Here is a 286,140-nt window from a genome sequence, read left to right as displayed (position 1 = left end):
GCTCTATCCACTTCGCCACCTAGCTTAAGTGCCCATTCTGTACCAGACATGTGCCCAGCTCTTCGGGTAATTACGATGGTGATGATGATGATAGCAGCAAATGTTTATGCAGCTTTCTATGTGCCAGGCACTGTACGAAGCATTTACAATTATTTTATTTGGTCATTACAGCAACCCTGGGAGATAGGTGCTATTATTATACCCATTGTATAGGTGAGGAACCGGAGGCAAACTGAGGTTGTGACTTACCCAGGGCGGGTAAGTGTCTGAGGCCAGATCCGAGCTTAGATCCTCCAGATTCCAGTGCCCTGTGCCATCAAAGAAAGGCAAAAACAAGGAGCTCAGTCTAAAATGGGAGCAGTATCTTTGTTGGGCAATGCCATTGCCAGTTTTCTCTTGGCTTTCTAGCAAGTGGGTGGGAAGGGGATTTCTCTCCCATTCTCTTTCCCAGTAGCAGCAATAGTAACTACACAGATGGCAATGAAAACATTATTGATCCTGAGAAATATACTTATCTAACCTCATCAGCTACCTTGTAAGTCTGGAGTCATTAAATCAAATACTGGTTGCCCAGTTGGAAGGGCTCACTGAAATTATACTCTTCTCAGAAGAGAGGACTTCCAGTTCCAGGAAGATTAATAGCCATACATTCCTGAATGACCAGAAGATAGAGACCTTGAGTTGCTGCCCACACAGTACAGATTCAAGGTGAATGTGAAATATCTGTTCAACGATTCCACAAATTTACTGGTAGTATTTATCTTCAGGAAGAGTATAATAGAAATGCTGGGTTGTAGATAGCGAGATTATGTTTCCTGTATATGCTAAAAGCATATGAGTCTTTTTTGTGTTTTAAGCATTCTTTCATAGTGGAGAAAATAAATAGTCGTCCTATACCTGATATTTACTATTTTGTACACTGAAAAACTTTTCAAGAAGGAAACTTGCTAATCTCTTTGGCACCTTTGTGCCCAAATTAAGATTTATTGAAAATATTTTCCCCCAGGGTTCTACTCCAGGGCGGGTCAATAATAAGCAGGTTTTTACTGGTCTTCCTTCCTCAGTACCTAAGAAGATCATTAATTCACAAGGACCTCAGCAAGTGGCAACATGAAACACTGGGAAGCCCCTATTTTCTATGTCAAAAGATCTCTTTCAGTCAACGCATGGATAAATTGTGATATGTGGAGATGGTGGAACTTCACAATCAGGATCAAAAGATCATAGGAAAAGTAAAATGGTTAGAAATACCAACTTATAAAGATTGAGGAAGAGTGGTAACTACTTTTCTTGGTGTGAAAAAATATTTCTGTATTAAAATGGTTTATATGTGTTCATGTTTACATGGTTTATGGCAACTGAAAGTACTAAAGATGCTGTTGCTTTTTATGATGGAAACATAACCACCTGAACTGTTAGGAGAGTGGCTGAAAATAGAAATCTGACCACCTGGATTCTGAAAGTAGGAAGGGTTCTTCATTTAGTGATATTTTCCTCCACTATATAAGGTATTTGGGGTCAAGTACTCTTTGAATGTTTAAGTGGGACAAGAATAGATTGTGGTGATGGTTGTGTCACAAATATACCCTGGCAGCTGGTGCACCTTTGCTTGGAGTGATCAAACAATGCTACAGGGGCAGAATTTTTGACATTTTTTAATTTAAATTTTATTTTGTTCCAATAGTACTTTGACCCATGATCTTTCTAGAAATTGTAAATTGAGCCTGTGAATGCTCTTGGTTATTAATGCATTAAATTAATGAAACACTGTAACTCATTTGCATGTGACATTGATTTTCCAAATATCACTTGCCTTTTATATTTATACATATATTTATATTTATAATTTATTTTATATTTTATATAATATATAAATATATTTTATTTATATATTATACATTTTATATTTATACATATACATATTTATATATATAAAGTTATCACAATCTGCATTTGCATAGTTCTGGGTATATTGTTTTGTAGTGACATTCTATATTGTTCAGAAAATTTGTTTATCTTTTTGGCTTTTTATTTGTTATCTGACCCAGCATTTTTGGTGGTTTGCTTTAGCATTATTGTTTTGCAGGATTCAAATTTAAGTAAAATTTGAACAAAATGGAGGTCAAAACTCCAGAAAAGGAGAATAGAGTAATGGAATTAGAAACATGAAGAGGCCTTTTAATTTGAGTAGATCATGAATATAAAAACAAAGATATTGTAAAAAAAAAACTTTGAGAAAAGCTTAAAGAAATTTGAACCAATACACAATGGTCAGTAAGAAGTTCAGGTCACATGATCAGCAAGATGGTAGAACAGCTTTCCATAAACCTTTCCAAACTGAAAACACACACACACACACAATATGTAATAAATATAAAGTAACTGAAGCTGAACCCATAAGACAAGATAAAATATCACACAAGGAAAATAGCTCATGAAATAATATCAGAGAATTTAAATATTCAAAATTCTCATTAATGCTTCCCACACCCATCCCATGATACACATTGGGTACTAACACTAAAACCAACCTCACAAACTTCTGTTGCAGCATACAGTCATAGGGTCAGTTTTTCAATGGTAGATATACTCCTGTTCCATAAGAGAAGGGATACATTGATTCTGCCCAGCCACATGAAAAACAGGAAGAGAGGTTTCATTTATGTTATTTTTTTAAATTTGTTTTGCATGGCAATGAGGGTTAAGTGACTTGCCCAGGGTCACACAGCTAGTAAGTGTCAAGTGTCTGAGGCCGTATTTGAACTCAGGTCCTCCTGAATCCAGGGCCTGTGCTTTATCCACTGTGCCACCTAGCTGCCCCAAGAGGTTTTATTATAATCAAACAAGCAAGCAAAATGCATTTTTTAAGTTTGTGATGCCTAGGAACATTCACATGGTAGTTACTATGAACACTAAGAAGAAAATAAAACAGTCCCTTCCCTCTAAGAGTAGATAAGCTATCCAGAATATATATAAAATAGCAACAATGCAAATGGGAATATGGATTAGCAGATGGAGTATCAAGAAAGGCACCATGGCTGGAGGTGGCATGTGAGCTGAGCTTTGAAGAAAACTAGGGATTCTAAAGTATAGAAATGAGGAGAGAATGCATTTCAGACATAAGGGACAGCCTGTACAAAGATGAAAGAGAAAAAGTTGTGCATAAAGAACAGAAAGAAGGCCAGTTTGACCGGACCACAGAGTTCCTGAAGGATAATAATATCAATTAAGGTTGGAGATATTAAGTTACAAGCAGGCTCTGAAGGACTTCATGCCAAATAAAATAGTTTGTATATGGTCCTACCAAATAATAAGGAGCTATTAAAGTATATTGAGTAAGGGGGTGTCATGGTCAGGCCTGTGCTTGGGGAATATCACTTTGGCACCTGAAAGGGGGGGTATAGATTAGGGAAGGTTAAGACTTGAGGTAGGAAGACCTATTAGAAGATTATTACAATAGTCTAGGCAAGAGTTAGTGAGGGACTGAATTAGAGTGATTGGGATACAAATGGAGAGGAGATGCTGTGGAAGTAAAATCAGTAAGGTCTGGCCACTGATTAGATATGTGGACTGAGTAAGAATAAAGTTCCTACTGGTCACATTTAATTAATGGATAAATGAAAAAGAATGTATTCAGTGTTTACTATTTGCCATGCACTGTGCTGAGCAGGAGAGATACAAATAAAAGCAAGCTCCTTCTTGCCCTCAGGGAGCTTAAATTCTAATAGGAAAAGATTGTAGTCACTAGGGAAGGGTGTTCTGGTTTGGTAACTTACAAAGATGGTGAATGGAAAACTACCTCTATTAATAGAGATGCCCATTCCAGAGGCAATTTGAGTGTTGATTGGATCCAAAGTTCTAAGAACAGGAGATAGAAGGTGTTAGAAAATGTCATGAAGTGAGGAACATGGTCCCAGAGGGTTCAGAGTTTAGCAGGGTAGTGCCTCCAGGGCTAAATGGCCTATAGAAGTCTTATTGGGGTACAACTTTTGATGCTTTTACCTCTATCTCTCCAGGGCTTCTATTAGTAGCTCCCAATGTGTCTGCATGGGAAAGTTTGGGGAGGGGGGGAAGAGCTAATAATTTAATTCTTTCTTTGGCATCTAGCACATAACGAACTTTTTTTTGTTTTTGTTGAGGTTTTATTCGATATCATATACAAAACGTTTCCAGACCCTAGAGGGTTTAATTCTCCTCCTCTTCCTCCTCTTCCTCCTGGTTGATCTGGAAGTACCGTAATTCGTAATGCTCCTTGCTATTGGCCACTACTTGGAGCCAATCCCGAAGATTGTTCTTCTTTTAAGTATTTCTTTGTCAGGTACTTCAAATACCTTTTAGAAAATGGCACCTCTGAAGTCACAGTGATCCTACTCTTGTTTCTCTCAATGGTTACAACTCCACCACCAAGGTTGCCGGCCTTTCCATTCACTTTGACTCGTTCTTGTAAAACCTGCTCAAAATTAGCAGCATCCATAATCCCATCTTCCACAGGATAGGTACAATCCAGGGTAAATTTGAGGACTTTCTTCTTTTTTTTGTCACCTTTCATCACAGATTTCTTCACAGGAGCCATGATGATCAAAGAGGCAGATAGGGACCTCCGAGCAGCCCATAACTAACTTTTATAAAATAAGCCAACATATACCAGAGGTTCCAAAGTGGACTTGTTCCAATGTACTGTTCATGTATTTTCTGTGTAGATTTCTAGGTTCTCAGAGGTTGATTGACAGAATAATGAAGGGGCAGCTAGGTGGCACAGTGGATAAAGCACCGGCCCTGGATTCAGGAGTACCTGAGTTCAAATCTGGCCTCATACACTTGACATGTACTAGCTGTGTGACCCTGGGCAAGTCACTTAACCCCCATAGTCCTGCAAAAAAAAAAAAGACAGAATAATGAATTGGGGCACAGCATCTACCTGAACAAAGGGAACGGAGACACAGTTTAAGTATAAAACTTGGAAGCATTTATTAGCAAATAGAGCACATGCATGTGGAGAACAGCAGAACCTAGTCTCCTGCTGTAAAAATTGAGGGTTTAGGAAGTGGTTTATATGGTTTTACAACAAAGGGAGGCAGGAAAATAGGAGGAATACAGAGAACCCATGTGTGTGTGTGCAAGCTTTGTCTATTTGGGGCCGGCATGAACCAGCCCTGTGGTTGCTAGCATAGCAGAGGTGTTCTGGGTTCACCTGGTGGACACCACAAAGGATCACTGGTATGTCATACTTGAGCAACACTCATTCTGCTTCCTGATTGGTTGATTTTGATGCCCAGGTTATTTCAGCCTTTCCTGGATAACAAGGGAGCTCAAATAAATAGAGGTGATTAGTAAACTCATTATTCATTCCATTTGTATACTGATGATACTTGATTTCTCTAACTATATGCAAAACATTCTAGACACTTAGAGCTATGAAAACTATGGTGGGTGAAAGATGAAATGACTGAGGAAAAAAAGTTTGAACTTCCAAGCATTTCGATGTATTAAGCAATACATGTCAATTGCCCAACAAATCAGGACCAGGCCCCTTCCTCAGCTTAGGGCTGGACCCCGAATACAAGGGAAGACAAACTTTTATATATTAAAAACAATTAAGGAAATAATATCAACTAGTTAAAAAGAAATAATACAACATTAAGTAATCTTTTTTTTTCTAATTGGAGGAAAGATTACATACTTTCTAAGTCAGGAGGAAGGGAATATGTGTAATTCCCTGAATTCAGAAAAAGAGGTGTCCCATTCCTCTCAAGTGTCTGTAAATAATCAAAGGAATGTAGAAACAATAACATGATTTATCAGTGTGGGGGCAGTTTTTAGATAAGACTTATGGGTTGCTTGAGATTTACAATTGTGAGAAAACATTGCATTAATCTTTGGATCTGATTGAATTTCTGGTCAGCATAACCAAGGTCCTTAGTTAAGGATCTTTAAGCAGCAAGTAGGGGTGGTCCAGCTTCCCAGCTATGCAGGGCTAGGTTCAAACAATATAATAAGGTTTTCTCCCAGTTCCCACAATTGAATGAAGCTTTCTTACAAGACTGAAATTGGGCTATACCCATAATTCAATAGAAACTAAACTTATTCCAGAATTGAGCCACAAGATGGAATCAGTGTGGTTCCCTCAATATCCACAATCAACCACTGATGTCCTGATCCCCTCATTTCCCCCAGTTTCCTCAATTTCCCCTTTAGATTCCCATGAATCTGTAAGTCAAATATATAAGGTTTTTCATAAATTCACAATCAGAATCATACAAGTAAGGTACAGATTACACTGCTTAGAGGGCTCACATTGGACTAATTTGAGAAGAGAGATTTATATCACCAAGGTAACCAGGAAAAACATAAACACTGAAACAAAAGGTCAAAGCAATACAATAATGATAAATATTAACTAACATCAAGTCTCCTTGTATCCTAGTAACCCACTTCCAATGTCCATTTAATCAGCATATTTCGACTCCCAGATGCCTGGTCCCTGGAAACCAAATTGGGCAGGCGGGGAGGAGAGGGGCAAAGTCATTTTTGTAACTATTGGGAGCATCCCATGGTCCCATGCTAATTATTGATTAAGCCCCTACTATGTATCAGGTAACTGTGCTAAGTTCTGGGAAAAGAAATTAATTTTTAAATGCTGATTTCCTGACTCCAACCAGGTCCAAGTTCTTTGCTCTGTCCATTATACCACAGTGAATCAATAGTACACACACACACACACACACACACACACACACACACACACACGCATGTATTTGTTCCTCTCAAGAGTGTCTGCATCTATGACATCTTGTCTTTTTGTATTCTTGATTTCTGACACTAAATGCTTTGAATTTTCAAAGAATTGTAAAAGGAAATTCCTCCCCACAAGGAGCTAATAACTCCCTGGATGAAGGTGAGGAATAGGCCTTATCTAGTCCCTGTGGAAGGGAAAGAATTGATATAATCCCTTTGATCTTTTGGGGGCCCACAGGAAGTGAGAGGTTTTGAGAGGTAGGCCAAGGAATACTGGGTGGGTGATAGTAAGGAAGAGCCTCAGTATTAGCTTAGACCCTGGGACAGGTTGAAGGCTAGAGGCTTATGAAATTTCAACTGCTTTAATGCAAAAGGAACCTTACATATGGTGAAGAATTGCTGGCTATGACAGAGGAGTCATTGCAGAGGTCCTGATATTCCTGGAGCTGCTTCCACTCATCATTACCATCTAATGAAAGAAGCAATCTGTGACTACTGGGTGACTGGGTGTGTCATTTATCTGTGCTATGGTTCTGATGTGAGGGTGCTGGTCATTATCACTACCATGCATTAGGAGACCCACTGTGGGCTGGCATCACTCACTACATGGACAAGACTATTGAGATCTGAGAATTGGTTCTTCCAAGGGGAGGTTTTTGGAAAGCCTAGATCTCCAGCTTCAGTTTTTCTCCACAATTTTTTCTTTTCTTTTTTTTTTTCTCTCGTTATGGTGAATCCTTTGGGGACAGGGTAGTAGATTTGCTGTTGTCGCTTTCTTTTCCTCCCCCCACCCCTTTTCCCTTTCATACTGCCCACATCAAAAGGACTATCCAGTAAAAGCCTCAAAAGCATTTAAATGGTGGAAATTGCTTTAGAAGATCCTTAGGACCTGGCCAGTATGGGGCGGTATAGATGATAGAATCAATATCTACCAGCATTTCCCCATGATATGTCACACCTGCCTCTCTGTTACAAGGATTAATTTTCCTTAAAAGGAAACAAAGCTGTCCCTGGGATCTGTTTGGCCCCTCTTCCCTAGAGGTGATGACTTTCTTGTCACCTAAGGGCATCAAAAGTCTTACCTACATGGAGTCTGGGCATCTCAGACTTGGTAAGTGCCTGAGCCTACAGGAGTCATTTTGCCCTGCCTTGCTGACCAGATGAGTTTTCATAAAGAGTCAGGGGGAGTCATGTTTACCATGGCTAAAGCTAAGTGCCACTGTATTCTTGCTGAATATCCTTGCTGTATTAAGGCAAACTAAACTTCCTTTTGTTAACTGTTCAATGACTTATGAGTACCTCAATTCATCCCAAAAGGAACTTGAACTAATATACTTTGAGCATTAGGCTTACCCCTAGTACTATTCAAACATCCTCCATTCTCCCCTTACATAATCACTCATAATCACATTGTCAATTCAATATAAAGCCCAAATTCTTCAGTCTGATCCCTGAAGACGCATATCATTCCGTACCTATCCAGACCCATATTCCATCTCCTCTTTGAATTCTTCCCCATAATTTCAGAAAACATTCATTCCTCCTTTTTCTGATTAGTCATAGAACTAATAACCTAAATTGTCTCTTTTTGACATTTGAATATATTAAATATATCACTATATTTAAAACATTTTTCTTTTTTTTTTTTTAAGTGAGGCAATTGGGGTTAAGTGACTTGCCCAGGGTCACACAGCTAGTAAGTGTTAAGTGTCTGAGGCCGGATTTGAACTCAGGTACTCCTGACTCCAGGGCCGGTGCTCTATCCACTGCGCCATCTAGCTGCCCCTAAAACATTTTTCTTTATCTCATTTTATTTCCCTCCACAATGAGCTAGTAAGCACCCAGAGGACAAGAATTGTCAATTATTTCTTTGGTTTAGTCCATGGTGCCTAAGCACATTGTAGGTATTCAATAAATAGTTGGTAAGTTTAATGAAAATCTCAAAGATAACATAGCATAGTACATGAATTTACCTATTTGGAATTGGAAAGGACTTCAGAAATCACTTATTACAACATGTATTTAAAGAAGATTCATTTAATTCTGTTACATGAAATGACACAGATGAAATTGGATCATTAATTGACCAGGAGGCTGCCAGGTACAGTGTAGGAATCCCTGTAAAAATTGAGGTCACTCAAAAAGGTGACAGTTTCAGCAACATGAGACTTCAAGAATCACAAGTCTTACATCAATCAGTTTACTTGTCATATATGCAGTGATGTGACCAATCATTGGTAAGCTTTAAAGTTTGGCCTTTGATGATAAAGTAACCAGGTAGTGTCTAATAAGGTTTAAATCAGGGTACATCCTAGTTAAATGTTTGCACAGAAAAATGTTACCTGTCTTGAGGTAAAGGTCACTAGGCCAAATATGGAGTGCAGAACTTTTAAAAAGTCAAGAACAAAAAGTCAGGTGTTTGTTTTACAGAGAGAATAATATATTCTTGGAAAGTTAAGTGACTTGCTTAGGGTCACTCAACTAGTAAATGCCTAAATAAGTAATGAGTTTTTTGGGGACTTTGTCTGTCCCCCCCCTCCTTCGTGGGGCAATGAGGGTTAAGTGACTTGCCCAGGGTCACACAGCTAGTCAGTGTCAAGTGTCTGAGGTCAGATTTGAACTCAGGTCCTCCTGAATTCAGGGCCAGTGCTTTATCCACTATACCACCTAATTGTCCTGCGGTAATTAGTTTTTAAATGCTGATTTCCTGACTCCAACCAGATCCAAGTTCTTTGCTCTGTCCATTATACTACAGTGAATCAATAGAAAAAAAATATATATATACACACATACGTATATACATATATGTATATGTGTATGTGTATATATATGTATAAATATATATAATTTGCTCCTCTCAAGAGAGTCTGCATCTGTGACATTTTGTCTCTTTGTATTCTTGATTTCTGACAAAAGTGCTTTTAATTTTCAAATTGAATTTGAATTTTTTTTCAAATTTTAGTTGTCAAATATTGCATATTTTATAAATATATAATATCTCTTCCCACTATAATTGGACAGTTTTCCTGACAGCCCTCTGACCTGTGTACTTGGAGGGAAATATGACTTCTCATTGGCTGAGAGAATTCTGGGCTAAGGTACTGCTTACTGGGTTGTGAGAAGGGATTTCTTCAGATGTTTGGTAATCTTTAAGAGAGGTAGTCTGAAGCTAACTCAAACTTTTCAATGGTGGGCAGAAGACCTCTCTGAAACCTAAGACACACAGGAAGTCAATCCCTAAACATGTCCCTTGACTTCCAGCAATTGAAATAGTAGAAAATAATAAAAGCAGACTACCCTTGGTGAGGTCATTCTATCTCCTTGGTTGAATTGAGATCTTATTTTCCTTTTAGCCAAAGAGTTTCTTTACTCTTGTGTATTCTTTGGTCTATTTAAATATGACTATAACTATAACCATATATAATTATATACACACATATGTACATAGACACATATATCTAAAACTTTCCCACTTTTCATATGACTTTCCATATATATATATATATATATATATATATATATATATATATAAAACATACATATGTATATGTTTCCCAATTTCTGTTTACTTTTATAAAGAGATGTACTACTTATTCATAATGGTCTGTTTTGAAACCAGCATTTGGTAGGAGTTAAACTCATGATAGCAAGTAATATCATCACTTGAAAATGAACAGGGAGAGTGGTATTTATTCTGACACACAAGTATTTCGCCCCTAGCCTACTAATATTTGAGGTGTGGTGGATAGAAGTAATTCTAGCCCAATTCCCTTCTTGGAAGGAGCAAGTGCCTAGCCACAGCCATTCTACTGCTGACAAAGGCTCCCCCAGAGAGGGGTGGGACAGATTTTAGACCAGGTATCCATGAGTCAGTTATATTTTTATACTTAGCTACCACACATATCCTACAAATGTACAGTGTGACATATTGGAAAGAGCATGTACTCTGGAGTCAGAGGACCACCAATATTTACTACCTGTGTAACAAGTCAATTGTCTTCTCCATCAGTTTCTTCATCTGCAAATAGGGGTGGGGGTGGGGGAAAAGAGACTAGATAGTCCCTGAAGTCCCTTAAAATTCTACACTTATGATCCTATGAAATGTGTCATTATCCATAATTGTTTCTATGTCTCTAGCTTCAGAAAAAATTTTTGGTAAGAACTTTCCTTCCCCCTAGTGTACCCTTAAAGTATTGCATCATTTTTTAAAGTTCATTACATGGTTTTGTTTTCAAGTGGTTAAAAATCTTAGAATTGTAGAAACTTAGTTGGAAGGGATTATTGATGCCATCTAAATCAACCTATCTCTTTCAAAACTAGAATATACTTTACTCTTCCCTGAACTATCTTCATCTTGGTACTTCCAGTGATGGAATTCACCACTTCTGATTCAATTTTGAACCGTTCTTCCTTCTGTTGGAGGTTCTAGTTCTCTCTTCCTTTTGTGGAACAGAAAACATCAGTTACCTCTTCCACATGGTAGCCCTTCAAATGATAAAGATAATAATCATGACTGTGTAATTGAATGAAAAGAGCAATGTTTCAGAAAATCTGGGTTGTAGTCCTGGATTTTCCTTTCATTGGCTTTATGATACTGGGAAGTTCCCTAACCTCTCTGAGCCTCAATATCCTACTCTGTAAAATAATACTTGCCCTACCTCAATGATCAATTTCAAATCACAATAGTTTTTAAGGGCAGCTAGATGGCACAATGGATAGAGAACTAGCTCTGGATTCAGGAAGACCTGGGTTCAAATCTGGCCTAAGACACTTGACACTAGCTGTGTGACCCTGGGGAAGTCCCTTAACCCTCATTGACCCGCCCCCCTCCAAGTTATATTCAGTTTTTCATTTAAAAAAAATTGATTTCCAATTTTAGGATAATGTAGAAAGTGGTGAAAAAGGTCTCTAGATAGAAAATAAATGCATTTAAATACTTTATGCTGTTGACAGGCTAGCCTAGCCTAGCACTGGTGTTCTGCCCTTAATTTGAGATGTTAATAAATGTGAGAAAAATCTCTTCTTTTTCACTCACCTTTCATAAGTCCTATACAAACAAAACTAAGTCTTTTATAAGAAAATTGACAGCTATGACTATATAGACTTTTTTCTTTAAAGAAAGAATTCCCATAGTTGAAAATAAGGGATATTTCAATTCATAAAGCATGAATTATAAGTCTTTAGAAAATTTGAAGACATAAAAACTTGACTCTAAACCAGTCGAACCACAATTCAGAAAAACACACTTCATTGTATCCCAGTACCTGAAGAGCTGTCGGAGTAGAACTAAGAGTGGATGCATCTTACAGAGAGGTAAATCTTGGCTTGAAAAGCAACCTGACAATTAGAGCTTTGTGAAGGGGTAGTGGATATTCTCTCACTGATGCAATACACCACCAGTCACCTGCTGGGGGCACCGTGGAGGGAATTGCTGTTGCCTGGTACATAGTAGGCACTTAATAAATGCTAATTGACTGGTTAGACAAGGTGATCTCTAGGATGCCTTTTATTTATTTATTTATTTGCAGGGCAATGAGGGTTAAGTGACTTGCCCAGGGTCACACAGCTAGTAAGTGTCAAGTGTCTGAGGCTAGATTTGAACTCAAGTCCTCCAGAATTCAGGGCTGGTTCTTTATCCACTGTGCCACCTAGCTGCCCCCAAGGATGCCTTTTAGATCTGAGACTCTGTGGTCGTGGATATTGAAATTTTTATAATGAAATTCAATAATTTCCTCTTTATAAGAGAACTCAAAGCCTGAAAAAACCTTTACTAGCCACATATACATAATAAGAGCAGGATAGGGGAAGCTTAGGTAGAGTGGCTAAAGACCTTGCTCCTTGAAACCCGAGACTGAAAGAACCTTGGCTATTTGCTGAGTAGGCAACCTATAGAGCAGATGTTGATTGATTATATTGTAAGAGATTAAAATAAGAAGGCATAAGGAATATTTACCCAAAGCTGAGTGAGATGTCTGTCAAAGAGGAAGTATTGTTGTTGTTGAGTCATTTCAGCCATGTCCAACTCTTTGTACTGGAGTAGTTTGTTATTTCCTTCTCCAGCTCATTGAGGAACCGAGGAAAATGAGATTAAGCTACTTACCAAGGTCACACAGCTAGCAAGTGTCTGAGGCCAGATTTGAACTTCAGTCTTCCTGACTCCGGGCCCAGCACTCTATCCACTGTTCCACCTAGCTGCAATTAAACCTTTGGTTTGTATTTGATACTAGGGGCAATAGGGAGTAATTGGGGTTTATTGAGTAAGGGAGTGACTTGTCAAACAACTTCAGGAAAATCATTTGGCAGCTGTGTGGAGTATAAATTAGAGTGGGGTAATACTTGAAGTAGGGAGATCCATTAGTAGACCATTTTAATATTCCAAAGGTAATGAGGACTCAAATTAGGTCATAAGATTAGAAAAAAGGGGATGCAAATGAGAGATAGCATGAAGTTAGAAATGACAAGACTTAGTAATAAATTGGCTATGAGGGAAAATGTAGAGTGAAGAGATTAGGTTAATGCCAAGTTTGCTAATCAGTGTAACTAGGAAAATGTGGGTGCCCTTAAAAGACACATGGAAGTAAAACTGAAGTGATACCTAGCAGTCAAGGAATGGCTAAACAATTTATGGTATATGAGTGTAATGGAGTCTTATTGTCCCAGATGAAAAGACAGTTTCAGAGAAACCTGGGAAGACATATATGACCTGAGGCAAAGTGAAGTAAGAAGAACTCGGGAAACAATTTATGTAGTAACAACAATACTGTACAGAAAAACAACTTTGAAAGGCATAAGAACTCTGATAAATATGATGATAACTCATGGAGACAAATTATGAGCCCTCCCACCTACCATTTAAAGTGAAGTGATGAACTCAAGGTGCAAAATGAAACATGTTTTTAGATATGGGAAATGTGGGGATTTGTCTTGCTAGACTATTCATATTTGACACAAGGATTTAGTTTTTCTCTTAGTTTAGTAGTTAGAGTTGGGGAGATATGAGACTACTGATAGGGTTACCACAATTAAAAAAAGAAAGAAAGAGTAAATACAGAGGATTGTTGCAGCATTTTAAAAATTCATGTAAGGGAACAGGAGGGATCAGCAGGAAACACAGACAAAGCAGGACAGCCTTGAAAATAACATATTGAGTTTGTTATACACTTGGAGGGAGAAGCAAACTGCATGTGGTACAGATTTGTGGTTTCATGTGCAATCATCTTTCTGTTCTGCTTGGTATATGGAAATGTTCATTTTATTTGGTGTTTGTTAAATTAAATTTTTTTAAAATGAGAGATGAGGTTTAGAAAGGAGGTATATATGTATATACATATATACACACACATATATATATACATATATACACACACATATGCATATGTATATATACCCAAACATACATAAATATGGAATTTATATAAGGACTGTTTGCCTCAAGTTGACTGAATTCTTTATATACGACATATATATGCATATATGTATAGTATACTTATATACACATTTGTATATATGCTGATTGAATGTATTATAAGAGATTAAAATGAGAAGGTATAAAGAATGTTCACCCCAAGCTGAATGAGGTTTTTGTTAAAGATGAAGTGTTGTTGTTATTGAGCCATTTCAGTCATGTGACCCCATTTGGGGTTTTCTTGGCCAAGATACTGGAGTGGTATAGATAATAGATGATAGATAATAGATAGCTAGGTAGATAGATAGTTGTTCAGTCTTGTCCTTTTCTTTTCTTTTTTTTTTTCAGGGCAATGAGGGTTAAGTGACTTGCCCAGGTTCACACAGCTAGTAAGTGTCATGTCTGAGACAGTATTTGAATTCAGGTCCTCCTGAATCCAGGGCCAGTGCTTTATCCACTGCGCCACCTAGCTGCCCCTGTCTTGTCCTACTCTTTGTGACCCATGGACCATAGAATGCTGATACTGTCCACGGGGTTTTCTTAGCAAAGTCACTAGAGTGGTTTGCCATTTCCTTCTCCAGTGGATTAAGGAAAACAGAGATTAAGTGACTTGTCCATGATCACACAGATTGTAAGTGTCTAAGGCCAGACTTGAACCAGGTCTTCTTGGCTCCAGGCCCAGTGTTCTATCCAGTTGCCTCTCTCTCTCTCTCCTCCCCCCTCTCTTTACACATATGCATATATGTATAGTATGTATATATACACATTAATATGTGTACATGTGTATGTATATACACATATACAATTTGGGAATCATCAGCATAGAGATGGTGCTTAAACCCATGAAAGCTTATAAAGTTACCAAGTGTGAGGGTATATAGACAAAAGAGGTTACAGGATAAAGCCATGGAGTTAGACCCACAGTTAGGGGCTCTGATATGGAAAAATAAACAAGTAAAAGAGTCTATGAATAGCCAGGTAGGAGAAGAACCAAGAGAAAGTGTGTCATGAAAAAAGAGGAGGGAGAATACCCAGGGAGTGAAGAGTTTCAAATGTTGCAAAGAAGTTGGGAAGGATGAAGAAAAGATCGACAGATTTGGCAATTAAGTGATCATCAGTAACTTTGGAACAAAGCCGGTTCAATTGGACAGTGATGTCAGAAGTCAGATGGAAGAGGGTTGAGAAGTGAAATGAAAGAGGTGGAGGCAATGGGTATAGACAGTTTTTTTCTAGGAATTTGACTGTAAAAGGAGCATTTTAAGATATAACCAGAGAAGCTAACAGGTTCTATGGAGGCTGGGGCAAATCTGAGTGAATTTATAGGCAGTAGTAATGCATCCTTCTGATGATATCCTTTATAGCACATCTTTTGCATAGTTCCTGATTTTGTTAATGTGTCACAGCCTATTCATGCCTACACTGCACATTTTCATTTGCTCTTTGGGTTATCTCTAACTTTATTTCTTTGAAGACTGTCTTTTGCACAACACTATCACCCTCCCCCAACCTCTTACCTGAAACACACACACACCACCGCCACCACCACCACTACCACTACCACCACCACCACCAACAAAAACAGTATTACCACCATCAACACTACTACTACCACAAGGCATTTACCGTCCCCTAGCAACCTAAAGGTTGCTCAAAAACTTGCCATTCAAAAATGTTGTGTAATCCAGAATCTGACGAGGTTCCTAATCATAGCTCCTCAATATGGCTATTACTTTGTGGATTAGAAATTGGGGAGGAAACAATGCTAGGACACAAAATACAGAGCAAGCCCAATACATACAGTTGCATTCATACTGAATCATAGGATGTGCACCAGGGCTGCATGCTTCAGTTTTAACATATTGGTTCCTTTGCACAAACCATCAGGAACCAAAGCTTCCAACACATGCTCTTCCAACACAAGCTTCCAACTCAAGCCTCACATGGGCTTTTCCTCCCAGACACAGTGTGTTTTGTTCAAGCTCACATTGATTCTGCATTGAATCCCAGGCGTAACTCTCTATATGCCAAATGTCTTTCCATACACTCTGTGAACAGTTTCTCCCACAATACTCAACATCAGTATTGAGTTTGCCACACATTCTGGCCCTTTGCTAAAGACATCCATATTGAGCAGCTCTTAGATTGGTACCTGTGTTTGTCCATAATTGGGAGTTCTGTCAGAAAGGATTGTTTTCAGAGTAAGAGATGGTTTCCAACATCTTACATGATCACCTCTTTTTTTTGGGGGGGAGATACAGACAATACCAGGTGACTCTTCTAGTTGGGGTTGATAGTAAGACTATCTACTAGATATGTTATTCCTTAGATTTATTTAGGAGATTTCCCCCCCCCCAAATTCCATTATGAGGGGAAGGAAGGAAGGAAGGAAGGAAGGAAGGAAGGAAGGAAGGAAGGAAGGAAGGAAGGAAGGAAGGAAGGAAGGAAGGAAGGAAGGAAGGAAGGAAGGAAGGAAAGAAAGAAGGAAGGAAGGAAGGAAAGAAAAAAGAAAGAAATTCTGGTCCTTTCTTCTTTGGAGTCAGCTCCCTTCCTAAGAATGAGTATGAGTTTGCTCGAGCCCATAGCTGGAACCCCTCTTGTGGAAGGGGGACCCTTGGACTAATAGCTGACTGAATCAGGAAGAAGTGCTTACTCTGTACTTTAAAAAACAATTAGAGGGCAGCTAGATGGTGCAGTGGTTAAAGCACCGGCCCTGGATTCAGGAGGATCTGAGTTCAAATCCGGCCTCAGACACTTGACACTTACTAGCTGTGTGACCCTGGGCAAGTCACTTAACCCCCATTGCCTGCAAAAGAAAAGAAAAAAAAAAGAAAAAGACAATTAGAGACATCATAAGGATTTTTTTCCCTTTAAAAATGTTTATTATGAACTAGTATATCATTAACAAACACAAACATCTCCATATAAAAAGGCCAGAAAATGGAGATTGAGTATACAATTGTGAATTTATATCCAACTTTAAAAATTACATGTTGGTAAATATACATATATAGCTTTATATATATATATATATGTGTGTGTGTGTGTGTGTGTGCCTATATACATACACACATATATTTACACACACATATGTGTGTGTGACTGCAACACAGGTTTTGAGCATGCCTAGTTTGTTTGTCATAGAGCCCATAGAGGTGGGGTAACCTCTTTTGAATGGCTGCCTGTGTCTTTAAAACTGGTGAGACCAACCTAGTTTCTCTTTCAGTCATCTTTTAAAGCTGTACCTAGATGCTGCTCCCAGTGTGGACTCCATGAACCTAACTGGTTAGAGGGAGAAAGGCTTCTCCTCCCCTTACTCTCCTTCTTTTGCCCTGGTTCTGAAAAATGGTCTGGGGGTGCTGGTTTCTGTTCTGTGTTATTTGTAAACATTTTCAGGTGCAGATGATCCTCACCAGACCAGAGATTGTGTCATGGAGACCTTGAAACCAGGATTGGGAGCAGGCTACAGCAGTCAGCCAGGTCAGCATGGCCCCCCTGAGAAACTAGGGTGCCTGGGACTTGAGCCCCAGGGGAGTTTGGACTTGGACCTGGGACTCTGCTCTGTGGGAATTTAGCTAAGCTAGGAACCTCCCCAGAGACTGAAATGATGAAGAGGGGGATTATACCTCCCATGTGTTAGAAGAGGAATGTTTGGATATTTGTGATTATGCTATTATGTGATTCAAAGAATTGTTCCCAGTTCACTATTCTGAAATAAATATTTCTTTGAAAAAGTTCTACTATATCTGTCTATTTCTTTCTCTCTTTCTATGATTTAACATGGTAGTACATTGTCCTACTCATCTCTGACCCCTTCTGTTTTCTTCTGTTTATTTAAAAAGTGTTTTATTGAAATTCCTTCCTTCCTTCCTTCCTTCCTTCCTTCCTTCCTTCCTTCCTTCCTTCCTTCCTTCCTTCCTTCCTTCCTTCCTTCCTTCCTTCCTTCCTTCCTTCCTTCCTTCCTTCCTTCCTTCCTTCCTTCCTTCCTTCCTTCCTTCCTTCCTTCCTTCCTTCCTTCCTTCCTTCTTTCCCTCCTTCCTTCCCTCCTTCCTCTCTTTTGTGTTGCCTTTACTGATCCCTCCCCTAACCTCAAGTTGTTAGTGCCTTGATTCTCAAAACCACCTTTTGTGGAGGGCATAGGGAAACCCATGATCAGTTGAGTCCCGCCACAATTCACTTGATGAGATTGCAAAATATAATGGTCAGATAACAGAGAAAATGAACTCTTAGCTTATAAAGGGAGACCTTTGGTGGCTTGAGTGATCTATTCAAAAATGATAAAGGGTTCAAAATTGACACTGGCTCACTTGTAGTTTGTAAAGGAAATGGTAAAGAAGTTTTTATCTTCATTGCTTCTTTATAAAGTATGAAGAAATCATATCAATTTGATCAAATTGGATGGTGTCTAGCCACTGATTGCCTGAAGGGTTGATATACCTTTTCTGGCCTTTAAAAAGCCATTCGGTCATGATGAAAAATGCCATCCACATGCAGAGAAAGAACAATGGAGTCTTAATGCAGATCAAACATACTATTTTCACTTTATTTTGTTTTTTTTTCTTTCTCATGGTTTTTCCCTTTTGTTTCAATCCTTCTTTCACACATGACTAATGTGGAAATTTGTTTAACATGATCATACATGTATAACCTATATTGGATTGCTTGCTGTCTTAGGGAGGGGTGGGTAAGGGAGGGAGAAAAATTTGGAACTCAAAATCTTATAAAAATGAATGTTGAAAACTATCTTTACTTGTCATTGGAAAAAATACTGTTAAGTAAAAAACCACACACAACAGTCATATCTGTAGACACAAAACAACCTCCAAGGAGTCAGTTGATACAGCTAGTTCTTATATCTGCTTCTAGTTGAGTTTTGCAAGGGGGAGGAGAGGATGTCTTTCTTCTCTTCCACCCAATGACAGGGTCCAATGGAATCACGTTCATCTGTGAATCTAGTAGATCTTTCCCGGGAACTGAGACAAGAGGAGATCCATCATTTAAGAGATTCATCCCTAACAGTCAAAAAGGAAGCATGTTGTAGAGGAAGAACCCAGCCCTCCAGCAGGAAATAGCCTTTGTCTCTTTGGGGGTGTTGCAAGGGGAGTGTCTCCGTCCTCCATCCACACTCAGTGGGGTCTTGCAGCAGGCCAATCTGCCCAGGAGGGCTGATCAAAGCAACTCTAATTACTCTTCCGCAATGACAGCCCTTCAATATTTGAAGACAGTTATCACACATCTCTCCCTCTATCCCACCCCCTAGTTCTTGTTCAGGCGAAATAGCCTCAGTTCTTTCCAATGATTCTTAAAGCCTTTCATCTTGTTTGCCCTTCTGTGGCTACTCTTCAGTTTATCAATATCTTTCCTAAAATGTGACACCCAAGAGTCAACAAAGTACTCCAGTTGTGGTCTAATCACATATAGTGGAACTCTCACCTTCCTAATCCTAGACACTATTATATAAATTTAAATGAATTAAGCTAATGGACAGCCTTGTTGTTGGTTGTTTTTTACAGATTTAAAAAAAAAAGAACAAAATGTTATCCTTTTACTTCATCACAAGATGGCAGGATTTCAAAGTATTACTTCACTATTCATTATCTCGTTATTAAGTTAGCAGATGATAGTTTCTTAAACACAAATGTGGCTCATGGTTCATAGTTTTTTTTTTAATTTAAAAAAAAACAGTTACTTTAATCTATATTGTTACTAAATTGTGATCCACATATAAAATGCTTTAAAATTAGGTGGTCCAGCTAGGTGGTGCAGTGGATATAGCACCGGCCCTGGAGTCAGGAGGACCTGAGTTCAGATCCAGCCTCAGATACTTGACACTTGGGCCCAGTGAATCTGGGCAAGTTCCTTAACCCCAATTGCCTCACCAAATAAATGAATGAATGAATGAATAAATAAATAAATAAACAAGTGAATGAAGGAAAATAAATAAATAAAACAGGCCTAGACTGTCCCTTTAGGTATGAACTTCTGTGGAATTTCCCTTGTTATTTTTTTCCTATCGGAAGTTCTGTTTCCACTTACATCTGGATCAAGAGTAGGTAGGGCTGGGGGCGGCTAGGTGGCACAGTGGATAAAGCACTGGCCCTGGATTCAGGAGTACCTGAGTTCAAATCCGGCTTCAGACACTTGACACTTACTAGCTGTGTGACCCTGGGCAAGTCACTTAACCCCCATTGACCCACAAAAAAACCAAAAAAACCCCCCAAAACCAAAAACCAAACAAACAAAGAGTAGGTAGGGCTCCTCAGAGGATATGGTAATGGAGAGTGTTGTAGCACATTTCTGATGGGAGCTTTGGTACACAGCCCCTCCAGGTTTCTAGAATGGGAATCAGACAAATGGTTCAAGGTTGAGGGAGTATTGGTAACATCAACAGAAAAAGATAGCAAGAGCATGAGAGAAATAAGGATGGCCATGGAAGTGATTCTGTTTTGGTAGAAAGAGATGCATAAGAATATAGTTCTAACACTTTGCTTAAAAATAGTGTATCTGGAGCTATTGCCACAGAGTTTGTTACATCTCATTGCTATGGAGCAGAAAGTCAAAGATTAACTACTAATTGCAGCCACTGGGCGTCTGGAACTCTGGGCATTGAGTGGTCAGGTGATCCAAATATGTAAGGAGGGAGTTAGGACACTGAAAACAAAGAATGTAGCTGTAAGCAGATACTAAGGAATGCAAAAGCTGAAGGAGCAACAAGGAATGGATGCTAAGAACAATCTGGGTGAAAGTGAAAATTACAGGGGCTAAAGATGCAGACAAAAGCCAAAGGAGGAACAGAGTAAGCTGAAAATCTGATACTAGGCAAGCAGATCAGGCATGCATGCAGCTCAAGTAAGCACAGAGAGCTAGGTCACCACATAGTGGCTCATACTTCTGGCCAGCTACCTTTTAATAGTAAGTTGGGGACATTTTGGTCACATGCCCTTGCCTCCTGAAAGGATTGGCTTTTTAGAATTCAGGAACCAGACAGAGTTAGTGCTAAATAATAGACCTAGCCTAGGGAAAAGTGTAAAGTAGGTCTTTTATAGGAAGAAGACATGAAATTCGGGAACCATGGTTGAAATATAGGGGAAGGATTAGAGAAAATAAGTCATTTGGATTTTGTCTGATAGTCGGTCAACAGGCATTTATGTACTATGCATACACACAAAGACATAGATGCTCTCTCTGTCTCTGTCTCTCTCTTTCTCTCTGTCTCTCTGTCTCTCTCTTTCTCAGTCTGTCTCTGTCTCTCTGTCTTTGTCTCTGTCTCTCTGTCTCTCTCTGTCTCTGTTTTTCTGTCTCTCTGTCTCTGTCTCTCTCTGTCCCTGTTTCTCTCTCTCTCTCTCTCTCTCTCTCTCTCTCTCTCTCTGTCTCAGATACCGTGCTAAATCAAGAGATACAAAGAAAAGCCAAAAACACAATCTCTGACCTCAAGAAGCTCATGGTTTAATGGGGTAGGCACCATGAAAATAACAATGTATATACAATGTATAAACAGTGTACATGAAAATTAAATCTCAGAAGAAATGATCAACAGGGCTTGAGCCCTCCTATTATAGAATGTGAGATTTGACCTTGGACATAAGGGAAGCAAGGAGACAAGTGAGAATAGGCAGATTTTCTGGAATAGGGGACAAGCAGTAAAAAGGTAGGAGTTAGGAGATAAAGTGCCATGTGTGAGGAACAGCAAGAAGACCAGTGTCAATGAATCATAGAATGCATGGATGGGAGTAAAGTGTGAGGTAGGAAGAGGCCAGGCTGTGAAAGGGCTCTTAAAGGAGAGATGTTGTCAAAGTAGAAATGGCAATATATGACAATAGATTGGATATGTTGGATGACTGTGAGTGAGGAGTTCTGCATTTCTGTACATATAGGTTTGCTTTTACTTCAAGAATTTATACTAGGTCTAGAGATGTGAATAAAATTATTATCTTTTTGATTATAGGATATCCTAGTCATAGAAACTTGCACTTCTTTATGAGTATGACTTCAACAACCCTCTATTATATTTGAAATTTCCAAATGGAGTCAGTGTCTTCACTTTCTCCTTTTGTCTCTCATTTCTGTTGAGTAGGGATATGTTTCCTGTCGCTCTCTAGATATCCAAGCTTCTCCCCAATTCTCTACTTGAGCCGGCATTTAAATATAAGATAAGGATTTAGATTTTTCTTATATAAAGGGGAATAAAATCACAGCAATGAAAGAACTGTGAGAAGTGGGGAAAGGATGTTTTGGTGTATTGGAAGAAGCTGGTACTTTGTGCGGCTGGTTGTAGAGGCAGAATCAGGTTTTCTTCCTTTTTCCTCCTCTGTCTTACTAGAAGGGAAGAGAAATGAACTTGGATGAGTTTGGCCATTAATTAGGAGCTGCTCTTTTTCTTGGAATGGAAACCCATGGATAGGGACATGTACTGGCAGAGTCATTATCTTATCTCACTGTCAGTCAGCTCTTGGCAATTTATCTGGCTCCTCCCAGATCTGATTATTCCATGCCACAGAACCAAGCATCAAAGTCTTAGAAGGAAGCAAACATCTGGAGATTGAACACATCACTCACATTTGCCAGCCCAAGTGTTATGAAATTGAGAATGAATACTCTTCTAGCATCTCTCTCACAGAATTCTCAAAAAAAACCAGTCACAGAAAACCATTTTTAAGAGACATCACCAACAAGCAAATTCTGGGAAAGCATCTTCTTGAGTTTCTAATCTCTATCAAATGAGATCAAAACAGATAATATTTGCAAAAAGTGCTTAGCACAGTGCCCAGCACTTAGAAGGTCCTATTTAAGTACTTATTATTTCCTTTCCATTCCTTTCCATCGTATTCTCATCTGGTTTAGGATCCCAGAATCCCAGGGCTATACAAACAACATTCAGCAAAGACATACTGATAGGTATGGCTTTCTAGATTTATACCCATGGGGATCAACCTAGGTCAACAATAATAACAAGCCACATGTTAAGATACAGTCTATCATTTCTGAAGGTTTACACTTCCTTCTTGACATTGCTTTAAGTGAGTTATCAAAAAGCAGGCCTTAGGACATTTGGTCATTCCAGGTGTCCATAACTAATGGCTATGCATACACTTTAAGTCACTAACAGCATGCGACCTCATCAGTCATTTACAGCCCAAAGCCTAGGCAGAACAAGTAATATATATGATAAATACCTACTTGGAAAGAGATCTCTAGTGGAGGGGCTCAGGAATTGATGCTTAACATATAACTCTTTCCAACTTCCTCAACATTCTGAATTGCAAGAGACAACAATGATCAATAGCCATGATCATACATAGGTCAATGATGCCTGTGGAGCAGTAGCAGCAGCAGACCAGTGGTGTGGTTCTCTCTCCTAGCTACAACCCCAGAAGTATATTCCATTCCAGCTCTAATGGATGGATTTGGACAGATGAAACATGGATACATTCACCATTGGGCTGTCACTTGATTTTCCTCTTTTATTTAATTTAATTTAATTTAATTTAATTTAATTTAATTTAATTTAATTTAGTCTTCAGGGACTCACCCTTCAACTGTGACAACAAAGTCCTTTGGTTGGAGTGGGACAAGATGAAGTATTGACTATCACTGCCCACTCAAACCTTAACTTTGTGCCACTACCTCCAAGTAGAGACAGCAGAAGATAAGATGGCCTGGACTTCTTTAGTTGTGTTTACAATGGTTGTAGCAAGAAATGAAACAGCATCAGGAACAACAGCAATGGCAGCAGTAACAAAAGCATCCGATGCTTGGGCTCTAAACTAGGCAATTTTTGATCCCCAGGCATGGCTTACAGCATATATAGCAACAGCAACAAATAGTGGCTTATGTCCCAGAACTCCAGAAACAGTTTTCTAGTAACCAACCATAAAAAGAAGTAATTCCATATGGGTATCCTTCTCACTTCTAAACCTGGATGAAGAAACAAATCTTCGTTTTATTTTTGTACTGAAGAACAGCAAGTCAAATCCAAAACACTAGTTATTCTTAGGAATTTGATCTTTCCCTACTGTTACTTTTAAATTTGCCCATATTTTTATATTACATTTAGAGTAAAGATGTACCAAAATTTGTCAAGTTTTGTTTTGTTGCATTCAAATTTAAAATTGGTTCCAAAGTTAGGATATTCTGGACCTCTTCCAGGAAGAGTTGTGTTGAGAAGCACTGAGAACTGGTGATTTCTTGAATTTTAAGTGGTTTTTTTTTTTTAATAAAAAATACTGGGGGCAGCTAGATGGCGCAGTGGATAAGGCATCGGCCCTGGATTCAGGAAGACCTGAGTTCAAATCTGGCCTCAGACACTTGACACTTACTAGCTGTGTGACCCTGGGCAAGTCACTTAACCTTCATTGCCCAATAACAACTCAAAAAAAATTTAAAAATAAAGAATACTGACTCCTAAATTTGCATCATTTAGTGGCAAAAGCATTTGGGAGAATTATGTTGTACCAAACCATTTAATTGATAAGCTTTACAACTTTTGGGAATAAAGATTAACTTAATAAGAATTCACCTCTCAGTCTTTTAGTACTAAAATGAACCTTTCTTCAAAACTTTTTCATTTTAAATTTAATTTCAATAGCATTTTATAAAGTTTTCTATTCAGTAACAAAAAACATCAACAGTTTAACTCTTGTCCATGTCTTCCTATAAATTTTCCACAGAGATTTCATCTGATATGTTAGGGTTTTTCTCTAGGTCTCACTTTTCTGAGGGCATCAATGCTATTCAGTAATTGTCCCTTGCTCTTGATCCATGACTGGCCAAACTGGTGATATCTTTTATGCTACTTCTTATTGTTGGAAATAAGTAAAATAGACTATTTATTTCTACTATGCATCTCTCCACCAGCCTTTGAGTAATTAACCATTATGCTACTTCAGATATTGTGGCATTCCAAGACTTTTAGTCATATTATATCAACATCAAAAGAATATTATTGTCAAAAGATGAGCATTGGGATGGAGGTAATAGGGAGTGTAATTATATTAAATTTCCTTTGTCCTGATTCAGATGAAAGTATGTCCATTCCCATATACCCTCCTCCATGACTATATAATCTTCATTTCAAGTACCTTTATTATGCAATAGTTATTTTCCTCTCCTTCTTTCTCCTTCCCCTTCAAGAATAATTAATCCCTTGTCACTTCTATTTTGTCTCCTCCAAAATATTGCAGCATAATGAAACAACCCATAAACCCTCTGCCATTTTAACCTTTCTTTATGATCCCTAAAGACATTTGTTACTTATTCCCCATTAACTTGTTAACAGTTCATCCCCATATATACCCTTTTAACTGAACAACTGTATGCCTTTTTATGTTTCTCTTACATTTCATTTTCAAATGTCTACTATGTCTGGGTCTTTTCCTCAGTGGTAGCTGGAAATATTCTATTTCTTTAAAGATTCATTTTCCCCTGGTAGGATTGTACCTAGTTTTGTTCAATAGGTTATCCCTAATTATAAACCTTTATCTCTTCTCTTTTGAAATATGTGTTTCAAACTCTCCTCTTATACATGATGCAGTTGCTATCTTGTGTATTCCTTATTGTGGCTCCTTGGTACTTTAATTCCTTCTTTTTGTTTTTTTGTGGTATTTTTTCTTTGACTTGGAAGTCCTATAATTTATCTATGATGTTCTTGGGAGTTTTCAGTTTGTGATTTCTTTCTGAGGGTGACTAGTGGATTCTTTCTAATTTCTCTTTTCCCTTATGTTCTAAGGTTTCTTGACAGTCTTCATTTATAATTTCCACATTGGCCACGTCCAAAAAGTGGATGTCTTACTCTGAATTTTGAGTTTATCACTTCTCTGTTACAAAATGGGTAGTCCTCTGGAATCATTGCTGTCATTGCATTGATCAGAATTCTTAACAGCTTTAAAGATGTTTTTTAAATTAAAATGTTGTTATTATATAATTTTTTTTCTGGTTCTGTTCACTCATTTTGCATAAGTACATACAAGCCTTCCCAGATTTGTCTAGTTATACCTTTTGTCATTTTTTAATAACACAGTGATGTTTCATTACATTGTTATACCATAATTTGTTCAGTCATTTCTCAATATATGAATAACCCTTTACTTTTCAGTTCTTTACAAAAGCAATGAGAGTTGCTATAAATTGTTTTTGTACTCATGGGTTCTTTTTCTTTTCCTTTGATTTCTTTGGAGGTATAGGCCTAGTATTTCTATTAATAGGTCAAAGGATATTCACAGTTTAGTTAATTTGAAGGCATAGTTCCAAATTGATTTACAGAATGGCTGGACCAATTCACAACTCTACCAACAGTGTATTAAAATTCCATTTTCCTTCAGACTTCCCAACATCTCTTATTTTATTATCTAAGGCAATCTGATGGTTATAAAGTAGAAAGTTGCTTTAATTTTCATTTCTCTGATTAATAGTGATCTGAAACATTGTTGTTGAGAGTTTTAATTTTTTTCCTTTGAAAAGACTTTGCATTTTATCTTGACTTAGGGTCATGTGGAGCAAGCACCCATCTATTGTGGAATGATTCTTATTCTTATAAATTTAAATTATTTTCTTACATATATTGAATATAGGATCTTTACTAAAAAAACTTGCTGCAATTTTTAACCCAGTTAACTTTTCTGATTTTTTATTACATTGGTTTTATCTGTGAAAGAGCTTCTTAAAGTTAAGTAATGAAAATTATACATTATATCTTATGTTACTATGACACAAAATATTTGTTAAGTGCTTTCTTGTATAAGAGGCAGTGCACTAAGCACTTGATCTATAAATAAAGGTAAAAAAAAAATGGGTGGAGGACCTGGGAGAAAACCCTGCTCTCATTGAACACACATTCTAAAGGGAGGGGAGAACAAAATGTAAATATTTAGGCACACACACATATATATACACACACAAGGTATATGCTGGCAATCTGCTTGAGCAGCAGGGGAAAATTAGGAGAGGCTTCCAGAAGGTGAGATTTGAGCTAAGTGGATAATACTACTCATTTGCCACTACCTCTGTCTCTGTCGCTTTTCAACCTATTTCAGTTGTTTTTGATAGTATATTACTCATATGTTATAGGTGGCTTTTTAAAAACCTTTTTGGCTTTGTTCTAATATTTCTTGTTGTATCATTGATTCATTGAGTTCTGTTTGCTTTATTATTTTTGGGAGAGTCAGTAATATTTGATTCATGTTTTTTATCTCCTGGTTTTAGCTATTAATTCTACTATTTTCCTCTCTACATCTCTAATTTTAATTTTTATCTTTTGCTTCATTTTCCCATTCATTCTTAGTATTCTTATGGTCAAGCCATTCTTTTTTCCCCCGGACTCCACTTGCCTTTACTGTGGAGTTACTCTCTTCTTATGGGGTTAGCTCTTGACTTTATCTTTAGCCAGACTATTTCTTCATTGTAATCTTCATTGTAATCTTTTATTTATTCATATCCATCGTCTCAGTTCCTGGAATGGGACTTTGTACCATGGCCTAGGTCTTCCCCATCCTGTACTCTTAGATAGGGTAAGCAGGCCCTGACTGGTCCTGTCCCATCTTCAGTCTGATTGATGCTACCCCTGCATCTCACTGATTTTGGGTGACTTTAAGGGCCTCAAGAGTACCTCTGCTCATCTCCAAATCCTTTATCCCATGATAAAGACACCAAAAAGAGATCATGCTAATTTCAGGCCTCCCAAAGATCCCTTTGGCCCAGGCTGCACAAGGTCTGGATCATTTATTTCCTTAGGCAATCACCTACTAGGGGTTGTCTTTGTCTCCTGTTGTGGCTCTGAGAGTGATTTAGGGTCATGTGGAGCAAGCACCCATTATGATATAGACACATTATGCAGCCTGTTTGGTTGTGCATTGACTTACCAGGAGCTAGCTGTCTTTGTCCTTTGCTCTGGTTCTCATTAGACAAGATCTAGATTCTGCTAACTTCCGATCTATTTACAAGAACTATTGCTGGTTTCAGGACCCCCAAGCCATCCCTGTTCAGACCTCTCATGGACTTCTGGATATCTTTTTGTGCAATCTTTGACTAAATTTAGCAGTTTATTGCTATTTCCCCTGGTTGCTTTGATTATTGCTTTATCTGACATGCTTTTATATCTTTGTTGGATATTTTCTTAGGGGAAATTGGGTTCAACTATGACTTTTCACATAGCCACCTTTAAAAGAAACTCATATTTCAGGCTCTTAATGAACTTTTCTTGAAGGTAAAATTATTGCATAAGTAAAAGGTTGCCTTCTTATTTTTCATTCATTTTTGTTCACATATGAATTTTAATAGATACTGCTTTATAATTTCTATTTACCTTAATGTGCCATGCAGTATTACCAGTGGCATTTCACAGAAATCTAGTCATGAAAAATATGTGGGTTATTCTTATGTTTGGATTATTCTAATTGTATTATAACTTTTTTAGAATTTAAACAATCTTAGAGAGAGAGAGAATGATACAGTGCATAAGTTTTAGCATCAGGAAAACCTAATTTCAAGTTCTGCTTTTGACACATATTACTTCTATGATCCAGAGTAAGTCTCTTAGACTCTTAATGCCTCCAGGTAATTCTCTAAGCCTTGATCAAACCAGTAGTTTCCCACACCAATGAATTGTAGGCACAGACTTTAAAAAATGGGATGGAGGGGCAGCTAGGTGGCGAAGTGGATAAAGCATGGGCCCTGGATTTCAGGAGTACCTGAGTTCAAATCTGGCCTCAGACACTTGACACTTAATAGCTGTGTGACCCTGGGCAAGTCACTTAACCCCCATTGCCCCGCAAAAAAAAAAATGGGATGGAAATAAAGCCACTTGAAAACTTAATCTTTGAGCTCAATGCTGTCTAGAATTTCAACTTCATTGCAAATAGCAACTTAAAAAACTTTAAAAACTATTTTTAAAGTTTTTATGATTATAGATGGAAAAATGGATGGAATGTTAGACCTGGGGTCAGGAAGACCTGAGTTAAAATCTTGCTTCAGACATTTACTATCTCAGTTTCCTCATCTGTAAAATGGAGGTAATAATAGTATCTGCCTCCCAGGGTTGTGAGATAGTATTTATAAAGTGCTTTACAAACCTTAAGGTACTATATAATGCTATTATTGTTTTATTAATGTTGTTGTTATTATTATCATTACTTCTGCCTACCTGTAGCCTCAGTGGACTTATGAAGAGATCTTGCAAGCTCCATTTTTTTACTGCAAAAAGAAAAATATTCTCAGACATGCTTTAACTGTCCTTAGATTCTAGTGACATTCATGTCCCTCAGGACAAGTAAATTTATTGAGTGATTTTCCTGACTCACAATAGACACGCACATATCTTTGATACTGACATAATTAATTCTACTGTAGGGGCATTAATTTATTTCAAAAGACTGACAAAGAATTAAATGTACTAGATTTTATAGATATTATACAGAAAAACATATACTTTATAATCCATGGCTAACCTAATTTAATGTTCTTAATTAAAATTGATTTCACCCCCCCCAAAAAAAAAACATGCTCTTAGAATAGTAAATGAGTAGTTCTCTGAAATTCATAGATATTGACTTACTTGTATTTGGTTCAATGTGCACAAGTGAATTTGGCTAAGAGAGGAGCTAGCTAAAGTAATTTGCAGGGAAAGATATTAATACTCTTAGTGGCAAAAAAGGACAAAAATGTGATAAGGGATGTAAGTCCAGCAGTGTGAGATTGTGAACTTCTCCTGGAATGTCATTTCTTGATAATGGAGAAGTAGAGAAGGGGAATGCTTTATAACTGTACTTTCAAACAAGAGACAAGCTTACCTTGTCTGGCTCCAGCTCTCCACAGTGATAAGATCTCTGCCTGCCCACAAGCAATATGACCAGCTCTGATCATTTCTTAGTTCCCTTCCACTAACTATAGTTAAACTAAGATGGAGATCTTGAGTAGGAATACACAGATAAGACAAATCTCCCTGGGCTAATGGTAGAGAGGCAGATAAACTTGCTTGTAAGTGAGGAAGGGGAAGAATTTCCAAGTGGAAAATCCTTTGGGTCATATGATCCTGATTACCCTTTTTGTTTACTATTGCATATACATGTTTTGCTATAAAATTTTGTTTAAGTCAAGGGATTGGCTAGTCATAAAACTCCAGGGATTTGTAGTTCTTTCCAGTTTGGGAAGAGAGGAGACTAATAGGAGATCAGCCCAGTGCTGGGCTGGGAGCGGGGAGAGAAAGGACAGGAGGAGTTTTTTCATTCAAGGTAACCTTGGGGGTTGAGAAAGACAAGGACAATAGCAGAAGAGAGAGCTGGCAGTCATCTCTTGGTAGCCCCTGGATGATAGCAGGTGCTGATGCCACATCTGCATTCCCTTCTTTAGTTGATGAGATGACTTATGAAGTGGACAAGCTGGGAGGTATGTGACTGAGTGTTTGTCCAAGAGGTTCTTTTTTCTAGTACCAGGAGCTCTAAGAGAAAGAAAAAAAAAAACTAGCCTAGAGGAGCAAACAGGCAGATTCTAATCTGCCTTGAACTTATTTCCACTTAATTGTGTTTTTTTTAAATTACTTGGTTAAAAAAGAATAAATTTGTCAGACTTAATAGAATTTATCATAAACACCTGTGACTGAACCTGTCCTTGGGCTGCCAAGTATTCCTTTGTTTGAAATTTGAGGGTGTGATGTCAGCCACAGGAAAGAGGAGCCCTTCCTAGTTCAGGGCTGGGAGTTCAACCTCCAGTCTGTTGTTAGATTGTTTTGTTCTTTAACTGGATATCTAAGCATGGGCCCTTTCATAACGTCCTTTCTAAGTATAGAATTCCTATGAATATGTCGTGTTTTATAAATTTGCCTCATAGACACGAGGTAAGGTTACATACTGATTCCTATAAACTAGGTAAACTGCCTTCAGCACAGCACAATTCCACTGCCGAAGTTGCTACTCTCTGTATTTACATTTTAGCTTTTTTTCTCCATACATTTGGCAGTTGACGATACCAACTTATAATAATAGCCAACATTTAAATAATACTTACTTTGTACCAGGCACTGTTCTTTATAATTATCTCATTTGATCCTCACAACAATCCTGGAAGGTAGGTGCTGTTTTACAGATATAGACACCAAGGAAAATAGGGCTTCAGTGACTTGTCCAGGGTCACACAGCTTTTAAGTGTCTGAGGTCAGTTTTGAACTCACATCTTCCTGACTCCAGACCCAGTGCTCTATCCACTGAGCCACCTCTGATTGTATCTGTGCATATATTTATTTGTTTGGAGTTTGGACCTGTGATTCCATTGGCATAGTGAACTCTCAATGAAAAAACTCTTTCTACCAATCCGTATCCATGTAGTATCCCCTCAGGATATGTTCAGGCAGAATTCCAGACAAGTGTGTAGTCCTTGGGGTGGGCCTGCTTGTGGTCATGTGTGAAAGAGGAGGCCTTCTCTCCCACACTCCCAACTCTCTACTTCAGAGCAGTTACAGTTACCCTCTGACTCCTCTCACTTGGCTATGATATTCAGGGGTTCATACAATATGATGATAACTCATTTTAATTGGTTGCTGAGCCAGAATTCAAGAGCTCTAGGATCAGGTGGGATGGTGGTGCACTACCCCCTACACAATTTAAAACCATGAGCTCCTAGCTAAGTGTGTTAGCGCTATGTTAGAGGCAGGCTGAATGCCAGCACCCTGTTGTTAAAGGTTCAATGTTGGCACCCATAAGTCATTATACAGTTAACAAAAAGAATTTTACTTTGCCTTAAAACAATAAGGATCTACAACAAGGTTGCAGTGGCTCTTGGCTTCTAGAGACACAGCCCTGCCTTGTCTTCATGTAGAAATATGTTTTGTGACTCAAGTACCCTTCAGAAATCCACCAAGTCTGAGGGGACCTGACTCCACGTAGGTGTGATTTTTTTATGCTCTAAAACTTAGAGTATCAAGGTGTCCAGAAAGCTGTGTCAAGAAAGGCAGGTGCCAATCAAGTCCCAGGGACAGTTCTGTGGCTTTTTAAGGAAAATTAATTCCTCACAGGCCACCTGACATCCCTGTCTTTTTTTACCTTAGCATAGAGCTTTATGAGATCTTGAATGGAAGCTGGCTTACAGTTTGGATTAGGGAAGAGTTCCCCTTTCCTGGGCACCTGAGTAACAGGGTAATGACCACTGGAGCAGTTGAGAGAGGGACAGGAGCAAAAGCAAGATGTTAAAAGCCCACTTGATATTAATTGGACTGTGTATGAAATGGAGGTGACAACTTTAAATGTCTATTTAGTAGCCTTGCGAAGAAATTGTTTGCAAATGCTCAAGCTAGGCTTGAAAATTCACCTTCCAACTGATTGTGATCACTAATTGGATTGTGCTCAAATCAGTCTTGATTAGATTCTTTAGATATGATTCCTCGTTGTTTTAGCATTCCCTTTTCTATGTGGGAATAAAACTACCTTTTCCAAACTTGATTCAGGTTTGTACTGTGGGTGTCCTATTTTTTCTCTCCCCAAACCTCCACAGAAAGAACCCTTAGACCAGAACCCAACTCTTTCCACCCCCCAAAATTGTCCTCTCAGTAGTGAAAGTTGAGCCATGAGCCAATAACTGAGACATGGAAGGTCGATTTTCCCTCTGGAGAAATCAGGCTCCCCAAGCTGAGGTTAGGTGGAGGACAGTGAAGGGTATGGGTGTCTAGTCCTTTTGGCTTCAATCAAGCGGTACCTAAATAGCCCTTATCCTGAGCCCAACACAATTCTTAATTTTAGAGAAATGCCTGGAGAATTAAGAGGTTAAATGATTTGTTCAGATTCACATGGCCAGTATGTCTCAGAGGCAGACCTGGAATTGAGTTCTTACTTATGAGGACAGCTGTCTATACACGACTCCAGGCTTTGGACATCAATTTACTATTTTCCAAGTGTCTGTTCAGAGGAGTGTTCGGGAGGAAGCTGCTTCCTCCCTGAGGTCTGGAGTCAGCATAGCACAGATAGCGGACAACAACTTAAATTTTGGAATCTGTAGCCAAGTTGCTTTGTTACACATAGGTAGCGATAGAAGAAATCTACAGTTAATTGCTTACTTCCTCACAGATTGGCAGAAAATGGCTGGACTTCCTTCTATGAAAATACCTCTTATTCACATGTAAGCACACACACATATGACACAAAATTACAGAGCTGGAAGAAATCTTTGAGATCATCTTATCTATCCCCTTCATTTTATAAAAGAGGAAATTGAGGCCGCAAAGAGAAGAATTATACCCTAATTCAACAATTATAGTGCTGGAATTTGAACATAATCCTTCTGACTTCACATCTAAGACATTTAACATGACATCATACTGTCACACATCTACACTGCATCAGAATCAGTCAAGAGGCATTAATTGTGGTTGTTCAGTTGTTTCAATTGTGTCTGACTCTTTGTGACCCCATTTGGGATTATCTAGGCAAAGATACTGGGGTAGTTTGTTATTTCCTTCTCCAGCTCATTTTGCAGATGAAGAAACTGAGGCAAACAGGGTTAAGTGACTTGGCCAGGGTCACAAAGCTGGTAAGTATCTGAGGCTGGATTTGAACTCAGGTCTTCCTTGACTCAAAGCCCAATGTTCTATCCACTATGCCACCTAACTGATATTTGTGTAGCACTTTAAAATTTTCATCATCTCATTTGAGTCTCACAATATCCCTATGAGATTAAACACTACTGGTATTATTTTAGAAATGAGAAAATTACCACACAATAAATATTAGAAGCAGGATTTTAGTACAGACTTTCCTAACTCAAAGTTCAACACTCTTTCACAAACTGACACTGCTTCTCCAATACAAAATTTGTGTGGGGACCAGGGCTATGGGTTCTAAGAGTGGTACCACTTTTGCAAAAGAATTGTCCACAGGTGGGTAGCCCCGAGTGTTTAAAATAACTTTACGTTACCAGGCATTACCAGAGTCTGAATCCTGAAACCCAATGTGAATGATTGCACTATGTTTGATTTCTCAACTCTGTTGGGTTTTTTCTTGTTTTCTGAATCCCTCTTATCAGACACCCTGAACTTAGATACCTGAAGGCCCCTTCATTCTGGTTCTTAAATCACGGTGGCTGGGTAGCCCTCACTGAACACTGATTTAGAACCACCTTGCCCCTACCGTCTCTCCATTCCTCAAGACAGATTTCTGGGTATATGACACAGCCTCTTGAAAAACTAGATTCAGGCATAGTCTTTGCGCGCTTTCCTGAGGTATCAGGATTGTGGCTTTGCACTTGTTAGTCTGTAGCAGAGTTCACGTAAATGAATAAATAGGAAATAAATTCACAGACAAGTTTCAGGTAGGGAATGCTGTGATTCCTAGGCTCAAAAGTCTCTGTCTCTGTCTCTCTGTCTCTCTTTCTGTCTCTGTCTCTCTTCTTCTCTCTCTCTTTCTTTCTCTCTCTCTCTGTCTCTCTTCCCCCCCCCCTCCCCTTCTGGCTCCAGGCATTTTCACTGGTTCTCCCCCTAGTCTGGAATCCTCTCCCTCCTTTTTTCCTCCTAAGTTCCCTTCAAGTCCTAGTTAAAGCCCCTCTTTGTATAAAAAAATCTTTCCCACCACCATGATCCTTACTATTAATGCCTTTTCTCTGTAGATTATCTCCAGTTTATCCTTTATATATAGCTTGTTTGCACATAGTAGTTTGCATATGTTCTCCCTCATTAGACTATGAATTTCTAGAGGGCAGGGACTATCTTTTGCTTCCCTTTTGATCCCCAGCATTTAGCACAATGCCTGACATATACTAGGTGTTTAATAAATGCTTTTTGACTTCTTACTGATATAATAGTCACCTTATAATTAGTATATTCTTGCTTCTGCCTCTCAATCCCCAGAAATTCTTGTTTTGATAATTTGCCTGTTATCATTTATAAGTTACTTTCATTGCTGATAAGTAAGACTGAAGGTAATATTTTTGTCACTTCTCTTTCTAATATTTTGTATGTAATTCTAGAATAAGCACATCTACCTTAAATGAATAGAATTGTCAGGCATGGTAAACTAGTGTAACGATTGGAATGATGCCACCTGCTGGAGAGCTACTGTAGGAAAGCTCCGCCATGAGGAGAAGGCATCTGAGGGCAAGCCTTGCGGTTTTCCTTGGGGTCAGGAAGTGACATTTGCTCGTTTGTACTGTCTATAAAAGAGGCTAGGCTTGCTCTCTTGGGCTCTTTTCTGGAGGACTTCAGGGGGGAGAGCAACTGGAGACATTGGCTCCCTGAAATAGACAGCTGAATCTAGGCCTTTCTCTCTCTCTTCACCAAATTCTTATTCTCCTTAATAAATGCTTAAAAGCCTAACTCTTGCTAAAGCTTATAATTTATTGGCGACCACTCAGATATTTTAGACAGACTAGCTAGAATTTTAGCTCCTTACACTAGGGATACATATTTAAGATGGAATAAAAAAGTGGATTACACTTTGCTTTCTTTTCTTCTGGGCACATATGAGATACCTAGAACTTGATACGCAGATGTTTTCTTTTTTTTTTTTTTTTAATTTTAGCAGGGCAATGGGGGTTAAGTGACTTGCCCAGGGTCACACAGCTAGTAAGTGTCTGAGGCCGGATTTGAACTCAGGTATTCCTGAATCCAGGGCCGGTGCTTTATCCACTGCGCCACCTAGCTGCCCCCCACAGATGTTTTCTAATGTATTTCATAATATACATACTATCTGTCAACAGCATCACAGATTGTCATTCGTATCACCATAACCACTTGTCCTTTCATCTTTTCCCACGCTTCATCCCATCTAAACTGATCCAAAATTCCAATCACTCTGCCTTCTCTTTGCTATAGTAGTTCTTCATCTCTAGCTCATGTTTGACTTTCTACCCTTCAAAATTTTGAGCCCAGAGTGAACTATTTCAACTTTGTACTGTCCTATACCTTTGTATCCCTTGCCCTATTTCCCTATCTCTGGTCATATTTTACTAAATCCCAACCCTGGGTATTACCATCACCCATTTTCTCTGCTCCTGTGGTCCTGCTGCTAAATGCAGTTGGAAGAAATCGCAAAATGTTGCTAATTGGACTCAATACAGATTTAGTTTATATGATTTAAATTGGGCCCTCACTACTTCCAGCTAATCCTGTTATCTTTCCCTGATTAACTCTCCATTGCACTTTCCACAGCAGCAGTTCTAACCCTTCTTTTTCCCTGAAGTCCTTTATATCACACTTCCCCTTCTCACTGGAGAATCCATTCTTTGGAATAAACTAAGGCCATCCATTATAAGCTCCCTATTTTTTCTAATTCCACACTTCAAATTGCTTGAACATATTTCCCTCTTGTCTTATCTTTTACTTCAGTCTTGGAGAATAAGACATCCCCTTGCCAGTGACAACACCTTTTCTTGTGTCCTTGTTCCCATAACCTACTATCTTGTCTGGGATCTTGCTTCTTTGATCATTTCCTCTTTATCCCTATTTTTCAACCTTTATTTATCTACTGGCTCTTTCATAGATGTCTATAAACATGTTCATATCTATCCCATACTTAAAACACCTTCATTTTGCCCAAATTTTGCCCTCTAACTCTCCTCTATAGCACATTTCTTTGAAAAAGCCATCATGGGGGCAGCCAGGTGGCTGAGTGGATAGAGCACCAGCCCTGGATTCAGGAGGACCTGAGTTCAAATCTGGCCTCAGACACTTGACACTTACTAGCTGTGTGACCCTGAGCAAGGCACTTAACCCTCATTGCCCCACATAAATAAATAATTTTTTTATAAAAAGAAAAGAAAAAGCCATCATACACTTTGCTTCCACTCTCTCATTCCCATTCATTTCCCTTTTTTCCCATAAGGAAAAGGCTATTTGTTTCTCTAAGCATTGGCTAGAATGGGTATTTCCTCTCCAAAAGTAAAGACCTCACCTCATGCATCAAAATCTTTGAAATATACATCTTACTCAACCTCACGTGCCCTCAGGCTTAATTATTAATTCACATTTTTATTCTCTGGTTACCAAAGCTTATATCTTTCTCAGAAGTCTTTGACTTCAGGTCAGAAAATCTATATAATTTGCTACTTAATTTCCAATGTCTGTACTAAACTTCATTTGCATTACATTTGGAGATTACTCTTCCACCAAACTACCAAAGGCTCTGGGACTCTGAATCCCACATTTTTTAATTTCAAAACTTTTTTTGTTTCCCATGAAAATAAATGTGAAAGGGAAGAGGAACAAACCTGAGTTCAAGAAACAAGGTCAGGGGGCAGCTAGGTGGCACAGTGGATAGAGCACCAGCCCTGGAATCAGGAGGACCTGAGTTCAGATCCAACCTCAGACACTTGACACTAGCTGTGTGACCCTGGGCAAGTCACTTCACCTCAATTTCCCCACAAAACAGAGAGAGAGAGAGAGAGAGAGAGAGAGAGAGAGAGAGAGAGAGAGAGAGAGAGAGAGAGAGAGAGAGAAGAAACTACTTCAAGAAACAAGGTCATTGTCTTCTCTTTGTATAACTGCATTCCAAGGCTTTCATAGTTCACTAGTAAAACTTTCAGGACTTTGAGAATGCCAGACATTTCAGTAAAGGAAATAATATCTGATCAGAATAGGTGGAGAACAAGCATTGAATCAATAAGCAGTCCCATTGGACATGAATATCTAAATCTCAGAGAAAATTAAAAGCAAAAACCTATGCTGATATTTGAATGTAACTCTTCTACAGTAATTTGTTTACCATGACTTTTGGACATACCCTAATTCAGACTGGTAAAATTCCAGACAACTAAATGTTGTCCACAGGTCAACAGCTTTCATGTGCAATTCAGTGAAAGCTTAACATTTAATTATTATAGCATAAAATATCTATCTAGCCTGGTTAAATATATTTGTTTCTCATTCAGTGCAAGTAATGGCCTTTCAGTTTTCTCTTCTATGTTGATTTACATTTTCTGTTGCAGTAATTTCCTAAATGAATAGTTTTGAAACTCTTTTGCACAGAAGCATGAAACCTCTAAATATGTCTTAGCGGCTTTCAGGGTTTGCTATCACTTAGTGTATGCTTGAGTAGTTCTCTGCACATCTGTAGGCAGACAAATGTTCTTCTTCAGAGTGATATGGACTTTTTCCTTGAGCTTATGCTCCGATTCCATTCCATGAGGAAGAAACAGGAGGCAATTTCATGCTTTGTGAATCATTTTGAATGATTTTGATTAGGTTTTTTTTTTTCAAAGGAATAGCCATGAAGAATATTCAGCTGCTGCTGTTCCTGATATCAGACTATAAATTTGCATCAGCTTAATTCATTTGCCATTAGAAAGCTTAGTAGGGGCAGAAGTTGCCAAAGCAAAAGTACCACTTTTCATTGGATCATCATCAATGTGAACTATTCATTACTGATGTCCCAGCAGAGTGGAAATTGTCTAAAAGTAACTGTTTAGGATCCGTTACCTGAAATCCTGCTTGAACCCTCCTCAGTTTTATTTATTTATTTTTGTTTGTTTGTGTGTTTGTTTTTTGCGGGGGGCAATCAGGGTTAAGTGACTTGCCCAGGGTCACATAGCTAGTAAGTGTAAAATGTCTGAGGCTGGATTTGAACTCAGGTCCTTCTGAATCCAGGGCTGGTGAATTATCCACTGTGCCACCTAGCTGCCCCTAAACCTTCCTCAATTTTTGACACTGTTGTCCACCCCTCGGATACTTGATCTGTCAATGGTTTCTGTGATTATCCTCTCTCCTGCTTCTCTTCTTACCCATTAGACCAATCCTCAGTATCCTTAATTGGATTATCATGTATCTCTCACCCACTACTTATGAGTCTTGAGCACTTGTCTTTTCCAGCACTCTGTCCTGGGTTCTCTTTTCTTTCTACACACTCAAGGTAAACTCATCATTTCCTGCTGATTCAATTATCACCCCTACATAGTTGACTTCTAAGCCTGTATGTATTTCTAATCATCTGGAACTGACACCTACCTGCTTGACTTCTCCATCCAGATACCCAAAAGACATTTCAAATTTAGTATGTTCCAAATGGAACTCCTAAACTTTCCCCCCACCTCAATCTGCCCTTTCTGCAAATATCCCAATTTCTGTTGAGGGCACTATCCCTCCAGATTCCTAAACCCAGAGTTATCCTTCATTTTCCCCTCTTCTCTACCTCTCATATCCTTGCCAAGCTTTGTTGGCTTTTCCTATACAACATCTCTCATGTATCTGTCCTACAGACTCATATAAATATAATGTTCAAATCCGGGGCCTTATCACCTCTCACTTGGACTGTTGAAATAATATCCTAATTGGCCTCCCTGCTTTTCATTTCCCCCATTTCTAACCCATCTTTCATTCAGCTCTCAAAGTATTATGTGTAAAACACGGGTCTAAGTCATGTCCTACTATGAACATGAATCGTTAATGGTTCCCTGTTGATCGTAGAGTAAAATTACAAATTCCTTAGGTTGTTGCCTCTGTAATCTGACTCCCACCTACCTTTCTAGATATTCATGTTACTCCCCTTCATGTATTCTACATTCCAGCCAAAATAGCCTCCTCAGAGTTTCCTGAACTCAGCATTTCTTATTCTATTTGCATATCTTTGTACATGTTATACCCCTTGGTGGGAATGAACTCCTTTCTAATACCAACCTCTCAGGATCCTGAACTTCTCTCAGGGGTTGACTCTGGTGCCACCTATTCTGAGCAAAATCTTTGTTATTCCCATAAGTTGTATGCATTCTCTCCTTCATATTACCTAGTATTTACTGATTTCTGTAAATGTTTTATCCCCACTGCTTCCCCTGCATGTAATGTAAATTCCTGGAGCACTGAGGCTGTTTTGTTTTTGTCTTTGTAGCCAGAGCCCCTGGCACTCATTAAACAATTAGTAATTATTTTTAAATGTTTGTTTTCAATTAATAAGCATTTATTTTCTTCCCCTCCCAATCCTCTCCCTTAAAATTGAACAACAAAAAGAGAAAGGAAGAAGGAAAAGAAGGAAGGAAGGAAGGAAGGAAGGAAGGAAGGAAGGAAGGAAGGAAGGAAGGAAGGAAGGAAGGAAGGAAGGAAGGAAGGAAGGAAGGAAAAACTGCATGTTTTATGTATTTTACATTTTTCAATTCCTTCAACTTTCTGAAGTAGGACAGAAATCTTCTCTACTTCAATTCCTTTTTCTTCTAGTTTTACATTTTTAAAAAAGGTATTATTTTAACCTTCCTGTAGTCTCAAGTCCCTTTTCCTTCTCTTCTAGAAAGGTGATCAGGCTGCTTTTTGAATATAGATTATAGTAACTTAGCTGTGACAGAAATACAAATATCACACACTCAATGAAGTTTGCTGAAAAATTCTCTCTGCTTTTCAGAATTGCTATAAGTGAAATCCTTAGTCCTTTGTTTTTCTTGCTGGTAATTGTTCCAGAAATTGGGTTGCCAAGTTCCAAAGATTCAATTTCAATGAAAGAATTTTTCAAGCAGCAAGGAGGAGATTATTTTACATATTAAATAACACCAGATGAGAGTCAAACCAACAATAAAAATGAAAGAAAAGACTTGAAATATAAGGAATTAAAATCAGCTTGTACCCCAAACTAACATCCTGAAAAGGTTATCATACTTTTACCCCATTAATGAGGTTTCAACCAGTTTTTTTAAAACTAATTTCAAGAAGTTTTCTTAATTTCTTCTTAGCTCTTAGCAATCTGACTTCCAACCTCATGATTCAACAAATTTGTTCAAAGTTGGCAATGATCTCTTTGCCAAATTGAATGGCCTTTTCTCAATTCTCATCCTTCTTGACCACTCAGTTTTTGACACTGTCAGTCACCCTCTTCTCCTAGATAAATCCCTTCTTTCTAGGTTTCTTGTCTTAGCTGTTTTGCTGCTGGTCCCCAGTTTTCTTTACTAGATATTCATCTAGAACAGGGTTTCTTAAACTTTTTCCACTCACAACCCCTTTTTGCCCAAGAAATTTTTACATGACTCCAGCTATATAGGTATATAAAATAGGTATACATAACCTTTTACTGTTGCCAAAATTTTTGCAACCTCCACATTCAGTTATGTGACCCCATATGAGGTCATGACCCACAGTTGAAGAAGCTTTGACCTAGATCACATCTACTAACATGGATCCACCTTGGCCTTTGTCCATATCCTTTTTTTCTTTTCCCTCTATATTGTTTCACTTGATGTTCTTTCTCTTCAGCTCCCATGGATTCATTTATCATTTTGGGGGGATTTTTTTGTGGTTTTTTTTGCAGGGCAATGGAGGTTAAGTGACTTGCCCAGGGTCACACAGGTAGTAAGTGTCAAGTGTCTGAGGCTGCATTTGAACTCAGGTCCTACTGAATCCAGGGCCAGTGCTTTATCCACTGTGCCATCTAGCTGCCCCCCATTTATCATTTTTATGCCAATGATTCTTAGGTCTATTTATCAACCCTAATTTTTCTCCTGACCTACAAGCTTGAATCTACAATAAGCATCTGCTTATTGGATACATCTTAAACTCAACAGGTATAAAAGGGAACAAATCTTTTCCGAAAACCCTTCTCCTCTTCCTAACCTCCCTATACGATTAAGGTCGCTACTATCCTCCCAGGCCCCCAGGCTCAAAACCTAGCTTTCATCATCATTTTGTCTTCCCCATTTTATCTAATCTGCTGCTAAGTCCTTCCATTTCTACCTTTGCAACATCTCTCTATATTCCCTCCTCTCTTCTGATAATGCCACTACCCTGGGGGTGGCTCTCCCATTGGAAGCACTGGACCATTGTGATCACCTGCTATTTTAGCCTTCTGCCTCAATTCTCTCCCCAACTCTAGTCCATCTTCCACTTGGTGGTAAAACTGATCTTACAAAAGCACACATCTGACCCTGTCACACACACACACACCTTGTGCCACTTCCTCACAGCCACCATTCAGTAAACTCCACTGACTCACTATCACCTCCATGAACAAATACAAAATTCTCAGTTTTGCCTTTACCCTTTTATGACCTGGCCCCTTCCTGTCTTTTCGGTCTCATACTTTACTCCCACTCTGCCCACCCCTATCTTCTGTGATAGAGTGACACTGCCCTCCTTTCTTTTCCTCCTACAAGACACTCCATCTCCCTCCTCTGCATTTTTAGCTGCTTTCTCCCATTCCTGGAACTGTCTTCCTCCTCATCTCTACCTCCTGCCTTCCATGACTTCCTTCAAGTCTCAGCTTAAATCCATCTTTCTAAAGGAAGCCTTTCCTAATCCCTCTTTTGCTGATGTCTTCCTTCTGTTGATTATCTTCAATTTATTACATATAATATAGTTACATTAATTATGACATATAACTATATGTATTATCTGTTAAATTATAATAAATTATAAATTGCATATATAATATATGTAAACATTTGTACATAGTTTCCATGTTGTCTTCCCCATTCAACTGTGAACTTCTTGAGAGCAGGGACTGGTTTTTTTGTTTGTTTGTTTGTTTGTTTTTTTACCTTACTTTGTATTCCCAGTACTTAGCACAGAGCCTGGCACACACATAGTAGCTACTTTAAAAATGTTTATTGATTTAACTCAACTTGTAGGGAGTCTCTAGTGAGAGACTTCCTCTACCAGTGCAGATCAAGTCAAGTCAATTCAAGTTGACAAACATTTACCAACACATGTTCTGCAACATTTAGTCTTAGCTATACATGGTACTCCAAATGGAAATGACTTCCCTTATTATGGTCTTATAATTATTTTTAGTAATCATTGTTCTGTCTTGAGGTGGTACAACCAAACCTGTCAGTGTTGCTAAATACATGTTTTCCTTTAGCCACAAATTAGACCTAATTTATTTGTAATACCCACATGAATTGTCTTACCCATAGTTATTGTAATTGTATCTTTGAGAGGTCAGAGACTACTTAAATGCCATTCTATGAGGAGTCCCATTTGAAGACCATTGAACTTGGTACATGGCAAGTTCTTAAATGCTTTTTCTTTGTTGAGTCATTGATTCTTTTTTTTTTTTTGGCTGGGAAATGAGGGTTAAGTGATTTGCCCAGGGTCACACATGTCATGTGTTTGAGGCTGGATTTGAACTCAGGACCTCGAATCCAGGACTGGTGCTTTATCTACTGTGCCACCTAGCTGCCCTGAGTCATTTATTCTTGAGGTAACTGAATAAGAGAAAGGTGTTACAAAAATTAGAAGTCAAAAGTGTTAATGGTTCTCAAGGTGATTCTGGCTATGATCTTTCTCACATAGTCAATGGTATAATAATAATTTATATATTTGCGTTGTTATTGGGTAATTTAGTAATCAGTTATATCTCCAAGAATTTTAGTATTTATTTAAGCCTAAGAGATTGGATGTGTAATGGAATGTATTGATCATTGACAATGCTCTGCTAAGGTTTAGTAAAAAATCCAGCAATTCAAACAGTTAAAGAAGAAGAATCCAGCTTTCCAGACCAGAATCCAGCTTCCTCCTGATGACATCTTACCACTCCAAGAAGACAAGAGAACTGAGAAGAGACTTCCAAAGACTTAATTATTTTTTTTTACTGTTTCATCAAGGACAACCTGTTCCTAGAAGAAACAAAGGGGGAAATGTAATGAAATAATGGGATTTAGCAGATACTCAAAGACCCACCTGGAGATTAATCTATACTGATTGAATCAAGTGAGAGTGATTGACTGCTGATTAAGCCTACTTCAAGTTAACTGGATTGTAATCACACCTGGCTAGCCCTTAAGAAGGTATTGTTCTCAGAAACTAGACTGTGAACTCAACTTGAGAACAACTTCAAAGCCAATGGATTTGGAGGACAGCAACCAATCACCTTGAAGCAGTGTGTAAGGACCGCCTCTGTTCCGATCTATAAAAAGCTTCCACAATCAGCTTGCTGGGGAGTTCCTGATTAAAGCAGGCTCGTGGAGGAGGACTTGAGGAAGAACCCAACCAGGCTGAAACTCTAGGCTAGGTAGGACTTCTTTTTCTTAACTTTCTGAACTCCTTGTAAATATCTGTATGCTTTAATAAATGTTTAATGCCGAAAGACTGGTACTGAAGCTTTTTAATTTAAGGCAACCACAATTTAGATTTTAAACATCACAGATGTTTTGATAGAAAGATGAGCATATACTTATTTTTTATTTTTTGGTGAGGCAATTGGGGTTAAGTGACTTGCCCAGGGTCACACAGCTAGTAAGTGTCAAGGGTCTGAGGCTGGATTTGAACTCAGGTCCTCCTGAATCCAGGGCCAGTGCTCTATCCACTGTGCCACCTAGTTGCTCCTTGAGCATATACTTATGATAAAAATAGTTTTTCTAGTTTATTATATAAATGACATTTAATAAATTAGGGTGGGCTGCCAAGATAAATTGATTAATTTAGGCAAGAGCTGTTATAATTTTATAATAAATTAGAACATATTCAAATATACCCTGGATTTTTCTATAATTTACAATGATGAAAATGAATGTGGTCTAGGACCCATTTAAACCTGCTACCCAAAGGACTTACAAATGGGATTAATATTTCCATGATTATTTTTTTCATAAAATAAAAAATGTAGTTAATACTTTTGCAACTCCAAATCCTGTTCATATTCATCCATTTATCCAACATGAGCTAATTGAATAAAAAAGACATGATGCTAGCCTCTGTATGCATGCTAGATAATAACATAAATTATACAAGGTCTCTGCCCTTAAGGAATTTACACTCTATATACTATTCTCACATCAAAGTAGGAAGTCAAATATAAGGAAGTATGACAGGGTTGATGATTTTTCTTATTCAGCCTAAATCCCCACAGTTTCTATACCTATACTGTGGTTGTCTACATTTAGTTTTGATGTTTCTGCATGACCATTGGCAGGTTTGTCCACCTTTTTTCTGGTTCTTGACAGTCTCTACTGGATTGTGGACTAATATGATTGAGTGTATTGAAATCATTCAGATAAGGAGGAGTTGAGGACAAGAATTTAGAGTGGTGGCAGTGGGGATAGTAGACTGATATGAGAAGCATTAGAGGTCAAATTGACAGAATTTGGCAGCTGATTAGATCTGGGGCATCATTTCAAGGAAACAAAGATTTCAAGTATAGGTGACTACTAGTATGGTGGCAGCTGAAACAGAAATAAGATAATCAAGAGGAAGGGCAGTTTTATTTATGTAATTTTGACTGATAAAGGCGAGCAAAGACGATGCAATGAATCCAAAACCTAAATTAGAACTATTCAGAAGCACATGACAATAGGGTAAAAAATGGTTATAAACTCTGGGCAAAAATCAATGACAGTATAATACTGACATCAGGAATGTTTAGCAAGAATTAGGATGGGGAAATTCAGGAATTGCATGTAAATGAAATGTAGGACAAAATACAACATCCAAACAACTTTCTGATTCTTTTATTTTCCATAAGATCTGAGAGGATAAGGGTAATGTAACAAACTGGATTATATAAAATAAACAGTACTTTGACTATTCATAGGATCATAGATTTAGAACTTAAAAGTGCCTTTGGGGTAATGTAGCATGACTACCTCATTTTCCAGATCAGAAAACTGAGGCTCTGAAAGGTAAAGTGATTGCCCAGGGTCATGTAAATAGCAAGTAGCAAAGTAAAGATTAAAACTTAAGTCCTTTAATTCTCAGGTCAATACTCTTGCTATTGCCCATAGTATCTAAATTACCAATTAAGAAATTTTTATCCTATAACTTAGAAAAATGTGTATAATTGGTATATATCCTTTAATTTTTCTCCATATGTACTTATTTGTATTATAGTTCATATCATGAATTTCACTGTTTTGGTTTTCTGTAAAACAACACACATATAAAAACAAGTGTGTAGGCATATAAATAAATAACGTAAAAGATCAAAAATACTTAAAAGCAGAAATGATCTTCTGCAATTTATGTTTGTTTCTTCAATGCGACAAGAATAACACACCTCTGCATTGTGAACAATGCTATTCACCCAAGAACTATCAATCATTCTCAGTTTGAAAGACATAGAATTTATGTACTGTCAACATGTCTTTTATGAGAGAAAAAAATATTTATCAAAAATGTTTCCAAACAGTTCATACTATAGTAATATAGAAAAAATGGAAATAAAAAATGCAGCCCATTCACTACTTTAGTGTATTAAAAATGAAAGCAAGGTGGGGTACTAGAAATAACCCTTAATTTCAAGTCAGTAGCTTTGGATTTAAGTTATGAATCAATAAAATAATTTATGATTTGTGAGAAAATACTTATGCAACTTTGAGAAAATAATTTAATCCCTCTGCCTTCATTTTCTTTATCTGTAAAATGGGGTTAATATCACCTGCCTCATAGGATGGTTGTGAGGAAAATGCTCTTTAAGTCCTAGAGTGTTACATAAATGTGAGCTATTATTCCACTATTTAATCTAAGAAAATAATTGTAATGAATGAAGTCTAAATGAAAATTGGAAAACATAATAACATACTTTTTTCTGGTCAAAAACTATCTTGAGGTTAATAGTGTTATTTTTCTCTATAATCTATATAAATTAAATTATTAGTCCTTTTGAATATATTTAAATACCTATGCAGAGACAGTGAATTTGACATTGATTCTTGGCAGGGTTCTTATTATTAAAAGGATTGTTAGTGAATGTCTGGGGGAAAAAAGTACTGAGCTTGAAGAGCATTAATGATTTTCCAAAGAACACATCACATCACTCTTAACTTATATACTTTTTTGTATGTAGTTACTAGACTGGCAGATCATGGGGATGCTATAGATTCAATTATTTAGCCAAACTTTGATTATAGTTTTTAAGATGATTTTGGTGGTAAAGATGGAGAGATATTAGAGAATAACACAGTTAAGTGAATTTAGAACTAATAGACCAAATTAAAAAAAATAATCTTTAATAGTTCCATATGAATTTGGAAGGAGGTCACCACTGGAGTGTGCAAGAGATCTATGTTGGGCCCTGTGATGTTTAATATTTATATTAATGATTTGGATACAATGGGCTAATCAGATTTGTAGATGACATAAATTTGCAGGTGGGAAGGAGAATCAGAATTTGAAAAAAAAATTTTATAGGCTAAAACATTGGACCAAACCAAATAAAAGGAAATTTAATTTGGATAAACTAAATAGTCCCACAGGTTCTACTTCAGAAGGAGTAAGAGAAGAAGAAGCAAGGATTTTAATCTTGTACTGAAACCTCAATTCCAGTCAGTAGTATACACTAAGACAGGTAATGTTGTTCATCCTTCATTTTCTAAGAGGACCAATGACATCATGGGGTGATGTCTTGATTCTCATAGTTGATTCAACACTGATTCTGAATTCTGGAAGACCTGCCTTCAAATCCAGTATCAGACACTTAATGGCTGGGTGACCCCAAGTCACTTTGTTGAGTTCCATTTTCCTGAATTATAAAAGGAGAACAATAATAATATCACTGAATCCAACAGGATTGTCACAAGGTTAAAATATATGAAGTGTTTTGGAAAATTAAAGGGAAATATAAATGCAAATTGTTATTTCTATTATTATTTGAAGACTCTCTTTTTTAAGGGGGATGAAATTAAAATAGAGACAGACCTCCGTTTGAATGGCACTATTATTTTTTATAGTCATTATTCTATCAACTATTGCAGAGGTGTAAAAAGTAACTGCTTTTTGTAATTGTGTAAAAGTATTAGAATATAAGCTCACCTTGTGAGAGACTACTCACAGTATGCTCAGTGTGGTTCTGTCAGCAGACAGGATGATAGAGATATGTATCTTACCCTGTGCCCACATGGTTCTGATTTCTCCTCCTAGGTCTCAGTGATAATTTTACAAAAATGATTATGTTTTAGGGCATAAATAAACCATGGTAAATATTTAAAAGTCAGAATATTAATATCCTTATAGAAAATGATGGAAGAAAAACTGATTAAGAAAAAATGATGCAAAAAATAAAGATGGTAGAACTAAATGGAGACTAAGTATTGACATCATGAATAATAAGTGGTTTAGAGAACAAATCATAAAAAATAAATGAGTGTTAAAGAGACTGACAGTCAGATGACATAGCAAAATTTATGGCTTGTAGTTCTCTAGTGAAAATTTATATCTCTTAACATATTAGTTTTAAAAATTGAAAAAGGGAAAGATTAATTAACAGTGCATATTTTAAAGAAAAAACTATAAATAAATGAACAACCTCAACAAAATGAAGAAATATTGAAAATAAGCAAAGAAATACTCGGGAGAAAAAGACTACAAAATGAATTTTTTTGTGAAAAGTTTAGCTGTTTTTTAAAAAAGACCAACAAAAAATTAGTTAACAATAAAAAATAAGAGCAAAATTAAATTTTCAAAAAAAATTAATGAGCAAAGTTATTCAAAATGGAGGGATTTTATTTAAATTATCAGAAGTGTAACAGAATTATATAACAGCAAAAATAAGAAATTAAAGTATATATCCACAAAAAAATAGAGATTATCCAAATTAACAATACAGGAATTTGAGATCTTAAATAATTTAATCCCAGAAAGAGAAATTAAATAAACCAAAATCAATTACCAAAGAGGGGAAAAAAACTAAGTCTAAAGGGTTTTACCACTGAATTTTGTCAAATATTTAAGCTATGGTACGAAAATTTTTATTGTCAATTGAAGAAATTCTAAAACTGCTTTTTTTAAAAAAATTTTTTTAGTGAGGCAATTGGGGTCAAGTGACTTGCCTAGGGTCACACAGCTAGTAAGTGTTAAGTGTCTGAGGTCAGATTTGAACTCAGGTACTCCTGAATCCAGGGCCAGTGCTCTATCCACTGCGCCACCTAGCTGCCCCTAAAACTGCTTTTATACATCATTTAAGGTAGAGCATGTAAACCAGGAAAAAATGAGTCAGTAGAAACTATTGTCCAATTTAATTAATTAATATTGATTCAACCATTTATAATAAAAGCTCCTACTAGGTGCTAGGCATTATGTTAAGAGCTCAGCATCTAAAAGAAGAGAAAACACAAACATTTACATACAAACAAAATATATGAGACATATTGAATATAATTAGCAGAGTGAAAGCACTAGAATTAAATGGGGATTAGGAAAAGTTTTTTGTGGAATGTGGGATTTTGTTGTTGTTCATCCTTTTTTCTAGAAGAGGACAAATGACATCGGGAGAGTGATGTCTTGACTTGCAAGTGAATTGAATTTAAACAATTCAGGGCTGTGTGAAGTTACCAGCTTCGCTCTCCTTCAGAGTCTTCTGAATCCAGTGGCAAGACATAGGTCAGGATGACTGGAAATGGCCCCAGATGCAGTGGGAAACTTTGGCCTTTTTAAGCTAAGGTCCTTCCAAGGCATCACTTTGTCTGAGGCAACAACCACTCAGTGATTTAAGACTTGGTAAGATATGAGGCAAAAGATGACCTAGTTTGCCTACTCAAAAAACCAAACCAAGCCAAAACAAAACAATAAACAATTTGAGAGGGGAACACCCTCTAGATTTCTGACCAGACTGGAAACAAATGCTATTTACACACACTGTGAGCCATTAAAAGGCAAATAATGACCAAGTGAGGCTTGGACTGAGACCTATTCTTGGACAATCAGTGAGAGCCAGAATGATTTGAGTTTAAGGAATGGTCAGGTAGCTCCATTTGGGCTAAAGCCCAAGTCAAGACAAAGCCTGCTTTTCTAAAACTCTATTTCAAGAAATCATAAACAAAACTACATGGGAGAAAAGAGCTAATTGTCCCGGTTTTTTAAAAGATAGAATAAATAAGTAAGGAAGAGAAAAAAATCTAGCCCCTGAAACCCCAAGATATATTTCAAGGTTTAAGTGATCAAAATTTATATTCCTTTGGGTAGAGCACCCACATGTGAAGATATGATTCCCCATGTGGACAGAGGGAGAGGAAGGAAGAAAGGAAGGTGGGATTTTAGTGAAGACTTGTAGGAAACCAGGAGATGGAGATATGCAACGAGTGCATAGCAGAAGAGGGGGACAGTTAGGGGAAATAGACATAGTGAGAAGCTAGAGTATTGAGGAAGGAATAATTGCAGAACATGTGATGGTAAGGTAGAAGAAGACAGGGGTGGGTGTGGGGATGTGGGCAAATTATAAAGGGTTTTGAATGCCAAACAGAGGATCATATGTTTGATTGTGAAGGTATTGGGCTGCTGCTGGAGCTTATTGAATATGGAAGGCTGGTAAGCAGTCCTTTAGGAAGATCAATTTGAAAACTGAGTGGAGTATGAATAGGAGTAAGCATAGATTTGTGGCAGCCTGAGGGTATTGAACTAATTCAGGCATGAAGATAGAATTGACAAGACTTGATGAAGACTTCAACATATGCTAAAATTATTCACTATAGCCAAGACATTATATATATGTGTGTGTGTGTGTGTGTGTGTGTGTGTGTGTGCGCGCGCATGCACGTGCATCAATATGTATGTGTATATATATAGAGAGAAACATATGTATACACATGTGTGTATACATACACATATGTACATATACACATACACTTGGAAAGCAATGGGTATAATTCATCATTTAATCAATAAAAGCAGTCAAATCCACAAAATTATATATATATGTATGTATGTATGTATATATATATGTATGTATATATATATATATATATATATATATATATATATATATATATATATTTTGGTGAGGCAATTGCGGTTAAGTGACTTGCCCAGGGTCACACAGCTAGTAAGTGTTAAGTGTCTGAGGCCAGATTTGAACTTAGGTCCTCCTGAATCCAGGGCCAGTGCTCTATCTGCTGTGCCACCTAGCTGCCCCTCACACAATTATATTTTAAAATAGAGGAAAAGACTTCATGAAAATAAAAAAAAATCCAGTCATGAAAGGGCTGCTATTTAATTTGAGCAAAATAAAATATATTCAAAGCCAAAAAAAACATCATCTGCTATTCTCAATAATTATAAAGATAAAGCAAGGATTCACTCTTTCCCTGCAAATATTGACAAAATTCTAGGAATTATAGTTATAATAACAGAAAAGAGAAAATCAAAGTAACAAATATCAGCAAATATCAGATAAAATTGTCATTATTTTCAGTAGACACGGGACATAGAAAACTCAAGGGGCATAAGAAATTAGAAGAGAAGCAGATCATATACTTTTCACTTCTATGGGTAGCAGATGTATTATTAACCAAGCAAGAGATAATTATAAAAGATAAAAATAGATCATTTTTACTACATGAAATTCCAAGTTTCTGCACAAACAAACAAAATACATTTATATTAAGAAAGGAAGTGTCTAAAGGGAAAATAATTTTGTATCAGAACTCTCAAATAAATTAATATCTAAAATATCTTAGGCATACAAACTTGCACATATATACATATACATACATACATATATATATATATATATGTACTAAGCACCAATAAATAAGTGGCCAAAGGACAAGAATAAACAGTCCTTAAAAGAATTCCAAACTACTAACCATTTGAAGGAATGTTCTGAGTCACAAATAGCTAATAAAAGTAAGGGAAATGCATAACAAACTAAATCTGAGGTTTCTCCCCATATCCAGAAAACTGGCAAAGATGACATAAGATGGGAATTAGCACTGTTGGAGGATTTGTGGGAAGACAGATGTCTTGCTGATAGAGCTATGACTCAACAAGCATTTTGGAAAACAATAAAGTTATAACATGCCCTTAATAGATAATATTATTAATAGCTAATAATGGGTCATATAACAATTTAAGACTTTCAAAGAACTTAAAAACAGCTCACTTATCTCCACAATGGTGCTATTATTATCCCCATATTATAGATGAGGAAACTGAGGGCTTGAGCAGTTACTTGACTTTTCCAGGATCATGAAGCTAATAAATGCGAGAGGCAGGATTCGAGTTTAATTCGTTCTGACTCCAAGTTCAATTGTCTATCCACTATGCTTTCTAGATTCCTCTCACTCTGAAAACCATTATTTACAAAAATGAAGGAAGACTTAAATAACTGAAGAGACACTACTGAATCTCACATTCCCTTTTGGTTGTACAAATATAAAGAAAACATATGGCCAGGGAGCATCGTGAAAGATCACAGCGTGAAGTGGCCCCAAATTCAAGTTCACTATTTATTTATAGAAATTGAATCAATGAAACAGACAAAAGGGGGGAAACCCTTTTATTAAATAAAATCATGCTGGAAGGATAGAAATTATATATTATAGGTGCAATTCTCCATATCCCTATCACAGGAACATACCTAGATATAACTACAAAAGCCCACATTGGAATAAACAATCCATCAAGTCCAAAGATCTATCTCTTCTTGTTCTTGCTTTATATAGAATTCAGCAAACAAGCAGGCTTTAGTGTACTTAGCACAACCCTGTTCCAGTTCTTCATGGCTAAAGGCTATTCATGTATGTTAAACCACTAATGCCCAAAGTTTGGGTAGAATAAATGATACCTGAGACATTCTACCTCTTGTTCTTGGTACTGGTATAGCCCTGGAATGACCACAACTAGTAAAAAAAGCTGGTCTCTAGAATAAGGATTCAAAAAATGTTTCTAAACATTTGTAAAATGGTACCGGAAAGCAGAAGCTACATGTTTATAATCTGCTTTATTGTATTTTGTCCTTTAGCTTTAATGATACTTTCCAACCTTTGTTGCATCTGTTCTATATTCCCCAGTCTCTTTGGGACTACATGTCCCTCACAGGGTAAATTAAACCACATTTTTGGCCCAGAGTATAATGATCCCCAAGTTCCTCTGGGGGTTCCACTGCTTACCCAATAACATTTACCATGGGGCTAGGTAAAAGAAGCAATTGGAGGGGCAGCTAGGTGGTGCAGTGGATAGAGCACCGGCCCTGGAGTCAGGAGTATCTGAGTTCAAATCCAACCTCAGACACTTAATACTTACTAGCTGTGTGACCCTAGGCAAGTCACTTAACCCCAATTGCCTCACTAAAAAAAAAAAAGAGGCAATTGGACAACACTTTCTATAATCTTGCACAACCTTTTCAAAGTCTACTATCCCTCCATCCATTGCCAAACTCTTCTTGGCTTTCAGGGAGATGATTTCCCAAAACATCTGGAGGAAAGGTAAACTTGAAATTGAGGGAAATACTCTACCTTTGTCTTTGGGATTAAGTATCTGTATCTGGTGTTTTAAATGTCAGTGTCACATCTCATAGCAAGGCTGGACTGGGGACAAAAGCATCTTCCTGGAGTTGTGCAGGGATTGCAGTGAGCAATAATGCACCCTCACCATTACCACTCACTCTGTCATACAAGTGACATTAAGATAGAGCTAAACTGGAAAAACACTCCCCTTACTAAGCAGGCTATGACTAAGGACAGATATTGTCTCTGACAGGAAGTCATTCCATTTTGCAAAAGGAGGAGCCAACAAAAATGAAGCTGATGAGGGATGAATGAGTGATAAATTATAAATGCATTTAGAAGTACATTCAAACACTCAAATGAGGTTCACTGCCTGAGTATGATTGGCCAGGTTAAAGTGTTAGGTAATAATAGGATTTAACTCAATCCTATACAGTACTGAGGGAGAAATGTGTCCATTAGTCAAAGAAGATGACAGGAGAATGGTTGTAAAGAAGGAGTTTGTCCAGAGAACTATGCAATTCAGCTAAGGGAGTATACGGAAGTTGCTGGCACAGCTAGGTGGCACAGTGGATAGAGTGCTGTGCCTGGAATCAGGAAGATGTGAGTTCAAAGAATTAACTTGAACTTAGACAATTATTAAGTGACTCTGAAGAAGTCACTTAACTCTGATTGCCCCACTTTTCTCATTTGTAAAATGAGCTGGAGAAGAAAATGGCAAACCACTTCAGTACCTTTGCCAAGGAAATCACAAAAGGGGCTGTGAGGAGTTGGACACAACTAAACAACAACAAAAGGAGTTGCTGAGTGATGGCATGATCCACCTCTACTTGCAAGAAATTAACTGAATCAGCAGAGTTACACCACTGAGTTTATGTCTCCTATAAGGATGGAAATCTCAGCAGTCCCCTAGGTATTCATTACTGTTTGATGTTAACGATGTGAGATGGTTTGAGCAAACTAAGGGGCTTCCACCCTCCCTCCCCGCCAAACTCAGAAAATCCATCCTCATTTTATATCAGGCTTATTTATGGTAAAGATAGGAATATATACTTCTGGTTGCTTTGCCACCTTGATCTGGATAATGGGCTTTATGCCCATGTTTTAGTTCCCTCCAAACGTTCTACTTGCATAGATCTAAGTTTTCTGTTCTTCCAAAGTGGTATGATTTAAGGAGAGGTATGTTTACTATTCACCTGGCCTGTGCTCTCCTCTGCAAGCAACCGCAAGCCTGCTTTTCTTTCCTGGAACTATAAACAGAATCCCGCTCCACTGTGGCTGCAAACTCTGGTGTGCCTGTGCTCCTCCCAGACCTGGGACCACCACCCAAGACGGTGACCTGGATCTGAATGTGGGCAAAACAACAGAGTCCTGACTCAGTGCTAGTAAAGAGACCACTGTAATCTCTTTCTTGCCAACTGCTCGACCCCCTTACCATCTGTGGGCTAAGAGTTCCAGAAGCAGTTGCTGGTTTGCTGGGGCTGGGGCTGGGGCTGTGCTGGCAGGGCCTGAGCTAGGCTGTACTCTACTCTCACCCCAGTATAATAGACTTTCCCTGCCAACCTTCTAAGTTGTCTTTGTCTGGAAAAGCATTTCACCCTGTCCTTTTGTGGGTTCTGTTTCTCCAAGAATTGTCTTATGGTGTTATTTGAAGCTATTTGGATGGGGCTGGGGGAGAGCTCAGGTGAGTCACTGCTTTTCCTCTGCCATCTTGGCGCCACCCCCCCCCCCATTTTTGTAACTCTAATGAGAATCGTGGCACTCCTTCCTCAGAATGTGCTGCACAGCCTCTGTCTACTGTTAGCCCACATGGAAGAGACTTCCACAAAAACATAGTGACATATAAGGGAAAGGCTCTGCTCCTCAATTGGGAGCATGCTCAAATATGGATGGTGCTGGTTTCCTAACCAGGTTGTGAAGAAGCAGACTGTTTATTATCTGATCAGTGAATCTTGAGTCTTAACTGAGATGCATTCAAAAGTCACCAACCAACCAGAGTCAATCAATCAACAAACATTTACTAGGTGCCTAATATGTGTCAGTTGCTGTGCTAAACAATGGGAATACTAAGAAGCAAAAGACAGTCCCTGCCCTCAAGCAGCTTACAGTCTAATGATAACATGCAAACAAATATAGAAAGAGGGAGCCATATACAGGGCAAATGGGAAATAACAGAAGGAAGATACTAGAATTAAGAGAGACTGTTTCCTGTAAACAATGGAATTTTACTTGAGACTTAAAGGAAGCCAGAGAAGTCAGTAAGTAGGTAGAGTTAAGAAGGGAGAGCATTCCAGGCACGAATGGTAACCAGAGAAATTGCCCAGAGCCAAGAGATTGTCTTGTTTGTGGGAAAGTCAAGAGGCCAGTGTCACTGGATCAAAGAGTCCATGATGGAAGGTAAGGTGTAAGAAAACTGGAAAGGTGGCTAGGTTTTGAGGGACTCTGAATGCCAAATAGCATTTTGTATTTGATTCTGGAGGTAATAGGAAGCCAATGAAACAGAATCTATGACTTTTTCCTCTTTTCTGTCTTGCTGTGTTGAAGTGAGGAGGCAAAAACTTCTTTAAGCCCTTACTGGGGACTAAGGACTCAAGCCTTTGTCTGACCACCCAAGACTATCATTAAGTGGTCCATAAATCAATGGCCCTGCTATTACTCTTGTCATGTCTATTCTTTCCTGTTATTACATTAAGGAGTATTGAGAATGGCTGAGGCCTTGTGAATTTTGGGAGGCCCAGAGAGCAAAATACCAGAAATCTGAGAACCAGAGTCCATGCTGGGATTTGTCAGAAGCCAGGGGGTGCAGAATGACATCCCTTGCACCCTGTTTGACCCAGTAGAGATTACAGGCAGCCAAAAGAGAGCTATGGTGATTCATCCCCTGGATATGCTTATATAAACTTTTTTGGGTAAATGTTGTATAGAAAATGCAGTAAAAGTATGAGTCCACTCTCCCCAAGGACTAAGGTGATGTAAAGAAGAATGTGTTCCAAGATATTAGGAGGTAAAATGCTTTCTACTTCTATTCTTACTATATTTTCACAGGAAACATCCCTTTGTAAAAGCTAACTGATGCTAATTGGTTAAATGAAACTGACTTTTCCTCAGGCAGTTCCTGCCTGAACTCCATTGAACAAGATGAGAAGAATTTTTCTATATTGATAATGATATGGATAGATCAAAGGAAATACAGGGTCTAAACTTTTGATTTCATTGATGTAAGCAACTCTCACATGGAGTTAACTGTATACCTATATGGGCCAGTGCCTTTTCTATAACTTAAGAGAGTTCACATATATGCATAGCTTAAGAGGACTTACACTGGAGTTATATAACTAGCATGGGTCAGAGACAGGACTTAAATCCACTCCTATCCTGACTCTGAGTCCAAATCTCTTTTTACTAGCTTCTTTCTCTCCTCCTCCTCTTCTCCTAATAGTAGCAATTATATACTAGCTCAAATATATGTAGTGCTTTATAGTTGTAAAAGTACAACAGCTTATTACACAAAAATTGCTTACTCTTGTTTGGTGCATGTGCATGTGTTTGATAGAAAGGTTTGGGAAATTTTTTTGAATGGTATGTGGTGAGCTATGTTTGTGTATAAGGGGAGAATAGTAAATTTTTTCTTTCTTCCTTCCTTCCTTTTCTCTCTTTTTCTCCCTCCCTCCTTCCATCCCTTCCTCTCCCTTTTTCTCTTTCTTTCTCTCCCTTTCTCCCTTCCTTCCTTCCTTCCTTCCATTCTTTCTTTCTTTCCCTTTTTTATTTCTTTCTATCCCTTTCCTCTTCCTCTCTCTCTCTCTCTCTCTCTCTCTCTCTCTCTCTCTCTCTCCCCCCTGGAAAGTCTGGTTGACAGTAAGAGGCCTGTTGAACAGAGAAGTGAGAGTAGGAAGCATGAAAACCCACTTATAACAGTCTTTCCGATTGAGGGAAAGGTAGGGAGATAGGAGGATGAGGCTGGGATGAGGGCGGAGCCAAGTATGGAATCTGAAAGAGATTGTGGGCGGGCTCTGGGAGGGAGAGAGAGAGATGGTAGGCTTCTTATCATGTTAAGCCTTCAGAGTAAGAGGCTGCTTGTTAGCTGAGGATGCTTAGAGAGCGGTAGGGTGTGCTGGGACTCCCAGCTTATCACCACGCGGACCCTGCGGCTCCAAGAACAGCCGGGTTGGCAGCAAAGCCTCGCCCATCCCCAAGCCCCATCCCTTCATCCTTAGCTAGCCATCAAAGAGCAGGACTGCTTGACACATCCTTGGAGAATCCCAGTTGAAGGAAAGGAAGGAGAGGAGTTGTCGGAAAGAGAGAAAAGGGAGGATGCGCCCCCCGGGAGTGGCGACGGTGCCGGCCATCTGATCCCTCGGCACCAATACGCCATTGTGAGCTGAAGGAACCAGCCGGAGAAGCCGAGCGGGGGCCGCCGGCCGCCTCTGCCCAGACCGCGGCTCCCTCCCTCCGTCCGACCCGTCAGAGCTGCTATGGGAAGCCGGCCCACGAGGGCGAGCGGCAGCCTCATGATCCTGCCCCTGCTCTGGCTCTTTGTGCTCCTCAAGGTAAGGCAAACGCCGACACCCTCGTGAGCTGCCTTTTGGGCCACAGCGCAAGCTGGCTTAGCCCTGCCAGGCTCTGCCCTCTACAATGAGAGCCAGCATGCTGGGATAGGACAGATGTGCGATGGCTGCAGCTGGGAGAGTCAGTTTTGCTCTTGGACTTGAGCGTGGATGTTTATTCGCTTCCTATTTCTTTGTATTTGGGTTGGGGCCTTAAAGGGAAAAGGGGGAGCAATAAGTTTGCCTCATCCCCTGCCGCCCTCCCATTGTGTTTCCCCCCCCCCCAGTATTCAGAAATGGGAGTCAGAGTCGAAGGTGGGTTCGTTGGCTAAAGCCGTCTAAGGAAAAATGAGGTCACTTTCCACGCACCTAGGCCGTTGCTTCGCTCCCCCATCCTCAAAGAGTATATTGCTCTGTCTTTAATTTCCTTCCTGGCTGTAGACTGCAGTTAGCCATAATTATGCATTTTTTTCTTGAACTGAGAGACTAAGTCAGATTGAGTATTGTGGATGAACCTCTTTACAAATCACCATTTTTACTATTAGGCAGCACTAAATAGTAGCTCTCTAGGATTTTCGTTTTCTTTTTTTTCAAACAGGATGGGACTCACAGGTCCTTGGCATACTGATGCTTTGGGAATGTGCCATCATGAAGAGTAAATGTTTGGAATCCTGTTACAATGAACTTTTCAATATCTACTTTGAACAACTGCATTTCAAGCAGAAGAGGCTGGTTATGAAATACATTTGCAATAAGCAAAAATAAGAATCATAGGATCATAGACAGAGCTGACAGGGATCTCAGAGTCCATGCCCCGCATTTTACAGATGAGGAACTGAGGCCTAAAGAAGTGACATGACTTGCCCAAGATCCCCCAGCATTTATTATTTTTAAACTGGTGTTTTGGGGGATTTTTTTTTTTGCAAATAATTAAGTGTCTGTACTCTACAGTACAAATTTGTTGAAGATTTTCCTGAGAAGTGGTGTGAAGTTGTAAATGAATTATCTCCCACTCTGTCTTCAAGAGTTTTGTTTTAATTCTTTCATTAGTCACTGCATTCCTCAGCAAAATGAAGAATGTTGACAAGAGAATGGGAGCTGTCCTTTTAGCACTATGATAATATCTAATCCAGGACACCGAGGAGACCTTAATGGCTGGAAATGGTTCTCACATCAGAGATGTTCAATTCTTATTCTCCATAAATTAATGAATATTTGTCTGTGAGACTGGTGGTACACCAATAAGGGTGATATTTTATTTTAAATCTCTCATATTCTCTACTAAAGTCCTGCTCATCTTACTATGGTAGTGACCCTGGGCCAAAGGCTAAATCAGCCCACAAGCTCTGACAGGTTCCACCAAGCTGCAAAGGCTTTGAGTATAGTCCAAGTGATGTCTGCTGTTTGGGTACAAGCCAAGTTCAGAAAGGCTCATCACCAAGTTGGCTGCATAAAAATTGATCTCAAAGATGATCTACTAATGTATAGCCCTCTGTGCCATCTGTGTCCATGAAATGAATGCTCGTACTTATGAAATTATGAATACTGAAGTATTAAGTATATTCTGACTTTCCTTGATGACAAAAAACTAAGGCATACAAGAAGAGGTTAAAAAAAAGATTTATGAGCAACTTATGCAATGGATTTTAGACCTACAGGAAGAAGCAGCAAAGGAATAGATTTAAATTGAATGATTTAACATAAAGTCTATTAAGTTAACTATTTCTAAAACGCTTTTTGTATTGGGAAACTTTGAATAGGCATAGCAATTTCTATTTTGGACTTTGTCCTTACTAATGCTTGCAGTTTCTTATGAGGTGTCTCTGAATTTTTCTCTGCTATTTGAAGACTCTCATCACCAAAAGGTTGACAACTAAATGATGTGCAGTAGGGTCGGGGAGCTCAGTAAGACCATGTACAAAGGTGTTGTGATCTGTGTTGAAGAACATATGTTGTCAAAGCAATTACAAATCTTTTGAAGCACTGCAAATTCTGCTACCCTTTCATCTTCATAAAACAAAATCTGAGCAAAAGGTAAATAGAAATCACTTATGTGTTTGACTGTGATACATGGCCTGTAAATACCTGAAAACATTTAGATGATTCCTTTCTTTAAGGAAACTTTTCTTCCATATAGTATCATACAGATAAGACATAAAATTAAATGTTTTTACTCAACCACGTAACAGTGGAAAGAACACTGAATTTGGAATCAGAGAAACTAAATGAAAATTGTACTTCTGTTACTCACTATCAGTATAGTGAGTGACTTTGGTATGGCTGAGTCATCAAAAACATATTATATTCGAATGTAGAGTAATTACTCATGTGCGATGAGCAATAAACCATTTGCCAAAAGAAGCAAATCCCCCCCCAAATACTCTTCCATTGCTTTTATGATGGCCAACAAATCTTCTGAATCCATGTGTTACATAAGCTAATGCTCCTAAGGCTAATAAATTAAGAGTATTTTAACACTAGACTAGGTTTATAACTTTAGCTTACCTACCAATGTCAACTAACTGATGTTCTCTAAACCTAAACTTTACTAAATAAGCAATTAGGATAGGCCATTTGCTTCTTATAGCCATATATTGGTGAACCCCAAGTTCAAGCACCTTATTTTTATGATAAATTCATCATTTTCTTTATCTTTCATTAGATACCATGAGACAAATTAATACACGAAAACATCAGGTTATTGGGAGACTTGCCTTTTTCTCTGTAACATTTTGGCATTTGTGGAAATAGCTGCAAGAATAGATGACTCTACGTTCATAACTTTGTCATCCTTAGTTAGGGAGCTAATCAAATAAAAGGCAACATAGTGTAAGGGTAAGAGAGTCAGGGGAGTCCTGGGCTCTACTGCAGATTACTTGGGTCACTTCAGGTCATTCACTTAATCTCTCTGGCCCTCTGCTTCTTTATGTGCCAAATGAAATTTGGACTAGATTACTCTAGAGTCCTTTCCATGTCTCAATTGATTGATGATCATATAACTTCAGTGTATCTTCATCTGGTTCATGCCCACTAACTAAGACTTCAAGATTTCTTGGATCTTCTTCTCTTCTTCTCTATACTTTCTCATTTCATGATTTCAGCAGCCCCCGTGAATTCAGTTATTATTTCTATACAGATAATTGCTCTTGAACATCTTAAACTGGTTGCTCCATAGACATCCCAAACTCACTTTGTCCAAAATAGAATTATTTCCCCAAAAAACTTCCCCCTCTTCCTGCCTTCCCTAGTAGTACTGAGGGCACCACCATCCTTTCAGTCACTCAGTTTTACAACCCAGAAGTTGTCATTCTCACCCCACATTCCAATGTATTGCCAATCTATTTTATCTATTCTACTTTTACAGCTTCTCTTGTATATTTAGCCTTCTCTCTTCTCCCGGAGCCACTGCCTTGATGGTTCTTGTCACCTCATGCCTGGACTTTTACAATAGTCATTCTAGTTGGCCCCATTGCCTCAAGTTTTTGCCTACTCCCATCTATCCTTCACAGCTGTCAAAGTGATTTTTCTGTATATGCATACCTCAGAGATATTGTGGGTTCATTCCAGAGCACCACAATAAAGCAATATCACAATAAAGTGAGTCACAAAGTTTTTGGTTTCACAGTGCATATAAAAGTTATGTTTACTCTGTAGTGTAGTTTATTAGGTGTGCAATAGTATCATGTCTAAAAATACATATACATATATATATTAATTAAGATACTTTATTGCTTAAAATGCTAACTATCATCTGAGCCTTTCGCAAGTTGTAATATTTTAGGTAATGGAGTGTCTTGCCTCTATGTTGATGGCTGCTGACTGATCAGGATGGTGGTTGCTGAAGGTTGGAGTGGTTATGGCAACTTTTTAAAATAAGACAATAATGGCGCAGTGAATAAAGCACCAGCCCTGGATTTAGGAGGGCCTGAGTTCAAATCCAGACTCAGAAACTTGACACTTACTAGCTGTGTGACCCTGGGCAAGTCACTTAACCTTCATTGCCCCACAACCAAAAAACGAGGCAACAATGAAGTTTGCCACATTGATTGACTCTTCCTTTCACAAAAGATTTCTTTGTAGCATGTGGTGCTGTTTGATAACATTTTTTTTTTTTGTGAGGCAATTGGGTTTAAGTGACTTGCCCAGGGTCACACAGCTAGTAAGTGTCAAGTGTCTGAGTCTGGATTTGAACTAAGGTACTCCTGAATCCAGAGCCGGTGCTTTATCCACTGCGCCATCTAGCTGCCCCTGTTTGATAACATTTTATTCACCATAGAACTTCTTTCAAAATTGGAGCCAATCCTCTTGAATCCTGCTTCTGCTTTATGAACCAAGTTTAGGTAATATTCTTCAATATTGTTGTGACTCATGGAATAGGGAGGCATGAGGAGAGAGAGAGAGATGGGGGAAAAGCTGGTAGATGGAGCAGTCAGAACATACACAATATTTATTGACTAAGTTCACCATCTCATACGGGTGTGGTTGGTGACACCCCAAAACAATTATAATGGTAGCATCACAGATCACGGATCACAGATCACCATAATATATAATAATGAGAAAGTTTGAAATATTGCAAGAATTACCAAAATGACATTGAAAAAATGGCACCTATAGATTTGTTTGATACAGGGTTGCCACAAACATTTTATTTGTAAAAACCAAACAAACAAAAAAACAAAACCCACAATATCCTCGACACATTATAAAATGAAGCGCAATAAAATGATATGCCTGTATTGAAGTTCTGACCATCTCATCCCCACCAAAGTCAATAAACTCTGATAGTTATTATCTCAAAGATAAAATAGAAAATACTTTGTCATTGAAATTCCTTTACAACTTAGCCCCCTCCTTACCTTTTCCATTGTCTTATACTTTACTCCCTTCCACATACTCTCTGATCCAGAGACTCTGGCCTCCTTGTCATTCCTCTTCCATGGCATTCTGTTTCCTGACTCGATACCTTTTCATTAGCTACTTCCCCAGGCAGGACTGCTTTCCTTCCTCACCTCTGTCTCCTGCTTTCTGTGGCTTTCTTCAAGACTCAGCTCAAATCTCACCTTCTTCTAGAACTCTTTCCCAGTCCCTTACTCCACCTATTCCTGCTACTGCTAGTGCCTTCCCTCTGACCATATATTCCACTTGCCCCTTATATAACTTGTATGTGCTTAGTTCTTTTCATGTCGTCTCATGCATTTGAGTGTGAGTTCCTTAAGGATAGAGACTATATTTTTTTTCTTCTTTCTATCCCTGGCACTTATCACAGTGTCTGGTACATAGCAAACACCTAATAATTGCTTGTTGATCAATTAACTGCTTTCTCTGTAAAGTTTTATTAGAGTACTAAGTTGAAATTTATTTCCCTTGAACCCACTTGCTTGGTACACATCCTTCTCTTTTAGCCCCTCTTCTATGTTTCTAACCTGTCTGTTACTATGTTGAAAAGAAAATCATTGCTTATTTCTACTAGCTTATGATACTGGAAGATATTTTATGTTTATGCCCACAAAGCATGAGTTTTGAGATTCTTCATGCTTCTTACAAGCCAAAAAACCTTTCATTTGCTCTTAAAAGTATGAACATATACCCGGAGAAAGCTTTTGCTCTCCTATGCACATTCTTCCCACAAACTCTTAGACAGTAGCTTTCCTTTTTGAAATGGCATCAATATTATAAACCACACTGTGAAATTTATAGTTTTGCATTTCATCCCAAACAGGCAGGGGCAGTGACATTGCAATAAACCACATTGCCATTGATTTCAGTGCCATCTGACTTCTTTGATGAATGGTCCAGCCAGCTAGCCAGCCTTTTTCACATATAGCATCAATGTTGAGTAGTTGATGATGATTGACTTTAATATGTGACTGTGGTTAAAAATGATTTCTGCTGTGCACATCTGCCCATGTTTTTCTTTGGCAATGTGAGAACATATGGAACATATCTGTGCTCACATCATGACAAGTGAAGACAGATAGGAACGTGAAAAAAAAACAAAACCTAGAGCAGTCTTAGTCGTACTTCAGCTGAAATATTTCCATAAGAAAATAAAATTTTAAAAGCATGCCCCTTTTCCCCTTAATTTGACTATATAGAATTCCTTCTGACTTCTGAAGGAATATAAGGGTATGGTTATATAAAGGAAAGATACGATTTCATCTTGCAATTATATAAAATTTTTAGTAAACCTTAGGTATGCCTTCTAACTCGAGTCCTCAGAGCATTCTGAAAGGATGTTCAGCATTGATTATAGTTCATGAACTTATGTATTTAAATGCTATAAAAGATATATGATTTTGTTGGTGTGGTGCTCCCTACCTGAATATCACTGGCAATCCCTCTACACTTTGGTAGGAAGTTTCAAGAGTAGCTGGGTAAAACAAAATAACAACCTGGTGTCTAGATTCTTCTATAGATGTGCCTTTCTGAATTTAACTAGTTTGACCCTGAGATTACAGACAAATAACCTGTCACTGGGATTACAACTTGAAGCTTTTTAATTTTAGAGGCATCTGTTGAAATTTGGTTTTTATTGGCATAACCTTCAAGATCCCAGGATCACCTTTGCAATATAATAAGGCATAACATAAGACTGAGAAGTTAGTGGAGTATGTATCTGCAAACACAAAGAATGAGATTTAGCTCATTCATGGTAATAACAAGATTCTAGATCTGGGGTTCTTAACCTGTGGCCTATGAACTTGTTTTTAAAAAATATTTTGTTTTAAATTATATTTCTCTTTGAAATGATATTTAACAATATAAGTTGTTTCTTTTCTAACACCATGTATTTCACTTTATGTTTTTAAAAAATTCTTCTGATAAGGTTTCCCCAGATTGCCAAAGGGGTCTGAGACACAAAAGAAGTGAAGAAGCTCTGTTTTGTAGTCTAGTGCTTGAAACAGAATGAAATAAACAGAATTGAATGAACTCAGTTATGCTGCATGTCTCTTCCCAAACATATCAAGAGCATGTTTGCAAGATAAAAATGTTTTTGTTAGAACCTTTTTTGTCTGAATGCCAACAGAACCCATTCCTTGATTTCACTGGGTGTATCCCCACCGGATAGTGCTAGACTTGGAGTAAAGAAAGACCTAGGTTTAGATCCTGGCTCCAACATTTATTAGATGTGGGACCTTCAACACAACATTTTACCTCTCTGAACCTAGGTTTTCTTAATAATATTTGCATCACATACCTAACAGAATTATTAGAAAAGTGCTTTTTAATCTTTTTGTTGGTGGTGTTGAGTCGTTTTTCAGTCGTGTCCAACTCTTTGTGACCCTATTTGGGATTTTCTTGGCAAAGATACTAAGGTGGTTTGCCATTTCCTTCTCCAATTCATTTTACAGATTTTAAAGATGAGTCTTCCTGACCCCTGGCCCAGGACTCTACTGCACCATGTAGGTGCCCTTGTAAACTCTAAAGTGCTATTTAAATTTGAGTTATTTTGTGCCCCAAAATGCACCTTCACCCTCTTTATTGTCAAGGCTTTTCAGATCTTTCAAAATCTGATCCCATTCTACAACTTTTTTTTTCTTCTAATATGCAATATCTTCCCCTTCCTTCCATCCCTTTTATTAGCCTCTGATCTAGTTAGGTTTTTTTTTTCTCCCTATTTATTTCTCTAATTTCCTCCTCCCTCTCTTCCTTCTCTCTGTTTATTCCAAATCAACTATCTTTTAAGATCTAGCTTAAGTTCTATCTCTTCCATAAAGCCTTCCCTGATTATTTCATATCTCAACCATCTTTCCTTTTCTTAAACTCCAATGGTGGGGCAGCTAGGTGGCGCAGTGGATAAAGCACCGGCCCTGGATTCAGGAGTACCTGAGTTCAAATCCGGCCTCCGACACTTGACACTTACTAGCTGTGTGACCCTGGGCAAGTCACTTAACCCCCATTGCCCCGCAAAACAAAACAAAACAAAACAAAACAAAACCAAAAAAAAACCTCCAATGGTGCTTATGGTCATGGATTCTTTAAAGGACCTTAGAGATCACCTGATTCGTTGTCCCTACAATAGAGATGAGATGAAAAAACAGAAGACCCAGAGATGTCAAATTACTTGTCAAGGTCACACAACTCATTAGAGGCACTACCACATAAAATATGTTTTTTAAAAATAGATGCAATGGGTTCTCACATTCTTTATATCTCTTAGTAAGTTCTGTGACTATGAATACCATCTATAAAAGCTTTCCTATTCTTTTTTTCATATTTTCATCATTGACACCCTTGATATAGGCAGAGACCATCCTCAAAGAGATTTTATAGAGAGGAGGAAGTGGACATATTATTTTCTTTGGATGTTAATACAATATGTCATTTTTTTGCCACATTTTTGAAATTTCCCCTTGTTTCAATCTGTTAAAAATTGTTATCTCATTGCCTTTAGAATTGTATCTCCTCCAGCACATATTTCTTTTGGATTTAATTGGCCACTCTTGCAAATTTCATTTTAGGTACCATTCCACTTCCTCATATAGTACACTGGATTGTGAGGTATTAGAGTACAACATAGTGTTTCCATTATCATTGAAAATGATAATAAACTACTGTTTTGATGGCAAGAACTTCCTATTTGACACCTACACTGCATAACATTTAAGTCTAGCTTATTAAGATTGAGTTTTATTTGTGTTCACTGTCATTTGAACCATTCCACTCCATCATGCATGAGATCAAATTTGAGTGTTATTGCCAAGCTGGAGGTCCAACCTCACCTTCCTCCTCATGCCATCTGTTTGAGACTCAGTCACCCTACCTTGCATATGTATGATTAGAAAAGGAGGGAGTCCTTGTCGTGTAATGTGACAAGAGTATGGCATAAAAATGGGGAACGCGAGTGTTACTTTGGTGCCCACAAAGTATTAAAAGAAATAAAGAAGGACCTCTAGCATATTGGGAATATTTTTGCAGTGGATTTAATAGATAGGCATGAACAACATTTCAAGGAATTCAAAGGCATAAATGGGTTATATGATACTTGGAATTAGAGAGACTACCTATGCTGATTATATCACACATCAAAGAAATTGAAGTACATAATCAGTTAATGTATTTACAATAATTCTTGCTGTTTTATTTTTCAAAGTGTACCCATCTCTTTTGTTAATCATAAGCTACATTTTCCTTTTGCTAAATTGGTCTTTTTCTATCCCAAGACAAATTGACAGTCCATAAAATAAATTTCCCAGTACTATCATTCCAATTATAAAAATGTACATCAAAGTATATAATTATAATTAAACTACTGTTCATGGCAATAAATGTACTTTTATAAAACACAATATAATTTAACATTTCATCTTTAATAGTGAGTAATATCACCGGCACCCCAAGAAATCTGATACTACTGTAAGGTATTGTTAAGGTTTTTAGATTTTTGTTAGGTGGAATATTGTCTCCAAAAGCTGTCTTATGCAGAAATGATTAAATATGTGGGTAATAAAAGACCAAGGGGATTATGCATTTTCTGGAATATATTAATAACATTTTGATTCTAGAGGACCTCTGTTGAAGGGATTACAGTAGAAGTTGATATAAAGAATATTGGCATTTACATATAAATATGGTGATAAGATATGACCACATTCATTTCAAATTTTATGGGAAATTTCCTTTGCATTTTTTACTACTTGAATTACAGTTCTTAATTAGTTTCTCTTAATCAGGAATGACTACAGGCCTCATAAAAATGGTTAGGTACTTAGGATTAACAGTACAGAAATACTGTTCTTCCAAGGCTATGATAGAATGATTATAAAGAGTGAGAATTAAGTAGCCTGGACCTCATTTTCTTAAATTTGTCCTGCCAGATTTTTTCCCCCATGTGTGCCTTAAGAATCAACAGACGTTAAATGCAAAACAAAGCTTACTAGTGATTCCAGTTGCCTGCTTGGAGACATGTTAATCACATTTGTGTCTCTAAAATAGAAGGCTATATCTTTTAATATAGGATTCCATTGTCTTCTGTGCTGTCTGATTTTTCCTGAATGATGGAAAATCTACTTTATTTTAGTCCATGAGAAAATTAGCCTACATTCTAATTAGAGATGATTAATTTAAATTCCCACTATTACGCTATGAATTTTATATCTAACTTTAGCTTATATTTAGCTTTACATCCAAATCTTTGAATTTCTCTAGTGGGGAACTCTTAATGGAAACTTTTAAATGAGTTTATATAAGGGCCTCATTACAGTACATAAACATTTTAGATTGTTTTTTTTTCTTCTCCTAATCTGAGGTACAATTTGCTTAACTGTGGTAGAAATGTATACAAATAGAAGACTGGTTTCATCCAACTTCCTTGTTCCTATAGTCCTACATGAAAATAAAACCTGATGGTTGTCCATCAGGTTTTCCATATTAGCCACCTTTAAGAACATATTAAAAAAAGAACATATAAATATATCCTAAATTGCTAGTCTGGAGTGGGGAGAAGGTAGGGAGATGCAGAGTGGCATATTGAACAGAGCATTGGACAGACATAGAAGGAAGATCTGGGTTCAAATCCTATTTCAGATCAGTGTGACTCAACAAGTCGCTTAATCCCCAAGCCTCAGGTTCCTTATCTGTAACATAGGTAGGCTTTTAAAAAAACATTTATTTATTCACTTTAATCATTCTTTTATTTTAGCATTTCAAGTTCCAAATTTTCTCCTTCCCTCAGACCCCTCCCCCATCCACTGAGAAGGCAAGCAAAATGATATCAATTATACATGTGAAATCACGCAAATATATTTATACAGTAGCTAAATAGCAAAAAAAAAAAAAGAAAGAAAAGAGAAAGAAAGAAAGAAAAAAAGAAAGAAGGAAGGAAGGAAAACTAGAGAATTATATTTTGATTTTCACTCAGAGTTCATCAGTTCTCTCTCAGGGTGGATAGCATTTTTTCATCATGAGTCCTTTGGAATTGTCTTAGACAATTGTATTGATCATAGCAGTTGTCTTTTTGAGTTGATCATCATTACAACATTGTTGTCCCTATGCACAATGATCTCCTAGTTCTTTCACTTATCTTTGCATCTTTTCATATAGATCATGCCATATTTTTTCTGAAACCAACCCCCCTCATCATTTCTTGTAGCACAATAGTATTCCATTCCATTCATATACCACAACTTGTTCAACCATTCCCTATGAACTTCCTTTCCATTTCTAATTCTTTGCCACCACAGAAAGAGCTGCTATAAACATTTTTGTACATATAGATCTTTTTCTTTTTTCTTTGATCTCTTTGGGATACAGTAGTGGCATTACTGGATCATCGGGTATGTACAGTTTAATAGCCTTTTGGGCATAGTTCCAAAGTGTTCTCCAGAATTACTGGAAGTTTATGACTCCACCAACAATTCATTAGTATACTTATTTTCCTTCATCTCCTCCAGAATTTGTCATTTCTGATAGGTGAGAGGTAGTACCTCAGAGTTGCTCTAATCCGCCTTTCTCTGATCAATAGTGACTTGGGGCATTTTTTCATATATGACTATAGATAGCTTTGATTTCTTGTTCTGAAAACTGCCTCTTTGTATCCTTTGACCATTTATCAGTTGGAGAATGGCTCTTATTTTTATAAACTTGACTCAGTTCTCTGTATATTTAAGAAATGAGGCCTTATCAGAGATACTTGATATAAATTTTTTTATATTACTTCACTGCTTAACAAGATGTAGTTTCCTTATCTTTTAAAATTGGGTCTATTTCAGGTTTTGCTTTATCTGAGATCATGATTGCCACCCCTACCATTTTTACTTCAGCTGATGCATAATAGATTTTGCTCCAGATCTTTATTTTAACTATGTATGTGTCATGTAAACAACATATTGCTGCTTTCTGCTTTCTAATGCATTGTTATCCACTTTTTTATGGGTGAGCTCATTCCATTCACAATCAGTTATGATTACTAATTGTATAATTCTCTCCATTCAATTATCTTCTTTCTGTTTTTCCTCTTTTTTATCCTGTCCCTCCTCAAGAGTCTGTTTCACGTCTGACTACCTCTATTAATCCACCCTTTCTTTGATCATTCTTACCCTGTGTCTTCCCCTCCTTTTCCCCCAATATGTCACATTTCCATACCCAATTGTGTGTGTTTCTCTGTGTGTATACACACACATTCTTCCCTCTTTGAGCCAATTTTGATGAGAATGAGGTTCGAGTATTGCCTGCCACTCTCCATTTTCCTTCTATTATAAAACTTTTCCTTATGTGCCTCTTTTATGTGACAAAAATTTCTCCATCCTACTTTTCCCTTTCCCTTTCTCCTAGTGCATACCTCTTTCTCCTCCATTTTTTGAGATCATCCTAACATAATTGACTCAAACTCATGCTCTCTATGTAAACTCTTAATTATCCTAATAATGATAAAGTTCTTAAGAGTTAGAAGTATCATCCTCCTATATATGAAAGTAAATGATTTAACCTTATTGAAGTTCTTATGATTACTCTTTGATGTCTACTTTTCTTTGCTTCCCTTGAGTCTTATGTTTGAATGTCGTATTTTCTATTCAGCTGTTTTTTCTTCAGGAATGCTTGAAAGTCATCTATTTCATTAAATATCCATTTCCTCAGGAATATTATACTCAGTTTTTCTGGGGAGGTTATTCTTGGTTGTAATCCTAGGTCCTTTGCCTTTTAGATATAATATTTCAAGTTCTTCACTTCTTTAATATGGAAGTTACTAAATGTTGTGTGATTCTGACTGTTTCTCCATGGTGTTTGAATGGTTTCTTTCTGGCTACTTGAACAATTTTCTCCTTGACCTGGGAGTTTTGAAATTTGGCTATAATATTCTGAGGAGTTTTCATTTTGGGATCTCTTTCAGGATATGATGAGTGGATTCTGTCTCTATTTTGCCCTCTGGATCTAAGATATAGGGACAGTTTTCCTTTATGATTTCTTGAAATATGATGTCTAGGGGCAGCTAGGTGGCGCAGTGGATAAAGCACCGGCCCTGGATTCAAGAGTACCTGAGTTCAAATCCGGTCTCAGACACTTGACACTTATTAGCTGTGTGACCCTGGGCAAGTCACTTAACCCCCATTGCCCCACAAAAAAAAAAAAAGAAATATGATGTCTAGACTCTTTCTCTGATCATGGCTCTCAGGTAGTCAAATAATCATTAAATTATCTCTCCTCAATCTATTTTCCAGGTCAGTGGGTTTTCCAATGAGATATTTCACATTTTCTTCTTTTTTCATTCTTTTGACATTGTTTTATTGTTTCTTGATGCCTCATGGAGTCATTATTTTCAAGTTGTCCAATTCTAATTTTTAAGAAATCATTTTCTTCAGTGAGCTCTTTCCAGTATCTCTTTCCCCATTTGACTTATTCTGCTTTTAAAGGAGTTTTTCAGTTAATTTTTGTGCCTTTTTCTTACCATTAAGCCATTTATATTTTTAAGTGTTATTTCCTTCAGTATTATTTGTGCCTTTTACAAAGCTGTTAATTCTCTTTTCATAATTTTCTTGCATCACTCTCATTTCTTTTCCTAAATTTTCCTCTTATCTCTTTCTTTTATTAATCCAAGAATTCTTTTTATGTTTGTAACCAATTTGTATCATTTTTTTTTTGGTGAGGCAATTGGGGTTAAGTGACTTGCCTAGGGCCACAGAGCTAGTAAGTGTTAAGTGTTTGAGGCCAGATTTGAACTCAGGTCCTCCTGACTCTAGGGCTGGTGCTCTATCCATTGTGCCACCAAGCTACCCCAATTTGTATCATTCTTTGAGGCTTTGCTTGTACTTATTTTCACATTGTTTTCTTCCTCTGATTTTATATCTTGGTCTTCCCTACCACCATAGTAGCATTTTATGATGAAGTTCTTTTTGTTGTTGTTGCCTGCTCACTTTTCCAGCTGATTTCCTCACTTTGAACTTTATGTTAAAGTTGGGCTCAGCTCAACTTGGGTTAGGGAGGCACTGTGCCAAGCTTCAGATTTTTTCATGCTGCTATTTTCAGAGATAGTTCTGAGGGTCTGTAAGTTTTTGATGCTTCCAAGGTGGTTTGATCCAGGGAGAGCTATGGTTACTGTTCTGCTTTATGCTGTAGTCTTTACCCAGGCAAGGCCCCTGTTCCCCTGTAGCTACAAGTATAAGCACTCACCTTGGTTCTGTAACATTGACCAGGTCTCCTCTCTGAAGCCACAAATGCTAGGCCCCTCTCTGCCTTGTCACTGCAACCAGGGACCATGCTCCTTTGTGACTGACCGCTTCTCTGTTCCTCAGAATTGTGACCCAGAACTGTGTATGGGCAATAGAATTGCCAATCAATGCCAGCTGCACCCAGTGCCAGCAAAGAGTCCCCTGTAATCTATTTATTATCTGTTGTCTTACTCTGTTACAGTCTCCAGGGTGAGAGCTCCTGAAGCTGCTGCTGCTGCTTCCATTGTCACAGATGACTCCAAGATATGCTGCTAGTTCTGCAATAGCATACACCATGGATTGGCCCCCACCTGGTGTCACAGACCTTTCTCAGAGATCTCTTAAGTTGTCTTAGGCTGGAAAAAATGTCTTTTGTTGGCTCTGTGACTCTAAAATTTGATTTGAGGAGTTATTTAAAAGTTAATTGGAGGGGAATGTTGGGAAAGTTCAGCTAAGTTGCTGCCTGTACCCTGCCATATTGGCTCTACCTCCCACTTTCTTGGGTAAGATTTTATCACTTACCTCAAACAATTGTTTTGAGACTCAAGTGAATTATTATATGTAATATCCTTTTTAAAGCTTAAAGTACTGTGTAAATGTCAGCAATTGTTATCTTTTTAAATAAGGGGATTATCTACTCCACTTTTTTCAATTGTTTCAATTCAATTAAAAATATTTTTTGAGTACTGTGTTTGGGGGTGTAAATTGGAAAGAAAATAATCTCTGACCTCAAAAGGCTTACATTCTACTTAGATGGGGGAAGAATTGGGGGGTATGTGCCTCCTAGCTACAGTTTTCTTTGAAGAGAAGAAGCAATGTCACATAATAGTAAAGTGATCTATCATGACCTCTAGGAGTCCAATGAGGAAGACCTGAGTTCATATCTCAGCTGTGAAACTCACTAGCTGTGTGATCATGAGCAAATCACAACTTCTCTGAATCTAAGATTAAATAGGGTATGAGCTCTGTTGGTTTACAAAGTTCCTACACTTGGAGTTTCCCACAACATTGAAACCCCAGGTTCTTGATGATCAGTACATGTCTTTCAATGTATTGTACTAGTCCGTTTTACAGATAATACCAGCCCTAAGGGGATTTACAATCTTTGAAAAACCAATGACCAAAGCAAGCAGAGAAAGTAGGTTCATACAGACAAATGTACTATGTGACAGGCACTGTGCTAAGTGCTGAGGTGACAAAGGACAAAAAAGTGATCTCTGTCCTCAAAAAGCTTACCTTTGAAAACAGGAGCTTGCATTCTATCAGTAGATACACAGATGAACAGGCCCTTTCCCCTTGACCTCTACCAACAAAGATATTCAAGGAACTGCGTGAAGTATTGCCTATGCTAGGACTGAAAAACAGCCCCTGTCTTCAAGGAATTTACATTCATGCAGAGAGAATGAGGGAGGAAAATGACCAAATATACCCATAGAATATGACTCTAGATCAATCAAGAAGAAAATAGTAAGAGAGCAGATGGTGAAATAAGTGAAAAAATATTAAGCATCCACTATGTACCAAGCACTGTACTGTGCTACAGATAAGATGTCAAAATTCAAGACAGTCTTAAAGTGCTCATATTCTAAGTGAAGGGGACAAGACATATAGGAGAGTTCAGGTGCAGGGCTGATGGAAAGGCCCAGTGGTCGTTAAGACTCAGTAGTAAGATGGATGGCAGGGATCCAAATAGAATATTCTCTTATGTCATAAAGACATAGTCTATATACAGATCTTTTTTAAACTCCTTTTCTGCTCATTAGGTAAGATAACATGATGTTTGGTGGAATGCATTAACACAGTTGTGTATTTTCTCTAACTAGCCTCCTTCAGCAGGACTTTATCAGCATGAGAGTAGATATGAGGTAGATAAATGTCAGGAGTAATCCAAGATTGTGGTCTGTAAAGGGGAATAAGTGGCCATAAGACAAGGAGGCATGGTACTCAAGGGTACAGGACAGTGTAAAGTTGAATTGTTTAACTACTAACCCCTGTATGTATGTTTATCTAGCTTAGTCATGAAGACTGGTGTGTTCAAAAGGAGAATTGGTCTCTTGGTGCATTTGAAAAAGGTTTCAGGTGCTTTTGCCTTATGGAGCATAAATAGTGCTATCAATGGTCATTATCAGGGCTAGCCTGTATTTCTAGACATTTCCAGGTTTTCCTGTAACTATTCTGTGTGTTGCTTTGCATCTTGGAGAACAGAATGGACATCCTGGGCAGCTATTTGCATCTTTACATGCATCCTTTATGCATGTATTATAAGTGGTTTTTATTATTAGGGAATTCCTTAACCCAAAGTTCCTAAGACCCTCTGGGAGAATAATTCCTACCACTTTGGTCCAGTGGAATGGAGGTTAATAAATCAGGAAACAAGGCTGGAAGACAAAAAAGTTTAGTTAGATGAGCAGTCGACTGATGGGTAGCAAAGGCTTTAAACAAAGGGAGAACCCCACACAGGGTTTTATATAATACCAGGGTAATATTTGTGGCAAAAAGAAAAGTTACATCAGCCTATCAGGAGGGCACTTCCTTATTTGGGAAGTTGACTAACAGGATACAGGAAATTTTAAGGAGAATATGTTAATGTTGGCATCTTAGGTGTTACCCAAGACCAGGTCTGTTCCAATGAGAAAAAGTTTTCTTTGTTGTTAGTCTTATTAGAATATTATTTGGGGGGACCATATCTCTAAGCTAGTGGAAACTATCCTTGAAGACAGTACTAGTTCAAGCTCATCCTGTCCTTGCCAGCCTCAGGGCTGCTTCTTACACAACGCTTCCTGTAGCTCTGTTTTTCCAGCCTCTTAAGGTACTTTTATTGGGGAGAAGACATTTTCCACAAATTCACAATACATATTTGCCCTTCCTTCACAAAAGGGAAAAAACTCTGTAGGGTTGGATTTAAGTGCTGTGTAGCCTTATTTCTATTCTTTGAGTCCAAGAACCAGACTGGTATTTTTCATAATTAAGACACATTTGAAACAGAAAAAAAAACTTCACCACATGTGCAAAAATGGTTGTGGCTATGGAGTAGAACAGTATTAATAATGCTCAAAAGTAAGCTCATTTCCCTGAAGATTCTGAAAAGCAGTTAAGTACACTAAAATATTAGCATCAGATTTGTTCAAATAATCCTAAAATTTTATGGAAAGCTTAAATTTTTTAAAAAATCATAAAATGTTTTAAAAATAGCTTAAAACATTCCTTCACATACATAGCTTGCTACATGTATAAAATGTGATGATTAGAAAACTATTGTTAGCTTCATGAAAGGCCAATTTCATTCTTATTAGAAATATCATCTTTAAATGAAAGTATCATTAGAGAAATTGATCATTGAGTAAATTGACTTTAAATAAATTATTGAATCATTTATTTGTGGAATCTTATAATTCTAGAATTGCAAGGAACTTGGGAGTTTAGAACTAAAAGCAGAGAATCACGAAGAGCCTTTAGCAATCATGCTTTCCTTGGGTGGTAAATCAACAAGTTTTTCCTATTCCATAATGGAGTTATGCTACCACACTGAGAGAAAAACCCCAGTCAAGAGACTGAGAAAATGAACAAGCAAAGAAAGCTATCAATACAAAGAAATATTAGGAAGACTACAGGGTTGAACTTCAGAAGAAGAGAATAAGTCTCTAATAACAAAGAATAAATCCTCAGGAAAGATAAGAGGATGGCCAGAAGAACTCCTGGAGTGGTAAAAAGGTTGTTCTGGGTTTGAGGAACTAATTTTCTGAGTCTGTAAGATGATCAGTTTCTCCTGTTTGGTTCTCACTGTATTGTAGCAAAAGATCTCTAAATAAATGGATGGTTACATGGCAAGTCAGCCATCATGCCAAAAAAGTGAAAAGATAGGTGATATACAAAGTTATGGGGCATCTAGGTGGCACAGTGGGAAAAGTATCACACCCAGAGCCAGGAAAACCTGATTTCAAATCAGGCCTCATACACTTAACTAGCTGTGTGATCCTGGACAATCACTTAACCCTGTTTGCCTCAGTTCCTTTTTTATAAAATGAGCTGGAGTTGGAAATAGCAAGCCATTCTAGGATCTTTGCAAGAACACTCCAAATGGTAACACAAAGAGTCGGATATGATTAAACAACAACAACACAAAGTTAGGTATCTTAGTGAAATGTTTTGAAGGACATAGGTATGCATTGTACAATTATCTACTCATTTCTGCCCTTTTTTTCTTCTTTCTTCTATGGGAAGTCAAGGGGGTAGAGAGAGAAAAAATATATCATTCTTAGAATCAAGTCAAGTCAAACAAGCAAAACAAATTTAACAATTATCATTATAAATGTGAATGGGGTAAACTCACCCAGAAAATTGTGTTAAGTTGGTACAATGGATTAGAAAGTGAAATGCAAATACAACTACAAAAATTTTTGTTTATAAAGATTCATCAAGGTAAATTGAAAGGTTGGAATATAATTTATTATTCCTCAGTGGACTATAAGATTGAAAACAAAGACTATTGAGATGTTAAACAAAATAGTTGGTATTTTGGATAATCACATAAAATAGACAAAAACATTAGCTAATTTGCACGAAGAGGGAAAGAAAAACCAGATAATCAGAATTACATATGACAAAGGAGAATTCACAATTAATAGAGAGGATGTGAAGAAAATGATCATCAACTATTATACCAAATTATAGGCAAGAAACATGAAAACGTTTTGTTTTAAAAGATAAATATAACCATATATAACTATATATGTATATATAACTATATGTGTGTGTGTATATATGTATGTATGTATATATATGTTTGTGTATACACATGCGCGCGCGTGCACACACACACACACACACACATATATAGGAAGAAATAGGAAATAGAGTTCAATAAGACCTTGGAAAGCAAACTGATCAAGTCATATGTGAACTTCCAATGGAACAACAACAAAAACAACCCTCCTATAAATGGATTGTAAGTAGATTCTATTAAACACCAATAAAATGTAAGGAAACTATTTTATTTTTCCTTTGTATCCTGAGGTCCTGGTAGATTGTAGGTGTTTAACAAATGCCTGTTGATTGATTTGAAGAAAAATAAATTGCTTTCAGAAATAAAGATGGCACCGTACCATAATTCTTCCATGGTGTAAATATGATCCTAATACCAACCCAGAGTGATAAATCAAAGAAATAAAATTATATAATTATTTTTATTCGAACATATTGAACGAAATATAAGTAAGGTAGCCTCAGCAATATATCAATAAATCACCCACTGTTGTCAAATTGGAATTTTACCATGAATATGCTAGATTCAAAATCAGGAAAAATATAACATTTAATCTTGTTAGTAACAGAAATAATACAATTATATCAATAAACATAGAAAGGCTTCTAACAAAAATGTAGTGCTTAGTTACAATGCTAAAGAGCATAAGAAAAAAAGACCCTTCCTTATAAAAAGAAATTAGATGAATAACCACAGGCTCAAAGTAGACAAAATACCCATTTATAGATAATATGTGATTATTTTCTTAGAGAAGGCCAGAGTGTCAACAACAAAAAAAATTAATCCAAATACTTAGGAAATTGGCTAATGTATCAGATACAAAAATAATCTCTAATCATCCTCAGCTTTCTTTATAACAAAATACAGTAGGAGTATATAGAAATGGAAATTTAAATTTACAATAGCAAAGAAATGCATTAGATGTTCTTTAATTAACATATCAACATATACAGGATTGGTATAAATAGAACTTCAAAATATTTGTTCCAGAAGCAAGAGCCTAAATAATTGGAAACAAATAATTTGAAAAAAAATAATATTTTAAATTGAAAAACAATTGGAAAGTTCATGGCTGAATTGTACTGGTAAAATAAAATGCTTTTTTGCTTTTAAAGTTACTCACCATATATAATAAAATACCAATAATGGGAAATACCACATTGTTCTTTAGATGTTTTAGTCATTTCCAACTCTTCATGACCCCATTTGGGGTTTTCATTGCAAAGATAATGGAGTGGTTTGCCATTTTCTTCTCCATCTCATTTTACAGATGAGGAAACAGAGGCAAACAGGGATAAGTGACTTGCCAAGAATCACACAGCTAGTAAGTATCTGAGGCCAGATTTGAACTCAGGAAGATGAGTTTTCCTGACTCCAGGCCCAGTGCTCTATCCATTGCACCACCTAGTTTTTTTTTTTTTCCCCTGGGATATAGGATTTTAATTTTAATAGGATTTTACTTTTACTTTTAACTTATAAAAATAATAACCAAATTTATTTGGATGATGAAAAATTCAAGAACATCAAAGGCTAAAATGAAATAGTAGTAGGAAAATAGAGTGTTTAATGTTACTAGTTCTCAAAACATACCACCAAGCAGTAATGAGAAAAACTCACTCACTGGTACTCATTAAAAATTAGAAACTAGATCAGTGAAATAGACCAAACAATCAAGTCCTAGAAACAAATATTCATCATAGTTTAATTTTCCACAAACCCATAAACATGAACTAATGAGGAAGGGACTCTATTCAACAACAACAAACAAAACCATAGCAGATTTATATAGACTATTCAAGTTTTCAAAGCATTTTACATGTCTCATTTGGTATGAAAAATTGCTCAGAAAACTTGAAAGTAATCTTCTAAAATATAGATTGGTAACAGTCTCTTAAACCATTTGTAGTACCATCTCAACCTGCGATTTCTTTGATTTAGAGAACTCCCAGTGGAAAAACTCCCTCTACCAAAGCAGATCAACCAGTGTTCTACACTTTGTAGTCTAGAATTTCCTGGGGTACTGAAAAGTTTAGTAACTTGCCTGGGGCCAAAAAGTACCTAGCTGATCATATAGTAAGACTGAGGTAAAACCAATGTTATTCATGTACTCCTTTGATTGCTCTGCAATGTAAAGAGAAAACAAGTATAGTCTCTACCATGATGATGGATGGACCCCCCCCCCCATGGTAAATTTGTGCAAAGAAGATTCGGACAAGAATCACACAGATCAAGCAGAAATAAATTATGATCTGCATTGTTGGATGGTATAGCCATATTAGTGATCTCAAAAATCCAATCAGTCCGGCAACAAGTATTTAAGCACTTACTTTATATTCAATAAGCAGTGATTTTCTGTTCCTATAGACAATTTTATTTTTGGTGATATTTGTGCTCATGTCCAGTGCCTTCTGAATTTCTTCTAGGAGAAAGAGTTCACGAGATATAGTCTTAAAGATTCTTTTTAGTTTACAAGCGACTATCCTCTTGAATTTCTTGATATTGAGCCACATATCCTAATATATTTTTCATGATCCTCTTCTTTGCCCAGATATTAAAACATGGATTGATTTTATTGGGAGGGTCATGTTGAGTTGTTCATGGAATCTCTTTACTTCCTCATCCTCTTAATATAGATTTTGGCACATAAGCTACAATCATGTTTATGGCAGTCTTTTATGCACACTGTAAGGCAAGAGAAGCAAATGCCCCTTGAAATCAATTTATTATTTTTTCTGCCTTTCAACAGACAATAAAACCAACTTCACCAACTCCTTTATTTCCCTGTTCAAGGAGAATCTGGGAGCCATCCTTCCAATTAGCTGTAATTTCCTAATATCTTCCTGTTTCATTTGTCAGCAAGAATGTCGATATTGATATGCTTATGGTGCCTCAATGGTCATTAGACAAAGATCTCATACTTTGAATATCTACAGTTAAGGTAGCTTTAAATTATTTTGATCTTTGTCAACCTGTATTATTTCTTCTTCCTCTCCTTCTCTTTCCTTCTCCTCCTTTCCCTTCCTTCTTTTTCTTTCTCCTCCCTCCTCCTCCTCCTCTTTTTCCTCTTCTTCCTTCTTTTACAACCCCTATTGTCCCTGATGAATCAGAAAGGGGATACACACACTTGAGACCTGGGTTTATTTGTACTGTTATATTCAAGGACTTTATTCAATGGCCAGACTGAATGGTGATGAGACACTGTACCTAGGTAGAGTAGTCCTTTGACAACAAATGTAGACTGCACCAGGACCCTACTTAAAGTTTTTTCCAATATGGCAGAATCTTTATGAGCTTGCTGACATAACCTTCAAGTACCCATGGCCACCTGTATATCATTATGAATATGATACATACTACATGTATATCACATGTCTGCTATTCTCCTTGAAATTACATTTGTATATAAGCCCTGGTTTCTAATGCTTATTGGCTCTATGACTGTGATAAAGTAATTTGAGTTTTCTAAGTTAGTTTCTTCATCTGTAAAACTAATCTGAATAAATTACTAACCTGATAAATATATTAAAATTATTTTTTTATTTTTGAACATGGGTCCAATAGTTTCCTAGCTGTGAATTATTGTACAGAATGCTTTAGGGCAGGGGTTCTTAACCTTTTTGCATTATGATTCCCCTTGGGAGTCTGGACCTCTTCTCAGAAAATTATTTTAAATGCATACAATTTAAAAATAGAATTTCAAAGGAAACCAATTATATTGAAATACACTTTTCAGAATGTTTTTTTTTAATACAAGTTCATAGATCTTGGAACCTGTAGTCTCAGAAAAGTCTCAGAAAAATTCAAATTACAATGAACAAATCAAAGTAACAAGTACTCATTAAGTGCCTGTCATGTGACTGAATGAATGAACTATGCTATGAATCCATAGTGCTACCTACTGAGGATTCAAAGAAAGGCAAAGAAAGGTAAAGTTGATGTCCTCAAGGATCTTACCATCTAAGGAAATACCATGGTAGATATAAATAGATTGTAGTCTGTTATCAACAATGCTTTGTATGTAAAAAATTTAGTAAAAGACATCACCAAGAATATAATTTTTAAAAGAGATAAGCTCATCATTGTAGACAGAATGAGAGTCAACATATGGAGAACCCAAGTGCTCCATTGGTAGCTTTGAGATAAAGAACTAGAAAAGGACTTCTGGCACACTGAGTAGATAAGCCAATTGAAGGGAGAGGCTTTAGAAAAGAAAGGCAGATTTAAAAATATAGCAGTTATCTAAGGATGGGACTTGGCTGTCTGGACTACAACATTAAATATTGGGATGATGAGGTCTTGACTAGAGATTAAGGACCCTTAACAAGAGGCAGTAAACAATATTTTCCTGAAGCCCTGTGAATCTGATTAGGAGGGCTTTAGTTGAAAGTGGAGGGCAGAGGGAAAATTACCCACATATATCTACCAAGACATATCACTGAACAACAGGTAAAATAGAGGAATAAGAATATCAATAGACTATGAATAATTTATAGAAGATAATATGCAACAAGAGAGGAAGCAATAAAGTATCAAGGCTCTGACAGGCATAAACACAAATGTACAAATATGGGCAATGTGAACAAGAGATCCTAATGCACTAAGGAAAATTTAACCTCATAAGTATCATTGAGACTTGGAAGGATGGGACAAATGACTAGAATATGGGTGTGGAAGGATATAATTTATTCAAAAGGAATGTAATTGAAAAAAGGACTGATGAAGTAGCATTAAGAGGAAACATTATTGATGTAATGGAAGTAAACTATGGAGTATTTGAATAGAAGGGGAAAATAGATAAGTAGCTTTGGAAATAGAACAGACTTGGCACAGAGGTAAAATATAGTAGCTTGGCTGAAAGCAGGGCAGGAATTGGTGATAGCAGGGGAAATGGCAACTAGTTGGATATTTGCTAGAGCTCTCTGTATACCAAAAGCAGAGGAGTTGATAAATATTTAACTTTCATTAAAGATAATTTCATCTTTCAAGTAGTAAGAGGACATTGTTCTTCTGATCTTGATTATGACCAACCAACAGGAACTGTTTGCTGAAGTAGAAATGATGTGAATCCTGAGAACAAGTGACCATTCCAGCTTAGAAATCATGATGGAGAAGAGAGAAACTACCCCTAAAAAAAGATAGGCAGAATACCATTGTTTAATATTCTTTAGACAAAGTTAGCCCAAGAATGTGAGGATGCTCTCAATAATGGAATTCTAACACTACATAAAACAAATTATTTCAGTTCAAAGTAAAGGGTTAGCTTTTTAAAGAGAGCTATGTCAGTGCACAGGGAATTCACAGACCAAGTTACATTTTTAAAATACATAGATAGAAGTAAAGAACAGGTAAGTGAAATACAAAAGGATGGCAAAATTCAATAATAGAAGTGTCAGTAGTTCTAAAACTCACAATGATTTGAAGACAAAGGACATCAAAAATAGATTTTTAAAAATTACATTGCGGGTGAGTAGAAAATCAAAAAGAGGATGATTGCTGCTCTCAGTGAATAGGGTGGTGATTCTGAATTAACTCATAAATCAATAAACAAGCATTTATTAAGCACTTACTATATGTGAGGAACTGTGTTGTAGATCCAATGACAAGAATACAACAGCCCTACCTTCAAGGAGTTTACATTCTGGGGCTAGGGGTAGAGGAAGAAAAAGGAAAGAATAATACATAAACATATTAGTATATTCAAATGTATACAAAATAAATATGGCAATTTGGGGGTGGCAGAGGCATTACCAGTTAGGGAGAATCAGGAAATGAGTGAAAAAGATAAGGGAGAACTGTTCAGTATTTTTTCTGTTTCTTCTTTCAAAGAAGATGATCTTTGTACTGGGAAGGACAGATTGAAGTTAAATCAGAAAGCATTTAGTAAGCACCTGTGCTAGGCAAAAAACAGTCCTCTTCTCCAGGATTTCATAGTTTAATGAAGGAGACAACTTGCAAACAACTGTGTACTATATATATGTGTGTGTGTGTGTGTGTGTGTGTGTGTGTGTGTGTGTGTGTATGTGCGTATGGATGTATGGATGTATATACACACATACATATATACATAAATACATATATACACACACATGATACAATATAGGTAGTCTTAGGGGAAAGGAATTAGCATTAAGAGGAATCAGACATACTTCTTTCAGAAGGTGGGATTTAGTCGGGACCACAAAGAAACTGGAGAAGCCAGGAGGTAGAACTGAACATAGAGAAAATCTAGGCATTGGGAATAGCCACTGAAAATGTCTGGCCCTGAGAAATGGAGTACCTTTTGAAAGGAACAGCAAGAAGGCCAGTGTCACTGGACCACAGAATGCATAAAGGGAAGTAAAGTGTGAGAAAACTGGAAAGGTAGGGAGGAGTTTGGTTATGAAGGGCTCTAAATACCAAACACAAAATTTTCTATTTGATCTACCATGAAGATACTATGCAGCTACCAGACTTTATTGAATAAGGAGGTGGCTTGGTCAGACCTGCCCTTTAGGAAGATTAATTTGATAGCTGAGTAAAGGCTGAACTGAAGTAAGGAGAAATTTGAGGCAGGGAGACTAACTATTGAAATAGTCCAGGTGTGAAACCTTGAAGGCCTGCAACAGAGAGGCATCAGTTTCAGAGGAGAGGAGGGAGCCATATGTGAGAGATGTTATAAAATTAGAATGAACAGGACTTGGCAAATAATTGGATGTGGAGAGTGAAAGAGGCTTTGAGGCATTTAGACACTGAAGATGACACCTAGATTGCAAGACTGGGAGGATAGTGGTGACTTTTACTATAAGAGGAAAGTTAGGAAGAGTAGAAAGTTTTGTGATGGGGTTGAAGGGAATGATAACAAATTTCGTTTTGGACATGTTGAGCTTAAAATGTCAACATGCATTTAGTTCTAGATGAGATTGAAATAATTTAACATGGACTTAAACAATAAGAGTACCTAGCAGTCAGGTCAAATTACCAGACTCATATAAACTACATTCTAGATTTATGTTTGGTGGGGTTTTTTTGTTTGTTTGTTTTTGGTGAGGGAATTGGGGTTAAGTGACTTGCCCAGTGACTTGTCCAAGTGACTTTTAAAGAAAACTCTCACTGTCTCAATTGAAATTTCTTATGATTGTTTTATGGACCTCTTGAGTACAAATACACAAGAAATTATGTGAAAAAGAGTGGCTGAATCCAAGAATTCGCCCTCAAAGGCAAGGTAAGCTACTCAATGACTTAGTCAATTAAAAATTTCTATGTGAGGCAGCTAGGTGGCACAGTGGATAAAGCACTGGCCCTGGATTCAGGAAGACCTGAGTTCAAATGTGGCATCAGACACTTGACACTTGACCTTGGTCAAGTCACTTAACCCTCATTGCCCTACAAACAAAAAACAAAAACAAAAACAAAAAAATTTCTATGCAATGTTAGTTATTTCACTCAATTTACTGTACTACTCAACTGGGAATTATTGAGCTTCTGTATAGACTCACATCAAATAGTGGAAATCACCCAAATTCTCTGAGATGTACTATAGGAAATATCTAGTCTATTATTGCATTTAAACTACCAAAATTACTCAACTGCACCCCGCTTTCCCCCATGATGATAAGGAGCTGAATCTGCACAGCCAGATCTGGAAATTGGGCACTCATGACTGGTAGTCCTGACCCTGCCTGATCTGATCTTTGGTGAGGTTGCATTCCATCTCATCTGAGCTCAGGGAAGCAGAAGGCTCACAGAAGAGATTTTTCTCAAATCTTTGGTCTACTAATGCCAGCTTTCCTCATTTATCTTTGCTTGAAATTAAATGTGATCTCCACTATAGTACTGGGCCAGCCTGTCATGACCAGAAGTGGCAACATAGACTCATTATGGCCTACTTTCAAGGGGAAACTTGACCAATCAATTTGTAGATGACATAATAGATGGCTGAAGTTGTTTGTACTAATACATTAATACATTTATATCACACTTCAAGGTGATTATCAAATGCTTATCAAATAGCTCATTATAAAACATAACTGGTCAGTCTGAACAGTACAGTGTATTTAGTCAACATAACCAGACATGCTTGACTCTAGTCAGAATATACATACTCATTATAAATTCAAGATGGAGTCATTCATGTCAAGAGTGATTGTCTGACATTGGCAGAGAAGATTACCTTTAATAATGCTCTGAGCAGCAAATTTCTTGCCTCAGAAGAATAGGGAAGGAAATACTTCAGAAATACTTCTGGCTATTAGCAGAAGACTAGATAACTTGATTGGTCAGTTTATTGTGTTCTTAAAGAAGTCATAACAAGCTGGAGAGGAATGCATTGAGAGATGATGAAAGTCAGCTTTAAATCACTTTTTATTAGCTTTTCCTTTGCATATTGATTCCTTGTATTAATAATTAACTGTCCATCACCCAATTAGCAACATTACCAAAGGAAGACAATCTGAGTTTTACAGCAAAATGTTAAATGCTGATTTGAGATTTATTGATGAGACAATCTAGAGGTTTTTTTGCTATCACAGCTGTTTTTCCCCCAACAGTAATCTTTCAGACTTCTATAAAATATAACAATTTAGGCTTCCTTGACACTGTGAGATTACCTTCCTCAGTGGTATTGGGAAAAGCATCCATGAGCTGTAAATGACTACCTCTGTTGGACCAGATGCACAAAAAGAGAATCTCACTCACAGAGCTATTTATACCCAGCCAACTTCTGTCCTCAGTTCTGCACACACATCTCCCATTGATATCAATGGGAATAGCATGTGTGTAGCTGAGAACAGAAGTTGGCTCACAGTATTGCTAAGCTTAGCATTATTTTAGCCCTTGTGATAACTCCAGGGACTCATCTCAGAGGACTTTAGATTTAAGAAGAAATGTTCTTAACTTTCCTTTGCACATGGCTTTGGCCAAGGGATAAATACAGAATGACAAACACTCTATATCATTGAACTTTGGTCATAGATTCAGAACCTTGAAAGAGATTCAAGTACTTGGGATTATCCATTTTTACATTGGTTTTAGACTCTCAGGGGGGTGTTGTAATTAGTGACTGTTAGGCTAACCCTTCAACCATTTTCTTTCATGCTGTTACAGAGAGTATCAGTCAACCAACAAGGCTTATTTAAATAGAACCTCCTACATGCCAGGCCGTGCTAAAGTCACTCTGAATACAAAGAAAGACAAATACACAGTCCCTGTCCTTAAGGAACTCACATTCTAATGTGAAAGACAACATGTAAATACCTATGCATGTATAGGATATATATCTTCAAATACATATCCTATATAGTATAGATAAAAGAGAATTTTGAATGGAAGCCACTGACAATAATAAGGGGAGAAGGGGAGAAGGGGAGAAGGGGAGAAGGGGAGAAGAGGAGGCTAAGCTAAGGAAAGGAAGGGGAGGGAAGCTTAGAGGCTAGACATGGATGGATAGCCAATGCAGAAATATGGAGAAATGGCACATAGTATGCAAAGAAGAGCAGAAGCACCATGGTAGCTGGAAAGTAGAGTGCATGGGGCAGCTAGGTGGTGTAGTGGATAGAGTTCCATGACTGGGAGTCAGAAAAATCATCTTCCTGAGTTCAAATCTGACCTCAGATACTTAATAGCTATGTGACCCTGGGCAAGCCACTTAGCCCTGTATGCCTCAGTTTTATCATTTGTAAAATGACCTGGAGAAGAAAATGGTAAAACATTCAAGTATCTTTGTCAAGAAAACCCCAAATGGGGTCATGAAGAGTCAAACATAACTGAAATGACTGAACAACAACAGTGTGCCTGGAGGAGAGTCAAGTGTAAAAAGACTGGAGAGGTAAAAAGGAGCAAAGTTGTCAAGGGCTTTAAATGACAAACAGGGGATGTTATATTCTAGTTAATAGGGAACTACTACAGATCATTGAGCTGGAGCATGACATAGGTCATACCTGTGTTTTAGGAAAATCATTTTAGGGTGCAGCTAGGTGGCGCAGTGGATAAAGCACCAGCTCTGGATTAAGAGGACCTTAGTTCAAATCCAACCTCAGACACTTGACACTTACTAGCTGTGTGATCCTGGGCAAGTCACTTAACTCTCATTGCCCTGCAAAAAAAAAAAGAAAAGAAAAAAAGGAAAATCATTTTGAAAACTTAATGGAAGATGGATTGTAGTGAAGAGAGACTTGAGATGGAGACTATTAGGAGGATGGCAATAGTTCAGGCATAAGGTGGTGAAGGTCTGTATTACACTGGTGGCTATCTGAGTGGAGAAAAGGGGACATATATGACAAATATTTTGACGGTAGAAATTATAAGTTTGACAACACATTGGATGTGGGGGATGAGTGTGAATGAGGAACTCAGGAAGGCACAAAGATTGCAAACCTCGGTAAATGGGAGAATTCTGATTCCCCAAACAATAACGAGAAAGTTGGAAAGAGAGGAAGGTTTTGGGGAAAAGATAATGAGTTTTATTTTGAAAATGTCAAATTTGAGATTCCTATGGGATATATAGGTCAAGATGTTTAGAAGGTTGTTGGTAATTTGGGATTGGAGCTCAGGAAAGAGACAAACCTGGATCTATAGATATGGTAATCATCTGCAGAGAGATAGTTGAACTTGTCACTACTGAAGACACCAAGTGAGATAGAATAAGTGGAGAAGAAAAAGGATACAAGATAAAGTGTTGGAAGAACATCCTAGGAGTATGGGTTTGACATGGCTGAAGATAAAATCAAAAAAAGATGGAAAAGGAATAGTTAAACAAGTGACATGAGAACCAGTAGAGAATAGTGTCATGAAAACCCAGAGATGAAAGCATATTTTGGAGGAAAAGATATCAAAGAGTATGAAATGTTGCAGAGAGGTCAAGAAGGATGAGGACTGAGAAAAAGCCATTAGTTTAGGCAATTAAGGAATTATTAGTATCTTAGAAGAAAGCAATTTTTGTTGTATGATGACCTAAGATTGCATATTTCAGTAGGCTGAGAAGACAGTAAGAAGAGCAGAAGTGAGGACTCTTGAGTATAGAGGATTTTTTCAAGGAGTTTAGGAGATAAGGGAAAAAGAAATTCAGGACAACATCTGTTTATGATGGTAGAATAAAGTTAAAGTTTTTGAAGATGGAGAAGCTCTTTGTAGGCAGTAGAGTAGGAGTTAGTAGATAGGAAGATATTAAAGATTAAAGAGAGAGAGTGGGGGTGTTAGTAGAGGTAAATTACTTTAGCAGACAGGAGAGGATGAGATCTACGGTGCATGTAGGATTGGCCTTCTCAAGGAAAAGGATCACTTCAAAAGCTAGAGTGAGGGAGGAAATAGTAAGGAGATGCTGTTAGAGGGATGGGAGAGAAGGAAAAGAGCAAAAGAAGGAACTCTCAGCAAATGACCTTGGTTTTTTCAACAAAATATGAGCTGGGATGCAGGCAGGGCATGAAAGGGGAGGCTGCCCCGAGAGGCTGGAGGAGAAATGAGAAGGTTTGGAACAACTCCTGTGGTGAGTGGAATCAAGAATAGACAGAAGTAAAAAGATTGCTATGCTGCCACAAGAGCCTAGTTGAGATTAGGCAACATACATTTGTAGCGTACCTAATCAGTAGGATTTTGTGATTTCCTCTGTCTCTGTTCAACAGCATATGAATAGAAATAAAGGAAGCAGATGATGGGGGGTAATACAGGATTGGGGGTTGACGATTAATGCTAGGACAATAAGGCAAGGGATTTGAGAGTGAAGGATAGTGGAGAGTTGTGTGGTTCACAGAAGGGTCAAGATCTGGCATAGAGGAGAGAGTACAGACAGTATAGGGATGATGCCCTAGAGACCTATTGTGGTCTGAATGGATAGGAGGTCTCAATGAGGACCAAGGACAGGGAAAGGGGTAAGAAGTCATAAGAAAAGATTGAGTGATATAAGATTATAATAAGATAAATGAATTTCACAGTTCATAAGCATAGAAGATGAAAATTTGTGGATTATGGAAAGATCAAGGGTATGACCATCTTTGTGTATAGCTGAGATATAGTGGAGGAGTCAGTCATAGGAAACGAGTAGATTGAGGACCTGGCAAATTGGAGTATTTGAGGAAATATCACTATGTATATTGAAATTCCCTAGTATGGTGGAGGAGTTGAATTGAATTAAAAAAAAAAATCAGTGAACCAAGCACTGAACTCATTGAAGAAGAATGATCTGAGGGAGTATTAGGTAATGGTCACCATGATAGGGATTGGGTGATAAATTTGGATAGTGTGAATCTCAAAGAAGAGGCTACTGAGTGATGGTAATCTAGCAAAAAGCCTGGAAGTGGCAAAGGGGATCAAAAAGCAATCAGAGGGGCAGCTAGGTGGCATAGTGGATAGAGCACCGGTCCTAGATTCAGGAGGTCCTGAGTTCAAATCCGACTTCAGACAGTTGACATGAACTAGCTGTGTGACCCTGGGCAGGTCACTTAGCCACAATTGCCTCACCAAAACAAACAAAAAAAGCAATCAGAATCCATTATGATGACCCATGAGTCCAGAGATGTAAGTACAGTTAGTGCTGAAAAATGGTATCCAATGAAGCAATGTTTCTTTCTGCAAAGCTCTGCTGCCTCTCAATCAGTGCTTAATGTGTACTTACCATGTGCCTTGCAATGTGCTGTTCTAGGTACTCTGGAATGGACAAGAGGTATGAGAAACAAATTCTGAGATTCATGTTGTTCTATTTTTTGGACTGAAAAATGTATTTAGTTTCCAAAGAGATGAATGTTTGCACTGTGAAGATGACATGTTTGATGTTATACATATTTAATTTAATATTATTTTGTTATAGGGACCAAATCTGTGATGTGATTAGTAGAAGGAACTTCTGGTGAGAAAACTCCCTTTACTTGTGCAGATTACAGATCAGCATCTGCTCTGTATGGCACCTAGTAGGTGCCATATAACCACTATATATTGTTGCTATTATTAATATTAGATTAGAAGTTGAACCCAGGTCAAAAAAGTGCACCTAATGACAAGGTTCAATATAAACCAAACATTAAGTATTTCTTGTATATGAAGCACTATGCTAGTTCAGTGTTACAAAGATAATAAACCCTTGGGGGAGGGACAGCTAGGTGGCGAAGTGGATAGAGCACTGGACCTGGATTCAGGAGGACCTGAGTTCAAATCCGGCCTCAGAAATTTGACACTTACTAGCTGTGTGACTCTGGGCAAGTCACTTAACCCCAATTGCCTCATCAAAAACCCCCACAAAAACAAACAAACAAAACAAACAAAAAATCCCCTTGGGGGAGCTAAAGGGAACACCTTACTCAAGCAATGTCTTTTAGTCTAGTCATTTAGGACCTTGTGCCAGTGAAGAATCATGGGGTTCACTAGGTCCAGCTGGTCTATAGTTTTCTCTTCTATAATAAATATAGTTGGATTGGATGATCTCTAAGGTTTTTTTCCTGTTCTTAAATTCTATAATCTGTAAATGATTCTCAGCTCAATTCTAGCATAATCCTTGTTAGAAAACATGTCTAGAAGGGAGTGAAAAAGAGAAAATGTTGCTTGAATGTGTCAGAGCCTGGAGAATGAACCTGGGCCAGAGTGTCATATGCTTTAATATTTACATGTACAATTTAATTCCAGTTACAAGTTGTAATATTCCTATCCAGGATTCTAAAAATTCTCTTATCAAAGTCCTAGCCAAATGATTTTTTCCTTTGTGATGACAAATCAAGTCTATAGTACAAGATTATTTTATATTTACTCTTCAACAAAATATGAATAGACTAAGAAAACTAAATATACCATACTTTTTACAGCAGAAGAGATATTCTCCTTATCCCTAAAGTGATGTTGTCAAAATCTGACTACCAAGTAAAGAAAATCCAAATGGGGTGTATGGATATAATTCATGGTTCATGACCATAGAATTTTACAAAGCCTTTCTACAGAATGTATATCTGAGGAAAATACAGTCCTTGTCATAAGCCTTTTATCCATAGCATTTTCCAGTTACAGATTTGAAAAGTTAGTGCAATGTAATAGATAACTATTACTACACAAGCATTTAGAAATAAGATTTCTATATTTTTTCTGTTTGAAATTGTTGAACATGACTGACAAATGGTTTTTGAAACAATCGCCAAAATGTGGCTATAAAGTCTGTTGCAAGGAAATGTAAATATGAGATTATAAAAATCCAGTGTCTGGACAGATCTTGATTATGCCCTAGAAGGAGAACTGGAATTAATTTATCAACATAGAACAGGGCTGGTATGTCCTTGGAATGAAGGTTCATTACAATAAATATTTGAGAGATTAATTCATCGAACTCCCTCAATGTCTTATTTTTGCAAGACTTTGAAGCGATCTCCTCCAGTAACAGAAGAAAATAAGTAATTAGTTTTCCTCTACGTGCTGTTTAATTACCTTCCATTTTTCATTGGAACAGCTGTAGTACAACTGCCTGCTTTTCAAACTAAACATGCCTCCCAGTTTCATCTCAAAAACCCACCATTGTCTCAAGTGGATTTGGGCAATTTGAGAATAAGAACAGAATTCGGTTGGCAGAACTGAATAGTACCACATGAAGTCATTTTGAAAATGTTTTCTAATAATGTACAGTTGGTAAAGTGGATTGAGCCCTGGACTTGGGAAGCAGGAAGATCTGAGGTTGACTCTTGCCTTAAATACTTACTAGATGTAGTCAAATCACATAAATCATCTCAGCCTCAGTTTTCTCACTTCGAAAATGGGAATAATTATAGCATCTACCTCCTAGGGTTGTTGTGAAGATCAAATCATATCATTTATGTAAATCACTTTGCAAATCTTAAATTGCTAAGCAATTTGAGCACTATTATTGTTAACATTAATGTAGGAGATAAGTCACTGGGTTTGGAGTCAAGAAAATCTGGGTTAAAATTCCACCTTTGAAATGTGATTACTAGTTGAGACTCTGAGACATTCACTTCACTTTGTGTATCTTGATTTCCTCATTTGTAAAATGAAAAGGGGTAGACTAGATTGCTTTTAAGTTCTCCTTCATCTCTGATCCTAGGATCATTAATTACATCATTAAATACAACATTAAGAAAGCATTATTACAGTGGATTATTAGTTTCATAGGGACAATGCTATAAATTGAGTCGATATCTTTTTTTTTTTTTTTTTTTTTTTTTTTTTTTAGGCAATGGGGGTTAAATGACTTCCCCAGGGTCACACAGCTAGTAAATGTCAAGTGTCTGAGGCCGGATTTGAACTCAGGTACTCCTGAGTCCAGGGCCGGTGCTTTAACCACTGCGCCATCTAGCTGCCCCATGAGTCGATATCTTTTAAAAATAAAATTTAATAAACATTTTTATTTAAAATTTTGAGTTCCAAATTCCATTCCTCCTTCCCTCCCTCTCCTGCCCCGCTCCCTGAGGTGGCAAGCAATCAGATGAACAATTAGGTAAAGCATTACCATATTTGTCATTTTGTATAAGAAAACTCAAAAGAAAAAAATGAGGGAAAGTGAAAAATAGCATGCTTCAGTCTGTGTTCAATCAACATCAGTTTTTTCTTTGGAGGTAGATAGGATGCTTCATCATTAGTCCTTTGGGATTGTCTTAGATCATTACATTGCTGAGAATAGTCAAGTCCTTCACAGTTCATCAAACAATATTGCTGTCATTGTGCACAACCTCCTGGTTCTGCTCACTTCACTATACATCAGTGCATATAAGTCTTTCCAGGCCTTTCTGAAATCATCCTGCTTGTCATTTTCTTATAGCACAATAATATTCTATTACAATCATATACCACAGATTTTTTAGGCATTCCCCAATATATGGGCATTCCTTTGATTTCCAATTCTTGGCTACCACAAAAAGATCTGCTAACAAAATATTTTTGTACAAATAGGTCTTTTTCTCTTTTTTGGGGTGTCTTTGGGATATAAACCAAGCAGTGGTATTGCTGGATCAAAGAATATGCACAGTTTGAAGCCCTTTGGACATAATACCAAATTGCTTTCCAGAATAGTTGGATCAGTTAACAACTCCACCAAGAGTGGATTAATATCCCAGTTTTACCACATCTCCTCTAATATCCAACATTTTCCTTTTTTGTTATGTTTGCCAATCTGACAGGTATGAGGTGGTACCTCAGAGTTGTTTTAATTTGCATTTCTCTGATCAAGTGATTTAGAGTATTTTTTCATATGACTATAGTTAGCTTTGATTTCTTTGTCTGAAAATTGCCTGTTCATGTCCTTTGACCATTTATCAATTGGGTGAGTCGATGAATCTTCAGAGGAGTTAATACTACTTATACTCAAGCACCAGTTGAGATAGGTTTCAATCATTCAATTCTGATCTTGAAGAAGATGATGAAGGTCTGCCAAAGAAACACTGTTTTTTCCCATTTTTACAATGGAATTTGGTCTTGATACATTTGGTAATGACATTAAAATAGTTAAAGGCAATATTATGTGAGGTGTTCTTTTTCAGAGGAATTCATTGTTATACCTTTATAATTACAATAGCCTCCTATTTGGTTTTCTTATGTTGTCTCTTCCAACCCCAGAACTCCCTACTCCAAACAGCTGCCAAAATGATTTTCCTTAAGTGAAGGTCCACACCCTTCCTCTGCTCAAAAAACTTCAATGGCTTCTGGTTATCTCTAGGATCAAATATAAACGTCTGTGTTTGGCATTTTCAACTCCTTACAACTTTTCACTTTCCTATTATTCCAGTTTTCTCATATATTACTCTCCTTAATGTATTCTATAGACTAGCCACACTGTCCTACTTGCTATTGCTCACACATGAGACTCCATCTCCTGTTTCTGACTTTAAATTGGCTACCCTGATGCCTGGATGCTCTCTCCTAACATCTGATTCTTAGAATCCCTGACTTCCTTCAAGATTCAACTCAAGCACCATCTTCTGTTGGGGACCTTTCCTGGTCTCCCCAAATGCAAGTGCCTTCTCTTCTAAAGTTACCATTTTGTGATTTTGTAGGTATCTCAAATGTCTTTTTCTTTCTTTCTTTCTTTCTTTCTTTCTTTCTTTCTTTCTTTCTTTCTTTCTTTCTTTCTTTCTTTCTTTCTTTCTTTCTTTCTTTCTTTCTTTCTTTCTTTCTTTCTTTCTTTCTTTCTTTCTTTTTCTTCCTTCCTTCCTTCCTTCCTTCCTTCCTTCCTTCCTTCCTTCCTTCCTTCCTTCCTTCCTTCCTTCCTTCCTTCCTTCCTTCCTTCCTTCCTTCCTTCCTTCCTTCCTTTCTTTTTTCTTCCTTCCTTCCTTTTTTCCTTCCTTCCTAGCTATCTATCTACCTGTTATCTATCTAGCTATCTATGTGTATATTTAAAATACATATTCACATATGTATGTATGTTTATATATGTATGCATGCATGTATGTATGTATATGTTGACTTCTCTACTAAAGTCTAAGCTTTTTGAGGCCAGGGATAATTTTCAACTTTTCTTCATATCCTCAGCACTTACTACGTGGAACACAGAAAACACTTAATAAATGATTGATTGATTTTGATATCTTGGCAAGAAAAAATATATACAATTTGGCCTGTAGGTGTGAGGTAGAATAAGACACTTTTTACCAAGTACTTTCACCTTTATTTTTATGGCTCTCTCTCAGTCATATTTTAAAATTAAAAAAAAAAACATTCTTAGTTTGAGAGCTATACTATAATCTGCTGATTCCTAGAATATACTAACAGAGATCTGAAGGTTAAATTACATACCCTAGTCAAATACTTACTGCTATTATTGAAATTCTAAGAACTACTATTAGAACATAATTTCTGAGGTTGAGCTTCTGGAAAACATTGTTGCATAAAGATTCTGTGAATCATAATACAATCAAAATAAAAAATGATGGCAAACTATATCATTAAAATGCAAAACTTAAAGTCAGTATAAGGTGGATGGAGCCTCACTCATTAAATGTGTACTGCTCATATAGTTCTCATATTTCCTGATCACTGATAATATAAAAAAAAGAAATGTGGTTGTTGAAAAATCTGTAAAAATCAGCAATGGTTTTGGAAATAAAATCTTATAACCTCAGCCTTAAATATGAAGAATATACCACAATATATTTGGAAGCCAATAAAATAAAACATTAAAATTATTTATTAACAAGAAGTCAAGTTGTACCTGCTGGTTAAGAAGCTAGTTAATATTCAGATTCAGAGCATCAGGATTAGTGCAGGTTGAAAGAGTTTTTCTCTATTTATCTCCCCACAAATTTTTTATTATTATTTTTATTATTATTATTGAAATCCTCAGAGAAAAGTGTAGGTGGGTTTTCTGAAAATATTTACTATAATTGACTTTTGTGGTTTGGTAAAGCTTTAGTTCAAATTCTCATTCATCAGTTGTCAGTTTCTTTAGTGTAATTAAAAATTCCATTACATAGTGATATAATGGAGAGGCCAGGGCAGTGCTGTGATGTGGAGATACTGTGGGAGGAGAGTGCTGAATTCTGTGTTCAGCAATTTAGTTTCTTCACTTTAATTAAAATGAATGGGAGTTCTCCTTGTGGGAAGAGAAGTAGGTGAGATGATTTTCAGGCTTCTCTTTAATAGAGTCATAGAATCAAAGACTATAAGAACTGGAAAGGACCTTTGAGACATCTTTTAACACCCTTATTTTGTAGCTGAGAAAACTGAGACCCAAAGCAGGAAGGAGATCAGGTCTCATTCTATCTTGACAACAATAATCTATATCAGCATCAAAGCTCTCTCTGATTTTAAGAACCATCAACATAGCTATAGCTGAATAAGAACACACTGAACAGTTTGTTTATTTAGTTCAGCTGGATTAAATGTTGACTGGCTCTGGCAGCCTAGTACTATTTCTTGAACAATGTAAACAAGTTAAAAAATTGAATGGGCCACCCTGGTAGGAAATGGGTTTCCCATTGCTATAGCTATTTGGACATAAACTGGATCTGGGATATTGTAGTGAGAATTCCTGTGTCAGCCAGGGGATTGGACTAGACCTCTGATCTAATTCAGCTGCCTCATAGTAACTCAACTGCAGTTCAGGATGGTTAATAGCTGGGGTAGCTGTCATTTTGGTGCAATGCTGCATTTAACTATGCTGAAATGCTTTTGTGTGTGTGTGGGGGGCAATCGGGATTAAGTGACTTGCCCAGGGTCACACAGCTAGTAAGTGTTAAGTGTTTGAGGCCGGATTTGAACTCAGGTCCTCCTGACTCCAGGACTGGTGCTCTATCCACTGTGCCACCTAGCTGCCCCTGAAATGCTTTTATAAAACCTAAGTTTAGAGGTAATGCTTGTGTTGGTAATGTAAAAAGAGTATATGATAAATTCCATCTCCACCACTAACTATTATGTGAGTAAAATGTTTTGACCTCTTTCTGCCATAGCTGCCTCATTTGTAAGATGATATTAACACTATCATAGTTGATAGTTCTACTATAGAACAGTTGGAGGACCTGACTTCAATTCCAGCTTTACCATTTACTACGTGTGTGCTTTTGGTCAAATTGCAAAAACCTTCCTTGTCCTTTATTTTCTCATCTATAAAATGAGGAGGTTGGGTTAAATGGTATCTGGGGTTCTTGTGGCGTCTAAACCTAAGAAAAAAATGTATCAAAGTTTAGTTAATCTTCAAATGTTTATTTAAACTATACCACAATGGGAAACATGTTGCTTCAGCCTTCTGAAAATTAAGCTTAAGTAAAGGGAAATCTACCAATTGTTTAAAAACTGAAATCTGGAAATTTAAAGATGATCAGACGAAAGAGATTTTTAAAACTTCCAAAGGACTTCATGGGGGAAATGAATTGAAAATAAAGTGGAGGGGGAGCAGCTAGGTGGCGCAGTGGATAAGGCACCGGCCCTGGATTCAGGAGGACCTGAGCTCAAATCCGCCTTCAGTCACTTGACACTTACTAGCTCTGTGACCCTGGGCAAGTCACTTAACCTCAATTGCCTCACCAAAAAAAAGAAAAAAAGAAAAGAAAGTGGATTTTGTGAAATGCTATTATGTTGATGGAATAATGAATAGTGAACTAGTTTTGGAGCCAGGAAGATCTGGGTTTAAATCTAGCCTCTGAAACACACAGGTTGCATGATCCTGGGCCAATCATTTAACTTCTCTATGCCTTAGAAAATTCTTTAAGATTGTCCTTTCTGCCTGAAAGGAAGTCACTCTGAGAACCCAATGACACTTTATCAAATGTTTTGCTAAGATCTAGGGAAACTATGCAGGGTTCCTTTTTATTTTTGTATCCCCACCACCTAGTACAATGCCTTGCACACAATAGTTGCTTAATCACAGAGAATGCACCTGCCTGAATTGGTAGAAATTTCCTAACCTAGGCGTTTCCTATTCCAATGATCACAGGTATATTTTTTATCCCTTAAATGAGACACATTAATATTGCCTAAAGAATCTCCTATCATTCTGGATTTGCTAGTTTTGATCCCATTAGAGAGAATGCAGAGGCATCCTAAAAAAACAAAACAAAACAAAACAAAACCCTAAAAGGTGAGAAAGAGTATACTGCCAACATTGTTCATTGGGAATTGACATTTTCCCTAGATATTCTAGGAGTCATGCAATTTGAATATACAGTTCACTTCATAATTTTGAAGGCTCTTCTGTTTTGAGATGGACTGGTCTTCATTCTCTGGGTGACCTTTCTGTGGAATGTACAAAATAGGCTTGAATTTGAACTGGGAGAAAATTGGAAGCACTTAAATAGACAAGTCACTTTTTTTTCATTTTAGAATTTTATTTTCCCAAGACAAGTCACTTTTTAAAAACATCATTTCCGCACTCTGAAAAAATATAAAATTTGTGCAAAAGATACAGTTCGCAGTGACGTTTTGTTGCATGAGTTACCAAACTTTAACCATGATAAAAATTTAAAAACTCAGAAGTTGTGTTCGAAATCACAGAAATGCCCTAAGTGGATTAGTAAAATGTAATAGTGCATCCTATAATTCCATATGCAGAGTTTATGTTCAAATTTTGTTTAAGAGATAAAAATGCTTAGAACCTTTAATTTTTTAATTAAAAAAATTTTAGAACCTTTATTAAGAAGTTGAGATAGATAACTGTTGCTGGAGTTCCTTTGAAAACATGTCAGCATTGGGGCAGCTAGGTGGTGCAGTGGATAAAGCACCAGCCATGGATTCAGGAAGACCTGAGTTCAAATCAAGCCTCAGACAGTTGACACTTACTAGCTGTGTGACCCTGGGCAAGTAACATAACTTTCATTGCCCTGCAAAATGAAAACAAAAACATTTTAGCATTTATTCTATTTTACAAAATCCACTTTATTTCCAGGTCAGTTTTCCAGATGAGTTCTTTTAAGATTTGTGTGTGTGCGTGTATGTATATATAATGTGTACATAGGTATATATGTATGTGTATGTGTGTATACACACACACACACATATATATATTCTGATAATTTCTTTCAAGTTTCCTGATTTCATTTCAAAAACACATTTGATTGGTAGGGTTCTTGTTTTCTTGAAAGCTTCTAGTTTTTCCCTTGTTCTCACTTCAAATTCAGCAAATTCTGTTTCATGCTTCTCACACTAATTGGAGAAATAGCATTCATAATTATTGCATCATGGCTTCATTATATCAGTGAACTCAGAAACCACTTTGTTTTCCCCTAGCACTGCATTGATATCTGAGGTCCTGTGAGATAGTCACCCTGTTTTTTTATTCTTGCTTTTTTTTTTTTTTTTAGTGAGGCAATTGGGGTTAAGTGACTTGCCCAGGGTCACACAGCTAGTAAGTGTTAAGTGTCTGAGGCCTGATTTGAACTCAGGTACTCCTCACTCCAGGGCCAGTGTTCTATCCACTGCACCACCTATCTGCCCCTATTCTTGTTCTTAATCTACTTCTTGTTTTTAATTTGAATGTGAGGTCCAGAGCATCTTGGGAGGTGAGAGAAAACTAGCACCTTATACAAATGCAATTTCAGTAGCATTTATTTGCCAAAGTCCACTAAAATGGATTTTGTAGGGTTTTGTAGGATTTTTGTAAGAAATTAAACAACAGTTACAGTTACTTTATCACTCTATAAGACACAGGCTTGGGATTAGAATGTGGCTCCTTCTAGAAGAAGAAAGGCTCAGTCAAGGTAAAGAGGGGGATGCTCTGCTTGTCTTTTATTCTATGTCCCTTATTGAATGTGGTGATACAAAGGTTAGGTAACAGACAAAAAGAGATTTTAACTAAACCACTAGCCAATTAAGAGAGAGAAAAGTCAAAGTACCACCAAAAATTTTGAGAAGGGAAAAATAACAAATGGCATGGGAATAAAGAAAATTATTTGAAACTGCTGTATCCAATAATATGCAAACAAAACTTAAAACTCAAATGAAATGAATACTTATGGAAATATGAAATAAGGATATTAGTAGATCAGGAAATACTGAATCCTAACATCTCAGTCTTATAAAGGGAAATTAAGCCTTACATAAAAAGAATCTCGAAGGGGGGGTGGGGAGATGGTGAATCCCTGGTTAGAGATGGTTGTTAAAGTCTATTCTATCACATTTAAAGAATAATTAACATGTATCCTATACAAACTGTTTACAAAAATAAAGAAATATCTTTATAGAATTCCTTCTATGAGGGACATGTGGTCTGTAAACTCAAATCATGAAAAAATAAAGAAGAAAATTATATACCAACATCTCTAATGCATGTAGATACAAAAAAAATTAAATGTTAGCAAAGAGACAGATTACAAAAATTATTCAGATTGAACTTATGCCAGGAATTCTTACAATGGCTTAAATTTAATAGAACTATAAATACATTAAAGTATATTAATAGCAAAGATAATAAAATTCCATTATTATAGTAATATGTGCAGAAAAAAGTCTTCACCAAAATACATTACCTACCTATTAAGAAACACATAATGCATAGGAATAAAAAGTCTTTCAGCCATTGTCAGTCAACAAATATTTATTAAATACTTATGATGTGGCAGGTACTCTGTTAAGTACTCAGGATACAAAGAAAGACAAAAATATTCCCTTCTATCAAGGAGCTCAAGTGTAAACAACTAAGTACATACAAGCCAAGTGTAAACAACTAAGTACATATAAGATATAGATATACGTATGTCACTTGCATGTATTATATATTAAAATATATAACATATTACATGAAAGGTAATGTCAGAGGAAAAGGAAATAGGAAATGGGAGGATCAGGAAAGGAACTTCCTTCGGAAATTAGGAATTGAGCTGAGTCTTGAAGGAAACCAATGAAGCTATGAGGCAGAGATAAAGAGGGCCATCCTTCCTGTCATGGAGGCCAGTGTAAGGTAAAGAGATGAGAGATGGAGTATCAGCTTAGAGAAATAGTAAATAGGCCAGTATCACTGAATCATAGCAATTGGAATTATTTTCTATAGAGAAACACTAGAATCTTCTCCAATAAGATTAACGATATATTTGTCTTTTGTCTCCACTATCATTTCATATGTATCTAGAGATTCTAGCTATAACAGTAAGAGAGAAAATAATTGAAAGAATAAACATAGGCAAAGAGAAGACAAAATTACCTCTATTTGCATGCAATAATATTATTCAGTGAACTTCAGTGGTTCAATTTTTAAAAATCATCATTCAGTGGTTCAATTTTTTAAAATTAGCAAAGTAGGGGCAGCTAGGTGGCACAGTGGATAAGCACTGGCCCTGGATTCAGGAGGACCTGAGTTCAAATCTGACCTCAGACAATTGACACTTACAAGCTGTGTGACCCTGGGCAAGTCACTTAACCCCATTGCCCTGCAAAAGAAAAAAATAAAAAAATAAAATAAAATTAGCAAAGTAGCAGCATAGAAAATAAACCCATGGGGGCAGCTAGGTGGCACAGTGGATAGAGCACTGGCCCTGGATTCAGGAGGACCTGAGTTCAAACCCGGCCTCAGACACTTGACACTTACTAGCTGTGTGACCCTGAGCAAGTCACTTAACCCCAATTGCCTCACCAAAAAAAAAAGAAAAGAAAAGAAAAGAAAAGAAACCCACAAAATGAATAAGCAACTCTGTATATTCACAGCAAAACCCAAATGGTGGAGATAGAATGCTAAATTTCATTAAAAATAACTACAAAATGCGTGAAATATCTCTGTATAGAAACAAAGGAAGACAAATAATTGAAGACGGTCATTGTTCATGTGCAGTAGCAATATTTACTTGAGCCAGTACATTGTTGATATAGTTTTAATATTGGAACAAATGGACACGCTTGAAGCTCATTCAGTGTAATGATTGGAATGATGCCACCTACTGGAGACTTGCTGTGGGAAAGCTCCACCACGAGGAAAATGCCTCAGAGGCATTGTGGCTTTTCCTTGGCGTCAGGAAATGACGTTTGCTCATGGGTGCTGTCTATCAAGGCTACCAGCCAATCAACTTGAGGAGCCTCCTATTTTCTGGGAGGAGACAGGAAGGAGGAGAGGGAGCCTGCGGGAGAGCTCTTGCGTTTTTTGGGTTCCTGACTTGGTGGTGGTGGTGGTGGCAGAAGACTTCACAGGAAATTTGAGGAAAGATAGGAATGCCAGGCTGTTGGAATTCTGTTCTCAATCTTTTTCTTTCTATTTTCCAATAAACCCTTAAAAACCTAAACTCGTTTTAGTCAGTTTCCCCCAAAACTGGGGGAGCAGATTAGAATCCACATTTAGAATCTTAAATTACACAGTAGTTAACACAAGAAAGCTCACCTATCCATAGCATAGAAAGGATATTCAACAAGGATACTGAGGTTCTTACCTTAATTAGATATGCCTCACCTTTCCCCCTGCATGTTGAAGTAGCTAGGTCAGTGGATAGAGTACTGTTGGACCCGAGCGTCAGGAAGATCTGACTTGTGATCCAGCCTCAAACACTAGTTGTGTGATCCTGGGCAAGAACCTCAACCTCTATCTATGTAAGTCAGTTTCCTCTACTGTAAAATGGGGTAATAATAGCACCTATTGCCCAGTTCTGAAGATTAAATGAGATAATATTTGTAAAGCATTTTACATAGTACTTGGCATGTAGTAGGTATTATAGAAATGTTTATGCTCTTCCTCCAAGTCTGGTGAGCAGGGAAAAGTATGATGATTCTCAGGGCTACATTGGTGGGTATTTTTAAGCCCTCAGGTAACCAGAAAACCAGATCATTATGGCCAGGGCTGAATAGAAAGGAGCTTTATATAAAAAAGGGAAAAGGACTCACACACACAAAAATATTTATAGCAACTCTCTTTATGGTGGCACAGAATTGGAAATCGAGGGACTACCCATCAATTAGGGAATGGCTGAACAAGTTTTGGTGTATGAATGTAATGAAATACTATTGTGCTGTAAGAAATTATGAGCAGGCAGATTTCAGAAAAACCTGGAAAGACTTAAGTGGAATGATGCTGAGTGAAGTGAGCAGAACCAGGAGAACATTGTACACAGTATCAGCAACATTGTGTGATGATCAACTGGGATAGACTCTTCTCAGCAGATCCAAGACAATTCCAAAGAACTCATGATGGAAAATGTTTTCCACATCCAGAAAAAAGAACTGTGGGTTATAAATGCAGATTGAACTATACTGTTTCTACTTTTGTTTTTGTTTTCTATTTTTTGAGGTTTTCCCCTTTTGTTCTGATTCTTCTTTCACAACATGACTAATGCAGAAATATGTTTAATGTGATTGTACATATATAACCTATTGTTTTCTGTCTTGGGGACAGGGGAGGGAAGGGAGAAAGGGAGAAAAGTTTGGAACTAAAAATCTTATGAAAACAAATGCTGAAAAATATCTTTATATGTAACTGGAAAATAATAAAATTGTCTTATGATTTAAAAAAAGAAAGGAACTTTATTGGAGATCCATCTTGTCTTAGTCTCCTGGATCAATAAAATTTGGGGGATAGCTTCTTTGCCTTTTAGGGGAAGAGCTTGTCTAACTTACATGAGGTTTGGGCTGAGGTAGGGAACAGTTCCTAGTAGACACTGATCTTATCACATCATATATAAGCCATGCTAATCTAATAAAAATGACAAATAATGATGATAATAAATTAAAATTACAAAGTTAGCCAAATCAGTTTGTTCTATAGTAATCAAAATTCCAAAGGACCACTTTATAGACCTAGTCAAAATAATAATAAAATTCATTTGGGGGAATAAAATGTCAAGAATTCCAAAGGAAGTAATGGAAAAAAGTGTAGTTACAAAGGGTGCCTACTATCATTAGAATGCAAATTATGTCACAAAGAAATATCCATCCAAACAATTTGGCAAAAGTTTAAAATGGAAAATCAGATGAGTGGAATGAAATAGGCAAGCTAACCCTAAAAGTAAATGAACACAGTATCCCAGTGTTCAAAAAATTCAATGGTTCAGACTTGAAGGAATCCTTGTTTTGCAAGAACTGTTGTAAAAACTGGAAAACAATTTGGCAAAAATCGTAGGTTTAGACCAGTACCTTTCCATTATGTATCACAATATTCAGACAGTGGATATTCATTTCCATCAAAAAGAGAATAAAAAGGAACTTTCATTATTATAGCTAGCAGAACAATCTTTAATCAAGCAAAAAAAAAACAGATCTTAAAAGATAAAACTGTTTACTTGGATTATATACAATTAAGATATTTTTTTCACCCATAGAAGACCTTAGTTTCAATTCCAGCCTTGCTACCTTAGCTGAGTGACCTTATATTAGTCACTTCATCCTTTTGATAATCAATTTCCTCATTTCTGAAATTAGTGATCAGGCTATGTGACTTCGAAATTCTCTTTCAGCTCTAAATTTATGATCCTTTGATATTATGTATGAGAGAATAAGAATCGGTAGTAAGGTGTTCTTTTCAGAAGACAGATTCTGAATTAAAGGATTCAAAAGAACAGGAGATAGGGTAATTGGCATCCATAGGATGGGGAAAAATATGAGTTGATAATGGTACCAATATTTTCAATTCTGTAATGATTGAGAGTTGTTTCAGTGCAGGAACGGAGGGACTAGCTTTCATGGCTTGCCATCTTAAACACTGAAGACTTTGAACTGCCTGAGCTGGTAAATAATGACTAATCAGATGTAACTGTACTTAACTCTCACTTATGTTTGACAGCTTCACAGATCTATCACAGAGATGAAATGTGTCTGGAAGGCTCTTTACACCGGGAACAAGCACCAAAACTTCATCTCTGGGAACCTCAAAAGTAAAAAAAAAAAAACTTTCTTGGTGGCCTGAGGCTGGGGATCCCTGATTAGATCTGCTTGGATTCCCCAATGAGTGTATGTCTCCTTCATGGAAGGCATAGGGATTTCATCAGAAGGACAAATCCAGGGCTTTTCCCTTGGATCAGCCCACGTTAAGGCCAATCTTCCATACTGCACACTTGTTAAACCAGGAGACTGATATTTATAGTCATGACCCTGGGACTCTATAAGAGGCAATGAATGGTAGGTCCAGATGGTTCTCTGGCTACTGTTCCATTCTGATACATTAGTTGAATGGAGACTGAGGAAATTTATCAATTAGGTTTTCTCAGGAGACATTTACATTACAAAGTGAAGGAAGCTTGGAAATATGTTAAATGACAGGAAACATATTAACAACAAAATAGCTTCAGCAACTTGGCAGATTCCCAAAGCTTCTCCTTGTTGTTTCCCCTCCATTCCAATCAGATTGATCAAACTCTAAGCATGAGACCCACTCACCAGGAGGCAAAAACACCAGCTTCATTTAAAAGACTACAGATGACTTTTTTCCTATTACTGTTTTCTCAGTCAAGTGCTATTGGAGGATTGAGACAATTATCCAAACTGTTTAAGTAAAAATAAGCATACCTAGGTGTCTTGGGGTCTGCCAAATGACTCAGACTTCACTGGTTTTATTTAGGCAGTAGGATCTCTGCAAGAATAACACTTTGGGGAGAGAAACAGAAGAGCTTCTCCAAAACTAGAATAACTTCTTAAATTTTTTTTGTTTTTTGTTTTGTTTTGTTTTTTGTTTTGTTTTGTTTTTTGTTTTTGTAGGCAGTGAGGGTTGAGTGACTTGCCCAGGGTCACACAACTAGTAAGTGTCAAGTGACTGAGGTTGTATTTGAACTCAGGTCCTCCTGAATCCAGGGCGGGTGCTTTATCCACTGTGCCACCTAGCCGCCCCAGAATAACTTCTTTTTTTTTTTTTTTTTTGGTGAGGCAATTGGGGTTAAGTGACTTGCCCAGGGCCACACAGCTAGTAATTGTTAAGTGTCTGAGGCCAGATTTGAACTCAGGTCCTCCTGAATCCAGGGCCAGTGCTCTATCTACTGCGCCACCTAGCTGCCCCCCTGAATAACTTCTTAATGAAAGCAAATGCAACTACAAAATACTCTTTACAGAAATAAAGGAAGATATAATTGGAGATGATTAGCCCAAGTTTCCAAACTCAGGGTCATCTTCAAGTCATCACTCCCCCTTAGCCCTCCCTCATATTCAGTTAGTTGCCAAGTCCTGTTTGTTGTATGTAACGATTGGAATGACGCCACCTGCTGGAGACTTACTATAGAAGAGTTCTGCCCATGAAGCGAAGGTCTTTGAGGGCAAGACCAGGAGTCAGGAAGTGACGCGGGCTAGTGGGAGGAGGAAGGAAGAGACTGGCGCTCAGTCTTGCGCTCTCTTTTCCTCTGGACTCTGGTGGAGAAGGGAGCTAGAAATGAAATGTGCTCTCCCTTTAATAGATGGAAATCTAGGCCTTTCTCTCTTTATCAAATTCTTATTCTCCTTAATAAATGCTTAAAAGTCTAACTCTTGCTAAAGCTTATAATTTATTGGCGACCACTCATTAGATATTTTAGACAGACTAGCTAGAATTTTAGCCCTTAACATGTACTATCACATGACATGAGTCCATCTGTTTCTCTTCAATCACAACAGAACTACACTAATCTGGGTCCTTACCATGGCTCTCCTGGGCTGTTTCAATAGTCTTCTAATTTGTCAGAGCAAAGATATTTACTGAGATGGTAAAACATCAAAGATAGGAACCAAACATTACCAGCTACACCCCCACCCTTATAAACCTAGGTTGCAGTATGCTGAAAATACACACAATACCAGTGAGAATATATCAGTGGGAGTGTAGTGGGAAAACACATAGCTGGGAAACATCTGTGTCCAAAGCAGCTTTCACCTCTGGTGCTAAAGGGATATCTTTTCTTGTGATGTCCTCTACTGCTTCCCATTAGCGAATCACTCCTCCTTGAGAAATAGATCTAATGGGCATCTTAGACTTGCTCCTGATTGGCTGCAGCATCACTTCTTCCTTAGCTCAGTTGACTTCTTGGCCTAGGGTTCTGCTATGTAATCTCCCCAGCCTAGAACTATTTTGGTTTTTTTTTTGTTTTTGCAAGGCAATGAGGGTTAAGTGACTTGCTCAGGGTCACACAGCTAGTAAGTGTCGAGTGTCTGAGGCCAGATTTGAACTCCATCCTAGAACTATTGAGAGTCCCTTCTCTAGGGTCTGCCACCTCTGATCCAAGTGTCTCTTAGCTCCAGGCACTGAACTCTTATTTTCTCTCAGACTACTCAGTGGATTTGGGCTAGCTTAGCAGGCTTAGCTACATTTTAAAACCCTCTGTCTTCTCCTTTCACTCTGTGAGAAAATAATGGGTTTTGAAATGCCCAAAGGCACCAGCTGGATGGGATTGATTGGATTAATATTAATTGGGTTGACTGATTTCACTTATTAACTCACTTAAAGTTAATTCAATTAAAACCACACCTGCCTGGCCCTCAATAGGGTGTGTTCTCAGAGGGTGTGAATTCTGACCTCAACACAACACCACCCTCAAGTCCAGTGAACCAATGGATTTGGGTGATGCTAGCCAATTAGCTTGAAGCTGTGTGTAAGGACTGCCTCTCCTCTGGATGCAGAGAAGGCTTCCACTCTCAGTTTGGCTCTTGAACAGGCTCATGGTAGAGTACTTGGAGGAAGAAGCAGGCCAGCTGGAGGACTAGGCTCGATCGGCCTTTTCTTCAGTTTCTGACCCAGGTGTTCCCTTTTTGTTTTTTTGTTTTTGTTTTTTTGTTTTTTGGTGGGTATTCTCTTTTTACTAATACTTTGTATGCTTTAGTAAATGCTTAATGCCCCAAAACTAGTACTAAAGCTTCCAATTTATAAGTAACAGATATATTAGAAACCCCAGCTAATTTTCCCCATACTTGGGACAGAAATCAGGCGAACGCATTAAATTTTATATGTCACAACCCAGGTCAGTTAGTGGGCAGAGAAAAAGCAAAGACAAACTCATTGTCTTTGCTAGTTTCCTGACGTTTTTATATGCAAATAGACTGTGCAAAAGTAGTGACTTTACATGGTGCACAGTCTTGTGTTTTCTACATATCCCAATCATGGCTCCTACCCAATCAAGCCTCAGTGCCATTTGTTTCCTTGCATTTGAATCTTGAGCTCATCTTACTTGTTACTCACACCTTGTATGTTTTCTGTTGGTTTTTTATATACCAAACTAGCAGGTGGTACAGTCTGACAAGGGTGGTAGTGTAGCTGGAAAAATGACAATGAAAGGAAGAAAAATTTTCCACCCCCCACATTTGGAATTTTATAGGCAGCACATATTCAGTCTCCTTACCTAACTAGGTAGAATGGGATGGGGATAGAGGATATGGTAAGACCCTTAGTCAATAGCTCCCATCTGCATATCACCAAGGACCAGAAACAGATGAGAATAATAATAATAATAATAATAATAATAATAATAATACAAAAGTGAAAGAAGGGAACTTTGCCTATAGTCCAAATGCCATAAAGGTTCAAATTTGTATCTTATTTGTTCAGCACACTTCAAGTAATTCCCTGGCTCCCATGAATTACAGAGCAGTTTCTGAGTGATCATACTTTTATCTGAAAATATTGAGAATTAAGAACTGCTTAAGAAATAGAGAAATCACATAGAGTATGCTTGCCAAATATAGGCCTAGGGATGAGAGAAGGGCAGTTGAACTGTTACATTCCTTTCACCGATTTCAAAGAGGAAAAAAAAACCTGTCAATAGCTTAAATATATTCCATCCACACCCATGAGCATTTGATTGTTTTTTTTCCCTAAGTAAGCAGAGGCCTTAGCTGCTAGATACAAGCCTAACCAATTTGACTCTTGTCTAGTCTTGGGACAGAAATAAGGCAACCTTTAAACACCACAGTTTCCATCATTTCTAATTCAACAACAAACTTCTTTGTTGTTGATAATCAGTTCCACAACAAGAGTTTCTCTCACTGGTTTCTCTACTTTTTAAAAGATGAAATTGTCATTAAAGCAAGTAACATAATTATTATCTGCTTTTTTGGCAGAGAACTCCAACAGATATCCAGAAATTAGAAGTTCCCTCCCTCACTCACTTCACCACCACTTTAGTATTGTATTATTCTTCTGAATCATGCTTGTGGTCTGTTTTTTAAACTCCTCATCAATTTCCTCTTTCTGACCAGATGGTCTGTAGTAAATTCTGTTGACAATGTTTGTTAGATGTTGTTCAGTCATTCTCAATCTTAGCTGACTCTTCATGACCCCATTTGGAGTTTTCTTGGGAAAGATACTGTAGTGGTTTGCCATTTCTTTCTCTGATTCATTTTATAAATGAGGAAACTGAGGCAAACACAGGTTAAGGGACTTGCCCAGGGTCATATATAGCTACTAAGAATCTGAGTCCAGATTTGAACTCAGGAAGATGAATTTTCTTCACTCCAGGCCTAGCACTCTTATTCACTGTTTCACCTAAACTGTGCTTTGTAGATAAACATAGGCAGTTTTCTCTTTCCCTCTTCTTGTTCAATTTAAAGCCCTTTTGATTAGGTCTGTAAGACAATAAGCCAATACATTCTTACCTGCCTTCATTAGGCACACTTTATCCCTGGTCAAAAATTTTTCCATTGCTCTATTTTAAGCTAATACTTGGCAATATACACTCTTTTCTCAGACACAATTTTAACCAGCCTTTGACTTCCCAAATAGTTCTCATCTGACTCTAGTACTTTTTTTTTGAGAGGCAATTGGGGTTAAGTGACTTGCCTTGGGTCACACAGCTAGTAATTGATAAGTGTCTGAGGCCGGATTTGAACTCAGATTCTCCTGAATCCAGGGCTGGTGCTCTATTCACTGCACCACCTAGCCGCCCCCACTCTAGTACTTTTGCTGGACAGCAGCAATGAAAAAACTAATTGTGCTACAAGGGTCTTCAATTTCTTGCCCCAAACTTCACAATATCTGATATTACTTTTAATTTCCTTCTTGCAGAATCATTTGTGCCCACATTTACATCCTTAAAATCTTGGATTGTCTTGCTTTTCTATTTATATCACTTAGCACAGTGTTTTGCACATTGTAAGTGCTTAATATGTATTCATTCATTCATGCAATATTAAAATAAACCATCAAAAGTGAAGAGTATTCACTCTATTGTTATCAGGACAAGGAATAAACTGACTCCTGACTCCTTAGCAGTGAATCAAAAATCATCACTGCTTGTCTCTTCTTTTTCTGATACTTGACAGTTAATCTCTCATCTGATTTTAAGTGTGGATCTAAATTATCATTCCTTTAAGTATGAACATCTGTCTCCCCTTCCAGGAAAGGCCTTATTTAGCTCCAAATGCTCCAGGGTCCTTCTTCCCTTTCTCATTACATAGAGATGAAAACAATTTCTTGATACAGACCCTGACTCACTTCTACCTGTTCACTTTCTTTTCTTTTTAATTTTTGCTCATCATACAGTTCCCACAGTCCTGGGAATTTTATTATCACAACAACTTTAGGTAAATAGGGTAAAAGTTTTAGTCTCCTGTTTCACAGGTATGGAAATGATGTCCCAGAATATTATGAGATAAATCCAGAAAGCCAGGCTAGGACCTGATTGTAGAGAACGCCTGAATACTACTCAATTCATCATAAGACCACATATTGAATTAATCATAAGATCACATTCATCCAGGAAGCTTATAAATTCAATCATTTGGGGGTACAATTGTTCTGTACACTGAGCTAAGAATAAATAAGGTCAGCAATTCTAATGTGAGCCATTCGAATATTGATATCTAAATCCATAAGTCATTAAATAAGGACCATATACAGACCTACCCTCAGTTAATGATGGGTGAGCTATTTCACAACTAAAGATGAAGATGGCTAGTGAAACCTTGAATCTGTCTCATTAAAAGGATACAATAACTACACGATTTAGATTTATGATGAAAAATGCTATCTGCTTCCCGAGGAAGAAATGATAAGAGTCTGAATACAGACCAAAGAATGCCCCTTCTCTCTCTCTCTCTCTCTCTGTCTCTCTGTCTGTCTCTGTCTCTCTTTCTCTCTCTGTCTCTCTCCCTTTCTCTTCCTTCCTTCTTTCCATCCTCCTTTCCTTTCTCTCTTTCTTTATTGTTTTCTTCAACAAAATGACTAATGTAGAAATATGCTTTACATTATTGCACATGTATAATACATATTAGATTGCTTAACATCTCAGGGAGGGGGGGAGGGGAGGGAGGGAGAGAATTTTGGAACTCAATGTTTTTTTTCTAATCTAATGTTAAAAATTGTTTTACATGTAATTGGGGGAGAATAAAATATTATTTTAAAAAATAACTATAGGGGCAGCTAGGTGGTGCAGTGGATAGAGCACCGGCCCTGGAGTCAGGAGTACCTGAGTTCAAATCCGGCCTCAGACACTTGACACTTACTAGCTGTGTGACCCTGGGCAAGTCACTTAACCCCAATTGCCTCACTTAAAAAAATAAAAACATTAAAAAATAACTATACAGTTTACTGATTTAACTTGTCCCTCTCTACTTCTCCAAATTTTCTGCCATTTCCAGGTTGACCCCTGAGGAATTTGTTGAAAGTAATGTTGAAATTGTTGCTTTTTTGTTACTTGCAAGTATAATATCCCCTTATTAGGCCTTAAAAAGGAGTAGGCTGTTCAGTCCTAAAATGATGAGGACAGCTTAGTAGCTGAAAACTAGGCAAATCTGCTTCAGAAAAAAAAGATTCAGATAACATGCTAACATTCTCTTTTATAGTCATTCCCTTGAGATCTGTAAAATCTTCAGGCTGAAAAGCCACTGACATTGTAAATTGGTAAGCCCACAAATGAATCCAGTTTGATAGACCTTAGTTTGCAAATGTGCTGGTTCATGAACTCCTTAACCATTGTATTGAGATTGCTGTACTATTTGAAAGTAATTTTAATTGGTTTTTAAATTAATGCAGCTTTCTTCAACTAAAATTAAATTGAGAAATCCAAGAATGGCAGGCCTTAAGTGGTTAGATCATCTTCCTGAAGAAGAAAAAAAAAACTTCTCTGTATTAGTGCAAATCTAATTACAAAAGGTGTTCTCAAATGATTCAAGCTGTTCAGCACAAGGATAAAAGTATTGAGATTCTTTTTATTTAATTCAAAATCATTTGGCTTTAGTTTTTCACAGCATTACTGTACATTGAGAGAAATGATTATTTTTTTCCTATATTAATGACCAATTCATATTGGGGGGATCCAGAGTTTTCCCCTTTCCGTTTCCTCATTCAAAGCCCAGTCCTTGTGAAGGACATTTCTGATAGATGAGATTGTGTTAACATTTTCCTCCCCACCCAACTGGGACATAAGTGGAGATCCCTTTGTCTAGATTGCTTGAGGCAGGGGTGGTCTGGGTAAAGATGAGTAAGAATGATATAATCAAAGTCATATATCCTTTATTAGAATGGGCTCCCCTCTCATTATAATATTCATTCTCTCATTAATTGTTAACCAATCAGAGTTGATTTCTGTCAGGCACTCCCACTTTGCCAAGGGTATATAAGCATTCAGGAGACCCTGAGTTCATCCTTGATTTATGATAGAAAGCCACTGACAACATTTTGTTAATTATTTTCTACCCCTAATTAATAAAATGATTGTTAATTACCCAGAAATTATGTCTTTTGGACTTTTCATATGTTACAGCATATTCACTAGTTACATATTCAGTTGTGGAATTTTCTCTGAATATAGTCTTGGAATATCCTCATTACAACTTTAGATCAAGGAATGAGTTACAGTTCTCAGAGATCCAGAAGCATATCCTTTACCTTAGACTATGGAGTAGACGGACAGATCACTAGTGATACCTGTCCAATGGCAAAATTAGGGCTGGAACAGTCATACATTATTTCTACTGCCACCATTGGAAAGATATAATGTTATAGAATCGATGGTCCAGTGAAATCTAGCTTTGTGAAATATGAATGAAAACATCTGTGCTTTTTAATGTTTGCTCTTTAACAAAAGGCTATTTTAAAAATATCAAAAACCTTTAGACTTAAAGTGGTCATTGCAGGCAAGGGATTTCATGGATAAGAAAAGTCTTAAGAAATTACATCCCTTGCTAAATACAATAGATGTATCTACCTCTAAAAATATGTCAATTGATTTTTTATCAGATGAGTCATAATTGACAAATTGAATCATATATTATGGTTATTCACTTTTAAAAGTAAATCCTTTTGGAAGGTCAGTCATCTTTGTGAACAAGGTGGATTTTTTTGCAAGTTCAGTTTTTGTAAATTATTTCTCTTAATTAAAGCTGCACCTATAATTAAGATGATTGATTTATCTTTGTGCACCTGATATTTGCCACATAATAATTTGAGTATATATCTACGACTTGGAAACTGTTTAGCTGTGGAGAGGGAATTTGTTTTTAGCACTATTTACTCAGATGTAGTTTAAATCTAGAAATATTGTATAAATTGATGCTGGGCCTAAGGAAGATAAACTAGGAATATTTTGTTCTCACTTATTTGCTACTCTGCAGGACCTTTGAAATAGTGATCTACTACCTTAGAGTTCTCCAATGTTTCTCATGCTCTTAAAATACATTATAAAACTGATTAAGAACCTAAACCTAGGGGGCAGCTAGGTGGCACAGTGGATAAAGCACCGGCCCTGAATTCAGGAGTACCTGAGTTCAAATCCAGCCTCAGACACTTGACACTTACTAGCTGTGTGACCCTGGGCAAGTCACTTAACCCCCATTGCCCTGCAAAAAAAACCAAAAAAAAAACCACAAAAAAACCCCAAAAAACAAACAAACAAACAAACAAAAGAACCTAAACCTATTTTGAAAATTAGCCCCCACTGCACTGAATGTGGCAGCCATGTTACAATACAGTTAGATGGGTTTTTGTTTGTCTTGAGGCAGGAATTAGAGAATACCTTCTTTAATTAAAACCACCATAGTGGGAAGGGGAGCAGGGTTCAGAAAGGGGAAGAGGTAATTAAACAAACTGGAATGCACCCAAGACACTAGAGTTAAACCTTTGACACTTAGATTACTGAAGAGCCTGTTTGTGTTAATACTGCATTGTATTAGGCATGGTGAGAATACTCAGAACACTCCAGTGACTCATGCATTGAATCCACAGACAGAAGAAATGCTTGATGTTGTTTTTCCACTACAAAGAAAACATTTGGTTTCCTTTTATAATTTAGCCTGAGGAATAAAAAGAATCTCCATCTGCTTGTCCCACAGACTTTTCCCGGGAATGCTATATAATACATTCCCTTGTGGTTGGTGCAGAGTGATGCTGGTACAAGTAGGTGGACTACCTCTATTCTTGTCAGCTAATTAATTAGAAGTTGTAGTGAGTCAGTTAATAACACATCCATCACAAAGATAAATTGGAACTTAAGTTTAGAGGACAGTCAGTAATTAAAAACTCCAACTGTCTGCTATAAAACATAGTTAAAAATATATGGGGAAAATTAGCATGAAAGTGATATGTGGTTGCAATATTCAAATTACTAGCTAAAAGTCCAAGTAGAGTGGGCTTGCTGGGAACACTAAGTGTGAAGCCTCTGGGCTGGATCTATGCTTTGGTCAACTCTTACACGGTGCAGATTTTTCTGCAAGAGATAAAGGAGTAAGGCACAAAGCACCTTGGAAAGTGCAACTCTGGTTCTTAATTAAAACCTTTAAGAGGAAAGCCTTAACATAGAGTTTAAGGTTCAGGAATATTTCAAAGAGGCTGGTAGAGGGAAGAGTGAAAACAGAAATTTCCCAAGTTTCCCAGGTGTTGTTTTTTTTTTTAATTTTCTATTTTCTCCAGCATCCATACAAATATCCATGAGCACCTCTTTACATTATTTAGCTAAAGATGCTTCTGCCTATGAAGATGCTTCTCCTCCTGCTCACTTTCTGCTCTAAGACTTCTTGAATAGGAAATATAGGAGTTGAGAACAGTACTGTTGTTGACAAGGGCATCGGTATAGTTCTTTAAAAATTGGGAAGCTCTTTACTCACATTATCTTATGCTGGTTACCTTCTTACTCTCTTTACCTCATGTGCATACCAACATAGCATGCAGGCTGTCCAACTCTTATTCCTCTCCTGTATAACCTGCACACCTGCTTTTCTGGGGCATGTATATTCTCAGTGAGATGTTTTACATTGCTTCTCCTGTTGAGTTTTTCAATGGAAATAGGTATTAGTCTTCTCATTTCTACCATTTAGCCTACTCATTTCTGTTGACTTCTAAATGTTGCAGCTAGACGGTGCCATGGATGCATGGATGGAGCACTGGACCCAGAGTCAAGAAAGATCTGAATTCAAATCTGGTTTGAGATACTTAATGGTTGTGTAACCCTGTCACTTAATTTCTACCTGCCTCAATTTCTTCACCTATAAGATGGAGATAGTAATCACACCAGCCTCCCATGGTTGTCATGAGAATCTAATGAGATAATATTTGTTATGTGCTTAGTACAGTGCCTGGCACATACTCAGCATGTGCTAAATGTTTGTTTGCTTCTTTTCATAACTTTAATTCTTCAGAGACTATGGTATCCCATGATTCTAAAGGTTTATGGAAGCACTCTGGAGGGAGCCAGTGACACTTAGAGATGGCTATTTTTTTCTGAGTAGAAGGCTGTTCACAGTAGCCAAAAAGCTTCCAGCTTTATCTGATTTGAGGGAAAGTGAAAAGGGGGGGGGTACAAATATGCCCACAGGAAGCTGAGTGCTGCAAATTGTGTTGAGCTCTCATGGAGTTGCTATGGAAACACTCTTTGTTCTCCTTCCCAGTACCAGAGCCTTCTGCCTGACTCTTAGACCACATCTCTACATTAAAAACAATTCCTTGAACTTTGTTGATAATGATGCTGACCTAAAGCTGCTGAACCAGGTTCTCAATCTTTAGCTCAGAAACCCGTATTTAGAGTAACTGACTTGTGGTTCTACAGTATTTACTTAATGCTTCTAGCTTTTCTCTTCAACAGCCTGTTGATAGAAGTTATCACTTTTCTGTCTTTCCTGCTCACGTAATTACAGTATGAGCCAAGGGAACCAAACAGGCCCAGCCCATGGCAGGCCCCATCCTTACCCAGTTGTACTTCTTGCATATTCTTCTCTTCAGGGGGTGGTGGTTAGTTGGCAGCAATAGTGAGGGCTTTTCAGTGGCAGACCCTTATTAGGCTGGAGGGAAAAAATGGGACAATACGTGATTTTTATATTTGTACACAGGCATCCAAAGCCATGAGAATTATTATTTTATTTTATTTTATTTTTTTAGTGAGGCAATTGGGAGATTAGAAGGATGCTGAGACCTTGCCCAGGGTCACACAGCTAGTAAGTGTTAAGTGTCTGAGGCCAGATTTGAACTCAAGCACTCCTGACTCCAGGGCCGGTACTCTATCCACTGTACCACCTAGCTGCCCCAACCATGAAAATTATTACTGGCTATAAGATCAGTGGAAAGATGACAGAGTCTTGGACTCAGTGACCTATTTTTAAGTCTTGGCTCTACAACTTTACTGGTCGTGTGACTTTGGACAAATCATTTAACTTCTCTCAACTTTAGTTTCCTCATCTGTAAGATAAGACGATTGTATTAGATAACTTTAAGGACCTTTTCTAATTTCAAATATTAGATCACATGATATGCAGAGAAAAGAGTACTGGCTATGGAGTTACAAAAACCTGGCCTCAAATTTATTAGCTGGACAGGTCACTTGACTTCTTTAAGTCTCAGTTTCTTCATTTGTAAAATGGAAATACTACTTATAACATTTACCTCACAGGGTTGTTATGAGAAAAATGATTTCTATCCATAAATTGATATAGAAATATGAGCTATTAGACTTAAAATAGCTTTGTTTCTAATTTAAAAAAAAGAAAGGAAAAATGCAGTCAAGAGTTCAGTTTTGGACATGCTTTGAGGGCTTCTCTTCTTTAACTTTTAAAGTGGTAGCTCTTGCTTTTGTTGTCACTGACTTGTTTAAGGATGGGGGCTCAAAGTAATATTAGGACATGCTTATTTCATCACTTGCCAAACCAGGAAAATATCAGTCACATTTCTGTTCAACAAGGCATCTTCCCAATACTACCAATTTATAATAAGAAAAAAAAGTTTTTAAAAAGTCTTAAATGTTTTAAAAATAAAAACAAGAAACATAAGACTTACAAGTATGTAAAGATCACAGTTCCATGCTGTTACTCTGGACACACCAGAATCAAATGGGATTGCTCTACTTCCCACATTGACTACAGCTTTTGATCTATAAAATTAATTATTCTTCTGATATCACAGCTTGATCTATGTGAACATTAAGGCTGTATACAGGAAGGCAAGAGGAGACATAATTAGCTTTAACCAATGCTCATTATAGCACAAATTCAAGACACACTGGTGTGAAGCAGCCCAGAGGTACAATAAAGGAGAAGGCAATGTTTTTCCCTCTTTACAAGATCAAAATATTTCTTTTAACTTCAAGGAGCAAGATTCACATTTTCAAACCTAATAAAGCAATAGTATGACTAATTATTGCCATCTAAATTTTCTTCTGTAAGTTCATGTGAATGAATTCCCCACTAAAGTTCTTGAATTTGAAAGAAGTGAAGGAAAAGAAGTTTAAATGTTACCAAATTTCCCCTTAACTTGTCCTACATCAATCATCTATCAGGCATTTCAAACTAGATGTGCTAAAAGCATTTCATACTCAACATATCCAAAACTGATCTCATTCTCTTTTCCTCTAAACCCTCTTCTCTTCCAAACTTTCCTCTTTCTGTTGAAGGTCTCACCATCCTTCTAATCTCCCAGGTTTGTAATCTTGGTCTTCTCAATTCCTCATTCTCCTTCATTCCAAATGTCTGATGAATCATCAGATCTTACCATTTCAACATCCATATCTCTCAGCTAATCCCTTTTCTGCCTGTACTCATACATCTAAGCACCTATGTTATTGCCACTGCCTCCTTAGTTGTTTCCTGCTCTGAGAGCTACAGGAGTTCAGTCAGAGAAATTGGAGTTTAAATACTGGCTCCGCCACTTAGTACTTCAGCAATCTTGGGCACTTAGTAACAAACCCTCAGTTTACTCATCTGTAAAATAATGGGGCTGGAATAGATAATCACCAAAGTCCTTTTAGCTCCAAATCTATGATAGGTGTGTCTTGTATTTTTGGAAGTGTAAAGAACTGTGTTTCTAATTTTAAGGTAATTTTAGTAACAACTCTTGTGTGATCTTAACCAAAATTCTGTTTTCCTCATTAAAGAATACTTGGACTTGTTCACATAGTGAAAAACCTCTGTCAGAAAACACCCACACAAAGTTTTAACAGCAAAATTCCTTAAAACAAATTATTGCTCAGAAACTGTTGCCACAGCTAGATGAAATATTTTCATGTCTCATTTCCTCATATTGTAAAGAGTCTTGAATGGAATTGTAATTATACATTTCTTCTGTTCTGCCATTCTAAGGCACTATCAACTTCATTTTGCACCACTCTAAGTAATGAATAGAGAGATGATATAAACCTAGAAAGGGAATATTATTTTATGGTTCTATAGGCAAGATTTATTTGAACAGTTTCCTTCCACGACTCAACCCCCACGAAACAATCACTCTGCTTTAGAACATTGCTATTTTTCAACAGACTGTGTCTCTGAAAACATAATTACTTATTTTTTTTGGACTGGGCAATGAGGGTTAAGTGACTTGCCCAAGGTCACACAGCTAGTGTCAAGTGTCTGAGATGAGATTTGAACTCAGGTCCTCCTGAATCCAGGACTGGTGCTTTATCCACTGTGCCACCTAGCTGCCCCCATAATTACATATTAAAAACCTCATAGCTAACTTCTAATATTGGTATTCATTTCCTCTCTTCCCCTCCCTCTTCCCAACTCTCTCTATCTCTCTGTCTCCATCTTTCTCTGTCTCTTGTTTTTCTATCTCTCTTTGTCTCTCTCTTCCTGGGAGAGTCTTCCAATGTGGTGGCTTTGTCTATTCTCTTCTCATATCCCTATCTCCATTCTTGTTCTTTCTGGGACCATAGTTAAAATTGTTGGTTGGACATTTATTGGATGGCAAGCATAAGTGAAACTTACAAGACTGAACTCATGGTCTCCCTCCACAACTACCCTCTCTTCTCATCTTCTCTGATTGTCAAATCACCACCAGCTAGTTGAGGATGATAATGGTAATGATAATTATTTATCATTAACACATTCAAAAAGAGCCTTGTAAACCTTAAAATATATGAATGTCATTACTAATAATATAAGATTCCATCTAAATTTCAGTACTTCCATCTTAAAAATATATTATTATCTTTGTTGTTATCATCAATAACATCATCACAATACTTTTCCTCATTTTGGATGAGTTTTAGATAGAGTTTGAGCACAAGTGATCTTGATATTATTGCCATGTATTTAATGATCTGGGAAGTATTACACAAGTAGATAAAAGTTGTGGTTTTGGGAATTTCATATGAATATAGGTATGTAAATTAATCTTCTGTAGATCCACTAAAAGTAACTTCAGTACAACTCCAGCAGTAGACAGGAAAACAGGAATGAAAAGTACCTCAACTTGTTCTCACATGGCTATAATTACCTCCCTTGGGTCTCTCTATTGTAAGGGGCTAAAATTCTAGCTAGTCTATCTAAAATATCTAATGAGTGGTTGCCAACAAATTATAAGCTTTAGCAAGAGTTTAGACTTTTAAGCATTTATTAAGGAGAATAAGAATTTGGTGAAGAGAGAGAAAAAGAGGCCTAGATTCAGCTATCTATCTTGGGGAGCTACAGTTCTCCTGCTCTGCTCTCCACGAGAGACCTGGTGAGAGAGAGTGAGAGAGCCAGCCTTGCCCCCTCTTTCTCCCACAAGCAAACATTACTTCCTGACACCAAAGAAAAGCCTCATGGCTTGCCCTCAGAGATTTTCTCCTCATGTCGGAGCTTTCCTACAGTAAGTCTCCAGCAGGTGGCATCATTCCAATTGTTACAGTCCCCACTTTGTTTCTTCAAGAAACATGGGGTGCTTCCTTGATGAAACAGTAAAAAATAACAGAATATAATACCCTATGCTAACAAACAATATGTTAATAACAATATAGAAAAGGGAGAAAAGGGAAATTTTGTCCAGATGGGCGGTCCCTCATGAACTGGCACTTTGACACTGGCCTGCAGAGGGAGGGCCTCTGCAGAGAATACATATTACAAATGGTGTACATAACAACAGAAGGGAATAAAAATCAACATAACAAAACTGTTCATTTAAAGTCTTTGAAAGTCTTTTCTCAGATGGTTCTTGGGATGCCCATCCTCTGGGTGTAATCGTGGAATGGAAATCTTTTCAGGGGTTGATGTGTGGATGCTAGTAATCAGACAGGAAAATTTCCTACAAAATTGAGCTTAACACAACTTTAAAATAGCTTTGTCAATAATCAAATCGAACAATGAGAGTTCTTAAAAATATGTCTAAGGGAATTCAGAATCTTAGTTGTTATACATGAAACATATAATAAAACAAAAATTGAAACATTCTCTAAAACTTAATATTACTATATCCCCCCCCTCCGTGGAGGTTAAATTGAGAAGACAATTGCTGTGATATTAATTTAAAACAATAATTTTTATCTTTGCTTCATCACTTTTTGCATCATCTGCCTAATTATCCTCATACCATTATGAGAAATTAAAGAATCTAATATAATTGGTAAAAGATGTAAAGGCCAAATCCAACACTGTATTTATCATGACATTTGAGATAATTATGGGGGTTACCATAAAAAAACAGAGAAATGATGGGATATGAGCATTCCCACACTTGAGCAATATATACTGCCCATGCAGTATACCAGGCTTAAAATAGGTGGATGGGATATACGTCCATGCCACTGAACATATTGGAGGAAACTGAGTCAGACTTAATCAGATGCATGGGATTGAGACATCTATGACATCATGCATATAGGAGGGGGCATAGAAGACAGGTGTAGAATGAGGTGGGTGGGATGAAAACTTCAAGCCATCTGTACAATATTGTGGGGAAAAATTAAATCAAGAGAAACCAACCTCATCATTTGTCAAAAGCCATTCCCTCGGCCACACCTTGACTTCATGCATGTCTCCCCTCATGTGACAGTTCAATGTCTGCTTTTACATGTATTCCTCTTGTGACTGGATGGTATCCTGGCCAAATGGAATCTGATAACTCAGAATGAAGGCAATTAATGTCTTAAATGATAAGTTCCTATAACCCAAGTCTCATATGGATTTTAAAATTGAGGATAATAATGATCACAAAAAATGTGAATGTACCTTGACTCAGAATACAATATTCAATTATGCAATAATTTCAAATAATACCTTTTTTTACTAAGTATACAATTAGTTTTGTGAAAAATCAGAATATATTTAAATACAAGTTAAAACACAACACAATCTTAAAGAAAACTTTTTTTTTGAATAAAGAAAACTTTTACAAATATTCTCCTTTTTTTGTTTGTTTTTTGGAATACGTTTATCAAAATAATAACTCTAGAATCAATTTACACATGCCATGGCAACCAATTTGCCAGTGAAATGCTTTATAGAGTTTGATCAAATAATCAGTTGAGAGAAAAAAATAACAAAAACAAACAACTCAGAATATGGGAGCACAATACTCCCAGAATTAACATTGTATTATGAAATCAAAACCATCTTGCATTGTTTCAGAATTAGATAGATGAATGTATAGAAGAAAATACACATGGAAGAATAAAAGACAATGAAATTCAAACTAGGGAAATCAAATGAATGTACATAACTGATAATATTAAACATTATTAAATGAATATGAATTTAACATTAAAAAGAGTATTGCAAAATATAAACTTGATCACATGACTATAAAAAGCTTTTACAAATATTCCCTTTTTTAAAAGTATAAAACACTATCTCAAAAGCATGAAAGACTTTATGAAAATAAACCCATACCATTAATTTCAAAATGTAGATATAATAGCATAGAAATCCTATGTAACCTCTGAACTGACATTATTTCTCTGAGTGAATTTAGAACACTTTTGATTCCGATATCTAAAATCCCCAATACTCATATTAATACCTTGCTGCTTACTTCTACATTTCTGTAAAATATGTCTTCTTGAAATATAATGATGATTGTCATTTTTATTCAGCTTAAGTTTGTCTTCTTTAACCCCTCTATTTTCTCTGTTGGTCCTTTCATAATATAAATGCTTTATAAGGTTACTAATTAAAGACAAAAGCAGGTTGACAAAATTATGAACAAAATGAGCATATCTGGAATTTAAAGGGTTTTCCAAGGTTGGTTTGGGAGAACCACAGCAGGTCAAGTCAGAATCACAGCCAGGCTGGGGAAGGGCTCAGCCTGACTGCTTCAGCAACTGAGCAGAAGCTGCAAATACAGGTAGAGAAAGCTGTGCATGCTCAAGATCAGGACCTGAGGAGGGTGGATTAGATCTCTGGACTACCCTGGCAGGAGGATCAAGGGCCTTGGCCATGGGAGGAGTAGGAGGTGGAGCCAGAGGAGGGGGAGGGGGTGGGGTCCAGAGAGGAGGGGCTGGACCACCTCTCCCATGTGGTGCACAGCCGGGAAATCAGGCTTCTTTTCTAACTCAGGCCTGGTTTCCCTTCCCCCTACTGCTTCTAGATGCAGTTGGGGCATTGCCTCCAGGCATACAAAAGAATAGAAACTCTTAGCATTAGAATTTGAAAAAAATGCAGGAGTCAGAGGTTTCTCTGAAAAGGCATGGTTGGGAAAGGGGGGGATATCTATATTCCCTTGTGTGAGCACCTTGCTCGCTCTTCTAACAAAAATAAAAAGAAAAACAGAAAATCCACAAAAACAAGCACTAACATGATCTTACCCTCCATTTGTCTGGTTAAACAGACTAAAATCATAAATAGGGTACTTAGGGAGTTGAAAAAAAAATTTGAAAATTTAAATAGAAAACAGCCAGTACTTAACAGTACTTCGGATTTAAAGGGACAGGGTAGGGGAAATTTCTTACCCAACTGGAAGATCAGAAGATTGTAGGTTCAACTTTCCTCTTTGTGGTCAGCCATCTGTAAGGGGCTAAAATTCTAGCTAGTCTGTCTTAAATATCTAATGAGTGGTCACCAATAAATTATAAGGTTTAGCAAGAGTTTAGACTTTTAAACATTTATTAAGGAGAATAAGAATTTGGTAAAGAAAGAGAAAAAGAGGCCTAGATTCAGCTATTTGTCTCGGGGAGTTACAGTTCTCCTGCTCTGCTCTCCATGAGAGTCCTGGCAAAAGAGAGCGAGAGAACCAGCCTTGCCCCCTCTTCCTCCCACAAGCAAACATCACTTTCTGACGCCAAAGAAAAGCCACATGACTTGCCCTCAGAGGCTTTCTCCTCATGTCGGAGCTTTCCTACAGTAAGTCTCCAGCAGGCGGCGTCACTCAAATTGTTATATTATTTAAAAAAAAAAAGCTATTCTAATGTAGTTTAGAGATTACAGTATTTGGTATGATAACATAAACATGATGTTCTTAAATTTTATGAATCAATATTATATCAAGATTATATCTAGAAACATCTGTGATGATGTTGCGGTTTCAGTAGAGTTTATTTTCTAAATTTTGAAGAATATTTGGGGTTTTATATTTGTAGTATGGGGATTTGTCATGTTAGTTTGTAAATCATAGTGAACTTATAGTATAAAATTCTAGGTATCTCATAGATACTATAATTTTGCAACTTATAGTGATACGTTACAGTTTCCACCCCTTGTTGTATAACCTGCATCAATCAATAACCCTGGACTATTAAAGCACAGATTTTCCATAGTTTCTACTGGCAACATGATCCTGAATCACTTGCATCAATCTCTCCATTTGTTTAAACCAATGCTTAAGCCATTTTTGAAGGCCTTTTTGTCAACATATCTTTGGATGAGTAAATATAGATGTGACCCACTGAGGGCCTTTTTTATTCCATTTTTGGATATCAGTCTCTCCATGTACTCCATTTGCAAATAAACCACTTTCAGTTACATTTGACACATCCAGCAACATAATATACCTTTGGTCAGTCTTTATTACTGACATGTTAAAAGAGATCTGCTTGTCCTGTCTTGACTATAACCAGTAATATCTATTTCCAATTTTGTTCGGCTGTGGTACTGTGTTTATATCTTCAGTTCATTTCATGCCGACTCATGGAATGCCAGAATACCAGCATAATTTGCACAGAAGCATTTTCATTAGTTGAGGTATTGTTATTTATGATGTGTTTTTATGGATCCAAAAATGAAAGGATCTCTACTTACTATTCTGTATTCTGGGTTAAGCCGGTTACCATGACAGTTCCAAATGGAGCCAGCCCTAAGACACTTTGTTGATATTTTATATTCTTGGAACAGGTACATATATAGCACTTGCTATGCTAACCTAAACAGTGCTATCACCAGAGTCTAATTGGCTGGTGGATCAGGATTCTTGTTTGGCCTTTATGTCCATGATAGTGAACTCCAAGCCTTCTGTACACCATCCTGGCTCAGCTCATTGTATGTGATCTGTTTTTTTTTTTTTTTAGTGAGGCAATTGGGGTTAAGTGACTTGCCCAGGGTCACACAGCTAGTAAGTGTTAAGTGTCTGAGGCTGGATTTGAACTCAGGTACTCCTGACTCCAGGACTGGTGCTCTATCCACTGCGCCACCTAGCTGCCTCTGTATGTGATCTTTTGCCACTTAATATGAATGATAAGTTCATTCTTTGAACTGATTTTAAGGGAGTTACCATCATTATCATCATCATCTTGGTTAGTCAATAAATTTATTAAGTGCCTATTTTGTGCCAGGTACTGTGCTAAGTGCCACCATCTAATGGTGGTAATCAGCAATAGGACCAAAGCTGGAGACCTCTGCAGTTCTGGCTGGACATGCCCTAAACTGTATGGACTCCAGAGCCCCTTGAAATCTATGTTCCTGCCCATTTGAAGCAACAGCACCCCCAAAATTTCATCCTGATAAATTTGGTTTTGGATATATACATTTTGAGTGTAGGTGGTTCTTGACTTAATACAAAAGACACCCACCTAGAGAGTGTTTGCTGCTAAATGGTGGGAAAGATCAATAAGACTATTGAACCTCAATTCACATGGGTTATGCCACTGATAAATCTTTAGCTGTCTTGGACTGCTTTATCCATATCAAAAGACAAGTTTAAATGGAGTTGGTCAAAACCACTCTAAGACTCACATGGAATAAATTTTTAAAAATGTATTCTAGAATCAGTACAGGGCTTTGATTTCTTCTACTTACACTCCTATATTCACATCACTATATGTTTAGGGGTGTGTAGTTCAATAAAGTTCATTATAGACAGTTGGATATCTCCTTCAAGGGAACAAAAAAGAACTTAACTGTGGTAGGAAAAGAGAGACCCACTTGTATTAATATCAAGCCTTATCTGTCACAATCTGAAAATTATGGTTTGGGTTGTCATAGATAAAATGGATCTAGTTTCTTCTATCCAACCTTATTTGATCCTTGGTGAATGGTAAGGTTTGAAAGTATCCAATTAATTGATTATAATTTCACAGCATCCAAGAGGTATGTTAAGTAGGCCTTATATATATATAAGTAGGTCTAACAGTATAGAAATAACTTGGGAAAATTCTGGTCACCTTCATAGGACTGACTTTCCTACTTTTTCACTGATCTGATTCATTCCCCTTGGGCTAATTTGACACTCAGATGTACTACTCTGATTACTTTGGCAAACAGCCCACTAACAACATCTCCCTTGCATTATGGGGTTGCCAATTTGTCAGTATGGACACTTTTGTAACAGAAATGGTTAATCCAATGTCAAACAAGGTCATAGAAAAATAATAAAGACCCTTTGGAGTCTTGGTGATGTCCACTCACAAGTCCTAAAATTTACAATCACTACAAAATATTTCTTTCTGTTTAGGCAGAAAATAACTATCTCCAATTTAACATTTTCCTTAATAGTGCTATATGAGTTTACAACTGTAGTAAAGTGACTATAATCATTAGGAGTATCAATACTTTATAGCTATTAAACTCCTGCCAAGACTTTCCAAAAGTTTCCAGCACTTTTCCTTCTGTCCCATCTCTGTCTCCCATCTCATTCGAATATAACAGTCCACATAATCATCACAATATATTCCAAGTCAAACATTCACATGACAAATAAACAGCAAAATAAAAGAAATAGAAGATGGACATTGTGTAGCTAGGATAGCTTAAAGCAAATTTTAAACAAATAGCTATTAAATCCTTAAGTAGGGTGCTCATTTGTTTATTCCCATTACCTCATATAGTATAGATTTCAAAGGCGTCCAAATATTGTCATCTACCTTTGCATTTCTGCAAACAAAATTTGTCACAGGTCATCTTTCAGTCCATGGTGTGAACAAATCTACTGGAGTGATAATTTCCTTCAAAATTCAGTTCAAATGTCACCTCCTTTATGAGACTTTTCCTGGTCCCTTAACAGCCAGTGTCTCATCCTTCCAATTACCTTTTACTTATTGTTATATAGAGTTCCTAGGTAGTAAAGTGAATAGAGTGTCTTCATGAGTATAAATCTGGCCTCACACACTAACTGTGTGATCCTGGGAAAGTCACTTAACCTTTCTCTCTGCCTTTATTTCCTTATCTATAAAAGGAGGAAAATAATAGTACCTACCTCCCAGGGCTGTTATAAGAATCAAACAAGGTAATATTTGTAAAGCACTTTGCAAACCTTAAGGCGCTATATTATTTATTATTATATATTAAGGCTAGCTCTTATTTTTTTTAATTATTACCATATATGGAAAACAGAACCCTGGAGATGACTTTAATTCATACTGTGGAGACAAGTTATCATTATTCAATATTGTTGATGGTGCCAATAATTCCTTTTGAACACCATATAAAAACTCTTATTTCACTGGTTTATTATAATCTAAATATAGGCATATTCGTATATTCACTCTTTTTAAGAGAAGTTCTTTGTTTTTAATACTATTGTCTTTCTATCCTCAAAGGTTACAATGTATGGTAATTTTTTTCAAACAATCTGTTATAAGATCAAATCCATTTTGGATGAAATTAACTATTAATAAAGAAACATTCCTTTTCTAGAGGTCTTTTATGAAGGTTTCTTTTTCATAGAATAAGATGTCATGATATGCTTTCAAATCCACTAAGATTTCCAGATCCACAGTAGGATTTTAGCATTTGTGAAGTTAAATTTGAATATAATTAGAATTGTTTACAATTTTATAGTTTTGGTCACATGATAAAGTGAAGGGAAGGTAATTACCTCTTGTTATAAAGCTGCTGCTACATGGATTCAGTAAGGAGGAGGATGATTCATCCTAATAGAGAAAGAGTGGGGTGAGGGTGGGAGTGGGGGTGGGGTGGGGTGGGGAGGGAAACACACAGAGACAAGAGAGATACAGAGAGACAGACAGAAACAGAGACACGGAGAGATAACACCTCTGTCTAAATGTGGATAATTCAGTAAAAATCTGAGTTAATTTGTACTGTACCACTCATCCCAAGAAACCTCACCAAGAAATTGAGTATGCAGAGTACTCATAGAAAAACCTAGTTTTTATTATAATTTGTGCCAATTCTACCAGATTCATATTAAAATAGATGATGACTAATTACTTTGCTCCCTATGTGTAAAAAGTCTTTTTATCCTGATTCATTAATTTAGTTTTTGCATCAAAGCTTGGGAGCAAGCATTAGCTTGTCTGGCTTTTCACTTCCTATATATATATATGTGTGTGTGTGTGTGTGTGTGTGTGTGTGTGTGTGTTTACTTTATTTTCTCCTGATTAGCCTGATCACTAGGAAAGAGGAGCAGAGTAGACAAAACAAAAATAAAAATGCTGTTTAAATCAAGACAAAATAAATGATCTATTTTTCAGTTTATTATCGAAAAAGTCCTAATTCTTTTCTGACACCAGTTTGACTACAGAAACACAGGCTATTTTTCCTTCCCAACGGTGGGCTAGACACATTTCCAAATAGGTAAATACTTATGCCAAAACCAATACTTGTGCCAATACTCTTGTATACATATGAAGGTCATAGGAGATTTAGCTAACATGTCCTGGCTTTGTGGTATGTGTTAGAAGTGGCCATAATGCATTCTCTTCATTCAGGTTGAGTGTTGAGATTAGAGAGGAATCACTAGTCACTGAATAGTTAACAAAAGGAAATTTACTTTGCCCTCACACAGCAATAACATGTAACAAGCATATAATATCAAAATTTCTCGGGATGTAGCCCCTTTCATCTCCATGGAGAAATGCTTCTGGTCATCATCTGGTGAAGAACATAATGACTCTCATGGTCTCCCCAAATCCAGCAAGTCTGAGAGGCCTTGACTGCTGGTGGCTGAGGCTAATTATGCCTTTAGGCACATAAAGCTGTGTTAAGGAAGCCAGGGTCAATCAGGCCCCAGAGGCATCTTTGTTTCCTTTTGGGGAAAGGTAATCTCTGTTGAAAGGGAAACTAGGTGGATGGAAAGCCAGTCCTGGAGTCAGGAAAACCTGATTTCAAATCTAGCCTCAGACACTTACTAGCTGTTTGATCCTGGGCAAATCACTTAAACCTGTTTGCCTCAGTTTCCTCACATGTAAATGTGAGGAAATGAACTGGAGAAGGAAATGGGAAACCACTCCAGTATCTTTGCCAAGAAAATCTCAAATGTGTTCTATATGACTGGACAACAACAATCCCTATTGAAAGTGCAGGAGGAAGGGCTTGGTCTTCCCCATGTTGTGGATGGGGAAGTGAAAGGAGGTGGGGGAAGGAGTTGTGTGAGGAAAATAATGGCCCCTGCTCTGTAGGCCTTATAAATATTCTATTTTTTTCCTTAGGAGAATAAAAAGAGAGGAGTTTCTCCTCATATTTAAAATTTTCCTTTAAGTTCTCAGAACTAAATTGAAGATAATTTTATTTATTTTGTCACTTAAAGAACTAAATTTTGCTTTCTTTTTAAATGTTGTATTAGTTTGTAAAATATTTTTGAATAATTTTTTAAATTAACAATTAAAAAAAATTGAGTTCCAGATTCTCTCTCTTCCTCCCATCCCTTCCCCCTTCTTGAGAAGGCAAGCAATTTGATTTTAGTTATACATGTAAGGTCATACAAAACATTTCCATAATAGCCATGCTATAAAAGAAAACACCAAATTATACAATGAAAATAAAGTAAAAAAAAGTATATTTCAATCTGCACTCAGAGTTCATCAGTTCTCTCTCTGGAGATGAATAGCATTTTTCATCATGGGTCCTTTAGAATTGTCTTGGATCATTGTCTTAATTAGAGAAGCTAAGTCTTTCACAGTTGTTCATCTTTACAATATTGCTATTGTTGTATATGATGTTCTCCTGGTTCTTCTCATTTCACTTGGCATGAGTTTGTATAATTCTTTCAAGTTTTTCTGAAACCATCCTCTTTGTCATCTCTTATAACACAACAGTATTCCATCACAATCGTATACCACAACTTAACCATTTCTCAATTGATGGGCATTCTCTAATTCTATGCCATCACAAAAGTATATAAATAGGTCCTTTTTCATTTTCTTTGATCTCTTTGAGAAACAGTGGTACTGATGGGTAAGCACAGTTTTATATCCCTTTGAGCATAGTTCCAAATTGTTTTCCACAGTGGTTGGTGCACCACCAACAGTGCATTAGTATCCCAATTTTTCCACATGACCTCTAGCATTTGTCATTTTCCTTTTCTGTCATAGTAACCAATCTGATAGGTATGAGGTAGTATCTCATAATTGTTTTAATGTGTTGTTTACTCTAACTGGTAGTGATTTAGAGCATTTTTATGTGATTATTGATAGTTTTGATTTCTTCTTCTGAAAACTGCCTGTTCATATCCTTTGACCATTTATCAACTAGGGAATGACTAGTATTCTTGTAAATTTGACTTATTTCCCTATATATTTGAGAAATCGAGCCTTTGTCAGAGAAATTTGCTATAACCCCCCCACCCCAATTTCCTGGTTTCTTTCTAATTTTTGGGTGCATTACTTTTGTTTGTACAAAAGCTTTTTTATTATTTTACCTAATAAAAATTATATATTTTACTTCCTGTAATCCCTTTTACCTCTTGTTTGGTCATAAATTTTCCTTTATCCATAGATCTGAGTTACATTTCCCCACGTCCCCCTAGTTTGTTTATGATATCACCCTTTATGTCTAAATCATTTATCCATTTTGACCTTATCTTGAGAAGTGAAATGTTGGTCTATGCATAGTTTCTGCTAAACTGCTTTCCAGTTTCCCAGCAAGTTTTGTCAAATGTTGTTCTTGCCCCCAAAGCTTGAATCTTTGGTTTATCAAACACTAAATTACTATGGTCTTTTTATTATTGTCTATTATATATCTAATCTATTCCACTGAACCACCACTTTATTTCTTAAGTACCATATTGCTTTGATGATTACTGTTTTGCAATATAGTTTAAAATCTATAACTGCCAGGCCACCTTTAAATTTAAAAATATTCCCTTGATATGCTTGACCTTGGTTCTTATGGAAGAATTTTGTTACTATTTTTTCTAGCTCTATAAAATAATTCTTTGCTAGTTTGATTAGTATGGCACTGAATAAGTAAATTAACTTAGATAGAACTGTCATTTTTATTATACTTGCTCAGCCTACCCATGATCAATTAACATTTTTCCAATTATTTAGATCTGTTTTTATTTGTGTGAAAATGTTTTATAATTGTGTTCTTATAATCCTTGGGTTTGTCTTGGCAGGTAGACTCCCAATATTTTATATCATGTATGGTCATTTTAAATGAAATTTCTCTTTTATCTCTTCCTGCAGGGTTTTGTTGGTAATATACAGAAATACTGATGATTTATGTGGGTTTATTTTATATGCTACAACTTTGCTGAGGTTGTTTTATGGGTCTTTTTTATGGATGAGTTCATCCCATTTACATTCACAGTTATGATTACTAACTGTGCATTTCCCTCCATTTTATTTTCTTCTGATTTTTTCCTTCTCTCTCTTTTATCCTGTCCCTCCTCTAAAGTCTGTTTTGCTTCTGACCACCGCCCTCTTTTATCTGAGCTCCCTTTTATCCCTCCCTCTTCCACTTTTCTTCTTCCCCTCCTACTTCTCTTTTGCATAAAATTTGATTTGAGGAATTATTTTAATGTTGTTTGAAGGAGAATGTTGGCTCCTCCCCCAGAATTTCTAAGCCCTGCTTTCTACAGATTTAGAGATGGGAGAGCCTAAGAGCTTTTAAAATTTGTTTTGTTTTACCCACCATCCTGCATTATATAAGCTAAGTAGAGAGGAGAAACATTGTTTGTGTCCTGTATCATATTGGGGAATTATTTAGGGATATTATTAGAGGTTTATGGTATCTTATCTGGGCATCAGAAGCTCACTTTATAACAACAGGATCATAAATTTAGGGCTAGAAGGGACCTAAGAGGTCCTATCTATCCCCTTTTTTCAGATTAAAAACAAAACAAAAAGCTGAGGCCCATGAAGGATAAATAACTTGCCTAAGGTCACACAAGTAGTAATGGCTCCAAATCTAGCACTATTTACATTGTTTAACACTGCAGCATATTTCTGAGCTTTCTTCCCCCTTCTGTTTTTAACATTTTTAATAGAGTGGATTAGCAGATTACTGAGATTCTACAGTTTCCCATGCTGAGTTCAGAACCAGCAGGCAACTTTTATGGGTTCCATGGTTCACAGTGGTTTAATGCTACACTAGCTGGGACTTCTTGAAAACCTGTTTAAGTGACCATAGGGTCCCCAACCATATGGAAAACTCATTTCTGAGTGCCCTTCTGGTCTAGGAAATCTAACAGGACCTAATTGGTAAGGGTATGGGGCTCTTGCTGAGGGGTTAGTTATAACTCAAAAGGTCTTCTAATTTATGATTAAATTACGGAGTTAGGGGGCAGCTAGGTGGTGCAGTGGATAGAGCACTAGCCCTGGAGTCAGGAGGACCTGAGTTCAAATCCAGCCTCAGACTCTTAACACTTACCAGCTGTGTGACCCTGAGCAAGTCACTTAACCCCAATTGCCTCACTAAAAAAAAATTATGGAGTTAATGGATTTCCCTTTATAATTAGGTGATCTAATAGAATAACCCCCTGCTATTTCATTTACTCATATAGCCAATAGAAGTGTGAAACAATAATCTCTACTAATATCTGATAGTTTCTGAGAATCATCTCCTAGATATCTACTCCTGCTTATACTTAGACAAGCAGATCATTTTAAGGTTTTCTGGGAGCTATAAGATTAATATTTCCAAGTAAGATCACGGTACAGAATTTTCATTAATTATCTGAGGCTTATCTTTTAATTTGGAATAGAGTCAGGATGGAAGTGGGGATGAGATACTACAATTTCCCACAATCGACATACAAATTCTGTTTCCATGGAAAATAAAGGTCAGGGAGATTATTAGTCTTTCCCAACACTTAGCAACAAACATCCCTTAAAGGGTGACTTTTTGTGGTATGCCAGTCATCAAACAACTTATATAGTACCTGTGGGCATCCCACAATCCACACATTGATTCTTAGGTAAGTCCACCTCAGGCACTGTGTGGGGCTACATTCACTTAAAACCATCCATCACTAATATGTTTCCTAATCAGCAAGAGGACACAAGTATTTCAAAACAAAGGCATTTGATTTTTTTTTTTAAAAAGCAAAGTTATAAAAGTAGAAATAAAATAAATCCTCAAAACCTAGGATACATTATCCCACATACCATCAGTTGGAAGAATAAACAAATATATATATATATATATATATATATGTATGGGGATGCCCCCTTATGTGAACACATGTGACCAGAATACATGCTATGGGGACCCTACAAGTCACAAATACATATGAACAAGACAGAGAGGCTTACCAAAGGAAGCAAGTGTGGCCATGTGGTCTCATGAAAGAGGGTGTACACATACAGACAAAACATTTAGTCAGGATATTTATGTGGAGAGGTAGCATTTCCAGTGTCTTTGGGCCATAATCCTACTTCATGTGGCTTTATGTGGCATATCTTCCCTGGCAGAATCTGATTTCTGTCAGGCGAGTAGTCCCTTCCTGAAGTGTTCATTGTCTCTTCTGGACATGTGATCTCTGCTGGCACTTATTACTGGTTTTGTGTGGCTGATGCTTAATGCTGCTCTTCTGGTTCTCTTGTCTCTGCTGGTTGTGGCCAGGCATGACTCCACTGGGAACCAGTTTTTAGAGTTTCTTTATTTCTAGCTTCTCACCTCAACTGGATATCTTTTCTTCCTAGGAGAATGAGTAGGCTCTGCCTTGTACTTTTCATTTAAAGCCCCAAGGCTTCCTTTGATTGAGTTCTTTTAGATTGACAGAAGCCCTGAATACACCTGACCATTGGACAAGGGGTGGGAAGATGGGAAATACTCCCCATAAGAAAAAAATCCTTTCTTTTTTTTTTTCCGCATAAGAATTGATGAGGATGTTTCCTTCAGAGTTTTGCTAGAAAGGGCTTTCTTCTCCAGGAGATGCTTTGAAACATAGAATAGAGCCACTCACAATGTAGTAGTTCTTCAGGATTAATTCTATTTTTGAACTGTATTTCCCAATCCCTGAAGCCTGCATCTATGCCAAAGAACTTTCTGTGTCTTAAGTCCAGAAAATTTTTATACCTCTCTGTTTAATTCCCAAATGGGGAGATTTTTTGCAAAACAATCACATTTATACTCAATTAATTTCTTACAGAAGTACAAACCCAAATGGAAGAACATTGAGGTAATGCAGAAGTGATATTCTAAAATATCAAGACAGTTGTGCTGGATGCTTTAAGAGGACTGTTATTTTTTTGTCTCTGGCTAGTTCTCAGAGTTTGAGTTTCATTTAGTAATAATGGAGAGCAATAAAAGATTTAGTTGGGATTTTTTCATCAGCAATAGAGTGCCATAATTAAAGATGTGCATTAGAAAGATTATCCTGTCAACAATATATAGGGCAGATTGGAGAAGGAAAGAAATAAGAGTCAAGAGGCCAGTTAGGAAGTTATTTAAACAGTACAGTTTAGACAAAATGGGGGAAATGGAAAGGAAAGGCAGAACTCAAGAGACATTTACAGATTAAAAAAAATTTAATAGGAGAAACCTAAGAGTTAATCTAGTTAAAACTGTACCTGACCCCAAGTTCCCTCTACAAAATTCATAACAAGTATATAGAATTGGATGACATCATTGGATTAATATTCTATTACTTCTTATAGTATTTTGAAAGATCATTGGTTTTCTAGACATAGGTAATCCCTCCATGACATTGATGTGTATACACGCGCACACACACACACACACACACACACACACACATATATATGTGTGTGTGTATGTATATATATATATATATATATATATATATATGTCTTAAAAGATAGTCTTCATGAGCTATGTAAAAAAAAATCACTTTGTGACCTGCTTGCTGTTGATCGATTTCTCTAACACATTAGACTCAATCCTGGGATGATGGAGTAAGAAATAAACAGGAGTGGAATAGTGTAGTAGAGTGTTAGAATTGTAGTAAAAAAGACCTAAGTGCAAATTTTCCCTCAGACGCTTATTAGCTGTGTGACCCTAGGCAGAATACTCAACTTCCTTTAGTTTTAGTTTCCTCATTTGTAAAATAGGAAAAATAATAGTGCCTACATCCCGGGATTGTTGTGAGATTAAAATTATTTAAGATATGTAAAGTTATTTTTAATCTTAAAGTACTGTATAAATACTTACTATTATTATTATTACTACTAATTCATATAAAAGAGAAGAAAAATCTAAATGGAACAAATAGAATGACAAGGGAAAAATTGGAATGATCGAATGTTATTATGATTGAAAAAATAACAGCACTTGATCCTCCTTTTTTCCTACAGTCCATTGCCTTACTGTGTCTCTCATGGAATCAACAAATCTAATTGGTGACTTTTGTAGTTAACCCTTGAAGTATCAAAGGGAGAAACCTTGCTCTATGGCCAGGTTGAGACCCAAGAATTAGACCAACATTGAGGCACCAAAGGACAAAAAGTGATGTCTATAGTATAGAGCCTAGAGGAAAATGCCATAAAGGGAATTGGTGATAAGGAATGTTATGCTGGCCACAAACACTTTCCAAAACAGTAGATTCTCTGCAAAAGAGAATAAGAAAAGTCAAATATCAAAAAAAGTAAAAGGACAAGTAACTGAACAGAATCTAAAGACTGCAAGATTGGAAGGTCATGAGAACTTTATGAAATGTAAACATGAGATAGGATGTAAAGAAATAATGTAAAGATTATAGGAGTTCCAGAGAAACATCATGCAAATGAAAATCTAATACCATTTTTGAGAAATCAGATAATAAAAATTATACAGAAATATTTCAAGAAGAAAGTGATCAAGAGAATCTACAGAATGCTAAAAGAAAGAAATCTCAAGCAACAGAAACATTGTAGTAACACTTCAAAAAACAATTCTTGTGTGCAGTAAGGGAAAAATATCTCCATATCCCAAGTATTAAATTGTATTAAACTATTTGTGATATTTATAATAATTTTTCAATTAACAAAAAGATATTTTCTCTCCTTCCTACTATCTTCCCTCCATGGAAAAAGGAAAGAAAAGAACCTTTTAACAAGCATGCACAATCAAACACAATGAATTCCTACATTAAGCATGTCCAAAAATATATGTATCAATTTTCACTCTGAGTCCATCACCTTTTCAGAAGGTCAGTACCATATTTGATCATGGATTCCCTGGAATCATGATTAGTCACTGAATTAGAGTCAGAGTTCTTACACCTTTCAAAATTATATATTTTTATAATGATGATACTATAGAAATTGTTCTCCTGATTCTATTCACTTCACTCTCCATCAGTTCATAAAAGTCTTCCTATGTTTCTCTGTAACTATTCCCTACACCATTTCTTAAAAGAGTTCCCTATTTTTTTCAGATTTATTAGGATTTGGGGCTTGGGGTATTAAAAAAAAAACCTTTTTTTTCAACATCATATTGAGTAATGTTGGTAGTAGGATAATCTTGCATTCAACTCTATGCATAACTCTTGCCTGTCAAGACCCTAATTACTATTTTAAGGCATTTAAGATGACTCAGATTAAAGACTGTGAGTGCTGAAAATGTACAAAATGAGTACTTCCAAGCTGGATTTTCAATTATCACCATTTTTCTGGTGCTTAAGATTACTTCTCAATATGATCAAATGCAGGATGTAGGAAACTGAAATGATTATCTTTGCAATAAAATATATTCTTATGCATTGACATAAAACAGAGATAGCATGACATAGTAGATAGAGAGTGAGACTTGAAGTCAGGAAGACTTGGATTAAAATCTTTCTAGAACTCAGACATACCTGTTGTGTAACCCTAGGTAAGTTACGGAACCTCTCAGTGCTCTAAGCAAATCCCTTAGAACTAAGTTGAAGAGAAAGTGCTGACTTGCATTACTAGAAAGAATTTCTTATACCACTGAAATCACAGGTCCATTCCCCTAGCCCTATTTTTATGCTGATATAATACTTTTGCTCAAGGTATATGCTCAAGGCAGAATTTTCAAAGGAAAAGAATATGTTATCAATTGCCATGTGGGAAAAAATGCTCCAAATCACTTTTAGGTGAATTCAAATTAAAGCAACTATGTGGCTCTGCATCATACAGAATGACAAACTTGACAAAAAAGGAAACACAATAAATATGGGATGGGCTGCGGGGAAACAGGAACATTTATGATTGGTTGAGGTGTAAATCGCTAGTCATTCCGATAAGCAATTTGGAACTAAGCCCAAAAAGTAATCAAACTGTGCATACTCTTTGACTCAGAAAATACCACTAGTGGGCCTATGCCACAATTAGATGAAAGAAAAAGGCAAAGGACTCATGTGTACAAAAATATTATAGCATGAATGAAAACTAAGATGTCTCTGATAATGAGGTTGCTTTTGTGTTTACTAAGGTCAGCCTTCTACACATATGTTCGATCCCACCTTTTCCTTTCTTCTATGGCAGCTTGCTACCACCATCATCCCTCCTTTCTCTCTAGTTTTCCATTTCTCTCTATTTCTTGGTTCTTTCTCCACTGCCTACAAATACACCTGATGTCTGACTTCCTTCAAATATTCTTAGTAGATCCTACCATGCCCTCCAGCTTTTATCCTTTATCTTTTCTCTCTGACTCAAATAAACTCCTTGAAAAAGTCATTTATACTTGGTGCCTTCACTACCTCTTCTTCAGTTTGTAAAAATATTTTACTAACTTAACTGGGACCTAACCTGTGGATGCTTGACTGGCTGGCTATCTGACTGCTTTAATATAATATGGGCCATTCCTTCCCCCAGTGCCTCTTAGACTGATAAGGGAAAAAGGATTAAAATGCCTCTTTTAATTAAAGCAAATATGGGGTTTATTTAGGTGAATAAACTTAGAGTTAAATGTAGAAACAAGGATAAAATACAACCTGTCAGTTTTTTAAACTTTCTGCCACCTCTCACCTATGGGTATGCTGGCCGCTGCTGCTGCTGCTTGGACCAGTTCGCCTTCAGTCCTCTCCAACTTTTACTCTTTTTCTCCTTTACTCTAGCTCCCCTGCTTCGCCTTTCACTGCTCAGCTCCTTTCTTCTAACTCCAAGCTCCTTTGCTTTGTCAACCCTAACTCCATCCTGTTGCCAACCCCCCAGTATCTCTTCTCTCACTGACCTCCCAAGCTATATATCCTAAAAACTCCCCATAAACCTCAGGCTCCTTGCGCCCCCACACACACCAAGCTAATTCACTGGCTGCCCAATGCTGGAGCCAGGGGGAATCGAGTGTGCCGTGTATACTATAACTAGGGCTTGAGGGGTCCGTGCCCCCTGCTTCATGCCTGGGACCGTCAGGGCAAGCCCAGGATCTCTGTCGGCCTGGCTGGCATTTCCTAAGGCCCACGGGCCTTAGTTCGGCCGCTGAAGCAGAGCGCTGAAGCAGAGCGGGAGGAGCACTAGCCCCTCTTACATAGAGAAAAACCCTGAGGGCCTAAGGCTTTTTAATCTTAGCCCAAAGGCAGGGTCCCCAAATCACAATAAAATTCCCACAAGTTTCTTAACAAGACTCTGCAGTATACCAAAGACATCATCCAACTGAAATTTCTCTCTCTGATAGTTACTCCTGATCACTGAAGTGACAAATCCAATAGCTCCTTCTCAAATCTCATCTTTCTTGACTTCTTTAGAGCAACTGACACTAAAAAGCCACTTTCTCCACCAGTATACCTTCTCCTCTGTGGGATTTTGTGACTCTGCTCCCTTGGTTTGCCTCCAATAGTACTTGCCTGAATTTTCCGTCTCAGTCTCTTTGGCTGGCTCTTCATTCATGCCCACTAATCTTGGTTGTCCCCTAAGAATCTGTCCTGGACCTTCTTCCCTTTTGTCTTTATGCTCTCTCATTTGGTGACCTCAGCAACTGTAATAGGTTGAATTATTATCACTCTGCTGATGATTCCTGGATTTATTTATCCAGCCCTTGTCTCTCTCCTGAGCTCAAGTCCTACATCACCAATTGCCTTTTTGACATTTCAATTAGATGCCCAGGAGGCTTCCCAAACTCAACATGTCCAAAATTGAACTCTTTATCTTTCTCCCTAAACCCACCCTTCTTTTACACTTATCTATAACTGTTAAGAGGAAGCTGGGTGATACAGGGGATAAAGCACTGGTCCTAGAGTCAGGAGGACCTCAGTTCAATTCTCACCTCAGACACTTACTAGCTATTTGACCCTGGTCAAGTCACTTAACCCTAACTGCCTTAAGATATCCAGGATCGTCTCCAGTTACCCTGATTTATGTATCTTACCACTGGACCCAGATGACTCTGGAGGAGAGTGAGGTTGCTGACCTTGCACAGCCCTCCCTCATTTAAACCCAATTCACTGCAAGTCATGACATCACTCTTATGCCATGGTCCTCTTTGAGAATGAAGGACAAACAACAACTGTTAAGGACACCACATTCTTCCAGTCACTTTGGTTCAAAATCTTAGTGGAAGCCTTAACTCCTCTTCTTGCTCACTTCACATATCCAATCAGTTGCCAAATCTTATAATTTCTTTCTATGAAAAATTTCTCACATACACCTACTTCTTTCTAGTCACGTAGCCACCACCCTTGTTTAGACCCTCATCATTTCTCACCTGGACTACTATAAATAACCTCCTAATTGTTCTCCCTGCCTCAAGTCTCTCCTCACTCCAATCTATCCACCACAAAAATAAAAAATGACTTTCCTAAAGCATAGGTCTATGTCACCCTGATAATCAGTAAATTCTAGAGTCTTTCTATTACCACTAGGATAAAATATAATTTCCTGTTTCCATTTAAAGCTCTTTACAATATGGCCCCTTCCTAACTTTTAACAAATTACTTCCCTTCACACACTCTATGGCCCATTGCCTATTTGCTGTTCCTCACATATGATGCTCCATCTTCGGTCTCTAAGCCTTTGCAGTGTCTATCCTCCATGCCTGGAAGGTTCTCCTGCCTTATCTCCCACTCCCATCTTTGGCTTCTGTTAAGATTTAGTTCAAAAAGAAATGATGAGCTCAATGATCTTAGGAAGGCATGGAAAGACTTACATGAAATGATGAAGAGCAGAGTAAACAGAACCAAAAGAATATTGCATAAGCAACATCAATATTGTTTTAAGAAAACAAATGAATCATTTTGACTATTATAAATAGAAAAATTAAAGATAAAGGACCTATGAAGAAAGACGCTCTGCATCCAGAGAATGAACTGATAAATAGAAGTATGTATAGAATAATTTTACACATATGTATCTATTTGTGTCTAATGGTAGGCATCTTTAGGATAGAGGGGGAAGGGAAGAAAAAAAAGAAAAAAAGAAATTCACACAATAACTTTATAATATATTTTAAAGGACCAGCAAGTTTTACATAATAGATTTAGTTTCATGTGCAATCATCTTTTTATTATACTATCTTATATAAATATCTGGTATAATCCCTAAATTAAAAATAAAATAAATTTAAAAAAATATTTAGTTCAAGGACCACTTACTCCAGGAGGCTTTACTTGCTAGTAGTGCCTTCTCCTCTATGGCCATCTTCTAACTACTTTGTTGTATCATGCTCTCACCCTATAGCATGTAAGCTCCCTGAGGGTAGGAACTGTTTTCATTTGTCTGTATCCATAGAACTTAGTACAATGCCTAGCACAGGTCTTAATAAATGATTGCTGTTAGATTAAGTGATTGAATGGTTTATGGAGTTTTATTGCTATATATTTTATTTCAAGTTGATTGATTTATGGATTCTATTACTATGTTTCTGGAATTCTGTGAATAAAGCACTTAAGTTGCTTTTACTTTCTAGATCAAATAAAAATAAATCCTATTTCAAAGGACTGTATTAAACAGAGAACTATACCTCCTTTTTCTAGGAGGTTCCAGTATCCTTTTTTTTCCTAAGAAATAAACCATTCATGTACTCTTGTGATTTTTTTTAAAAGCACCTTCTACATTTTGAAAATTACTTTTTGGTAGCTAAATCCAGAGAAAATTCATATTAGTGAAATATAATGAGCCTGTAACTGATACAGACCTGCCATTGCAAATTTCCACTTGGATTATATGTTGTAATTTATCTTCAATAATTTAAGCCTTATCTCCCCAGGCCAGGCTCCTGGTATATCTAGAATAAAACACCAAATGACAAAATAAGAGTGAGAGAAATAACTCAAGTGAATCATAACAGCCAAATCCATGTTAGATCAACTTGGCCCTTTAGGGTTTCATAGCACTTACCAAATCGGTGGGAAAATATTGAAGTAAATATAATCAAATATACAGAGGAGTTTTCATACATTGTGTCCCTCAATGCAATAAAGCAATAAAGATTCATTAAAATTACCTTAATTGACTCAGAACAGTGCCCAACTTCATTGCTATTTCACAGTCGACTGGATAATCTATTTTTTATATCACCCCAAATCAATTAATTACAAGCTTGTCAGGGAGAAGGGAAAGGTTTGGTCCTTTGCACTTCATATTACTGAAGTTTCATGGTATTTTGTTAGACTCATCTTAAATGTAGAAGAAGCAGCATGGTGGAGGAAAAAGCAATAGTCTTGGAAAGATTGAGCCTTGTCTGAGACACCTAGTATCTGTGAAAACTGTAGAAAATCACCTCAAAGCTTTGAATTTCAGTTGACACAGTTATAAAGGAGGCATAACATTATCTGCACAAGGTTGTTGTGAGAAAAACACTAAAAGGATTATAAAACACTATATGGCCTTGAGGTGTTAATATTGATTGCCCATACCTTAGAACCTAAGCATAGGGATCAGAAAAGGAAAAGAACCTGGGAAAAGAGTGGCAGAAAGCATCATCTCGTTAGTTCTACTATGAAATGTATTTCTATGGCTCCTCTACTCTCCACAGGACAGAGGAGGGTCTGGCGTAGAGGCCTCCACAGCAGGCCTTTTACTAGCCCTGAAGAAGAGATGTTTGGGCTGTGAACCATAGAGCCACTTCTGACCTCCTAAGGTGGTACACTATCAAGCTGAGTAGGAGTTGTCTACCTTCTTTTTAAATATGGCTGAATTTAACAGTTACCATGGCTCTGAAATCACAGAATCAGAGATTTAGAGGTAGAAAAAACCTCAGAGGCCATCTTATCCAACCTCCTCACTTGCAGAGAGGCAAACTGAAGCCCAGACATGAATGACTTGAGGCAGCCAAGTGACGCCATGGATAAGGAGCTGGACATGAGATCCAGCCTCACACTTATTAGCTGTGTAATCCCAGGCAATCCATTTAAACTCATTCTACCCCACTTACCTCAAATGTAAACTGGAGATAACTATAGCACATACCCCTAAGGGTGGTTGTGAGGATAGAATAAGATAATAGTTATAAATCACTTTGCAAACTTTAAAGCACAATATAAATGAAAGCAATTATTGTGAGTAGGTGGTACAGTGGATAGAGTGCCAGGTCTGAAGTCAGGAAGAACTGAGTTCAAATCTAGCCTCAGACACTTATGAGCTATGTAAACATGGCAAGTTACTTAACCCTCCTCACCTCAGTTTTCTCATCTGTAAAATAAGCTGGAGACGGAAATGGCACACCACTCCAGTATCTTTTTCCAAGAAAACCCCAAATGGGATCATGAAGAGTCGGACATGACTGAAATGACTGAACAACCAACAAACATTATTTCTATATAGCTAGGAAGAGGAAGAACTAGAATCTGAACCAAACCCTCTGCATCTCCACCACCTTTTTTTTTTTTCCATTTTGTATCATTTTGAAGCTGCAGTGGGATATTTGACTATGTCAGTGTGGTATAATGGAAAACACTCTGGGCTTGGAATCAGTTGACCTGTGATTGAGAATCAGCTACATCATTCAGCCTGCAGATTCTTGGAAATTCACTGAATGACTCTGTGTCTAGATTTCCTAAAAATGTAACATAGAGATAATAATACTCTACCTAAAATGCAGTGAGACTCAGATGAGGTCCTAGACTATTGGCTTTTAAGTTTACAAAGAGCTTTCCTCCTAATACCCTACGATGTAGGTAGTGACTCATTTTCCTACTAAGGATACAAGTTCAGAGAGTTTCAGCGACTCGCCTTCAGTCACACAACTGGAAAATATCAGATCTGGGACCTGAATTTAGGTCTTCTGTTTTCAAAGTTATTATTTGTGCATTCTACTAAGCCATGTACATTGTAGTATAAAGAAAAGAGGTGCTGGTCTTTATGTCAAAACACACAGCTCGAATCTCAGTTTTACCACTTACATTTTTGACTGATGGTAAGTTAATGAGCTTTTCTGAATCTCATCTTCCTTACAACCAAGCCATTATTGTTTTTATTATCACCGATGATAATAATAATAAGCCTAGGGCTTTAGTTATAGGGTACTAACATTTAGAGGGCACAAAAATGTAAGGCATAGAATCCTTCAGTAGCAAAGAAACAGCTAACTCATTTTAGTAGCTTGTTAGCAAGAATGATGAGTTTAAATAGGCTGGCAGGTATTGTTATAATAGGAAATTGTAATAAACAATTATAACAAGAGATATTGTTAATAATGTTCCTCTATGGACCATTCTCAAATACTCTCAAAAATACTCAAATGGATTTCTGATCTCATTGATCTGAATGTTCCTTTCAGTGATGTTGACTTCAATTAATCCATGCCTTCCTATCCTGTGCTTATATTGACCATGTCCTTGCATATATTCACTATAGGGAGTCCACCCCATGTCTTAGGAGTCTTCCTTGCATTCTCTTGACATTATGAGGATTCCAGTGGTGTACAAGAGTTATCTCTTCTCACCCCATGACCAGCCCACCTTCTTTTTCAACCATGCAATTTTATATTGAACAACTTCACTCCATTTCTCCTTCATAGTTCCTTGTTTGTGATGTGTCACAGCCTGCTCACACTCATCATGCTTCTCTCTATTATTCTCTGAATGCAGTTCATTTTTAATTCTTTGGAGAACATAGTGTTCCATGAATAACAGCCATACTCAGTACTGATAGATTATTTATATTAGATAGATGGGCATTTGTTTTAGGGAGAAGTTTTGAATCATTGAAAGAATTTTGCACTTTACCTAAAGCAATCTAATCCATTTTTCTCCTGTTAAATTCTTGATCTGAATAATTTTTCATTTGCAGTATCTGAACAATATACTTACACAATCCACATGTATATGTATATGTATATACATATGTATGTGTATGTGTAAGTGTTGTGTATGTGTATGTGTATGTATAAAAACAGATCCCATTTGCCCAGAAGGATGGGGCACCCACTCACACCCACGGATCCCAGCTTTGGGATCCTGATACAAGCTGAGTTAAGTACTGGGGGACCTTGCCCTCTAAAGAAAGGAGTTAGGCTTTTTTTTCAATGGCTCATTATATCCCTACCTCAGAATGTAGGGGAAAATACTAAAAGCACGGGTTTGGGTCATGTCTAGAGAATTCTGTCTGGAATATAAAGGTTCTCAATGCAAAATGTAAATCATATATAGAATAGCTATTTCTCCCACAAAAAAAAAATACTCAAAACACCAAAATATGCCTTGACAGACTTAAAACATGAAACACAGTGAAAAACAAGTTGGAGAGCAAGATATTTTTTCTGATCCTCACAACCCATCAATCCTCTCCAAAATAGGAATTATTCACAAGAAGTAATTTCAGCTCTCTCCAAGGGCCAGACACTAATAACTGTAATAAGGTAACAATCTGGTGAACTAACAGAGAAGGCTAATCCCTAACCTTAATTCACTTACTCAGCATCCCCTCCCCTATTTCCCACCACATTCTTTCAGGGTTACACAAGCTGACCCATGTACTTGTAATTCAACTTTAGTTCGCATACCTCCTCCGTGCACCAAGGAAAATAAAGAAAACAGGTGTTTGCTTTGGCTGGGACTTCAGCATGACAGTACTCTGTGCTACAACAAAGTTCAGCCAGAGAGCTGAGGAATAGAGGACCTGGGACAGGATGCCAGTATATGTGGCTATGTGACAATGCATTAAGCCTGAGAAAAAGAGCCCCACATCTAGGTAGGGCCAATTCTGCCCTCCCTGGAGTCACTTGGAGACACAGACTACTAACTCTAATGAAATATGAATTGATCAGTTGGGAGAGGCTGAGATAACTTTGAGGTCCAGTGCCCAGGGAAACTATCACCAAAGGAGTAGGAGTCAGAAAATGAGCAATAGGGGAATATAGTCTTTTCTTTTCCCTCTATTCATCTTTGGAAAGAGATGTTGTAGTAGTATTGCTGGGTCAAAGTGTATAAGAAAATTAATAACTCTTTGACCATAATTCCAGACTTTTTTATGAATAACTATTGAAAGACAAAGAAAAATGAATCAACATCTGATGATACAAAGGAACCTCTTGACCCCGAAGAGAGCATGAAACCACAAAAGGGTCTTCCTGGATGATTTTTAAAAATCTTCTTTTTCCCCTGGATGACTTTAAAAAGAAATGAGAGGGGAAACTAGGTGGCACAGTGGATAGAGCACTGGCCCTTGATTCAGGAGTACCTGAGTTCAAATCCAGCCTCAGACCCTTGACACTTACTAGCTGTGTGACCCTGGGCAAGTCACTTAACCCCAATTGCCTCGCAAAAACAAAATAAAACAAAACAAAAAAGAAATGAGAATAGTGAAAGCAGTATTTATGGCCCAGATAGCAGAAATAATTAGCAGGATAGAGAAACTTGAATCCATAATGGAAAGCCTCATCAAAGAGGAAAAAAAGAGAAAATAACAGATTGGGAATGCAAATAACCAAAAATAAAAGACAGTCTGGAAGAAGAGAAGCAAAAAGCAACAATATTAAAAGAAAACATAATTGCCATTTAACAAAAATGTATCAATCTGCAAGACAGGATGCATAGAGATAATTTAAGAATTATAGGTCTCCCAGAAAAACACAAGTCAAAAAACTGGAACATCATAATGCAAGGAGTAATATAAGAAAATTTACCAAAATTTTTGAGTACAGAAAACTCATTGCCAATCAAAAGAATCCATTGATTGCCTCAAACTCCAAGACTCCAATATTCCTACCAGAGGGTATTATTACTATATCAGCTATAGGAATTAGTAGAAAGTTGTTAAAGGAAGTGGTTAAATTTAATAATTCCAGTGACAATTAATAAATTCCTCAAATGTTCAGGAGAAAGATCCTTTAAATAAAAAAGAAAAGAAATTTGAATAAGGTAATTATTCACACACTATCAAATACAAAAGGAGATGGACTAATGTTTTCAGAAGCAAAGGACATCAATATGAAACCCAAGGTGACCTACTCTGCAAACCTCAACCTAATCCTTAATGAAAAAATATGGATCTTCAATTTTAAAAAAGAAGCATTCAAAGCATTACTAAAAAAAATCTGAATAAATTATTTGCTTTTCCAAAACCCCATACACTGAAATATAAGAGAAGTAAACAAATACAGATAATAAGGACAACAAAATAAAAGAGTGTCCATTAAGATTCTTTTTTAAAAAGTATACAAGGAAACAATAGTAAAAGCAGAAGTCAAATAGAAGTGATGATGGAGAAAATGGCCTTAAATTTAATGTACAGTACCTCAAAATACCTTGCATACAGGCGAATCAATGTTTTTATAGGACTAAATTACAGAAAAGAATGATACATAAAAGGGGAGAAGGTATGAAAAAAAGATATAGAACATATGTTATGTTCCCTAATCAAGCCAAAGGTTGACAATGGAATGAAAATAACTCCTTTGGTGTATTGGGAAGAAGAGAGATAAAGAATGGGATTGAAATAGGGAGAAAGGAAGGGAGAAATCCTTTTTTCTATGGACTTGTTTCTATGGTGGGAAGAAGTGCCACTGTAACATGCTCCCATGGGGAAAGAGAGATATTCGACAAAGGGTGATAGGGACCTTACAATATGTTTAAGCTACAGGGATTTGAGGCTTAGAAAGACAACTTATCTTACCTTGGGAGAAGGGGAATAAAACCTCCTGGGGTAACTAGACTTCCAAAAGAGTAAAAACAAATGGACCCAGGGAGGACATTTCATGGCAAATATGAAAACATGTCCACAGGGAGTGGAAAGGTTAATAATGGCCTGAAAATCAAAGACAAAGGAAAGTTTTAACTAGAAGACATTACTCTATCAAAGAGTGAGGTAGAACAAAAGAATGGGGCCAGGGGAAAACATCTATAATGCAATTGCAAAGAAACTGATTAGAATGGAGAAACTAAAAAGATACTTTAGAAGCTTTAATTCATGAGGAATATGGGGACTAAAGAAGGGCTAAATAAGTATAATGGTCATGAACCAAAAATAAAAGTCTAGAATAAACACAAAAGGAAGAAAATGAAAAGAATGAGAAAAATAAATTATTTTTAGAAAAAGGTGAAAGTTATTAAATTAAAACTAATAAACAAAGTGAACTGAAGGAGAGTAGAGGAAGAAGGATTTTACTTGACTACTTAACTGAAAGGGGGAAATAGAGGGAAAGAATTAAATAACTAGATAAGAGGAAGAAAGAAAATGGACCTAATTAAGCAAAACTCCCAAATGAGGGAAAGGGATAACAAAAGGGAAGGGGTGGTGCTTGAAGATGAGGGGGAGAAAGCTGCTGGAACATGGTTCCATTAATGTAGAATAACCTAAAATAATGAAAGAGGAAAGGTACTGTCTTTTCAAATGAAGAAAAATGGCAGGGGAGATCATTAGCAACAAATAGAGGAAAATGCTAACTTAACTCTAATAATTTTAAATGTAAATGGATTAAATAATCCATTAAAATTTTAAAACTGAAAAGTTTGATGAGAAAAAAAGAACCTGGCAATCTGTTATTTAGGAAACACACAAAGATACATACATAAAATTAAGATGAAGGGCTGGGAAAAGATTACTATAGGAAAATCCAAAAATTCAATTAAAGAAAATAGCAAACCAAGGGAAATAAAAATAATTTTAAGAAATTACTATGCACAGTTATACACTAGCGAAACCAAGAACACAAAAGAATTCGAATACTTTCAAAAATACAAAATATCCACACTAACAGAAGACTAAATGGAGATTTTAAATAATCCAGTCACAGAAACTGAAATAGGAAAGGAAGGAAGGAAGGAAGGAAGGAAGGAAGGAAGGAAGGAAGGAAGGAAGGAAGGAAGGAAGGAAGGAAGGAAGGAAGGAAGGAAGGAAGGAAGAAAAGGAAGGAAGAAAAGGAAGGAAGAAAAGAAAGGAAGGAAGGAAGGAAGGAAGGAAGGGATGAAGGAAGGAAGGAAGGAAGGAAGGAAGGAAGGAAGGAAGGAAGGAAGGAAGGAAGAAAAGGAAGGAAGGAAGGAAGGAAGGAAGGAAGGAAGGAAGGAAGGAAGGAAGGAAGGAAGGAAGGAAGGAAGGAAGGAAGGAAGGAAACAAGGAAGGAAGGAAACAAGGAAGGGAAAAAAGGAGATCAAACTATATTTACAAAGAAACTGCTGAAGTTTCTGGGAGTTTCCTGGTCATGATTAATTCAAAGGTGTATTCTGTCAAGCTTTTAAATAACTGTTGGTATATGTAAAGAAATAAAACTATCCCCATTTGCTGATGATAGATACTATGCTTGAAAAATCCTAGAGAATCAGAGATACTAAGTGACACAATTAATAGCTTCAATAAAGTTACAGGTTACAAAATAAACCCTTAAAAATCAACATACCTATATAATATAAAACCTAAGAAACAATAATAGAAATAGTATTCTCATTCCAAGTAACTACAAAATATATAAATTATCTGCGGATTGACATACCAAAGCATACAAAAGACTTAAATAGATTAATTACAAAATACCCCCTAAAGAAATAAGAAACCATGTAAATAGCTGGAAGAATATTCACTGCCTATGTCTAAGATGTGCTGATGTAATAAAAATGACAATATCAAAAAAACCCCAATACCACCAAAATTAATTTATACTTTTAATGCTATACCAATCAAATTACCAAGGAGAAGCTTTATAGAACTTGATAAAATAATATAAAAAATTTCTCTTCCTTATTTATGAAAGACAATATGGTGAAGTACAAAGAGTACTGAGAGTCAGGAGATCTAGGTTCAGTTGTTAGCTTAGACACTTACTAGTTGTCTCGTCCTCACTTAACCATTCTGAGATCTAGTCTCTCAATATGATAATGCCCTCTTTGCTATATCACGCAATTGTGAAGACCAGATAAAATAGTATGTGAAAACATTCTGAATCCCTAAAATGCTACTTAAGTGTATACTTATTTGTTACTAGTTTATCAATATTTTATCAACACTTGGCACAGCCTCTTCAAGCTCTGGGTTCACTCAAATCAGGTTCAAACCCGGGTAGTAACCCCAAAGCTCACTCTCACTCATTATTGTACTCACCTAGAAATCCTTCTAACGTGTCTTCAAATATGTTGTGTAGGCCCCTGTCTAGGCTTCTACAACTGTGGGTAAAGAGGTCCCTAGGTATTATACAAGCATTGAATATAATGAATACATTTATTGAGTATGGAACAGACTTCATTTTGTACCAAAGAAATGTTGAAAATGAAAAGGAAACATAGGAACCTATAAATGTAGAAAACAGTGAAAAGAAGAGGAGAAGGGAAAAAATTTATATAGTGCCTATGTTCCCAGGTCCTATGCTAAGTGCTTTGCAAGTGTAATGATGATAATAATAGCTCATATAGAGTGCTTGCTATATGCCAAGCACTGTGCTAAGTGCTTTATAATTATGATTTCATTTGATCCTTGCAGCAACCCTGGGAGGGGGGTATTATAATTATATTCATTTTACAGTCAAGAAAACTGAGACAAATAGCTGTTAAGTGATTTGCCTAGGGTCACATAATTAATAAGTATGATGCTGGATGTGAATTCTGGTATTTCTCACTCCAGGCCCAGAGCTCTATCTAGTTGCTACCAAACTACCTCTATTGAAAGGATAAAGAATGCTTTGACAGGGGCAGCTAGGTGGCGCAGTGGATAAAGCACCGACCCTGGATTCAGGAGTACGTGAGTTCAAATCCGGCCTCAGACACTTAACACTTACTAGCTGTGTGACCCTGGGCAAGTCACTTAACCCCAATTGCCTTAGCGAAAAGAAAAAAAAAAGAATGCTTTGACAAAATGCAATCCATACAATTCTCTTATCTAGAGCGTGTAGACTACCTTTCCTCTAGTAGGACCTTTTCTTCCTAGCATTTAATATTTTTGCTATAAAATGAGGAATTTCTTCTAGATTAGGAATCCTTAACTTTTTTGCATGTCACAGAACCTTTGTCAGTCTGGTAAAGCCTGTGGAACCCTTCTGTTTTTAAATACATAAAGTAAAATGTGTAGGATTACAAAGGAAATAAATTATAATGAAAGACAGTTAACAAAATATTTTAAAAGCAAGTTTATCGGGGGCAGCTAGGTGGCACAGTGGATAGAGCACCGGCCCTGGAGTCAGGAGGACCTGAGTTCAAATCCGGCCTCAGACACTTGACACTTACTAGCTGTGTGACCCTGGGCAAGTCACTTAACCCCCATTGCCCTGCAAAAACAAAACAAAACAAAACAAAAAACAAAAAAAGCAAGTTTATCGATCCCAGATTTAGAACTTCTGGTCAAGATTAACCAAATCCCTTTGCTCTACATGAGTCCTTAACACCTTCCTTCCTTCCACCACTCTGTTTCCTTGTGAAGGTAATCCAAATTTGAGGGTGTCTCTACAAAGCTGGAGTAGGGTGTAGGCCCTGGGGAGGAATATGGGATTCATTTGAAAGGAAAGGGTAATTGTATCAACTCTTTGTGGGCTTCTATAAGTCCTTCATGTGTTTTCCAAATTTTCTGTGGGATTCAATGTTATCCTATACCCCAAATATATTATTATATTGAGTACTTTCATTGAACCAGGGGACCCTCTTACCCACATACATGGAGGCCTACACATGATCTATGTCTGGAGTTTTCCTAGGGGTAATTCCATGTGGGGCCAAAGAAATAGGAGTTTTGGAACAACTCCAAAGCTTGAACTCATTCCATTAAGCTTTCATTTGTATGCTTTAAAGGTTTTAGAGAACTTTCGTATATGTGATCTCACTTTAAAAAAATGCATATCTGATTAATTTTTTTTCATTCCTTTTTCCTTCTCTTCTTGGTTCTCTCCATTCACTAGTAATGAGTTAAGTTATTTCTATTGACTTTTTTTCCAACTTTTTTTGAGTTGAATTAAAGCTTATTAAACAGAGACATTTGGATTAAAACATAAAGCACAGATGATCTCAAAACTTTGTATGTTAATTCTCAGGACAGCTTGCCTTTAATTAAAGAGGCTTTAAACTAATGGCTAGAAGTATAAAGAAGAGATTCCATGATGAATGCTATTTTTAACATTTTCACCCCTACCTTGAGAATTTATTTTAATAATTTTGCTAAAATCTAATAGATGCCCTCCCTCTTAAAGGTCCAAATACATTTCTATTTCTTTAATAGTTTAATAATCATTAGAAATGTTACAAAAGGAAAGACTAATGGGAAAGTGCTTGTTAGTTAATACAAACTGCTATGTTCTGTTAAGGAAAATCAATGATATTCCCTTCATGCCATAAACTAATTCAGGACTTAAACAAATGTCCATCCTTCAGAAATAATGGAATCTTTTCACTTGATGAAGCAAAAGAAATAATGTCTTTTTACAGCTGTTCTGGAAGACAACGACGTTTTTGAGTTTTGTTTGTAAAACATAAATATCAGATTGTTATTCCTGCCATCTCATATACCAAAATAGCATGAGGACAGTGAAGTTTTTATTACAGTGAGATGACAGGATTCATAAATTAAACCAAAATCTATCATGGGAAATTATTTATTAATTCTAAGCACAAAAAATATTCCTGTTTTGCCTTCTTTTATAGGGAGAGGCTAGAGCATTCTATTTAGTGTATTGAGAAAACAATATTGTGCCTGAGTCACAGAAAGGATTCAGGACTTAGACTCAGGTGACCAGATTTCTATTCTATCTCTTTTAATACTTCCAATATTGAAAAACATATTTCTTTATTAAAAATTACATTTTCTGTTGGGGTGGGAGAATAATAGAGAAAAGGTTTTGGTCAGCAGAGCAGAGGAAAAGAGGGATGACCCAGAGTTTTACTACCACTTGACCAGGCCTTGAGAAAAAAGGCCATGTGACTTTTAAAATTCTATACTTTATCTTGGGGGATTTTGGAAAGTAGGGATAATGTATTGGTGAGCTGAATCCATAAAGGGAAATAGGAGTGAAGTTTTACCCATAGAAGGGGAACACTCTAGGTTCATTATGATGTGTTTCCCTAGAAATTGAAGTGTTATGACCTGTTCCACTTGAAAAGCGTGGACATCAGATTTTCTCTACTCAGGGGTCATGTTTTCCAATTCGGGGAAAAGTATTTGGGTCTACTGGAATCCAAATCAAGGGATAGGAAACGGGAAACATGGGTCCAAAAGGAGGATGTGTTATCTTTAAGAGGGACAGTTGGTAAGGAAAAAAGTAAGGAGCTAGGATCCATGACTCAGGATACAATATTCATCCCACAGTGCCTCACTGCTTCCTTCTTGAATGAAAATTTCTGGAATGAGGCTTCTCAGAAAAACCTTTCAAAAAAGAGAGAACAATGGGCAGCTAGGTGCCACAGTGGATAAAGCCTAAGCAAGACATTTAACCCTCATTGCTCCACAAAACAAAAACAAAAACAAAAAACCACACACACACACACACAAAACTGAGAGAGGGAGAGAGAAAGAGGGAGAGAGATAGAGGGAGGGAGAGAGAGAGAGAGAGAGAGAGAGAGAGAGAGAGAGAGAGAGAGAGAGAGAGAGAGAGAGAGAGAGAGAGAGAGAGGAAAGGGAAGCCTGGAAGAGATCTGTAATCATGCTAACAGATAGATGGGCTATTTAGATAAACAACTATAGATTTTGTCCCTCAAAAGCCCTGCCTCTTATCTTTCCTTTTCTACTTCTGCCTTATTCGTCTTAGATGTATTCTTTTTTTTTTTTTTTTAAGTGAGGCAATTGGGGTTAAGTGACTTGCCCAGGGTCACACAGCTAGTAAGTGTTAAGTGTCTGAGGCTGGATTTGAACTCAGGTCCTCCTGATTCCAGGGCCAGTACTCTATCCACTGCACCACCTAGCTGCCCTTAGATGTATTCTTTGTCTTCATCTCAATCCATAGTCATTGCATTCCTCCATACGAAAGTATGGCCATCACTCTTTTTCTGGCTTTATTTTCCTCCCCTCACAATTTCTTGACCTTAAGTTAAACAGTTCAATTTTATACTGTCCTTTTCCCTCAAATCCTTTGCCTACTGGTCCTATGGTGGGTCTAGTCCTTGCTAATCTTCAACCCCACGTTGCCACCACCATTTACCTTCTTTGCTGCTACATGGTTGCTGAAAAATGACATTAGCGGCAGTCACACAACTGTGATGACTGAATAAAAAACAAATACACATAATCTAATATCCAATGGGTCCTCTCTGCTATACGCCAATCCTTTTGCTCTTCTTTTCTCTCTCTCCATCCTCTTTCTTGGAGTTCCCATCTTTTTCTATGGGTTCAATAAAGACCTCTATGAAGAAGACTTCTCTGCTTCAAACCTTCTCTTTTCTCCTCAAGCCACCTATATCATTCTTGCTCCCTCCCATTCAGCACAATACTTCACCTTTAACTCTACCAAGAAAACAGGTAATCTCTTTTAGTTTCCTCTTTTCTCCAATTCTTTCAAAAGCACCCTTTGTTCATTCCTCTTTTGTTCCAATCTCTGAAGAAAATTTGTTCCTTCTCTCTACTCCTCTACCCGTATCCTTGTTCCCATGCCTTCTCTTGTCCTCCTGCAGCTTGACCCTTCCATTATTCCCTCACACTCTAATCTTAAATATCTATTTTTTCAACAACTCTTTTTATGCTGCCTACAAACATGCCCAAATCTCTCACATTCTTTAAAAAAAAGAAAAGGAAAACACTTACTAGACACAGCAAACTGCTTAAGCTATTGTCTAAAACAATCTATATTCCTTCCCTCCAATTTCTCCTCTCCCACTCAATTCTCAGGCTCTTACCTGGCTCTTACGTGGCTCTTATCTGGCTTCTGACCAGGCTCCCCCACCCCCAAACAAATTATTTTTGGGGGGGGGGCGACAATGAGGGTTAAGTGACTTGCCCAGAGTCACACAGCTAGTAAGTGTCAAGTGTCTGGGGCTGGATTTGAACTCAGGTCCTTCTGAATCCAGGACTGGTACTTTATCCACTGCATCACCTAGCTGTCCCTACACAATTACTTTCATTAAGGTTACCAATGATCTCTTAATTACTTAATCCAATGGTTTCTTCTAAATCTTCAATTTTCTTGACCTCACAAGCTAAATTATTGTCACTTTTTGTGGATACTCTGTTTTGGGATTTATTGACAATGTGCTTTCTTGGTTCTCCTCCTACCTGTTTGGCATTCCTTTTCAGTCTGTCTTGATGTGTATGAAGTCACATTTTGCTCATAATGCATGACTTCTGTTCTGGGCGCTCTTCCTTTCACTTTATCCACTCTTTTTCTTAGAGTTCTTATCTTTTCCCATAGGTTCAAAAAATACTTCTATGCAGAAGACTCCAATATAAGAGCTTAGCACAGTGCTTGGGATATAGTAAATACTTAATAACTATTTATTGAATAAATGAATAAATATAAGCACTTTGAAAACAGGGATTTTTTTCTTTTTGACCTTTTTATTGTAGCTCTTAACACAATGCCTGTCATATAAAAGGGTTTAATAAATGCTTACTGATTGATTGGTTCCAAATGTTATATATCTGTTCCCTGTCCCTCTTTCTAGTTCCAGTCCCACATAGTCAACGTTTTCACGTAAAATATGTCCTATAGGCACCTCAAACTCAATATGATCAAAGTAGAATCTTTCCACCTTAAGACAGCCTTCCTCCTAACTTTCACTATTTCTTTTAAGGGTACTACTATCCTTCCAGTCTCATAGTTTTCCAAATTTGGAATTTCTTGAATCTGACCTTCATCAGTCCCTATTCTCATCATTTGCTTATCAAGTATTTTCTACTGATCTACTTTTCTATTTTTTAACCACTTCAAATAGTTTTCATGATTACTACTTATAATTTGATGTCTGGAAATACTTTTTCCTTAATTTCCACTTTTTTCATTATTTTCCTTTAGACTCTAGATGTTTTTCATCCAAATGAATTTTGTTATTATTTTGCCTAGTTCTATACACAACCCCATGGAAAAAAACACATTTGGTTTTTGTTGTTATTGTTGTTGTTGTTGTTTGGGGGGCAATGAGAGTTAAGTGACTTGCCCAGGGTCACACAGCTAGTAAGTGTCAAGTGTCTGGGGCTGGATTTGAACTCAGATCCTCCTGAATCCCGGACCGGTGCTTTATCCACTGTACCACCTGGCTGTCCCCCATGGAAGTTTAATTGGTATAGAATTAAATCTGTAAATTAATTTAAATGGAATTCTCATTTTTATTATATTAAGGAAAGGCTAACTATGAGCAATGAATATCCTAATTATTTAACTTAATCTTTATTTCTTTAGAATTTTAGAATTGTATTTTTATGTCTTATTAGAATTACTACTACATGATTATATATTTTTGTCATTATTCTGAATGGAATTTCCATTCTGGATTTTATTATCATTGTATAGAAATGATGTGATTTTTGTGGATTTCTTTTGTATCCTGCTATTTTACAAGCAGTATCAATAAATTATAGGATAAAAAATAAATCCCCCCAATTTGTCAGCATTTCCACATAGCAATAACAAAATCCAGGGAGGAAATAGGAAGGGAAATCTTATTCAGAATAGCTATAAAATATATGAAATATTTCTATTTTTAAAAACAATTTATGTTGCATAACAACTCTCTGTTCTATAAATGTTTGATAGAATTTAGTAGTAAATCTGTCTACTTCTATATCTTTTTTCCTCATGTGAAGTAATTTATGGACTGCTCAAATCCTCTTTCTGAAATGGACAAACTATTTTCTGTTTTCCTAAGGCTAGAATTTAATATGTTCTTAAAATTGCATCCATTTAAGTTTTTAATATTGCTGGCATTAAATTTGATATGCATGTTTCTGATTATTAAAAAAAATCATCTCCTTTTGTTATGCATTATTCCTTCTCATGTATTCCTTTTATAATGTGTTTTTCTCTTCTTAGTGCCTTCCTCTGAGATTATCTCCAATTTATCCTGTATATATCCTGCTTTTGTTTGGATGTTGTCTCACTCGTTAATTTATGAGCTTCTTGAGAGCAGGGACTGTTTTTGTTTTTGAGGGGTTCTTTTGTTTTTTGTTTTTGCTTTTTTTTGATATCTCCAGCACTGAGCTCAGTGTTTGGCAGCCTGACATAGAATAGGAGCTTAATTGTTGACCTGTTTATTTAAAAAGATCAAATTAACAGGGGCATCTGGGTGCCAAAATGGATAAAGCACTGGCTCTGGATTCAGGAGGACCTGATTTCAAATTTGGCCGCAGACACTTGACACTTGCTAGCTGTACAGACCCTGGGCAAGTCACTTAACCCTCATTGCCCCACTTAAAAAAAAATCAAATGAACTAATAATAACCATTATAATGCATATAAGCTTTATTAGCTCTTTCAAAAAAACAGCTCTTTGTTTTATCTATTAGTTCATTTCTAAAATATTTTCAATTCTTTATTTCTTATAGTAAAGTGGAAAGAATTCTGAATTTAGAATCAAAACATCTGAGTGTTAATCCCAACTCTGTTTCGTTTTAGCACTGTGACCTTGGATGAGGTACTTAAAGTCTTCAGCCTCAGTTTCCTCACCTTTAAAATTATGTATTTAAACTGGATTATATTCTTCCTTCTCTAAATCCCTGATCCTCTTATGTCTCCTTTACTTGTTTTTGGTGTTATTAACTTGTTGGTCGTATAATTAAAAAAAAAATATTTAACTCACAATTCAGTAGTCTTTGCTTTCTCTTTTGCTAATATACATCCTGAGTCATAATTCTCCTGCTAGGACTGTTTTACCTGCACACTATAAGATATGGCATGCTCTATCATTGGCATTATTGGTTTTTAAAAATAATTTAATAAGGTTTTTATGGTTTTGTCTTTGGCCCAAACATATACATATGCATATGTGTAAATGAATATATATATAATACATAAACATATTTAAAATATCCTTTTAAGACTTTGTCCTTTTTCATATTTTCTTAAATATAACTTTTTATTACCTGAAAAATTATATTTTTAAGATTTATATATTTTATTAGTTTCATGTCATATTTTCTTAATTAAATACAACTTTGATTATGTGATTATCTGAAAAATTAGGTCTTTAAGATTTATATATTGTTATGAGTTTTAATGTCCTAGTAAAAGATCAAAGCATGTAAAAGTTCTATGGAAGTCTAAGAAATATACTAAAATTCCCATTTACTATTCACCATAGGCCTCAAATCCAATTTCCCTAACATTTTGCTCAAGCCTATAATGTTCTCATTGCTTATTTTTCTATTAGTTTTCTCAAGCTCTGATGGAAGAATACTAAAGTCATCTGTAATCAGTATGATAACTATCTAATCACACAAATAATTTTTTTGCATTAAAGTTAGCTTTTCCTTTAAACACTTGATTGCTATGCTATTCAGGGATTATATGTTTAATAATGACGTTATTTAATTTTCTAAGGTAACCTTAATAATAAATAATAATAATAAATAATAAATAATCAAGCTTTTTTTATTAGTCTATTTTGGTGCTTATCTATGTTTGTGGTTCCCTTATCTGAAATCATGATTACAATTAAGGCTTATTTTTTTTCATTCAAGTTAAACATAACAAATTTTATTCCATTCTCTTACTTTGAAATTATATTATTGAAAGAGACAAACACAGGCAGGGTGGAGCCAAGATGATGGAGGAAAGGCTGTAACTCCCCCAGTCTCCTAATAAACCTGTCCACTCCCTCCAAAATAATGCCATAAGACAACTCCTGGAGCAGCCTAATGCACATAAGAACAGAGGGAGACTATTTTCCAGCCAAAGACAGCAACTAGGATCACCTGCTGATTGGACTGAGAGAGGAGCTTAGGGTGAGGTGCATACTGGAACAGAGTGCACCTCCAGGTCTCTTTGGCTCCAGTGGCTTCTTCTGAGGCGGTTTGGTGGTTGGCTGGGATAAAGTGGATGAGATCTCTGCTGGAGTTGGAGTGAAGTTCCCTGGTTCTGAACTAGTGGACTGAATAGAATGGTGTCAGCCCAGTGGGGGAGGGGCACAGGCATGCCAAGCTTCTGAGCAGAGAGAATGAGATTTCAATCAGACATTTGCTTCCAGGTTGAGGTGAGTAAGCAGAGAAAGCAGCAGACCACAGAAAGCTTCTTTGGGGCAAGATGCATCAGAATACACCCTCAGAAGAAGATAATAACAAAGTCAAAGTTCCGACATCCATAGCTTTCAAGAAAAATATGAATTATTCTCAGGCTATGGAAGCACACAAAAGGGACTTTGAAAAGGAAGTAGGAGAGATAGAAGGAAGATTTAGAGAGGTGGAAGAAAGGATGGAAAAAGAAATGAGAGTGATGCCAGAGAGTCATGAGAAAAAAGTCAACAGCTTGAACAGCCAAATGGAAAAGAGATACAAAAGCTCTCTGAAGAAAATTGTTGCCTAAGAATTAGGAGTGAATAAATGGAAGCTAGTGACTTTATGAGAAACCAAGACACAGTAAAGCAAATCCAAATGAATAAAAAAAAATAAAGGGCAATATGAAATATCTCCTTGGAAAAACAGCTGAACTGGAAAATAGATCCAGGAGAGATCATTTGAAAATCATTGGACTACCTGAAAACCATGATCAAGGAAAGAGCTTAGACATCATCTTCCAATAAATTGTCAGGGAAAATTGCCCTGATATTTTAGAAGCAAAAGATAAAATAGAAATTGAAAGAATCCACTGATCACCTCCTGAAAGAGATCCCAAAAGGAAAACTTCCAGGAATATTATAGCCAAATTTCAGAGCTCCCAGGTCAAGGAGAAAATATTGCAAGCAGCTAGAAAAAAGGAATTCAAATATTAGGGAGCTACAGTAAGGATAATGCAAGATCTAGCAGCATCTACATTAAAGGAATGGAGGGCATGGAATATGATATTCAGGAGGGCAAAGGAAGTGGGACTACAGCCAAAAATCACCTACCCAGGAAAACTGAGTATAATCCTTCAGGGGGAAAATGAGACTTAAATGAAAAAGAGGACTTTCAGGTATTTATGATGAAAAGACCTGAGCTGAAAAGAAAAAAAAAATTTTTGACTTTCAAATACAAGACCCTAGAGAAGCATAAAAAGATAAACAGGAAAAAGAAATCATGAGGGATATTAAAAGATTGAACTGTTTACATTCCTGCATGGGAAGATAATACTTCTAACTGATAAGATCTTTCTCAGTATAAGGACAACTGAAAGGAATACACTTAGAGGGCACAGGTGTGAATTCAATATGAAGGGATGATATCTGTAAAGCATTTATTTTTTTGTTTATCCTTGTTTTTCATGGGGCATGCGGGGTGGGGTGGCTTAGATCTGGGGCCAGATATGGGCTTGGGGCTTTGTCCATTGTGTCAACCAGCTGATCCATGATGACATCTTTAAAATAAAGTTAAGGGGTAAGGGGAATGCACTGGAAGAAAGGGAAAGGGAGAGGTGGACTGGGGAAAAGTAGCTCACATAAAAGAAACAAGAAAAAGCTTATGGAGTGGAGGGGAAGATGGGGAAGGAGTAGGGGAGTGAATGAGCCTTACTCTCATCAGAATTGGCTCAAAGAGGGAATAACATATACACTTCAGTGGATATAGTAATATATTGTGCCCTGAGGGAATGTGGGAGGGGAAGGAGATGGTGGGGGGAGAGAGGTGAAGAAAGGGCAGATTAGGGTAGGGGGGCAGTAAAAGGCAAAACTCTTTTGAGGAGGGATAGGGTGAAAGTAGATAGAAAATAGAGTAAATATCAAGGGGAGGGAATAAGATGGAGGGTAATACAGTTATCGGTAGTAACTATGAAAGAAATAATGAGCAGGATGATATGAGAAGGACATATGAAAAATACCAACCATCAACAGAGGAATAACTGATTGTATATGAATACAGCTCCTCTTTCTAAAGTTATTTTGTCTATTTTATTTTACAACCTGACTAATGAGAAATGTTTTGCATAACTGCATATCTATGACTTTTATTGAATTGCTTGGGTCGAGGAGGGAGGGAGGAAGAAAATTTAGAACACAAAGTTTTAAAAAACCAATGTGAAAAGTAATGATGAGCAGGAGGAGTTCAGAGAACCATGTAAGAACTTACATGAACTGATGCTGAGAGGAGCAGAACCAGGAGAACATTTTACACAGTAACAGCAACATTGTGTGATGAACAATGGTGATGGACTTGGCTCTTTTTTAGCAATGCAATGATCCAAAACAATTTCAAAGAACTTCATGATAGAAAATGTTCTTAACATCCAGAAAAACGAACTGTGGATTATGAATGCAGATTGAACGATACTATTTCTACTTTTGGGCTGTTTTGTTCCTTCTTTTTTGAGGTTTTCCCCTTGTGCTCTGATTCTTTTTTCACAGTATGACTAATGCAGAAATATGTTAAATGTGATTGCACATATATAACCTATATCAGATTACTTTCTGTCTTAGGGAGGAGAGAGGAAAGGGAAGGTGGGAGAAAAATTTGGAACTAAAAATCCCATGAAAACAAATGTTTAAAACTATCCTTATATATATCCAGTTCAAAACTGGAAAATAATAAAATACTTTTATTAAGAAAAAAATAAAGTGTATTTTTCCTATAATATCATATCCAGGCTTTTTGTTTCTTCATAGTTTTCAAGGAGACATAATTCTCAGATTGGTTCACCAAGCATGCTTTAGCTCTATTAACTTGGTTTGTCAGGATCTGCAGGTTTCTTATACTTTGGGGGGGGGGGTTTGTTTGTTTTTACTATTATTTATTCTGCCATCACAATATTTTTATATTGGGGCTTTTCTTGGCCTTTTCAACCAGTAGAATGGAGTAAAATGCTTTGTTAAGATTTTCTGCCATCTTTTCTAAGTTGCTTTCCTTTCCTCTTCCCCTTTTCCTTCCTTTCCTTTTTCTTTTCTTCCCTTCTTTTTTCACTTTCATTTTTCCTTCCTGTTCCTTTCCTTCCTTTTTCCTTTCCCTTGCTGTTTCTTTCCCTTCCCTCCTGTGATTTTATCCAGTATAAGGAATTCCTGTAAAACAAACGCTCTTTACCAATATACATTATGAACCATCCTACAACATATATTTTTTCTTTTTTTTTCTTTCAACATTTATTTTATTTTCCATTTACATGTAAACGTAGTTTTCAACATTCATTTTCATAAGATTTAGAGTTCTAAATTTTTCTCCCTCCCTCCCTTCCTTTTCACCCCTCTCCACAAGATTGCAATCAGGTTGTATATGTATAATCCACAAGTGTTCTTTTTATCAGTGCTTTCTATGAGAGTGCATAGTAAGCTTCCTCATTAATTCCTTGGGATTGTCTTAGATCATTGCACTGCTGAGAGTAGTTAAGTCATTCACAATTACTCATTGAACAATACTGCTGTCACTACACACAATGTCCTCTCAGCTCTGCTCACTTCACTATACATCAATGTTCATTAGTCTGTCAAGGTTTTTCAGGGATCAGCCTGTTTGTCATTTCCTGTAGTACAAGTCCATTCCACTACAATCATATAACACAGCTTTTTCCATTATTCCTCAATTGATGGACATTCCCTTGATTCTCAATTCTTAGCCTCCACCAAGAGTTGCTATAAATATTTTTATACAATTTTTCCCCCTTTTCTCTTTTTCATGATTACTATTGTTAACTGTTTCCCTTCCATCCTATTCCCTTCCCCATGATATTTATTCTATTATCCATCATCTTTCATCTTATCACTCTTCAAAAGGGATTTGCTTCTGTCTGTCCCCTCCCCCACTCTGCCCTTCCTTCTTTTGCCCCTGTCTCTTTATCCCTTTCCCCTCCTATTTTCCTGTAGCGTTAGAGAGATTACTCCATCCAATTGAGTGTGTCCATTATTCCCTCCTAGAGCAAATTCTAATGAGATTGAGGTCTTTGAGCCAATTTTGATGAGTGTTAGGCTCATTTACTGCCCAGATTAAATAGATTACTCCACCCAGTTGGGTGTGTCTATTAGTCCCTCCTTGAGGCAGCTCTGATGAGTTTAAGGTCTTTGAGACTTTTCTGATGAGTGTAAAATTCATTTACTGCCCTGCTCCTCTCCCATCTCTTCCCCATTCCATAAGCCTTTTCCTGTTACTTTCATGTAGGATTTCACTTCTGCCCTTCCCCTCCCCCATTGAATTCCCTTAACCCCTCAATTTAACCCTAAAGATGTTATCATCTAGCTAAGTGACACAGTGGAAAAATCATCACCCCTGGACCCAGGGGGATCCCAGCCAAAACCAGGCCTCAGACACAAGACAGTCGCCCACTGTACGACCCCAGGTATGTCCCCCAGCTCCAATTTTTTTTGGGGAGTTCTCTAGGGTCTTATATTTGAAAGTCAAATTTGCCATTCAGTTCAGGTTTCTTCATCACAAATATCTGAAAGTCTTCTTTTTCATTAAAGTCCCATTTTTTCCGCTGAAAGATAATGCTGAGTTTTGCTGGGTAGGTGATTCTTGGTTGTAATCCCATTTCCTTTGCCCTCTGGAATATCATATTCCTTGCCCTCCGGTCCTTTAATGTAGAAGCTGCTAGATCTTGTGCTATCCTGACTGGGGCTCCACAGTACTTGAATTCTTTCTTTTTGGCAGCTTGCAATATTTTCTCCTTGACCTGAGAGCTCTGGAATTTGGCTATAATATTCCTAGGAGTTTTCTTTTTGGGATCTCTTTCTGGAGGTGATCGGTGGATTCTTTTAATTTCTATTTTAGCTTCTTCTTCTAGAATTTCAGGGCAATTTTCCCTGAGAATATCTTGGAAGATGATGTCTAAGCCCTTTCCTTGATCATGGTTTTCAGGTAGACCAATAATTTTCAAATTATCTCTCCTGTACCTATTTTCCAGGTCGGCAGTTTTCCCCAGAAGATATTTCACATTGCCCTCTATTTTTTTATTCATTTGGATTTGCTTTATTGTATCTTGGTTTCTCATAAAGTCACTGGCTTCCATTTGTTCAATCCTAATTCTTAGGCAATTATTTTCATCAGAGAGCTTTTGTACCTCCTTTTCCATTTGACTTTTCAAGCTGTTGACTTTTTTCTCATGTCTTTCCTGCATCACCCTCATTTCTCTTTTCATTTTTTCCTCTACCTCTCTAATTTTATCTTCAAAGTCCTTTTTGAGCACCTCTATGGCCTGAGACCAATTTGTATTTTTCTTGGAAGCTTTAGATATAGGGGCCCTGATGTTGACATCTTCCTCTGAGGGTGCCCCTTGGTCTTCCTTGTTACTGAAGAAACTTTCTATGGTCCTCACCTTTCTCTGTTGGCTCATCTTGCCTTTCTTTTACTTGACTTTAGCTCCTTAAAGTGGGGCACTGTTTCCAGGCTGCAGTATCCCAAGGTTAAGAAGTCCCAGGTGGTATGATTTAAGGAGAATCAGGTTCTTACTTCGCCTGGCCTGTTTCCTGGTCCTAGATGACCCCACACCAACTTGCCAATCAACCAGCTTTGTGTGTTGTGGTTTTTAGCTCTGATGAGCCGGTGCCCCTCCCCCACCTGGGCCTCTTCTACTTGAGCCTACCTCCTGGTGCTCAGTAGGGGTGTAAAATCCAAATTCTGCCTTAGCACCAGCATAGACCCCTGTGGTCTCTCCCCTGCCCAGGGCTCAGCCTACTCACCAGACTGTGAGCTTAGTTCCAGATGACACTGGTGATTCAGCTGATTCAGAGGCTCTGGGGGGTCTCCTTCTCTGGTGAGGACTTCCTTAGACTGGATCTGTGTCAGGGTGACTGTGGGGTTGGGCCCGACTCCTGTATCAGCATAGCAGCTCCCTCCTTCTCACCTTCCAAGCGGTTCTTGGTTAGAAGATGATTCTTCTGTGAGTTTTGCTGCTCCGGGCATTTTCCTATGACCTTATTTGAATGTTTTTTTTGAGCAATCGTGTCATGAGTTTGGGAGCTCACTGCCTTTCCTCCGCCATCTACACAACTTATATTTTTAAAGAGTTTTCCGGGCCACTGAGAAATTAAGTTACTTATCGATGGTCTCATAGTCAATATATATCAGAAGTGATACTTAATAAGAGGTCTTCCTGGCTCCAATATCAGCTTTCTGTCCTCTATAGGATGCTGCCCTTTTTTCAACAATACATTCTAGAATTTTGTCAGAAGTATTCCCTGGCAGGGAGAAATCATGATTTATTTATTTCTGTTAAACTTTATCTTACTAGATTCAGCCCAAACTTCTAAACTGTCAATATTGACTATGTTATATAGTGAAAAATAGCTTCTTGTCCCAGCTTCATCCCATATGCAGACTTGATAAATAGGTCATCTCTGCCTTCATCCAAGTCAATGATAAAAATATTAGTCAATCAATAAACATTTATTAAGCAACTCCTATGTACCAAGCACTGTGAAGTATTTTTTTGTTTGTTTTGGTTTTGGTTTTTTGTTGTTTTTTTGTTCTTCATATCTTTCTAGAATCCAGTAATTCTCAGTTTGATTCACCAAACTCTGTTCTCTAGCTCTATTGATTTGGTCTGTCAAAATCTAAAGAGTTCTTCCAGTTGTACTTTTATTTTTATTGTTATTAATTCTGTCATCCCAATATTTTGAGGACATAAATATGAAAAAATAAAATAGAAAGACAGACCCTGTTCTCAAGGAGCTTACAGTATAAAGGGGAAAGACAATAAACAACAACAAAAAAAAAAATAGCAGAAAAAGGGAGGGGGAGAGAAGGGAATGTATTCAGGCATGAGATCAAGTCCAAAGTAATACATTCAGATGAGAAATAAAGAGATGGCTGGCTTGGGGGAACCTCCTTAAAGGAGGTTCTCCACCCTCCATTAAAAGAGGACCCAGGAGTAGAGAGTACTGATGATATTAAACAGAAGATGGGTAGGCAGAAGAACTGCATTTTAGATTTGCTCCTGTCATTTTCTAATTCTGTGATCTCAAACCTACACTCTCTGGACCTCAGTTTGCCCATTTGTAAAATAGAAATTACAATATCTGTCCTCCCTGTCCCAGAGTGCAGTTTTGATGTTCAAATAAGTTACTATATTAGAAAGTGCTTTATAAGTTACAAAGTCCTTTATACATATAAGGTATTATTATTATTAAGTACCTGTCATCAAAGAAACTAATCTGAAGTAATTTTCTGCTTAATAGCTTAGTCATTCTTCAGTTGAGGTTCCCTGACTGCTTAATCATTCTTCCATCTAGGTTTCCTGACTGTTCTAGGAAGTAGCTCATAAGCAATATTTAGGTGCAATCAGTCATGATTCTACCCTTTAGTATATCATTAAAAACCAATTATCCATGTGATTTAACTTACCTTAAACCCTCATCTCAGGAGCTGGGTCAAAATCTTTGGCTTTTTTCTCGACTCCTGTCTCCTCTTCTCTTAACTCTCTCAGCCTCTCAGCTTCTCTTGATTCTCATAAGATAGTTTCTCAATGAGAATATTTTCCTCCTAATGAAGGATGGGGATGAGAGAGAACATTTTCCTGGGCATTTGCATCAATGTACTGATTCCATTTGGAACTTCAGACTACCCTAAAATCCACTTAATATTGTCAATGTGCTGATTCCATTTAAAATTTTGGACTACCCTAATATCCACCTAATATCCCCCTTTACCAAAGTGAATTAAAAAAAAATTCCTCCATGATAGTAGAAATTCTCTCATACAGTAAAACCAAATACCACTGTGGTAAGTAGAGAGATAATTTAAAGTCATGAGGGAAAAAAGAAGCTCAAAACCATCAAAAGATCCTGGGTTGTTGGTATTAAGTTCAGTTACTTCAGTGTTAATGTATTCATTGGTAATTATAAATATTCAATTAAGTTTTTAAAAAATCATAATCCAGTTATGAAAATTAATTTCTGCAACTTCAGTTATTGGGTTCATATCCTTTATATGACTCTGGATGATCATATGGATTTTATCTTTCTTTTTTTCCTTTCTATATTCACAGAATGCTACACCTTTCCATGTTACTGTCCAAGATGATAACAGCATTGTTGTCTCCCTGGAAGCTTCAGATGTCGTGAGTTCATCATCTGTATATGTTGTGAAGATAACTGGTGAATCTAAGAATTATTTCTTCCAGTTTGAGGAATTTAACAACACACTGCCTGCCCCTGTGGTCTTCAATGCCAGTTATCATGGTCTTTATTATATAATCACTTTGGTGGTGGTGAATGCAAATGTTGTCATCAAACCAGCCAGATCAATCACTGTGTTAACAAGTAAGTCCTCTCTTCAGTATGATCCTCCAAGTACTTTTTGGGATGCATATTCATATGGGTATACACCAAAAATAATTTGGTTGAAATAGGAGGGCAGTAGGCCTAGTCAGATTAACTGGATTTTAATACTAATTCTGCAACTAACTTCTCTGGTGACAGAAAACATCAATTTTCACATTTGAAAAATATTTCAAGCTCTAATATGATCTATGGTTAAAACATGAAGAGGAAAAACAAAAGGATTAGGAGACTAGGAAGAAAGGAAAAGAGAGAAAGAAAAAAGAGGAACATATGCCAACAGCAAGATGACAACAAATTTCTTAGGATTTGCTTCACTTCTGTTGTAATATATTACAAATATCTCCATCTAATCATGTAAATCTTTCATATAAAATTTAATGAGTCCCTATTGTCTCTGCAAAACAGCATAAGCATCAGACAGTGTCAGTGAAGACCCTCCACCTTTTGGCTCCAATCTACCCATCCAATTTTTTGTCATACATAAATCCTTTCAAGTTCACAGGGAATTAATGATCTTCAGGTAGGGGAAACAATAATTTGTGGCTTCCTATGGGACAGTGATGATTTTTAAGAACAAAGAATCTTCTCTAGGCTAATCAGATTGCTAGCAGGTATTTGCAGCTTCTGAAAATTGTTTGATAGACTAATTAACCTCTTGTCAGTGGGTTAAATTGTCTGGGTGTTGCGAAAGGCCAGCACCCAAAGATGAAACAATACTCTTTCATTTACTATTCTACCTTTAGTGGTTCCATTAATATGATCACTCCTTCCAATCGTTCAGCAATCTTCATTCTGTATAATTATTGCCTATTCTCAACTTGAGCAATGCTTATCCATGGCGTCCCATAAATTCTCCATGCTGACAGATTTCCTATGACTCTTTTGATATTTCATTTCTACCAGTGTGAGACTTTGTTCATTGGTTACCCCTTACTCTTTTTTTCTTTCATTTTTTTTTGGGGGGGGGCTGGGCAATAAGGGTTAAGTGACTTGCCCAGGGTCACATAGCTAATAAGTGTCAAGTGTCTGAGGCCAGATTTGACATCAGGTCTTACTGAATCCAGAGCTGGTGCTTTATCCACTGCACCACCTAGCTGCCCCCCACCCCTTACTCTTAAGGCATTATTAGTTCACTCCATTTTCCATTATTGCTCATCCTTGATGATAGATTTGTAAAAGGAATACTTCTTGTGTACAAACCATCATTGGTAAATATGTTTCACCTACTGAAATCTACCATGTCTTGCTATTGATTTCTGGGTCATCTGTAACTTTGAGTCTTCCAAGGTCCTTTTATTCCATGATTTCATAGCCATTTGGCATGCCTGGGATTATATTGGCATTTTGATGATGCATTTTTGCAGAAAGGAAGAGCTCTAGATACCTATGTAAGTCTACACAGATATTTTACAATAATTTTTATTTGAACACAATGGCCTGGAAGACTACATACCCCCTGACTCCACACTATGACTTAGCCCACATATCCAATCAGTTGCCAAGTGTTAGTGATTTTACCTCTTCAACATGTCCCTTCCCTCCCTTGACTCAAGCCTAATTCAGGCCTTTATCACCTTTTGTCTAAACTATTGCAGTAATTCCTTAATTGGTCTCATTCCCTCCAGCCTTTCCCCACTCTAATCCATCTTCCAAAACTTAATTGCTAAAGCACAGATCTTATCATGACCCTCTCCTGTTTAAGAGACTTCCCTCTATTGCCTCCATGAAAAAAAAATGACTTTTAGAGCCCTTCATAGTCAGATTCCAATGGAGATTACACATTACTCTCCCTCAAATAATAATTGCTCCAGCCTAATTTATTCGTCTCTGCATATGGCATGTGCCTCATTCAAGTTATTTCCCATGCCTGGAATGCTCTCCTCCTCACTTTGTCAGAACACCCAGCCCCCTTCAGGGATCAATTCAAGAATTACATCTTTCATGAGCTCCTTCCTGACTCTCCTGATCATTTGTGTCTCCTGCCTGCCAAAAGGACTTTATATATTTTTTGATATTTTGTATTTATTTATCTGGGTATTCTTCCAGTGGAATGTAAGCTCCCCAAGGGCAAAGATGGTCTCATATTTGTCTTTTCTATCCATAGCACACAATACCTAGTAGGCATTTAAATGCTTGTTCAATTGAATTGAATTACCTTTTAATTTTACAATAAAAATATGCTGTTTGAAAGACTAATTAATTTTTAGTCTGAGCAATGGGTCTATTTTAGATCAAGATAGCAGACTTTGGAGAGAAAGAACAGTTTTGGGTCAAATGGCAAACCCACAAGAATGGTAATGCTGTGTAACTTGCTGGTACAAAACTTCTTAGAATCAATGAGCCTGAACTTAATTAAAGTGCTGTGACCCACAGCATAGTGAATATCATAAAAAAATGAATCATGAATTACCAATTAGTAATTAGTAGTGATTACCAATAAATGAATACATTGAAATGAAGTAGAAAGTTAACCTCATTCATTATAATCAAATTGATTTTGCCATTGCTCCTGGAAATGGTATGTCATTCAACTCTTCTTGGTTCCTTCTTCACTATCCCTGAAACTTTCCAGACCAAAATACTCCTCCCTGATCACCACTCTTCTTTTTTTTAATTTAATTTTTATTTTTATTTTAGATGTGTACCTAGAATGCTTAGCATAATGCTTGGCACATAGCAAACACTTGTGGGTCAATGAATAAAGCACCAGATATGGAGTAAAGATAGACCTGAGTTCAAAGCCAGATTTGGATTTTTATTAGTCATGTGACCCTGTGCAAGTCACATAACCTCTTTAGTTTTCACATAACTTTAGTTTTTAAAATAGCACCTGCTTCTCAGGGTTGTTGTAAGGATAAAAGAGAATATTCACAAAGAGTTTTGCAATCCTTAAGTTACTATATAAATTCTAGATATTATTATGATTAAATTGCTTTTCATTTATTCATAAAATATTATAAACAAGAAATTTAGCAATTAATATGTGCAATATATATGTGTGTATAAACAAAATTACTTTCCCAACAACTTCTCCTTTTAAATAAATAAAGTTTCAAAAGGAGTGGACATAAACATGTAATTCAATATATAAACTAAATATCGGGGGAAACAGTTGAATATCTGTGATTTACTTAATGTAGGGATTTCTCTGTATGCAAACTCCTTTTACCAATGAAGATCAGTACCTGATTGCAGCTTACAGTATTAGAGAGTTGACTGGTGTACAGAGAGGTTGTGCCTTGACCAGGGTCACACAACCTGTCATAGATGAGACTTGAGCTCAAATTTCCTAATTAGGAAGCTGGCTGGATATCCACTAGGCCATGCACCATAAATATGAATCATAAGACCATGCTACTCTAAGTTAGCCCAAATCCATGTTTTGCTTCTAGAAAAATAGTTCTGATCATGTCAGCCCTCTATTGAAACATCTTCAGTACCTCCCTATTGCCCATTAAGCAAACTTCAACTTTTGTGCCTAGTATTTAAGGACTTGTACAATCTGTCATCAGCCATATCTCATGCTCCTCCTGTCTACATACTCTATGTTCCAGCCAAATATTTGTTTTTATTTGGCCATTTTATGCCTTTTGTTTATGTACTCAGTCCTAGCTTTCCAGGCAATCAAAAGGCTTTATCTTCACCGCCTGATAAGCAGGCAGAAATTTGTTTCAAAATGCCTATGGATGCTCTGAAGTAGAGACCCAAGACCTTCCTTTAGGCATTTCCAGAAGTAGGTTCACCAAACATGCATACTTCTCGGACTGAGCCTTCATAGGCTGTTAATTAGTTCACAGTGCCTGTTAAATACAGAACATTAGAGCTTGGAGGGAGCTTAGAAATTAAGTAGTACAAACATCTACTGTAGCAGGTATACCTCCTAGGTTTATGTAATGTGAAAATTTAATGAAGCTCATTCACATTATTTAATGACTACATGATTTCGTGGTTTTTAAATATTGTACTGTAGTGTTTACATCTGGAGTTAGTACAGGTTTAAAGATTTGAAATGGACTTAAGTTATTTTGTTCTAAGTTGACTGAAATAAAAAAGCCAACAAGCAAGTGGAGATTTCAAAATTCTTCTAGTTTAAAAATTATAATAGATCAGAGTAGCAAAACAGCACAAGGAAATTAAATATATGAACTCCTGCTACAGTGCTTATTAAATTTCAGATGTTTGACAGTAGCTTTGATCTAAAACAATTGTGCCCTAAGCTATAAAAAGAGAGATGGCAGCCTTTCTCTTCTAGGGAGAGAGCCCTGGTGACAAAGGAGGTAGAAAAAAAGAAAGCATATTCTTTTGTGATGTCCCTTTGCCGTTGGCATTCATTTTGGTGATTTTAGATCAAGAGGCAGCAGTCAGACTTGGTTAGAAATGATACTGGGTTCCATGAAGGGACTTCAAATGGCTCAAGGATTCCATTGGAAAAATCAGAGATGGTAGAAGTTTGGGGATAGAAGTTATGTGAATTCAAGTCATATGGGGCATCTGCCGGCTTCAGTTAGACCAGAGTTGAAATGAAACTCAAGATAATAAATTTTAATTTGAAAATGTTCCTCATGACCTATATAGGCATATTCAAATCTGATGCATTAATGACCTTACTTGTGCAATGAGGTGGTATGGCCCTAGTGGAAACAGTGATTTAAAATTTAGCCTGAACCTGTAACTGATTTGGAACACAAAGAGACATTGTAGCTTGTCATATAGTCAGCCCTCAGTAAAACCTTCCAGAATTAAAGTGAATCACCCAAGCCAAAATTTAATTTGTGAAGTCATTATTTCAACTGAGGCAAAAATGGAGGCCAAGATGGGAGTGTGGTAAATACAAAGTACAATCTGAACATAGACACAATCACACTAGGACATGAAGTGGTCCAACCTTTGGCCGTACAAGATCTGGGAGAAGGCAAGTCCAGAAGTGGGACACAGGACCCCAGGGATAATAGCTGTCAAAGTGGAATAGACCAGAAGAGAAACTTGAAATGAAGTGTGGGCATGATGGCTACTGAAGGGAAAAGGCACCTTCCCACCTTCTCATAACTCTCAATTCTGTGTCAGTATCCCAGACAAAAGCCCTCTTTGCCTTTTTTAAATGAATGGTTCGATCTTATATTTAATTCAACTCAATTAACAAACACTTATTTAGCACCTGTAATGTTACATCTTTTTAAAAATTCAGCTAGTTTTTCCTTTGTGAATTTGGGGTCTATATTAATAGTTGTATGTATTAAGAATGTTGTATTAGGTGGCACAATGGATAAAAACACCAGCTCTGGATTTAGGAAGACCTGAGTTCAAATCTGGCCTCAGACTCTTGACACTTACTAGCTGTGTGACCCTGGGCAAGTTACTTAACCCTCATTGCCCCACAAAAACAAACAAAAAAAGAATGTTGTCTTGATATTATTTTCCTTTTTAAAAATCAGTTATTTCTCAAGGACTATCCCTTATCACACCATGTAACAGGCAGCTAGATGGTATAGGTCAGAGGTATCAAACTCACCACCCATATGACCAGCAAAACTCTCCCTAGTGAAGCTTGAATCTACAAAAATAAATAAAAATGCAGTACAACATAGATAATGTTAATTTGTGGTTTTCTGAGTCAATGTTATAGCAGAAATAATTTTCTATTTGAGTCTGATACCACAAGTGTAACACTGAACCTGGAATCCAGCTAAGAACCGGGGTCAGAACTTCTTATTAGCTGTGTGACCCTGGACAATTTACTTAAACCTCTGCCTGCCTCAATTTCCTCATATATAAAATGGGGATAATAATATCACTGACCTTACCGGGATGTTGTGAAGATTAAATTAAATAATAGTTGTAAAGCACTTTGCAAACCTTAAAGTACTTATTAAAAAACAAAACTATTATTGTTAAACTTATTTAAACTTAAAGTTATTATTATTAACTAAGTTCAGTCAAACAAAACAATTCAACACATTGTCCATGTCTACAAATATGTGTCTAATTTCACACCTATAATCTACCATCTCTCTTACTAAACATAGGGATCATGCCTTAATATTTAGTCACCTGAAGTCATAATTGGAAAATTCATTTAACAGGATTCTAAAGTCTTTCAATATTGTTTTACATTACATTATTGTGGTCATCATGCAAATTATTCTCATGGTTCTGTTTATTGTTGTTGAGTCATTTTCAGTCACATCTGACTGTGACTCGATTTGGGGTTTTCTTGGCAAAGATACTAGAGTGATTTGCCATTTCCTTCTCCAGCTCATTTTACAGGTGAGGAACTGAGCGAACAGGGTTAAGTGACTTGCCCAGGATCATATAGCTAGTAAGCATCTGAGGCTGGATTTGAACTCACAGAGATGAATCTTCGTAATCCCAAGTCATGTGCCCTATCCACTGCACCACCTCGTTCCCCTGTTTGCTTTGCCCCAAATCAGTTCAGTACATACAAGTCATCTCAAGTTTCTCTGGATTCCTCACATTAATAATTTCCACAACACAATAATATCTAATTGTACCCACTTGCCACAATTTGTTCAGCTGTTCAGTTATTTATGGACATATACATTTGAGTTCTTTGTCACTACAGAAGATTCTGCTAGGGATATTTTTGCATATGTTAGGACTTTCCCTCTGATTTTGACGTGCTTGAGATGTATGAGTAATAGTGGTGTTACAGGGTCAAAGGGTATGTCTTTAAGTGATTTCTAAGTATAATTATAATTTATTTCACATGACAGTGGGACCAATTTACAATTCCACCAGTAGTACATTAATATGCGTAGCCTCTGACAGTTTGTAAAGATGATGAGATGATTCCCCAACATTTAATCTTCACTAAAATTATTTGAAATTTTTTGCAGAAATGTTACAGAATAAATTTTATATAATTATCTATCCATTCAATTCTTACTTTGCAGGGTTCTTTCACTTTTGATTAACATAGAATAGTAGAAACCAGCTTTGGAACAGAGATTGAATAAGAGATAGGTTTTGTGATAAAGAGAAAGAAATCAATGAATTGCTCAACCAGCATGTTTATTAAATGCCATTTTTGTGTTATTTACTGGGGTTATGAATGAAAAAAGATTCCCTATACTCAAGGAGCTTGCATTCAATGAGGGGAGATCACATGTATATAAACAAACATATATGAAATAAATAAATATAAGGTATCATTTTGGAGGACAGCATAAGCATGGAGGAGCATATGAAGGTAGTGTTTGACCTTAGCTTTGAAGAATACTAGTGATGCAGAGAAAAGAAATAAAATGCTTCATTGGGGGATTAACACCTTAATGCAAGCCCATTTGATTCTAGAATTCAGTTTCTGATTGTGTGTGATGAACAGATTGAATTAGAAATTAATAAGAAAATGTTATTTCTGTACAAGAAAAAGAGATGAATAAACTGTTGCTTCATAATGTCCCTGTCATGTGATGGTTTGAAGCTTATTATAGTTAAATTAGAGAAAACAATTGCTGAAGGCCAAATTTAAAAAAAATGAAAGCTCATTAAACCTTTGACTTGGGAGTCAAAAGTTAGCGTCTGTTATTTGTATCTCATTAAAATGATTTCATGTAGTATAGTAGAAAGAATCCATCAGGGACCTACATTCTAATCTTTGGTTCTATACTACTCTAGAACTTTTTTCAGGTAATCTTACTTTTCTGAACCTTAATTATAGCATCTGTATATTTAGAATAATACCTATCCCTCATGCTTTATAGGGTTGAAATAATAGATGAGGTGGTGATGGTGGTATATATCTACAACCCCTGCTAATATAAAAGATTAAAAAATTTGAAAAGATAAAAAAATACAAAAGATAAAGGAAAGATACAATGATATTAATGAAGAATAGAAGTTTTCTGTGTACATAGAGGATAATGATATTGGAGGTAGTTCTGATTATTTTGTTCTCATTATACAATGTTTTTACTATGTTCTCTCCATTTTTATCCCTCTCCCATTTTTTTCTTCTCTCTCTTTTGAAATTTTCTGTTTGTAGAGCCTCTTCCTGTCACCAGCGTTTCTATTTATGATTATAAACCTTCTCCTGAAACAGGAGTCCTATTTGAAATTCATTATCCAGAAAAGTACAATGTTTTTACAAGAGTAAACATAAGTTATTGGGAAGGAAAAGACTTCCGGACAATGTTATACAAAGGTAAGAAGAAAAATGAAGGTTGAAAGTAACATGATTTGGTATAAATTATAGCATTAGTATTGTAAGAAGAATTCTACAGTGGAGAGTTACTTAGCCTTGACTTAAAAAATGAAAAAGATTTGTTTTTATCCCAGATTTTCAAATGCTATTAGAATACTATTTCAGAAGTAGGGGGTTATGAAAAAAACAGATAAATAAAGGTATTCTGAAAGGAATATAACAATGAAGTAATCGGAGTGAATTTTCCTGCAGGTCTTATGGAATATTATACATCACATATACGATATATGAAATGTCCAAGTTGTTTCTATCCTGAAAAAAATAATATTTTTTCTTGGTGGAGATGATGTCTACTATTCATAAAAGTTTTCTCTAAGTAGATTCTCAAGTAGACCCCAATATAATTGATTTCAGAAAAGAGAGTTTCTGGTTGTTGATTGCAAGAGTGCTCCTTTTCCTTTGCTCAGAGACTAAGAAATAAAATGTATATAACTGAATTTCAGCATTATCCTTTAAATGCTTAAAACCACCGTATTCTACTCAAATACATATCTCTGTGACTGATCACATGGCTATGTCTACTATAAGCAGGTTGACTTTTTTATTTGATTTGACTTTTTTGATCTGACTGACTTGCTTGGTCAAGATGATCAAAAAGAGTCAAATGAATTAAATATGTAGAGATCATGTGTGTGTGTGCATGCCACAAGAAAACCCCAGATTGGTATTTTAGTAATAAAGTAATAAAGGATGGAAAGATAGCTATCTTTCAACCCTTTGTGAAGACTAGTGGGTTCTTCTGTCTTCCCCAGGGACATAAAGGAGAACTTCCTGAAACTTCTCAAACTTACTCACCTTTGGCAATTCATTTGGGGGCAAAAGCCTTCAAAAACCTAAAGAGTGTTCATTAGGATTATGAATTCTTGAGCAGAGATTAATACTTGTAGGGGAAATAAATAAATTTCATATTATTAGAGACTACTGATTAAAAAATGGATCCGATTGAAGAAGTAAAAGTTGAGGAAGATTTTGAATGAGATTTGGATTTCTTAACCATGGTTTAAAATTTGATCAAGAGAGTTTTAAATTGAAGATAAATGTGGAGGGAGAAAACTGTCTACATATGTTTGCTAGTCAGATAACTCAGAAAACAATAGACACAGCATAAGAAGTGTTTCAGTAGAGATTATCAGCAATTCACAGAAGATGGTATGCAAGGAAAAAAAATAAATGGCCTCAGATATTTATTTACAAAGCTACAACAAATAGGTGATAGACAAAATCAACAGGAGATCTTAATGCAAAAATATAAATTTGAACTTATAGATGTCAGTGAAGCTTGGTAGGATAATATTCTTGACTAGAGAATGAGTTGGAAAGGAAAAGAATAGATTATGGCAATGATAGAGAAACATTGAACATTAAAAGAATACACTCATAAGGAAATCCACAATACTTTTCTATCACTCCCTTTATCTTATCGTGGTCCTTTGAACAAAGTATAATTCAAGTCAAACAAACAGACATTTATTAAGCACCTACTATATGCCGAACATTGTGCTAAGTGCTGAGTGCCCCCTTTTATATCCGTATTCTAGTCACTTGAAATGAATATTATGGTAATTGTTTGTATTGGTACAATAACAATGATAATAAATAATAGCTTCATTTTAAAAATTCTGAATCTAGTTTTCTCTTTTTCTTGGGCAAGCTGCTTGCCAGTAGGCTACTTTTAAAACAGGGGCTTCAATATATATAACTCCTACATAATTGCTAGTCATTAAGATATGAAGTAATTAAAAAAAAACACCTTTGAGTTCTTGAAGGAGATTTTTAGAGCTGCTTTATTTCATTTGTCTTGCTAAATTTTAATTGTTCATTCAAATCCTCATAGTTTAAAGATTTGTTTCCCCCCCTGCCTTTATAGGAATTCCAGGTGGGGAGTTTTGAGTGAGATTTGAAATGTCCTACTATCCCTACACAGTCTTCTGCCCATCTGTTTCTGAGCCTACTGTTCTGCTAGATAATCCCTTAAATGTGCTTTCCTAAATGGTGTTCACTTATGCTGAAATTTAGAAAGTGTACTCCGATTGCCAAATTTAGAAATTGATGTATTTTTGTCTCTACAGATTTTTTTAAAGGTAAAACAGTTTTTAATCATTGGCTACCTGGGATATGTTATAGTAATATTACCTTTCAGCTAGTATCTGAGGCGACATTCAACAAAAGCACCCTGGTGGAATACAGTGGTATAAGTCATGAACCCAAACAGCACAGAACAGGTGAGTTTTCTGAAAAAAAAAAATTATGTGAGCAAAAATGATTAAATTACAACAAATGCATAATATGACATTTTATTCACAGTGTTTCTATTTTTGCTTTATATAAATCCAGTCCCAATATTAGGGTAACTATTGTGCTAATATTTGTATAATAATCTTTAAAATATTTCCTATTAGTTTAAAAGGAGCATAGTTAGTATATTCCAAGTAAATTTTAAAGAAGGTAAAGCTAATATATAGGAATTGTGAGGCTTTAAATAACCATATATCCACTATACTAGTATCTAAGGGTAAGGAACATAATGGAATATACAATAAGATGTTTTGAGGAAATTTCAAAATAAATAAATTTTGTGAACTAAAATAACAGATATTCATTTTTTAATTGTAGAAGTGGCATAAAAACAAGCTATTCAATACATTTTCCCCAAAAGAAAAAAAAATCTAGCCTGAATAGAAAAGAAAACATTTTAGTATAGGTCTTTTTCAAGATAGAAAACTGGACTTTTAAAGCATTTAAACATTATTAGCATAATTTAGTCCTAATTGTACTTCATATATGTATATATATGTAATGAATAAATGGATAAAGTCACACATGTTTGTGTATTAGTCTGTTATTTTATGCACCAGCCTTTTCCTTTATCAATTATAGGCTAGACAGTACAAAGCAATTTAAACCTAATAATTAACATGTCATGATTTGCATCAAAAAGGGAAGCAGTCTGATATAGGTGAATAAGCACTGGATTGAGAGAAACAGAATCACAAAATCACAGAATCTCTAAGTTGGAAGGTACCTCAGTGGCCATTTATTCCAATCTGTACCTGAAAAGGAATCCTCTATATCTCACAACTGGCAAATAGTTATTCCATTTTTGTTTGAAATCATCCAAGGAGGGAAAACTCACTCCCTTCCCAGGTGTTTTTTTTTTTTGATAGCTGTAATTGTTAGGACATTTTCCCTAATATGACAATTAAATTTGCCTCCTTGCAATTTCTCCTCTCCGCCCCCCCTCCCCCATTGCTCCTGGTTCTTTCCTCTGTTACCAAGCAGAATAAATCTTCCAGGTGATAGCCCTTCACATGTTACAACTTTAATAGGTATGCTACCCACTTCCTACCTCAGTCTTCTCTTCCCCAAATTAAACATTCCCAGTTTTTTTTAACTTATCCACATACAGCATGAACATGAGGTCCTTCACCATCCTGGTTATTTTTCTCTTTTTTTTGTCCCCAACTTATCAAAGGCCTTTCTAACAAGTGGACTCAAAACTAAACCCAATATTCTAGTTGTAGTATAACCAAGACAGTGTGCAATAAATCTATTTCTGGATGATGTTTCCCTTAATGTAATCAAAGATGGCAATTTTCTTGACTCATATAAAACTATTGACATATCAAGCTTACAATCCACAAAAAACAACACTTCTTCAGACTTCTCTCTAGCTATATCCAACCCCCATCACATACTTATGAAGTTGATTTTTTGAAACCTAAATATAAGAGATTGCATATTTATTCCTACTAAATTTCATCATCTTAGATTTGGCCCAAGGTTCTATATGTTGAGATATGTTTGATTCTTGACTGGTGTTCAATTTGTTAGCCACCCTTTCCAGCTCTTTGACATCTGAAAATTTGATAAGCCCTCCATCCTTTATCCAAGTCATTCCTAAACATTTTAAATAGGATGAGCATAAGGAGAAACTATTGGATATGTCGTTCCAAATTGACATTAATGACTGCATTTTGAATCCAGCCATTGAATTACTTTTTTTTTTCGTTTTTTTTTTTTCAGGGCAATGGGGGTTAAGTGACTTGCCCAGGGTCACACAGCTAGTAAGTGTCTGAGGCTGGATTTAAACTCAGGTCCTCCTGAATCCAAGGCTGGTGCCTTATCCACTGTGCCACCTAGCTGCCCCCATTGAATTACTTTCAAATCTACCTGTGTCTAGCTGATATCTCTCCATCTTTTCCACAAAAGAACACGAATGACTTTATCAAATTCTTTGCTAAAATATAGGTAATCTTTCTTTATAGTATTCACCTGATCTACCAACCCTGTGGGGAAAAAAGAAATAAGGTTAGTCTGACTTTGTGATCACTGCTTCCTTTTCTAGATGTTCTTTGACCACTGTTTTAATGATGCATTCTAGAATTTTACAGGACTCCCGGTCACATTCACTTTCATATGGTTTTCAGACTCTTCCTATATACAGAAAAAAAAATCCTTTTCCCATCCTACAGCATCTCTCTTTATCTCTTATATCTTTCAAGGGTCAAGGACAATAATCATCAGTCTCATCTGCCAGTTCTTGCACTACCTAAAGATGTAGTTCATCTGGGTCAGGTGATTTGAAATTGTCACAGACAGCAAAATGGTCTCTTATTATCTCTGTTTTGGGAACCAACTGCCCATGCACCATCTTTCTGTTGTTTTGAATACAAAAGCCATTATGATTGGGAGAGAAATCAGAAGAAAAATTTGAATAGTTTTACTGTCTTTACTTTGTGCACTATCATTGGCTCAGCTAACACATGACCAGTACTCTTCTTTTTGGCAATGTAGCTTTTAAAAAATCATTTTGTTGTCCATTTATTTCCTCACTAGCCTCAGTTCCTGAGTTTTAACAATTCTTTTATATTTGTCCTGTCTTGTGTGCCCTTGCTTCAATCTGATACGGGAATCTTTCCAAAAAATCTGTCAGTTAGTGAGTTTCCTATGCATCCATATCAGCATCTTTAAGCAACTCCCCCTTCTCTTCCTCATTAGAATTATTTTCTGTGTTTTCAGAATTTCATTCTTGATACTTTCCCATCACTCCTGGATTGGCTTTCCTGTAAAACTTTAGCCCAGGGAATATTACGATGAAACCTTTGACATCTGCATTCCCAAAAAATCTAAAGTGTATGCAAAGACCTACATTCCTCTATTTCTCAAGCACAAATTTTAGGATGGAGTAATAACTCCTTCTAGGTCAACATTTCCTGAGAATCCCATTTCTACTTGCTGGTGACAATGCAGGCCAGAATAAAATTTCTTTTAATTTGTCCTTTTTAACATTACTTTGGTAAGGAAAAAATCAAATCACCACTTGAAAAAATTATTATAAATTAATATCCTTGAAAAGGAATGAATATAATGATATTTTTTTAATTTTTAATTTTTATTTTTTTAGTGAGGCAATTGGGGTTAAGCAACTTGCCCAGGGTCACACAGCTAGTAAGTGTTAAGTGTCTGAGGCCGGATTTGAACTCAGGTACTCCTGAATCCAGGGCCGGTGCTCTATCCACTGCGCCATCTAGCTGCCCTGTATGATGATATGTTAATAGATTATAGTTGTTGTGGTTAGTAGATTATAAACTTCAGGATCTTTGGAAAACATTTAAAGTTCAAATAAGCTCAAATGCAATTGGACTTTCCAATAGGTCTACCCATGCATTCGGATCATACTCCATGTTATGTTTCTCACTAATGTTTGTGCAGTTATTTCATTAATTGATTGGAATTTCTTTCATTGAAATAACAAACAAGATTTTCCCCTTTTTTAACGGAGCATGCTACCAACTTCCTAACATAAAGGTGATAGACAAAGATGAAGAATGAGTCATATTTTTATGGCGGGGGGGGGGGGCAATTAGGGTTAAGTAACTTGCCTAGAGTCACACAGCTAGGAAGTGTCTGAGGCCAGATTTGAACTCAGGTCATACTGATTCCAGGGCTGGTGCTCTATCCACATAAATAAATTTTTTCTCTTTCCAGCTCCTTTCCCACCTCAAAATATTTCAGTCCGAATTGTAAACCTGAACAAGAATAATTGGGAAGAAGAGAGTGGAAGTTTCCCAGAAGAATCATTCCTGCGGACACAAGATCTCATAGAGAAAGAGAAAGTGCTTCATTTTACGGATGATCCTCCTGAAATTTCCTCAGCCAACACTTCTTCTGGGTGGCCAGATTTTAACAGTAGTGATGAAGAAACAACACTCCAGCCATATTGGTGGGATAGTGAAACTGTAACACCAGAAAATGAAGATGAATTTGTCAGTGTACTTCCCAGGGAAGATAAAAACAATACAGTTAGTCTGATTGAGAAATCAACATCAGCACCTTTATCTTTTTTCCCTGTGCAAATGATATTGAACTGGTTGCCCCCCAAACCACCTACTGCCTTTGATGGGTTCCATATTCGCATAGAGAGAGAAGGTAAAGTAATAATTCTTTGTTTCTATTCAGATATTTTAGAAGGGAATAATTTAGGGAGGAGAGAATTAAGTTTAGGAAATCACTGAAGATGAGGAGGGACACAGGCTAAGAAGGGCAATTGGAAAGGTTTGGATTACTCCCCTCAGGTCATACTCTGACTCCTCATTGGAACATGGAGATGACCAAGGAATTTCAAAGGCTTTACAAGCAGAATGCAAACTTGTGGTCTTATAACCCTTGAAAAAAATACAAATGTGGCCTTATAAAAGCAATACAACAATAGTAATATACATATATACATATATATATACATATACATATATATATTTCTGGTACAGTGAGCCTATGACTTGATTGATATAAGGAATTTTCCAATGAGGAAACTACTCCTACCAATGCAGATCAGCAAGTCTTACTGGGTTAAATGAGAGATTAAGTGACTTGTCCAGTCATATACACTCAGTGCATGTAAGAGGTGGAATTTCATTTGGTTGTCTTGATTTGAAGATTAGTTTTCTATCTACTGTTTGCCTAATAATAATAACAACAGCAACAGCAACTGCAGCAGCAGCAGCAACAATGATGATAACAATTATAAGGCATTTTTTTTTTTTAGCTATTTAAAGTCATTTCTTCAGCCCATGTCTTCTCACTGCAAGTCAGTCATTGTTTCCCCTGGGTCATGCTGGCATAAATCCTGGAAACTGCACATATGCTTCACTTCTCAACAATTCTACCCCATCAGGCAACTGAGGAAGACCTGGAATTAAAGGTCTGACCTTTATAATTTAGAGAAAGGGGCAGACAAACCTTGACAGATCTATTTTCTTATACCCAGATTTAAGGTTCTTATGTCCTTTCTCAGCACATGATCCCTTTGTGAGATGGCTAGTTTCATGATAATTATCAGTTCTGTGCCATGTCTACAGAATACACAGCTTCTTAGCTTTTTCTTTCTGAAGTGTATTACCCTCCTTGCCACCCATTATTGGCACTTTTCCACAGAGCAGCTGTGAAGTAAAGCAGGAAAGACACAGCAGATGGTACCTTCACTGTAGTTACAAAAATTCTTTCTTGTGTCCATTTACCCGGCATCTGGTACCCAGTTTTTCCATTTTAGCACATTTGTTTATTACAGCAGTGCTGTTACATTTGACTAATTTAAGTAATGAATTACATACATTTTTCAACCCTCTTGCTGTTTGATACTACCATTTGTTCTTAGAAGTGTTCTTGGAATTGTTAATACATATATTTATTTGGCATATGTTGAGATTGAATGACACCTCTGTCATCAGAGTAGGTCTTTAGCGATAGGTAGTCTTATATGCAAGGAACAGCAAAGAGGCTAGTGTCATTGAATCGTAGAAGATTTGACCCTGTTTAGTTTAATAAAAGAATAAACAATTGGCAATTTTGTTTAATAATAGAAGAAACAACATTTGTGGATTTTTCCACATAATCAACAATGCCCAAATATTGTGTAAGGTATATGTGTGGTTGCTGTCTAAATATATAAAGACAGCTTGGTTCATGATTGGTTTGGATAGATATTTGATCAGGGATTTGGCTGACCCCTCTCCAAGAGAGAACCTAATTTCTGCTTTGTGAGGAATGGGAGGAAATCCCTGGTTGGGTGCTTGTTCCTTCTTTCACCTATCTTGGAGAGGAATATTGGACTTGAATTATATCCATCCACCAGACTTCATATATTGGTAGTCTAGAGGCACAATTTTTTGGTCCCTAGGACAAATACCACCTTCCCTGATCACACTCAAGATTTAACTTATTCTAACTAGTTTAGCTCTCCTCAAATCCCAAACACTGATTACCCAAAAGATACCACAAATACCTAGTATAATTCCTTATCAAAGTAAACAGTATAAAGAGGAATTGAGGAAGTTATCCCCATCTAGAGATGAGGATAGAACAAAGATTACACAAGAGTAAAAGAGATTTTCAGCTGAGTGAGATAAGGTCTCAGTTCAAACTCATTTAAGAGAAGTCTGTCCTTACTTAATCTCTAGGATTATAAACACTGAAAATCAAGGGACATATTGGGGGCAGGTTCTCCCCATGCCTGCAGCCCCAAGGCCTACCAATTCAAAAGTTTGCCTCTTATGACCACCTGTTTCAATGTCCTCCAACCATCTAACAAAATCCCTTCTGCATTGATGCAAGTACTTGGTGCCTCAGCCCAGCATTTTCTCCACCAATAAGGAGTTACACCTCCTTTTTGTCTACACAGCCTGTAGCTTCACAGGGCTGTCCCTCAAAAAAAAATGACACAACTGCAGGCAGAAGTGTTACATTCACATGGGACAAGGAAAAAATGTATTTCTCTTCTTTTTCTATTTTTGGATATATTTAACTGAAAATAGGCTCTTTGGAGCTCAGAAATGTCTCTTCTTACCTGTCCTTGAAGATTCAACTCATTTAACTCATTGTATTAGTTGTCATTTAATTTCTCAGTGCCTCAGACAACTTCTAAGACTGTAAATTGCAGATCACATGCTGACCTACATTAGTAGAGGGAATTTCCTCCCTCACAATTCCCTTTACCAATGAAAGGACTGAGCCAGTCCAAAAACAAAAACAGAAAGCTGTATTCTTTTTAGGGCAAAATATAGACTCTGGGTGAGGGCCTTTCATAGGAAGCAAGCAGCTTGGTATGATAAAATCTATAATGGTTTGGAGTCAGAAGATTGGGGTTTAATCCTGCTCCCATTACTAGGCATGTGAGCCTAAAAAAGTATTTTAATTTCTCTGAGCCTCAATTCCCTCTTCTGTAAAATGAGAATGTCAGTGCCACCAATCTTATGGCCTTGTGAGAAAAGTGTTGAACAGCATTATATAAATGAGAACCTGGCATTCCAAGTTCACTTTGAAATACTCAACCTACTTTTCCAGACTATTATTCCCTTCCACATAAGGTCTGGTTCAGCCAAACTGGCCTACTCTGCATTTTTCTGTCCTTAAGTCCTTGTTCCCATTCTTCCCTACACCAATTCCCTCCAGCTCTGTCTGTCTAATTCCAACTCATCTTTTGAAGATTTCAATTGGAAGGAAGGAAGGAAGGAGGCATTTATTAAGTTTCTACTGTGTCGGGCACTGTGCTAAGTACTTTACAAATATTATTTCATTTGGTCCTCACAAAAAACCTAGGAGAGAGATGCTATTATTAAGACCATTTTATAGTTGAAGAAACATGCAGCTATCAGATTAGGTGATTTACCTAGGGTCACACAGGTTGTAGGTGTCTGAGGCTGGATTTGAACTCAGGTCTTCCTGACTCCAGGCCTAATACTCTATCCACTACATCATTTAGTTGCCTCATTTTCTCTGCTAATACAGTAGATTACATATTATTTCCTGTGCCAAAGCTTGAAGTGATTTGAAGGCAGGGAGCATGTCTTATTATAAACAGTTAGGTGGAGCAGTGCATTGAGTATTGGGCCTAAAGTCAGAGAGACTCATCTTCCTGAGTTCAAATCTGGCCTCAGATACTTACTAGCTATGTGACCCTGGGTTAGTCACTTTACCCTGTTTGCCTCTGTTTCCCCTTCTGTAAAATGAGCTGGAGAAGGAAATGGCAAACCACTCCAGTATCTTTGCCAAGAAAACCCCAAATGGGGCCATGAAGACATGACTGAACAGCAACAGTACATATCATCAATCTTTTGTATCTGCAAAGTGCTTTTCAAGTAGGAGATACTCAGTACATAAATATATAATCTTTAGTGCATGTATTTTGATAACTATTTTTGCTATTTAGAGGCTGGTTTTTTTTTGAGGGGGGGGTAACTTCTGAGTTCTTGGCTGTGCTCTCCTTAGGTGAGGTTGCTTAGCAACTGAATTCCAGAGAAATAAGGTATCATTATACATTAACATAGTTAAATAGATAGTAGACATTTTGGATAGGTAAACTTCTTGATTTAAATTTTATTGCCTCTGTAACTTTATATGATGCTCACACTCCCTTGTTACTGCCTTCTTTTTGTTCTTGTCAAGTGTTCTTAATACTTATTTTAATTTAGTTGTTTCTGTCATTTCCGACCCTTCATGATTCCATTTGGGGGTTTCTTAGCAAAGATATTAGAGTGGTTTGTCATTTCCTCCTCCAGGTCCTTCTACAGATGAGGAAACTGAGGCAAACAGGGTTGTGTGGCTTACTCAGGGTTATAAGAGCTATTTTTTTTTTTGTGAGGCAATTGGGGTTAAGTGACTTGCCCAGGGTCACACAGCTAGAAAGTGTCAAGTGTCTGAATCTGGACTTGAACTCAGGTCCTCCTGAATCCAAGGCCAGTGCTTTAGCCACTGCACAACCTAGCTGCCCCTACCCAGGGTTATAAAGCTAGTGTCTGAGGTAAGATCTAAACTCAGAAAGATGAGTCTTCTTGACTCCAGACCCAGCACTGCACCACCTAGCTGCCCCAATTCATAAGACTGATGTCCACTTTCTGGTATGTCATACTTTGTCTTTATCTCCTGAATAGTATACCCTTTCTGTATTTTAAGCCATCCCCCACCCCCATACTTGTGGCATGGTGGAAAGAACACTGTGTTTAGAGTTGGAAGGTCCAAATTCAATTCTTGATGCTATCATTTACTACTTGTGTGATCTTGGCAAGCCTCTTAATCCTATGAAATTTATCTTATTCATCTATAAAATGAGGGTATTGAACTAGGAGACCCACAGACCCTTCCCAGCTCTGTCTATGATTCCATGAACTAGAGTCACCACCCATGAGATAGTGGGGAGAATGAGGTAGTTCAGGGGATAAGGAAGACCTGAGTTAAAATCCAAACTCAGACACTAGCTATACAACCCTGGGCAAGTTACTTAATCTCTGTCTGCCTCAGTTTCCTAATCTGCAAAATGGGGATAATAATAGCACCTTATGTCACAGGGGTTGTTGAGAGGATCAAATGAGATAATTGCAAAGTGGTTAACATACTACCAGGCACATAGTAAGTTCCATATAAATATTAACAATGACGATGATAATGATGATGAAGGAATCATTGGACTTGATGTTAGAACACATGGTTTTGAATCTGGTATCCACCATTTCTCAATGTTGTGACCTTGGATTAACTTCTTTGAGCCTCAGTATTTTTCATCTGTAAAATGGGGAAAAATATGACTTGCACTCCAACTTCACAAGATTGTATTAAAGAACAAAACAGAGAATGGGTTTAACTCATTGCTTTGAAAGTGATTGGTATCAATAAAGTTCTGTATAAACTTGTTATTACCAGTTTCATCTGTCAAATGAAAAGAACAGAGGTTCATTCCTAAATGAAAACATATTACCAGCTATCACTGATGCAAAATTTCCTCTCATCTATTTTCTGTTTTTTCCTTTTCTGCTATTGGCTATATTTGAAAGAAAATTGGATATTTGTAGATGGCTCAGAATTTTCTTTCTTGCTGCCTATTCCCTTGAAGACTCAATCAGCCTTTTATCCAATTGCAGTGTGGTTTTTTGAAGGCTAGTTGTGACACGCACTTCAGATCATGACTTCAAATGAGAAGTAAGCAGCTGGAGATGAACTTTGATGTGATGGAGACTCGGTTTTACTGCAGAAGTTCTTGTCACGAATGACAGAAAACATTTTATTTCTAACTTGACATGTCTAAAGAAATTCTCAGAGATGTTCCAGGATATTTAATGAATCCTAAAGCAGCGATTAGATCTTCTGTTGTGGTTAATTTTCATTTGTTACTCATTGAGGATTATGTGGATGACCTTCCTTAATATTCACCTTTTTCCATTTGGAACAAGTAATTTTGCCATAAAGATAGAAGGAGTCAATGTAACTTCAGTTACATGATTCACAGGCTTGAATATCCCATATTATTTATCTAAGTGTATTGTGAAAATGAAATTTGAAATGATTATTCCTTCACATCAGCCTTTGCTTAGAATCAAGTCAACAAGTATTTATTTGGCACTTTCTATGTGACAGGCACTATGCTAAATTCTGGGAATGCAAAAAAAGACAAAAATAATCCTTGATCTCAAGGAGCTAACAGTTTAATAGGGAAAATGACTAATTACAAACAAGACATAAAGAGGAGGTCATTGACAGACGGAAGTCACTAGAATTAAAGAGATGTTATGTTTTTGCAAGGAAAGAACTGTGAGGAGGCCAGTGTTACTGAATCATAGAGTATGTGGAAGGGAAAAATGTATAAGACAGGAAAGGTAGGAAGGCACCTGGTTGTGAAAGTCTTTAAGAGCCATGTTGGGGATTTTAATTTGATCTTAGAAGGAATAGGGAGTCCCTTGGTTTTTTTGTTGGTTTGTTTGTTTTCTTGTTGTGGTGGTGGTTGTTTGTTTTTTAAATAAGGGGGGAGGAGACAGTAACGCGGAAGATTAGGAAGATTCATTTCATAGATAAATAGAAGATGGATAGAGTTAATATTTTGATCAGATAAACTTAATTGCCAGCCCCTGTGTTCCCACGCCTTCCGATACTTATTCATCTTCCAGTTAATTTTTCCATATTAATCTCAAATTCCATTAAATCCATATTTTCTTTTTTTGATGATTTAGAAAACTCTACTGAATTTTTGACAGTGGATGAGGAAGCACACGAATTTGTCACTGAACTGAATGAGCCTGGGAAATATAAATTATCCGTGACAACGTTTAGTTCCTCTGGGTCTTGTGAAACACGGGGAAGCCAATCAGCCAAATCAATTAGTTTTTACATCAGTAAGTACCAAAGAAAGACAATAATAATGATGCAAGTGAAAAGATTGATAATATTGCAGATTATTTATTGGGCTCAGGGGTCCCTGTGAAGTCTACGTGGTCAGAAGATGCTAGATCCCATCAATTCTTTAGCAGATAAGAACATCACTAGTAGAGGCAGCTGGTTGATAGTGAATATGGCACTGGTATTAGAGTCAGGAAAAACTGAGTTCAAATCCTGTCTCAAGCACTAACTGGATGTATGACCCGGGGCAAATCTCTGTAAGTCTCCATTTCTTCATCCAAAAAATAAGGATAATAATAGCATCTACCTTGTGAGGTTATAGGGAAAGGGAAAGGAGGAAAGAAGGATAAGCAATTATATAACATCTACTAAAGGCCAAGCATTGTGCTAAGCAGTTTTTACAAATATCTAGTTTGATCCTCACAACTTTTCTAGGTAGATGCTATTATTAACTCCATTTTACAGTTGAGGAAACTAAGTGTGAGTGAGTTGTCTAGGATCACACAGCTAGTATGTGTCTGTGGCTGGATTTGGACTAAGGTCTTCCTGATCCCAGATCCAGGCTCTATCTACTCTACCACCTAGCTGCCTATAGTGAAGATCAAATGCGATAACATATATAAAGTGCTTTGCAAACCTTAAAGCACCATATACATGCAGCAATTATTGTTGAGAGGCAGCTTGGTTCAGTAGACAGAGATCTGGCCTCAGAGCAAGAATGATCTGGATTCAACCACTTTTAACTTACTGACTCTGTGACCCTGTGTAAGTCAATGAGTTTTTCAGTGCTCTAGGCCAGGGGTGTCTGTCAAACACTGGCCCTCAACACTCCCAAGTGCATCTGGAACCAAATAAAAATATAATTGGCAAATATTTAAGTAAAATAAATAAAAATGCAATAAAATAGATAACATCACATTTTAAAACTGTCAATATGCAGTTTTATGTACAGATGAATGGCACACCCCACCCTGCCTCTTCCTATTTGAGTCTGACACTACTATTCTAGGCAGATCCTAATGACTACATATTGTGACCTACATTGGTGGAGGCACTTTTCTTAACTGGGAGATTTAGAACCCATGAAATGAAAGGTCCAGTCTCCATCCCCCTTGTCTCATTTGTTAAACTGACTCTCCATTACAAACTCCCTTGAATTTATAACAACTTTTATAACAACAACCAATAATTATCACGTGCTTATTATGTTCAAGACATTGGGATAAGCACTAGGGCTACAAACAAAAAGCCCTGCTTTAAAGGAGTTTACCTTTCTAATGGGGGAAACAATGTACAAGATAACTACAGAGTAATTGGAAGATACCTTTAAACTGGATTTACAATGAGTTTCTGATGTGAGAGAAAATGTAGAGGGTGTAAAACAAAAAATAAAAGTTCATCTGATCCAGTTATCAGTCTGAGGAAGATTTATTTCACAAAGGAGGTTGAAAGGGAGTAAAATGATCCCTCTAGATTGCCATAAAACACTGTATATAAAAACAATAGCTATTTGAGCCAAACCAAATTTGTAGAATGTTTAGAAGTTCATGGCCATTTATTCTGCTTGTTTAGAAAGCCATTCATGGAGTTTGCTGTCTATAGAGAAAGGCAAAGGAAATAGAGAGCAATTCAGTCACTTTCTAGAGGAGTATATATCCCTCAACTCGATACTGAAAGAAGTTTGTAGATTATTATTATTATTATTATTATTTTACAATAAACAAATAACGAAATGATCCTCTATGAAGTTTTTGCTTGGATCCAAGTCCTCCACGTCTTCATTATGAAACTTCATAAAATTGCTATTTATGTGTGTATTTAATAAAAATACCTGTATAATTTTCTGAGGATTATTTTATGTGAAGACCTTTAAGGATGGTTCGTTTGTAACCTTTTCTAAGCACAGTGATGTTCTCCCCTTGGAGCTGAGGACTGTAGTGTACCCAGCCACTCAGCTCAAGTGGTATCTCGTTCTTAAGCTCTTCTCTGACTTCTCCTGTCAAATTAATGTTCCCCTTTCTCTGAATTCTTATTGCCCCTTGCACTGTGTAGCATGCAGTGCGTTACTGGCTTATGTTTTTCTCGAATTTATTTTATGTATCTAAGTCTTGGTTCCACAATCAAATTATTAACCCCTCAAAGGCGAGAACCATGTATCCTACTTTTCTTACCTCCCCAATACGTTACTACAGAGTGGTTACATAGAAGATGCCTAGGGACTGTTAAGACAACAATAACAATAACAACAACAACAAACCACAGTTCTATTTTTTCAGGGAGTTTCTCAAAAAAATGTTTAATCCAAGGGAATGATGCTAATGGTGTAATCTCAGGCTCTGGGGGCAATTTTAAAAAGTCAACATGCATTTATTAAGTGTCTACTGTGTTCCAGGCATTGTGCTAAGTGCTGGGATATGAAGAAAGGCAAAACAGAGCAAAGCAAAACAAACACACACAAAACCGTTCCTGCTCTCAAGGAGGTCACAGTCATTAGACTATTAAGACTAAGACTATTGTCTCCTATTAAGGAGAGACAACAAGCAAACTACTATGAACAAGAAAGTGATCCACAGGGTAAACTGGAAATAATCTCAGAGGGAAGTAACTGAGAATTAGGAACAGGAAAAGCTTCTTGCGGACTTAAGCTGAGTCTTGAAGGGAAGCCAGGGAAACCAGCAGGCAGTGATGAGGAAAGAGAGTGGGAAATTTCAGTTCCCTTCAAATGACCATACATCACTGAGGCAGCCCCCACGGTTGAGGCAGCCTCTATCGTAGAACAAGCCCTTTTGGTTCCCTCAAATTGAACAGATTCACATCTTGCTTTATTTATCCCCAAATTCCTAACTGCTCTCATACCACTGAGATAGAAGCTAATTGGAATAGATCTCAAATTAATCAGATTTCTAGGTGCAAGAGACCCTGAGGGCAAAGGTGCTCTAAGCATTGATGAAATGACATGTAGAAGTGCCAGTTATCTAGTTAACAGAGAAGTTAGTACAGATGCGAAGAATCATTATCTCTTTGGTTAAGGATTAGCCAGAAAGTTCAAGGACCTAATAAACAATGGAAATGAAGCTCACATTTTCCATTGAAAAGAAAATTCCTTGAGGTTGGGTGTTGAAGGAGTATGGTTGAGGAGTATGGAGAATGGCAGTCCAAAGATAGAAAAAAAAAATCCATGAATATGCTTTCATCTCTCCTCATGTGAACTACTCAGCATGCTTCCTACTCCTATTTGAATATTGCAGGTCCTATGGGAGAATGGATTGAAGAATTAACAGAGAAGCCTCAGCATGTCCGTGTGAATGTTGTAAGCTCAACCACTGCCTTAATGTCCTGGACATCTTCTCAAGAGAGTGACAACAATAACACGATTGTGTCTGTTGTGTCTCTAACGTGCCAGAAACAAAAAGAAAGTCAAAGACTTGAAAAACATTATTGTACTCAGGTAAAAAAAAAATCCTAACGTGTAAACCCATCTGACTATAACTCCAGGAGGCAAGGACTAAAATAAGTTTAAAAAATCTAAGGTGATATAGTCACTCTGAGTATGCCTCCTGCATTCTCCATAGGTTCAGAGTAGTGGTACCAGAAAACTAGAAGAATCTAGAAATAGTGTTGGCTGACACCATTGAAGCTTTAAAAGTTTTGTTTACATATTTAAAAATTGTTGCTTCCCCTGAGATTTGTTTTGAATGTCAATTCAAATCAATTCAACAGCTGCTCTTAAATAAGCATGCTCTGTGAAAGGAACAGGGGCTAGGTAGATGTTGAAGAATACAAGGACAAATATAAGATAGAATCTGCCAGGCAGTGCTAGATTTGAAGTCAGGAAAAGCTGCCTCAGACATATATTAACAGCATTTCCTGGGTAAGTCACTTAACCTCTGTCTGCTGTCTTCAGTTTTTTCAATGGTTCCTATGAGGAGAAAATGAGAGAATATTTGCAAAGTGCTTTGCAAAGCTTAAAGCACTATAAGTGATAGATATTATTATTGTTGTTGTTTCTATTGTTAAGGAACCTCATGCCAGGATCCCTTAGTGGGGTCTGGGAGAGGGCATCATAGACCCAACCAACAGAATAGGGTGTTTACAGTTGTTGCTGACCCAGAGATATAAAGCCATCTTTGCTCAAGACCTTCTTTTGCTATATTCTTCTGTCTTAAGAGTCCTAGCATAATGAATTAGCCTCAGATACCTCCTAGCTGTGTGACTCTGGGCAAATCATTTGAACTCACTTTACCTCAGTTTCCTCATCTGTAAAATGGGAATGATAGTAGCACTCACTCCCAAGATTGTTGTGAGGATCAAATAAGATAAAATTTGCAAAGTGCATAAAAGTGTTTGGCACATAGAAAGTGCCATGTAGATGTTGGCTATTATTATGATCAGTGTACAAAGCAAAGGGGCAGGAATATAAGACCAAGCTTGAGATGCAAGGTGGTACCATACCGAGGAGGGTTTTGAATGCCAGAAAATGAAATTTGGATTTTATTTGGAAAGAAATAGAGCCACTGAAGAATTGTGAGCAGGGTTGTAATACAACCAAACCTATACATAGAATGATTATTCTGTCACAGTGTGAAGAACAGAATGTAAAGGGAAGAGAATGAAGTCAGGAAGATGTAGTAATAAGTTACTACAGCTTTTCATATGTTCATATGATTGGTAATGAAATCTTGTACTAAGGGTACAATACCTCAGATTATCAAGCCTTAAATATTAGTTTGCATGCTATATCCCCTCCGTCAATTAAATGTAAATTCCTTGCCAACAGATATTATTTTTCATTTAGCATGATTCCTTGTATATAGTGAGAAGTTAATAAATACTTGTTGGATTGATCAAATTGGGTTGTATTGGTAGTGATAGTGGAATTAGAGAGGATTGGTTAGTTGTGATAGCTATTGCAGAGGTGGATGAGAAGTGAAGAGAAGAGTCAAAAATAATCAACCTTCACTACGAGTTTGCTCTTCTAAATAACCCTCAGAATTTTCAGTTTCAGACCATTTATTATTATTTTAAAATGTATTTATTTTATTTACATTTTTATTATTTATATTTTTATATATTTGTATTTGTTTATATTTAATTTAGCTATTTATTTTATTTATTATAATTTTACAATTTATTTTTTCAAAGAACACCAAAGATAAGGGCTAGGAAAGATGATCTGAACACGACATTGCTATATAAAGATACTGCATTATTTTTTAAAAAGAGGCAACGTGTTACATTGGAAAGTTCCCTAGACTAGGAGTCAGGAGGTTTGTGTTCTTGTCCCAGATCTGACATTAATTAACTGTGTGTCTCTGGACAAATCATTACACCCAAATGTATTTTACTCTGTGGATCTCAGTTTTCTCATCTATAAAATGAGTAGTTTGGTCTAAACTCCAAGATCTCCAGTTCTATAATCTCGTTCTATAATCGTGCCTCTAAAGGAAGAGAAATTATAGTAATCCAGACATTGATCTTTATGTTATCATAGTGATCTCTTTATGACACTTCAATTTAAGATGTTAGATTATACTAGTGGTCTTAACAAATATGGTTATTGTTACAGTTGATGTGTCTCTAGCACACTCAGCTACAGTTGATCTTGAAAGTTCTAACAGCAGCACAATTACTTATGCCCTGCCACATAATTTAAATGATCTGGCTTTCCTGCAAATCACTCTTGTAGACTAGAAATCATTCCATTTCTGAAAACTCAGTTACAGGACGCTGAATTCTAGAGGTATCCCTAATTCCTCATAGACTTTCTGCATAATATTGACACTGCTATTTCATATGTGGTGTGTCTAGCTTAAAATTCTTCCTAATGAATCTTTTTCTTTTAAGGTTAACTCAAGCAAAAGCATCATTGAAAATCTGGTTCCTGGTGCCCAATACCAGGTTGTGATTTACCTAAGAAAAGGCCCTTTGATTGGACCACCTTCGGATCCTGTTACATTTGCCATTGGTAATGTTCAGGGAACACCATTAAATTCACCACTGATTTTTCTTTGTTAGATCAAAATCCCAGTCGGAGGGGCTCTGATCTGCACGGATATATCATTGCCATAGGAGAGGCATGCTAGTTTAAATATAGATGACATTCACATTAATTATTAAACTCAATTATGACTATAAGGAAACAAAGAAGTTAAAATGTTTAGCTTTGCTTTTGAAAAATCAAGCAGATAGGAGTTTGAGGCAAAATTCTGAGGATATTAATACACCTGGGATTTTGTCTTTTCCTTTTTTTTCTCTTTCTTTTTGACCCTTAGTTCCCACTGGAATCAAGGATTTAATGCTCTACCCTTTGGGTCCGACTGCTGTTGTTCTGAGCTGGACCAGGCCCTACTTAGGGGCGTTCAGGAAGTATGTGGTAGAAATGTTTTATTTCAATCCTGCAACAATGATATCAGAGTGGACAACCTACTATGAAATAGCCGCAACTGTCTCCTTAACTGCTTCTGTGGTAATAGCCCCTTTACAAACTATCGCACTGTCTCATATTTTGATTCATTGATTTATTCATTCATCCAACAAACTCTAGTATACACCTACCCTGCAATGTACTCTGCTTGTATGTGCATGTGTATGTATGTGTGTATGCGCACATATGCATGATGTTCAGGCTTTTAATTGGCCCAGCACTGGACTTAAAGTCAGAAAAACCTTAATTCAAATCTAGCCTCAGACACCTATTAGCTGTGTGACCCTGGGTAAGTCACTTAGTCTATGTCTGCCTCAATTTTCTTATCAGTAAAATGGAGATAATAATAACACCTACCTCCCAGGGTTTTTCATGAGGATCAAATAAGATAATATAATAAAGTGCTTTGCACATCTTATAGTGCTATATAAATAAATTCTAGCTATTATATATCTGTCTGAGGCTTAAATATATGTGTTTCTAGATGTATATTTATATGTGGGTATATGTATATATAAGCTTCATTTTGCACAAGTGTTCTTTAAAAATCTGAAAACAAATTTTAAGTTCACTGAAGTAGTTTGTTACTGCAATTTTTTTTTGCTAATCAAAGTTCTTTTTGGTGATGCTAGCATGCACCCCTAAATTATCTTAGGTATCAACATGCATTTTCATATATTGGCTTGTTTAAAGTAAGGTAAAACTGTATAGTACTTACTATTCTCCATAGGAGGAAGACATAGGAGATTTATCTAAGTCATTTAGGAAATAGTGGACATTCTCATTACTGGTGTTTGCTAGAATTGGACTCTAAAAGGTTAGACGGGACAAATTCTCAAGGCCTCAGGCTTCAGATTGCATACCATTGTCATTTCTTCCTTGATACTAGAAAGGGCTAAAAAATTCAGGTTACCCTTCAAGCTGTTAGTAAAATGCTTGATTGCAGGGTGTTCATTCTTTTCTTCTGGGTTTCTGTTCTCAGTTCATCAATGTAACTATGACATTGTCCAGCTGCTCACAGCCCCTGACACCTAAACATAACCCTGGGTGAGAAGCTGATGGCTAACATGGTACTCAGAATTTGTGAACAAAACAGTAGTACCATGTGACTTGAAAATTGTCTAAAAGCAAAGAAAGGGCTGGAGTGGAAAATCCTTTGTAAACCTTCAATGAGTATATACTGTGAACTGTTACCATCATCATCACAGAACCAATTCTTGTGCTGCTGACTCTTTCACAAACATCTAAGTTTTCCTTGGGAAAGGCTCTATGGAATTCACTGGTCTTGGAGAGACTGAGGCAGGAAAGATGATGAAAAGGTACCCATATCCACACTTTGGAAGATTTCTGCTGCTAAACACAGACTTACATAAGTCCTTCTCTGCTGCTTCATTGTGGTATGAAGATGATCCTGGAGACCCTATGTTAGTGAAGTCTAAGCTCTGGAAGGTGCTATTGAACTGTGTTTGCTCTCCGAGAATTAGCCTAGCTACTTTCTATGGAAAGGTTCATTAGCCGGAAAATGACCAGCCATAGGTCAATAACTTCCTTGGTCATGGTGAATTTAAAGCAGATTAATATAGACTCAATGAAAAAACTGAACTAAGGACCTCCACGGGAGAAACTAGGTGGCTCAATGGATAGAGAACTGGGCTTAGAGTCAGGAGGACCTGAGTTCAAATCCAGCTTCAGATACTTGCTAGCTGTGTGACCCTAGGCCAATCAGTTAACCTCTTTTTGCCTTAATCTACTGGAGAAGGAAATGGCAAACCACTCCAGTATCTTAACCAAGAAAACCCATGAACACTATAGCATGCTATGAAGAGTTGAAAATGACTGAGCGACTGACCAACAACAAGGAAGCTGAAGAAAAAATCAGGAAAAATATAGTATAAATAAATAGCATGATTAACCAATAGTAGAGGCTAGCTAATCAACTAGAGGGAGGCAAAAAAGAAGAGTTAAAGTGTAGAAAACATAAGTGAAAGTCTGGAGGGCAAAGAAGGACAAATAAGAATAGAAAATATAGTCTTAAGGGGAAAAAAGAAAGAGAAAAAGCAAAGGAAATAAAGAGGAAACTTGGAATAGGGACAGGCATAAATTTGGGAGCAGCAAATGGGATAGATAAGGAGCAATGTGGAAGAATAAGGATATAAAATGGAAGTAAAGAAACAGGTTTTTTTTTTTCAGAGAATGTTCAATAGTCATGGAACATGAACATATGGTAACTCTTTCCTTATTTATACTATTAACTAGTCTATATGCTAACTTCATGGCATTATCTAATAAGAAGCTAAATAGGTGAATCCTGAAGGCATAATTAATGCCTAACCAGTCTGATTATTTTTCATCATTCAAAATTAATTCCACAAACCCCTGCATTCTCAAAGTATTCATACCCCCCCCCCCCCATCTCTCAGTAGTTTCTTGTCTTTGTCTCATTTCAGAGAATAGCCAATCTGTTACCAGCATGGTACTACAACTTTCGGGTTACCATGGTGACATGGGGAGAGCCAGAATTGAGCTGTTGTGACAGTTCTACTATAAGCTTCATAACAGGTACGTTTTGTGTGGAAAGTGGCTATACAAGCGTTGATTTGAGCTGCTTGGCCAAACCTCTGCCTCAACTCTCAGTGCCAGTGCATTATTTCCTGGCTGTTCATTATTTAGATGGTTGGCTTTAAAATCCAAAATGGAAATGTCCTTTTGATTCACTACACACTTGGCTCTTACTCCCAATGTTAAGGATTGATTCTTTGAAGTAGGGCATTGTAATGGACTTAAAAAATAGTATTCACCATTTTCAGTTTATACTTTATGTTCAATTGACTTTACTTAATTGATGAGTAAATTTTTCATTTTGTATATACTTATAAACAATTTTAGGGTCATAGTCTAGCTAGTGATGCCAAATCCATTAAATTTAATTATGTTAAAAGTCTCAGTCTTAGTCTACTGGACAGGATCTTATGTTGTTTAGTTATGTCAGGTGTTGTGGTAAGTGGGCTTTGAGAAAGAGAGAGAGAGTGAGAGTGAGAGATATACGTATACTCCTTATGCTATTTCAAAGAGCACTCGCTCCTTTGGAAGAGATCCAGAACTGATCAAAAGTGTGTGTGTGTGTGTGTGTGTGTGTGTGTGTGTGTGTGTGTGTAGAGCTCAATCATTTGTGTCTTTGTCTTAGACAGACAGTATAAATATACAATGAATTAGGCCAAAAATTAAATAGGAGGAGGAAGACTGTGGATTCAATACCTTTTGGGAAATTATAAGGTTCTTTTAATGAGCTAAAACTTCTACTGATCTTATTTTATAGAAGTGAGTCATGAAACACTACTCTCTCAAAAGCATTAAGAATGAATATCATTTAGAGAGCAAAGAGGCACATAGCAGGGGTTAGCAGGCTGAAACACATAATAAATAAGGAACTACAAAGAAGAACTAGAATTAAGGTTTCATTAAAGTTAAATATAATTGAAAAAGAAGTTGGTCTGGACACATGATAAAAGCCAGGAGGTAATCAGTTTATCTGATATCAGCAGAAATACAGGAAGTTTTTCTTCCCCTCTTTCCTACCCCTGGAAAGTGAGAGGAAATTTCTGTAATGAAGTTATGGTAAAAAATATACGGGATGGTCAAGCATGGATGGGCTGTAATCTGTATCTTTGGAGAGAATGTTCTCTTCAGTGATATCACAAATCCATTAGAGAGTTTGAATATCCCTTTAAAAGGATCTCATTTGGGGGCAGCTAGGTGGCGCAGTGGATAAAGCACAGGCCCTGGATTCAGGAGTACCTGACTTCAAATTTGGCCTCAGACACTTGACACTTACTAGCTGTATGACCCTGGGGAAATCATTTAACCTCATTGCCCTGCAAAAAAAAAAATTTAAATTAAAATAAAATAAAAAAATAAAAACAAATGTTTAAAAAAATAAAAGGATCTCACTTTTAGTAGTGAATAGCATTGTGTTAAAGTTGGGAATGGGAGTAGAGAGTAGGAAGTGAGAAAGTGATTCCTAAGGAAATGCATATAAAGAGGTATATAAAATAAATTTTTATGAAAATAATTTTAATCAGATGAAATTAATTATTTTTGAAGAGACTTGGGGAAGAGAATTTGTCATATATAAAATTCTACTATGACCAACTTACAGGATATTATTCCTCAATCTTGTCACATTTTAATTTTTCTGGAAAGTTGTCAGATATTAAATCTAGAAATTTGGTCATTGTAGACTTAGAAGATGATAAAACAGTGAAGCTAGAAAAAAAATCTGAAGTCATCTCGTTTAATCCTCTCCTGTGTGAGATTTAAAATTAGATACAAGAGCATTAAACTCCCCTTTAACCTTTCCCTTATTTATCTCCCAGACCAGTAAGTGGAAGAAGCCTCTGAGCTTTAGTTAGAGCTTTTATTGTTTGGAAATTACAAGGTGATGTTGATTAGAGAGATAGGAAAGTAGAAAGACAAACAAATAGTCTTAGATCTAAGCTTAGTCTATATTCCATATAGAACTCACCAAAAACCCGTATAGAACTCACCAAAAACCCGTATAGGACTCACCAAAAACCCAAGGCCACTTCTGAGGCTGAGAGCCGCGTCAAGCACGTGCTGTTACGGAGAACCGGGCCGAGTTGAACCTGAGTCAGAGTCTGTGTGTGCAGCGCAACCAGTGGACGAGGAGAGCGGAAAAAAGACCTCACTTCCATTCTCTCCTTGCCTTTTAAGCTTGCACCCCAGAAGTGGAGTGCTTAGCAGACGTACTGGAAAACTTAGCAGATGCACGGCCTTTCCTCACAGTCTCCTCCCTGAAAGGGTGGTCCTTCAAAAACTGGCGTACTTTTTACCACACCTGAAAAAAATTAAGTTTTCATTATTCCCTTTAGTTTTTCATGTCATTTCTAGATATACCACACACCAAGTTGATAACTTATCTTCAAAGGCTTAAGTAAAATGAACTAAAACTGAGTACAACTGGTGGTGAGTGGGCTTTGAGAGAGAGAGAGAGAGAAAGTACATGTATGTATACATACTGCTCCTTATATGCAAGCTAGTTTCCCACCTCTCTGACAAAAGAAGGAAGATACATTTTCTCATCTCTACTCTAAGGCTAGTGTTGTTCACTACAGTTCCTGTGTTCACTTTTGTTTCACATTCATTCTGTTCACATTAAGGTATTCATAGTCTATGTTGTTTTCCTAGCTTGGCTTTACTCTCCATCGGTTCATACAATTACTCATACATTTCTCTGAATTGTTCATATTTGTCATTCTTTTTAACATTCATTTTGTTTATTTTTATTGTATTTCCTACACATGGAACTTATTCAGATTTATATGAATATGATACAGTCCCAAATGGACAAATGGCCAAAAGGTATGAATAGGAACTTCTCAAAGGAAGACATCCAAGTTATAAACAGCCAGATAAAAAATGTTCCAAAAAGCTAATAAATAAAGAAATGAAAATTAAAGCATTTCTAAGGTTTCACCCTGTGCCCATGAGTTTGGCAAAGATGACAAAAAGAATATGTTTATCATTTTTATGATACAATAATATTCTATTCCCTTCTTATCCCATAATTTGTTCAACCATTCCTCAATCAATGACCATCTATGAGACAGTGTGGTACAGAAGTCTTGAATTCAAATACCAGCTCTGTCACTCTCTATGTGACTTCGGCCTCAAGTTATCTTATCTATGAGAGGACTGGACTAAATCAGGGGCTCATAACCTTTTTGTGTCAGGGATATCTTTGGAAAACTGGTGAAGCCCTTCTCAGAATCTTGTTTGTTACCTACTTTTAAAAGAAATGGCAAATTAGTTAAAATTTAGTGAAAATACATATGTAACTTTCCTCATCCAAATTCACAGACCCACTGAAATCTATTCATAGATCCCCCGTTTAAGAACTCTTAAACTAAATGACTTCTCAAATCCCTTCCATTTCTAAATCTATGATCCAGGATTTCCATTTGACTTTTTTAAATGATCTTTTTGTTACAACAATAATTGCTACTATGATTTTTTTAAATCTATAAGACCTTCTTGTCTTTGATGTACATAGGGTATATAATCAAGGAGATTTCTGTAATTCCCTCATTTTACAGATGAAGAAACTAAATTCTAGATTAAGAGAAATGACCTGTCCAAAGTCCCTTAGCAAATTGGGAGCAGAGCTGGGACTATATATGTTTCCTGACTCTCACATCCACAACACCACTCTACCTCTCTAGTTCCTAGGATGATATGAAATATCAGTAATATTTAGAGGTATATATTTTACGTAAGAATTTTCTAAAAATGCACTTTCTTGAAATGCTTTTTCAGGCTGGTCATACTTCTGATGATTTTTTTTTCCTTCTTCCCAATTTTTAATACTTGTAAGAAGTGTGGAAAGGATAGAATTTCCCCAGTTGTAAACAATTTGGATAGATATGCATATGTTTTCATCCAATGAACTATGGTAGATTGGATAGTATGACATTATATCAAAATAAAGATCTTATATTATGTATAATCTCTCAGGATGCCAGGTCTAATTTTTTTGTGTGTGGTTATTCTGAAGGAGGATAAGAAAAGTACACTGTGTTTCAATGGTAGGGAGAAATATCTCTTCCTCTTGGAGGAAGTGAGTAGGGTTATAAAAACTTTCATGCTGAAGTCATCTGCAATTATATAATTTTATCTGAAAGCAACTATTCACAGTAACTGGTCAGTGGGCCCCAGATGACAATTAACAAACCAATGGTGACATCTTGTGGCTTTTCAGAATCATCATAGATTTTTGAAAAGGATAAAATGTTGAAGCCTTCATCTAAAATAAATTAGATATCTAAATTTGATGCTATTTCTGCTTTTATTACTGTAAGCAAAATCTTTTTCTCCTCACTAGAATTAGATAATGGAAAGAAAACTGTTGTAGGAAATATATGTGGTCATATTTGTTTAGTGCATTCATGCTTCTATTATGAATATAATTAGCTCAAGGTTGTTTTGCTTTATTTAGCATTTTCTGTGATTTTCATATCTTCAACTTTCAATTTCAACAAATTTCAAATTCAATGAAGTTCCTACTGTATACAAGACACATTGTTGCCCAGTAAATGTATAATTCATTTTAAATGTTTTTCCTAAGTGCATTGGAAATTATCACTTCCTCTCACACACATAGCTGTGCTATATTCCTTAGTTTGGGGTATTACAAATCCCTTTCATTAATAATTCTCGATTCTGTAGTATGCCAAGGAAAGTAGGAGGCATATAGATGACATCTGTATCATTCACAGATATTATCCTATCAAGTTTAGATTATGTAACCAGGCTTAAACCTCCTCATTTGCATAGATTCTTCATAGGTAGTGATTGATTATTCAATACTCCACTCTTGAGTGAGGAGAAGAGCTAATGAGAGCTTTGGAGAAGAGAGACCCTGGTTTTTCTGCCTTCCAGCTTCCAGTAAAAATCCCAGTTCCAGACTCTCTTTATTGAAAGTATACTATTCCTTGGAAAAGAGCACCTAATTTGTACTTACAAACCATGCATATAAGTGTTCCCTAAAATTTTGAGGCCTTAACATCTCCCCATGTGATGATTAATTTTTTTAACCTTCAGTTGAAAACCAACTATAGGATAAATTCAGAGTTGAGCTGTTTACCCAGCTAACATTTGGTAACTTTTCCTCAAAATGGTACTGGAAAGAGTATTGTGTTGGGAGGTGGGGACCTAGGGTTGGAATCCTATCTTTACTCTATACCACTTGTGTGACCTTGGGCAGATCACTTAGTCTTCTTTGTCACTTACTCACAGGTTCCTCATCTATAAGACAAAGGAATTGGATACTCCATGACCTCTAACACCCCTATCACCTCTAAATGTATAACACGTTGATCCTATGATAACACTTGTTTCCTAAAACAACAGAAACCCTAAACCCCAAATGTACAACAATGGATTCCTAGCGGTTAGTGCTAGATTCAACTTAATGTCATGGCATAATTATTTTTTTTAATTGCCTCATTTTGTGGAAATAATCTTTACCTACTATCCTGACTTCTAGTAATTTAAGTTTAGTGTCTGAGCTCCCTAGGAAAACAACATATGGACTTCAGCTATGTCAGAAACACCTTCTTACCCATTTCTCAGGTAGATGCTAGAAGTCCTTAGGACAATGGAGGGGGAAGGACCATAGGATTTTATACCCCCTAAATTAAACATATGTTGGAATGATTGTGATGTTAATAGCCATTACTCTACCATATTAAAATGTTTCTCTTTTTTTTTCAGCCCCAGTGGCTCCAGAAATCACTTCTGTTGAATATTTCAACAACTTGTTATATATAAGTTGGATGTATGGGGATGACACAACTAACCTCTCCCATTCCAGAATGCTGCATTGGATGGTTGTTGCTGAAGGAAAGAAAAAGATAAAAAAGAGTGTATGTGTCTATACAATCCTAAGAAAGAAGTGATAAAACATTTATCTGTTCAAATGCTTAAAAATAAATCCACCACACCATGTATTTCAAATTCTGAATGGTCATCTACATTGAATGTTAACTTTTGGTTTGATTTTTTGTGTGTATTTCTTTTTTATTATTATACACTTAATAACTATGAACATTTCTAGATAGAGAGAACAGAGAAAAGAGGATTCATATATGAAACTGTGAATTTCATTACTTGGGAGCTTGATTTTTCTAAATATATACTAAATGTAACACAATAGTACCAACATTACCTTGCTTGACTGTGCCCCCTTCTGACCTTCCTTCCCTCTCCTCCACATTATGGATGCTCTTTTCTTTCTGTCTGTTTCCCTTTCTTTCACTAATACTACATATTGACAACACTCATTTTCCTTTGCAGTGAAGTTAGACATTCTCAGCCTGTCCTATCTCATACTCCGTTACTCTCATTAATGTACAAACTTGGCATGTATATCAGCAAAAGCTGGGTTCAAAATCCCTTATATCTTTGGAAGGGATGGGGTAAATGAGAGGAGGAACTGAATATTGGAGCTGAATCAGAGAAAGAGGTGCTTGGAATTCAAATGCCTGACTCCAGTGCATAATAACCAGACTAAACAATATATTTTGGATCACTGGATCACAGGGCTAGAGCTCTGAGAGTCCCCAGAAGCCATCTAATCCAACCCCCTCATTTAAAAAATGAGGAAACAGATCCAGGGGGATTACATGATTTGCCTGATATACTTATCAGTAGCAACTGAACATATTCAGTAGAAAGCTCCATGATAATCCTCTCTGGTATAAGCAGGGGGTGTGCTGGTAAATATTTAACAATTGGTTCTCTAGGGGAAAAGCATACCCAGACACCAATTTTAAATTTAATCACATTCTTAACATTTTCTCCATCACTTTCTTAAGTCTAGAAATCAATAAAATAATAAATCATGAGTTGACTTATAGTGTTTGCTGATTTCTGAGATATAAATGCTCACACTGAAAATTTTTAAATTGCCTCTCTAGGCTGGTTTAAGTACATTCCCTGATATGCCATGCATCCCTTTGTGTAGCCCTGAATGTGCTCTGTGCATGGAATTCACATCATTATTAAAAAAAAAGTTATACATTCCAGCAGTAGATAATATTTTGTTTTTTGGGTTTCTTTTCTTTTTTTGCAGGGCAATGAGGGTTAAGTGACTTGCCCAGGGTCACACAGCTAGTAAGTGTCAAGTGTCTGAGGCCAGATTTGAACTCAGGTCCTCCTGAATCCAGGGCCCAGTGCTTTATCCATTGTGCCACCTAGCTGCCCCTAACAGTAGATACTATTGATCTGTTGTGTCCTAAATGAGGGATTTTTTTACTTTAAATTTTATCATCTGTTTCTTTAATCTCGCCCTCTCCATTTACTATGCCAAGATGTATGATAATAGTTGCCTCATAATGGAACAATAATGGATCATTAGTGGAGCTCTTTTTGCTTGGTGATCTCTGTCACCTGATCTATCTCCACTAGATTTTTTTTTCTTATGGGTAGGGGGTCATGTCAAAACTTTAATATATGCACCAAAACCTCCTCCTTTGGGGGGCAGCTAGAAGATGCAGTGGATAAAGCACTGGCCCTGGATTCAGGAAGACCTGAGTTCAAATCTGACCTCAGACACTTGACACTTACTAGCTGTGTGACCCTGGGCAAGTCACTAAACCCCAATTACCTCACCAAAAAACCCAAAAAACAAACAAAAAAAACCCCTCCTCCTTTGTATCATCTCAAGGGTAAAATTACAAATGCAATCCATTCACTCCTTGAACAGCAACTGATGGAAGTTTTTACAGTTAGAAAATTGACTAGAGCAATATATAGCACAAGACAGCAGTTATGTTGAATTTTAATAAGAAACATACCCATATTTTAAAATTTTAAATTATTTACCTTCGTAATTCTTGTTTTCTAAGTTTATAGTGTTTTTAATTTCTAAAGTTATTAAAACTTAAAATTACACTGAGACTTGGGAAATTTTGTATTTTGTGGTTTATTTGAGGTTTTACACCTGATTTTGATTATTTTTGCAGGTAACCCGCAATGTAATGACTGCAGTGCTAAACCTACCTCCAGGTGATATCTACAATCTCTCAGTAACTGCTTGCACTGAAAGAGGAAGCAACACTTCTCTGCCCCATCTTGTAAAGCTGGGTGAGCCTACTCTGTGAGTGTGTGTGTTTGTGTGTGTGTGTGTGTGTGTGTGTGTGTGTGTGTATGAGAGAGAGAGAATTAGAAAGAGAACTCAACTTTTAGTATATAAAGTATTTTGAAACCATGATATGCTAATAAATATAAATAACTATTGCTATATGTGTCTAAATATAGAATATCTATTAACAGAGATCATCAGTCAATAAACATTTATTAAGTGTCAACTATATACTAGGGAATGGGGATATAAGAAAGGTCTTTTTCATCCCCAGGGTGAAAGACAGTCCCAGCTCTCAAGGAGAGCTCACAGTCTAATGGGGGAGACAACATTCAAACAATTATATACAAACAATTTATATACTGGATAAATTGGAAATAATCATCAAAGGATGGCACTAGTATTGAAGGGGATCTGAAAAGACTGAAATATGTCTCTTAGAATGGAAAACAATATTTAGAAAGGGACAAATTGAAAAATAGCTTTGACTGTAGTCTACACTCAATTTTATACAAGCCAGATCTGTGTGAGAAAGTATAGTTTATATATGGACCAATATTCATATTTCTGTTGTTACACAACATAAAATTAAATTTCATGAAAATTAATTGAATCTCATATAGTAAAGCAGGGTGGATGTGAGGTATAGCTTTCATTCAGAGGTAGGACAAACAATTCTTTTTTATAAATAGAAGAATAAATAATCCACCAGAGTATTTATTTCTGCCTTGGAGGAGATGTAATGAAGTAGGAAACTTCTTATTCTGACAGAAAGGCAACTTCAGCCCAACTCCAGGTTCAACCACTGGTTATATGATATCAATTTTTCAAGTTTTGTTGAACCTAGAGCAAGCACCAAGAGAGATGCCCTCAGTTGGGAGTAGATGTCAGAAACCACTCCTTAGAGAAGGCAATAACACCATGACACTGGTTCCACCAGGATAAAATCCCAGAACACCTTGAAGGAATGGATGGATGGATGGATGGATGGGTAGATGGATGGATGGATAGATGGATGGTTGGATGGATGGGTGGGTGGGAGTGAGTGAGTGAATGAATGAATGAATGAATGAATGAATGAATGAATAGCATCAACATGAGACTGATAATGGTATAGTGACTACACTGACCTTTCTCCTTAGGAGGAATACTATGTAAGGAGGCTCCTGAAGTGAGGGAGTAGCTCACTGTATGCAGTGTATGTAGCGAGGAGACTGGCTCACTAAGCTTGTGATTGGTCTCTCCTCCACCATCACTGCCCCAATCACTCAGTCTCGCCAGTACATAGGTCCTATCAGCCATAACCTCTGCCTTCTCTCCCCACTCACTCAAAGAATCCCATTCACCTTGCCTTTTGTAATTGGTATTGTTGCTACCTGCCCTTCACTGGAACCTTTCTGTATGTGTATTCTCTTCTATTAGAATGTAAAGTCCTTGAGGAAAGGGACCAACCATCTCACCCTAGTGCTTGGTACAACATTAGACACATAGTAAGTATGTAGCAGGTGCTTTATCATTTGTTCATCCATTCACAAATAAGGTTGAGAACTTTTGATCTATACTTTTTTGTTTGTTTGTTTTTGTGGTCTATACTTTTAATGATCAGAACCACTCCCACAACCTTCTCTAAAAAGGACACATATTTCCCATTAGGTTCATTAAGCTGGTTCATCCACCCTGACAACTCAAAGTAGTAAAAAAAGTCTTCTGCCCCAAGTTAGTGAAAATGAGTCATTTTTGAGAACAAAACTGAATTGACTCAACTTGAAGGTTGACAAGTGTTACTGGACAGCATATGCTCATATAGTTGCCTCTGTGTCATTTCACTCAGCATTCCCAAGTAGCAACTTTGAATTTCTGCTGAAGACCAGTTCTTCTAATGCAAGGAAGTGACAACTCCCTGTACTTGTTTCACATGTTCACATGCAGTCTATTAATAGATGACGCCTATAACTAAGCTCAACTTGAAACAGGAAGTTTTCTAAATAGAGAAAGATATGACATGGAGAAGGAAAGGCAAGACCGATTGCTGCCGACTTTTTAGAAGCAAATTATTTTTAAAGATAATGGAAAAGCTTTATGGAGAACTGCTCCTTAGAATCCTTTTGTTTACCTCTTCCTCTTGGTTCAAAGACAAAACACTTTATTTAGTGAAGGGATAGGGAAATCAAAGGTTTTGCTTTTCTTTGCCTACAGAACCGGCTCCTCCCAAATCACTTTTTGCAGTGAATAAGACTCAGACTTCAGTGACTCTGCTATGGGTAGAAGAGGGAGTTGTTGATTTCTACAAAGTCTTCTGTCAACAGGTTGGCTCTAACCAGGAAATAAAGCTCCAGGTACTGTGCATTTTAGTCTCTTCTCTGTGTTTATTTTAATGACCTCAGGCACGTTACTTAAAAAAGAAAAATTTTCTCTATGTCTTTTCAATCCATCAGAATTCAAAACCACATGCAGTGATTGGTCTTTTGGTCTATATAATGTAGTTAAATGGGATATATGAAAAAGTTTTTGAAATAAGAGAATCAAAAGGTAGGTATGAAGACCTTTTTTATTCTTAGCCCATGAGGTCTCCTTCAGATCGTGGGAGAGGTCTCGTGAAGGGTTTGGAACACTAAAGGAGCATATTTACTTAAAGATATTGTGGAATAAAGACAAACTAAAATGCTTTAAGTGCCTCAGTCTGGAAAGAGGACGATGAGGATGGTACTGATCTTTAAAAACAGAAAAGGTAGGGATAAGATGCTATTGATCCATGTTCTTTACCTAATCTCATAGTATACCTACAAACAGGGGGTACTTTTGAAGATTAAAAGTAGCAAATTGGGGTCAAATAAAAGGATGTACCACTTTACACATCAATGAATAAACCAACAAAGTGATTGGAAATGTGAATATCTTTCTTAAAAGTTGTAGACAGAGTTGTATTCAGAAAAAAATATCACAGAATTAATGGACTTTGGAGCTGAAAAGGGCATCAGAGATCCAATATGTTTCAAAATACATTTCTTTGAAGTTGCTGTCGGAAAAAAAACAATCACGGAATGAGCTCTTAGTGACATTGTCAAAGACAGAATCCAGGGCTAAGCAGATTACATCCTGACCCAGCATGTTAATTCTTTTTTTTTTTAAATGAAAAATGTCATTTCTGGAACCTTGTCTAATAGCCTAATGACATGGTTTAACAAGGGAAGTCCTTGATTTTCTCCTTCATTAGTTTTTGGGGCCATCACTTTCAGGCCAAAAGTTAGGACAAGGACTCCTAAAATAGAAACTAACTCCATGGTTAAGAGAATCTCCTACATAAAGAGAAATTCAAGTGATCCCTAGAGTAGAGGTGTCAAACATTCCCTCTCCTGCCCCACAACACCCTTGAGTGCAGTCCAAACCAAATTAAAATGTAATTGGTAAACATTTAACCATAAAGAAAACATGGAAAACATAGCATTTAAAAACTAAGTCAATATGGCCCACAAGGAGCCGCTCTGTGGATTAGTGACCTCCATTTCTATTTTCTTCAGGGAACCAAAGGAAATAAATCAAGCATAGGCAAATCTCTGAGAAATTTCAGTGAGTAGTAAATTTAGTAAAAATGACATGCTCTCAGAACTCTCCCTCAATCAAATAGAATTCTTCTTTTTTGCTTTCTCCTCCTTTTTTCTTCCTCTTCCTAGTCTTCCTTCCCTTTTTTCTTCTTCCTTTTAAAACTTCTTTCCTTAGTCTTTACTGTAGTCCTACCAGTGTTAGCCAGAAGTATTGTTTAGCCTTACTGGTGGGTTCTAGGAATAGAATGGTTACTACCTGTAGTGTAAATTATTCTGCAAAATCCCATTAAAATGTTTTATGTGAAGGAAAAGAAGTGGTGTGTGGACCAGCATGCAAAACAGAAGTTAAAAAGATGCTTGAAGACTGAATTTATTCAATAGAAATTATATGATAATCAAGAATATGGATACTCCAGCCTCTGTAACACTTAAAGCAGGAAATCTATCCTTTCATTTTACTACCTGTTTTTCCATAGGGCAGGTGAAGGAAAAGCAGGATGGTAAGGGATTTTCTTTGCTTAGTGCTCAGCACAGTTCTGTGCATATACATATTCAGTGAATTTTGGAGGATGAGTCCTTGGGATTGAGGAGGGCAACAGGAGGGTGTTTTGAAATAGATATAATTTAGTAGACATTCAGGAAGTTTATTTTGTTCCTAATCCCCTTCCTTACTACAAATATACTCTTTTTGCTATATACTGATTAGCCAAATATTACTTCTTTTTCAAGTCTGCTCACCAAATAATCAGTGAGTCTACAAGCATTTATTAAGAAACTACTTATGTGGCTGAAAGGCAGAATACAGTCTCTACTTTCAAGGAGTTCACAGTCAGGGGTAAACAACATGAAAACAAGTGAGAGAGAGAGAGAGAGAGAGAGAGAGAGAGAGAGAGAGAGAGAGAGAGAGAGAGAGAGAGAGAGAAGTGCACATGTACATCCATTCTTAAAAGAAAATGATCAACTAAAGGAAGGCACTAACATTAAGAGAAAAGGCTTCTTGTAAAGGTGAGTCTTTAGCTGGGATTTGAGTCCAGAGAAGCAAAGAGGCAGAGACAAGAAAGTTCCAAGCATGGGAGATATCCAGGAAAAAGAAATGGATCATGTCCTTAACTCCATGAATCTTCCTTAGCACCATTCTTTCAGAGAAAGGTGATGGAAAAGAAAGAATGACCTGTAAAGTATGTCTGATGGCTTTGACTTCCCTTGGCTAGGGTGACTGCAGACCTTTGCTTGGTAATGAAGAATGTGCTGATCACTTGATATTTCCAGGAATGTGGTTAACCAGAGTTCTAGAGACATGGATTGATAGACACAGGTTCAAGCTGAGTGATATGGATAGGAGGGAGTGCTCAATGCTTCCAGCATCGCTGCTTGGTGAAGAACTTAAAGAAAATGAAATACATTTTCTCTTTTTCTTCTGCAACTCTAGGAGCCAGTTTCGGTTTCTTCCCACGTTGTGACAATCTCCAGCCTCCTGCCTGCCACTGCCTATAACTGTAGCGTAACCAGCTTCAGCCACAATAGTCCCAGTGCGCCTACATTCATAGCCATCTCTACAATGGGTAGATACATTTATAACATGCAATTTCTTTGTAAACTGTTTCAGGCTTTGTTTTTTCTCTTCTCTTTCAAATTGTGTTATGTCCTTTTTCATACATTTAGATCCAAAATGCTTTCCCTGCTGTTCAAAGCCTGTAGTCCAAACTGTATTTAGGTAAAATATAATTAAGCACTATGGCTGCTTCAGGTTTGGAATTCCCCAGACATTTATCAGACTATAGTATCAGGGCATTGTTAAGGCAAAACCAAGAAATTTTCTGAAATCATGAGTAGAATTGGATAGAAAAGGTACACCTAAAGTAATATTTTTTTAACCACCATTTTCATCTTCTTGGCTTATTTTTCTTTTGTTGTTTCTTAATTCTATAGTTTTATTTTATATTCATATTTTAAAATGTCTGAGTCAGCATAATCATTTCTAGCTTTTGAATCATTTATATTATCTATAACCATCATTTATATTATTCATAATCCTTTTTTTTTGAGTGGGGGCAGTGAGGGTTAAGTGACTTTCCAAGGGTCACACAGCTAGTAAGTGTCAAGTATCTGAGGCCAGATATGAACCCAGGTACTCCTGAATCCAGGGCCAGTGCTTTATCCTCTGTGCCACCTAGCTGCCCCTATTCAGAATCCAATGTAAAGACATCTATCATTAAAACTTTTAAGATCATTACCATCACTTTTTTGTTGGTTTAATTATTGCCATTTTTATTTATGTAATATCATTTCTATATTTTCTTGGAGTTGTCAAATATAGAACCACATGTGGCCTACAACACTCCCTAGTGCTGCTGAACCAGATTAAAATATAATTAACAAAATAAATTTTAGAAAACCAATAAAACAGAGATAAAATTACATTTTAAAACTAAGTCAATATGCTGTCATTAGGGATCCTTACATATGGTTTAATGGCCCATTTCTATTTGAATTTGACACCACTGATGTACAAAAACATAAAGTAGATTCATGTAACTTAATCTATTGTATAATGTTATATATCTGAAATACATATGAGGCATCATAGAGTAGTATATAGAAAATTGGCCTCAGAGTCAATAAGACTTGGGTTGAAGTCATACCTTTGATATGTATTAGCTATGTGACCTTTGATATGTATTAGCTATGTGAACCCTAGGCAATTCACTTAATCTCTTGATGCCCTAGACAACTTTTTAAGACTATAATTGTATAATAGATGCTGATCTGTGTTTGTAGAAGGGATTATATCACTAGTTCTCCAGACTAATGAAATCACAGTTCCAATCCAAAAATTATAACTGGAATATAGTAAAAGATAAATAATGAATGCTGTATTCCATTGGTACCCATGTAATGACAAGAGATCTAGGGAAAGGACCCTTGGGTGAACTCTCCATAGTTTTTGCCAGACATGGACAAGAGAACAACAAGATATGGATGGTATTGAGTAGTGTCATTGAAGGAATATTCATATTAAGGAGATAACAGATTAATTAAAGCAGTAAAGTATAAATATAAGAATAATATAAAACTAATGATGCATATTATTTGAGTTTAATCTATTTAATTATATAAAGTGTACCTTTTATTCAATAATTATAACAGACCTATCATTTTAATAGATCTTTTTATCTATTTAATAATAGAATTGTAAAGGAATTTTGTTTTTCCTGAAAGAAGTGGAATAGGCCATCCTCTTACAGCATAGCACTTTCAGTTTGCTAGATTTATGTAAGCTATATATAAACAAAATTTATAACAACATGTAGAAATGTATACAATAAGAGCCCATTGCATGTTGTTATAGATGAATCATGTTCTCCTTTTTTCCTCACAAGACTGTAAGGGAGATCATGTATTATGTTCTCGTCCCTGTTCTACAGATAAGGAAACTTAAACCTGTAGATTTTAAATTATTTGTCCAAATGGCAAATCAGTGACAGTGCAGGAATTTTAACTGCAGTCTCCTAAGTTCTATGCTGCTGCTTTCTGTCATGCCATGGCATCTCAACTAGGGCAAAACTTTTCCCTTTCCTAGAATGCTCTAAAAGAGAAGTGGAATTCAACCAACCCCTTTAGGGATCTTGTGTGCTAATCAATTCAGTGATCTTATTTTTAATGCAGGAAGGGGAGATGATTCTCCCATGGTTCTCTTTATACAGTGTAAACATCCTTCTGTACTCTGTGGTATTCTGCAGGAAGAAAAGAACAAGGATCATTAAGAGCTTGCAGGGGTTTCTATATCAGAACATTTAGAAATACATAGTCCCTGAGTAAAGTATCTTGCCATTGACTAATAAATTTAATCTCTTAAACTGGGCAGATAGATAACATGTAAACCTATAGATCAACAGAATGAACTCTACTAGAAGCCTGCTCATGTTTTTTTTTTTAATATATTTTATAATCAATGAGGTTAGTTAGATGATGTTTGGAGAGAGAAAGACTCATCTCCTTAAATTCAAATCCAGCTTCAGACACTGACTAACCGAGTGATCCTGGGCAAGTCATTTAACCCTGTTTGCCTCAGTTTTGTTTGTTTGTTTGTTTTATCTGTAAAATGAGCTGGAGAAGGAAATGGCAAACCACACCAGTACCTTTGCCAAGAAAATCTTTTTTGTTTTTTTGTTTGTTTGTTTGTTTTTAGTGAGGCAATTGGAGTTAAGTGACTTGCCCAGGGTCACACAGCTAGTAAGTGTTAAGTGTCTGAGGCTGGATTTGAACTCAGGTCCTCCTGATTTCAGGGCTGGTGCTCTGTCCACTACGCCACCTAGCTGCCCCCCAAGAAAACTTCTAATGGTGTCATGAAGAGTTGGACACAACTGAAAAGCAACTGAAAAACAACAATAAATTATTGATGTTCAAAAGAGAGAAGCATATTCTGACTTAATTCAATTAATAATGATGATGGTGATAATAACCAACATTTAAATAGCCCTTAAAACTCTTTATACTGGTTGATGAAGTAGAAATAATAAGAAACTTAAGTAAAAGTGACTGAGGAGACAAGATTCTAAAGTGTTCAAAGGAAGATTAAGTCAGATGGCATGGCCCAAAATTCTATTGAAGAAGTCATTTCCAAGGGGTTGAGAAGCTCTCAAGAATAAAATTCTGAGTAACAGAGACTGGAAATATGATTTTATTGGAAATTTCCTCTTATCAATACAAGTCTGCACTTTCACTGAAATTAATAGTCTTAGAAGGATGTCTAGAACAGTGTCTACTCAAATAGAGTCACATTCAAATAGAAACAGATCCCTGCAGCTATACATTCACTTAGAAAACTACAAACCAGCATTATCTCTTGTATTATATTTTCTTTTCTTTTGTAAAAAATTTCCCAATTACATTTTAATCTGGGTCTGAATGGACTCAGAAGTTGCTGGCCATGTGTTTGACACCTCTGGTCTAGAGCACTAAGAGGTTAAAATGACTTGCTGGGTATTAGTCGGTCAGTGAGTGTTGGAGGTGGGACTGGAAACAAGGATTTCCTGGTCCTGAGGTTTGCTTTTTATTCACTATGCCTCTCTGAGACCCAAAAGTAATATATATGATGAGAGTGGAAAAAAAGGAATTCCCTTAAGGGAACAATGTAAACATACACTTTTGAGTCCATTGACTCATCAATAAATTTACATTGTAAAAACACATGTATGCCCCTGCAAAGGGGAGGAAATGTACTGAATATTTTCAAAATGGTAAAGAAGATACAAGCAGTAACTAAGGATGAATATAAAAATGTTGAGATGTCTTCTAAAAATAGAATTAGGAATATTAAAGCTTATAATGAACTGAGGCTAACAATGAATGTTGTAAAGATAATGAAAAGATTTTTTAAAAAAACTACATTAGGAAATAAAGGAGGAGACTAGAAGAAACGATAATTGACAACAGAAGTAATGATTATATGTAACAAAGTCAAAAAGAATTACTTTCCAGGATATCAAAAGAATTGGCAGAAGTGATCATTGACCCACTGGTAGTGGTGTTGGAAAACTCATGAAAAACAGATTAGAGATGTGTAAAAGTTTTCCCAATTTTCAAAAAAAGGGGAGAGTGAGATCTATAAAGTAAAGTTTCTATAAATTTTGATCTATCACAAAATTCTAGGTATTATTATGGAGTTGGTAAGTGAACATCTAGAAAATGAAAGAATGATTAAAATTTTATCATAATTTCATCAAGGATAGGTCATACCAGACTAACCTCATATCCCTTTTTAATATGAAATTACCAAATTGATAGAGTAGTTTGCTTTTATTTCAGGAAAGCACTAAACAAAGTTATTCATGCCATTCTTATGGACAATATTAAAAGATGTTGGCTTAAAGGAAGGATAGTGGACTTAGAACTGGTTAAAGGCAAAAAATAGTCATTAATGGATTAATGTCAACTTAGAAGAAGGCTGCTATCGAAGTGTTTCAGCTTCTTTTCTGGCCCTCCACTGTTTTACATTTTTAAAAAATCGATAACATAGGTAAAGGCATTAATGACATTTGTTCCAATTTTACTCATGACACAAGACTGGGAAGGAGAGTCAATGCATTGACAAAATGCATTTGATAAAAATGATATCAAAAATGATCTTGGGCAGCTAGGTGGCACAGTGGATAGAGCACCGGCCCTGGAGTCAGGAGTACCTGAGTTCAAATCCGGCCTCAGACACTTAACACTTACTAACTGTGTGACCCTGGGCAAGTCACTTAACCCCAACTGCCTCAATTAAAAAAAAAATGATCTTGACAAGATAGAACACTCGGACAAATATGTAAAAATAAAATATAATAGTTTCAAATATATAAAGTCCTATATTAGAGTTTTTAATATTTTGTGGCTCCTTAGTTGTCCACAGATATGACAACCATACCTTCTAAATCCCACAGTGATCTGAGTCATGAAAGAAAAAATAAAAATAAAAACAGCTTTGGGCTTTTGAAAAGGAGATATTAATTAATTCTTCCAGAATTATATTTAGCAGCCAGGACTGATGAAATTTACTCTGTGATATGATACTCAGGAAAAATTCATTGTTTGCTTGAGTTTATTCTTGAGGGTAGTTAATAATAAAATCTGATTCAAAAAAACCAACAATACTATTAGTTTCTGTGTGCTGAAGTAGTGACTAACATATTCAACTTCTCTTTGTAGTTACTGAGATGAATCCTAATGTGGTGGTAATCTCAGTGCTGGCAATCCTGAGCACGCTGCTGATTGGGCTGCTTCTTGTTACACTCATCATTCTAAGGAAAAAGCATCTGCAGATGGCCAGGTGAGTCCCATTTCCCATTAAGCATCCATGGCCATTTTAAAAAGTTTATTATTTAGTTTTATTTAGCTTAGTTTAGTTTTATTTAGTTCAATTTGTTAATTAGCTTTATTTGCTTTAGTTTAGTTTTTTTGTTTTGATTTTTAGTTTAATCTCCCTAGAGTATCCCTTCATAAACAATACTGCATTGGAAGTGAGGTGTGGGCAAGCAGAATTTCACTGATATTATTACTAAGACTTGCCATCATTATAACATTTTATTATATTAACGACCAACAAATAAATGATGCTACTCATGTCTTCTTAGTCTAATGAACTAAGGAGTAATGGAAGAATAATAATGTGGTCCTGACAAATTTTGTGAAGATCAGTGCAAACTTTACAGGATAAGTAGAATTGGGTTTTTTTAATTGTGAAGTTGTACAATTTATGTCATATAATCTTTCCAATTTGAGGATCAACGTTTTAGGAAGCCATACTATATGTAGGAAAGCAGAGTTTTATGACTTGATATCATGGTAGCCATCTTTTCATTAATTAATCTTCCTGCACTAGGCAAGAAAACTTCTCTAGCCGCCCCACCTCCACTCCTAGCGTCTGTCTGCCTGCTGACCACTGGGGGAGGAAATTCTTTGTCCTGTTCATCATAACTGTCAGAAATACAACCAGAACAAAGAATGAGAATTCATAGTAATGCTCTTTGAACCTATAATTTTGAAAGCAGAAACCCAGCATTTTGGAAGTCATGACAATAGTCTGTGCACCTTGTCACATTATCCAACAGGGTAGTGGCATAATCCCTTTTCTCTAGGAGCCATGAGACTGGGGACTTTGGGGGAAGCTGGGCTAGAATGCAGGGCAGTTAACCCCTAGAATAAATAACAACTAATATTTATATAAGTAAAACTTGCAAAGTGTTTTACATTCATCTCAAGAAAATCTGATAATTTGATATGATATCAAAGTTATTATTCAATCAACCACCAAGAAAGAATTTACTTTAGGTTCTAGCTCTGTTATTGAAAATATAGTTGGTTTAAGAAAGAAGAAAATTCTAGCAATTTATTTCAACTTCCGGGGATACTATTGGTAAAGGTTGAAAGCAGAAAATGAAAAGTAGCAGGCAAATTATTTATCCCTAAATACATGTAAGAGTAGCAAAAAGAAGAAGACATACCTTTTAAATGCATTTAGTACTTGTAATACTAAATATGGCTGTGAATCAGTGGAGGTGTCTATGATCTCCTCACCTCTCTCTCCATCCGTACTGAAAATGAACAGTCATGCCTACTGGGCCAGCACAGAGGTAGGACTTTCTATCCAGTTCCTATTCTTCATCCCTTCCCCCTCACTTGTCTAACTTCAGGGAATCCAAGGAAGGCCTGCTTCTCTTAATGAGCTCCAGAAACAGTTATGATAATAATGGAAGTTTAGATTCTCCAGTCATAGGGAAGTGAATGGTCTCAATTTCCTTTATAAAATTCTGCTTTTGAGAGCTTAAAATGTTGTAATAAAAATATGAAATAAATGATTTATAAGCATAATCCCGGTTAAGGAGATTCTCTGACACTAGAAAGGAATTGAAACCTTATATCTTAACTAGAAGCTTTTTTCCTAGTAGATTTCCTGAACTGCCAAGAACTTCCCATCACACGGTCATACCACAAATAAACCCTAAAACATCTGAGTTGACCTCAGTTGTCTGTGGGAAGTAAAACTAGGTCAATCAAAAAACAAAAAACAACTTGAAACAGAGTACAGGAACATGCTTAGAAATGGGGGCTGGTTGCACCTAGCTAAAGAGGGAAAGGGAGAAGCAAATTAGTCTAGTTCCTTCACATTCCCTGTAAGTCATCTCTAAGTTCCTGGAACTTAGGCCACATAGGGGAGTTGCCAAGATTGATCTATACCTTTGTTCTCTCTTCTCTTTGTGGACCTGTGAAGGAAAACAGCATGTCCACCACTGCTTTCAGTGCATCCCTGTTAAACTACTCCTTGCCTTCACTCTCCAAAGCTCTGTGCCTATTCTGGCTTCTTATACTTCATAAACTCATTCCCCAATTCTGGGTAATGTTTTCTTCTAACTTCTTTTTACCCCAGGGTGAGTAGGAAAGGGAGCCAACATATTATATTTCCCAAGATTCTTTGGGAATTGCCCTTGAGATTTATGGTACCAACTCGCCTATCGGGTGTTAGAGAGTTATCATAATTCTCTGGCTAGTGATGATCTAGATTGTCCACTTTCAGAATCATTTTTAGAATGCCTTTTCTATTTTGTGGATTTCTTTTTATACCAAAGTTTGGTAAATGGGACTTTTTCATTATAGAATAGATTGCTATTGTAATAGCATAACAGAGAGTAGTTTGCTGACACAAAACCATCTTTGCTACTTGTCACTTTAGATAACCTCAGGTTGGATATCGAATACATTTGGGGGTCCAGGGGGTGATAAAGCTTTTGAAGATGAGTCTCTCTCTCTCTCTCTATCACTGAGGGGAAATTAAGAATATAGACACCACAACCAAATGAGTGAGAAATCTATTATGTGTTTTTTTACTCTAAATATGGTATAAAATGCTTGTGTAATTTAAGATTTAAGTCATTAGAGTTACTTTCTGTTGGCTTTCTGTTTATCATTTGAAAGTGTAAATGATTTAAGTTTTCACTCATATGGAAAATCCTTTTGATTTTCAGTTTTTGTGATTCCATGTTTCCTTCTGTCAGTGATGCATTGCTCACCAGTGTATTTTAAAGTGCATTTTTGTGGTCTAGCTCTACATTACTCAAGTGATCCATCATTTTCCTTAAGAAACTCCTGCAAAATATAGTACATGTGTTCGTTTAGATGTATCTGTTTGGTTACAGTTCAGTAGCCAGCAGTCAATTCCCCCTTTCTCATTCATTTTAGATTTTCCATATATTTGCCAGCACTACTCTTACTTCGTTTGACAAGCTGTTAGTAGGGACAATAAATCTTACTAATACAAAACAGGAAACAGGCTAGATCATAAGACAATGGAAAATAATTTGGGGTGGGGGATTTAACAGGTTGAAAACCCAATGCAAAATGACAATTTAGTGTACTTGTAAAATCAATACAATATGAACTACAAGAAGGATTATCGGGAGGACCTCGCCATATTCTTTTTGGATGTCTGTTACAAACTATGCTTTGAAAATGAATTGTATAGGGGGCAGCTAGATGGCGGAGTGGTTAAAGCACTGGCCCTGGATTCAGGAATACCTGAGTTCAAATCCAGCCTCAGACATTTGACACTAGCTGTGTGGCCCTGGGCAAGTCACTTAACCCCCATTGTCTGCAAATAAATAAAAAATAAAAACAAGATACAGAGAATGGGAAGGGAGCAAGCATTTATTAATCAACTGCTATGTGACAGGCACTGTGCTAAGTGCTATTATTATCTGGAAATAAAAACATTCTCAAAAAAAAAAAGAAAAGAAAATGAATTGTATAAAGATGGTGAAGTTGTCATTTGTTCCGGTGTGCAGATGACATTGTGCTGATTGTAGTAAGTCTGGAGCACTGCACAGATACCTAATTTAGATCCATATTTACTCAAAAGTGGGAACAGTTCTGTTTTCACACCTTCATACAAGCTCAACTTTTCACCCAGGAAAAAATCAAATGGTTGAAGACTGCCCATTATTTATTGTTCAGGCTGCAATTGAATGGACAACCCATATTGCTCATCCATTAGTCCATATACCTTGGTCAGAAATTTGACATGGGCTCAGAATTGAGCTGAAAGGAGAATGTGCTAGACTCCCTTGAGGATATTATTCAGCGATTTTAAGTGATCCCAAGCTTTGTCCTGATACAAAACCCCAAGGTTTTAGCAATGATATTCTTCTAGTGATATTATGTGAATATGTTTCATGGAATATTGCAGTCTCCAAAAACCTAAAGTTGAGAATAACCTTAGCATGCATTCCATTTTCATTGTTGGATTTCAGAATCTTTATCTTCCAGATACACCTCCATTATCTCCTCTTTTGCACCTTTCCTAATACTTCCCACTGAAACTGTTTTTTTTCTTTCTCTCTTTTCCTTAATAACAAAATAATAACATGTAGATAGCTCTTTAATTTTGCAAAACACTTTACATACTTTATCTCTTTTGAGATTCAAAACAAATCTATGAAGTCAGTGTCACCAGTATTATTCCAATTTTACAAAACCAGAAACTGAGGCAAACAGAGGTTAAGTCACTTGTGCATGGTCATACTAATAAGTGTCAGAGGTGGGATTTGATCTCAAGTCTCTCTAACTCCAAATTCAGCTCTCCAGTCACCATACAATTTTGCTTCCCATCACTCTCTATTTTGTTATCTATTTGTATGTCTATATGTCTTATCTACCACAACAGTAAAATGTATACTTCCTGAAGACAGAAACTGTGTCATTTGAACTCAGGTATTCCTGACTTGAGGCCCAGTGCTCTATTCACTGTTCCACTTAAATACTGTAAAACTGGAGAGCATCCAGAGGAGAATGACGAGGATGAAGAAGGGCCTGGAAATCAGGCCATATGAAGATTGACTAAGAAACTATGGAAGTTTGGAGAAGAGAAGACATCTCCATGATAATCATTTTAGTTATTTGAAGGAGTACCAAATGGAGGAAGGAATAGATTTGACTCTGAAGGGTTAAGAGAAATGAAAGGAAGTTTTTTTTTAAAGGGTACATTTAGCTTTTCTATAAGGAGAAATGTTCTAACATCTGAATCTACTCCATTGCAATTTTCTCTTCAAGCAAAGAAAGGCAGGGAGACCACTTGGTAGGTATGCTCTAGAAGGTATTCTCATTGGGGTATGGCTTGGACTTAGTGTCCCCCATGTTCCCTTTCCACTCAAAGGTTTTGTAAATAGATGCAGTCCAAGATAGAACTCCAGCTAGAAGTCCTGGGAGCACATGAGTCAAGAAGCAAAAGACTCAAAGCACAACAAAGAAAGTTAGAATAGATTCCTTTGAATCTCTTTGGCAGATCAAACACTCCAGGGTTTATTGAAGGGTTTGGCATAATAGCTCTCATGGAAACTTTGAAGAATGGTTACTACAGTTTTATGGATTTTATTTTTCAGGATCAGTTGAAAGCACCATAGAAAGGATTCAAAACAGATGGCTATGATTCCATCCAATTAGAGTTTGTTATTGTGAATTGGTTGATGTTTTGTTTTTACTTTACAACAAAAATTACAACTTAAATTAACTGATTTTTGTTGCTCCCATCTCTCCACCCCCAATGTTGTTAAAATAAAGAATCTGCCTTAGGGCAGCACTGTGCCAAGCACTGGCAAGCAGTAGTAACCTTGACTATTTGGTTCTTTTCAAACAGAGAGTGTGGGGCTGGAACGTTTGTCAATTTTGCTTCTTTAGAAAGAGATGGAAAGCTTCCCTACAACTGGTGAGTATTAATTTGGAACCATACATTAGTGAAATCTTCCAAGAGCCCTATTTCACTTTGAAGGATTGTACTTGATTTTTATTATAAAATAACAGATGATAATGATCTCTCATTATTACTAAGACTTCCAAATTGAAATGGATTCAATTTCATAAATATAAGATGGAACCCCAGAGGCTACCTGGTTCAAACCCCTTCTTTTACAGACAAGGAAACTGAGGCTCATGAAGGATGAGTGGCATGCCCAAAGTCAGACAGATAGTCAGTTATCAGAGATAGGATTCGAATCTAGGTCCTCTGACTCTTTATCACTGTACCAGGCACTCTGATATGTACTGACACATATGAACCTACATTAGTTAGAATCCTTGCCTACTAGAAACACATTAAGTAGTAGCAGCTTTAGTACGATATATGTAGACATTTAGCATCAAACCAACCAAATGGATAAAGCAGTCATGAAAATAACAGATCATCTCGCTGCCATGTAGGCTTGCACAAAAGCCCGCACAAATGGTGAGCAAAAGTATGGGAGCCTGAGGTACATTGTTCTCAATGGAGATTGGGAGGGAAGGAATGTAAACTCTAATCCCAGGTAACTATGCATGCCATAGCAATATTTCTATTTAAAGCTTTGCTTTCACTGACCCTTCTGTGTGAACCACTATTCCCGTTACAATATGTAAATATAAGTTCAATACCCAGGGTCCACAGCTCTCTTCTTGGCAATTTGACAACATATTGAATAAAACACTGGACCTGGAGTCAGGAAGACTTGAATTCAAATCTGGCCTCAGACTCTTACTAGCTGTGTGACCATAAGGAAGTCACTTAACCTCTGTCTGCCTCAGTTTTCTCATCTATAAAATGGGGTCATAGTAACATCTACCTCCTACAGTTAAGAAAAAAAAAATATGATGATAAAATGAGATATTTGTAAAAGCAGCTTGCAAACCTTAAGAATGACATAAATGCTAGCTATTATTATTATATTATTAATTTTATTATCATTATATCCACACCAGAAAATTCCCATGGTAACTTATAGACTTAATTTCTTTTTGTCTGGGTCCCCTGACCTCTGATGCAGGCACATCCAAGAAAATAGGAAAAGGCTCAGCTGTGTTTTAAAGGATTTAGCTATCATGTTCCTTGTTACACAAAGTCATAATCACCCTACCTTTGTTGTGCTCTACATCCAAGACCTCAGCCAGCTCCCTAAACAGACTGACACCCAGTGCTTCACCAGGGAAACAACACATCATATAGACCCTCATGAAAAACCATTAAGGAATCCAGGTCCTCAGAGCTACAACTGCTATTCCACAGAGAAAAACTCTGGCTTTCTTTTTCCCTCTTTTCTCTTTCTCTCCCTTTAGGAAAAACATCTAGGAGGTTCTGATTTTCCTGCCTTTATACACTGCCTACAAGAAGCCTCTTAGTGGGAGAGAATCTAGGGTTTTCATCTGTTGGCAGCAGCCCCCACCTTGCTGTCCCCACAAACCAGCTGCTTTGTTTCTCTGATTAACTATATCATCCCTCCCTGAAAGAGGAAAGATGATTTTCCCTATTCTCTTCATTGCTTACTACACTGGGCCACAGCTGGTCCACTTCCTTCTTAGTCAGTCCCTATGTATCAGAAAAGGCCTTTATGGTTCACCTCAGCAAAATATGTATGACACTCTTTGTCCTTGATGTTAGTCAGTCTTCTTTCCTGTACTTCAGACGAAGAGCTAGTCAGTCATTCCTATCATCCCTACTCTTGCCCTTATACTCCTTCAGGGTTCCACCTTTACATAATTCTCTCATGATTCTGTCTCGAGATGAACTGCTGATTCCTGATCCTTCTTCGCTATGGAGGTTGTTCATTCCACAATAGAGGCTTGAACCTGAAAGTCATATTCCCCAGAAGCATCTCTTTACCCATGTAAGAAGAGTCTCCTAGCCTGACATACTCATGGCAAGGAAGATGTATTCAGTTTCTTCCTCCAAGTGACCTTGACTCAAGTAAAACTTCAGCTTCTGTGTTGAGGCCGTGGAAAGGGTGGAAGACTCATTCCTAATCTAAGATCATTGAAGGCCAATCCAAGCAGTGATTGCAGAATCAGAGAAATTGAAGAGTGAACACTATCCCTGAGGAGGCAACATTGATTAATTTCCCAAATAGCCAAGATTATTTGAGTTCTCCTACCTATCAGACCACACTATCCCTTCTCTCAAGGACCTGTCTCATGTATACAGTGACATTTTGCTAAACTTCCTCAGACAGAGTGGTCTGTCTCCCGTTACCTAATCAAAAAAGCTTCTGACTTTACAGTTGCATTGTAATCATCTGTTTTTTTATAGTTTCAGACAAAATTTCCTTGTTGGCATCACAAGCAGAAGTGCCTTATCTGTATCTCTGGAAATTCTTTCCCTTTTACCTCTAGGGAAAAGAATATAAATATAAATACATATACACATATGTATGTATGTATATAAATTCTCTGACTTAAAAAACCTTTACAACCTTGCTCTTTCCTATGTTTAAAGTCTTTTTATTCTTTCTTCCACTACTTTATGATTCAAAGATACTGGTCTATTTGCTGTTCCTTGCACACAACACTTCATTTCCCAACTGTATCTATTCCCTGTCTGTTCCCCATGCTTGTAATATTCTCCCTTCATCCATTGCTTCATAGTTCTCTGGCTTCTTTCAACTCTCAGCTTTAATCCCAACTTCTTTATGAGCTCTTTCATGATCTTATCTGTCCTTTTCCCCCATTCCCCCACCACTCCACCAGCTGTCAGTTTCTTCATCCATGAGATTACTTTACATTTTACTTTATTTATATGTTGTGTGCATCTAGTTTTGGGGGTTTTTGCATATTGTTTCCCCTAATAGAATGTGAGTTCTCTGAAAGCAGGGTCTGTCTTTTGCCTTTATATCTTCAGTGTTTTAGACAATACCTGGCACATAGTTAGTGCATAATAAATCTTTGCTGATTGGTTAAATCTAATTGTTCCTCTTAAATTCACTGCTTTTCTCATAACCTTATTTGATTATCCCAACAAATCTCTGAGGTGGGTGCTTTTGTTATCTGCATTTTACAAATAAAGAAGTGAAAACTGAGAGATGCAGGTGACTTGCCCACCCAGGATCAAATAGCTAATATGTGTTTTAGGGAAGATTTGAATTCAGGACTTCTCTAAAACCACTTCTCTAAAAATTCAGGAAGCCTACTTCTGAAGTTTTGGTTCTTCTTCTATTTACAGGCAGTCTTAGGAAAAAACTTCTGTCCTCATTAGGGCTTTTGGCAGCACCTGCTATCTTCCTATTTTTTTCCTGCCCTCACCCCATCCCCCATTGCCTTGCCTTTCTCATTATGGTAAGGTAGGAAAGGGAACTGGATTTCCTATTTAAGGATGCTATGACAAGGGTTTCAATGGATTGAAAATACAATAAAACAAGTGTATTAAAACATGTTTTACTCTAATGACAAAGATGTGCAAATAATTTAGAGTCAAAGCTAATTGATAAAGTAGCTAAACTGTTAATTTAGTAAACAAAATATTCACTTCAAACTTCCCTTATTTTATATTATTCTGAGTATTTTGAGTAATCAGTTATGCAAATTATATAGTTTTCAATTGGCCCTAGGTTGACATAGGACAGAATCCTATGCTAAATAGCTATGAATTGAAAATTTGTTGTATTAAATAGAAGTTTTATTTAAAATAAAATGGGATTTTTTTTTTTACAAAAAACATTGTCACAGAAACAACTTACTCTTTTGAGTAAGACAATGAGCAGCACTGAATTACTATATATCCTTAACAAATTTTGCTGCTATCTTTGATTATGGTACTGTGCTAAGAATGGAAGGCTGGAAATCCTCGTAAGTGAGAAACTGTAGAATCTCACAATTCTTAATTGATATATCCAGAAAACAATGATAACAGGCCTGGAGGGCATAAGCTTTGGAATTTTGTGATTTCTCCCACCTTCTTTTTTTTATATTCCTTATGACCAGGGACTGATCTAGGTATATAGTCTGAAGCTATTAAAAAAGCAAAGTTAACTGATCTATTCAGAGGCAAAGCCTATGGTTTGGGGTGGGAGAGAGAGCAGCTAGGTGGCACAATGGATAGAGTACTGGTCCTGAAGTTGGGAGGACCTGAGTTCAAATCTCGCCTCAAATATTTACTAGCTGTATGAACCTAGGCAAGTCATTCAACCCCAATTGCCTTAAACATCAGGAGCCATGCATGTCCAGTCATCCTGATATATATCTTGCCACTGGACCCAGATGGCTCCGGAAAAGAGAGTAAGATTGGTGACTTTGCACAGCCCTTCCTCACTTAAATCCAATTCAGTGCAACTCATGACATCACCTCCTAATGTCACGGTCCTCTTCGAGAATGAAACAAACAACAATCAAGATCTGGGCTTCTTTCACATCTTGCTGTAATTTAACTAAGCAGTGCTAACAGTCACAAGTGCCACTTTAGCCAAACACTTTATCTATTCACACAAATTTCATAGTAACATAATAAATCACTCAGCTTAAAAACCTACCAGTACCTGTATAGAGCGATTCACATGCCCCCCAATTTTCAAAACCAGACATCAAAACCATGATGTTAAATTTACTTGACTGGAGGGATGTTCCCCCATTTAATAAGTTTTTGCAAGGATATCATGTCTCGTAATGTCAATTAGCCAAACTATCAGGTCGCACTCACATTGTTCTATCTTCTACATATGTGGTTGGGTTTTTTTTTTAAGTTCCTTAATTGATTCTCATAAATTGTGTTCTCCAGACCTGTGTATGAACTAAAAACAGTCTGTGTGTATTACAGAATGGGCATGAGGGATACCTAAAGCAATATTGAGTTTACCCTCCCACCAGCTAGCTCCCAGGATCTTTCTACGTAACTCAGTTCTATAGTTCTGCAAGTGAAACAGGACTGAAGAAAATAATCAAGGGCCTATTATATAATTATAATAATAATTCAGTGACCAGGTAGCTGTTTTACTAAGAAGGAATAATCACCTCAGTGAAGATTCTTTATAACAAATCCTGCCAAGTGAATACACTTTTGTCTTTCTATGCCTATCACCACATTCAATGCCTTGCACATAGTAGGTGCTTAATATGCTTGTTAAATTGAATTTTGGATTTGAATTTTGAAAGGCACCATGGTATGTTTTAAAAACCACTGGACCAGCAGACAAATTCAACTTAACAGCTCTATGATCATGTACTTGTCTCTCTTTGGGCCTCAATTTCTTCATTTGCAAAATAGAAGCAGTAATACTTGCTCCTCACTGGATTGTAGTAAAGCCAACGCTTTCTAAAACATTCAAGAGCCACATAAATGGGAACTGTTTTTACTGAGGCTTTAAAGCTATCAACATGTTTCCCAATTTACTGCTTACCATAGAAATAGACCTAATACCTTTTTAACGTTGATGCTTAAAAAAAAGAATAAAGAAACACCCTGTTTTATTAGTAATTTGGAACATTTGAATTTGGAATCCAACCAAACATTTAGAATCAACCATTAACCTAGAACAATAAAAGCAAAACCATTTTACTTCTATGCTGCTGAACATCACACTTTAGGTCAGAGTGTCTTCATCTGAGGGTACATGAACAGATTTCAGAGGGTCTTTGAACTTGATTGAGTAGAGGAAATGCATCATTATTTTTCACTGATTTCTAACTGAAATTTATTATTTCTTTCAATTAATTTCAAAACTTTATTCTGAGAAGGGGTCCATGAAACAAAAATAGTTTAAAAATCCCTGCCTATCATGAAGCACTGATACCTGATACCATACCATACTTGAGTTTGGAGACTTCATCACAGATTCATTTAAACCCAGAATTTTTACTCATTGATTTGAAACTGCTTGTAATTTCAGAAAGAAGAATTTGAAACTGAACTTCTTCCACTTAGTTGGGCTTGAAATAGTGTCATTTTATAGAAATGTGACCTAAAACATTTTCGTTCTCTAGTCTAACTAGGAAGGACACATTCATTCAAAGGGAAGGACATTTTATCAAACAGCATGACAAAATAACTGATAAGAAGATTCCCTCTTATTCTCAGAAGGGTCCATTTCTCCATAGGATATCACTGAGGTAGGGGTGGAGGGTAAGATGGGCTCACATAGGTAACACTTGCATGAAGAAGAATGTATATTCAAACACACAAAACTCATACTTCTGACCTTGCAGAGCCACTGATAATCTCTGATGACATTATCATCACACTCTCAGCTGCTCACTGTGAATTCACTAGCACAAGGCTGTGCTGGTAAATCAGTCAATAAACATTTATTAAGCTCTACCATGTTCTAGGCACTGCACTAAGTGCTAGGGATACAAAGAAAGGCATGCCATTCCCTGCCCACAAGAAGTTTACAATCTAATGAAGGATACAATAACCAAAAAAAAGAAGTTGAAAAGAGGGAATGTGTATGCAGCATGGGGCATGATGAAGTCCTGCAGCTGGTTTGAGAAATTATCTAAGAATATATGAGTTACAGAGTTAATTTCATCCTGTAGAATGACAAGATTCAGGAGTTCATGAATGTTTTAACAACTGGCTTATCTGGGGGAAAAATGTATGCATGACACACTTGTAAGCTCAAACTGCATTATTAACATTTTCTCCATCACTTTCTTAAGTCTAAATTCTAGACTTAACAACACAGTAGATTATACCCTGATTTGTAGTGTTTTCTGATTCCCAAGGTGTAAATGCCCACACTAAAAATTTAGCAGTCTGAGCCAGCTGAAGCTGGCATGGCCTTGATGTATCTCATCCTCTCTGCTCTTCCCTGCTAGATGTCACAGTGTCTTTGCTGCTCTCTGCTTCATGTAACATAGTGTCTCTGCTGGGCATCTCTAAGGAACAATTCCTTAACTGCAGTGTTTATTGTGCTGCACTCTGTTACCATCTGCTGGCCTTCAGCTACACAATCTCTTCAATGTCATATGTTCCTTTGCTACCATCTTTTGGGGTGCAGTTGCCAAGAAGCTACTTCTTTTACAAGGAAGGGGCAAGATCTCTTTTAGCTCACATAGCCTAAGGCCATGACAGTTGTACCTCTCCAAGGATTTGGAAAAGGCCAACAAAAGTCCCAGGCCAAAATTGCTTTATCCTTCTAATTTAGAAAATCTCCATTAAGTCCCTGTTAATCTGTGTTCCTAAAAAACATTTCAGGAACCCTACCCAACAAAACCCCAAAGGAGCAATGTAGGTAGGGCATTGAAGTTCTCTTCAGTTCCCATGCTTTGGGATGGCATGCAAATAAACCTCAGAGTAAGCATAAAGCTAGATGAAACTGGAAGAACTCAGGCTCTGCTTTTCTGTGCATCCCTCTCAGAAACAACCTCTCTGATCTTTGTTCAGAGTGGCTGCCAGGGAGGTAACCTTGGTGGTTTGCTGAAATCTTAACAAGATCATGCATTCCATTATTCAATCATTCATTTAATAAACATTTATTAAACAAAGTGCGTATACTTTGCCGAGTGAAGGGTAAAATTTAGCCAAAACAATCTCTGCAAACATAAAACTTCATTCTATCAGTATTTTTAGAGGGGCAATTTTCAAAGCCTAATGAAAAATATAAGAGCATTATTTCACTAAGCATAGTGATAAGGGGTAGGGACATATTGAGGAATTAAGGGGATATTAAAGTTTGAACTGGCCAACTAGCTCTGACACACCTAAGAAGGAAGGGGAGATTAAATCCTATAGCAGGAAAGTCAGGCGTGGCTACTACCTGAGCTAGGAGACAGAGATAACTCCAAAGATCAAGACTATCATTCCAAATGAAACCCTCCCTGACTCTCAGGAATCTTTCCCCACCTTGCCCCCAAAAGGAACTTCCCATTGTCAGGTGGTCGACCCATCTTTCCTCTATAAAAGTTTTGGCCTTTCTTCTGTCGGAGGAGAAAGAAGTCTCTAAGCTATCTATCTCCATCCCTCTAGGCGAAGTCTTTGACTTCCCTCTTGGTCACTTTCTCCAGTGCCCAAATAAAAGACTATTTTATTCTAATTGGCCTTTGTGGGAGAGTGCAATTTTTTACAGAGGAATACCTAAGGACCCCCCACCTATTTCCCCTGTGACAATAACATGTAACCACCGTGCAACAAGCTAATTATCACAAACTAAGTCTACTTACTGACATGAGATCACGATTAGATTATTTGCCAGAGTTAACACATAAACCTTTATGTCTGAAATTCCATAGGATGATATTTAATTTTAATAATACAATTATCTGTCATGTGAATATGTCTATTAAGTTACTGATCTCTGTTTTATGTTTACATTACTAACATCTTGCTTTTTCATCTCCATATCTATTATCTGTTAATGCTCACAGGCGTAGGAGTATATTTGCTTTCCTAACTCTGCTACCCTCATGTCTTTGGACTGATTATCTTTTGGCATTTTATATTAACCCCTGGTAAGTGATGTTTTTACTGTTTTCCTTATGCGATATGTTAATAATGTTAGCTTCTTAATAAATAAAAGGGGTTATAAAATTTATTGAACTTGTTGATAGTATCTAAAGTGCTTTTTCAGGGATTAAAAATGAATTAAGGGGGCAGCAAGGTGGCGCAGCGGATAGAGCACCGGCCCTGGAGTCAGGAGTACCTGAGTTCAAATCCAGCCTCAGACACTTAACACATACTAGCTGTGTGACCCTGGGCAAGTCACTTAACCCCAATTGCCTCACTTAAAAAAAAATGAATTAAGGCAGTTGATGGGGCTAAAATACTGTTATTTTTATCATTTATATTTGTTTTTTATATTTATATTTATATTTGTCTTTTATGATTCCTTCTTCTATTAGTTACCTCACCTTTGACCCATCCATCTGATGTCTTGCCACACATCTTTCATCTTTGTAAATATGTTTCCCTTTTTTCTATTTCTTTGGTTTATCAGGAGGCTTCATATCCCCAGAAAAAACAAGTATACACTCATATACTGTAGTAAAATCAGAATACTATATACATACTCTCAATTCAATTTAATTCACTAAACATTTATTAATTACTTGTTGTTTTTTAAATACTGTGTCAAGCATGGGAAATTCAAAGTCTGATACTACATGGGCCCTGCTCTTGGGACCTACAGGGGTTTACAATCTAAGGGAGTGAAAAGACTAATTATTATTCCAGAAACATGTCAGTAAAGTGCTACCAACAACCTGAGAAAGATCACTTTTGCTGACTTGGGCTGGATATTGGGAGAAGGAGGAGGAGAAAAGAAAGAAATGGAATTTAAATGAGTCCTTGATGGAAGATAGGGACATCCAAAATGGAGATGGGGAGGATATTCTATTCTCAAGTATGGTGTGTGCAAATGCATGAGTAAAGAATGAGAATAGAAGGTGAAGAATAGCCAGGTTTGGTTGAAACATTCAATTCAATAATATAACATTTAAAAAGTTCAAGAGATGTCATTTCTGGGTAACTTAATCATTTTATTAATAAGCCCAGCAGGTTACTAATAAAGGGATGATCATTTGGTTGTCTCTCTTATACTAAAAACAATCACAGTGATGGGCTCAACCTATCATCATGCCACCCCTGGACAGAGAAAATATGTCTATACCAGATCACTCCCAGCCTTGGGCTAGCTAGACAAAAGGATCTCTCTCCACCCAAGCTTGAATAAAACGCAATGTACTTCCCTACCTTAGATTAAATTCCTTTCAAGGTTGGGTGGTGTCTGACCAAGATCCAGGAGAGTCCATGTAATCTTATTATCAGTAATGTCCTTCTGAAGAAAAACTGACCTTTTAAAATGAGGAATTTAGAAAGAGAAAGCTTCTGAATCTCCCCAAGACATCAATTATTTATAATCATTTCTCACAATAAGCATTCATTAAATGCCTAGTCTGTGCCAAGCACTATGGATACAATATATGCAAACACACACACACACACACACACACACACACAGGACAGCCTGCCCTCAAAGAGCTTAAGTTTTAAAAGAGGAACACAACACTTATATGGATAAGTAGATACAAAACATGGGGAATAAAGAGAATATAATTTCAGGTGGGACACCAACAACCAGAGAAATTGGGAACGGTCTCTAGATTGTGGTAGCTGAAACTTGAAGGGAGCTAGATATTCCATGGGGTCTAGATAATGAGGGAGAGTATTCCAGGAATGAGGGACAGCCTATGTAAAAGGCACTGAGAGAAAAGATAGAATGTCATTGATGGGGAAGAGTCAACTGAAAAGTTTGGATGGATGTATGGTCAGTCTGGAAAGATATTGTAAAAAAATATTGTGAAGGGGTTTCAGTGCCAAACACCGGAGTTTGTAAATTATCTCAGAGGTAGTAATGAGGAAGGGCAACTAGGTGGTGCAATGAATAGAGCACTGGCCCTGGAATCAGAAGGACCTGAGTTTAAATCTCACTAGACACTTACTAGCTGTGTGACCTAAAGACAATTGCCTTAAAAAACATCTGGGCTCATCTCCAGTTGTCCTGTTGTCCTGATATATATCTTGCCACTGGACTCCAGATGGCTCTGGAGGAGAGAATGAGGTTGGTGAGCTTGTACAGCCCTCCCTCACTTAAATCCAATTCAGTGCAAGTCAAGACATCACCTCCCAATGCCATGGTCTTCTTCAAGAAAGGACAAACAATAACAGCAGTAGGGAGGAAGTTGATAAGTACACCTGATGTGGGATGGAATTAGGGTCAAATTGATTGTGAGTCAGTTTCCCAAGTTTTATTGCAATACTGTGAGTGAACACAGGGAGAGAACCAGAAAAGTGGAAAGATATCTCTCAAATAGTGAAGTAAAAGACAATTATATTTATAGTATGGATAAATTGATTATCGGTCTCATTATAATAATCTCCACCTTAGGGAGGTATAGGGGAGGGCCTAGCCTAATTTGGAGTTCCTGGGATCCTAAGCCAACTGCCAAGGCAGGTACCTTTTTCTGTGGAGGTGTGTTTTAGGGGTTTACACGTCATAAGGTGAATCTGGGGACAAATTTGGCCTTTTCTGTGCATGTCTCTTTCTGATTCCCATGCTTAGTTTCAAAACATCTTTATTTATCATTTATTCCTAGTTTGAGTTTCCATAGCCTGTCAATGTATCATTGTTATAGTCTAAGGTCTTCATGGCCTAGCTCCTCAAATTCCCGTTATGGGTACTGATTTATGTGGGTAAAAGAACTTAGCATCCTGACTTGTAAGTTATCCATTAACTGGGGTTCTCAATCCCCCTTAGAGCTCATATCTTAATTAGAGCTTGGGTCTTAGGTTTTTCTGTTAACCCCTTTTTTGCCTCCTACATCATACCTAGAGAGTGTAAAACCTAGTAGAAACTTAGTGGAAGGATTATGAATAATGAGTTATCTTGCCATGGAAACTGAGGAGTTTCCTACTGAGACTGGAGGAGAATCACTCAAAAACCCAGGGAAGAGAGAGAATCCAAGAGATTAGTATGAAATAAAACTAGTTTTATAGATTGGAACCAAATTATGGAGAAACCTGAATGTCAGAGTCAGGAATTGAACACAAAGAGAATGCTATCAAATATTTAAGCTTTCCAAATTTTTATAATTTCTATTTCCCATTAAGGATAATTCCTTGGATTCAAAGCATTATTTACTTTTCTTCTGAGTAAGGAATTAGCCTAGGACTGAAATATTAAGAAAAGGACTATTCTTTGAGAACCCAAAGAAAAGATAACAGTCTCCCAGAAGCAATTTTCATAATACTTTTGCTCTTGAATATTAATCTGTGTTCTTTGGGAGCTAAAGTGGTGGACACACAGAACCAAGGGTATAAAAAATTTTGAATGGTAAAGAGAAAAGGAATAGAAATGATTAAAAGACTAAGAAAGAGACCCATGGAGGAGGAGGGGAAAATAAAACTTAGGGGACTTGTGACCTGGATTGGGGCACTAGCTCACCCAAAGAATTGGAGGCTCATCATGAATCTTGTAAAATAAAAAGAGTTTTGTTAGGAGAGAGAAATATGGCCAGGGAAACAGATCACCTTGGTGACTGTCCTTCTGGAGTAAGAGAAGACCTGGTCTTTTGTATCTTTACAAAACAAAGAAAGGGGAGGGAAGGACACGGGCAAGATAACTGTGAGGGGATCAGTAGAATCGATCCATCCATATCCAGCATATTATTTTGCAGACCTTGTTATTGCTTATCAGCATACTGGGGTCATGTCCTGCCACACATCATAACTGAGGTGGAAGAGAGAGCTTATTTTCCCTTGGTCTTGGGGGTTGAAATCTTTAGGTTTCTTGGGGTCCCACTGCATTCCCATAACAAAATGAATTGGAATTATTTAACTCATTGAAAGGAAGGCTAAGGTACTGATCATTACTAGATATTTCTAGCTCCTATGAGAACAGGGTGCATACAGCAAGAAGAATTTAGAAATTTGGCTGTCACAGAAGAAATACATAAAGACCTTCCTGGAAAAAAGGTTTACTAATTATTATGAGTAAAGGAAGTATCTTATTTCAAGAAAAATTTTTTTGATAATGTAGGCCTATAAGCAGGGGGATAAATGCAATGACTAGTCAAGAACATGAAAGGCTAGAGAACAAAATTTAAGTGGGAATTACAACTACTACTTTAACTGTATATATTTAATATACTATTATTAATCCCTGATCCACTTTATTACCCTTTTCCTATACTTAAATTTTTATTTAAATAACTCAAAGTGTATCTTTTATTAAGCAATCTACTTGTTCATTGTTACACTCTTAAAACACTATTTTAAAAATTCTATGTATTGTTACCACACTGAAAGTATGTATTTTTCTTATAATTTCCAGGACTGCTTGGCCATTATAATTGCACAATCTTCAGTTTATTTGTTTTGGATTCTTTACATTAATATTTTATATTCATTATATATCATATATAATTTACTATATCATGTAGCATGTAATATCCAATATAGAATATAATACATACATAATGTATTATAATATATGAGTATAGTCATTTATGTTTTATATATTTCTACATATGATATATACATATACAAACACACACAAATACATGTGTATGTATACATAACCTTCCTAGTTGTGCTTATTTCATTCTATCTTCCATGTTTCTCTGAATTTTTCATATAAATTGTTTTTATGATACAGTAATATTTCATTAAATTTATTATACTAAAATTCGTTTAGTCATTCCCTTGTTGAAAGACATATACTTTGTTTCCAGTTCCAGAAGTGCTACTCTGAATATATTTTGCCTACCCTAATATTTATTAATGCTATCACCTAACCATTTTCAACTATTGATCATTAAGTAATATACTCATATTTCTCCTCACGAATCCCCATAAAGCAAATTACGAATACTAAATTTCTTTCTATCCCACTTTCCAATTCTCATCATAGCTTTATCAATTTATTTGTCATTTATTTGTATGTATAAAAATGCATTTTCATGGTCTTTATTTTTACTAGATACCTTTCTTCAAACATGGTCCACTGAATTTCTGGCAATCACAATCAGGGTAAACCCCAAGATAACATAACTTTCTGACCTTCACACATTTCAGTCAGTCAACTATTACATATATCTTGATCATTTACTATAAACCCAGCTTTTACTAGCTATTGTAAGGGATGCAGAAGAGCCAGGCAGAGTCCTTGCCTGAAAATCTCTGTTTAAGATTATGAAGTCATTCAAATTTCCTCCTATGTAGTCCTCTCCTTTTAAAAAAAAAATCCTTCTAAGAACTCTTTTTTATTCTAGTTATTTCCAATTGTTGAATACTTATTGTTAATCCTTTCAGTTTGCCCATCTTCATGCATTCCCTAACCTCATCTCCCATCCAAATGTTTTAGATTTATCATAGCTTCATTTTTTCTAATATCCCCTCCAGCTTCCTGTATAAATTATTCACTTCCTGCAAAGGACTTTCTACTCTATAGGTTTTCAAAAGTAAATCCCTATGCTGCCTTCTGTGTTTTGTATTGAATTCAAGAAAATCTTTTTCTTGGTGTTGGCTAAATCTTTTCTTTTTAGGGGCTGATGGAGTGAGGGAGCAACATCAATGTGTGATACCACTGCCCAGTTATGTTATTCATAGGAATATGTTGCATAAGCACTTCTTATATCAGTGATCTAAGATTTTATTTCCTACTTAAAGCAAATATCAATTTAAAAAAGGTGTAGGATCAGGGGCAGCTAGGTGGCTCAGTGGAAAAAGCACTGGCCCTGGAGTCAGGAGGACCTGAGTTTAATTCTGGCCTCAGACACTTGACACTTACTAGCTGTGTGACCTTGGGCAAGTCACTTAACCCTCATTGCCCCGCAAAAATAAATAAATAAATAAATATTTTAATTTTAATTTTAAAAAAAGGTGTAGAATCTCTTCTACTACCAACAGTGTAGTGAATTACTCATTTGGTTATCTGGAGACCACAGCACTTGACATTTTCAGCATGAAACCACAGAGGTCCTAATGCTTATCTTTGTTTCAAATGAATTTGTGCTCCATTTCCATTTTGGGAATCATGGATTGATTTCTTTTGAGATTATTGAAAGATTGTTTTTTCCCCTGTTCATCTCATTACATTGTATGTAACATTTATTTTGGGAACCCATTAAAATATTTCACTGAAACTTTAATATGCTGTCATACCTTGATAATTTTTCTTTTAAATGAATTCCAATTTGGTTGGTTGTCTTCGTTTGCCATTTTCATTGAGATTTATAAATGCATTTTAAGTATTTTAATTCATTCAATTTGATATTAGGGAAAGTTTTCCTTAATATCAAATGGAAAGTGAAATACTGAAAAGAAATTCTTCATTCTGAATATAGATGCTATATGACAAGACTTTTTTAGATAGGTTGTTTAGAAAATAATTCCAAATTAGCATTTTTATTACCACAGTGTGGAATAGTAGATAGGAGTTAGGAAGACCTGGGTTCAATTTTACCCTCAAGTCAAGTCAAATCAACAAGCATTTATTAAGTGTCTACTGTGTTCCAAGCACTGTAATAAGCACTGGGAATACATAGAAAGTAAAAAATAGTCCCTGTTCTCTAAGAGTTCACAATCTAATTGGGAAGACAACATACAAACAAGAGAAATGTGCAGGGTAAATTTCAGACAATGGCAAAAGGAAGGCATTAGTATTAAGGGGGATTGGGAAGGGTTTCTTGTAGTATTTTAGGTAGTATTTTAGCTGAGAGTTGAAGAAAACCAAGAGACAGAGGTGAGGAGGGACAGAATTCCAGGTGTGAGAGACAGCATGAAAAGGCAGAGTTGGGAGATGGAGAATCTTATTCAAGGAACAGAAAGGAGAATTCTATGTGGCACAGAGTAAAGAGTAAAATGAGTGGGAAAGTAAGAAGGTCCAAGGACATGAAGAGCTTAAGTGAAAGAGAAAATATTATCTTTGATTCTGGAGGCAACAGGGAGCCTGGCCCTTATTGTCTAGGGGAGGGACATGTTTGGACTTGTGCTTTAGGAATATTTGGTAGTAATCGTACCTAATATATTTGCAGTTTCATGTGCAATCATCTTTTAAAAAATTTACTATATTGGGGGCAGCTAGGTGGTGCAATGGATAAAGCACCGGCCCTGGATTCAGGAGGACCTGAGTTCAAATATGGCCTCAGACACTTGACACTAGCTGTGTGACCCTGGGCAAGTCACTTAACCCTCATTGCCTCACAAAAAACAAAATTTACTATATTATAGAAATGTTTGTTTTATTCCGTAATTTAAAAAATAAAATAAATATTAGTTTTAAAGGAAAAGAAAGAGAGGAAAGGACACATACTACCATATACTAGCTATGTGACTCTGGACAAATCACTTAATCTTTTTATGCTTTAAGTAATTCTCTAATACAGTAAGGAGTTACCAATTTTTTGTTATGCAAATCCCTTTCAACAACAACAAAAATGTGTTGAGAACCCCCAGGGTGACTTAATATGCTATTCATAATATTCTGTGATTATTTATTTCTTATGGCACTGTGAAAGAATTATTAACGCAAACCTCCTAGGGGTTCATGACTCATTAGATAGGAAGTACTGCTCTATGACTATAATTATAGAGAAAATTCTTGGATTGATAGAGGTAGTTTCTATATCTGGGAGTTTCCTTATATCAATGAAATAAGAGATCCAATCCCTATCCCTTTTATAGCTTTAATATACATTATGCCTTCTTATAAAACAGTTGAATTAAAATTACTAGAAATAACTTTCTAATGGATTTAATTCACGCTTTCAGTTTTGCATTAAATGTTGCAATTCAAAAAGTCATGAGCAAGTAGGGAAATTCTCATGATGGTGATGTGTAGTTTTCCCCTTTAGCCTGTCATAACCCAGCATCTAAAACAAACCAAACGTTGCAAATTAGTCCTACACAAATTGTAGAAATACCCACACCACTGATGATGACACAACTGAAATGCTGGTATACAATGTATATTTAGATGAAAATTAATTCAGCCCATATCTACAACACAAAAACAAAACCTGGTTCTATGTCCTCCACAACTCAGGTGTCTAATCAGCTCTCAAACTGCAGATTAAGGTTTCATTGACGAATGCATTCATGTGGCCACCTAATTTTCAGGAGTGGATTTATTTTTTTCCTCCATCTTCTATTCCTTTGCCAAGAATCAATGGGAGTTCTGATTTAGGTGGAAATCTTGTGATTTTGATACCTTGTTATAAAATATGTTGGCAGTTTCATATATTTTCCAGCAACATTGTCTACTTTCAGTTTTTAAAACTTTACCTAGAATAAAATGGAAAGGAAATGTTGAAAGGAAATGCTCCAATAAAGAAACTGGACAAATCACTTTTTGTCAGTCCTTTTCCAACCCAATCCCATGACTAGCCAGTCCTTCCTGCAAGTAAATATTTTATTAAACCCTTAAATGTATTTAAAAGATACCTAGGTTTAAAACTATGTTAGTCTCAACAAGGTAAGGAGATGTCTTAATATATAGAGGATGTGAAGTGGGAACATAGGGGAAAGAGTTATTTATCTGCATGGTTCTACTTCCTATTACCCATGACCATGGATAAGGAAAAGAGAGTGAGAGGAGAAAGTACCACAGCATGATTTTTATTCCACTTAGGAATAAACAGGAAACAAAAACTGTCAAGGACACAAGAGCACCAGTTCCTCCATGTGCCATCTTTTCCTTCTATTTTCTTCACTTCCCTCTCTTACCGATATTCCCCTCACCCTAGTTTCAATGTTGTGTCAAATACCTCATTTGATGAAAAACTAAAATGAAAATATTCATTTTGTAAGAATATTTTATTTTGGTTTTTTTGAATATTCAGCAGTACATCCATCTGATGCCTTCAAGTAGAATTTAAACTGGGGTTTCTGACAACATTAACATACCTGGTGATGTAATAAACTTCATTTTCATATATTAACATAAAAGTTACTTTATTTTCCTATATTCTTATGGAATCATAAAACTGTTGATCTAGAAAACAACTTTAGAAATAATTTAATCCAACCCTTTGATTTTACCCAAGAGGAAAGTAAGATGCTTATAAGTTAAATATTTGCCCATAGTCACATAACTAGTTAGTGGCAAAGTTGGGAATAGAGACCAAATTCTGTCACTTCCCATCCAGAGTTCTTTTGATTCTGAATGCTTCCATTCAAAAGATGAAAAAGCCAATTTGATATTAATATATTTTAATATGTTTAATATATTTATATTTAATTAATTCAAGTAACATAGGTCAAGTGATTTATCTAATGTCACCCATTTAGTTAGAGATAGAATTGGGGTTTAAACTCAGGTCTCCTGACTCCTATTCCTTTATTCCCTTTCTCTTACTTTACAGTTCAGTCAAACTTGCCTTCTAACTTCTTATCTTCCATCTCTCATCTCTGCATCTTTTCAGTGACTGTCACCCATGCCTGAAATACATGCACTCCCATACTCACTTCTGCTTCTTAGAATCCCTGGATTCCTTCAAAATTTTGCTTAAGCTCCACATTCTACAAATACATTTTCTGATCCATTCAGATCCTAGTGCCCCCCTCCAAAAAATTTACCTTGCAATCATTGTGTCTGTATTATTTATATGCTTATTATATGTGTCTCCTCTGAAAGAATGTAAATTCCCTGAGGACAAGGAATGCTTCCTTTTTGTCTTTGTATCCCCCAGTGCCTAAAACAGTTCTTCTTTCCACTGTATTACATGGTTTTCTGAGTAATTCATACCAACAAATCATGGACCAAGATTTTAAAAAAATTTTAAGGCATTATTCTGCTATATTTATGAAAATGAAATTAACTCAATTTGATTACTGATTAATAGCCATGTTACTATTTATCCCTAACTCAGGAAAATCAAAGGTACCATTCATAAATAACACATAGTTTTTTGTCTACAGATATGCCAAAAAAGAAAAACCATATTAATGTAAGAATAGTAACAAGATGAACTTATAATATAGATATAGATATTGATGACATATATATTAACAAGTGTGTATGCATATATGTAATACATATTACATATATTAACAAATGTGTATATATGTAATTATATATTATATTGATACATTATGATATGTTACATATATCAACATTTGTTGATATATTTATCTATACAGATATAGATATGTCTATACACATATAGAGTCACACTTTTTGATATATGTAATATATATCTACATATATTAGCTTCATCATGGCAGTATTCTTATCACACATACATATACCTCATACCTGTGATGTTATTAGTTTAAGTTCCAGGCCCTAACCAAAATTTTAGAAAGGAATATCTTTTGTTAAAGGCAAGATAAGTGCAGAGTGTCCCCAAAGTCCCAAAAATAGCCTTAAAATGTACTAAATCTTTTGGGACACCAGTATTTATCTTGCCATAAAATCGATAGCTTAAAACTACACTAAGATGTTTAGGACACTGCCTATATTTCTAGCAGAGTGTAGGATTCCAAGTTTTTGTTTCCTTTTATTATGCCAGGATGTGTTAGTATGGTTTGGGAAGCTAGTATATTTACCAAATGTATTAATTACCTTCTGCTTATTCCTTAGAACTTGTAGTTATGTTATTATAAATACAACCTGGAAATAGAAGGAAATATAAAATGTAGCCATGCTCCCACTGATCAAAATTTAAAAGGTGTTTTTTTAATGAGACATCTCAGATTACCACTATAATTTTTTTTCATTTTTTAGGAAAGTAGTAGAAATTGAGGTAGGTTTGAGGAAAATTAAATAATTTTGTGTAATTAAGGAAAACCCCCTCCAATTCAAGTCATTGATAATTAGTTACTTTGCTCTAATACATTTGTTTTTAATCTTTTTGTTATTATCATTATGATTTACAGGAGTAAAAATGGACTAAAGAAGAGGAAATTGACCAAGTAGGTTTCTCTGGATTTTTTTTTCTCTTGATAACTTATTTAAATGTATCTGTGTGAATGTATTGACTAAACTACCCCTAGCTTAATTACAAAAAAGTAAAAGTCTGTTTGCATAGACACAGGATGATGTTTGGGAAACAAATGTATCCTACATAATGTCTGTATACTGAACATGAATAAAACTAAGCCAAGAAGCTATGTGAATTAAATTATTATGTCAGTCAAGGGCAGCTAGGTGGTGCAGTGGATAAAGCACCGGCCCTGGATTCAGGACGACCTGAGTTAAAATTCAGCCTTAGACACTTGACCTTACTAACAGTGTGACCCTCATTGCCCCACAAAGAAAAAAAAAATTGTCAGTAAGATCTGGGTTCAAATCCTGCCTGTAATACTGAGGTAAGCCATTGAACCTCTCTGACTCAAAAGTATTTTCTAAGACAGATGGGTTATGATTGTATTGGTGGAAAAACTTCCTACACCTAAGGAATTACAGGCCCTTGATGAAAATATTAAGAAATCACATCACAGAACAAACCATAGCACATAGGAAATTCAGGAAGGGAAAATTAAAACTGAAATATCAAGAAAATTGTGGAAGAATTTTTGCAGAATGATTTCTACAATTTTTATTCTATAGACCATGTAAGACAAGACTAGGAAACAAAAAAGTTATATGGTAAGAATAATACTCTGAATGTTTTGTCAGTTCGCATTTTTGATTCAGTGAATGTATTATGGAAGACCTTTTACCACATTTGGTAAATAATAAATGTTTCTGGAATTGTTATCTCAGATAACTTCAACAAAAAATTGCAAAAATGATTTCTCTGGGTAAAATGTATTTCCATTATTTAGGAATAATTAAGTCAGCAGAGAGGATTGCAATTGTAAAAAATTAACAGTTGCTGAGCTTCCATAATCTAATTACCCATTCCCTTTAGGCTTTTCCTTCATTAAAAATAAAAATTGTTTTAAATTTTAAATGGGACATTTATGCAAACAATTCACTCTTGATGTTTGCCTCTGGTAGAATATTGGATCATTACTAATTGCAGGCAAAAAAAAAAAAAGTGAGGGAGGGATGGTTTAGCTAAGTAATAGCAAATGTAGGAATTATCCACTCCCATTGGAGGGAGTTGTGGAATGGATGATATAAAACTGCAGGTAATACAAAAACTATTCTTTGAATAGATGAAAATTAATACTATTAAAATTCTTAGAAATAATATTATTTTTTACATCGCACTTTTATCCTTAAGCAAATTTTTCTCTAAGTTACTATTAGAATGCCAAATCAAATACTTTTGTAGTTAACAAACAATAAGCACAGGGAGATCTTATATTCTCTGCCTCTTTCAGTCAATTTGGGATGGTAAAGATTTGATTTTCTGGGAATTTTGCCTGCAAAAAGCTGACTGTTTTCCCTCAACATCTTCATCGAGATTTCCCTCAATGTTTGTACAGACTGTTTTAATAAAAAATTACTTAGATGGGAAAGGAGGTCTACGTGGCTGTATAAATTAATACTTCCATGCTCACCTTTTATGAGCAATGATAAAGGCTGTTTTTTTCACCCATTTCTTTGATATCTTCCTTTCTTTTTCAGAAAACTTGAGAACTAATTGCTCAAAACCCTCAAAATTGTGTCACCTCCAGTACAAACCTTTTCTCTGAAAACTTGGTCTGGTTCTTTGTTCCTTTCAATGTCATCTCTACCTCTTCTATAATAAGCATCCCAAAGCATGTAATATTAGTCTACATATGACGGATTCACTGTCCTTGAGGGTGAAAACAGTTCATTATAAAATATTTATAGATTTGTTCCATTTTCATCTTTTAGAGGGGATCTTTCTTCCAGTTTTGTCCTCAAATTCCTTTGATGTGACTTTGTTAATATGGTGCCTTTCTGAACTAATTCATCAACTTCTATTTATATTACCAGGCTGAATCCCTAGAATGGAGATGATTATTTCTGCCCTCAGGGTTCTAGGGGTAACCCTGACCAGTTAGGGTTTCTTTTTTTTTTTTTTTTTTTTTTTAATTTTTTTTTTTTTTTTGTGGGGCAATGAGGGTTAAGTGACTTGCCCAAGGTCACACAGCTAGTAAGTGTCAAGTGTCTGAGACTGGATTTGAACTCAGGTCCTCCTGAATCCAAGGCCAGTGCTTTATCCACTGCGCCACCTAGCTGCCCCCCCAGTTAGGGTTTCTAATACCACCAATCACAAATCTTCATCCAGTGTGATTCCTTCCTCCGATGTATTGAACAGGTGATATCATTTAGCTTCTACAAAGCAATATTTACTAAGACTATAGCAAGAACAGCCCCCAAACAAGGGCATGCTCTCTCTTCTGTACCTTCTGAGTCTCTGAGGAGAGTGGACTAAAATTTAAAACATGAAAGTGAGGCACAGAAATAGGGAACATGTGGAGTACCTCACAACTTCTGGCTGTGAGAGTCCTTTTCTTCCTTTTGTGGAGTCCCACCAAGTTCACTTCAGGGTATAATGACATTATTACTTCCTTCATCAGCTGGGCTGGCTTCTGGGTCATGCTATAAGTATACATGGACTGATCCCATCACTTACCGGATTGGGAGCTTTGACCTGATCCATTTCTGTCCTCCTCAGGTTCACTCCTCCTTAGGCAACCTAGTAGTTCCCTGCTCCCATTGGCTCACCATATCAGTGCCATAATTTGTGTGGACAACTAAGCATCTTAGACAACAGCAGCTCAGAATTCCAGACCTCAAATGATCCATCAACCTCAGCCCCCTCAGTAGCAGGGATTATAGGTGTGTGCCACCATACTTGCCCCTATTCTGACCTTTTGAGTCTCACAAAACTGGAAGTTGATCCATTTTGTCAAGGGATATTCATTCAACTAAGATAAGGAAAAAATAAAACACCACAGAGCTAGACACTATGAACTCAAGCATATGTAGCATCTGGTGTTGTTGCCCCTCACCTCAGCTTGAGGCTCATAGCAATTATTTCTTACTTGTAAATTGCCAGAAGAGAGAATAAGTACAAGAAGGATCAAGGTAGGACAAATTGATCCTTTTGTGGAACTGAGTTATGGCTCTGTCTTCAGTCCTTCTGGCTTTGAAGCCAATTAGTAACTCATCACCACTGTACGAGGCCAGAATAAAGTTCACCAAGCCTTCACATATTACATTGAAACCAGGCAGTGAATATTATACATCAATACAAATTAAATGGATTGCTCATCAAATTTTTTTTTAAACTGACTTTCACACCCGTGATTTCTGACTGTAAGCAATACTGCTATAAGGTAGCATATAAACTATAAGTTAGAAATGCTTCACTGTATTTCTGAATAATAAATTAACCCAATCTAATTAAGGATTACTATTAGCTATCTCTAACCCAGGAAAATCAATAGTAGCACACATGAGTCTCAACTCAGCCAGGGAGTCAAATGTTTACTAACACAAGTGGTTTGTGGAAACTTTTAATCTCATTGTAGTAATGTAGTAATTCACTAAAATTAATTAAATTTCCTTATGACATTATTATGGTTAGTGATGATGTCCTTTCCTCCATCCATTTCCCAACTCTTGATATGAATAGCTTTTAAAAATGTTATGTTGGAGTAGTTTTCATTGTATGGCTTTTTTTCTCATTTTAATTCTTTTTTCTTTCTTTCTACTAATTTTTAGCTTTACCAAATTGTTGGTCTTAACTATACACAGAAATCTGATTCAAAATTAACTCCCACATAAATTAATTGTTTCTATCCATTATAATCAATCTTTTATTGTTATCTAGTGCTCATCATGGCTAGCAATTCTTTGGAAAGCATCCATGAATTATAGGCATGACATTTTTGCATAATTTGCCATCATTGATCTCTCAGTTGTTGTTTCTTCCTGAGTCAAATTTTCCAACATATTTTTGGCTATCCTTGATTATTCAGAATATTGAATTGTAGTCATTGAGTAGTAGGTGAAGATTCAATTTGAGGTTTCTTATTGAATGCTTCATTGAACTTCTCTACCTCTTCATCCTCTGTCACAATTTTTGTTTCACAAGTTGAAATTATTTTCATGAGGGCCTTCTTGTAAAAACTTTTTAAAAAAATATTAATTTATTTTTAACATCCTTTATTTTTTAAATTTTGAGTTCCAAATTCTTTCCTCCTTAAACTACTCCACCGAATGAAAAGGCAAGCAATCTAATACCAATTATATATGTAAACTCATGCAAAACATTTCCATATTAGCCATATGGCAAAATAAAGCAAGAAAAATAAAGTGAAAAATTATACTTCAGTTTACACTCAGAGTTCATCAGTTCTCTCTCTGGAGATGAATAGCATTTTTTTTCATCATAAACCCTTTGGAATTTTCTTAGACCATTGTGTTGATCAGAGCAGCTAAATCTTTCACAGTTAATCTTTGTTATTCAATATTGCTATTATTGTGTACAATGGTTTCCTGGTTCTGTTCACCTCATTTTCTTTCAGTTCATAAAGGTTTACTCAGGTTTTTCTGAAATCCCCCTTGTCATTTCTTATAACACAATAGTACTCCAATATAATCATATGCCACCTCCTGATCAGCCATTTCCCAATTTATTAGCATTTCCTCTGTTATCAATTCTTTGTCACCATGGAAAGAGCTGCAACAAATATTTTTCTACATATAGTTCCTTTTCTCTTTTCTTTTATCTCTTTGTGATACAGACCTAATAGTGATATTGTAGGGTCAAAAGATATGCATGCTTTTATAGCCCTTTGTACGTAGTTCCTAATTGTCCTCAAACAGTTCATATTTTTCCTCATCCCCTCCAGTATTTGTCATTCTTTATAGGTATGAGGTGGCACCTCAGAATTGTTTTTATTTATATTATTCTAATTATTAGTGATTTAATGCATTTTTTCATATGACTATAGATAGTTTTGATTTCTTTTTTATGAAAATGAACTGTGTATATCCTTTGACTATTTATAAATTAAAGAATGGCTTTTATTTTTATAAATTTGACTAGATATTTGAGAGAAGAGATATTTATCAGAGAAACTTGATATAACATGTTTTATATTATGTAATTGTTCATGATATCTTTTTAGACAAGTATGGTTTCCCTTATTATCTTTCTTAATTAGGCCTAAGTTTGCTTTTGCTTTGTTTGAGATCATGATGGCTAACCCTGCCTTTTTTAACTTCAACTGAAGTAAAATAGATTCTACTTCAGCCCCTTGTTTTAACTACGTGTATATCTCTCTTTTTCAAGTATGTCTTTTTTAAATAACATATTTTTAGATTCTTGTTTCTAATCCGTTCTGCTATCCATTTCTATTTTATGGGTGAGCACATCCCATTCACAGTCACATTTATGATTACTAAATGTGCATTTCCCTCCATCCAATTTCCTTCTGTTTATTCCTTCTTTCTCTTTTTATTCTGTCCCTACTCAAGAATCTGTTTTGTTTCTTACCACTGCCTTCCTTAACCTGCCTTCTGTTTTGTTATCACCCAACCCCATATTTCTTATTTCCTTCCTCTCATTTCACTATTGGTTAAGTTACATTTCTTTACACAAATGGCTGTGTGCATATATTCTTCCCTCTTTGAACCAGTTTCGATAATTGGGAGGCTCAAGCATTGTCCTCACCCCACCCTTCAACTTCTCTGAAAAACTTCTTTCTTGTGTGTCTTTTTATGTGAGAAAAATTTCCCCCTTCTCCCAATGCATCCCTCTTTCTCACCCTTTCATTTTTTTAATTTTGAGATCAGCCCTATATAACTGACTCACACACATGGCCTCTGTTTATGTAGTTTCCTTCTAATCTTCACATACATGGATTTAAACAATTTAAACTTATTGAGTCCCTTATGGTTTCTCTTTCATGTTTACCTTTTTTATGCTTGTTTTGAGTCTTGTGCTTGAAAGCCAATTTTCTATTCAACTCTGGTCTTTAATATTCCTGGGGATTTTCATTTGGGCATCTCTTTCAGGAGGTGATCAGTGCATTATTTCCATTTCTATTTTACCCTCTGGATCTAACATATAAAAGTAGCTTTCTTTTATAATTTCTCAAAATATGATTTCTATACTCTTTTTTGTTATGGCTTTCAGGTAGTCCAATAATTCTTAAATTTCCCCTCCTCTATCTGTATTTCAGGTCAGTTGTTTTTCTGATGAGCTATTTCACATTTTCTTCTATTTTTCATTCTTTTGACTTTATTTTATTATTTCTTGATGTATCATGGTGTTACTAACTTCCACTTGCCCAGTTCTAATTTTTAAGAAATAATTTTCCTTGGTGAGCTTTTGTATCTCTTTTTCCATTTGTCCAATACTGCTTTTTAAGGAGTTCTTTTCTTCAGTTAATTTTTGCTCTAAAAATTGTCTTTTACATCCTGCCCCCTTTTTCTTCTGTTATACTACTTTTATTGCAGAAGTGGAAATGGACCACACTGGATTGGGGTCATCCAACTGGTGATGAACCACTCTTAATTAAGTTGGTCCAGGAAAACAGAAACAGATAGCTGTTGGGATCACATCACATCACATCAAATTCTTTCCATCATGGTAAAACCTGGTAAAGCTTGTGTTTTCAATTGGCATATTCTTTAAATAGCTAGATTCACCCCTAGCCCTTCACAAAGCATCAGAATAAAAGTAAGGTTTAGAGGCTTAGAGACTTTCCTCCACCAAGATTTCTCCTATATATACATAAGCATTGTACAAGATTCCTTGAAAGAAATGACAAATTTTACCATATTTTCCCTTTAACATATTTATGCTCAAGAAGCTCCAGTGACTCCCTTTTACCCATAGGATAATATACAAACTCTTCTTCCTGTCATTTAAAGTCTTCCACAATCTGACTCTAACCTATATTTTCATTTTGCCCCATATCTGAAAATGTCTCATTCTACACCTCTAGTCCTTCATTTTTCTTCCAAGAGGTAGGAAGCATGATTCATCATCAGTCTTGATGATTTGTCATTGCATTGGTCATAGTACTTAAGTTTTTTAAACTTGTGCTTCTTTGCAGTGCTGTTGTTACAATATAAATGTTCTGGTTCTGCTCATTTAACTCTCTGCTAGTTCATACAAACCTGAATCCATCTTTTTTGTCATTCATTTTGAGGCAATTACATTTTATTATATTTATATGCTATGATTTGTGTAGCCATTCTCCAGATGATAGGCACCATTTTGTTTCCAGTTTTTCCTACAATAAAAAAAATGCTGCTATAAATATTTTTTGTTCATATGGTGTTCTCTCCTTCTTTCTTTTATCTTTTTTGGAATACATATATAGTGGTTATATTACTGCATCAAAAGGAATACATAGTTTAGTGACTCTTGGGGCATACTTTCCAGAATTGTTGAACCAATTCACAGCTCCCTATTAGTGCTAGAGTATGTTTATCCCCCTCTACCCCATATTCTGTTTAGAAAATGTCATTTTCCTTTTATTAATTATCTTTGCCAATATGATGGTTTAAAAATAGAATTTCAGAGTTTTAATTTGCATTTCTTTTATTATGAGTGATCTGGAGCATTTGCATAAGGCTATTTATGGTCTGCATTTCTTCTTTTCCCACCTATCTCTCCATACTAATTACACATTACTTCTTATAAATTCCTCCAGCAAAACTGACCTACTTGTATTATTCATTCATGACATTTTATTTCCTTCATATTTACCTTTTCATAAACTATCCCCATGTCTGGGGAAAACCCCTAACTTCCTTCAAACTCAGCTTCAATGTGACCTCCTTCAAGAAGTCTTTCTTGATTTCCTCTCTCCCAAATCACCCCTCTTTATTTATTTTTATATGTCCTTTTATCTCATTTTATCCTCATAACAACCTTATGAGGTAGGTGCTGTTATTATTCCCATTTTACAGTTGAGGAAACTGAGGCAAATAACAGTTAAGTTACTTGCTCAGGACCATATAGACCTGAACTCGTGTCTTTTTGACCCAGGGTTCAGTGTTCTATCCACTGTACCACCTTGGTAATATCAGTTGAGGCATGCAATGTGTAAGTTTATGCTTGCACACTATGATTGCCACTATTATGGGAATGATCCAATGCAAAGTCCAAGTTGAAGAAGGACTCAGGTGGCAACATCCTCCAGATACTCCTATTTTTCAATGGCATTATATAGATTCAAGAACATTCAAGGGCATCCTGACTCACATTCTTAATCACTCAAAAGAGACTGGACTAACTCTCCAGTTAGGAAAAATCAGGTGTTGAAAATCTTTAGATATCTTCCATCATCATGTAGAGCTGAGATAAACATGGGAAACATATAAAGATGAACGCAGGCTTCAACAGAAGAAATGGAGTGGATACAGTGGCTATTAGAAAATGCCAAGTTTGTTTTCTAATTACCTTAAGCTTCTCCAGGAAAGCAAGGCCCATTTTTTAAAAACCAGTATTATTTTGTTGGTGACTAAGAGTAATGAAACACTGCAGTCTCCGAAGAATTCTAATTCAAATTCTCCCAAAGAGCAATGGAGAGAGGCATGATGGTGTAAGGGCTAAAATTCTAGCTAGTCTGTCTAAAATATCTAATGAGTGGTCGCCAATAAATTATAAGCTTTAGCAAGAGTTTAGACTTTTAAGCATTTATTAAGGAGAATAAGAATTTGGTGAAGAGAGAGAGAAAGGCCTAGATTCATCTACCTCTTAAAGGGAGAGCACATTTCTAGTTCCATTCTCTACCAGAGTCCTGATGAAAGAGTGAGAGAGCCAGCCTCTCCCTGTCCTCCTCCCACAAGCAAACGTCACTTCCAGACGCCAAAGAAAAGCCAAATGGCTTGCCCTCAGATGCCTTCTCCTCCTGGTAGAGCTTTCCTACAGTAAATCTCCAGCAGGTGGCATCATTCCAATCGTTACAGTGGACATGAATGCATCATAACACATTACAAACAAAGCATTGTGTAGATGGAGCTGTATAGAAGATGCTATCAAAGTGTATGAGCAAAGACAAAAATGGGCCAAGAAGACCAGAGTTCTACTAGAGTCTGCTAGCTATGCCACCTTGAACAATTTACTTAACCTGTCTGCCTTAAAGGAGATAATAATAGCACCTATCTTGCAGTATTCTTATGAGGATAAAGTGAGATAATATTTGTAAAATGCTTTGTAAACCTTAAAGTGCTATATAAATGCTAGCTACTACATATATATGTTTGCATATGTACATATATAAATGGAAATATTTATTGGCTTCATTGTATCTATATATATATATAGAGAGAGAGAGATGTGTATATGTATATGTGTATGTATAGATACACACATACAGATACACATATACATATAATCTAGAGATATACAATAAATATGGGATATGCATTAGAAATTTTCCTAACTCAGTAAAGGACTTGTCAGGATTTGAACTCTGTTGCAAAAGCCTTTAAGAAAATAAGATTAACTCTGTGCCAAAATGAAGAATCAATAAAGAAGTGGAAGTACATGCATCTATATAATATTCATATTTATTTATATATTCACATGTTTTTTAAGCACAAGCACTCAATAAATGCTTGGTTCCATTTTGCCTGAGTTTCTATATAATTCATTTCATTAATGCTGAATTTATAATGAGTCGACAACATTGCTGGGGTTCTGAAGGAATGTTTTAACCAATAATGTAGAAGGTAGAAGGGTAGATTATTTCATTTTATCAGATCAAGGAATAGCAAGGGTGACATGATAGGGGAAATATAAAAATATCTTTTCAATTCTTAGCCATTTCAGTAATAAGTCCTTCCAAAGAGGTTGTTGAAAGATAAATATAAACTAAGAAAAATGGTGAGAATGGAACTTTTAAGAGTATGAGTCATCTTATAGAAATCGTGGAAGTTCAATATTATAAGTTCTATATTTATCAATCACGAAAGATTGAGACTGGAGCAGGACCGTACCATTGAATGTAGTGCCTTGGTCATTACACTCATTCAAATACACAATACTACATTGTAACAACATTCCATTCTGTTATTTTCTTCGTGCTTAACAAAGCCCTGTTCAGTTGGATGACTTTGATGCCTACATCAAAGAGATGGCCAAAGATTCAGATTACAAATTTTCTCTACAATTTGAGGTGAGTGTGATACAATAATTCAACTCAATAAGAAATTTACATATATATGGAAATGTGTATATAGCTTTTAATTATCTGTTAATGTTGATGATACATAATGAAGAGAAAGGAAAAACTTTATATTCACTATTGGATGACTCCTGATCATGGAATGTGAGGAGGCTGGACTTTGCCAGCCATTCTCTTTTCTCCTCCTATGTAGCCAGACCTAATACCTATTCAGCAGCTAAGTGTCCCTGGGGAGAAAACAGTACCTTCAACAGAACCCATCCCCCTTTACCAGTAGCCATTGACTTGCTTTAGCCTGAGGGCAGAAAATTGGGGGGGGCTCACTTTTACCCTATTTTGATACTTTGCTTTTTTTTTTTAATTAAAAATCAAAGTCATGAGGTTCTTTTTCATTTGATTTAAACCCCCCATCAGGAAAAAGCCTTACACTTTGGACTGAAGCAAAGTCTCTATTTTACAGGTTTAATCTAGTCAACAAAAATTCATACTTAAACAGAAAATAGTAAGATGAATTTATAGAATACAAGAAGCTTTGGAATCAGCTTCTGCCTCTTCTACGCAGAGAGGGAGGAGGAAAAAGAGACTCAGTCTCACGGCCAGATACCTGTTATTTCAGATGGCACTCAAAACACTCACTCATCACTAGCTCCAACTGTATCATTCTGGCTGGTGAAAGAAGAGACAAAGCTATTCAACTCCATCATTCAACTTTCCAGTTTCTGGACTTGAATTGCAAAATGCCTACTTAGAGCTCCTCTCTTTTTTGACTTTCATTCAAATCTACACTCAGGATCTCCCTGTAGACCTCCTCTTTCCCCATTCAGATTGTATTGTCTCCTGCATGGATTATTTCAGTGTATGCCTTATGCAGCACTTTGTCCGAACTTTGTTTCTTTCAGTTCAGTGCACGAATGACTGAATTTTTCAGATATAAATTTAATGGTTTCTCTACAACTGATGATGAAAACAGATTGTTATAGAAAAATGGGAAAATTTGTTATATTTTACATTCATTTGTTTTCCTTCTACCAGAATCCTCTGACTGTTCTTGGAAAGTTGAAGCTTAGTTGCAGCTCATGCCAAGTTTTTTCTAGAATTTGCTTCCAGTGTTTTTTGCTGTTTTACAAGGTGTTACTGCTCATAAAGTTCTTCCATTCTCTTCCGTAGTTTTTTTAAAAAAATATCTCCCTTAGCTGCCATCTCTTTCCACTTGGCAGGGATACCAAATGTTTACTGGTAAGGGGGATTTAGGAACTCTTCTTACCCATTCATTCTGTGACAGTTTTATATGACATAAACTTTTGCCAGAAATGGTGATAATCAGGATTGACATCACTGGGTTGTGTTTTTTTTCATTTTTCCATTTAATAAAAAATGAATGTTGCAGTATTACAAAAAACATGCATGGCCCCAAAGAAGAGATATGAAAAGATACCTCCTCCCACTATTTCTCAGAGGTGGGAAAGCCATGGTTATAGAACATTCATTGTTTTTAGGTTGTTAAAGCATATTGAATGGTTTTGCTAGTTGGTTTTTCTCTTCCTCTTTTTTTTTTAGTGAGGCAATTGGGGTTAAGTGACTTGCCCAGGGTCACACAGCTAGTTAAGTATTAAGTGTCTGAGGCCGGATTTGAACTCAGGTACTCCTGACTCCAGGGCCGGTGCTCTATCCACTGCACCATCTAGCTGCCCCTCTTCCTCTTTTTAAAAAAAATATTCTTTGTTCTGTGAGATGGCTGTCTGGGAAGAACAGGAGAGGCATATGGGAGAAATTTGATGATGTTAAAATGATAAAATTATTTCTAAACCATGCTGATGTATAATCACAATCATTTTCATGGTGGTCTTGTTTATGTTCATCATGAGCACTATAAGGCAAGAGGATCAAGGTCATATGATGTGATTTTCTTTTGTGGCCTTTGGCCACATGTTAATACCAACTCTGACAATTTCTTTGTCTCTCCACAGAGAACCTCTAAATCATTCTTCATTTACTTGCAATTACTTCTTATTTTCTGGCTTCATTTATCATAAGAATAACCATACTGATTTGGTTCAGTTCTACTTTGTGAATTCACTGGTCATTAGACAAAGAACTCTCATTTAGGGAGGCTCTTAAAACTGTGAGATCATTAGCATACTCTGTGCTCCTTTTCATCATTCCACCTTGATCCCAGTAGAAATAGAAAGGAGCTATAGAGTAGTGGGGACCATTTTTTTCTTTTGTTTATTTTTCTCTGTTTTCAGTTAGATTGGTCCACAGACAGCAGACCACAGATATGGATACATATATTCTTACATTTCCCTTGGGAAAACAATGAAACAGTGTCCATATCTATACTCTCTAATTTTCAAGGACACTAGCCATCATTCCCAGTTATTTAGCAAAATGTCCTTATTCCTAATCCTAACCCCTGCAATGTAAAGGGTACATAAATCCTCTCTATCTTCTTGTAGATCCTAACTTCTTAAGCTGTGGATCATGACCATATGTAGTATTATGTAACTGAATGTGTAAGTCACAAAAAAATTTTCAGTAAATATTTGATTTATATATCTATTTTATATACTTATATACCAAGGGTCGCATAAAAATTTCTTAGGTGAAAAGGGAAAGATAAAAAGCCCTGTTGTAGATAAACAAAGAAAGTTTCAGAATATAATCTCAGAATTATCTTCTCTGTCATTAATAGGAGTTGAAGTTAATTGGACTGGATATTCCACATTTTGCTGCTGATCTTCCACTGAATAGATGTAAAAACCGTTACACAAACATCCTACCATGTAAGTGTACTGAACATTGTCCCAGTCATACTGGTATATCTCAAGCGCCAAAAGGTTTTTGTTGTTGTTATAGTTGGAGGGGTGGTTTATTTTTAGCAGCTTAATAGATTTTCTTAACTATGACAAAGTCATGTCTTAAACCCCTGTCCCAGTTTAGAATTTTGCTGGATGTTTATAGATTTGGTAACAAATAGTAATTAATGAGTGGTATTTTACTAAAGGAAGTTTTCAATACCTAGTCCTGGTTGAAAACATTAAGTTAAGGCTGAGATTAAAATAAGGATCTCCATAACAGTTGATATTTATTTAACATATCAAGAAGGAACAAGTTAAAGACTGCTGGTCAAAAATTACTTCTTACAACTGACAAGCTCTGCTCAACCTGAGCATTTTTGCAATCACAGTTGTATTTTAGGAAAGGAACACAACATAAACCTCTTACAAAGGCACTTTTGTAACTCCTGTCATACCCAAAGAGTTAGATGGCATTTCAAATGGCCATCTCTCCTCAGGAACTGGTCAAAAGGATAATATGTTTATAAAATTTTAAGAAGACATGAAGTTGGTAGGGATTCATAATATATTTGGATGGTAAAATCAGGAGTCAAAAAAGGCTGAAACAATGACAAGTTTTATAAGTTGAGATTTAATTGTATTAATATATTAATAAAGACAAATATAAAGTTTTCATTTGGGTTCAGAGCATCAGTTGTATAAATTGAGAATATATCAAATAAAGCTAGAAAGTTCATGTGGGGGAAATGCCCTCAAGGGCCTTAATCAACTGCAAGCTTTATATAAGTTATGTTATAGTCTTAAAATAGTGAAAACACTTGTCATTTGTTGATAATGATATAAGATGACATCTACTTGCCATATTTAAGTGTATAATTATCAGGTGGGACCTGCACCAGCATTTAGCGAAATCCCCCAATGGCTCCATTACTAGAATGACTGGTACAGTGGTAGGGGTCTGTGATCATAATAAGGCCTGAGAAAAATGGGAGAACCAGTGCTAAACAGAGTCCAAGACTGATGGATTATGGGAAAGACAGGGAAAACAAAATTCAGTTAGTACCACAGAGTTGATGCTGTGTCCAAAATCAAGCTGCTTCCTGGAAGTTTAGGTCTTTATCCTGGAAACATGTGCCTTGCCCCAGCTTTTGCTCATATTCCTTCATGGTCCTGAAGTTCTCATTGACTTCTGCTGACTTAGTCCACACTTATTGAGTTGAGGACTCATATAGCAGCCATCTTCCATGAAGAATTGTGAATAACTCCCCTCCTTTTGGTATCTTTACAGATGACTTTAGCCGTGTCAGACTAGTTTCCATGAATGAAGAGGAAGGTGCAGACTATATCAATGCCAACTATATTCCTGTAAGTAAAGAGAATCAGCAAGCAGAAATGATCAGAAATATCAGAGGACATATATGTATATGCATACATATGTATGTGTGTAGGTATAGTCATACATATATAGGCATAGATATGAATATACACATACACACATATGTACATATATACACATATACATGTGCACACATACATATACATACACACACACACACATATATATGTACACACCTCCATGGGGAGGTATAAGGCATGGGTTTCCCCTATGGAACTTTCAATTTAGGAAATGTAAGGCACACATTCAGATAATATAAAACAAATTGAAATATTATAAAGTGCTGGGAGATCAGATGACAGAAATGGCATGTCCAGGAGGAAAAAAGAAAGAAATGTTTCATAATTCTTCTTCCCTCCCTATTATTTAATGGACAAAATCCATTTTCTTTTTCAGGATATAGAGTAAAAAACAAATGAACAAACCCTATACTCTTTTTTTTTCCATTTTCAAATATTATCCTAACAGACTTTTAGTATGAGTTGAAATAGGGGATGATGCCAACAGTTATCTCTACTTTTTGTGATTTTTCAAAGCCAGGGATCTGAAATAGCAACATCTGAGCCACTGGGATGCTACCCCAACCAAATGCTCAAAATGACTGTAAAGACAGAAATTGTTGTCAGGCTGCTATATATCTCAGAGACTTGGAAGCAATACTGAAAACCCTATCGTTCCACACAGTCATTTAAATTAACCTAGGTGGCTAGCTAACAAAAACATTTTTAAAATTTAACCTTTAAAAAACCCCAACTATATGGCCAGAGTCGGATTTTGTTTTTAAATCAGGTCTGCCACATTTCAGCTACAGGTGCTTATAATTTGTCCATTCCCACATTAGTGTTGGCAACAGCCTATGGCATAATGCCTCTACCACTTCTTTTAAACAGGGGTATAATTCACCACAGGAGTACATTGCGACACAGGGACCCCTCCCAGAAACCAGAAATGATTTTTGGAAGATGGTTCTCCAGCAGAAGTCACAGATTATTGTCATGCTCACTCAGTGTAATGAGAAAAGGAGGGTAAGTATCTAAGTTCTGTTTTAAGTGTGGGGAAATCAATCAGAATCTTTCAGTTTATATTGAAAACGGGGCTTATGTGTATTTATATATGTATATTGTTATATTACACATTATTTCTATATTTATTATGTATCAATATGCTCTATGTTATATATTATAGTATTTAGACAAAATATAGTGAGTATTGGGAAAAGAAATTTCAAAATGAAATCCCATTGATAAAAATTTAATTATAAATTTGGGCATTTGGTTTTGGAGTTTTGTTTTGTTTTTTAACCAAACACACCAGAACCTGTTCATCCAAATGAGCCTTGTTGCTTGCAAAGCAACCACCCTCGGAGGCTATACCAATTTATTCAAATACTGCTACCATTGGTCACACAGCACAGAGACTCTACTTCCAGAAATGTCATCAGTCAACTGCTGAAGTAGATCACTTTTGTTACTTTGCAGTCCCACCTTGTTTCTGGCCCAATTACAAATTGCTTGACCTGAGTAACCTTCATATTCCCCAGAATCAACTTCGATTTAATTAGGCTATTCTTCAGATTCCAGAAATACAGACTACTTGATCCTTGTAAATCTATGACATAGGCAGTACAGATTTATTATCCTCACTTTACATATCAGGAAACTGAAACTTGCAGAGGTTGAGGACTCTCCCCCAGTGACACAGATAGTAAGAATCTGAAACAAGTTCCACTTCCCCATTTTTATCAAGGGGACTTCCATCCTTCTATAGTTACCCACTTTCACAACTTTACAATCATCCGTTACTCTTCACTCTTCCTTGTTTCCCACATCCAATCATTTGCCAAGTCTTATTGAGCCTACTTCTTCCACATCTCTCACTCCTTACCTTTCTTTCCACTCACACAGCTACTACTCAAGTTCAGGCCCTCATCAACTCTTGTCTGGCCTCATTTCAGTAACCTCCTAATTGAGTCTCCCTGCCTCCAGTCTCTCCCTTCTCTGAAGCATACTCTATGCAGCTGCCAGTGATTGTACATGATCACACATCGTGCATGTGGCTCCAGGGGCTATCTACTGCCTCTATGATGAAACATGGGCTTCTCTATTTTCTTTTAAAAACTGTTCACAATCTGCTTCAGCCTCCTGTTCCAGACTTATTGCATGTAATTCCTTGTCATGTATTCCATGATCCAGCTAAATGGATAGACTTACTGTCCTTCACACTTGCCATTCCATCTGTAGTCTCTGTGCTTTTAAACAGGCTGTCCCATGCCTGGAGTGCATTCACCCTTCACTTCTGCCTCTTAAAATTTCTAGTTTCCTTCAAAACTCAGCTCTAGGATTAACCTCCTAGGTGACATATTTCCTGATTCTCCCCAGTTGCTAATGCCTGCCTGCCTCCCCCACCAAAAATTACTTTACATCTTATGTGTTTCATATCTCTTTATATTTGTATGTGTTATTTCCTTCAATAGAATCTAAATTTCTGGAGGGCAGGAACTATTAAATTTTCATCTTTCTATACCTAACACCTAGCAAAGTTGGTGGCACAGAGTAAATGCTTGACAAATGCTTGCTGATGGGCTGATTGACTCTAAGACCAGTCATCTCTCTGAGGGATCACTCAATACCATGATGACACATTGAAATAGTGAAGCTTGTATATAAAGAAAAAGCTTTGTAATCTATCAGTGTCACATAGCACGATCCAATGGAAGGAGTGAAAGCTAAAAGACCTCAATACAAGTCCTAGTCTCTGCTAATTAATAGCTGCTAATTGCTTTCTGAATAAAAAGGCTCTTTTCCATGGTTCAGTTTCCTCATCTATAAAATGAGGGAAGGGGTTGACTAGATGACCTTTGGAGTAACTTCCAGGTTTACATCTATACTTTTGGGATAAAAATATTTTAAATACTAATTATAAAAGTTAAAAGTAACTAATTTACCTCGTCCTGTCTGTTTTGCATTCTTTCTAATTATACCTTCTCTCCTTATCATACAACCCTACATATAGAACCAAAAGGAATCTTAAGGCCACATAAACCAATCCTTTTATTCTACAGAGGAGGAAACTGAGGTTCAGGGAAGTTAAGGGGCCTTCATCAAAATCAGAAGTGGGATTCCAATCTAGGTCTTTGTTCCTTTTTAAGGTGAAGTCTGAAGATCAAAGAGGAAGAGAATCAAATAAGATTATAAATTTCTAGTATTTTTTCAAAATACTTTGGTATATTTGTTATCACTCATCCTTATAGTTGTTCTGAAAGTGAATGTCCTTTTATTTTTGTTCCAGGTGAAATGTGATCATTACTGGCCCTTTACTGAAGAACCCATTGCTTATGGAGATATTACAGTGGAGATGACCTCTGAAGAAGAACACAGTGATTGGGCCTATAGAAGTTTCCGAATCATCTACGTAAGTGGTGCTTACCACACATTTGGGGAATTCTCTGCAATTATCAGGAGAATAGACTAGCAATCAATCAAGACATTGATGCCTGTAAAGTTTGGAATATAAATTCTTCTATAATATATTCTCATAGATGAACTTTAGCTTCACAGTTACATTACATTCAATACGGATTGGGTGGCATAGATTCATTCATCAGTCAATCAACAAGCATTTGCTAAGGGCTTTCTACACACCAGAACTGTGACAAACTCTGGAATTAAAAATAAGAATCTAAAACAATCCCCACCCCCAATGAAATGTAAATCAGAACATACAAGATAACTACAAACATCACGGCACTACCAGATGGAGAGAGGCAAGGACACTAGGAAAGGTCTCCCGGAGGAAGTGGCATTGGAGCTTAGTGTGAAAGGAAGTCAGGATCTATGTGTTGGAAGTTTAGAGGGAGAATATTCCAGGCCTAGGGAACTACTTATTTAAGGGCGAGGAGATGTGAGATGGCAGATCCTGTGTGAAGAACAGGGGCAAGCCAGTATGGCTTCACCACACAATACTTGAAATGCAAAAAGAATGGAAAGAGGAACAGGCCAGGTGGTAAAGAGGTTTAAATGCCAGGCATTTGATCCTGGATGTATCAGGGAATCACTGGAATTTAGTGGGGCAAGGGGTATGTAGGAGGAATGACATATCAGTTCTATGCTTTAAGGAAATCTTTTTGTCATCTGTGCAGAGAATGGATTGGAATATGTAGAACCTAGAAGTAGGAAGACTAATTAGAAGCTTATAGATATAGTACAGGCAAGAGGTTTCTAGAATCCGAACTAGGGTGGTGGCTATCTGAAACATGTAAAACAGAAAAGCATTACACTATCTAGTAAATGATTGGATAACTGGGGTGAACAAGAGAGAAGAATTGGGCTGATTTTGAACCTATTATGACTGGAAGATTAGTGGTGCCCCTCAACAGTAGTAGGGAAATTTGGGAGAAGGTAGGTTTCTTTTTTCTGGGGAGGTGGAGATAATGAGTTTTGTTTTGAATGTGCTGAGTAATAGATTTTGGCATCCTGTTTGAGTAGCCCACAAGGCATTTGATTTAAAATATGCAACAGGTGATTTGGGACCATAACTTAGGAAAGAAGCTTGGGCTAGTGGGGGGGGGGGGAGAGAGGGGGAGGGGGAGGGAGAAGGAGAGGGAGAGGGAGAGGGTCATAGGCTCATCAGATGAGATCACCAAGTATGAAAGTATAGAAAGGAAAGAGGAAGAGTGAGAATCTGGACACTAGAGTAGGGTCAAGTAACTAGAGGTAAAAAATGAGGAAGAGGTACTATAATAGGGAAGAAGGAACAGAAAGCTATGGGTTAGATAAAAATCTAAAAAAAAAACACCTATCAAACGACTCTTTGCATGTCTACCGGAAAATGAAAATTGATGTTCAATCATCAAAAAGCAATTATATTTCCTGTAGTTTTATTTTTAATGCTAAGTATATCTTCCACTTTCCAGTTCCTTCTACCTCTAAATGTATGATCTTATAAATTGAGCTCTTTGTCATTAGATCTTCCCTCTCCCCTTCAATTCCTCCTACATATGGATACCAGGTTCATTTTCCTAATGTGCAGTTTTGATTATGTGGTCAAATGAGATAATATTTGTAAGGTAATTAGCACAGTGCTTGGAAAATAACAGGCTCTTAATAAATGCTGGTTCCTTCTCTCTCTCCTAATTATGTGAAAGTTGTAATTCATATATGTTAGATAGGAAAGATACAATATTAATGAAAACCTCCTGTTTCCCAAGAAATCCCTAATAACCAGGAGATTAGTGTGTATGCTATCATACTCAACTAAATCTATGATAGGATAATGACAATAATAATAACAAACTAAATAATAGGTCACATTTACATAGCATTTTATAACTTATGAAGCACTTACTTTCAAATAATCCTATGAAGTAGGTAAGTAGTACAAATATTATTATCACCCATTTTACAGATGGCTAAATTGAATCCCAGAGATTAAACAACTTTCCCACCCTAATATAGCTAGTAGGGAGCATAGCCAATACAATTTTCACTCCTATGTAGATCATTTTCCAAAACATTAACCTTCAATCTTTTGATCACCTACTTTAACACAACTATTACTCTGTCTTGATTTACTTTCCCAATGAGAAAGCATACATTCTAATACCATGTGAATAACTAGGTGAATAACTAAGTACATACAGAATATACACCAAGTAGATGGAAGATAACCTGAAAGAAGAAGCATTAGCAGCTTGGAGGACTGGGAAAGTCTTTGAGCTGAGTCTTGGGAAGAAAGTGTTGCAAAATGAAAAGCATATCGAGTGCACAGAATATACTAGGCATGGGAGATACCCAATGCAAAAGCACAGAAACAAGAGATGTTGTGTTTAAGGAACTGCAAGGCAGCCAGTGTCATTGTAGTGGTAGATTGTAAAAATGCTGAAAAGCTAGGGAAGGGTAAACTCTGAGGAGCTTTAAATGCCAAACGAGATTTTCTGTGTTATTCAGGAGACAGTGGGGAGGCATTGTAACTCATTGAGCAAAGGTGACATAGATCTATGCTTTGGAAAAAATACCTATCACCTTGGCAGCTAAGTGGAGGGGGGATTGGAGTAGGGAGAAACCTGAGTCAGGAAACCCAGTTAGAAGGCTACTGCAATACTCTAGGTAAGAACTGATGAGGGCCTGAACTAGGGTTATGGTTGTATGAAAGGAAAGAAAGATACGTTTATGAAAGATGTTGTAAAGATAGACATAAGAAAATTTGGCAACATATTGAGTAACATAATGAGAAGTCAAGAATGACAACAATGACACCCATGAACCTGGATGAATGGAAAGATGGTGGTGCCCCTCAGTGGTAATAGGGAAGTACAGAAGAAAGTAGGGGGTTGGAGGGCTTGTGGAGGGAGATGAAAGATCATAAAATGAGATGTTTCAGATATGTTGAGTATGAGATGCCTTTGGCATCCAGTTTGAGATGTTCACAAGACAGTAGGAGATGCATGACTATAGCTAGGGAGAAAAATGAAAGCTGAATAGATAGAAAGTGAGTTCTTTAAAAGCAGGGACTGTCATGCTTTTTCATCTATATCCCCAGCACTTGGCAGAGTGCTTCATACATAGTAAGCATTTAAAAATGCTTGAATCATTCATTCATTCACACACGTACATATCAGGGAATCACCTGCATAACAAGGATAATTGATAACATGGGATCTGATAAGATTACCAAGTGAGAGATTATAAAACAAAAAGAGAAGAGGGCCCTTATGGGACAACTTACCCCATCATTCCAGTCTTGTCCAGTCTACTGTTCTAATACATTATAACCCAGCAGATTACTAACTCACTTTCTGTCTTCTGGAATATTATATCTCCTATGCTGGAGGCTGTATAGTGGCTAGAGCAGGAGAGTTGGAATGAGGGAGACTTAGGTTCAAGTTCCACTTTTGATACTTGCTAGTTGTGTAACCCTAGACAAATCACTTAACCTCTCTGTGCCTCAGTTTCCTCATCTGTAAAATTAGAGAATTGAAATGGGTCACTAAAATCCTTTTCAGCTTCTAAATCTATGATCATATGAATTGTACTCCTTGTGCTTAGGACTCCAGTTCTTCCTTCACATGGATGCCAGAATCATCTTCCTAATGCATAGCTCTAATTTTGCCATTCACCTGTTCAAAAGACTTTAATATCATTACAAAGGTAGTCAATCATGTTTGTAGAAATGAATTGGATTGAGTCAATAAAGTAGAAAATATAATAAAAGGAAAGTATTCATTAGGTTGCTCTAATGCCTTCTCTCTCTTGAAACAGTCCTGTTCAGCTAATTATATAATAGAAACATTACTCATATTAGAACTTAGTGAATATTTGTTGATTTGATTGCTAGCTTCAGTAGAAAAATCAATAGGACTCTTCTAAAAGGTTGACAGTAATGATAATTTTTAATGCATTGGTAATTTAGTAAAATATCAAGCTAACAACAAAATAAGCACTGTATTTGGTGATATATTTCTTTCCAAAAGTAATTCACTTAGCTAATATTAGAAACATCTCATCAGTGATATAAATTAGTGCTCTTGATACTAGCTTTAGAAGTCATCAGTTCCCTTCTTCACTAACTCTGGGGGAAAGACCATTAGATACAAAACAACAGCTTGGCCCTCTGAAATCCATTGTGGGCTCTGGGAAAGAATATTGTGGGAAGTATGGAATATATCCTTTTCCCATGTCACAGAGTCAATGTGTTACCCAGATCACATAGGAATTCCTCTGACTTATTTTAACATTAGATAGGAAGCCAACCAGAATTTTTTAAAGGGAAATGACATGGTTAGATTTGTTCAAGATAACCACAAGATACATATTTTTTTCAAAGATATAATTTTGGTGGTTGGAATCAAATGAGGGCAAAAATGTTAATGACAATTACTTCAAAGTCCTAAAAATGAGGATAAAATATTAAACCAGCACTTTATTTTTCCTGTGATATTTATACACTAATTTTTTCAAATTAATTTAGTGTAAGAGTGTACCCTGAAAGCCTGGAATAAATAGAAATTAAATCTTTCAACTCTCTGTATGATGGGTGCTGATGTGGCAAAGTTCACTGAGAAATTATCATCACACTCAAGTATCCAACACTTGAACACATGGGAAACCACAGTGGAAGAATGAGGGGACAAAGAGTTTGGACAGAAGGTTTTTATCCCATTTACTTCTGTACTATTGAAGTATACTGATACCATTTTGCTTTCTTGTCTGACCAGATGAAGACCTGTGCTTTGTTGTATTAATAATATTATCTGGGGGGGGGGGGTGGAGCCAAGATGGCGGAGGAGAGGCTGTGACTCCCACAAGCTCCAGATAAACCCGTCCATTCACGCCCAAATAATGCGGTAAAAATCAAAACCCAGAACAGCCTAATGCACATAAGAACAGAGTGAGACTGTTTCTCCGCAAAAGAGGGCGATTCTGATCACCTACTGATCAGGCTGAACAGCTCAGCGCGCGGTCCAGACCCAGCCAGGGACAGTGCTTCCAACACGTCAGAGTCTTCAGCACCAGCAGCTTCTGAGGCTCCGATCACGGACTGGTGAGGGGGTTCGGAGGTAGGCCAGGGTGAAGTGGAGGCAGTATCTGTTGGAGTTGGGGCAAAGCGCCCTGGGTCTGAACCAGTGGGCTGAATTGAGTGGTGGTGGCCCAGTGGGGGAGGGGTAAAAGCACGCCAAGCTTCCGACCATAGAGAATCAGAGTTCAATCAGACTTCTGTTTCCGGGTCAAAGAGAAAGCGGCTGTGATTACTCACAAGCCAGGCAGGCTGAGAAGAAGCCCAATCACCCCCTGGGCCACGCTGTAGCACGAACGGTGTGTCCGGGAAGCAGCGCTACACTTTAAGGAGTAAAAAGCCAAGAAACAGTAAGCCAGGATGAGTAGGCAGAGAAAGCAGAAGACCATCGAAAACTTCTTTGGGGGAAAGGTAGACCACAATACATCCTCAGAAGAAGAAGATAATAATAGGGTCAAAGCTCAAACATCCAAAGCTTCCAAGAAAAATATGAACTGGTCTCAGGCCATGGAAGCTCTCAAAAGGGACTTTGAAGAGAAAGTAGGAGAGATAGAATGAAGATGTAGAGAAAGAGAGGAAGGAATGGAAAGAGAAATGAGAGCAATGCAGGAGAGTCATGAGAAAAAAGTCAACAGTTTGAAAAGCCAAATGGAAAAGGAGATTAAAAAACTGTCTGCTGAAAATAATTGCCTAAGAATTAGGATTGAACAAATGGAAGCTAGTGAGCTTATGAGAAACCAAGACACAGTAAAGCAAATCCAATTGAATGAAAAAATAGAAGGCAATGTGAAATATCTCCTTGGAAAAACAGCTGACCTAGAAAATAAATCTAGGAGAGATAATTTGAAAATCATTGGTCTACCTGAAAACCATGACCAAAACAAGAGTTTAGACACCATCCTCCAAGAGATTGTGAGGGGAAAATTGCCCTGATATTCTTGAAGCAGAAGCTAAAATAGAAATTGAAAAAATCCACCGATCACCTCCTGAAAGAGATCCCAAAAGGAAAACCTCCAGGAATATTATAGCCAAATTCCAGAACTCCCAGGTCAAGGAGAAAATATTGCAAGCAGCTAGAAAAAAGGAATTTAAATACTGTGGAGCTCCAATAAGGATAAAGCAAGATCTAGCAGCTTCTACATTAAAGGACCGGAGGGCATGGAATATGATATTCCAGAGGGCAAAGGAACTGGGACTACAGCCAAAAATCACGTACCCAGCAAAACTAAGCATCCTCTTTCAGAGGCAAACATGGAACTTCAAGGAGAAAGAAGACTTTCAGGCATTTGTTATGAAAAGACCTGAACTGAATAGAAAATTTGACTTTCAAATACAACACCCCGGAGAAGCATAAAAAGATAAACAGGAAAGAGACTTCATGAGGGATATTAAAAGATCAAACTGTTAACATTCCTATATGGGAAGATAATACAGAGGACACAGGTCTGAACTGAATACAAAGGGAAGTTATGTTTTGTTCTTTGTGGGGTGTCTTTTGTATGGGGCCGGATTTGGGCTTGGGGCCTCCTGGGTCCAGGGCTGGTGCATTGTCCACTGTGCCACCTAACTAACCCATAATGACATCCTTAAAATAGGGTTGAGGTGTAGGAGAAATAGACTGGGGGAGGGGGAAGGGGAGAGATGGTCTGGGGAGAGGTTATTCATATGAAGGAAACAAGAAAAAAGCTTATGGAGGGGAGGGGAAGAGGGGAAGGAATTGGGGAGTGATTGAACCTTAATATCATCAGAATTGACTCAAAGAAGGACTAACATACATACTCAAGTGGGTATAGTAATATATTTTGCCCTGATGGAGGGGAGGGAGATAAGGGGGGGGAAGGGAAGGAGGGAAGGGCAGATTCTAGGAGAGAGTAGTAAAAAGCAAAATACTTTCAAGGAAGGTGAAGATGTTCTGCATAACGGCACAAGTATGAAATATTGAATTGCTTGATTTCATAGGGAGGGTTGAGGAGAGAGGGAGGAAGAAAATTTGGAACATAGAATTAGCTCAAAGACCTTAAACTCATCAGAGTTGGTTCATGGAGGGAATAACATTCACACCCAGTTGGGAGGAGTAATCTATTTAACCTTACAGGAAAGTATGAGGGGAAGAGGATAAGGAAGGAAGGGTGGAAAAAAAGGGAGTGTAGAGTAGGGGAGGGGACAGTCAGAAGTAAAATACTTTTGAGGAGGAATAGTTTAAAAGAAGATGGAAAATAGAGTAAATATCATGGGAAGGGAATAGGATGGAGGGAAATAGTTATGATGACTTTGCTGGGCTAATACGAAGAAAATTCTTTGTCAAGTTTAAGGTACATTATTTAGGGTATGATGAACAGGATACTATTAGAAAAACCTGGAAAGACCTACATGAACTGAAGCAGAGTGAAATGCACTGTATACAAAATAACAGCAATAGTGTAAAATGATCTGCTGGGAAGCATGTGGTTATTTTCAGCAAGGCAATGGTCCAATATAACCCTGAAGGACTATGAAAATGGCAACCCATCTACAGAGAAAGAAGTGATAGTATCTGAAATAGTTGGAAACACATTTTTTTTCTTTTCTCTTTTTTTTTTCTTTTTTGGTGAGGCAATTGGGGTTGGGTGGCTTGCCCGGGGTCATGTGGCTGGTGGGTGTTGGGTGTGTGGGGCCGGATTTGGGCTCGGGTGCTCCTGGTTCCAGGGCCGGTGCTCTGTCCACTGTGCCACCTAGCTGCCCCTGGAAACACATTTTTAAAAAAATGTTTTTTCTCTTTGACAATTCCTCAGTCCTGAAGTTTGGGAGTTTTTTGACTGTTTTTTCCTCACAACCTAGCTAATGTGGGAATGTTTTCCATGACTACTCATGTATAATTTATTTTGAAATGCTTGAGTTCTAGTGGGTGGGGGTGGGAATAGAGGAGGAAGAGAAGTTGGAACAATTTTTTTTTTTAAATTGATGTTAAAATTTGTTTTTACATATATTTTGGAAAATAAAATTCTATTATTAAAAAAAATAAAGAAATACTTCAAAAAATAAATAAATAAATAATAGTTATCTGGGGGGCAGCTAGGTGGCACAGTGGATAGAGCACCAGCCCTGATTCAGAAGGACTTGAGTTCAAATCCGGCCTCAGACACTTAACAATTACTGGGTGTGTGACCCTGGGCAAGTCACTTAACTCCAACTGCCTCACCAATAATGATGATGATGATGATGATGATGGCGATGATAATAATAATATCTGTCTCAGATAAATATGTAAATATATTTATTAAGTGACTTCCATATTCAAGTCACTGTCCTACAGTTGGATCAACATTTTACTATCATTATTAATATCAACAAGCCTTTGTATAATTTTCTAAGATTTGCAAGGCACTTTTTATATGTTATCTCATTTGATACTCCCTAAAATCCCTATGAGATGAGTATGGCTGATATTACTATCTACATATTGCAGATAAAGAAATCAAGACAAAAAGGCTGAATGTCATGGTTCCACATTTAGTGTCAGAAATAAAGTTCAAATATGAGTTTTCTTATTCCAAGTCCAATGTTCTATCCATTATGTAACACAACCTCCATCATGAATCTCTCTAGAAAAAAATAAAGTTAATTTAGCATCTTATGACATTTGAACTCTCCAAGGGAGTAAATGCCTAACTAAAATTGACAAATACCACGTAGAGGTCATAATACTGTTTCTTGCTTTTCTTTAATTTCTTGCATTGTAGCAATTCACTTGACAAATCTTATGGATTCTATCTTCACAACATCTTAAAAATCTTGGCAGATGATATGTTTAAGAAAGAGACTGTCAATATTTTAATAGTTACTACCATTATTCCTAAAGACTCTTTTGTACCCTTAATGACTACCATTAAAACATTTTGTTTAAAAATAAGGATCAAGGTCACATTATAATATATGACCTTTATCCTCCTGCTGAGGGTTTATTTTGGACACTGAACTTTCCCCACTGAACTCTCCCCAGCTGTACTTAAATCTCATCAACCAGTTTATATGCTAGCTATGTTTTCCCATTGTGTGATCACAACCATTCATCTTGTAGGGTAATTCTAGGTTCTTAGGTGGTTGGGACAATAAAGCCCCCAACTATATACAAAAATTATGTACAAAATCATAAAAGTCTTTAGAATCACCTAGCCCAAACCTCAGCTTTGTATGTGAATTCTCTCTGTAAAATCCCTAAAAAGTAATCACCAGTTCTCTGCTTGGAACCTCTAGTAAAGGAGAGCTAGCTCTAGAAAAAAAAATAAAATTTCTGAGGAATAAAAAGTCAAGAATATTGAGGGAGTCAATGAAGAATCTGTGAAGGAAGCAAGCCCAACAGTATAAAACCCCAAACTATATTAAAATGATAACCATCAAAACAATTTTGTAGCAGATTAAAAAATACTGGTTGACCAATGGATTAGTTACACGATGTAAGCAGGAATAAGAAGTAAATGAACACAGTAACCCACTGTTTGATAAAAGCAAAAATCCAATGTGTTAAGGCAAGTACTCACTATTTGACAAAAAAACATATAGAAAACTGAAAAGTAGTCTGGCAGAAACTAGGCAAAGACCAATATCTCACACAGTATAACAAGATAGGGTGAAAATGGGTATATTATTTAGACATAAAGAGTGATAAAAGCAAATATGGGGAGCATATAGAAAATTACCTTTCAGATCTATAGATAAGTGAAGAATTTGTAACCAAACAATATAGAAAGGGTCAGAGAGAATAAAATGAATAATTTTGATTACCTAAAATTAGAAAGACTTTTTTTTTTTTTGCATGAACAGAACCAATGCAGCCAAAATTAAAGGAAAAGCAGGAAAGTGTATGGGGGTGGGTGGGGATAAATGAAATTAAGTTTCTTTAATAAAGGTCTCATTTCTCAAGTATATGGTGAACTAAGATAAATTTATAAAAAACAGTGGCTGTTCCCCAATTGAAAATAATAAGTTTTTGGAGAAAGAAATTAAAGCTATCAATATTCATATAAAATGCTCTAAATCACTAATAATTAGAAAAATTCAAATTAAACAACTCTGAGGTACCACCTCACAGGCATCAGATTGGCTAATATGACAGAAAAGGGAAATGACAAATACTGGAAGGCATATGAGAAAAAAGCTACACTAAAGCACTGTTGGTGGAGTTGTGAACAAGTCTAATCATTCTAGACAACAATTTGTAACTCTGTCCAAATGGCTATAAAACTGTTCATACCCTTTGATTCATCAATACTGCTACTCAATCAAAGAAGAAGAGTCTGTATGTACAAAAATATTTATAATAGCACTTTTGTAGTGCAAAGAATTGGAAACAGAGGGAATGAATACTCATCAATTGGGAAATGGCTGAACAAATTGAATGTGTGAAATACTCTTGTGCTATAAGAAGTTAATAAGGTGATACTTTAAGAAAAACCTGAGAAGACTTATATGAACTGATGCAAAGTGAAATGAGCAGAGCCAGGAGAACAATATACATAGCACAGCAGTATTGTAATGATAATGAATTATTAAAGATTTAGTTCCTCTGATTAATACAATGATCTATCACAATACAAAAGGACTCCTAATGACACATGCTATCCACCTGTAGATAGAGAAATGATGTACTCAGTACAGATTTAAGCATATTTTTCTCTTTATTTTTCTTGCTTCCCTCCCTTCAGAACATGTCTGTTGAAGAAATATGTTTTGCATTTATTCATATGTATAACGGCTATCTTATGTCTTGCCTTCTTGGTGGATGGGGGCAGGAGAGAAGCAAGGAAAGAACTGGGAACTGAAAATAAAAATAAATTTTCTTTAAAAAAAAAAACCAAGTGTCATAAAGCAGAACTAGGGTACTTTTTTCTTTCTACCGGAAACTCTAAATTTATGAGCTCAGTATCTGGTACTTAAGTGTGACTCCCCCATCCCATAGGAGGCTTTTCCTACAACCCTAATACCATCCTCCCAACTCTGTTGGTGCCTCCTCATCAAATAACCTGTATTTATACAGTATATACTTATATGTGTGCATGTTGTCTCCAATGGAGTGTAAACTAATGAAAGACAGGGGCAATTTCATTCTTTTCATTGTATCCTTAGCATCTAGCACAGTGCATGTCATATGGTAGGCAGTTATTGATTGATTAAGGGCTTAAATCTTATAGAAAGTTGACTGAAACACTTATTCTTTGTCATATCCCACAAAAGGCTGATGAGATGCAAGATGTCATGCATTTTAACTATACTGCCTGGCCTGACCATGGTGTGCCCACTACAAATGCTGCAGAAAGCATCATGCAGTTTGTACAGATGGTCCGACAGCACTCCACAAAGAGCAGAGGCCCCATGATCATACACTGCAGGTAATTTATTCATTTGTTTTCTTTTGAGCAGTGGGGGGGGGGGGTCCTTTCTCAATGAAGACATACCAGATTGCCCTTATTAAAATGTTTGTCGCTGATTAATAGGAACTCAAAAGAGATTGGTCTAGTAATACACTCAGGAAAAAGTGGGTGAAGAATACATATTTCCCATAAGACTTGGAGTTGGATGGGAGCATTGCAGATGTACAACAAGCAAAGCCCACAGTTTCATAGGACGAAGAGAGAGGCTAGCTCACACTTGCAAAATTGAATAGTACTTATAATAATTCTGAAGAATCCTGAGGATTCAGAATAACTCTGGAGGAGGGAATCAGGCTGGATTATATTTAAGAAACTGCACAGTGCTTTAAATGATTCAAAATTGCTCTCTGCCACCAAAGCCCATTTTAACACTAATATCAAATAACTGTAAAGTTCTTAGCACAGTTCCTGGCATATGGAGGAAATATATAAATGTTTATTCTCTTCCCTCCTCCTTCCCCTCATACACTCACAGTAAGGACTTCAAACTTTGAAACCCCATGATCTCAGAAAAATAAAAATTATAGGCAACCCAAAAGACAATAGAAAAGCCTCAGTTAGTATAAATAGGCCAGAGTATACTACCACCAATTTCTTGTTAGCAAGAAGTGGGATTAAAGATATCATCCAGGATGTGGATGCCTAGGAAATGAATTTGGTCAGTCATGTATCAAGAGTATGGCCAAGCAATATGTTGTATCGGATGCATATATAGGAGATATTACAAGATCCAAAAGAGGCTGCCATTATTTTAGGTACATACTTACTGGAGGATTAATGGGACCACATGGAAATAATCCTATAGGATGATAAAGTATAAATGGTTTCTGATTTGTATCGAGTAGATGAGAGATCATTGATGAATTCATGGAGTCATTGAAGTGTCACAAGTTTGAATGAACAGCTTTTGAGAGTTACAGGAAATGGATGTCTCCCTGAACTGAATGATAGCAGAAGTATCACAAACTACTGACTTTTCCATTTGGAAATTATTCCATTTCAGTTGCTCATAAGTTAAACATTTTTCTGCATCAGTTGCTGCTATCAACAGATATCAAAATGGTTCCTTCCCAAGGCATATCAATGTGTTGAAGTAGAGAAAATAAAGCATAAATTTCTTTAGTGATATGAAAAGGATATGATTGTTTATCCAAGTTGACAGGTTTAGCTTTCCTATAAGGGATCATTTAACCTGATAAAATGGTATAGGGGAAGAAAAAGGGGAGACAGAGTAGAAAAAGAAAATAAGTGTAGCGCATGGAAGCATCACACAACTCACAAATTATATATCCCCTGGTTCAAGGTACTCTGTGGGTCTGTATGCACTCAAAACCACAGCTATGTGCTTACCTTTTCTCACCATCTAGGTAACACAGTTAATTCAAAAGAAAGGCATTTTATGAAATAGCATAGAGAAAAAAGTGGCCATCAAATATCTCTCTCATTAACCTGGAGTATATTCACCCACAAGGGGAATAGTGGACATATGTAAGGACCACATGTGGAAAGGCACACCAATAGGAAACACATGGCAGAGGCATGTTTAAGTAAGGTCACAAATCTAAGGAACTTGGAGACATAGGTAGAGAGGCTCACAAGTAGGGGGCATGTGGCTATGGCATATGTGGGGAGAGGCAACTCCAGTCTCTGACACTGTAAGATTTCAGATGTCTTGTGATGTCATCTTCCTTCCAGGCCTGCTCCCCACTAAGTCTCCCATGGAATTCAATCTCAGCACTAGCCTTTTCTGTAAATAGTTTCTGTTGGTCATTTCTTACTATTGATCTTGTGTAACTGTTGTCATTGTTCCACTGGTGCCATGACTACTACTGGTCATTGTTGGCTGTACCTGTACTGAGCACTGGTTGTGAGCCTCTTGTTTGTTTCCAGTTAGAGCACTTACCTGGGGTGATATCTCTTCTTGATAGGAGATTAAAGTCTTTGAACTTTCCTTCCTATAACTCTTTTAGAAAACAGAATTCCTAAAGCACACAGTCATCAAATTAGGGAAAATGCCTTCCTGGCTTTTTTTGTCTCCTCATGCATGATCTGTACATTATTTTCAGAGCCTCTACTAGAATGAGCTTTCTTTTCCAAAAGGAGATTCTTTGCTACAACCTAAGCTCATTGGAACACAGAACCAGAGCCTCTTCTAGCTAACTAGTGCTCTTTGACTTAAATTTATTTTTCAAATCATATCTTCTGGTTGCTAAGGTCTGCACCTATGTCAAAAAACCTCTCTGATTTGGAGCCAAAAGAATAGTACAGTTAATGACTTTATTTTTCAAAGCAAAGATGACCAAAAAAGGGAAAATTTCAATGTTTTCAGGGCTTTGGAATGACAAAGATATATGTACTGTTGGTGGAGCTTAGAATTGATTCCATTTTGGAAAGTAATTTGGAATTATGCCAAGTCACTAAGTTTTACATACCCAGCAATACCAATATTAGATCTACAACCCTAAAGAGTTCAAAGGAAGAGGTAAAGGACCCATTTATGCAAATATTTATAGCTATATTTTATGTTGTAGCAAAGAACTGAGAACAAAGTAGGTAGTCATGTCTTGTGAAATGGCTAAGCAAATTATGATATATGAATTTAAAGGGTTGTTAATGAGATCTAAGAAATGATGAAAGTACTAGACTTAGAGAAACCCAGGGAATCTTGTATGAATTGATGCAGAGTGAAATGAAGAGACCAGAAGAACAATGTAGTGACTACATTTTGTAAGGGAAAACAGCTTAGAAATATTTGATTCTGATCTGTGAAAAGATCAATGAATCACCACTCCAGAAAAACAAAGATAAGCATACTTCTCACCTCTTGGCAGAGAAGTGGAGTGTACATGTAGAATGAGACATGCATTTTCAGACACAACTAATATTTGATTTTGTTCTGTTTAACTATATTTCTTTTGTTATAAGGGATGGCTTTCATAGGTAAATTAGGAGAGGAATGAATAGTTTAACTTTCAGATCTTTGGAAAGGAGAACAGTTTATGACCAAACAAGAGATAGAGAATATCATGAAATGCAAAATGGATGATTTTGATTACATTAATTTAAAAAGGTTTTGTACAAACAGAAGCAATACATCCAAAATTAGAAGGGAGGCAGAAAGCTGGGAAACAATTTTTATAGCCAGTACTTCTGATGAAGGCCTCATTTCTAAAATATATTGGGAAATAAATCAAATTTACAAGAATCAAAGTCATTCCCCAATTGAGAAATGGTCAAAGGATATGAACAGGCAGTTTTCTGATGAAAAAATCAAAGCTTTCTATAGCCATATGAAAAAATGCTCTAAATTACTATTGATTAGAGAAATGCAAATTAAAACAACTCTGAGGTACCACCTGACACCTATCAGATTGGCTAATATGACAAAAAAGGAAAATAATAAATGTTGGAGAAGCTGTGGGAAAATTGGAACACTAATGCATTGTTGGTGGAGCTGTGAACTGATCCAAACATTCTGGAGAGTCATTTGGAATTATGCCCAGAGGGTTATAAAGCTGTGCATACCCTCTGACCCAGCAATACCACTATTGGGTCTTTTTCCCAAAGAGATCATAAAAAAGGGAAAAGGACCCACATGTACAAAAATATTTATAGCTGCTTTTTTTGTGGTGGCAAGGAATAGGAAATTGAGGGGCTGCCCATCAATTGGGGAATGGCTGAACAAGTTGTGCTATACGAATGTAATGGAACACTATTGTGCTATAAGAAATGATGAGCAGGTAGATTTCAGAGAAACCTGGAAGGACTTACATGAACTGATATTCAGTGAGATGAGCAAAACCAGGAGAACATTGTACACAGTATCAACAACATTGTGTGTTGATCAACTGTGATAGACTTGATTCTTCTCAGTAATACAATGGTCCAAGATAGTTTCAAGGACTCATGATGAAAAATGCTCACCAAATCCAGAAATAAAAAGAACTGTGGAATATGGATGTAGATTGAACCATACTATTTCTTTTGTTTTTGGTGCTGTTCTTCTTCTTTTTTGAGGTTTTTTCCTTTTTGCTCTGATTCTTCTCTTATAACATGACTAATGCAGAAATGTGTTTAATGTTATTGTACATATATAACCCATATCAGATTACTGCTGTCTTGGGGACAGGGGGAGGGAGGGGAGAGAGGGAGAAAAATTTGAAACTAGAAATCTTATAAAAACAAATGTTGAAAACTATCTCTACATGTAACTGGAAAATAATAAAATACTTTTTATAATTTAAAAAATAAGGGATGGCTTTTTTGGAGGGAAGTTGTAGGGGAAAGTGAGTGATACAAAAAAATGAAGATAAGTGTTAAAGAAACATTTTAAAATATACAAAAGAAAATAAAAGAAAGTTAAGAATGGAACACAGGAAAGAACGTGTTAGTAATGCCATGTTGTTTATAATATGTATCTTTTATAAAACTATGTATTAGAGATTTGTGGTCTCATATGCAACCCCCTTTTCTGTTTGTTATATATGGAAATGTTCATATTTACATATTTTTGTCAGGTTCATAATAAGATCCTAAATTTAGACAAAGAAGGGGACTCAAAAGTTATCCAGTCCATCTCTCAAAACCTTGTTCTAGATAAGTTACGTGCCTTGCCCAAAGTCACACAAATAAGTAGCAGAGGCAGACTTTGAACTCAGGTCAGATGACTCCAAATTCATCATTTTCTTCACTGTACCAGTAAATTCCTTTCAAAGGTACTCTCCCACAAAAATTCCACAGAGCTCTGTGGATCCAACTTGTTGTAGCATTTTGGGGGATTCAAGATGCTTTGATTCAATTGCTCTGCAATTGGATTTAAGCAAGAACAATAGTTAATTAAGCACAGTGGGCAAGGTCATTGCTTATCTCCTGCTTAGTCACTTGTTCTTTCATATGGTTATATGTCAGCAAAGCCTTTGAACTTTTAAGACTACTGTACACAAATAATTTGAGTCCAGATTTCTCAATCTAGGATTTTTCCTTCTTTGAAATCTCATATCCTTCAGATCAGCCCAAAATACTCACAGAACAAACACCAGAACTATTGAACACATTAGCTCTATTATTTTTCTTTTAGTAGCATTCTAGCCTGGATTTCTTAGTAAAAATGTGAGGCAATTGTGAAGTAGCAGAGGAAAGAAGAGCTGGGGAATTCTCTAGTGCATGTTTCTTCTTACTCCTCTTCCATCCCTACTCCAGACCCATGATTCTAAGAGTCCTGGGCTTTGGAATCTGGATGACATTTGATCCAGATATTCAATTCCATTTCTTCCCCTCTAATAAACATTTTTATTTAAAGGTTTGAGTTCCAAACTCTATCCTTCCTTCCCTCTCTTCCCTCCCCCTCCCTAAGGTGGCAAACATTCAGATATAGGTTCTAGGACCAACTGAAGACTCCTACTTCCTGGAATTCCTTTCTCTGCTATCAAGTGGATGCTTGTCTTTAGGGCTTTATCACTATTCCAGCCTATTGCACAGACTTCATACTGAAAACATCCCAAGACTATGGTTCTAGGTTAATTTAGAATCAGATCTTCCTTTCCGATACACCTAGCCATATACCCCAAAGGGGTCAAAAATAGAGAGAAAGGTCCCATAGGTACAAAAAATGTCAATAACAATCAATTGGGGAAGGCTGAACCTTCCTGTAGGAACTTGATTCTGAGGTAAAGTGTAAGAGGAGTGGAATTTGGCTGTAGATAAAAACTCAGGGTCCCTAAAAAACATAAACTATGTTGTCAATTTGTCTGGCATTTTCCAATGAACTTTAGGCATAGAGTAGAGACTCAATAAATTATTGATTTGTTTAGAAAACAAAGAATCACTGTGAGTGTGTGATCATCATCTCTTTAATAAGTTCATGAAAAAGCCATATCAACAGGAAAAAAACAATCTTCCATAGGAAAAAACACTAGCAATGCTAAGTGCATCTCTGGAGAACATAGCTTTTTCTTAGTATTGAAGTGGAAAAGACCATTGGGGAACATGATTAATATCTTCCCCAGTGGTGCTACCTAAGTATTGCTTTTTTAGAAAAATAACTGATAATTTTGAAAAACAAATCAAATTGTCTGAATAACATTGCAGTGCCGGCGTGGGACGGACAGGAACATTCATAGCCCTGGATCGACTGCTACAGCATGTTTGTGATCATGAATATGTTGACATACTGGGTCTGGTGTCAGACATGAGGTCATACAGAATGTCCATGGTGCAGACAGAGGTAAGAGCTTGATGAATGTATATGTTTAAATTTTGCTCTGAGAAAGGAACACATCATTTACATGAATACAATAGAATAAACATCCTGGTTTTATCTATAATTGTGTTTTCATGTATTTTGATGTCATACTACCATAATAACTGACACATGTATAGTGCCTTAAAATTAGCAAAAAATGTTTCTATTTTCTATTTTAGTATTTTATCTCTATCTTATATAACCATATTTCTGCCTCACAACAGTACCTACAGGCACTACATATATTATTATCACCCCCATTTTATGATGAGGAAACAGGTTCACACAGATTAAATGATTTACTCAGAGTCACACACTTAGTAAATATCCTTCCTCCAAGTCCAGCACTATGTTCACTACATATCCAGAACTATGTTCACTACATGTATGACCATGTTTTTATTGGCTTCAGATTTGCTTTTATAAAATAGTATCATGGAATCAAAAAATTTAAAGCCCCTCATTTGACAAAAGAACAAACTGAGATCCAGTGAAATTAAGCTTATATGATTAAACTAAGGTATCTGAACAAGAATGTTTCCACAAGTAAAAAATAAATGTGGCAATACATAAAAGGATGACCAAATTTCATTTAAATTGTTAATATTGGATTTGATGTAGTGAATTTGGCATTAGTTTTCCTCTATGTAAATGTCACAACTATTGTGTGCCTGTGGGTGGATTGCCATCTAAGCTACATCTGGCACATGATTTCAGGAGGAAATCTATTCCCCTTTTCTCCCTCCATTGTTAAGTTTCCTTCTTTCATTTAAGTGGATCTCATTTTTCAAAACATGGGTGTCTGATGAATGTGCAATGAGATTTTTCCTAATCATCTTGTACTGCACCCTTCCTCTGCCCCCCTTCACCTTTGTGCCTTTGGAAAACATTATTCTCTGTGTAGGGTGTGATAACAGCAATCAAAAACTGGTGCCAGCCAGCAGTCTAAAAGTGCTTAGGAACTGGTTTGCAAAAAGTGGGAGTAGGCATGAATCAGTATAAGCACAAACACTCCAGGCACCTTTCCCATAATCCTAGTCAATCAGTTTAGCTCTGAACATCTTAACTTCAGGTAGACAATGACCCCATTTTCTAAGGAGTGTGTAGGAGGAATTCTGAGTTGAATGCTTTCTTGATCTTTTTAAAATTTCAAATGACCAAAAATGTTTTTCTTCTTTATGCTTTGCATGACTAGACCACTAGATGTCAGGATAATTTAGAAAATAGCCATTGCTATTTTTTCTGCTAGATTCTCCAACTCTCCTCCTGCTCTTCCTCCTCTCCTCTTTTCCTGTCTGTCTCTTTGTCTCCATCTTTGTCTTCCTCTCCTCTCCACCCCCAACACACTCATACATACTGGACACAACAATCTGTTTATTGTGTGAAAATAATGGGATCATATTTGAATATGATTTGACTCCAGAACCCAGGCAGATATCATCACTTCTCCCCTTTGGATTTGAATACATTGTTATTTTATTCATGATTTCCTGCCTGTCCCTCCTTAGGTAGATTCATATCTAAACTTTCTGGGATAATTGGCAAATATCAGAAAAAACAACACTGAAGTCAAGAATCAGAATCTTTGACTTAGGGAATTTAAGAAAATTCAGTCCAATTTCCTCATTTTACAAGTGAGGAAACTGAAACCAAAGAAGTTCATACTTTCCCAGTGTCACATAGATACTTGGCAGCAGAGACAGGACTCTAGACCCAGATTTCCTATTTCCAATTCCCACGTTCCTTTCTTTGGACTGCAGAAAACCCACTTGTTGCCCAACCACCACCACACACATGGGAAAAAAAATCATGATTGACAAGGTGACCTTGGACAAAGGATATTCATTTTAGCCAACGAGTCTACATGTTCATCCTTGACTTACTTCAAAACTCTTGAGTGCCTGTCATCTATCGTCCAGTTATTCAGTCTCTCATCTCTGTCCAATTTATGCCTAGAACATGGTGTTCACTTAGCATTATTCTATCACACCTTGTTCTCTTTGTTTTAAAAGGAAACAACAACCAAATGAAAAATTGAATCTTTGTTACTGTCCTTATTATTCCAGAGTACACTTTTTGTTCTGTGATTGCTAAGTAGTCACACTAATTCTCTAGAAGGTGTCCTTCCTTTGATGTATTCAAAGGACCTTTGAAAATGCTTTTAGTGGCCTTAGAAGTTTCCTCTTGAATTATCTTGCACCTGACTCAGAAATAAGGGACCAGCTACATATTGTTTAATAGATAGTGTAGCAGGCAATCTGATATAGTATAAGATCGATGGACTTGGAGCCTTGATTAATAATTCTGGTGCTTAGAACAAGAAAATAGATGGATAAGCCTGGGGCTGGTAGGGGATGGGAGGGTCCATGAAGAGGTTTAAGACCACAGGAAACAAAGCCTTGTGGGATACCTCGAGGAAAGAAGTAGCAAGATAGGTGCTGGGACCACTCACCTGGAGTGCAGCTGTGACAGTGAGTAAGAGGGAAGGAGAGAAGGGCCCACCATTTGGTAGCTTCCCATTTTAATAATTTTTTCTTGATGATTATTAAAGTTAGTTTAGTTTTGCTTGGTTTTCCTTTCCATTAAAGGAATATGATATCAGCACAGTATGCATTTCAGTGCATTACTTAACAGTTTGGACTAAATCAGAGCAGGGCTATCATGAGGATCAAATGAGATAATAGTTGCTATGACAAATGTACATTCATGATTAAGTCAGTTTGGACATTATAGAGTATCCATGCTTCATAGAGGACAGTTGAGTTTAGAACTAGAAAACACCTCAGAAATCATCTGCTAGCTTCCTGTGTGACTTTAGTCAAATCCCACCCATCCTAAACTCCAGTTTCTTTATATGTAAAATAAGGGAGTTGGACAAGAAGATCTCTTAGGTCCTTTCCATCTCTAAGCCTATGATGAAAGCCAATCCTCTCATTTTATAAATGAAGAAACTGAGGCATCAAGTGACTTGCCCAATGCTATACAGGGGGCAAGTGAAGTTGAAATTTGTACCTGAGCCATCTGACTGACAATCAAGTGTTCTTTCTACTGTACCACACTGACTCATTAAAGTAATAGACCTTTAAAATCGCTTTCAACCATAAGATTCTAAGATGAATGCTTTTTGATGAATTACCAAGTGAGTGGATTGAAAAATATATTTCAGTTTGGTAAAGTTTGAGATACTAGACTTTGTCCTTTGTGCAAAATAGCAGACCAACCATTTACCAAACGTCACAAGGTCCATGGCCATAGCTTGCTGGCATATTGATGATGAAATGTATTTTGATATCATGATATCAGTACGACATAAGCAAAGGGAATACCTCATTCTGAAGTTTTTCTCAATACTTCTCTTTTGCTCCAGGAACAGTACATTTTTATCCATCAGTGTGTACAACTGATGTGGATGAAGAAAAAGAGACAATTCTGCATCAGTGATGTGATATATGAGAATGTTAGCAAGTCCTAGTTAAGGATACTGAGCAGTAAGTATTGAAGAATTTATTATAGGTGCTATGCTATAGAGTAAGCATATAAGTACCTGCTTACTATTTCTGGTTAATGGGAAGGATGGTGATTTTGCTTTCTAGACAGGCATCCTACCACCTTCATCTGTGAACATGGGTAGGAATGTCTGGACCAGTATAGTGGTGCATTATAGAGGAAGGGTGGAATCCTATAGTCACTATCCTTATATGAAGAGAAGGGCAATAAGAATAAGTTTGAGGGTAATAATAATTATATAATAGCATTCCTATATCGTTACTCAGTCATGACTAACTCTTTGTGACCCTAAGGACATCCACAGTTTCTTTGGTTTGGGGGAGGGGGAAGGAAGGGGAGATTTAGCAAAGATACTGGAATGATTCTCCAGTGGATTAAGGCAAACAGAAGTTGAATGACTTCCCCAGGATCATACAGCTAATGTCTGAGGCCAGATTTCAATTCAGGTCTTCCTGTCTCCAGGCCCAGCATTCTATCCACTGAACCATCTAGCTGTCCAGTACTCCTCCTTCTCCTCCTCCTCCTCCTCTTCCTCCTCCTCCTCCTCCTCCTCTTCCTCCTCCTCCTTCTCCTCCTCCACATGCACATAGATGTGTATACACACACACACACACACACACACACACACACACACACACATTCCTATTCAGTATATTTCAGTGGCTCCCTATTAAATCTTCTGTTTGGCATTTAAAGTCCTTCCTCATCTGACTGCTTCCTGCCTTTTTAAGTCTTCTTACATATTTTGCTTCCCTCTATTTACTCATGTTCCAGCTACACTGACCTACTTGTTATACCTCACAAATGACTCTCCATCCCCCTATTCTACATCTTATCTCTTGCTGTCTTCTGTGCCTTGAAAGGTCTCCCTCTTCACATCTGCCTCCTGGCTCCCTTCAAGACTCAGCTCAAATCCCACCTTCTGCAGTAGACCTTTTCCATCTTTCCCCCTTGTCCCTACTACCTCCAGTAACTTTCCTCTGTGGGTATGTGGAGAGAGGAAGAAGTGTATGAGAGATGATGTGCGCTTAGAAATGACAAGATTTAGCAGCTTCTTGGCTATGCTGGGTGAGAGTGAGTAGTAAATATAACATTGAATATAAAAACCTTGGGTTACTAGACATTACCCAGGACAGTAAAAGAAAACTTGATTTCATTGATCCTTTAAGAAAGGCAAATACCACACAGCTGATTCTTCCATTATCCGGTGGATAAAGCACCGGCCCTTGATTCAGGAGGACTGAGTTCAAATCTGGCCTCAGACGCTTGACATTTGCTAGCTGTGTGACCCTGGGCAAGTCACTTAACACTCATTGCCCTGAAAGAAGAAAAAATCTAAGAGCATAGATAACAGAATTTCATTCTATAAATACGATACATTTTTAAAAAATACACTTCAGTTCTACATTATATCTTGTTACTGAATAAGGTCAACATGAAAAGGAAAAGGAGGGATGAAAAGGTGGCAACTTGGAGAAAGGAAGAGGAAGGCAAGAAGGAAGGACAAATAGCAAGAGAGTTATAGAGGCTTGGGAATGTTTTCTCTAGGTGGAAAAAAATAAAGTAAATTAGTGACAGGGTTAGGAGGAGACTAGAAACTTCTCAGCCTACTGCTTTGTCATCCAAACCTATGCACTGAGGTCACAGGACTTTTTCTAAACCCAGAATGCTTATTGTATTTTCCTTCATTCACAGGAGAGAATATGAAGTACACCCACCTTCCCTTGCTTCAGAATTATTGGGGATGGGAAGGACCTACTAGCCATTTTGCCAAGGAAGGTCCCTGCTTTGCAGTATGTGGCCAATAAAGAAGATATATTTTATCTTGTAGATACACTGGGAAGACTTAGCCTTAAAGAGCCTACAGTGTCTTTTGGACTGCTTATTTCTGGACATTTAAAATATTGGACCAAATTCAACCAAACATGATAAAGGATGAGATGCTCTACAGAGGACAGAAAGTATGCCACTCCTGAAGAGTTTGGTTTATCTTTTGCTGGTTGGACTTAGTTAAAGCAAGTACAATATATACATATACATATATATATATATATTTTTTGGTGACTATCTCAGAAAGAAAAGTTGCTTTCACTATGTGTCACTAGTCTGTTATTAGCATCTAATAACTCTTCATTATTAAAGAGAGAGGCATGAATATACATCAAGTAATTGCAATTCTGCACAAGGAAATAGAAATATTGATGTTATTGCTTACCCTGGCATTAAGGTACTGTACCAGGTTAAGGGTGGAGAGGATAGGGGCAAGAAAGCAGGGATGCTTATACCAGTGGATTTTTTTTCCTGTTCCAAATATAAAAGCTGTAATACAGCTCTGATGTAGAATAGAAAAGAAAATATTGTCTTAATTGTTCTAGTTGTTGATGGGTTGTTTTTTTGTTCATAATTAACAGTAGGATATTTCATCCTTGACCCTTTGAGACTTATATTACCATCTAGCTTTGTTTTCAGTGAATCTGGTCTGGGTTCAGAAGAGTTTACAGTCTGATTATCTTTAGGCTCTATTGATATAGTGTTTAGCTGTCCAAGCAATTTTTGGTGCCACAACCTATCATTCCTTTTATGTTAAATGGCATACAGGTAAAAGCTCTTTCATTTGGAAACTGTGTGCCATAAAGATACACCTTCAGCCACCTGAAGGGCTGGGAATTCATAAAGCTATGAAAAGGAGTTGCAGTATGCTAGGAGAATTGCCTGCCTATATTTTGGGTATCCTGTCAGACAGTCAATATGGGTCCCAGCAGGAGTTTTCATTTACTCTTGGGTTGTCAATTTCATTTATTTTCAATATAATTAGTAATATTTTATGATTTGAGCATTGTGTAATGACATTATGGAACTGAGTATTGTGACAAGAATGCTGTCAACATGGACAATGATGGCATTGAGAAGACTGTTTCTTTGTGTCCCTGGAATACTCATTTGTATAAAAGGTGATGTTACTGAGAGTACAAGGAAAACATTTCGAATTCCAAGTAAACATCCACCAACTGTTCACTGCCACAATATTGCTGTTGTTGACAGAATGGAAGGTTCCTCCCTAGATATTTTGCAATTTTTACTTTATTATTAAAGTATGTTTTCCCTAGAAGCTTCTTTAGAAACCTCCACAGCTTCTTTTGAGTTAGTGTGTATGGGATGGTTTGATTTTTTGGCAACCTTAGCAATTGCGAAGGATGTTAAGCAAATAGCGTTGATACCAAGGCCTCACTGCTGAGAGGGTTTAGCCAAAGAACTTGGCAAAGTTTCCCATGAGGCACAGACCTTGTATTTCAGTTCTTACTTTGACAAGTCTATGGCCAAAGATTCATTCTCCTTGGACAGGTCAATATAACATGAATTATGACTCAAGAGAGGATACTCTTTGCTTTTTCCCATTGCTGTTTCTCATTCTTGTTAAGTTTGACACAACTGCTCAGTATTGGAATAATTTCTTCACTTTAAAAAAACCAACACAGCATGGGGGGGGGGTATTATCAGCCATAGCGTGATATTAATAGGCTTCTACAGAGGAGTCAGACCATTGATGAAAACTACAGCTGAGGAGTTGTATGGTTAAGAATAGAATTTTTTTCAAAATTGTCACCCCAAATCTAGCAAGCTTTTAAAAATATATAATAGCATTTCACTCTGGACAGTCTCTGGAAAACAAGAACTTCAAAAACATTTCATTAATCTCTTCAACACCTCCACAAGGAAGGGATTGAGTATCACTTTGTGATAGGTGGGAAGAAGGAACATGAAAATATGGTTAGGTTTTTTTTTCCCTTGATAAGGTTAATATTACAAAGCAAATGACAGAATCATGGAATATAAGCAGGGAGTAACCAAGAGGTCATCATCATTTATCTGAACAAATATTAACTCTACAACAGGTTGGCAAGTGGTCATCCAGCTCTTCCCCAAAACTTCTAATTAGTGAGTTTCACTACCTCCCAAGGCAAGACAAGCCACTCTACCCCCCTGGACAATTCCAATTGTTAGGAAGTATTTCCCCAAAATAAAGAAAAATAGCTTCTTGTAACATTAAAAATAATAGTAGCTGGCATTATATCGCACTTTAAATTTTCCTAAGCACTTAGCAAGCATTGTCCCATTTGGTCTTCCCAATAACTTTATGAAGAAGATACTACGGGTATTATTCTCTCCATTTTACAGATTAAAAAAAAAAAAACACTGAGGCTCAGAGAGGTTAAATGCCTTTCCCATAGTCACACAGCTAAGTAAATGTCAGAGGCAGAATTTAAATCCAGTTCTGTCCAGTGTCAAGTTCACTACTCTATCCACTAAGCTCTGAGTTTTTTGCTTGGAAGCCAAGCTGAATAAATCTCTTTCCTCTTACACAGGGCAACACTTCAAAAACTTGAGAACAGATGTATTCCATCTAAGTCTTCTCCAGGCTCAACATGCCCAGATCCTTGTATAGCATGACATCAAAGCCTTTCACAGTCCTCACCTCCCTAAAATGTAGCACCCAGAACTGAACACAGTACCCCGGATGTGATTTGACAAAGGGACGTCAGCACAGACGTCAACTCCCAGGACACCATATTTCTCTTTATGTAACTTAATATCATAGTTGGTTGCTATATCATGCTGTTGAGCATGTAGCCCACTAAAGTCCCCAGATGTTTTTAGATCATCTGCAATCCAGCTATACCTCCCTTATTGTGTTTTGAGGAAATTGATTTACTATATCCAAGTGTAAAGAATACAAGAAGGGGGGGCAGAGGAGCACAAAGAGAAAAAGAATTTGAGCTTCAGCAGGAGATGATTTCAAGGAGGAAGGAGGAGGAGGAGGAGGGATAGGAGCCAAGACATTGAACCAAACAGATACTCAATTCTAAATTCTTGGAATGTGGACGACAAGGCAGAAATCATCTATTTTAATATTCCTTCTAAGAATTAAATACTAGAAAATTCAATATTCAGAATCATATTCCTTCTGAGAACCATACTCCCCAAGACGATCTTGAAAAGCTTGGAAAAGAGGATAAAGATGACTCAGAGCTCCAGACATCCTGCAGTTTTGTCCCAGATCATTTTGGGAAGGGTTCTGGAAATACTGTACCTAATAGTTGTGATTTAGAACCAATGGTTATTCTGCTAACTTGTCAATTACCTATTCATCATCATATCATGTAATGGAAAGAACATTGGAGTATATTTTAGGAAATTTGAATCCTAACTCTGGCAAAGAAACTTATGACCTTTGGTAAATCAATAAACCTTTCTGCTCCTTGGTTTCCTAATTCTTTATGTAGGAATATTAATGCTTTTTCCACCTACCTCACAGAGTCATTGTGAGGATTAAATAATACAAATCTAAAAGTGCTTTGAAAAATAATATAAAAATTTTGTGGGGAAAAAGTGACTCCATTATTCCTATCCTTTAAGCCAGAGATCTTTTTCTGAGAATATACTCCAAGGGAGAGAGGGTAGAGAATCAGCTTCAAGAGCTGCCAAGACCTAGACCCAAGTCCTGCCTCTGACATATTAGCTATGTGATACTGGACAAATCACTTAAATTCTCCATGTTCTAGGCAACTTTTAAGACCTTAAGTTGCGAGAAGGTGCCACTTTGCATAGGTAAAGTGGGATTTCCTTATCCAGGAGTTCCCTATACCAGTAAAATCACAGATCTTGCCCCTATCCCTATACTCCAAAGAAGACAGAGATAAGAAAGGTCCCATGTACACCAAAATATTAAGAGCAGAACTTTTTTTTTTTTTTTGGAAAAGACATGGAAACAAATACCCATCAATTGAGATAAGCTAAATTACATTTCAGTCTATGAATGGAATGGAATGGAATGGAATATGATTGTACTTTAACAGATGATGAATGTGAGGAATTCAAAGAAACATGGGAAGACTTGTATGAACTGCTACAGAGTAAAGTAAGCAGAACCAGGAAAGCAACATACACAATGACTACAACAATATAAACAAAAAGAAAAATAACATAAAAAATAGCATTGTCATTATAATGGCCAGTCTTGGCCCTGGAGAGTTGTGAGAATTTGGGTATGGAATGTTATCAACATTGTCAGATATGGTCAATGTGTCAGTTGGTTTTGCTTAATGCTTTTAAAAAATTTGTTACCAGGGAAGATTCAGAGGGGGGGTGGGGCAGAGGGGAAGGGCATATTTGGAAATGACTGTGATGTAAAAACAAAAGGCATCAATAAAAATGAAGAAAAGTATCATCCAAATGCAAGGCATTATTATCAGTTTTGTTATTTGAAGTAGGCCTATGATTATAATTAATAAATGCAGACTGCTCATCAAATCTATCCTTTAAAATGCAATAACTAGAGGAGAGGTTCTGATTTCTAGCTTTTAGGAAATCTTTGCTGGGTTTGAATATGAGAACAATTGGTCCGGGATTTCCTTCCTTCCACCACATTAGACTTTGACCAACAACCAAGGACCTTGGAGATGAGAGGAATACATAATGAGTAAAATCATTTTTTCCATCCTGTCTTTGACAAAGCCCTGCTAACCAGCTCCCACTCAGTCTTAGCACCTTAATGTAAATGTTGGAATGTTGGAATTAGCAGACAAATGAGACTACCATGGCTTTTCTATTGTGAGCTAATCCATCCTAAATATCAGTATATCCAATTTATGACCTAAAAATTCTCTGCCTAGGAGAAGTGAGTGTTCTGAAATTCCAAAACTTTTAAGATCAGGTGCCATAGGACTCAGATCCTCAAATACATATTTCTCAAGTACTGAATGTGAAAATCATTCTATCTAATTTGTGATTCTAATGTAGTTGTGTGCATCTTGAATTCTTAATACCATCCTTTTCAATCCTAATTTTCTTTCTTTTAGAGACGTTTCCAAATTTTCCGTGTGTAAAAGCAACATGAGTTGAAATTAGAAAAAAAATCTGATAAAAATTTTGTTTTTATCTAGAATTTTACAAATATAGTCTATCACATACTAAACGTACTGGAAGGGGGCAATACATCTTCCCATGAAGGCTTTACATTTTCATTCAAAGCAGGTCTCTTTCCTAAGAAAGGAGGATTTTAAAAAACTACTTTATTTCCAGGAATCTTCATTTCTCATTGTCTCTGGTGAATGCTGATTCAAGCTAGCTGTGTGCTAGAGATCTTGGCCTTGGTCCAAGAGTCAGCACTTTCTAGGTTGTCTTTCAGTAACCAAAATGCCCTCCGCTGTGCAGCAGGAAGTACTCCCCATTCCTGCTGGAACAAGCCCAGTGCAATCTGCTATAAAATGAACGGGTCATTCTTCTAGTCCACAGAAATCCTACCTAATGCCTTCCACAAGCTTAGAATCAACAGGTGATACTGGCATACCAAAAGCAACTACCACATGAGCCAAAACCCACTTCTTAAAAATGCACTTAAAGTGGCACACAGAAACTGAAATCCATAGCTCCTTATTTTAATTTGATGCATTTGAAGATAGTTTAAGCCACAGCTGTCCCCTCATAGAAGTTATGTTTGGTTTGTCTACCTAGGTCATATGGTTTTCCTTTCTCCTCTGCTCAGGCTTATCACAAAGTAGTATTCTGAAGGATTATTTAACCATTCTTGGAACAATGAATTCAATTGTAGCACCACTTTTTAAGAGAGGTATGAACAAACTACTATTTAGAGGGCAACGAGCATAATAAAAGGTTTGTAAATTATGAATTAATTAATATTTTGAAAAAATATCAAATTCTTAATATGTGGCAAGCACTGTGCTAAGGGGTGGGAATACAAATATAAAATCCAAGATAATTCCTTCCCTCAAGGAATTTACATTTGTGGAGAGGAGACAGCAGGGAGATTACACACATGGGAAGTCTGACCAGTGAGGTACATTTGGATCCTGAAAGGTAAGTTGAGTCATGAGGAGAGTGTGTTGTCATACCTCTTCCAGGAACAATGGCAGAGTTGATTTGATTATGGTTTCAAAATTGTTGTTGTTTAATCATTTTCAGTTTGACCCATTTGGGGTTTTCTTTACAAAGATAATAGAGTGGTTTTCCATTTCCTTCTCCGACTCATTTTATGGATGAGAAACTGAACCTAACAGGGTTATGTGACTTGCCCAAGATAACACAGCTACTCATTGTCTGAGGCCAGATTTGAACTCCCAAAGATGAGTCTTCCTGAATTTGGGCCCAGTGTTCTATCCACTGAGCCACCTATGCCTGCTATAATTCTAAATCTGGAAAGGAAAAGTGGGGAGTAAGGTAGAAATTATACCTAAGCAGCAGCAAGGCCATTGTTAAGAAGAAAAAGTGAAATGAAGGATGGCTGAGACCTTCCTAAAGTATGGGTCCAGAAGAAGCACTTTTCATCAACCAGTACATGGAGAACCTCAAAGCAAGAGTTCCAGAGATAAAAAGATTAAAACTTCTAGGGCATGATCTCTGGTTTAAGCAGACTACTATCGAGAAAATGTCTGGAGAAAAGAGAAATAGTTTGAAGGGATTGTAGTTATTTAGCC

The 286,140-nt window shown here is 36.8% G+C and overlaps 1 protein-coding gene and 1 pseudogene across 2 annotated transcripts; one reads left to right on the top strand and one right to left on the bottom strand.

The window, feature by feature from the left end:
- Positions 1-4,185: 4,185 nt before the first annotated feature.
- LOC122729531 lies at positions 4,186-4,573 on the bottom strand (annotated as a pseudogene).
- A 52,610-nt stretch (positions 4,574-57,183) lies between these two features.
- PTPRO (protein tyrosine phosphatase receptor type O) lies at positions 57,184-283,781 on the top strand. 2 transcript variants are annotated; one of them, XM_043968138.1, is made up of 27 exons: positions 57,184-57,708; positions 164,710-164,983; positions 173,007-173,165; positions 175,295-175,447; positions 179,214-179,654; positions 186,218-186,379; positions 189,632-189,831; positions 192,228-192,348; positions 192,656-192,849; positions 195,255-195,366; positions 201,097-201,248; positions 203,349-203,469; positions 205,664-205,803; positions 208,439-208,571; positions 213,700-213,820; positions 219,176-219,244; positions 227,632-227,715; positions 238,643-238,678; positions 248,698-248,779; positions 251,481-251,571; positions 252,875-252,951; positions 253,873-254,007; positions 256,271-256,393; positions 267,704-267,858; positions 273,988-274,123; positions 277,509-277,629; positions 279,344-283,781. In XM_043968138.1, exons 1-26 carry the CDS (start codon positions 57,634-57,636, stop codon positions 277,611-277,613), a joined length of 3,651 nt encoding a protein of 1,216 aa, XP_043824073.1. In that variant the 5' UTR covers positions 57,184-57,633; the 3' UTR covers positions 277,614-277,629; positions 279,344-283,781. The 2 variants fall into 2 exon arrangements, with proteins under 2 accessions (XP_043824073.1, XP_043824074.1); XM_043968139.1 differs by lacking the exon at positions 227,632-227,715.
- The last annotated feature ends 2,359 nt before the right edge of the window (positions 283,782-286,140 follow it).

This window comes from Dromiciops gliroides, chromosome 5, assembly GCF_019393635.1.
Source record: "Dromiciops gliroides isolate mDroGli1 chromosome 5, mDroGli1.pri, whole genome shotgun sequence".
Taxonomy (NCBI): Eukaryota; Metazoa; Chordata; class Mammalia; order Microbiotheria; family Microbiotheriidae; genus Dromiciops; species Dromiciops gliroides.
This window is presented reverse-complemented; position numbering and strand designations above follow the sequence as displayed.

What these genes read in the sequence shown, in the direction of transcription:
- PTPRO (XM_043968138.1), top strand. Translation starts at nt 57,634, where the DNA reads ATGGGAAGCCGGCCCACGAGGGCGAGCGGCAGCCTCATGATCCTGCCC. An exon ending in TATTCGCATAGAGAGAGAAG is followed by an intron (nt 179,655 to 186,217) that starts GTAAAGTAATAA and finishes TTGATGATTTAG; the next exon opens with AAAACTCTACTGAATTTTTG. An exon ending in AGAAAAAGATAAAAAAGAGT is followed by an intron (nt 201,249 to 203,348) that starts GTATGTGTCTAT and finishes TTATTTTTGCAG; the next exon opens with GTAACCCGCAATGTAATGAC.